The 275,367-nt window shown below is 35.5% G+C and overlaps 7 protein-coding genes and 1 pseudogene across 12 annotated transcripts in view; 4 read left to right on the forward strand and 4 right to left on the reverse strand.

The window, feature by feature from the left end:
- LOC126969565 (uncharacterized) overlaps positions 1 to 3,604 on the forward strand; it is a 6,993-nt gene extending 3,389 nt beyond the window's left edge. Inside the window, exons 3-7 of one of the 2 annotated variants that reach the window (XM_050815089.1) lie at positions 1 to 167; positions 279 to 490; positions 566 to 794; positions 1,556 to 1,836; positions 3,216 to 3,604. The exon at positions 1 to 167 is cut by the window's left edge and continues 98 nt beyond it. In XM_050815089.1, coding sequence (XP_050671046.1) covers positions 1 to 167; positions 279 to 490; positions 566 to 794; positions 1,556 to 1,836; positions 3,216 to 3,443 — 1,117 coding nt within the window. In that variant the 3' untranslated portion in view covers positions 3,444 to 3,604. The remainder of the gene's footprint in view (positions 168 to 278; positions 491 to 565; positions 795 to 1,555; positions 1,837 to 3,215) is intronic. The other variant, XM_050815090.1, reaches the window with a different exon arrangement.
- A 3,507-nt stretch (positions 3,605 to 7,111) lies between these two features.
- Positions 7,112 to 96,216, forward strand: LOC126969522 (uncharacterized). 2 transcript variants are annotated; one of them, XM_050814987.1, is made up of 58 exons: positions 7,112 to 7,311; positions 10,039 to 10,213; positions 10,427 to 10,601; positions 15,924 to 16,027; positions 17,519 to 17,662; positions 18,445 to 18,562; positions 19,955 to 20,030; positions 20,546 to 20,749; positions 22,727 to 22,800; positions 23,775 to 23,793; positions 23,874 to 23,900; positions 24,983 to 25,094; positions 26,740 to 26,864; positions 28,321 to 28,371; positions 29,115 to 29,226; positions 34,223 to 34,347; positions 35,359 to 35,409; positions 36,128 to 36,239; positions 37,535 to 37,659; positions 38,746 to 38,796; positions 41,253 to 41,355; positions 41,946 to 42,070; positions 42,150 to 42,200; positions 43,481 to 43,601; positions 44,860 to 44,990; positions 46,211 to 46,261; positions 46,357 to 46,459; positions 47,915 to 48,039; positions 52,489 to 52,536; positions 53,003 to 53,111; positions 53,272 to 53,387; positions 60,917 to 60,967; positions 61,733 to 61,835; positions 62,200 to 62,327; positions 62,896 to 62,946; positions 63,054 to 63,114; positions 63,466 to 63,596; positions 64,835 to 64,955; positions 65,085 to 65,227; positions 66,414 to 66,464; positions 68,956 to 69,067; positions 69,903 to 70,030; positions 71,042 to 71,092; positions 71,349 to 71,457; positions 71,535 to 71,668; positions 71,737 to 71,787; positions 71,861 to 71,972; positions 73,212 to 73,342; positions 73,420 to 73,470; positions 73,564 to 74,232; positions 74,414 to 74,560; positions 74,946 to 75,073; positions 78,755 to 78,868; positions 80,586 to 80,641; positions 85,136 to 85,245; positions 87,574 to 87,691; positions 91,144 to 91,234; positions 95,985 to 96,216. In XM_050814987.1, exons 9-58 carry the CDS (start codon positions 22,783 to 22,785, stop codon positions 96,204 to 96,206), a joined length of 5,385 nt encoding a protein of 1,794 aa, XP_050670944.1. In that variant the 5' UTR covers positions 7,112 to 7,311; positions 10,039 to 10,213; positions 10,427 to 10,601; positions 15,924 to 16,027; positions 17,519 to 17,662; positions 18,445 to 18,562; positions 19,955 to 20,030; positions 20,546 to 20,749; positions 22,727 to 22,782; the 3' UTR covers positions 96,207 to 96,216. The 2 variants fall into 2 exon arrangements, with proteins under 2 accessions (XP_050670944.1, XP_050670943.1); XM_050814986.1 differs by lacking the exon at positions 20,546 to 20,749.
- A 188-nt stretch (positions 96,217 to 96,404) lies between these two features.
- Positions 96,405 to 135,338, reverse strand: LOC126969524 (uncharacterized phosphotransferase YvkC-like). Of its 2 annotated transcripts, XM_050814989.1 has the most exons (23): positions 135,131 to 135,338; positions 129,341 to 129,595; positions 126,956 to 127,115; positions 126,068 to 126,178; positions 124,482 to 124,724; positions 123,828 to 123,955; positions 123,577 to 123,738; positions 122,245 to 122,426; positions 120,295 to 120,443; positions 118,715 to 118,851; positions 117,056 to 117,197; positions 116,369 to 116,516; positions 114,424 to 114,690; positions 107,675 to 107,809; positions 106,612 to 106,761; positions 105,514 to 105,678; positions 104,487 to 104,703; positions 103,096 to 103,337; positions 101,980 to 102,131; positions 101,121 to 101,348; positions 100,023 to 100,212; positions 97,994 to 98,111; positions 96,405 to 97,046 (listed from the first exon to the last, which is right to left on the reverse strand). In XM_050814989.1, exons 1-23 carry the CDS (start codon positions 135,246 to 135,248, stop codon positions 96,901 to 96,903), a joined length of 3,945 nt encoding a protein of 1,314 aa, XP_050670946.1. In that variant the 5' UTR covers positions 135,249 to 135,338; the 3' UTR covers positions 96,405 to 96,900. The 2 variants fall into 2 exon arrangements, with proteins under 2 accessions (XP_050670946.1, XP_050670947.1); XM_050814990.1 differs by lacking the exons at positions 96,405 to 97,046; positions 97,994 to 98,111; positions 100,023 to 100,212; ... (5 more) ...; positions 106,612 to 106,761; positions 107,675 to 107,809 and adding an exon at positions 108,182 to 108,350.
- A 10,154-nt stretch (positions 135,339 to 145,492) lies between these two features.
- Positions 145,493 to 171,169, reverse strand: LOC126969553 (lipid scramblase CLPTM1L). Its single transcript, XM_050815067.1, has 8 exons — positions 170,818 to 171,169; positions 168,271 to 168,460; positions 165,862 to 165,998; positions 161,409 to 161,691; positions 158,721 to 158,909; positions 154,204 to 154,415; positions 146,532 to 146,783; positions 145,493 to 145,733 (listed from the first exon to the last, which is right to left on the reverse strand). Exons 1-8 carry the CDS (start codon positions 171,084 to 171,086, stop codon positions 145,640 to 145,642), a joined length of 1,626 nt encoding a protein of 541 aa, XP_050671024.1. The 5' UTR covers positions 171,087 to 171,169; the 3' UTR covers positions 145,493 to 145,639.
- An 8,926-nt stretch (positions 171,170 to 180,095) lies between these two features.
- LOC126969521 (metacaspase-2-like) lies at positions 180,096 to 189,580 on the forward strand. The gene is made up of 2 exons (XM_050814985.1): positions 180,096 to 180,185; positions 180,314 to 189,580. Exon 2 carries the CDS (start codon positions 180,427 to 180,429, stop codon positions 187,393 to 187,395), a length of 6,969 nt encoding a protein of 2,322 aa, XP_050670942.1. The 5' UTR covers positions 180,096 to 180,185; positions 180,314 to 180,426; the 3' UTR covers positions 187,396 to 189,580.
- A 4-nt stretch (positions 189,581 to 189,584) lies between these two features.
- LOC126969566 (microspherule protein 1) lies at positions 189,585 to 237,249 on the reverse strand. 2 transcript variants are annotated; one of them, XM_050815091.1, is made up of 8 exons: positions 237,031 to 237,247; positions 236,644 to 236,959; positions 235,972 to 236,190; positions 235,309 to 235,465; positions 234,757 to 234,868; positions 228,722 to 228,875; positions 190,487 to 190,702; positions 189,585 to 189,706 (listed from the first exon to the last, which is right to left on the reverse strand). In XM_050815091.1, exons 1-8 carry the CDS (start codon positions 237,129 to 237,131, stop codon positions 189,617 to 189,619), a joined length of 1,365 nt encoding a protein of 454 aa, XP_050671048.1. In that variant the 5' UTR covers positions 237,132 to 237,247; the 3' UTR covers positions 189,585 to 189,616. The 2 variants fall into 2 exon arrangements, with proteins under 2 accessions (XP_050671048.1, XP_050671049.1); XM_050815092.1 differs by lacking the exons at positions 189,585 to 189,706; positions 190,487 to 190,702 and adding an exon at positions 205,052 to 205,299 and having other exon boundaries at positions 237,031 to 237,249.
- A 4,528-nt stretch (positions 237,250 to 241,777) lies between these two features.
- Positions 241,778 to 242,623, forward strand: LOC126969338 (uncharacterized; annotated as a pseudogene).
- Positions 242,624 to 252,960: 10,337 nt separating this feature from the next.
- LOC126969603 (dual specificity protein phosphatase 13-like) lies at positions 252,961 to 263,472 on the reverse strand. 2 transcript variants are annotated; one of them, XM_050815148.1, is made up of 5 exons: positions 263,263 to 263,472; positions 260,866 to 260,946; positions 260,457 to 260,587; positions 258,089 to 258,315; positions 252,961 to 256,207 (listed from the first exon to the last, which is right to left on the reverse strand). In XM_050815148.1, exons 1-5 carry the CDS (start codon positions 263,278 to 263,280, stop codon positions 256,008 to 256,010), a joined length of 657 nt encoding a protein of 218 aa, XP_050671105.1. In that variant the 5' UTR covers positions 263,281 to 263,472; the 3' UTR covers positions 252,961 to 256,007. The 2 variants fall into 2 exon arrangements, with proteins under 2 accessions (XP_050671105.1, XP_050671106.1); XM_050815149.1 differs by lacking the exon at positions 260,866 to 260,946.
- Between the last annotated feature and the right edge of the window lie 11,895 nt (positions 263,473 to 275,367).

The raw sequence follows: 275,367 nt of genomic DNA on the forward strand, positions 1-275,367 counted from the left end.
CGGTGAATTTCGAGGTTTTTGGGTGCGGTGGGACAGTGGTGTAGTTTCAGCTGGACGGGAAGGCGAATCGATTCCATTTATCTCATGGGCAGACCCGGACCCTTTTCCTATTAGCTTCGTGGGTGTTTGCACTGGTTGGGGGGCATCAGGGACTTGGAAAATTGAAGGTACCAGATAAGTTCAATCCTCCACTTCCTTTATTATCGTTGTATGCTTGAATAAATCACAAAATGTACCCAACACCTAATAACAAATTAATATCAGCAAACTTTACGCAGATGGAGCTGAGTTTGACACTGTGGACAAGTTAGAGTACAAGTTTGGTCCAGTGGCAGCTGGTTCCCTCGAATTTGATTTTCTCGGTCCTCATAACTGTCACATTTGCCTCGCGCCAGCACCGGCTGAAGTTGATCCGATTTACGAAATTATTCTCGGAGGATGGGAAAACAGCAAATCTGTTATAAGACACTGCAGACAAAAACCCGACAAGGTAGTTTATGGTTTGATGTTGCACCCAATCTAGATGTGCGTATTACAGCATATAATCAATTGTTACTGATCGTAGGTGACGGTCCCCACTCCGGGTATCATGAACGCAAATGAGCCCAGAAAGTTTTTGATTGAATGGCGTTGCGGAACTATTGCGGTGAGGGATGGAAAAACAGGCCAAGTGCTCATGGAGTGGACGGATCCCGCGCCATTCCCTATTACGCATTTCGGGATTCGAACGGGATGGGGCGCGCAAGGACAATGGCGAATTGTTCACTTCTATAAAGCTGGAGAGCAGCAACCTCGTTGAGTGTCCAGATATATATATATATATAACATAGTGCGGAATGATCGCTTTATACATTGTATTGCTGTTGTGTATCTACTTATTGTATTCGATGTAATGAATGATATTTTGTTTGCAACCCCTCACCGACTGTATTACTAACATGTTTATGAACAAATAACGCGTGCATTTTCTTTAATTAACTTCACAGAATGCGTCAGAGGATTAATGTTTGGTATGTTGGGTACATTTTGTTTTACCTTCAGTGCTTTTCTATCTTACTTCCATTTCTTTTTTCATACAATCCCCTTCCGTTCCATCTTCAACTCTTATAATGACGGGCTCGCTCCGATGTGATCCGCGTTGTATCGATACGTTCTGTGAGATATATATATATAGTTCTATACGATACTCAGATCATATTGTCACTGTTACGGGTAGATGGCGCGGCTTAAAGTCGACATTTGTACGACCCATAGACTTCGAATATACCGGCAGCGCGATAATGCGTGACCGATATTGCATTGCCTATGTGTGTGTAAGCTAGCGGCTTAATCTACAAAATGTCAATTGTCAATCAAAATCGGTAACAGCAACAGAAGATGACTTTTCTTTTCTATCAGTTGTATCTCTGTAAGAGATAGCTCATCTATCACATAGTATATCGTAGTCTATGGCACGACCCCTCATTTCTTTCAGTCATGTTCATTTGCGTCACTAACTTTTTATCATGCTTTAAATCACAATATATTTTAATGACGAATTCCTTTATGATTTCAGTTCAACCTCCCCCAGCCGCAGCTCCCCTCTACAACAACCCTCCAGGATACCCCAGTGCTCCCCCTATGGGTGGCGGAGGTGCAGGTGTCTGGGTGACTGCGTCTTCTGGTCAGGTTCCTCCAGGAGCTGTTGTTGGAGGAAACGATTGTTCCGGCGAACCATTATACGTGGCTCGCGCTCAACATGAATCTAACGCTATTATACCCGGGAAACTAGTCGCTTCACATGGCTGTGCTTATATTCCATGGGGCGGCCAGGAACACGGAAAAGCGGAGTACCAAGTATGTTGTCAAACCAATATATTATGCTTTACGCACAATTCACATGTAATTTAAATAAGGTTAGCCAATTTAAATAACTTTTTCAAGTCAATAACATATATAAATCCACCACTTGGGCATAGTAATAGCATTAGTTGCCGCACTTTCCGATTACGCCTGCGGTATCTAGTTAGAGCACAGCGGAGAGCAATCCTTAATCTAAGCTTATATTTAAGCTAAGCTAAGCTAACATCGACCATCGCATAGGTAGGTACCCCATTTACGTGCTAACTCGACATGCAATTAATTAAATTACAAGTATTTAATATCAATATTAATATTTTGTTTCGGACGTTTTTCATGAATTAACACGTCTCTGATCTTATTGGTTAGCCTGTTAAACACCTCGTCAAACTTCTGGTTCGAAGTTGCTCGGCTAACTTGTTTACACAGATATATTCCGCATTCACGGCTCCGAGACTACTTTTTCTTTCCGCGCGACAGTTGGCAATAACAACAATAAGTTTCGACGAAGGGTATTCAATAATGACTGTACGAAACCCGTTGTACATATGATGGCATTACAACTGACATTTAAGTTTTGTCTTAATTATAATTGACCATAAACAAACATACCAATTTGTTCCCAAAAGAACTGCGTAGGTACATAGTTGTTAATCTTTACGAAATTTGAATGAATGAACAAGTTTCAACGCTCCGCATTCTAAATAATATTAATTAACTCCCTTTGAACAATCTTCAAATGTAACCAAAGGTATATTTAAGTACTTTAAACAATATTTGTTTGTTAGTTAGTTATGGAACTAGCAAATGTTATATGTCCACTATCAGTCGTCGTCAGTGTTATTGTTGGATCTAAGTTGTAACGCCTAAAATGCCCTATGAAGTGGCGTACCACGACCAAACGGAACTGCCTGACCCAACCCTGAGTCTGCGCTACGCTGATCACCAGCCGGGGTGCCAATAGAATGTCCAATCTATCTATAATTACACCGACACTACCAACCGAATCTCAAACGGACAAGTGCAACACTATTTTGTGGCAGAAATATACCGGCCATATCTATCCGTCGAGTCCTGCCCACTGCCAAGTGGCAGTCTCAAACTGAAGTCAGTTTCGCAACCATCTGGGCTAAGTCAGTGACTTTGGTTCCTCTATGTATCTCCTCATTTCTTATTCCATCCCTCAGGGAAAATCAGAGTATAGCTCCTCTCCCTCTGAGCGACCATGAAATACTGATAGTGTCCGCTACCAGACCGCGTCCGATGGGCTATTAAACCTGGACTATTTTCATCGGTTTTCTAGCAAAAATAAGATATAAGTATACACATTAATATCATTACTTTCAAACATTTCTAACTTATGAATAAATGTACAGGTCTTAGTTGGCGGTCCGAACAACTGGGTTCCAACCAACGGCTCCAACATACCCCCTGGAGCATTCCCGGGAGGTGAATCTGAAGACGGGGAACCTCTGTTCATCGGCAGGGTTCGTCACGAAGGCAGCATCACAACCGGAAAAGTACAACAGTCACATGGAGTCTGCTACATTTCTTTCGCAGGACAGGAACTGGGTTTTCCTGACTATGAGATTCTCATGTCTTAAACGTAGGTTCTGTCCACTGATGCATTTTATATAGATGAAAAGAATTATCGCAGTTACTAATTTATATTGCATATTGATATATTATTTTTACACTGCTTTATGGATGCACTCAGGACTTGATGTCGTCCTATATAAACGTTGATTAAATTATTATTATTAAATTGTATTGTTTTATTTATAATAACCTTATAGCCTAGTGGTTACTGACCCTGCCTACAAAGTTAAACAAACTTTATTCAATTAGGCTTAAGCTAAGCGCTTTTCTTTGTCGCTACAAATATTTCTTTTAAATTACTGTATTTACCATACGTTTGAAAAAAGCATACAAGAAACTCAACGGCCACTCTTTTAAATAGAGTATTTTACAATGGCTGTAATATACATAACAAAATCAATATATGAATATATGAATGTCTAGTTTGGGGCGAGATAGTCTGTCTGTGTCAATATAATTAAAAGTAAAGCGGTGTAAATTCGGCATAAAAAGTTAAAAAGATAAAAAAAATTACTCGCTTTTGAATAGAATCAATTCGATCAATATATTATATTTTATAACTTGGGTTCCAAACTTTGGAGCAATATTCTCATATGCTACGGACATAAGAGCAATAAAGGACTTTAATCGGTTTAAGTGTTTTAAACTTGGTAGATGTTCTTATTACAAAACCAAGAGCTTTAGAGGCCTTGTTTATTATAATATCTATATAACGTTTCTAAAACCAAAATGATGGTGTTCCCTGCAGGTGGAGGTCCGGATATGGTACCTGAGGTGTATCTAAACGGAACGGTTATTAGTGTTGTTAAGCAGTTCAAATATTTAGGTCACGTGCTTACGGAGAGGCTGCAAGATGACGAAGATATCGAGCGAGAACGAAGGGCCCTCGCTGTTAGAGGAAACATGCTTGCACGACGATTCGCTAAATGCAGTAGGGATGTAAAGACTACCCTATTCAAAGCTTACTGCCTAGGCATGTACACCTGTCAGCTGTGGGTAACATTTACACACAAAGCATTTAGAAGAATAAGGGTCCAGTATAATGATACATACAGGGCCTTTATGAATCTTCCGAGATGCTGCAGCGCATCAGGCATGTTCGTGGAGGGTGGGGTCCCTGACTTCTTCGCTGTAATAAGAACAAGAATCGCGACATTTCTGAGTCGATTGCGCAGCTCAAAAAATAAAATCCTCACGGCTATATCTGACGATATCAGGAGCCCTATATATAAACGATGGATATCTGTTCACATGGAGAATAACAAAAAATAAATTGGACATGTAATTAATATTATGAATTTTTATATTTTTATATTTTGGACACCACACCCTTATACAGTGATGGTTTTCTAGTTTTTAAGTTTACTTTTAATTATAATAAATAATTAATGTTAACTATGGGACGTAATTGGCCTGAAATAAAAGAATTATTATTATTATTATTATTATTATTATTATTATTATTATTATTATTATTATTATTATTATTATTATTATTATTATTATTATTATTATTATTATTATTATTATTATTATTATTATTATTATTATTATTATTATTATTATTATTATTATTATTATTATTATTATTATTATTATTATTATTATTATTATTATTATTATTATTATTATTATTATTATTATTATTATTATTATTATTATTATTATTATTATTATTATTATTATTATTATTATTATTATTATTATTATTATTATTATTATTATTATTATTATTATTATTATTATTATTATTATTATTATTATTATTATTATTATTATTATTATTATTATTATTATTATTATTATTATTATTATTATTATTATTATTATTATTATTATTATTATTATTATTATTATTATTATTATTATTATTATTATTATTATTATTATTATTATTATTATTATTATTATTATTATTATTATTATTATTATTATTATTATTATTATTATTATTATTATTATTATTATTATTATTATTATTATTATTATTATTATTATTATTATTATTATTATTATTATTATTATTATTATTATTATTATTATTATTATTATTATTATTATTATTATTATTATTATTATTATTATTATTATTATTATTATTATTATTATTATTATTATTATTATTATTATTATTATTATTATTATTATTATTATTATTATTATTATTATTATTATTATTATTATTATTATTATTATTATTATTATTATTATTATTATTATTATTATTATTATTATTATTATTATTATTATTATTATTATTATTATTATTATTATTATTATTATTATTATTATTATTATTATTATTATTATTATTATTATTATTATTATTATTATTATTATTATTATTATTATTATTATTATTATTATTATTATTATTATTATTATTATTATTATTATTATTATTATTATTATTATTATTATTATTATTATTATTATTATTATTATTATTATTATTATTATTATTATTATTATTATTATTATTATTATTATTATTATTATTATTATTATTATTATTATTATTATTATTATTATTATTATTATTATTATTATTATTATTATTATTATTATTATTATTATTATTATTATTACTATTACTATTACTATTACTATTACTATTACTATTACTATTACTATTACTATTACTATTACTATTACTATTACTATTACTATTACTATTACTATTACTATTACTATTACTATTACTATTACTATTACTATTACTATTACTATTACTATTACTATTACTATTACTATTACTATTACTATTACTATTACTATTACTATTACTATTACTATTACTATTACTATTACTATTACTATTACTATTACTATTACTATTACTATTACTATTACTATTACTATTACTATTACTATTACTATTACTATTACTATTACTATTACTATTACTATTACTATTACTATTACTATTACTATTACTATTATTATTATTATTATTATTATTATTATTATTATTATTATTATTATTATTATTATTATTATTATTATTATTATTATTATTATTATTATTATTATTATTATTATTATTATATTCACTAAAGGTCAGTTTTGGGTCCATGACAACACCTAAGTCTTAATATTTAATAAATATTTGATTAGATTCGTTTTCCGAGAAAAGGTCGTTGCAAAGCACTTAGAGACGTTTACATCTAACTCATTAATTTTACAATCATTATCGAATCTATCCAAGTCTGCCTGTTTAATGACAATCATCGAGTGATTGGACGTGCCTAAATATTATTGTATCATCGTCATAAAGTAACAATTGAGAATGCACGAATCATTTATTTCACAAATTAATTTAAATGAAAAAAAATTATCTCACAAATTTGTAAGTTTTATTCAAAAACACGTATTACCTGGAAGCAGTTTTATGTAATTTCTGCAGACTATTTTTGTTCAATGTTATCTCTTTCTCTTGCTTGTCGTCAACAGGCGGAAACATCCGTGGGTGAAGCAACATTCTTACGACCATGTTCTCGTTGACAATAGACAGCACCGGGAAGGGCCTTCTTAAGTAAACAACTTGATGAAAAACAACAATGACATCTCGTTTTATAATGCACCTTCTTTTGCCACGTTGACACAAATTCTTACTGGCTGGTTACAATTTTGAACTTCTTTGACTTAACTTCAAATACCCATAAATGCTGGACAATGCAGAAGATTTCTGACAAATAAGTTATTCAGTCATTCAATTTTAATGCATGTGTTTTCTTTAATATAAAATAGTTAAGGACGGACTGTTTCTCGGAATAAACTATAATAATCTAATCACAATCAAGATGGCTGCTCCTTCTACTACGGGTTCGGAATATGCCGACAGTGAGATGCCTGCTTCTGTTCTTGGCGAAGGTAATGTTAGATGTATTTATATATTACCCGTGTTCATTATGTGTTGCATATTTCTATATTTTAGAACATTTTTCGCTTTGAGACTTAGCTTCACTATCTCGGCAGGAAGTGGTCCACTGCTGGACAAAGGGGGTTGGACTTAGTACCCCGTAGCACAAATTAAGTGAAAAAGAGGCCTTTTTAGCCTTAAAAGAAATTATTGATAAAGCCGTCTAGTTTGTTCCAGACTATTTTTTACGTTTCATTTCACTATTTTACATTTACAATTTACAGCTTTAAACTTCTCGCCGCCATGCAAATACTCATGCATCGTTTTATTTAATGCCTGAATCGAATTTTAGGCGAAACCTTCCTAACCCTTCAAAATATCATATTTGAGGTTAGGTTATACAAAATACAAAATGTTTATTTTTTTTCTTTAACCGTCAATGGCCTCCCCAAAGATCTCCAAGATCTTGCGCTGCCCTCATACAACGTACTCCGGCTCTCTTGATCAGATCATCGGTTCATCTTGTGGGGCCCTACCAATTGCGTCTTCCGGTACGTGGTCGCCATTCGAAGACTTTATGTTACCGGCCATCTGTCCGTCGAGCTGTGTGCCCAAAATGTAATATACGAATACAATACCACATGCTACAGCATTCTTTAATGTACAACTATAGTGGAATAAGTTTTCTTGGTGAGTTGAGCGCCGTGGTTCATGTTTGGCTGTTATCACTTATCATTTGGTGAAAGACGTGATCAATGATCAAGTTTATTATTGAAAGACTCTTCGCAAATGCACAAAATACACTTAATCAATACTTAAGTTTTGAGACATCTCCATTTGCATGCGGACCAGAGATCATAGTTCCATGGGGCTCAAATGAGTATTGGAATGGACGTTAGAACGGGGACCTAATTATGGCAGTCTCTAGAAACTTGGTCCATAAGGTGTGTCTTTACACTTCTACTGCAGCATTATACTCGTGAGGTGCTTTTCAAGGCATTCCACTGAATGAAATGATATTATAATAATTTTCGTTCATAACGGCTCAACCTCTCTAGACGTAATCGCTAGCTAAGTAATTAATGTTTCCAATGGCAATAATCACTGATCCAGTTCAACTGATTAATTGGGAGATAGAGAGATTTACCAGTGGGAGGCTCCTTTGCACAGGATAACACTCCTATTTTCTGCCGTGAAGCAGTAATGTATTAGCATTACTGTGTTTCAGTCTGAAGGGCGCCGTAGTTAGTGAAATTACTGGGCAAATGAGACTTAAAATATTAAGTCTTAAGGCGCAATTGTAGTGCCGCTCAGATTTTCTGGGTTTTTCAAGAACTGCATTAACGTATTATAATGGGCAGGGCGTATCAATTACCATCAGCTAAACGTCGTGCTCGTCTCGTCCTTTATATATGATTAAAAAATGTATGATTTTGTTTTTGAAATGATTCGGATAAATTTATTACAAGAGTATTGAGTCTGAAATTAGACAAGTCTGTAAATAATTCTTCAACACTAATACTTTTTCTATCGCTCCTTTGGGACAAAATTTTTGTAGCGAAGGGTTTGTTTACTACGCGATTTTATCTGGACCTCAGAAAACGTAAAGATGCTTTCGAAATGTGAGCATATAGACGTATGTTGGACATTAGTTATATACTCAAGGTCACGAATGTGGAAGTTCTGTCAATAAAAAACACGAACGCCAAACCATCAAGGAAGTTCGCATATTTATTTTGTATTGTACTTCACGTGCTTAGGCACGAGAGGTACATGCTCCTACAACTCATCATAATAAGAAGAAGAGGCGTAGGTCGCAGAATAAAGTCTTGGCTGCGCAACATCTGAGAATGGACAGGAATCGCGAGTGCGGCAGAACTGTTTCGCCTCGCGAAGAACAGCTAGTCGGAGAGGCACGCGAATACCGATATAACGCGAATAATAATAGTGATTTTCATTATTATAACACTAGAAATAAGGGATTGCTTGTAACTAATTCTAGTAGGCTTCATAAGATACATAATAGCTTTAAGGGTAAATGTGTACACTTCTATAATAAAGTCCCAGCCACTGTTCAGGCATTATCTATAAATAAATTTAAATGTTTTATAAAAAAATGGCTCTGTCGTAAGTCCTATTACTCCACTGCTGAATATCTAAATGATCGGACAGCCTGGGACTAGATTGTTATTATTTTATAGCGATAGAAATGACTACAATATTGTATAATTTTATTGAAAAGAGCGCAAAAAAAGAATGCTGGGAGAGTTTCGTGCGCCTCTTCTTCTCTCTCAGAGCGCCATTTGTTTCCGAAGCGGTAGTAGTATCTAGTAGTTATTAGAAATGACTTCAAAAAAAATTCTAAAGGAATCAATTTTGAGAAAATAAATGCCTTTTATGCCTTTTTACCAGATCTCATTCAAGTTTTAAATCAGTCTAATATATTTTATGTTCAGCGGCGAAGACCCATGCCATAACGGCCACTCTGAGTCCTATTTTCAGCGCCTTATAAGAACTACAAAATATTCAAAATTTATTAAATAAACTATATCTCACAATTTAATTTTAATTAGTAGTGCTAATAAATCCTCGAGTTAGGTACTGATTGATGGAATTTATTAAGCTTTTATTTTTAGGGGCTTAACTCTATTTAACACTATTTGTAAAATGATCAAAGCCGTATCGTGTACGCGATACTTCTTCAAATTGATAATTATATATATATTGGCTCTGTTCAGCGACGCCCGGACCAGCCGCGGCCCCGAGCGGGTTTCCCCCATACCCGCCGTATGCGACCGAGCCAGCTCCACCTTCGGTCGCCGACACGATACTGGCTGGTCGAGACCTGCGCGTCCAACACAAATCTACACCGAAACCTCCAGTTCGGCCACTTCCTAGACCAGCCAAGCCCAGGTATGCTAAAGAACTGCCAACGTAAGTACTACCATTAAAAGTGAATTCTGAATGATTATGAAGTTGAACCCAAAAATTTTAATTTATAGATTTTAATCAGTAATTGTAGTAAGTTAAGTTTTATATTCATCAGCCCTCCAAACATTTACGTAGGTAAAGTTGTTTTTTATCCGAAAAGTAATGGTGTTTCATAATTATTACAATTTGTTAAAGGGGTCCTAAAGCGACGGATGTCAAAATGTCGAAGCGTGCTATGAGAGCCCATGCTAGGTGTCTCCGGCGACATGGTGCTGTTCTGACGGACAGACTGGAGAAGATATCGAAACCTCCTCTTCGTAGTATTATCTACTTATGGCGACAGCATGCGAACACTCTCCCGCCAGAGACGGTTTGTACTGTAGCAAATATACACATGAAAAAAAATTTGGGTTTTTGAGTTCCGAAGTAGCTTAAAAGAAAAAATAATTACAATTATATGGATTTATTAACGGTCTTTTTAGCGAATTTACTTTCATTAGGAAATTTATATTCATAATTTTACCAGTGTTAGACTTTTTTGAATGCCGCCTAGTTGGGAACAAGTGTACAAGTCAACAGATTGGTATAGGATGTGTTCCTTTTTGCACCCTAACCTTGGGGCAAGGATTTTTTCCTTCACACCATCCCAGTGCTTGTTGCAGTAGCCGATATGATACAACAGGGCATGGATATTTTTATACCAAGTTCTGTAGGACCAATTGGTGGCAGACCACCGGTACTGAACGTGCCTTACGGCACAGGTCACAAATTATCCGAATAACAGCTGTCGAAAGCTGCTCTTGGTAACTTGAAACACCGGTCAGAGAACCTCCTAAGCACTGTGGAACGGACAACTCCGTAGAATTGTCGAGAGTCCTATTGCTGAATCTGATATACTTCATGTTACAAGAATTGCCAAATTCAACAAGGAGAGTCGTCCAATCGTCCCCGTGCTGTCATCGTAAAGCTTCGTAGTCAGCGACACCGCGATGAATTGTTAGCTGCGGTGACACGATTCAGCAAGAAGATCAAAGATTGTAAGCTCAACACCGAGCATCTTGAATTCGGAGGACGTCGCAACCACTTATTCGTATCTGAACACCTGACGCCAACAAATAAACATGCCACAGCCCGAAAGAGGCTGGGTTCTTGTTTGTGTTGATACGGGATGGAAGAATACTTGCAATTAAAAATGAGCTAAGTCGACCTTCCTCCACCAAAGAACCAAGTTATAATAATGGGAGACTTCAACAAGGGCTTTGTTGGTTGGTCTCGCAATTTAGATGTTGTTTCATGCAGAGCATCTAATTATAGTTCACCACAGGGCAATAGCAATATAGTACTCACTGACTTCATGAACCCCGTTCCTGACGAGTATGGCAGAGTTCTGGATTTTGTTCTTACCAACTACGTTACATAAAAAAATTCTAACTGTTTAAATATTTTAAGTAAAATTGACCGAAAGCATCCTCCCTTATTAAGTACTGTACCGGAACTAACACCGCACTTTCTTAAACCAGCTCAAAGTCCTCGACACAATTTTTTTGAAGCGAACTATGATCTAATCCTTAGATAATTTATACGTGTCTCTTGCTATTATACAAGTGATCCAAACAGGCACGACAAGCTAAGTCTTACATATGTGTCATATGTAAGACTTATATTGTCGATGTCCTAAACTACAGTAATCGGAGACCGTCAAGTATCTTGGTATTAAAGTAGATAACAAATTAAATTTTCAATGCCATATAGGACTAGCAAAACGAGTGCAAAAAATATTTGTTATTTTTGAGAAATCTAGCTAAAAAGGAATTGATGAGAAACATATATTAAGCACTGTGCCAGTCGATATTAAAAGATTACATCATTTCATTGCTGGTACTATTTTAGCTTTGACTGTACTGTTTTAGGTTTAAGATCTTTGTGAGGAGAAAAAATAAATAGAAACATAATACAAATAGATACTTTGTGTTAATGTGCGTGAATTGCTCAAAACAGAGGCTACTTCTAAAGTCTACTTTTTTCGACGTTTTCACAGCTATCATGTCTATTTATACGACATAAATTATCTAAGATCTAATCTTAGCTCATCTGAAAGGAAATCAATTGGTCATAGCAGTTACATAAGTGTCAAGACATTAACGAGATGACAACAGTATGTGACCATATTTTATATAATACCGTGGAAAAGTACGTCCCTATTTCGAAGCCAAAAAAGCAGGTTCCCCACATGGTTTAGCAAGTCTGTGATAAGAATAATCTTGGAAAAGTAAAGTAAGAGAAAAAGGCTTATGAAATACATAAATCCACACTATATGTTGGAGTATGAATTACTCCATGAGCGAAGTAATAAAATATTAGACGCATCTCTACAAAATTATATAATACGGATCGTGAGTAATATATTCAGGAGTCCTAAATATTTCTGGAACTATATTATGTATAGACGAGGTGGTGAAACTACAGGGTGGACCAAAAGTCCGTTTATAATTGGAATGATGATTAAAAAAAAACTAATTACAGTAGATCAAAATTGTTTATTGTTTTCCATAGTAAACAAAAGGGGAATTTATTTCTTAAAAATCACATCATCCATATGCAATCCTTCATTATCTAGAGCGAAAATATTCGATGACAGCTTTACATGTTTCTGTTGAGATGTTTTGGATTTCTGTGCGAATACGATCCTTTAATTCGTCAAGAGTTACTGGGTTGGTTGGCTGGAATGCAGGGGTTTTTGATCACCATGACATAGTGTCACTCCAATAACGACAGTTTTGTCTATTAACATGCCCATTTACGTGGAAGTGTGCCTTGTTGAGAAAAAAATGTTTGTAAAACTGGTGAACCGCTCTACCATTTCATTCGCAAACTGCAACCTAGTGGCATGGTCCTGAGGCCTTAATTCCTGCACCATTTGGATTTTATAGGAATGTAGACTTAAATCTTTCTTGAGAATGCGGTTTAATACATCATTATCTTGGCACGTTAAGGACAGCAGACCGCTTTCAAGTTGAGAGTCCAGGTTGGTCACGAACAGACGATTTTACTCGCTCCACGTTTTCGGGGTCCCTCAACGTTGTAGGCCGGCCAGATCGACGTAAATCCATTGTTGAACCCGTCTTCTCAAACTTGAGCAACCATTTTTTAATTAACACGCCTGATGGAGCTTGATTTTTGTGTCGTATCTTGTAATGATTGCAAAACTTTCGTTGAGCTAAGGTCGCAGAATCGTTGTTTCGACAGTACTCGCGTACACAAAATGCACGTTGACTACCGCTATACAACGCCATGGTACTAAATTCCCATTGGCCGCTCTTGCAATGTGTAACCCTTCCACCCCCCTCCGCCGCCGCTGCTAGACGCGGTAACCAATTCAAATGTAAACGGACTTTTGGTCCACCCTGTACTATACCCGCCGAAATGACCCTTGATGTCCTAATTCCAAATAAATCCCAGATTAATTTGTTTAAATTTTTCATCAGTTTCATTGTTTAGTAACGTAGTATTACCTGATAGTCTAGGGTCCGCAGTGCATGGTCTTTCCGCATATTTGAAAGTAATTAAATTCAGTGAACTTAAAATTATACGTGCCATTATAAAACTAGACAGTTTCAAGGATTCCGGCCCGTATGAGATTGTCACGCGGGTTTCGAAAAGGACGTTCTGTCAAAACGATCGTTTAGGTATACATGAAAGTATGGATATAGCTACTTTCATGTATACCTAAGCTGTTTAGATCCCTTGTCTACCCAATTGTCACGCATCACTTGGAAAGCCAGATCTCAGAATGTTAACATGGGTTTCGAAAAGGAGGTTCTATAAAAATGAACTTTGTGTCGTGTATGTCCTATCTCAGTAAACAAATAGACAACAAGTAGACTGTATGTAAATGGGTTTCTTGAGCGCTTTTAATAAGGTTTGTCACTCGCTTCTTATAGATAAATTGAGAAAGTCTGGTGTGGGTAGGACTTTGCTAGAATGGTTATTGAAGTTATACCTAGCAAAAAGCCTTCAGTTTGTGGTGCTGAACGGTCACATAACATACTCATGCATACAGGGGCGTGCATTAGTTTTCTAGCAAGGCATTGTGGATTTAACTAGTCGTAGTTGAGCTTTGGAATATAAAAAGATTGCTTACCGTATGTATTTAGTACCTATCTAGTGTAAGGAATTTTTTTATGACTAGGTGTTTAAAAGAAGTTTGGTAGTAAAATAACGGAACCAAATTAAACTAAATTAACTTTAACACTAGTGCTATATTTATTTAGGTTCTTAACGAGGTAGGCGCTGCCTAAATGCCTGTATGATATGCACAACCCTGCTCATGTATGTTGCAGTTCAGGAGTACCACAAGGACTCTGTTCTCTTCTGTGTTTATAAATGACACTACCTTTTCTATACTTATTCTGGTCATTAATACTGTTACAATTAATAAACAAACTGTGTAATTATTCTAAGAAACAAACATTACATTTGAGTTTGGAATCTGTCATTTTTATATGATTGTTCACAGAGTTTTCTCATTTTGCCGCCAATACATTGTACAATATTTTGCGATATTAAAATGAAGTGGGGTGATAAAGAGAACCGAATCGCTGTGATTGCATTACACAAAGTAGGTATGGAGCGAAATGCAATTTTTAAAACACTCCATATGCTTAGTATTAGTAAAATGATTGTATACCGGGCTATTAATAGATACAATGAGACCTGTCTGTATGTGACAGAAAAAGATCTGTCCGTCCACGTAGGCGTACGAAAAAGGAGGCCAAAATAGTAAGGGAAAGAATTCGAAGAAATCCTGTACGAAAGCAAAAGATTTTATCTCGAGAGATGAAGATAGCAACTAGAACCAAGTCGCGTATTTTAAAGTATGACTTAGGACTTGCAGCCTATAACAGACGTACTGGTCATTTCTTAATTGATAATTTAAAAAAGAATAAGGTGGTAAAATCTAAAAAACTAATGAAGCGGTACGCAAAGGGAGGTCAAAGAAAAAAAAAACCGACTTCTGTGTTATCTATGAAGGAGTGACTAAACCATAGTTTTGTGAAAAAGGTATCAAAACATCAGCACAAGTGTATCAATATACCATTCTTGAGAAGGTAGTGAAACCCATTAACAACACAATGTTCAATAACCAAGAAAGGTCCTTCCAGCAAGACTATGCGCCGGTTCATAAAGTTCGGTCTAGTTTGGAAACGAACTTTTCGGACTTCATCAGAGCTGTAGACTAGCCGTTTTCTAGTCCCGATCTCAATCCGGTGGATTATGATTTATGGTCAGTTTTAGAGAGAACGGCTTGCTCTAAACGCCATGAATGAACGCCAATCGTACGATTTGGCAGTGAAGAATTTTCCCATGGGATGAGTGCGTGCTTCAATTGATAACTGGCCTCAACGTTTAAAGCACTGTATTGCAGCCAATGAAGACTACTTCAAATGAGCTTTTTATATTTTTAATTGTTTTATATTTATGTATTAAAGTATCACTATAAAAGTTAAAACATGTTATTTGCAATAGAAATCTTTTAATCGAGTTTCTCTTAAATCAACATTTAATTTTCCGTATGCTATTACTTCCCGTTTCCGTACACCTAATACAATGACTATATTATTGTTTTTTTTTTTGTTCAACCTGTAAGTATATAGATAGCAACATAACTTCTGTGTATTTTCTATCCTTGTAGATTGCACGTCTACGTTCTATGCTAGACGCAGATGAACCTTTCAAGCCTGAGCAGGCCTATGAATATTTTATCAATCTTCGCAAATCTAAGAAGAAGTCTGACAAGTAAGTACCATACACATTGTTAATGGGTTCATATTGATCCTTACAAACAGACTTTAATATTATATACTACTAGCTGACCCAGCAAACGTTGTATCGCGACATAAAGTAATAAAAATATCAATAATTAAAATTTTGACAACCGATTCTCAGACCTCGAAATATATCGTACATAAAATTTATCGTACTACAATAATTACTATATTAGATTGCCATCTTGCAACTCTTAATTGCGTATTGATATTAAAATCGCGATACAAAAATAGGTGTTGATGAGATAGGTTATTGTAAACGGCTCCTATTGAACATCAAAATCTACCGCCCATTCGAATTATATATATATTCCTCAAACCTGAGATGCAATGCAATAGAGACTTTCTCCATAATAAACTACATTTATGCCAGGTTGTTACATTAAAATCTCACTGAGTGAAATGTTTTTTATATGCTGGATAATCCATAGATGCGACAGCGTATTACATTTCTTTATATAATTTCCTCTTCATTGATGAAAATTAACAACCAGACGTCAATTAAAAGGTCGTCAATAATTTCCGAGCGGCGTTGTAGTATATACGTATACATTAACTTCAACATATAACATTAAAACGTTCATTCAATTTAAAACCTTACTTCGTGGCATGTTCAAAGATTGTTGTATACGCTCATAAGAAGCAAGATAATGTTGTGAAATGTACGTCGACGATGTATTTTGTATTCGCAATTGAAATTTAATTATTTAGTAAAATGATGAAAAGAACGTCAATTTCGTTACACAATTTTGTTAATTTAAAAGGCACTTGACTTAAATACGATACTCCATACATTTTTAATTTGGGTATGCTGTTATATTTGGATAGTTTGTCATTGAACTTTGTCATCGCATGGTCAACGTATTCAAGATGTGGTCGAAACACAACTGAACAAAAACTTTGCCTAATAGACGCGTAGGCAGAGTTTTTGCTTCAGAAAATTTTTGAGCGTGACTGTGAGTCTAGTTGTTTATTGTACGTCAATGTTCCTTTTAGATAATCTATTTATAAAAATGAATTGCTGTTCGTTAGTCTCGCTAAAACTCGAGAACGGCTGGACCGATTTGACAAATTTTGGTCTTGAATTATTTGTGGAAGTACAGGGAAGGTTTAAAAGGTGAATAAATAGGAAAATGCTCGGAATTAAATAAAAACAACAAATTTGTTTTTCCTTTGATGCATCCCCCGTCGAATTTATTGACGCAAAGGTTTGACAGTTATGCTGTGATACAATTTCATTACAAAAACAGAGTGCATTTTTACGAAGCAATTCTTGATGTTATGATATATTATTGCCAAAATCATAAAAAACATTATTTTATTTATTATATACAGAACGTCTATCGGATCAGCTAGTATACAATATTAATGTAAAATTATAACAAAAGGAATAGACCATTGTGGCAATAATTTCCATGCCATGACATATTAGTAATCTAATCAAGGTTGTTATTTAAAACAGGGTGCAAGTCCATCACATGAAGAAGGATATACTCGCAATATGTCAAGACAAGAGGTTCACGTGGGCTCGGAATGCAACAGTAGCTTTTGCTAGAGGAATCCAACAGAGATTGGCCGAGCCAGGATCTTATGCCCTGGCTGACGGGTGATGCATGTTTTTTTTTATCTGACACAACTGATTTTTGAATGAAGACCTTTGGAAGAGAATAAGAACGTTCTGATGATGTCGAGATATGGTATGGTGAAAAGGAAGTGGAGGACGGGGGAATGACATATAAATCTTCCTATCGAGTGATCACTATCCCATATTATAGAAGTGACGCGACAGCAAAACTTTTGCATGTACTCATCACCTTGAGAAGCTCACTTCTATATAAACTTAAATCTTTATATAAACTCTCAGTAGTTTTTCTAAAAAGGCATCCTTCATAAAGATTTCACTCATTTTACCAGTACTATAGTCTAGTCCATCTAACTGGCATACTGCACAAAGGGTGAACCAACGTGATTTTATTCTCTATCATTATTAACTAACATTCCAAGATAGTCCTTGATAAAATGAAGTGTTCCGAAGAGCTGTTTCACCGGATTCCTGCTGCCGAATTCCACCTTTGCACGACACGCCACAAGATAGGATATCATCCTCACCACCTGGATGTGATGGGCGTTTCTCCACAGTGCGGTTTTCAAGGAATTTTCTTCCACGTACAATAAAGATGTGGAATAAGCTTCCTTGTGCCCAGGACGATACGACATGGGAACCTTCAAAAAAAGGCGCGTACACCTTCCTTAAAGGCCGGCAACGCTCCTGTGATTCTTCTGGTGTTGCAAGAGAGCATGGATGCCGGTGATCACTTAACACCAGGTATTTTCTATAAAAAATTGGCGTTTTTTTTTTACAAAATACAAACTTTTTGTGCGTTACAGAATGCTGCGGCTATCGAATATAATTCTAGAAGATTTATGCTGTAATATGCACACAAAACCACCTTCACGACGATGCACGCATCCGAAAGCCAAGTTTATGATGGAGATGGCTGATAAAGTAAATTTTAGTAAAATAAGTATTTACGATTATAAGGCTTCATTTAGTGCTCGGCCGTCGGTCAGCGTTGAAGTAATGTAATATAGAATTAAACTATGTATAAGTAAACTATGAAAACATATGAACGCGTTCAACCCAACGCTGATTAATCGCCGCGCTTATCCCTTATAATATTATCTTCTCCGTTTTTAATTCCGTAATCGATTTGCGTAAGTGGTACGCACATAATAAAGAGGTGAATAATGGATTAATTTTTTCTTTGCAACTGTACACGCGCAATAAAGTTTGCTATCAGCTGAGCACTAAACTCAACATGGTCAGCACGTACAGGTACGCGCTATGCTCGAATCTAGACCGACGTCAGCGCTGATCGTCGGTCAAGGACTAAATGTAGCCTAAAGAACGTGTCTCGGGAAGCCCGGGCCCCACAGCAGTGATAAGTTGAAGTATTATAGTATATATTGAGAAGGTTTGAGAGAAGCTTAGGTTATTACTTCTCTTATATGTATATTTATATGATAATTTAAGTAAAGGTTATTTATTAATAAAATCCTTTATTAATTATAAAGTAATACATTATTTTCGTATTAGTTACAATTCTTGAATATGTACATTAGAATTTTGTGTATTTACATACTTGGTATAATTATTTAATACTATAAAAGTAACAACTGGTTAGAGTGAGAGAGGAGGAGCCTGCCTACCTCTGCCGTATGCGTGAGAGAAAGGGAAGCCAGACGAACTGGCCCCGTAACCTGTTACTGTAACTTATTACCGTCGCCTACACTCTCCGGTAACACGTGAGGAATCACAGCGGCCTTTTGGCTTGATGAATGTCTTTCGGTGTCTTTCTTACGATTGGATTCGGTTTGCTAGATCAGATTAGTAAACTTCAATGACTCGACATTAGTATCCCGGCAGAGCTCAATATATCTTTTGGCTATTTATTGTCGAATTACGTTTTTAACAAGATTTTGTTTTTTTTTTAGTTTAGCCCCAGAGGTTAATAATATATATACTAACTTAACTGTGACCGATTTAGATTGACAAGTCGTAAAGAGTCAGCCACGCTTGGAGCTATAGTATTTAGTGTTTTGAATATTTAACTAGCTAACGCACACATTAACTAATCAAAAAAATTGTCACACTTTATAGTAGGAGATAGTGTAGCGCAGGTTAGGTCTTAACATCAGGTTACCAACCGTACGTTTGATTGTCTTCTGTTTCAATAAAAATATAGTTTTATGTTTCAAATAAAATAGAGAGCTTAAACTTAAGATAGCGTGCGATATGTATGAGATAGGTATTGTAGGTTTTAGATCTGTCAACAGTTCGATACATTTTTACATAAATTTCAAATATCTACCAACATTGTCATCTCTGTATTTAAAGGTCGCGGTCTGGATTGACGAAATACTTGCCGAGTCTGATGATAAAATGCTGATGATGGACTTTGATGAAGATGAAGGTATGTCCGTTAATGGAAAACTCTAACCGCACATAAATCACGATGCATTTAATATAAGAATCAATAAAACTGGTGTGTTCTCTGACACACCATTAGAAAATTATATGTTTATACGAGTAGAAACAATTGGCAGTAATTTCAGGTTCTCCATCCATGAAATATCATAGAGGTAAGCTCAGCTGAAATTGTGTCAATTGTTCGAGATAATTTTGTAGTTGTCACTGACTCTGAGAAAATTGGAGTCGTAATTAATTAATTCATATTGCTACAAGTGCTTTTGGATAAAAATGTCTTTAACGACACTTAAATTATTATTATAGCTTGGCTAGCATGAAACATGTTTAGTTTTTAAATTTCGTTGTTGAAATTATAACAAATTTTACCGATGTATTGTTCTTCATTTTTGTATTGTAATTAAAACAATTGAGACAAGTTCAGCTTTTTCCAATTTTCTCGGACACGTGATCGTGATTACTAATACATCATCTAAGAAAGGTATGTTTTCATTTCTGAAGAAGTGGAGAAGAGTCTTGCTTCACCGCCGGAACCTGGCCGTTCCACGTCTGAATCCAATTCAGCTTCCCTCGCTGGAACACCTAGTGCTACCGTGGATGCAACACCAGCTTCTTCAGGGACAGCTCTCGCTGGTACTCCTAGTGGTACTCCAATGGGAACTCCGAGGGCATCAAATACAAACATTCCAAAAAATAACTAATTAGGTAGTATTTATATATATATATCTCTTCCTATTCCATTCTATTTATATATACCTTCTTTTCAGCTAAATAAAATAAAAATAAAGCTTTAAATAAAAATAACCACATCACACAAATACCATGTCAACTTATCCCAAGTGCGGTGATACAAACTTCAAATCAATTCATCTTTATTTGCGTTCTAAGTGTTGTTGGCTAATAATTAATAGATGCTCTTATCCTAACCCATAAGAGCACCTATTAATCCAAACTTATAAAACTAGAAGACCTAATATGTAATCGCGAATATATATTATTATCAGGTTATTATTGTAAATTGTTGGTACAATGCAAAAGATGCCGTTTTGATACAATTCTGTTCTTGATTGAAGCTCGTAATTTATTGTCGTTTCGTTTTGAAGTTAGGTTTTCTACTTTAAATTCTTTGGAACATTGCCCCAGAATGAAAGTATCCCATATCTGGGGGTGCTGTCTACAAACGCATGATATGCTGCTAGAATCACACTCACATCAACTACTTTCTTCAGTATATGTAGAGCAATTGAGAACCTATTATATTTTCTAATACATGATCTATGTTAGTTCTCCATGACATATTTTGGTCGAGATTAACGCCCAAGAGTTTTGTGGTTTCTATTCATGAATCATCTTACCTTCAAAGTTTTTATTTATATGTTATTGACGTTAATAAGTGTCATTTTTCCTTTCTTTTTTTATTTCATCACACACTTTAATATTTTCTACTCACATAGGTGTAGTGGCCGAATTCTAATACACATATTCGCATTAACTTTGATAAATATTCATGACGCGTCTTTCATCATAAGATTTTAATGACTTAATGTAATCATTATAATGATAATTCACAAACACCGTAATATGTATGTATTTGCTTATCAACCAGTAAAATCTTGAGTCTTTGACCGCATATTAGTTCGATATAACTGAATTTTTAAGTAAAGAAATATTTAATACAACAGTTTTTAAAACCCCACCTGCAACTGAAAATCAGTTTAGTAAGATGTAATGAGACTAGCGTGCATATACTTACGTTTAAAATTGCTATAAACTATAGAATATAATATAATATATGCTATAAAATATAACTTCACCAGTATCGCCCAATCTAGGATAAATTGGGGTATGTTTTAAGACCATACCGTAGAAAGGTTCTACAGTTAACTTTGATAAAGTTTGACTTAATATATTTGTCGTGAATCTGAATCTTATTAATTAACTGTAAGACTTACTACTGTCTTAGGAATGGTTTCAAGAACTCTATTTATTTATACTATATCATTTAAACTCCACATGTTAAGCAAGTTTTTTTTAGGCTTTTCCATTTTACTAAATCACTGGGTGGGAAGGGTCATTTAATAATATTTGCATTTTGTATACTGCGGTATTTACAGCATTGTAAGATTTTATATTATAATTCCGAGAGTTTAGTTACTTCTCGAAATTAATGTTTTCCTCGAATAGAGTTGAGGGGATTGCAGAATGTGCTAGTTCAAACCATAACTTCATTGTCTACATGACATTTGCCAGGAGGTTTTCCGATGTCATTTACAAGGAAATTGTACGTAAGATGTGACCTGAGATAGTTGTTGTATAACCATACTTATTAATATTAATTATTGGCTGGTCTGTCTTATAAGACTATTCAGAAAATTATCAAAATATTTACACAACTCAAATAATGGAGTTTACTTACTAATAAAATAATACTTTGTAATTTATCATACTACCAAGAAATTTAAAAGGCACCAGAGCTTCTAATGCTACTTGGATTGAAAAGAAAGTATTTTGAATATCACATAAATATACAGTATATATATTTATATATTTATGGAGGTACAAATAAACACACGGGTAGAAGTATTTAACCTTAATAATAAAATAAAATAAATCTAAAAATTAAAGTATATCCTTATAAGTATTCAATAATAGGTTAGCATGATATTATTGTCATTGTTTCAGATGTGATCCACGCCGACGAAGCAGGAGACGCTGGCTTCACCGATGACTTTCTTGACATGATGGGCGCTCGTGGCGTAAGTGAATATAATATGAAATTCTCACTTTTAGCCTCCATTTGTTTTCTCTTCGAGGAAAAATCCAGTACAGATCAAAATCTCACTATTATATACCTTCGTTCGTTTGACGACTTCGTTCGACGGTGCAAGGCCTGTTACGTCATGTTCAGGATGTTTGTGTCGAATTTCGCTAATTCATATCTCGCTGGCGAAGCAATGCATGCCCCACATCACGTGTTGATGTTATTGGCCTCTGTTGATCTACTAACAACTGTATTGTTGCGTAACATAGCTACTTCAGCTTGCAGGTTTGGAAGGTATTACGGATCTACCACGGTCTTTACATAATTCCCAGGCTTCTTCCGCTAGCTTCAAGCTGTTATTGTTGGTAATCTAGACGTTGGGCCAATATCCATACATCCTCACGTACCCAATTATAAAAGAAAATTTGTTAACATATACATTATAAACGAAGATAGACAACTATTATAATTTGTTAAGTACAGACATACTCACGTAAAATTTAATATTTCTTTCGAACAGAAGCAATTAAGAACTACCGTTGACATAGAGAAGAGAAATAGTTTAAGCCCAGAAACAGTTCAAAGACTTGATGTTCCTGACAAGCCAGTACCCACCGCACCAATTTGAAACTAAAAATCGCATTAAAATGAAACAAGCAATGTACAATTAAGACCAGAAATCTTATTCATAAAACTTCGAGAAGAGAAACGTTAAAAAGAAATTCTAATAATAAAAATTGTATATTTTTAAGCTCTTTTATTTCACCCAACCTAGATAAAAATGAACACAGTCGCTTGTTAAGGTAATTCCTTATTTCATTAATTTCTATAATTGTCTTTCATTTTACCTTTTCGGTTTTGAAATATTTTTATTGTGTTCATTCGTATCTTTTTGTGGTGAAATGAAAGATGATAACACATTTACTTAACTTTATCTGAATTATATTTTAATGTGCGTTTTTTTTTCAGGGTGGACTTTTAAAGTATCGTATGTATTCCTGATGTATAATGATGTTAAACTGCTTTAAAATACGCAACAAAAAGTGATGACACATTTTTTATTTTCAGCACTTCCTGCCTATTTGAAGTTTACGGGTAAACATAGTCAATTATAATTATAACATAATTAAAATAAATATGTTTATTTTCTCCTTGACCTTTTTACAAAATAAATTCTATTTTTATGTCAAAGGACAAGTGTAAATTAATGAGCCTTTTCCATTCCTTGCTTGTCATTCTTTGATCTTTATTGTGCATTTCTCTATCCTCCTTATGACCTCATAGCCATCTCTTTTTTTTTTTTCATATATATGAGAGGGGGCAAACGGGCAAGAGGCTCACGGGATGGGGAGAGGTGAGGCAACCGCCCATGGACATCCGCAACAACAGGTGTGTCAAGAAATGCGTTGCCGGCCTTTAAGGTGGGAGTATGCTTTTTTCTTGAAGGTCCCTAAGTCGTATCTGTTCGGGAAGACCGCTGCCGGTAGTTGATTCCACAAAGTGGCTGTGCGAGGCAAGAAATTTCGAAGAAAACGCGCGGTTGTGGAATGCCAGACGTCTACGTGATGCGGATGGTACTTTGCACGTAATGTCCGATGGTGGAATTGGGCCGCTGGAATCAACCCGAACAGCTCCTCTGAGCACTCCCCGTGATTAATGCGGTAGAAGATGCAGAGAGAACCCACATCTCTACGCAATGCTAGAGAATCAAGCCGATCAGAGATGACTTGATCGTCGATGATTCGAGCCGCTTCGTTGTATGCGGTCAAATGGAAGAAGCTGGTACTGGGGAGCACCCGCCCAGAGGTGAGAACAGTACTCCATGTGAGGCCAAATTTGCGCCTTATAAAGATGCAGGCGGTGGCTTTTAGTGAAGTACTGTCTCGCCTTACTGAGTACACCAAGCTTTTTAGAGGCCAGTTTGGCCTTCTCTTCCAAGTGACCACGGATCTGAACGTCGCTCGATATATCGACGCCAAGTATGCCAATATATTTAATTTCATCTTTACATCTGCTAGCTTTGTTATATTTCTGATTTTCCGTTCGCTACTTGTTTTTTATCTTCAGTTAATCAAACTCCTTTGCACGCTTCTTTTATTTTGTATTTATAATATTTTAACTTATAGTTAATTTACTGATTACAATTAATAACCTTTATACTGTTTCATTACTAACAGGAGAAATGGCAGAAGCGTTTAAAATTTTAACCGATTCCATGGTTAGTAAAGGTAATGAAGAATTGCTGGCACACGGAAAGTTTAAGATGACTTTTATTGAAGGAGCTGATGAGTAAGATCTGTTTTTACATTTAAACTTCCAGAAGGGTCCCACTTTCAATTGATTGCTTATGTTTGTAACTGACTCCTTTAGATGCGATTTTGACCAACATTAAACGGCCAGATTCTATTCAAACTTTGTAGATTTATCGAGGACCGATGACAATACACTAATTGGATAAGATTATTCCACTATTCAATTTGCAAAATAAGATTTTTAATATTTGTTTTATTATTTTGAATAAGCGCCATCTAGTAATTTATTGTAAAATTCAAAGGAGCCACGCGACATGTCAAGACAGTTCCATAAAATTATAGTATCTAATTCGTTTGGAAGCAAATAGATGGCGGTGAATTTCACCCCATCTAGCAGCATTTTAATAAACTCCTAAGGCAATTATGAAATATCATGGAACGTACGCGTATACAAATGATTCTGTAATAATGAAGTAATGTTTTTATTTATGAAAAGATGGCGCTGTTTAAGTAATCTGTTTCCATTATAAATTATTAATGCGTGATTTAATTGAGCTAATTATTATAAGAGCTAGTTCGGTGATCTCTGGCTAGTTGAAATAAGTGATCTTTCAATTTAACTAAAATATTTTTATTCGTAAATATTAAAATCCCTTCGTCAATCTAAAAAAAAAAAAACTTAAAAATGAAAAATAAATAGTTAATAGTTTAAAAAAACTAAAACACACGCTTTATATAAAATTCAACTAAAAAATAAGAAAATAAAATTTGAATAAATTTAAATTGAAAATAGTGTAAAATTACATTAAATTATAAAAAAAGGGTGTGGGGTGCTTTTTAAGATATTATTAAAATAATAATTCTTTTACACTACACGCTTTTTTATAATGAAAAATATGTAAAATTATATTTAATTATAAAAAAAGTGTGGGGTGCTTTTTAAGATATTATTTAAACAATAATTCTTCTACACTACACGCTTTTTTTATAATCTTAATATATATAAATTACGTGACACGTTGTTTGTCCGCGATGGAGACCTAAACTAATGAACGGATTTAAATGGGGATTACTTCATGGAGGACCCATGATTAGTTTTATTTCCAATATTTGTTTTGTATGGACATATTTTCTGTGAGAGAATTTATTGACGCACGATTTCACAGTTCCGCTGTGAAACAATGGCATTGTAACAATAGTGAGCATTACTTACGAAATAATTCTTGATGTGTTGAAATATTATTGGCAAATTCCTATAAGAAAAGTTTTTTTTTTATTATCTTCAGAACAAAGTCTGTCGAGTTAGCTAGTGTAATATATTTGTTTAACACTTTTTCTATTTAAATTTATTAAAATTTATTGTCTATTTTTTAGTTGAATTTAATATAAAGCGTGTTTTTCAGTTTTTTTAAACTATTATTTTTCCATTAAAGCACATATTGCTACTCATGGATTACTATTTCCATAAATTGCCATATTAGGTTGCAATGGCTGAACGAATGGTGACGGAGAACATATTTGCAGAAGGTACCCAGTAACAGGGTACAATGAGCGTTCGTTTCATATCATCAACGCAGGCAGTTATAAGCCAGTATTTTTCGGTCAAGATTTGTTGTGGGACCAATACCTTAATTTATGTTTACCAAATTGGTTTAATGTTTAACTAATAATGTAATTTTTAGATTAAAAGAAACGACAGATTTCAATGCGCCCGATTTGAATACTGCATTAGCTAGTAAAGTAAGGAATGTTCTAGCAGATACGGTGAAACCGAACACACCAAGTAACATTGTCCCTTTCATGAAAGGTAACGTTATTTTTAAAAGCAGCTTTCTTCATTATATGGTATGATGACAAATATTAGATTTAAAATCTATAATGTAAAACTAATTTTAAACTGAAAATCTGAAAAAAAAAACGCATAACTTTTACAAGAATCCAGAGCGGCACTGCGTTGTATAATGGCCAGCTCGTATCAAGTAGATACCATCAGCTGAACGTCCTGCTCGTTTCGTCCCCTATTGTAAAAAAAACAACACGAAATTGATCATGAGTATGCGCGAAAAAGCGTGTGTCATTCTGCCCGTGACATCTCAGAAATCTACAAGTTCAGGCAAGAATCACTACGTACGTAGTGATCATTAAGGCGCGACGTCATTAATGTTTTCGTTAATGGCTGATTCCGTATTTATGCTGTTATTTTATCGAATAAACTATTAATGTTACTCCTTGTACCTTCCTCCGAATTTATCACTTGGATTGTTCTTATGACCTGTTTGATCACTTACCTACCACCGGGTTCCAATATCGCATCGAACGCCACTAACTAAGGTATCAAGTTCATCATGTGGTTGTGTGGCGTGTTAAGGCGACACTAAATGCAGGCGACCTTGAGCGATATGAGTTCACGGCTGCCGGCCCGCCATCTATGTAACAAAGCCAATATTTTTAAATTCTTGGGTGGAAAACAGTTTATATGCTTACAAGCCTCGTTATTCACTACTAATCTGAATAAATTAACCTACACAAAAAAGTACAAGCTATAAGAATAACTTTTCTGAGAAAAGTACCAAAAAAAATGCGTCACGCCATGCCAAAAAACTTGTTAAACTTCAAAGAAAAGTGGTAGTTCAAAAAGGCTCGGCAGGGTTAACTATAACCAACAGAAAGCATTACCAACCTACAAATAAGACTTAAGGATATGTGTAACAGGATTAAGTAGTGTTCACAGGTCGAATTGCTATACTTTCACCACAAAACTTCTCTAAAAACACCATGTTTGCGTGTTTTCTGCTTATTCTTCGCCATAATGTGTGTCGTTGTTTCTTCCACGTACAACCACACTATGTAAACCTTCATAAAAAGCACGTCCACACCTAAATGACCAGCACTGCTCGTGTAATTCCTCTGGTGTTGCAAAGCGAGTAAAAACATTAATTCTGCAGGAAATGCAAAAAAAATTAAAAGAAAAAATTCGTGTGGAACCCTTAACATTTAGGGGTATGAAAAATAGATGTTGGCCGATTCTCAAACCTACTCAATATGCTCACAAAATTTCATGAGAATCGGTCAAGCCGTTTCGGAGGAGTACGGGAACGAACATTGTGACACGAGAATTTTATATATAAGATTAATTTTCCGTAGCTTGTTCGATTAACTCAATAAACTTTGAAGTTTGCCACATTTTATGTGTCACTTCACCGTACGACCAATATAAATATGTACCTATAAAGTTCACGTTTTAATTAAAGATTTACTTTCAGAGATGGTCGAGATATGTTCAAATTACTTAGCGCAGTATGCAGAATACAACAGTGAGTCTCTAAATACATAATGATAAGACAAAACGTCTCCTGAGATAGCTTTTATGGCTAGATAAAACCTCTTGCTTCTAGACAACAAACAAATGAATAAATGAAAATGAAAACAGCCCAGGTTTATTACTGATGCTACAGTCGCGGTTTGTATGTCGGTCTGTTTGTGTGCGTGCATTGCTCAAAATAGAGGTTAATAGTCAACCTCAATTTTTTCAACATTTTCACTGGTGTCATAGTCTATCTAGTCGTATAAATGATCTAAGGGTCGGCAACAGGTGGACTGCGATAGATGGGATCTCGGACCGCCAAATATTGTAATGTACTTATTTCAATATTGGCTGGTTAAGTTAATGTTCCTGTATACCAGGTACAAAGTAATACTAAACTGTAGACAACAGGCTCAAGAGCGTCGGTGCAGTTTCTCACATTAACTTTAGGCCTTGTGTTTTATAATTCTAAATTTTATTTGAAACGATACAATAAATAGGTAGCACTTAATTATTATCAGTTGTTTTTTTCTGGACCTCGTTAAAATTTTTACACAGTGTCCGGACCCCACCTAAAACTACTTGACGTCCCCTGAATTCTAAGGTCTTCAATATTGACCGAATATACCTCACATTACTCTTAAATGAGCCTCCATGTACTTCTCGTGTCAATGTAATGATAATGTAGTTTTGTTAATACCGTTTTAATCGGAACCCTATATTTTTATACTTGAGACTTAAATATCTTTGTAGAGGATAAAGGGCCAGCTTTTAAACTGCTCGTTAAAGCAATGAAAGCAAAAGGGAGTCAACAGTTATACACGAAGGGAAAGATTAAGAAAACAAATGGAAAGGCAGCAACGGAGTAAGATAAATTAATAGTTGTATTTTTTTTTTGGAGTAAATTTAAGTTTGTGTAGTTACTACAGTACGGGATAAGCAAGCCCAGGGCACGTAGCATATTCTTACAAAGAGTCTTTGGTCTATATTGGCAATAATCGGTTTCCAAGTGTCTGACGTTGATTGTCCTGGTTGGAAAAGTTATAACGTTTTTGTGGCATCAACTAAATCCAATATACCACACTTGCACATTGCTACATTGCATGTCAATTGATGAAACATTGGATTATCAATAATATTATGTTAACATCTTAAGTACAATGTTTCTTGCAAATAAAATTTCATAACATTTCATTACTTTTGCTTCGTTGTTAATCTGGCATTGAGTATGTGGTATTATGTGGTATTATGTGGTAGTTTGTGTAGTATGTGGTAGTATGGATATTTAAATTTCTTATTTATATAAATAATTGTAAATCTCTGACATTTGTATGCTTTGTATAGAGCTGAATAGCAAACTGTAAACATTTGTACTATACCATCTTGTAATGAAACCTATTCAATGCACATAAAGTTTATCTTATCTTATGTCGTACTTTGTATAGTAATTGGTAGTATGTGTAGTGTGTCGTAGCATGTCGTAGCATGTCGTAGTTTGTGTAGTGTGTCATAGTTTGTGTAGTAATTCGTAGTATGTGTAGTGTGTCGTATCATGTCGTAGTTTGTGTAGTGTGTCGTAGCATGTCGTAGTTTGTGTAGTGTGTCGTAGTTTGTGTTGGTTGGTAACGGTAGTTAGTGTGGTAGTATGTGGTAGTATGTGGTAGTTAGTGTGGTAGTATGTGTAGAAGGTTGCTTAGTCAGATAATGAGGATGGATGAAAATATATTAACACTAACACATAAGACACAATACGTCAATTCATACAATTATAACAAAAATTCCAAAAATCGTGTTTCAACAATTACAGGTGAACATATCATTCACATAAACATACAAACAATTTAGTTCATCTATGTATATATAAAAAAATTAAATAGTCTTTGAGGCTCAATCACGCCTAAACCACTGATCAGTGTTCAATACCACCATTCGATGCGAAATTTATCCTAGATGGTTTATGGCTATACTTATTTTTTATTGTATTTGTAATAAGGTGAATAAAATTAAATTTATTTCCTTTTAAAATTCGCCAGCAGCCCAGGGAACGGCTAGTAATTGTATAAAAGTATTATATTAATTGAAATCCTATACGCTTACATGTCAAAATAATATTAAAAGATGAATTAATTTCACAAATCATTACAAGCTACAATACAGTCACTTCAATAGAATCATTAAAATGCAATACCTATGTATTATATTTTGTCAATGCGTTTTTATTAAGAAAATAGGTCAGTACATTTTACTAATACTCTCATTAGTAAAATGTAGCATATATATATATATATATATATATGTGTATATATAAAGCGCATATTAATGTAAGTTTGGAAAAGGTCGAGCAAGTTATTACGATCAGAGGGCCTACCATCAACTTTTAATAAGCGAAGCGATTGCGATGCAGTTCAGTTTAGGTACCTAAACTGAATCGCTAAAATTCGTACCATGAAGTGCCTTTTACTGAATGGCGTTTATTTTTATGGAATAGGAGGACAAACGAGCGTACGGGTCACCTGGTGTTAAGTGATCACCGCCGCCCACACTCTCCTGCAACACCAGAGGAATCACAAGAGCGTTGCCGGCCTTTAAGGAAGGTGTACACGCTTTTCTTGAAGGTACCTATGTCGTATCGTCCCGGAAACACCGCACAAGGAAGCTCATTCCAAGTGATATGATTTTAGTGGTATTTTTGCGTAGAAAAAACTAAAAATACATTTTAAAATTGCGCTTTGTAGCGTCAAATTATAAACGACTAAGCCCTTTTTTGTACTTATTAAATAATAGTACTATAAATAAATATAGTTCTTTAAATTACAAATTAAATGTTTGCTTAGGTGTTTTCGTAAAAATAACGATTTATAAACGCACCTCCATTGATGTTTGATTTGACAGAACCACAGAGTACATTTTTTTAATTCGTTCTTGCGAACAGGCTATAGCCCGGGCCCTAACTGCCTCGTCTTTAGTATTTTCATTTTTGGTAATAATTTTCAGTATTTTGTTTTACAAAAGTGTCCAACAAAGTATTCTCATCTCATCTTTCATCAATAAAATTTTCCTTTTCTGTATGTATTCACTATTTCTTAAAAGTTATTAGCAACACTATTTATTTTATCAGCAGTAACTCCCTACTTAAGTAATATAATAACAAACAATCAACATGGATTTTTAAAACATCACTCAACTATATCAAACGTACTTCAGTTTTCAAATTACCTGAGTAATAATATAGATAATAGTAACGAAATTTACGCTATTTACACTGATTTTAGTAGTGCATTTGATAAAGTGAACCATGAGATACTACTAATAAAATTACATTATGGGTTTCATGGAAATCTTCTGAATTGGTTCAATTCTTATTTGAAAAATAGGACTCGAAAGAGTTGTTCTGGGTGGCTTTTAGTCCAATGATTTCACTGCAACTTCTGGCGTTCCACAAGGGTCCCATTTAGGACCTCTTTTTGTTGTTTTGCAACGCGATATTGATTCCATTTACAATTGGTGTTCAAATAATAAAATGGAAATCAATGCAAACAAGTGCTCACACATTAAATTCTCAAAGCGTAAAAAAAATAGTCTCCTCTTACAAAAATTAACAAGGAGATTGTAAGTCAAGTAACAGTCGTTGGTGATTTGGGAGTACTGTTTGATTTCAAGTTAAGTTTTGTCAATCATTATGTTCATATTATAAAGGCATGAAAAATGTTAGGTTTCCTAAAATCTCTAAGGAATTTAGAAACACAACCACTCATATCTGTCTATTTAACACCCTTTTTGAAGTACTAAGAGAGTAAGAGTTCAATAGCATAATATGGAACCCTTTCTATAAATGCTACATAAAACGCATGGAAAAAATTCAAAAATCATTTACAAAATTCTTGTCATTCAAAGATCGGGGCCTCTCAAATCGACCATTACTGTGACAGATTAAATCATTTATTCTCTGTCCAACAGACGAAAGTTTCTGGACCTTTGCGGCCTTTCTAAAATTATACACGGATCCTTACATCCTAACATAATATCTAACTAAAATTTCTCCATTCCAAGATGTTTACCAAGACAACCGATTAATAAAATATTTTCAAATAATTACTCTAGAACGAATATGAAACAATACGGTCCTTATAATATAATATCTACAACATTCAATGATATGATGTTGACATTTTTCACGACACATTTAAGTCATATACGAGTAGAAATAAAGTTTTAGAAAAAATAACGACCACGGCAGATAATAGTTTGAATTAGATTGTTAATGCCTTAGTAATTCTTACTTTTATTTTATGTAATTTCACACTTACCACATTATAATTGTTTACAATTGTATAGTTTCTAGAATTAAGATTTTTTACTAAGTTACTTACTTTTTTCTTATTAAAAATGTTGAATGTACATAATTAGAATAACCAACCTAGAATTATCATATCAATCATCTAATGAACGAACTAAATCAGTTTGCGATTCAATTGATAAAATTTTTGAGATTCAATTGACATCATTGCGATTTAATCAGTTGATGTCAAATCAACCTAAATTAGATAGCTCTAACATGTCGTGTTACAAAATAGCAAATCAATTAATTTTAGGTTGTCAATTGAATCGCAATAATAGTTCATGGTAGGCCCGCAGGTCGGGAGAGAGATGAAATGCTGTCACGTGCGAAGTTGTAAAGGGTTCATACGAATGTATGAAGATTAGGAAGTATGTAAGACCGTTGTTAATAATGTCGGATTAACTTTCTGGGGCACAGGTTTTTGTTGTTACCGTAGACAGGCCGGTAATACGTGATTGGTTAATGTGTACGTTAGCTGGTGGTTGTAGTTGTTAAACCCTTACAAAGTACGAGTTTTATAGAAGCTAATGCCAAGCTAATGGATTAGTTTTTGCGATCTGTCAATCAAAATCGGTTACAGTAACAATTGTTTACATTTTCTATCTTGCTGTATGTCTGTTAGAAATGTTCTTATCTCGTGCACACTTTGTTCTTTTATACGTAGTATATTGTAGGTTATGGTACTTACCGAAATTGTGTAGTATCATGGCCATTGAGATCTAGTTTTATGTCTTCCATCCTTACTGGCTACTTAAACAAAATTTAATAATGTGTAAGTACTAATAACTTTTAGCTAAGGACAGTTAATACCATATTATCAATGCATGTGCTGTTAACCTATAATTAGTTATACAATTAGAAATAGTAATGTACACTTTTGTTGCTTTTTTATAAGTTTTATTGTAATAACTGCTAGACCTTAATCCAAAAAATTAATAAAAATCTAGTACTAGCTCTTGTGTTGCGAGACTTAATTACTATCAACGATAATTAATTACTATCAAGAAACCTGGATGCTCTTTAAATATCTATAAGTCGTGTTCTTGATTTGACAGCTATCTTATTAGTAATAAGATATTGACGTACACTTAACAACTAGACTCACAATCACACTCTAAAATTGAAGCAAAACTCTGGCTCCACGTCTGTTGGGCAGAGTTTTCGTTGGTGTTTCGACCGCGCTTTGATTACAACTCTACGCAATGACAGTATTAAGAGAAAAACTGTCCTAATAATAGCATACGAACTTATACGACGGAGTGTCGTATATCAGTTAAGTGCCCCTCTTGTTCGTGTCCGAGCTTGTAATGAACGTGTACAATAGACTTTGAACATTACTGCCATGAAATAATGTGTCCATTTTAATTTTTTTTTAAAGTAATCTGTATACGTATATACAACGCCGTTCGGACATTTTTAATTACCTTTTAGTAGGCGATTGGGAGTCTAGTTGTTAATGGACGTCCATGGATTAAGATTAATACTTAGTAAACCAAATCCTTTTAATTTAAACTATTTATAGCTTAGAAGAAGCTAAAGGCTTGGAGAGTGATCACGATGATCCAAATTTGTCTCAAGAAATTCATTCGAGGCTTTCCAAATTGGTTGAAGGCCAAGTACCTCAAGATCTTAAAAACGACATGACAGGTATTATAAATTAAGACCTTAACGCCACGCAATATAGTTAATTGTCAACACTATACTCGCGTTGTACTCAAGTGGAGGATATCAGGTAAAATAATTTGCGGCACATAATAAAGTGTAGTATTGACTATATTTTGTGAATCTGTGTTATGTGGGTGACTTTAACTACAACATTTTTTTCACAACAGGTTTCATTCGCAAACAAAATTGTAGAACTTTTGAGGAAAAATAAATGTTTTGGTAATTAAGTAATATATTTGCCGTAGCTTTATATCTAAATAGAAAGTACATACATGCTTTATAGGTGTCAATGCATGTTGTTTTTGAAAATGATCCTGGAAAAGTAGTATTTATAAATGTGCATTTTAATAGCCGAGTTCCAGAGAATCCGGATTTTCTATTCTCTTTATACTTATATACTCACATATTCACAAAAGACGCATGTTTTTTTCTTATTATTAATCCGCTAATATTTGTTAATCTTAATATAGAATACTTTTCCCGCCCGCCCCCATGGCTTATGTTAGGCATCCTCGGCCCCCACTGAACCCGCGACCGAACGACAGCTGTTCAGTAATCAGTAATGTGAAACTGTGTTGAAACCAGTTTGACATCTTTAGTAGTAGACTAACAAAGTGAATATTGTAAAGTTCATCGTTTGCTCACGAGTGAAACAACTAAGCTTTACTTTGTAGCACTACACCTGGACACGTCCACACGCAACCAATAGCCGAATAGAACTGCCTTCCGCTGTACTGTGCATTCCTTATATAGCACTCAACGTCACACGGTTAATGCCACTGTCGATGTCGTGACAGAGACAATGATAGTTAACACATACTCTGTCAAGACTAGATGTCAGTACACTACAGATATAAATAACATTATGATATCTATTGGACATCGACCATTCATAACATTTAATTCATAAATTTAACAGAATAATTCAATAAATTTATAAGTAGTAAGTATTATATAAGTCATATTTATTACATTTGAAGTATTATCTTACAGACACATTGGATATTACTTCGAAGTATCTGTCGCAGAGTGCTATAGATGAACGTAAGTATAATAGGACAATTAATTTGGATATATTTTTTTAAACTTTTTTAAAAGAAAATACTGCAAATTACTGGTACTTGTTAATGCATTTAGCACTGAATTTGAAAATACTTCATTCAATATTGGTCGTATTATTCAAAGTATAGCGAAGTAGTTTGGCAAAAGAAGCATAAAAGCAGACTAAACGCAGATGAGATGTGGTCACTGCGTAGTATGTGTGGGGTGAGGTTGATTGATAGAATTACGAATGCGGTAATACGAGCGCGTTGTGGTCTGAAAGAAAATGTTGTGATAAAGACCGAGAAAGGAATGCCGTAATGTTTATGACACGTGTAGCGGAAGAGTGAAGAAACAGATTTATCAAATATGCAAGGCAAGTGTGTGTGGGCAGGTCGGTCGTGGGAGACCTCGTAGAACATTCGTCGACCAAATTGGGGACGTTTTGAAAAAGGAAAAGTTCCGAAGTACTCCTGAGCATACATGAAAAGAGTAATAAATGTAGAAGAAGCGCGTGAGGTTTGTAAGGATAGATGCAAGTGGCATTCTGTTCTCTCTGCCTACCCCGACGGGGACAAGGCGTTACTGTGTTTGTGTTAACTTTCGACCTATACTTAGCCTTGAATGGTTGCAACTTATAGACGTAGATCTTGGAAGATCTTATCTGCTATTTTTAATTTTAAAAACTGAATTGTTATATAATATTCATATTTTGATACAGTTGAACGTGGGCCTGCGTTTGATCTGCTCATTAAAGAATTGCAACGAAATGGCGGTGACCCTTTTACTCCACAATTTGCTCCAGTTTCAACTAAATTTGCTGGTTCCTATGTGTGAGTAGGTTTTTATAACATGAGAAATTATACTGATTTCTTCTTCTCTCTTTGCATACAACTAGGCTCCATGTTCTCTTTATATTAATATCTGCAGCGGAAACTTTGTACCCCCTACTTTGTACTTTGAAACCCCTTCTTTAAAAAATTGCACGAACAGATAAACTGAAATATAACAGAGGTAAAGTTTAGATGGAGAAGAAGTACATAAAGCTATTTTGCTTACAAAAAATTCCTTATAAATACATTAAATTGATTAAAATAAACATAACATATAGTACATAAGTGAGCATATTTTACGATATAATTCTTAATGTTATGAAATATTATTGACAAATTCATAAAAACAGTATTTTATTTATTAAGCACAGAACGTTTTGTCGGGTCAGCTAGCAATATACTATAAGTTGTCTTGCTTCTCACCTCGCACACTCACTCTGTACAATCTATTACCGGCTGCCTTACCGCTTCTCTTGATCCTCGGTGTGTTGGATGTCCACCGCGTGAGCCTCTTGCCCGTTGCCCCCTCTTATGTAAAAACTACTTCGATAGCAAAATCCTAAATAAATAGCAAATTAAAAAATGTTGAAGAGTATCGTTTCTGACGGGAGCTCAACAAATCAATTTTATCATGTTACTAAAGTCAGTATTGGTGTTAAGTTTTTCCTTGTTTCCTTCACTCAAATATGTGCGAAGGGAACGATTGCTGGTCCATACGTCAACTCATGAACGGGTGCTGCTTGAGTGGCGCCAGGTCGTTCTATTATAGTTAATAAATCATTGTATGTGTTCGATGCAATTACTAATTGTGACAGTAATCACGACCATCATGTTCACGAAGCATCCTTATACAAACAATAAATTGAAGATTATTATTAAGTTCGTTATTTATTACTTTTATGAAATATTTGATATTAGTGGCCGTTGATTTTCTTGTATGTTCTTCTCTCGAGCTCTACTTTTTCCGAACATTAAGATAGGTACGAAGGTAGATTCAATCATTTAAAAGAAATATTAATAGTGTTTATGCACTTCACAGCACTTAGTTTAAGCCTAATTGAATAAACTTTATTAGACTTTGACTTGACTGGTCCGGGCTTCTGTAGTGCTGATTACAAAACCAGATAAGTATTGGACTGATTTACACACTGATAAACCGCCAAACGCATTTTTTAAAATCATAAGATGGATTCAAACTTAATACTAAATTGAGATTAGATTTTTACCCGTAACAAAGAGGTGACTTTTTTTTCCTTATTTGTTTAATTTTGTTTATTGATTGAACCTACTTACAGATTAAAATCTGCGCCCGGTTTATCCAGCATTGAACCAGATGCGACCACTGCTCCCATATTTCTGGATGTACTGCACAGATCAGTCGACGCTGCTACACCTAAAGCGCTGACAAATGACATGAACGGTAACCGTTAATAATGTTAGGTGAAGTAATTTGATTAGTTCAACTATGATACATAAATGTGGCAACATTTAGACCGTTTTTTTTTTCAGTACAATTCATGAACCCCCTTATTCATTATAGTCTGCTAACTTAAAGCATTGCTAATTCACACTCTGGCTTCTTCTATTGACCTAAGTCAGAATGAGATAAAACACTCCTAAGCGGCTGTTTAAAGTTAGCGGACCATAATGAATAAGGGGGTTAGTGTTTTCTTCGATTTAGGTGAGCATTACACATTGAAATAAAATTGTTTTGAAGTGATTACAATACGGAGTTTTGTTCATTTATAAAACACTCTCTTAGATCACTTGCGACGAGACTGGCTCGGGTGCGCCAGTAATAAACTCTTTTAAGTTTAATAAACTTATTAAATGAAAATATAGATACCATAAAAATGAAATAATTAAAGAAATAAAAATTAATTTAATAGATAATAATTATAAATAAAAGATTGAAAATCGATAAAAAAGTTTGGTATGAATTGTCGTTTTCTTTTACTTTGTTCGTGTATTATTCACTTTTATTTTGAATGCGAGACAGCGATTGCCGCCATTGTTTAAAGTACGCGTTTCATACATTTTCAAGTCTAATAGATGGTTGCGCCAGACTGCAAACACCGCTTTTTCGTTCGGCGTCGTACTCGGTACGGTCCGGACGGTAATAATAATAATGCTGTGCGATGTACAATAAGATATACCATCTAATATGGCGCGCTACCAGACCGTGTCCGATGATCGTGTCTCTCTCGCGCTTTGTCTATACGCTGGTGTATTGTATTAACTATGGGAAATGTCACACTTGTCCGTGCATCCAATATTCTTCTGGTACTCATCTGTTTCGTGTTATTACCCTGGCATATTGGAACCTTGTCATATTAAGTTCTGCGTGACGTCAGCAGTTGGTCGTCACCATGGAAACAGTACTCTTGATTGGTGGTTTTGAATTGTCTGTCTAGACCGACGTCACTTAGACCTGTGCCCATGTAACGTGCGTATATTACCATATAGAACGCAATTAGATTAATTTTAATAAAAAAATCTCTTTCAGAGGTCATTCAGCGGTGTGCTAATTACTTGTCGGCTTTCGTAAGAGATAGAGGTGAGGCTGTTTTAAGAAAAATGTTTTTTTTTTCTGTATATTTTTTGTATATAGCAGGACAGGGTAAGGGTAACCTTCATGAGTGATCACCGCCGCCAAAAAGGCCGCAACTCCAGAGGAATGAAATACTGGCATTTCAGGTGGATGTAGATTTTAAGTATGTATGTGTTCTCCAGGGCAGGGTGTTTCCCATTTGTTTGACTATGTTACACTCTTGATAGCTTACAGACCTGGTTCGATGAAAGAAGAAAGAAAGAAAGAAAGAAAAAAAGTTTATTCATGACGATATAGTACAATAAAACATAAAACAAAATTGAGAAATATTATTTTCTATTCGTCACAAAGTGGTCCCAACTCAGCATTTTTGCTGGTTTTGAAAACCAGCGCTGGTCTTCCGTTGGGCCATTTGGTGACGTCGCCTTAAAGATAATTATATAGTAACTAATGCGTAGATTGAGTAAACAAGATAATGTATTAGCTTGTCAATTTCTGAAGTTTCTAACGTTCTGACTGACAAGTTGACAACTCTGTCAAATGTCAATCTGAGTTCGAAATATTAAAGTATTAAGTAATAATATGTGATCACAGATCAGTTTACAATGTACATTATTTATTCATTATTGTTTGTTTTTGAATTAAAAGTAACCAGATATATATAAGTAGAAACTACTAAAGTACGGTACCTACTCATAATTGCACTACTTAAATATTGGTTAATGTTAATGGACAGAGATAGTAATGATAAAATGATAAACGATGAGTCATATACGGCAGCCGTGTCTCCAGATTCTTTAAGTGGAAGATCACCCGTGCAAAATCTAAGCACGTCGTCAAAATCAGCGAGTTGGTTTCAAGATACTTTGAAGCTGCTCTTGACGACGTCAATTAGCCTCTGCCGCCAATGCACATGGGGACTGACACCCTGGCCCATATACGGTACAAGAGAAAGCCGATTCTTGACTTGACTTGACTTTTAACGCTCGACTGACGGTCAGCGCTGATGTCGGTTGAGCGTAGCTATAACTATGAAATAATATAAATAATGCTAATAATTATAATACATATGACCGCGTTCAACCCAGCGCTGATGAATTGACGCGCCTAGAGCTACGTAGCGCTGACGAGAATCGTCGGTCGAGCTCGACGATCCGCTGACGCGCTATGGCGATAACTAAGTGCGTTCAGTGCTATGACGACCGAGCGACCGAGTGACCAAGCTCTGTTTTCTTTGGACCTAAAGAAGTCGAGCAGGCTGGATGACATGACTAATCAAAAATACTTCTTTATAATCACTTTGACACGGGTTGGAACTGGCTTACTATAGGCAATTTCTGTTACCTCGCTGCGCTCAAAAGTTATGGAAAGCGTAATGAAACGCCAGCTCTGGGTTTATCTAGAGGATCACCACTACATCAACAACGGACAGTACGGCTTACGCCATGGTCATGCAGCTGGCGATCGTGTATGGCACAAGGTGCTAAATAGAGCGAGGCAATACTTCAGCTCGCTCAAATTGTAGCGGTCTACAAAGCGAAGGTCCGGCAACAATTGGAGCATTGCTCTAATGTCCTGTCTGGTGCACTCCAGACCTCAGTACGAACCATTTGACCGCGTAGGTTATTACAGTGCTCTATGAATGGCCAACCATTGTTAGTGTGATCCAGTGCTCTTTGAACGGCTAGTTTACTTTGCGAGACGCCGCTACATTGTGTCTTCTACTGCATTTATCACGGAATTTCCATAGAGCTCCTTGACCTGATTCCTGCCGCTTTGGCTATCATTCTCACTATGTGGATGTGTGGAATTCATTTTCACTGTGGTTTTCAAGGAATATTCTTCCACTTACAATAAATCTTTGGACTAGGCTTCTAAGCGCCGTGTTTCCAAGACGATACGAAATGAGTACATTAAAAAAGCGCGCATACCTTCCTAAAAGACCAGAAACGTTCCTGTACAGCACACGAATATGGGCCAAAATGATCACTTAATATCAGACGGACTCTTCCATAAAAAAAAACTCTTTAGTGCGGATCAGGCATATGGGCCAATGTGTTAATCTTCTTAGGGATCTTAGGTAAATAAAACTAGTCAAATAGTTGTGATAACCTACTATTAATTGACTACCATTTATACTCATTTTATATTTTTTTATTGAATGAACGACCACCCATGTTAACTTGCAATACTACTGGAATGAATTGAGCGGCGCCGATATTTAGAACAGTCAATAATTTGATTAATATAACAATATTAAAGCTAAACTGGTCAGGAGTTGCAAGAACCAATTATGTGTCCTTTGGATAGAAATACACTGAAAATGCTCTTAAAGCTATCGAAGATGTGAAGTGTGTTGATGGTGTGAAGATGTATGTATTTGTAACATTTTATCAATGTAGAAAAAATATATTGAAAAGCATTATCCAGGTGTTACAGATACAATGTTTTATTTTCTCCAGATATAGCGTTACAAATTCTACTGAAAATGATGAAAGGAAATGCTAGTAAAGATTTAGCTCAGAGGAATAATTACTCCACAAATTATGGAACTGGCGCGGCTGAGTAAGATGAAAAAACCTGTTTTTTATATTGCAACTTATGTTAACCGGATACAATTTATTTATTGTCCTTTTCCGGCTAATCTCGAAAAACACGAACATTTCTTTTTGAAGGACTTCACAAAATGAATTTAGGGTTGTGAAAAGTCTGATCTTATTACCACGAAAGCATTAGAAACTGTAGAAAAATTTAAAGAAATAAAGATTTTAACTGTTGCGTCTAAAATTTTCTTTTATGGTTTCTTAGGCTTTTACAACATGATCACAGAAAATGTTCAAAATTTATGTGGTAAACGTTCCCATAACATAAATTACTTTCTAAATCATACGATAGATTTGGAATCGAGCGACCGCCGTCAGGCTATTTTAATTATAAATTTGATTGTATCGAAATTTTATTAATAAAAAACAGAAGAAGCCCGCGGACAATCTTGCGCCTATTCTTCTCAGGTCTGAGGCATTTATTTGAATGTGTGGTAGTTTTTGACTTTCAATGAGTGACTTAATATTCTATTTTGGACAAAAATATTTGAACATGAACCATACATATACGGCACTGTCGTGGTTCACCACCCGTTTGATTATCTATTACAGGACTGAAGCTGCGCCGATTTTGATACCATTTCTGCCAATCAAAGACATTGCGGACGAGGTTAAACAGAAAATAAGCCCAGACGCGGAAAAGGTAACGCCGCCAAAGTTAAAAATCGCCATGAAAGGTACGTTTATTATAGAAATTTCAAATTTATTAAATATTTCAATATTATATATAAATATTGATAAACAATCATTTCGCAGCTGTTGTTCAGGATGTATCGCGGTATTTATCACAACCAACCGCATTAAGAAGTAAGTACACTTTTCTCAAGACGAAATATTACCTGACCAACTTTTAGTAAGCTTAGTAGTAGTCTCAGATCATTTATACGTCTAGATAGACTTTGGCAGCCGTGAAACCGCAGCACTAACACACCCTAGAATACTATATACGAATAATACACACCAACCTCGATTAGGAAGAGAGTAAATATTCGACTTTACTATTTAATTTAAGATGTCGAATAAAGATAAACGTAATTAAACTGATTATTTCGAACTAGAAAAGACTTAAATTTCGAGATACATGAGTTTAGGGTCGTTGTGAGAAAAAATGTATAAACCTTAAACGGTTCTATTGTGATTTGTAGGGTAAGCGGTACTAACCTAATGTCGATCTTGTATTGCCTCTCATAGTGTCTGTCTAGCTTATCTGTCTGTGTGCCTAAATATAAAATATAAACAAATTAGATTATATTCATCAATTAACTGTAGCAAGTTGATACTAACACACCGACCGTTCTCGCATTTGTATTTAACTCGTGTTCCCATATTTAGATCTGCTTTCCACTTTTCCGATTATTATATTTGTGATACCAACACATTATTTCCTTGCTCCATTTATCCTTCCCTCTTATTGTGTCCAGTCAACCTACAAAGGAAATTCGAATTCAAATAATTTTATTCAAAATAGCATTTAAAATCACTTATTGAACATCAAAAAACTACCACCCTTTAGAAATGGTATGCTTCAAACCTGAGAAGATCGGGCGCAATAAAACTCAGCAGGCTTATTTTTTAAATATCCTGAGGGTGTTCGCTCCATTCCCAGTACAGACTGGGACACAGGGTTTCATTAAGAAAATCATTTGAGTTGTAGCAACCTTTACCACACAAACGTTTTTTAGCAATTCTTTTATGTTTCGTAACACATTTGTTAGGTATTCATATTTTTCGAGATCTACTAAGTACTAATCTATTACTACAAGACAAGACTTACTAACTTTAGTTAACCGAGTAGTAGGCATAACAAGTTTATGTTTATTGAAATGATTTGAGACTCATAGAAATCAGTCTCGTGCCAGATTTTGGTGACTCAACACGTCCTGAGGATGCCTCGTGTAGAGGCGAAACACGTGTCGAATTGTTTAAAGACAATTAAATATTGGCGGAATTAACACTAAAGAAACTCAAAACATTTGAATAATTATGGATTTCCGCGAAGTAACGCCTACTTCAATAAAAGTTTGTTTGTTTGTTTTAACCGGAGACCTGCTTTGACTATTTTTTAAATATTAATCTTCAACTATTAGGTGGTGCGGCAGGAGACAGGTATCCACTGAACTTGTTGGCAGCTGTGAAGCAATCGCTTGGAAGTAGACCATTATTTAAATTCAAGAGTTTTGGCCAGACTTATGCTGATGCAGCAGACGTGTATGAATTTATTTTGTATCTTGTTTTTCTTAACAAAACTAATCAAAGCTAAAAGAGCCTACTGTGAGGTAGTGTTGCTCATTAAAATAACTCGGTGTATCCATGGTGATACCACATGGACAACTAAAAGGGCAACACTCCTGCAATTCCTCTAGTGCTGAAAGTGGATTGTAGCAGTGATCACTGACTATAATGTGACTCGTGTGTTCATATTTCTTCTCAACCCACAAAAAGATACTCCTTATAACTACTACACCTACTCGACCGCGCGGTTTTTAAAGTGATATATATGTGAGGTGAGACCTTTGGGATTAATTTTACAAATCAAAATTGGTGAACGATGCGGGACTCAAACCACCTCCTCTCTGGTTCCATCGGAGCTTTCTCGTATCTTAATATTATGTGTCAATCTAGTGTCCTGATGTTTGTTTTCCAGTGAACAGATTTTAATGGGGATAACTTCATGGAGTGCGGTTTAGTCCAAATTGAGAGATAGGATAGGTGTTTTATTTCTATTTGGGACCCATAGTTATTTTTATTTCTCATATTTGTTTTGTATAGACATATTTTCTATGAGAGACTTTATTGGCGCATGGATTGACAGTTCTGCTGTGTAACAATTTAATTTTGACATCAGGGAGCATATTTTTCGAAATAGTTCTTTAGTTTATGAAATATTATTGACAAATTAATAACAAACAGTATTTATTATGTACAGAACAACGTCTGTCGGGTCAGCTAGTTAGTTTATCATTGAAAGAGCGGCATTTCAAGTCAGTTTCCTAATATGCTGTTATCCATGCATCACGCGAACGGTTGCTCAGTTGGTAAGAGCGCTCGGACGGAACCAAAGAGGCGCGGGTTCGAGTCTCGCCTCGTTCAAAAATTTTGGTTACAAATTTAATTTGTTTAATTAATAACATTCACACTATTCACAATGAAAAAGTTCGGAATGTATTTTAAAGGGATGGGAATAAGAAAAATACAAAGATTGGATACCTAGGTATTATGAATTGTCTTTAAGGTTTTATGTAACCAGAAGAAACATACCATAACCTTTTGGCTGATAATGAAATAATATCAGACATATTTTGCAATTAATAGACAAAGAAAATAAGTTGATAATTTTTATTAATAGCAAGGCGAATTTTGTAAAATAATTGAATAGCTTCTGCGTATGTTTGCCTAGACATTGCCTACTTAGACTACACATGAAATATTATCAATAGTTTGGTATACAAATTAATAAATATTGCAGGCTGAAATATGCTGGGCCGTTGGAAAGCGATCCCACTCAAAAATCTGAAAATTTAAAAGCTGAAATTATGACTGAAATGAGAAGAGGTGTTCCGCAAAGACTGGCGCCGTCAATCACAACAGATCTGAAAGGTAATAAACGTTTTACTGACATTGGTAATCATTTATCAGGTGATCATTTTTCTCTGAGATTCTTAATTTATTGTGCATTGTGCACACCATTGCTGCTCAAGTCCGTCTGTATCGGGAGCATTGCAAGCGTAGCCAGCAATGTAATAGACAATAACTGTAAATGTTATAGTCTGGCCATAAATATTGTTAATTCAACTTTGAAACGTGTATAATATATTAGAAACGTCGATAATCAACTGCCATTTTACATATGTTATCGAGGATAATATGTCAATAATCATTATATTAATTAAATTAAAGTAAATAGTAAAAGTAAATAACTTAAGAATCGCTGAAGTTGCTGCAATCTTTTTAAATACAAGAAAAATTGTAACAGTCGGGACCTATACTAGAAATGGAGGCCTATTTCCTCCGTGTTTTTAAATTTAAAAATATTGTAGCGATTTTTAAGTTAAGTGAAATCGGGTACGACGACATTTCTGTTTTAGGGTTTTTTCATTTCCAAATTACACAGAAATGCAGTTGGAATTTAGTTAAGTTTGTATTTGTGTGGTAGTTAGTAACTGTAATATAATATGATCTGTAATCTCCGTCATACTCTATGTAATTAATGACTGTTGAAGTTTAATCTATGTCTAACTCTACGATTTACTTGAAGATTATACATATAACTAGCTGACCCAGCAAACGTTGTATTGCCGATATTAAAATCGCGATACTAAAGTAACTGTTGATCGTAGATGGGTGAAAATTTGAAGTTGTATATATTTAAAAAAAAAAAAAAAATCGTGTGGACCACCCTTAACATTTAGGGGTATGAAAAATAGATGTTGGCCGATTCTCAGACCTACTCAATATGCTCACAAAATTTCATGAGAATCGGTCAAGCCGTTTCGGAGGAGTACGGGAACGAACATTGTGACACGAGAATTTTATATATAAGATAAAGCCTGCATAAGATAAGGCGACGACCGATTATATCTTAAGCAGTATCAATAGGATATAATAAACATTGTCACGGCTTAGATATAAAAATAAATAGACTCTTTTGAAACATTTTAAGGAAAAAGATACAAATTCCAATGGCTTATTATAAATAAAAAATCACAGTAGACTTAATGTACGAACTCTCATATTATATGAGAAATACTTTCTGTTTTTTATGCTCGCTATTGAATAAACATGGATTTAGTTTAAAACTATAATTAATGAAATAACAGGTACAATGGATGAGGCTGCAACGCATTTAGCAAAAATAGGAATGGAGAAAGGTGAGTTTGTTACTCGCAGATCATTATGTTTAAATTGATAAATTCTATTATTTTTTGTACGATATCTTATTGAGCTCTTTTTATGTGATTGACAGGGGAAGCATTACAATACTTAGTTAATTTAATGAAGGAGCAAGGTGAAGCACCATTGGCACAACTGCAGGGCTACCAACAAACGTACAACGATGGCGCGAGAAGGTCGATTATTAGAGTACATTACTTTTACCTTTGTCACAAATGTCACCATACAGTAATAGAACAGTACTTTATCTTCATACAAGAGCGTCCGAATCGACACACGCACACATACACATGACTTACACGGCCGCTTAGCAATCTTGGGAAGGCAAAACTGTTGAGTGCCACGCCGTACCCCGCCGAGATTGGTCACTGTCCGAATTAAATTAGCTTATCTTTTTGTATGTCCGCCCAGACGTAAATATAAATTTCAAGGATATCGCTGCGTTACGATGTGACTTAATGTAAAGCCTTCTAATTTGAAAAATATGGTATTTAAATAATCATGATCAAATCAAAGGAATCCTGGCAAGATTTTTATTATAAAAAAAAAATGAGCGTGTATGCATGTGTAATAAAACCAAGACGCTTAAAAAAATTATTCTTTTGTTATTTTATGTATTGAAAGAACAATATTGTAATAAGAAAAGTATTAAATACAACTAATGAAAATACTATTATACCGTTTGTTTTAGTTAAATAACGTTTTTTAATTATTAAATTATTTTTATACAATTAGAAACTACAACTTACAGATATTGAAATGTGTTCTCATCCATTGAATGTAGTTCAGTAGACATACGATATAAAAACAACTTATGGTAGCTGTAGTATGATACAAACTTCCCTTTGATATTTGTTCCTTAAGAGGTATAACTTCAAAAACAATAGTTTTTTGTGTCGCGTAAGAGAGTAGAAAACAATCTTATTACCACAAGCAGAGTGCTTCATATTTCTAAAATTATTGGAACGAAGTTCCTTACGGCAGGCTTGGAGGGGATAGGGATTTTGCTGCGCGACCGAACTGAAAAAAATGTGATAGTAAAACCGTAAGAAAAAAGTGCGTGGAATAAAACCGTTAAATGAGACGTGCGCAGGCGCGACAGTCGCATACACAAGCGAGTAGTGTATATATTATCAATATTATTATATTAATATATGATAACGATTATAGCAATATTAGAACGATTTTTTTTTGCAATTTGTGTCGATTCTACATTAGCCGAAGGAACTTCGTTCCTACCTGGTGTCCCACGACAACACATCTTTTTTTTTTATTTCATTTTTTATAATCTCTAATAAAATGCTCGCAAAATACCTTTATTTATTTACGGTATGTGGGATTGATGCATCTAGTATTATACCCAGTATGTCTCGTTTTTACGTATTCATTTAATGCATTGAGTTTTTGAAGTTTTAATAAGTATTTTTGTTGCATCACTTTAAAATATTGTGATTTGTAAAACGATGAGGCTGTAAGTGTTAAATTAAAAGAGTAGCAATGAGTATCTTGCCACTTCTCATTAAAGCTCAACCTTTTCCGAAGTGGTAGTAAATGTAAAAAGAAAAGAAAACTTTTGACATTCATAAGTGTCCTTAACCTACATAAATAAAGTGGTTTTGATTTAATTGTAGAATCGAGGTTGCTCCAAGCCTAGCAAATGAGAAAGTGGACAAGGATGCTTACGAGGACGTCCGAGGGAAGTTCAATACTCTAGTTGATGCGAAACCCGCGGCAGAACATAAGAAGCACATGCCAGGTAAGTACAGTGAACTTCATAGACGGCGGGATATGAATGAGCCCAAAACTTGAGTTACATCTCTGGCGGTTTTGTCATGATCAACAATATCAGTGGAATTTTAGTCTGTTATTCATTTGTGCACCGATATTATAATATATATATATATAGATTATAACTAGACTCCAAATATTCGCAACGCAAGAAATTTATTCAACCACCTGAGGTGTTCAAGCACGGGTACTGAACGCTCATTGGTAAAATAATGATCGCAACACATCATAAGTGGTCCAGAAATAATTACATTAAATAGTAAGAGTCCTACCTCACCGAGACGCCATGGCGATGTCGCCGGCTATGTTGGCTGCCAAATGGAGTAGCCAAAGGGTATCCTCTGTTTCGTGCATAGAAGAAATCGCACTTATTACTTATGTGCGTCGCTAGCTTTATTAATCATGATTTAAATTATCATTAATCATTATTATATTACAACAATGACACGCAACAGCAAGAGAATACCTTAGGACAGGAATTTGCAGATTTTTTAAAATTATACACGGAACCTATCTTAATATGAAACTTAGATTTCTCCATTCCAAGATGTTTACCAAGACGACCGATTAATAAAATATTTTCAAATCTAATATAACTATTTTTATAAATATTTTCATGACATTGCTTATTTTATTGTTATGGGGCAGTGCGGCCGATATTAATACTATCTTTGTGCTGCAGAAGAGGGCTATTCGCGCGATTTATAACCTAGGTCCTAAAGAATCATTAAGAGAAAATTTTAAAGAAATAAACATTTTGACTGTTGCTTCTCAATACATTTTCGATAATGTTTTGTATGTTCATAAGCACATTGAGGAATTTTCTAGAAACTGTGACATTCATAATGTTAACACGAGGAACAAACATAAACTTGTTATGCCTACTACTCGGTTGGGTCGAGATAATAAGTCTTTTGTTGGGCGATGTATATGCTTCTAATTCCCAGAAAATGTACAAAACAAATGTTACGAAATTTAAAAGAATTGTTAAAAAACGTTTGTGTGGGAAAGGTTATTATAGCATAAACGATTTTCTTAATGACACCACGGACTGGGAATAAAGCGAACACCCTCAGGCTCTTTAATTATAAATGTTTATTGTACGATATTACATTGTAATCCATATTTTATATTAAAAAAAAAGCCCGCTGAGTTTCTTGCGCCCATTCTTCTCAGGTCTGAGGCAGTCTCTTTTGAATGGGTGGTAGATTTTGACGTTCAATAAGTGATTTTAAATCCTATTTTGAATAAAAATATTTGAATTTTGAATTTGAATTTTTTTTGAATTGACATTTTTCACGACACCACGATGGACAATAGTTTGTGTTAGATTATTAACAAGTTAACTACCTTTAAATTCTTACTTTACTTATTTCTTTTATTGATTAAAGTTACTTATTTTTTTCTTATTTAAAATGTTGAATGTACCTTATTAGAATAACCAACATAAAACTAGTATGTAAGTGCAAATCAATGGTTAATGTTAAGTTGAGTTACTGATGGTACATCTAATTAAATAAATAAATAAAACCTATGTTGATTGTAGTTTGTACTTGCTAACATAAATAAAATGTTGTGCTAATGTTAAAAAAAATTATAAACTTTGTCTCTTAAAGATTCACTTCTACCATAGTTTTAAGAAACTCTTCCCTACAGTCATCCCACGAACATGTCTAACGGGGCAATTATCGTTTCTGTGAGTATCAATTAATAATAATTAACATCTATCTATTTCAAGATACAAGATAGTGGATATGACTTTTTTAATAAAATCAATATGGGTATCATTTTCGAGTTTTTTTGGGAGTGTCAATTACAAATATTACACCCATTTCGAGATCCAAGATGGCGGATGTGACTTTAAAACGAAGCCATTGCGAACGTCTGGAAAAGATAACAAAAAATTCTCTTAGTAATTTTCACCAGAAAAGGTGTGTTTGCATAAACAAAAACTTCAATGTCGTGTTCATTTCTTACAAGTCGGACGATGGTGAACACACAATTTTATTTCAAAAGTCCAGCATTATCGGCTGCCCTCGAGAATCATGAAAACAACACCCATGATGAAAAAGTTGATTATTTCATGTAGCTCCAACGTGTACTTAAATTTTGACACACATCAGTTTCAACATCCTCAAAAACTATTAAAACGACACCCACTCTTATAAAAAAAACTTGATAACAGATATTACAGCCTCCATCTTAGTTTAACATTTTGAATTATTTCACGAATTTATTACAATCGATCTCATGGACTTTAAATTCGAATACCTAAGTTTAAAAAACGATAGCTCCGGTTTTGATGGAGCCGAGGTCAAAGAGCTGTATGCCACGCGAACGCTGGCATTTTTAAAGAGATCGCGGTCTTGACGCGACACTCGCTACTGCAACACCGCGAAAACCTCTTAGGGGCCTCGTTGATGCACATGTTTGCGTGAGTGTGTCACTTCGAACGTTTGTTGGTAGTTTACAGTCTGTTTCATATGTCCACTGTGCCGAAGTGGTGTTTTTTCCAAACTAAGTATATGAAGGTTCAAGAAAATATCCATATATAAATTTTTTAACTAGGTGAGAATGTCAGTATCATCTTTATATGAATTACTGAGCTTGAATTACATAATGAACATTTCTGTATCGAAACTCATTCTTTCCACGAACACGCACGCGTCTGTCTTGGCGACCGGTTGGACACTGAGTAAGGCTTCGTTCACACGGCATTTTGTCCTGCACGTTTTTTGTAATCGTTTTTTTAACGTATAGTCAACCGGGTGTTCATATGGTAAATTTTCATTCGTGTAAAAACGAATAGCCGCAGTTGTCACAGTGAGTAGACGTCACTGATGGATCCACGCTGCCACCCCTCCAAAAGACGCTCAGGTACTAAACGCTTCGGTTGCTATTCGATAAAAAACGTATGACATCGAGTCGTGTGAAGGAGACAAAGCTATGCCATATGCCACTGCGAACCGAATACGTCAAAGTTCATTCGATTTGTTTGACAAGTCCGTTGAGTATGCGTTTAAACGTATAAGCGGTACACGTTTTTTTGCAGTACAATCGACGTGTGAATGGATCTATGTACGTTGTATAGTCACTATTTATACGTTAAGAAGTATACTGCAAAAAATCGTGCAGGACAATGCCGTGTGAACGAAGCCTAAGTGAGACGCAGCTTGCTCGTGTACATTTTGCTGGCGACGTCGCCTCCACACGCTGACAGTCGTGGATACGCTTCTATATTGGTGACGTTGCCCAACCATCACTAAGTGAGTTAACTGTCCTTATTAATTATAATATGAAATGTTTGGATACGCATCCGGTAACGTTGCTATGATCTCGCTATGAGCTCGGTGAGGTATCGCAATTGGCTATTGCAAATTATAACATTTACGTTACTAATTTGGTATGTAATCGTTTGCCCTTGGTTAGTCATCTGTGGCGGGCGGTTTATTTGTCATGATAATATTAAATAATAAGGTCCTAACAGAGGTCGTTTATTCAGGATAAACGACCTCTGTTAGGACAACAACTCGATACTATACCATAGATGAGAACTGGGCGGATAGATCAAGATTCTGAGAGCTGTTTTGTAATCTCACAACATACAAATAACTCGATTGAGGCTCGCACACCAATCCCATACAAATATAATTCGTGTGAAGGTCAGCGGCACACTGCTCCCGTCGCGTCGCCCGGACATGGACCCGCGGACGGCCATTTGTAGTGAATATAGTCGTTAAAAGTCTCTTATGTCAAACTTATATGTGTTTTGTAACTTAAAAACGTTCGCTATTTAGAGAAATAAAATAGCTATTCTCTCATGTTAGAGCGATAAAAATAGCTCCAGTAGTTTTAGAAGCAGTAGTAAATTTAAAGTTGAAGACAGCTTCATTTCAATAATTTTTATTACATGGTATTATACGTTTTACAAAATTGTTAAACTTTTGGATTGGAGATTACATATCAGTCCCTAACATATAGTTTATTTAAATCTTCCAGTTAACTCATTAGGACCTCAAAGATGATCACTTCACAATACCAGGCGCCTTAAGGCTGCATTTTGTGCTCGACCGACTGTCAGCGCTGACGTCGGTCAAGCGTAGCCATAACTATGGTACGTACAGACCAGCCCTAATGAATCGCTACGCGCGTACAGCTACATCGCGCTAACGAGAACCGTCGGTCTTACTTTTCGGTCCGGCGTACGTCGGTCCGACAAATATACTACAATTGTACACGCGCAATCAAGTTGCTGTCAGCTGAGCACTAGGCAACATGGTCAGCACGTACGGGTACCTACGCGCTACTGATTTTCCGCGCTGAGCATCGCTCGGTCAATCACTAAATGCAGCCCAATAATAGTGAATGGTAATAAATTGAAAGTGTTATTTATAACATTAATTTCATTATCTAACAGGTATCATAGAGGATGCTTCGAAATTTCTAGCCAAACCCATGCCAGAGAGTAAGTTATATTCAGAGATATTTAATTGTACATACAAATAGTTGATTTGAGATAGTTGGAATCTTCAAAATTTGCCATAGAAATACCAAATGATGACAGCCAAGTTAAATGGTTTATTGTTAATCATAGCTTTATTTGATCCCACGATACAGTCCCCGACTAGTGTGGCGATTCAATGACAATCACAGTGTAGTCTCATAGACAAACGCTTGTAAAATATTGTAACTTTAAATTACAGAATTTAATGACTATACATATGTAAAGATCTATTTCAATAAGTTATTCTTATAAGAATAAGAAATACTGCATAAGAATGCAGGCAAGTATTTTTGTTGCTACAAAATATAGTCCACGCGACTTCTAACCGCTGGTATATATAAACCCCATAAGATTTAATTAATAGATTCTTATAATTGCGTTTGTTCCCTTTTAAACTCTGGCGTTGTATTGTTTTGTATTGTTTTAGCTCCAGCCGAAAAGCGTCAAATATTAGCAGATTTAATGACTCGTCAAGGTGATGCCGTATTGGGAAAAGAAGATATCTACAAAGTTACTTATACCGAAGGTGGTCGGGAGTAAGTAGTTTCATTAATATCTCCTGAATGTGGTGAGTTTTGTGATATTTTAATGATATTCATCAATCATCAATCGAGATGAAGTTAAATCTTTTAAAAGGAAGTGTCTACAATCAACATAATCTCACTTCTTATAAAATAAAACTTGTTTCTTATCCAGATTAATGAAGGCTCCTGTGGGCGTCACAAATTCCGTGGACGACAACAAGAAACAAGAGATTTCCGATAAAATAGCAACTGTCATACCAGATAAGAAGCTGGAAGTTCAATTGAAAGGTTACATCATTTTTCTTACTTTCAGAACGATCATCTATTAAGTGATCAATGCTTTCTTTTGTTCGTCTAGTTATAATCTAAGTGGGCATGGTTTCAATTTTTTTTGAGCAGGCAGTTGTTTAACAGGTATTTCACTACGACTTCTTATGTTATTTTGTATAAGGAGTGGTGAAATATTATTTAGTAAATTGAGATGGCTGTCAAGTTGTTCTCAAGTCTAAAGGTCTATAAAATGGAAGTTTGATCCAATAGTGAATACTTATTAATAACCTAACCTACATGCTGTATGATATATGATACTGATTAACTACCTACTCAAAATGCTGTATGCGATTTACAAAAAAAAAACACTGCAATCATGCCTCCACGTCCCTCAAAAGAGTGATTTCTGACGCCAAGTCAAGCACATTGGCAGAATTAGCGAAAGACTTGCACGCCTTCCCTTGGAAAATCGTGCGTTTTGGTCCGAGTGACCAAGACAACGCTGTACTGTAGGAAACTTCCTCCATCCAACTATTCCACTAAACGGAAACGTGAAACGCGAAAGAGAAAGCTGTTCTCCTGGAATTCCTCTTCGCGTCTAACTTGACTTTGGATGACCAAGGTGCACCACTTAATGGGAATGAGACATTTTATTGCCGCTCAGAATTTTTATGTTACCATCAACTGTACGTCCTGCTCGTCCCGTCGCTCATTTTCATAACAAAAAAACCACCACCACATATTCCGCGGTGCGAGTGATACATGTTGGAGCTAGAATTCCGACATGGCACCCTGGACATTCATAAATCGAGCGGTCCCTATGGCATTCCCTCGATAATGCTGCGGACATGTGCTCCAGAACTGGCACCGGTCCTTACCCGTCTTTTTCGGCTCTCCTACTCATCAGGCGTAGTCCCACATTTACCAGTATTTGATTCAGATCTTTTTTCAAATCATATGATTTAACCAATGTTTTCTTAGAGCCTACTATAGTAACTGGCACCTCCAAAAGCTGTATTGATAACATATTTCCCAATTATAAACCTATTTCTCAGGCAATAATTAACAAACTGAGTTCAGACCACTTTAGTCAGTTACCCTCTTTTAATATTGAGATCAATAAATGTACTAAAATTAAAAAGTTTACGTTTGTTCCTGTGAATAATAGGCGGCTGGAGAAATATAGAGGCAATGTGTCAGTTAAACTCTCAAATTTGGATTTATTCAAATATAATGTAGCGGCCAAATCCGCTACTTACTTCCGCACCGCCGCTTATGTTCTTGGACCACACGACATCACGCCACATCGTACGATCTATGACGACAGCCTACGTCACGGGTGGTGCGAGCTGCGAACCGGCTGCATCGCGTGCGCGTCCCCGCGCCCGCGCTCCCGCCGCACACCGCGGGCCCTGCGCCCGCCGCCACAGCTAGGCCTCCCGCGCCCGCGCCCCGCGCGTCGCATAAATACCAGAGGCGATCGCCCGCGCCACGCATTCTGCACATTTATTTACCTCGCGCTCACAGCTTTCCGCTTGCTTTATTTTTGCTTTGTATAGACGCTCATTTCATTCTACATTTTGTAAAGTATTTCTTTTAATTAGTAGTAAATTCAACCTTTCATCTTTGACTCAATCTTTCATTCTTACTTCGCTTCAAACGAATATCATAGCATCCCTAGCTCAGCCAGGGGTAGTCATCGAGAAGTCGTAGGAGTAGAATACGTGCTACAGTGGTGTAGCCTCTCTACGAGGCCATTTGCTGCGGGATGATAAGCTGTTGTGGTGCGGTGGTCGGCGCCTACCAGCGCGGCGACCCTCTTGAACAGCTGGCTGTCAAACTGGCGGCCGCGGTCGGTTATGATGCTCTCGGGGCAACCGAACCGCGCAATCCACCCAGTTACGAAGGCGGCAGCGCAGGATTCTGCAGTGATGTCCTGCAAGGGCATGGCCTCCGGCCATCGAGTGAAGCGGTCGATCATGGTGAGGCAGTACCTGTGACCAACAGAAGAAGGTAAGGGACCTATTATGTCCATATGGACCTGACGGAAGCGAGCTGAAGGCATTGTGAACTTTGCTAATGGAGCTGATGTGTGGCGAGATATTTTACTGCGCTGACATTGTTGACACTCTTTGGCCCATTGTCGACAGTCCTTCTTAATACCCGGCCAAACGAAGCGTTGTGCTACCAATTGCGCTGTGGCTTTTGCTCCGGGATGACTTAGACTATGTAACGTGTTGAATACCTGACGTCGGAAAGCTGAAGTAACAAAAGGTCTGGTGTATTGAGTAGAAGTGTCGCAGAATACCTGAATATCAGAGTTCTCTAGCATGACCTTTTCTAATTTTAGGCCTGACCCACTTACGAGTAAGTTTTGAAGTTCAGCATCAGAATCCTGGGCACGGGCGAGGGACTGGTAATCTAGGGGCGTTGTCATCTCTTCAACCCGAGACATGCTGTCAGCTACTGTGTTGTCCCTCCCAGGGATATACCTGATCTCAGTGCTGAATTGACTGATGAAGTCCAAGTACCGGAACTGACGAGGTGAGCAGCTGTCACGTTGAGTGCTGAATGCAAACGTAATGGGCTTGTGGTCAGTGTAGATGGTGAATGTCCTCGCTTCAACCATGTATCTGAAATAACGAATCGCTTCATAAATCGCCAATAATTCCCTGTCGTAAGGGCTGTACTTTTTTTGGGAAGGGCTGAGTTTTCTGGAGAAAAAAGCGAGGGGTTGCCAGGTGTTTCCCTTACTTTGCTGCAGTACGGCTCCAATAGCGTGGTCCGAAGCGTCAGTCTGTATCGCCAGCTCTGCTGTGGTATCTGGATGTGCTAGGAGTGTGGCATGGGAAAGACTAGACTTACATCTTTTAAATGCTTCTAGCAGCTCTAGAGTCATGTTGACTGGGTGTGATCCTTTGGTTTTCGGTCCAGCTAGCAAGGCATTAAGCGGTGCTTGTATTGCTGCTGCTCCAGGAATGAATCTTCGGTAGAAGTTGATGACTCCTAGGAATCGCCTCAACTCCTTTACCGACTTGGGTGGCGGGTAGTCTTGAACTGCCTGGACCTTCTCCTCCAAAGGTTTAACGCCTGCTGCGGACACTGTGAAGCCAAGAAAAGTTACTTCATCCTTACCAAATACACATTTCGCTGTGTTTATCAGTATGCCGTAATCTGTCAAACGTTGAAATAGCTGGCGAAGGTGTTGCTGGTGCTGTAATGGAGATTCAGAGAAGATTAGGATGTCATCAATGTACCCAAAACAGAAGTCTAGGTCTCTAAGTGCTTCATCCATAAAACGTTGGAAAGATTGTGCAGCATTACGAAGTCCGAATGTCATGTAAGGGAATTCAAATAATCCGAAAGGCGTGGTAATGGCAGTCTTAGGAATATCGTCAGCATGGACTGGGATCTGATTATATGCTTTAACGAGGTCCACCGTAGAAAAGACTTTTTTGCCTGCCAGCTGGTGCGCAAAGTCCTGGATGTGCCGCACAGGGTATCGGTCTGGAATAGTGCGAGCGTTCAATGCTCTGTAATCCCCACAAGGTCTCCAGCCGTCGTTTTTCTTACGTGCTAGGTGCAGTGCTGAGGACCAGGGGCTCTCTGATCTCCGAGCTGTACCATTTTGTACCATCTCTTCCAACTCCTTTTTGGCAATGGTGAGTCTCTCCGGATCTAACCGACGAGGGCGGCAAAATACTGGTGGGCCAGGCGTCGTCCTAATATGGTGAACCGTGTTGTGTTTTGGTTCACTTGGCTTACCAGCTGGGCGTGTAATGTTCGGAAACTCGCGTACAATGTCGTTATACAACGAGTCCCCTGGCGATGTTGTACGTACTGATGAGATGTCCTCCTTGTGGTGCTGGCGTGGTACGGCGACGGACAGTGACGTTACCCCATCGACCAGGCGGTGATTGCGGCAGTCGACGAGCAGGTTATAAAAGCTAAGGAAGTCGACGCCAATGATTGGTTTGGAGACGTCTGCCCGACGACGACGGCTACTTATTAATCCCAATGAAATGTATGATATGTTATTTAAAATAATTTAAACAGAGTTTGCTTCTATGTTTACTTCTAAGACAGTCAAATCAGATGGTCTCCTGTCATTTAATGATTGGGCAACAGCTGGCATTCAAAGGAGCAGGCAAAGGCTATAAGAACTATATAGTGAGAGATCATTGTATAATCATGATGCATCTTTTCTCGAGTATGTTAAAAAATACTCTAAATTATTTAAAAGTGTTTGTTCTATTGCAAAGTCTATGCATATCAGACAGATAATTAAAAATGCACCAAATAAAATAAAGATGACTTGGAATGTTATTAACTGGGAATCTTGAAGATTGAAAGACAGCAACATTGAATATAATCTATCAATAAACAATACAATAATTCAATCTCAGCAGGAAGTTGCTACTGCTTTTGAGATTTTTTTTTCTCAGATTCCAGTTTCTATCACAAACACTCTTGTCTCCTCCACCAGTGTTGCTGAGTCACTTCTTCTGGAAAATGTTATAGGATGTCAACAAAGTTTCAATTTTAGCTTTGTTAGCCCTGGAGAAATAATTAAAACTTTTAAATCTCTAGACATGAAAAAAACTGCTGATATATGGGGCATTTCTGTTAAAATAATAAGTTCAATAATTGATGTCATAACACCATATCTTGCAATAGTATTTAATAATTGTATTAATCGTGGCGTGTTTCCTGACCTTCTGAAACATAGTAAAATTCCACCAATATTTAAGTCGGGATGCTCTTCTGACCCGAACAATTATTGTCCTGTGTCGGTTTTGCCGACCCTTAGTAAAATTTTGAAAAAATAATTCTAAGCCAAATGCTTACTTACTTTAACACTTATAAGTTACTTCATTCGAAACAATTTGGCTTTACTAGGGGTCGTTCAACAACGGATGCAGCTTATCAAGAATATTTTTGATGCCTGGGAGGAATCACAGAATGCACTTGACATCTTCTGTGATTTATCTAAGGCTTTTGATTGTGTCCAACATTCAACGCTGGACAGGAAGCTATGTCACTATGGCATAAATGGAACTGCGCTCGATCTTCTGATTTTATATCTAATCAATAGAATTCAGAAGGTGGACGTGAATGGTAGGAGATCTCCTGGGACTCCTCTCAGTATGGAGGTACCACAAGGGTCTATTCTCGGACCGTTTCTCTTCCTTATCTATATAAATGATCTTCCTAATCTTATTGAGAAAAAACATAAGGTAGTATTGCTTGCGGACGACACTTCACTGATTTTCAAAGTGAAAAAAAAACCAAGCTATGTATGACGAAGTGACCGATATTCTATCTGACATCGTGTACTGGTTTAGCGCTAATAACCTGTCATTAAATAGCAAGAAAACGAAATGTATAAAATTTACCGTAACAAATGTAAAAAATGTTGATGCAAGTGTTTTGTTAAACGGAGAGGTGATAAAATCGGTGGAATCTGCTAAATTTCTTGGCATTACTCTGGATTCCAAATTGCAATGGGGCCCCATATTGAAGGATTGGCGAGCAGACTTAGTTATGCAGCATACGCGGTTAAAATGATTAGACAATTAACTGACATAGATACGGCGCGACTTGTATACTTTAGTTACTTCCATAGTATTATGTCCTATGGTATATTGCTGTGGGGCAGCGCTGCCGACATTAATACAATATTTGTGCTGCAGAAGAGGGCTATTCGCGCTATTTATAACCTAACTAAGGAGTCATTGAGAGCAAAATTCAAAGAAATTAACATGTTGACTGTTGCTTCTCGATACATTCTTGATAATGTTAGTGTGTTCATAGGCACATAAGTGAATTTGCCAGAAACTGTCATAACCATAATGTTAACACCAGGAACACACATAAGCTTATAATGCCTACTACTCGACTTAGTCGAGTTAGCAAGTCTTTTGTGGGGCGATGTATATGCTTTTACAACAGGATCCCATAAAATGTTCAAAGCAAAAGTATTACGTTATTCAAAAGAATTGTTAAAAAACGTTTGTGTGGTAAAGGTAAAATGTTATCATAAATGACTTTCTTAATGATGCCACCGATTGGGAATGGAGCGACTGCCTTCAGGCTATTAAATAATAAGTTTAATTGTACAATTTTGAATAAAAATATTTGAATTTGAATTTGAATTTGAATAGGTAGGCGGCTTTAGTCCACCCTATCCCTAAGAAAGATGAACTCTCCGATCGGTCCAACTACCGCCCCATTGCCATTACCTTAATTTTCCCTAAAGTAATGAAATCGATTTTCAACCATACCTACCAGCTGATCAGCGACTGACAGTACGGTTTCCGTCAGGGCTGCTCAGCTGGTGATCTTCTTGCATATCTCTCCCATAAATGGGCGCAAGCGGTTGAGTCGAAGGGAGAGGCGAAGGCGGTGAGTTTGGACATAGAGAAGGCCATCCTATGGGCTTCCCGAAAGGTTGTGCAAATGGGTCACTAGCTTCTTGGTCGATCGGAGCATCGAGTTGTTATCAACGGTGCATGCTCCGACTTAAAAGCCATAAACACTGCGTTCACTCCCCTACACTGTTTCTTCTGCATATTAATGATATGCTGCAAATCAGCAGTATTCATTGCCCTGCGGACGACAGTACAGCGTATACTTCACCGACCGTGCCAACTTGTCCTGGGATAGCGTCGACGACTTATTTCACGCCTAGCAATTAACAATGAACTAATACATTTTACATATCATTTTTCAATTTTATAATGTTATATTAAAGTATACAAATAGTATTAATACTCAATACTTATATTTACACGTGGAAATGAAAAAACTAAATAAGGCGCCAATTCGGCCTCTCATGGAGTACTGTTCTCACCTCTGGGCGGGTGCTCACCAGTACCAGCTTCTTCCATTTTACCGCATACAACGAAGAGCGGCTCGAATCATGGACGCTCAAGTTATTCCCTATCGGCTTGACTCTTTGGCGTTGCGTAGTGGTTCTCTCTGCAGCTTCCACCGCATATATCACGGGGAGTGCTCAGAGGAGCTGTTCGGGTTGATTTGGCCGAATTTCACCACCGGAAATTACATACAAAGTATTACCGCATCACGGTTACGTCTGACATTCCACAACCGCGCGTTTTGCTAGAAATTTCTTGCCTCGCACAGCCACTTTGTGGAATCAATTACTGGCTGCTGTTTTCTCGATCCGATACGACTTCAAGGTGACCTTCAAGAAAAGAGCATACCCACCTTAAGGGTTCCCGTAAGCCTCTTGCCCGTTTCCCTCCTCTGATATAAAAAAATAGTTAACATTAAATGAGAAGAGGGAAGAATGTTAATGGCTGTCTTTATTTCTTTGCAATGGGAAAATTCTTACATATGGTTATTTCCTTGTATCGAAAGGTGACAAAACCTACATGATTCTCACTGTTGTGAACTGCACGTTACCGATTCTCTATCGAGCAGTAGTACAATAAATAGTAATGAGATATGAGGGTAAAATCACCTTTTAAAAATCCTCAAGGCATTCGTCGATGCCTAGAATAAAAACTAAATTTTTCTTTCAGATAGCGTCCAGGAAGGATCGGCTTATATAACGGATATACTCAAAGGACGAGGTAATTATATTTGACAGATTGCTTGTAGACAGGTATTATTTAATTAATTATCAATTTAAGTGCAATATCAATTTTTAAAAATGCTCGAGAACACTTAGAACACAACACTAGTTTTGCGAATAATTTGCGAACAAACGCAACAACTTTCGGGCGCCTCCGGGAGACGATTTTAGAGAGTCAAAAGCTCAAATTCAAATAAGATGAAAAATTACCGCCATATGCGTACAGAGTGCAAAGAAACATATGATGAATAATAAAATACACGAGTATTTGAGTATTGCAACTTTGGATTCATAAATAGAGCACCAAAAAACAATTTAATGGACGTCTCAACCACCAAAAACAAAATATACGGATTCATTTTATTATATTTTGGCATCTGTTTACAGATTCTGAGCACAAAAAAATATGGTGATATTAGTATTCAATTTTGGGTGATTTCGTGAAGTATGGTCTTGTCTGACAGGTAAAATTGAGCGCTCGGCTTTCAATTCGCGCGCTTGACTCACAAAAATCGCCTCCCAGGTATCCAAAACATCTGCCTGTTGCTAACCGAAAATAGTCCGTATTTCTAAGGCTCCTTGATTTTTATTTACTGTAGCTTTGTCTCTCCTGAGAATACTCCATTTAAAACTTCATAAAGCCGCTTGCGCTCTGCTATATTCTAAGGAATGATTGTGTTGGCTTTTGATTCTGAATCTCTGTTATCTAGATTGGATAAATAATATTCTATTTTAGTATAAACATTATCTAACAACTCTACAGGCGAAGTAATGAAAGCTATACACGACGGCATGAAGAGTGAAAAGGATAAAGAATTTCTAAATATTGGAAAATTCTCGAAGTCTCATGGCGAAACTGCAGATATGTAAGTTGTCATTTAATCATACTTTTGAATATGGGATTGCGAAGGTGATGGAATCAATGGGAGTTCAGAGTTGGCATAATCATTTTTATATTATTATTAGTCTCCTGCAGGAGACGCATTCATCTACGGTCTATCCATACTCATTCTGTAGGGCTGCTTAGTCGATTTGACATAATACTTTCAAAGCACCCACAGAGTTTTAAGTGATGAATTTCAATCATTATTATTACGAATGGAAAATGGCACCATCCAATGATAATCATAGTCAATCACTTATATATGTGACGTAAATAAAACTTAATTATGCTACTACCAAGCAATAACATGTAGGTCGTTATTTACTAACAAAATTAAAATTCTATAGGTTATCGAATGCGTCGCATTTTGGTGGTCAAAATCCCTCACCTGTGATTGTAGACAAAGTAGCACCGTTGGTGAATGATATTATATCTGCGAAACAAGTGTCTGCGAAAGCGAAACCATATGTGACAGGTGTGTGTAATTGAACGTATTTTATAGAATTCGACAATGTAGTAGGAGAATCAGGTACACTGTAAACCGCTGAATATACATGCAATAGGTGGAAAAATGAGTGTACGGTTGGTAGGTGACCGTCCATACTCTCTTGCAACACAACAAAATCTTGTTTCCTCTTGTGTAGTAGCATTGTGGCAGAAGCGTTGCTTTAATTCTAAAGATGGACATAATTCTTTTTCTTTATCTTTTTTAGCGACACGTCCTGAATATATCTCGTTCTATCACGTCCTAGTACCACATAACCGAGATTATGAGTTTCAGAGATAGTGTTCATTATATCAAATGTTAATAATGTAAACGTACTTATAATGTTCCTTCAAGAAACGAGTTCCTTCAAAAAATAGACACCGTTTATGAAATTTCTCCCTATGATTGATGGGCGGAGGTGTCTACTCAGGCAACCCGAATTTGAGAGCTTTGAGTAAGAGTTTAATATTTAAGATGTACTGTATTTTGAGTAGACCTCGTAAATAACCTTTAATTTGGATAAATTGATGTAAATCTTCGATATTCTCTTTTCCAGAAACAACTAACATAACTACGAATTACATCGCTGGAATTGCTACCAATGAATGTTAGTACCTAAACGTAACAAAATGAATTATATTTTTTTGTAAAATTAATAGATACCTTCCTTCTTATATATTATTTTAATATATCCTTTTAAATTATTATTTTAAGGTGGGCTGGATGCTAAAGCTCTCGCTGAGTTAGACGCAGGAAAGGCGCGTAGCCAAGAAACGTAAGAGAAGTAACGTTATTTACAATTTATATATAATTATAAATTTTCACAAACGCAAATATAATTAAACGACAACCACATTAAATCACTATAATTCATCGAAGCGAATCTAGTAAGTAAATCGTGACTGTTCCATGGGAGAGAGAGCGAGAAATATTAATATAAATGTTGAGCACCTCAACAAGAACTTTTTTGTGAAGTAAGCACAGCGAAACGTAGCATCGAATTAATATCTAGATATTTTATGAAAGTATCTCATAATTTTTTTGCCTGAATAAGTGTTTTATGCGTAATTATTAAGTTATAATTTTTAATGTGTAACAGCTCTAGTTTATTTACAAATTTTCACAGAAAAATGGAACAAATAGTCAGTGAAGGAAGCAGACCAGAAAACACAGAAACTGAAAAAGCAAGACTAGAACGTGAAAAATCTAAAACAGGAACAAACGCAGACAGAGAAATAGCTAGAAGTGTAGTTTTAGGTAAACATCATTTCATATGAAGTCCTCATCATCACCTCACCTTTCATATTAATCAGCTAGTAACGAAAATTAGGTCCATTGTTTATGCCTATTGGTGTTATTATATATCATAGAATAATAAGTACGTATATCAGCTAATTTCATGACGCCCAAAAATAGCACGCGCATGTGCTTTGGATCTACTGACTCACTCTCTTTCTCTCTCCTACTTTATAGTTTCTACCTTTGTGTATCTTTCTTTCTCTCTCCCTCTTGCGTTGGAATGTTGGACGCTACTCGTTGCTAAAGCTCGCCCTGGCCTGAAACAGATATGCTACGCGCATACGTTCGAGTACCACGCATTCACTCTTGGTCTCTCTTTCTACTTCCCCTCCCCAGGAGCGTTTAACGTAACCTTGTTGGAAGTCGCATTAGAAGTTTCACTTGGATAGAAACTTTCTTTCTATACACAGTACTTTCGTCACCAAAGAATATATAATAGAACAAGTAATGACGAGCGAACAATTTGGAATTGCAATTTGCCTCGAGTGAAAAACCTCAAAAATTTTAAGCACTACAATTGCGCTCGTCACCTTGAGACATAAAATAGATGCGAAGTCTCATTTGCCCAGTAATTTTACTATTCACGGCTAATTTTATTATGCTAATCTTAGCAAATAAATTGTAAAGTGCTACAAATACTTTTGAAATCTGTTAGACAGCTCTCAAATACATTTAAAATGCTATTACTTCATAAATTATAAACTGACCGGTGTCGTTTTATGTCAAATTTGATTCGTAGGATTTGAGAGCTGTATGAATTTTAAACATCCAATGAATTGCTAAAATCTCTTGTGTAACTAACATTATAAGAGTGTTATTAATCACAGCCACGCTAGGTACACAGGTTATTGACTTATTGGTTCAATTTCTTGCTTTAATGAACCTTATTACCTAGGTGAGATATCTTCTTGGTGTATGTAATGGGTTGCTGCTTTATAAGAGACGTTTACCCCAAAACAGTGATAAGATGAAGTCGTATAAGAGAGAGATAAAATTTGTTATTTTAGATAGAGCCAGAGACCTGGCTATCTCGATTTTCGATCAGACACCGAAAATTCCCGCCAAATAAAGTAGATGGACAAAATATGCCCCAAAGTGTACAATCATTATACACCTACTTATTATACAATATTTTTTTCAGGCAGAAACGGTAAATCGCCTATGGAAGATATTCTAACGTTATAATTATTTTTCAGAGGTTGATGCAGAAAGGGAACAGGCCTTAAAGATATTGCACGGGCAACTTAAGGCGAAAGGTGGCGAGACTTTTTACAAGCAACCTCACAATCATTTAACGCACAACCAGGCATCAGAATGGTTCTTAAGAGTCAATTTTTTATAATTTTAAATATTACATAAGACTTGAAGATAAATGATTGTTTACACGAAAATAATTTAAAAATTGAAAAGGAAAACGATTTTAACTGTTTTTAATATTTATAACAGGCTCTTAATGAATCCTCCGATGGTGGTGGACAGATCCGTGAAGGAATCAGGAGATACCTCCCGTCTCCACAAGAAGTTTGAGAGAAAACTTAGCACACTCGTAGCGACAGTAACTCCAGAAGAAATGTACGATACTATGCAAGGTTAATTAATTAATTTATTTATTTTTAATTTATTCAGAAATCCAACAATCGCACACTAATGCATAAATAACATACAATAAATAAAGAAAAATATATCTAAGTATACAGATAACTTACAGGGTTACACATCACTCAAATAAAAAATAAGTAAAATTGCATATCCAGTTTGTCATCTTTCTTATTTTTTTATCTTATTTATTTTTCTTTCGGGTTTTTTTTATCGTAAGTTTCATTTTATGTGGGTGTATACCATATACGATACACTGATTCATAATGTAACTTAATACTGGGGCTATTATGGTAGCGACAAATTTTATAACTGTTGTATTTAGATCATCGTATCCTTTACTATTTGTGTTTTTTAATGACTTTATTGCATCCAGAATATCACAGGAGTTGTTCATCAACACATGTTGGGTTAAAAAATGTGAGTTAGGTTGATGATGTCTAGTGATATTGGAGTGATCATTATAACCACTTTTTTTGCAATCGTTGTTAATTTCATCTATAAAGAAATCGTTGAATGCCTGCGCTGCTATCATTTGAGGATCAGTGACAATTTTCGATCCAATTCTAATGGCATCTATGTCTTCTCTACAGATATTGTTCAAGTTACCGTTTATTATTTCCAAGTGGCTTTTGTTATATTAGAGGATTTTTTTATTATATAGTTATTTTGAGAACTCTGTGTAAGTTTTATAATTAATGTAACCTTTAATTTAATTATATCTGATTTACATTTAGTTAATCTTGACGTCCACAATAGCTTCCTTTTTATTTTACAGCAAGTTCTTATACCTGGAGAGCTATCTATGTCGTTTTGTAGAGGAGATTTTTATTTTTACAATAGGGAAAAATAAATTAGAGAATAGTAATATCAAGTCAACAACAACAGAGTACGCCTCTTGAAAGGATAAGCTTTTCATAATATTTATTCATATTTTCGTTTATGAATGTACCAGTGGCTTAGAAGAACGCTTCTCTTAGTTGGAACTTGGACAACCTGCGCAGTATGGTCAGATATGGATAGTTCGAATACCGAACTAGTGCAGCCACGTATATTTACAAAGTTGTCTATGCATGTATTGGTGTTAACTTGTATTGTGGATATACTACTAACTAAATGTTTCTATGTACATTACTCGTACTATAATTAAGTTAATTACAGAGACTTTTTACTTTTCAGATGTTATAATTGAATCTTCAAGAATATTATCAGAGTATTTCGTCACTAATAGTAAGTAGCCATTTAACAATGTCCACTTAATTACTTGCGTACAAGGCAGAGCGTCTCGAATATTCTGAGATCCATTACTCTGTGAATAACCCCATACCATAATGTGTTAGACTCAAGGGGCTTTCCGAAGAGCTGTGTAGCCCCTAATAACCAATGTTATTTGATGCGTGTCGTCGAATTCCAGCATCGTACTACAAGTTTCACGACTACCCTCAAATGCGGCTTTCAAGGTTTTCTTTCACTAAAAATTAATCATTGGGATAAAATTAATAAAAGACACGCGCTGTATTTCCAGATCGTTAGGTATCAGGTATGACTTAATATTATATACCTAGTCTTGCCATATACTGAAAAAAAGAAAAAAAAATCTATTGCAAATAACATTTATTACTTTAACAGTGTGTTAATTTTATACATTAATATAAAACAATGAAAAATATAAAAAGATTATTCGAAGTAGTCTCCATTCAGGACGTTGAGGCCAGTTATCAGTAGAAGCACGCACTTTTTCCAAGGGAAAATTCTTCATTGCCAATCGTACGGATTGTTTTAGGGACTTCAAATTATCATGGCGTTCAGAGCATGCCGTACTCTCTAAAACTGACCATAAAACATAATCCAGCGTAATAAGATTGGGACTAGACACCGGCCAGTCTTCAGCTCTGATGAAGTCCGAAGCGTTCGTTTCCAACCAAGACTGGGTAGACTGAGCTTTAAGACCCGGCGCCGAGTCTAGCTGGAAAAACCATTCTTGGTTATTGAACATGGTGTTGTTAGGGGGCTTCACTACCTTCTCAAGAATGGTATCTTAATAGACTTGTGCCTATGTTTTGATACCTTTTTCACAAAAGTATGGTTCAGTCACTCCTTCATAGTTAATACCCCACTTTACCATCACTGAAGTCGGATAGTGCCCACCTTGCACTCTGTCGACTAATTGGGAAGCTTCCTTAGAGCTTTAAGTATAAATACGGTCATTTAGTTTGTTAAAATGTTGCTAAATTGTAAAAAAAATATTATCCGTAAACAAAATTTTTCTGTGATCTCCCTTTGCGTACCGCTTCAGTAGTTGTATCGATTTTACCACCTATTATTTTTTAAATTATCAGTTAAGAAATGACCAGTACGTCTCTTATATGTTGCAAGTCCTAAGTCGTCTTACAAAATACGCGACATAGTACTAGGTGCTATCTTCATCTCCCGAGATAAAATCTTTTGATTTCTTCGAATTCTTTCCTTTACTGCTTTGACCATCTTTTTCGTACGAATACTACGCGGACGGCCAGATCTTTTTCTGTCACGAATAGACAAGGTCTCATTGTATCTATTAATAGCTCGGTAAACAAACGTTTTACTAATACCAAGCGTATGGAGTGTTTTAAAAATTACATTTGGCTCCATATCTACTTTGTGGAATGCAATCACAGCGATTCAGTTCTCTTTATCAGCCTACTCACTGTACAATGTATTGGGGGCAAAATGAGAAAACTCAATGAACAATCATATTAAAATGACAGATTCCAAATTCGAATGTAATATTTTGTTTATTTTTGTTATTGTAACAGTATTTGTGGCCGGACTAAGTATATACGACATACCATCAAAATGATCCACACCTTCAGATTACGCTCTTGTTATTTCTCTGCAAGAGAGAAGAGGAGATGGGCAGCAATGCTCACTATGCAACTTTATTTACATATGTCTTAGTTAAACATATAAAACAGTAAATAATAAAAATATCAGCAAGGCGAGTATAGTAAATTAAATAGTATCTAACATTTCTTTGATTGTGGTAAATAAATAAAATAATGTCTTTTTCTGTATGTCTTCAAATATAAAGTGTTACAATGTGGGGGATTTCAGGGATTGTTTAATTTAAGATTGCACGTTATGATAAACAATATGTAACAGTACAAGTAGCTATGATTCAATTATTCCATGATACATTTCAAATGAGATCTTTGCTAATACATATAAATGCTTCACAGTTGCGGTGTTTACATACATTTTAAAGCTATGGTATGGATTGTCCTTCACTTTTATCACAAATTGGTTTGCATGTGCCTGCTCTAAATTGTCGGCTTAAATTTTTTTTCCGAAGGACATAAAATTCCACCACAGTAATTATGGCTTAAGCGCACCCCTACAGTTAATTTTACAATTATAATATTGATGATGAAAACATAGATATGTTTTAGTCAAAATCTTTTTTAATACGTATACTACATAAGATAATTAAATTTGCACGCAGAAGCTGAGCTCAAAATATGAGATAGTCAGTAGTAGAGATAGTCACTCTTTAAATCTGCTAATTCGTTATTGATTTGAATTATCAATCTGCTTGATGGGTAACCGCGAAAACCTTGCTAACTCTACTTTAAAGGCGAAAATGTAAACAATAGTCGAAATGTTAAAACCTCTACAAAACTAGTAGACTAGACTAGTCATGGTCTGGTTAAAAGAAAAAGTTCTATAAACTTATTCCCCACAGGCTATAAAGCATTGGTGCGTGATGCTCTCATATCGGGGATGCAAAAACGACGGAACGAAATCCTCATCGAAGTAAATGGCGCAGCTGAAACATATTTTTTCGCTGCACAAAGGTAAATTAACTTCAATTTTCCCTATTCTTTAATAAAACGACCAGTCATTATCCAAAAAATGTCAGAGTTCAACAAAGGAAAGTTAATTTTTGGATTAGTAACTACTGGAATATATACAACTAGGTAAGAACCAACAATACACAGTACACATCTGTTATTAAGTCTATCAACATTCTGTATTTATGTGCGAAAAGTAAAAGTTATCACTTGATGGATCATTATTTTTCATGATTAAAAGCAAACATTTCGTGAAAAATTTAAATTATCTTGACTGTCATTATTCACAATTTACTGCACAATTCTTATCATATCGTGCTTGAAATTCATATAAGGATGTGAAATTTTGTACTTCCGTTATCTCGTCAATTTCGAACCATGTTTATAAAGTCTTACTACTGTCTTAAAGCGTTTCTAAAATGTTGTCCGATCAGAAAGATTTGTCATTCACTTAACATTTACATGTCTCTTATTACTTATATGTCCTTTAAGTAACTATATTATAATATTTATCTCTTATAAAATTTAAATGAGTCTTGGCACTTTTAAAAATTTGTATTTTAAAAATATTATTATATTAAGTATTTTACACACACTAGCTAATAAGTCTGTAATTAACCTTATCTGTAATAAAGAATATTTGAAATCGAATTGAAAATTTTGTCCCCATTATTGTTACACCGACTCAGGTGATTAAAATTAAAATTAACAATCAGTGATTGAATACCAAATTATTATTTGCCAACTAACTAATATTTTCTATATGTTGTCATGATTTAACATTGAGTCTTAAATCATCATAACAAAGTTTCGTTCTAATAAGCAAATGTTTTTAAAGGTTAAAAAAGGTTCAATCGCTTGAAGTAAAAGATCCGTCTCCAAACATTTCTTATTTCTTGGCAAAGAACTTAGAGGAAATTATAAGGTGTCACTCTATGGCAAGAAAATTGATGGCTGCTATGAAAGGTGAGTAAATGTACCTTTAAGATGGTTTTAAAGAGTGCTTGCACAAATAACGTGATATTTATTAAACGAAAAATAGATCTTTTTAGTGCGGAGTTCTATCCTTTTGATTTTTCAAAAATGACAATAAGGGATTAGATGAGCAGGATGTTCAGCTACTGGTAATTTATACGCCCTGCCTGCATATGCAGTGCCGCTCAGGATTCTTGAAAAAGCCAAAAATTCTGAGCGAATAACTACAATTGCGCCCGTCACCTTGAGTCTACGTCTCAACATAAGATGTTAAGTCTCATTTGCCCAGTTATTTCACTAGCTACGGCGCCCTTCATACCGAAACACAATAATGGTTACACATTACTGCTTCACGACAGAAAAAGGCCGGCATCCTGTGCAAAGGAGCCTCCCACTGGTCTCTTATTGCAGTCTGTTTGAAGGTCACCAAGAGGAGTTGATATTTGTTTGATGTACCTGTACCAGGGCTTAATAAGTACTGTGGCTGAGAAACAGCTACGTCTTGTTTCTTATTGGTGTTGCCAGTACTAAGTTATAGTTACTGGATTAGTAAAGCCATGTGTACCCTACTGTTCTAATCTATTCTTTCTACTGTGACTTCTGTGGAAGGCGCACAGCAAATCAGCCAATGTCACGTTTCAGTAGACCACGGAGCTTTTTATTATTTGATCGGTTTCCAGTGTTTACGGTACTTATCGATACCCAGATTTATTTTCTTATTATACCCCGCAAAAATTGGTTGACGCTAACATCGTAGTAATCTTTTGTTGGTCCAATCCCTTTAAATGTTTTTCCGTAAATCCGGCGTAAAAGCCAGAGATATCAGATAGATTTCCTTTCCAATAACTCAAAAATATCTTTAAATATTTGTTAAACTAGCTTAATATAGTATGAGCATTCAAGGGTAAAATTTTTTAAGCATCCACAGTTATTCGCGATTTTTGTGTAGATGTATATTAAATTTAAAGTTGAATAAATATAACAAAGAATAATATGTTTCAGATCACATCAAAGAAGCTTCTGACTTTTTGTCAGTCTTAGTAACAAAACCAGGTACCTGTTGTTATTGAATATAACCTTATGTTACTTATTTTTAAAGTACTTACATTTAAAGTCTCTGCAATATAACTTTTAACGTTAAAAATGCCTTCTCATGTTTTTTGTAGTTAACTATATCTAACTAATTTACTGCTTGTTATGATATAAATGGTTAAAACAGCTTTGTAATGTAGATAGGAAGCAGTTAATTATTTTAAGGATGAAAGGTTAAGTACATGTACAAAAAAAATTGAATAATTAAATGTTTTAGATGAGCAAATAGAAGCTTACGCAGCTCTGCTAAATGAGATGGAGGCGGCTGGAGACACTCTTCTTATAGAAACAAATATACCAAAAACTTATAAAGATTCAGCAGATTTGTAGGTTCAAAATATTTTGCGTCCATAAGATTTTCGACTTGTAAAATACGATGACATCGTGAGTATCTTACTTACAGCTTACGTCATTTGACATCTTATAAGGATAAATATGGCCGTTCAGATTCCTCTCTGCAATCAAGCACTGAAGGAAAATTGAAACAACTAATGGCTCATGTCAAATCCGGAGGATACAGTGAAGCTGCTTTGAATGGTAAAATTGATATGGATTTAATTTGAAGTGATGTAATACTAACGTTTTATAATATTTTATTTTTTAAGGTACCATAACTGAATCCACAAAACTCCTCGTGTCGTACATTGTTTTACAAGGTATAATTATTTACGCTCGTTTTTCCACTATAAAAATACTAATTTCTTCTAATAATGTTCATTTTTGTTCAAGGTGAAAAAACAGAGGTATTAAAAGAAATGATTGGGCATATGGATCATGTTGGCGGGAATGTGTTGTTAAGACATGGCAAGATAAGAAAAACATATTCTGAAGGAGCCGATTTGTACGTTTATTTAATTTTGAGTTTGTCCAATAACTGTGTACTTATATTTGGTCTCGTATCGCAGATTCTCTAATACGTCATGATATATTTCCCTTCTACTATCCCTCTGAAGAGGACTGAGGACTTCTCAGACCTCCATGAATTAAAAGCTGGTGTTCCTCAGGGTAGCATTCTCGGTCCAATCCTGTACTTCCTCTTCACAGCAGATATACCAACGAATAAATACACTTCAACTGCGACGTATGCTGATGATACGGCGTTGCTGTCAACCCATACCAATATAGAAACTGCTTCACATAATCTACAAGCCCACCTACACGACATAGAGCGGTGGTTTAAAAGATGGAGAATAAAAGTAAATGAAACTAAATCAGCTCACGTAACATTCACCCTCAGGAGAGAGACTTGCCCCCCTGTTAAATTGCATAATAAAATGATACCACAAGAAAACAGCGCAAAGTATTTGGGAATGCACTTAGACAGGAGACTGATATGGCAAAAGCACATTTGGACTAAAAGAAAACAGCTTGACGGAAAACTACGCAATCTTAATTGGCTAATTGGACCTCACTCACAATTAAATGACAACAATAAATTGCTTATTTTTAAAACAATACTAAAACCAATATGGACATACGGTATACAGCTGTGGGGGACTGCCAGTAATAGTAATATCGAAATACTAGAAAGATTTCAGAAAAAAACATTAAGATCCATGTTCAGTATCCCACAGTGTATTAGTAACAAATGCATGTACCTAGACCTCTGCATTAAAACTGTCCGGCAAGGAATAACCCAAATTAGCCTGAAATACCAAGACAAACTAACAACACATGTCAACGAGCTAGCCAAGTCTTTGAGCGGAAAGGGTGGCATCCAGTTCACTAGGCTTAAGAGACATGATATCACAAATCTCAGTAAAAGATATCAATAATAAATAAATAAAAGGAGAGTTTGATGCAAAGTAATTTTACATCAATTTCGGGCTCTCGACGATGACTCTTTCAGCAGATATATGCAGCCAAAACAGTGACTTATTGTTTGAAATAACAGATTGCCACGACGCAGAAAATAAAAAAAAATCTCTTCTACTACAAATATTATTATTCTTTCTTTTATTAAATCGGTCTAAGTAGTTTAGTTGTTCCCGTTGCTTTCCTTTAATTATAAGTAAATAAATAATGGAGAGATGTACTTATAATGTAAGGAATCAGTAAAGCCATTTTATTTTTATCACAGGTTACGTCCTAAAAATGCTGATCAATTGAGTGTTCCTGGCGCTGACCCTGTCGTTTCTAGAAAAATTCAAATCAAACTCCGCAATTTAATGGATAAAAACCCACCAAAAAAGCATTTGGAACTAGTAGATGGTACTCTTCTTGCAATAATAAGTTGATTGCTAATATTGTTAAGAGTACACTGATTTTGTAATTTATTTTCCTAACAGCTGTAATTGAAGATGCTACAATGTTCATGGCGATACACTTTTTAGAACCACGTAAGTTGATGTGAATGTATTAATTTGATAAATCTATTAGTAGTTGATAAATCTATGAGTAGTTAATATTAAATGAATTATGTTTTTGTACAGAAATAATACAAGTCTGCAAATGCATGAAGAATGTGTTCGTTCAGTGTGAGCTGTGGTGTGATGAGATATTGCGTCGAGTTGCCCAACCTTGTTGTTCGTGCTCTCGTCATGTATCTACCCAGGCCTTGTCCGACGTAGCACCTGGGAAGAAGTTGCAAGTGTGTCCAGGAACTTCAAGAGCGCATGAATCTGGGATCAATTTGAATGTTTCTCAATGTCCGCATCACATGTTACAAAAGTCTCCATGTCCTGCACATAAACCAACAATTGACTGCGGAAGATCAACGACTGCTTCGTACTTACTATATTCTCCAACATTTTCCCACTTTTATCCTTACAAGAGAGATAATGTTCACACTGACGATACAGTGCCAATAACTGGAGAGGGTTCACTAAATCCTAATTTGCCATCTGGTTCCCCTTCGCTAACCTTTCCGGCTGATTTATCTAGCTCGAAAACAACTGAAATAGACACTGATTCCACGCTCTTTTCTTACCATACGCCTCAGAGCCACACACCTGTAGCCAGCAAAGATGAATCAGCTGGACCATTTACCCAATCGAGTTATGCCATGTTTTTTGAAACTAAGCCACAACGTTTAAGTCGAATAGATTACAAAGGAACAAGCCGACACAATGAAAAGATATCGACACGAAGTTATAGTTCAAGTAAGTTGAACAAATGCTGAAAGCTATAGGCTATTTCAACCTAATTATTTTACCATGTTTTAAATTTTCATAAATGAAATATTTCTACTTGTAAAATTTTTGAAAAATTTATACATATTGATGTATTCATTTTTCAAAAATGTATGAAGCAAAGATATTTTACTTTCTTCGTTATTTCCAGGAACTCCTATAGTAACAACGGATGAAATGGCTGATTGGCACGCAATGATGGTCAGCCTTATTTGGAATTTGCAAGCTTGGCGGGATTGGATTCAGGACAATATAAATCGTGCTCTTTATTATTATCAGGAGCAGTCGAGAAATTCGGGTTAATATCATGCCAATTATAATGGTTATAATATTATGTTTAAAGGTAATAAGAATGAATATGAGCGAGTGTCGGCATAGATTTCATATTATTTAGTAAGGTAGTAACCCGGCCATTGTATCAGATAAATTCATTCGTTATAAATTTTACACAGATCCTCAAACATTTTCTAAAATTAAAGTCTTATTTACTCGTTATATTATATTTTCCATTAAAAATATCATCAGCTCCAGCGGCTTTGGAACTTAGCAGTAAAATTTTAATATAGCAGCTTTTAAGACTAATTTTCTTTATACGATCGATTAAATATTATATTGAATTTCTAAATTTTCAATACTTGGTCCTTTTTATAGCATACATAGATATATGTAAGTATTTATTTTAGATGAACCAGAAGAAAGCTGGTTAACATTTCAGAGAAGAGTGACAACAGAAGCATTGCAATGGAGACAATATAATAAATTCAGCAGACAACTTACTATGCGTTTAGCACTTCGATATCAAGGTCGAGAGGTACTATTTACATTATGTTTTATATGTATAGACGGTGGACGCGATTAATGTCTTTCTATACATATTATAGACAATTCACTTTATACAAAAACAAGGCTGAAATATGGCACATGCCTCAATTGACTATGGCTATACATTTCTGCGTTTACTCGCAGTTCTTTAAAATATTATTGATCAATGGTAGCAATGTAAACATTTTTTCAGTTTAAGCCATAAACTTAGTATTAGTATACTATGTATATATATGTAATAGACAAACACTCTCTTCATTACGGCGAGACTAAATTTAATATTTTCATGTGTGCTTGTTTTACAGCTGTGTTAGTGAAGTGTTAGTATTTTGGTTTTGGTGAATCCCTATGATAAATATTGATAAACGGCCTTATATTCACGTATACAATGTTTTATTTTCTAACATTTCTTTTAATTTATATAATCGTTAGAATTTTTTTTTTTTACAAAAATCAGCCGACTTCCAACACATTATTCCAAACAATAGATATAATATGCACTAAAAATATAAAAAGATTGCGTATTTTTATACAATCTAATTAATTTAATTCTAGTCACGATTATTGTTATTTTGTTAGAATCGGCAGCGGGCCCGGTCACGCCTCTCGCCTCCTCACATCGCACGTGCGACTCAAGCACATCTTACCTATAACTATGTATGTAGTTACAAACCTACCTTGACTGAAACCGACTCCAAAAATAACAATAAAAGTAACTAATTAATTCGAATTAGATTGTAAAAAAATAACCAATAACTTTTATATTTTGACGTGCACATTATATCTATTGTTATGGAATAGTGTCTTCGAAGTCGGTTGTTTTATTGTATTTATTTTTTATTTTTTAATTAATCTGAAGTACACTAACTAATAATTTGTCTAAATAATGTGTAGATCTACTAAATTTGGCAATGCAGCAATTAAAGTAATTCTGCCACTTATCGCACCCTTACTGTAAGTCATTAAGGAGTTCCATAGATTATAATATTCGAATACGACAATTACTTGACCATAACGACATTACGGTAGGTGACTTAAATATCCGGATAGCATAAAAAAGATTCGGCTGAGTATCGTTAATTTACTTCTAAGAATTGAAGAGTTCCGTTACTTTGTCGTTTTTTGATGTTTTTTAAACCTAACCAAACTCTCACCTTTGAAGTATATCATTCCAATAATAAAAGAATAATCGAAATCGGATGGCATGATATTGAGTTATTCGTCCATTTCTCGCGCCCATACTTATAGCAAATTTAAGAATTTTATGGTTTTCTCATGGATGCCATTGTCAAATCTGAACCAAATTACAATGGGACCGGATGGGGAAGCACCAGTTTTCAAATAAAAAAATAATTGTCAAAATTGGTTCACCCAGTCGAAAGTTCAGAGGTAGCAAACATAACAAAATATCGTCGAATTGCGAACCTCCTCATTGAAGTAGGTTAAAAATTGAGTATTTACTGCGTATATAAAATGTAATGCAAAATTTTAGTGAATATGTTCTATGAAAATAACACCACGAAAGCATTACAGAAGAATCACAGTATTTACCTGTGAATTAATGTTTCTTTATTTGGATTGTTGCTCAGTAGATAGCAATACTATGACTATGAACATGACACCATTATATTTTTAAATTAATGTCCGTTAAAACACAGAACAATTACGATGGTAAAACTGAAATTAAAATGCGGTCCAATTTGACAGGAGACCAATGGACACTTAACTGTTTCAAAACGGTTTCACGTTTATGTTTATGAGTGTATCTCACTCTCACACATGGTTCGTCTATTACGATAGTTTAAGTTTATGGTTTAAGCTGCGTATCTTAAATTTAAAACCCAATTTGGATAGTGACACTGTAAGTGGAGTAGCAGTTAGGTATTTTTTTAAAGCCTTGACGAAAAAGAGGGATGTGAATACTTGATTATAATTGTACCATATTTAATGAAAAAATATTCGTTTTACTAAATTATTTTTGCAAACCAATCACACCATCTTTTTTTTGCGTATTATTTGAACATATTTCTATAGCATACTTAGCCTTGTTGATTGACACACAGCTGACACACGACTTAGGACAAAGGTGTACTTACATTGTCTTTGAGCACACTTTTGCCGTTCCAATAGTAGAGCGCAAATGATATATCCATGCCAGTGGGAGGCTCCTTTGCACAGGATGCTGGCTAGATTATAAGTACCACAACGATAACTATTTCTGCCGTGAAGCAGTAATGTGTAAGCATTATTGTGTTTCGGTCTGAAGGGCGGCGTAGCTAGTGAAATTACTGAGCAAATGAGACTTAACATCTTTGTCTCAAGGTGACGAGCGCAGTTGTAGTGCCACTCAGAATTTTTGGGGCTTTTCAAGAATCTTGAGCGGCACTGCATTGTTAATGGTCAGGGCGCATCAATCACCATCAGCTGAACGACCTGTTCGTCTCGTCCCTTATTTTCATAAAAAAAAACAAAAACCATATCTATAGAATGTCACTAATGATGAGACAAAACAAGCCATAAGAACGCTTATCCACAGTTTGATGGTACGGAACAGATAGTTCCTTTAAAACCGCAATGTGAAAGGAACGCCACACATCCAGATTTTGAGGGTGATACAATTAAAGTTAGTGACTTGAGTGCGACGCTGGGATCGGTCACATGTTAAATAATTTCCTTGAAAGTTAAAGTTCAAGGAAAACCCTGAAAGTTAAAAAGTCGAGCGGGCCGGATGGCAGATATCTTATCGTGTTCAGATCGTGTGCCCCTTAGTTGAAACCGCTGCTAACGCGTTTATTCTAGCACTCCTATTCAAGTGGCGTAGACCCGGACTCATGAAAGTCAGCCCTTGTCCATCCGATCCAAAAAAAGACATTTCGTCTACGTCCCTGCTCCTCAAAATAATGGATAGTAAAATTAATCGCCAGCTCTTGGTATACGTAGAGGGTCACCAGTTGATCAACGTCCGCCAGAACGGCTTTCGCTATTTGTTCAGTCGTCTTCTGGTATACCTAACACACAGATGGGCGGTGGCTATCGGAAACAAGGGTGAAGGCCTGACGTTTAGTCTGGATATAGCGAAGGCTTTTGATCGTGTCGGAAAAGGCGCTTATGTCCAAACTTGTCCTTCCCGAGAGTTTATACAAGTGGAATACCAACTCCCTCACTGGGCGCAGCATACAGGTCGTACCTAGTCTAGAGAACACACAATGTACTGCTGTCGTTACGCAACGCCATCCGATCGAGCCGTGCACAGAGTAGGTGCTGGATCCCCACATGATATGAGCAGTTCGGTGTTGTACGCGTTTCTTCTGCCAAGCTATAGTTATGTGAGTTTTAACAAAGAGTACAATAGTACAAGAATCTTTTGGTATAAAGAGCGCCGATCCCAGCAACATGCTTCTGTTATGACGTTTTTATTTCTTAAATATTTAGTTTTCCTTGAATTGTAACTTCGCAAATTCGCTGGCTGTTTTTATAATATGAAAATTATATTTAATTCAATTATAAAGAAATAACTTTAAGGAATTTTCTATCCAAAAAGTAAAAGTTGCACCACGCTATATAAGTAATATGATATGCTCAAACTTTAGCCTATTTGTGCTAACCTCCTTCTTTTTTCGTTAGTTTACTATAATTCGAGTTAATGGTTGTTTTTTAAACAATGTTCCAGATCTTGTCTCCAACAAGATCAACTGTTGCTACTGACACCTACATTGAATGTCAACAAGACACGCTACACATTATAGAAATGTTCAACAAATGGACACAATGGATTACCGTGTTGGTAAGATATTTATTATATTAATTGACCTATGAACAAGTTCCGTGCATTAGGGGATCTAAGAGGTGTCGTACGAGCCTTTCAGCCAGCACGGTAGCAAAGATCGTGTTCTTTCCCTCTGTGCGGGAGGCCGTAACTTATTTATTTCAATGTATATCATAGAGAATTATACGTTTACGTTTCCCGTTTTAAGTTTGACTCAAAAGTAAATAGAAATAATTAGAGATCGAAGAGGTCCCTAACGCACTAAGTAGTATTATACGTTACATGCGTTAAGAGATATTTTATATCTCAAAAATCGGAGACCTCGTAGACGCAAGGAGTGAAAAGCGAGCGCTGCCTGTTTTTTTAGTGCCGTTCCAGTTTACCGATAGCGTATTTATTACGTATTTATGAATGAAAGTATGATTTATTTTAAAAGAAAAAAGTGCATGAAAAGCGGAATCAGAGAGGAGGTCAAAGCTATATTTCAAAACTCAATTACTAGCACTACTAACAGAAAAGAGTGCCAAAAAGGCAATAGATTCTATATCTATACAGGCAATCTAAAAACAAAAAAAACTACGTTTAAAATAACCGACTTCAAAATCTGAAAAGTATCCAATAACTAAAAATTTTATTTAATATACCTCTGATGCAAACTTTTACCTTTAATATTAAGAAAATACTATTATTTGTATGTGCTACACATTGATAGCTTTGAAGTCGATGCCAAACCCTTTACAAAATAAAAATTATAAACAGCTGACTTATTGTAATTATTAAGGTTGTCTGCTCACGCGTGTCTATCCGCTTGGGTTGTTTTGTTCTAGACGAAGCTATTGCGCTCAAAGTCACGCGTGTAGATACCTAATAATACATTAGGCTTGGCATCGAAGTCGGTTTTTATAAACGTAGTTTTTTTATTTTATTAGTTTTTAGTATCAGTTAATAATAATAATAATATATATTCAACCACAATGAAAACTCCTAAAAAAGCCGTACATAAAATACTATTATAGCATCTATTCCGCATCGAGCCAAAGAAGAATTACGTAAATCGGTGGTCGGTAATGTTACAGTGAGCTTTGGTTTGAGCTACTGTTCGATTTTAACACAGCGAAATGGAACAATTCTGCATTTTATCGCTTTGTGACTCATGTTGAACTTTTTGTATCTGACTTCAGACTGAACCCGCATCAAACGTTACTTTGTTAGAAGAGGTCACTTGACCACTGCGTGGTTCAAGGGGAAAACTTAGCGGCCTAGTTATTGTTGATGTCTGGTTGATACTATGACCATGACGTTGACATGCTTGTCACACGTAATGTTGCCATGCCACTGGTATTGTTATAGTGTTAGCGCTGCAGATGAGAGCTGTATGTGGTATTATTAGTATTGTATTTAATAGAATTGTGACAAGAAAAGGTATCCTAAAACAATTCCATATAAACGTAACTATGATTTATAAGCAAGTTGATTAAAATGGAAGACTCTTAGTAATAGAAGAATTAAAATAATCACTAAGGCTGAGATCTTTAGAGCGTACTTACTTAGACTCTGCTCAGACTTTACTTACGTAAAACTTAGCTGAGTGATTTCTTTGATTTCGTTTCTAGTCATTTGACAGATGAAATTATACTGAGCATTAGCTAAGACAGCCGTATGCTACGTAAAGTTCGCGTTTTATTACACTAAGTCCAAATACGCTCTAATAAACTCAGCCTCAATGTTCTTTTAGCTCAAAGAAACAGATTCAATGCAGCAGGAGTCCAGAGAATCAGCAACACAAGACATGTATGTCAATTTCTGTACTATAAGTAGAATTATATGTATTTATATCTATTAATCAAAGTCAAATTAAATAATTAAACTAAGTAAGTTAAAGACAAATAATAACAAATTAAATTCAAGCTGTTTGAATAATTTATCTTATAATAGGTACGACCAATTCCTGCACTAAACTATTTTACGAAATCGTCTCTTACCATTTATATGAAATGTATATCATACTATTCTAGCTAGTTCTCTTGTCTAGTAAAACGTTTTACATATTATTACAGATATAATGCACAGGTTTTGAATTCAATTTGCAAATCATATATCATTCGTGTCAAACAACCATTTCATTATTTTCTACGTTTAAGTCCTTGTAAATAAAAAAGAGTAAGTTACAACAATTGGAAAAGTAAAAATGTGCTTTGTGCTTTGTGCTTCTCCGGGGCATAAAAAGAATAGGAAGTTCCAGGCCCAAGGGTGTCGTTAGAGGCGACTAGGCAACCAGTCGGAGGCTTTGCACATGATGCCAGCTAGATTATGGGTACCACAACGGCCCTTATTTCTGCACTGAAGCAGTAATGTGTAATCATTATTGTGTTCCAGTCTAAAGGGCGCCGTAGCTAGTGAAATTCTGGGCAAATGAGACTTAATATCTTATGTCTCAAGGTGAAGAGCGCAGTTGTAGTGAATTGGCGAGAGACTTGCACGGAAATCTTGGAACTTCCCTCGGAAACTCATGCGTTCTGGTCCGAGTAACCAAGACAAGGCTGTACAAGGAAAATTCTGACATCCAGCCATTCCACGAGACGGAAACGCGAAACGCGACAGAAAAATCTGTTCTCCTGGGCTTCGTCTTCGCATCCCAACTCAGAGCGAAACACAGCAATGCTTACACATTACTGCCTCACGGCAGAAATAGGCGCAGTTGTGACACCCATAATCTAGCCGGCATCCTGTGCAAAGGAGCCTGCCACTGGTAGTAATAGAAGTGATTCTAGTAGGTTCCCAAAACACATTAAAAAAACAAATTAAAACTTTGAAATACATTTTTAAGGTTTGTACAATTGACAGAAGATTCAAGTAAGTTTATATTGAAATCTCAACACACTATAATTGACTTGACTTTGATTTGATGGTTTTGCTAAATTTTGATAGTAGCTCCTCCATTCTATGTTGGATTTGTTCAGTGAGGGATGCGGTATACACTTACAATTATATATTTCTTTAAATCTATACAAGCTACCTCAATTAGTTGTTCTATAGAGAGGTTAACAATATCTCTTCTATTTTTACGTTTTAAACTATTATTAATAATAATAAGTTCTGTAATACATAATATATCTATATTACAGCAGCTCAAAAACAGTTCAATTTCTAAGTCTTTACTTGAGATACCTTGTTAATTCTGGCGAACAATATTTATGAGCTTTATATTATGATTATCTCTAGGAGTAACAGTTACATTTGGTGAATGTTGCCTATTACGTATAATATTGCAAGTTGTCCTCTCTTGTCGAATAACTTAATTTAAATTAATTGAAGAAAAATCTTCCTTGTTATATTTTTGTACATTAGTACTAATACATTCCCCAATAGAGGCTTGTACGTCAATTAATTTTAAATTTTGCCGAATAGATGCGTTTTATTCAAATTCAAATTCAAATATTTTTATTCAAAATAGGATTTATAATCACTTATTGAACGTCAAAATCTACCACCCATTCAAAAGAGACTGCCTCAGACCTGAGAAGAAAGGGCGCAAGAAACTCAGCGGGCTTTTTTTTATTTATATAAAATATGGATTACAATGTAATATCGTACAAAAACATTAATAATTAAAGAGCCTGAGGGTATTCGCTTTAATCCCAGTCCGTGGTGTCATTAAGAAAATCGTTTATGCTATAATAACCTTTCTTTTTTAACAATTCTTTTAAATTTCGTAACACATTTGTTTTGTACATTTTCTGGGATCATATTGTAGAAGCATATACATCGCCCAACAAAAGACTTACTAACTCGACCCAACCGAGTAGTAGGCATAACAAGTTTATGTTTGTTCCTCGTGTTAACATTATGAATGTCACAGTTTCTAGAAAATTCCTCAATGTGCTTATGAACATACAAAACATTATCAAAAATGTATTGAGAAGCAACAGTCAAAATGTTTATTTCTTTAAATTTTTCTCTTAATGATTCTTTAGGACCTAGGTTATATATCGCGCAAATAGCCCTCTTCTGCAGCACAAAGATAGTATTAATATCGGCCGCACTGCCCCATAACAATCTCCTATTTGTGGAGGCTTTTAATTGGCCTATATATAAACATGTAGATATATGTTTTTGTATTGACGGCTGTTAGCCACCCTATGAAAATAAAATAAAATAAAACAATATACCATAGGACATAATACTATGAAAATAACTAAAGTATACTAATCTCGCCGTATCTATGTCAGTTAACCGTCTGATTTTCTTAACTGCATATGCTGCAGAACTAAGCCTATTCGCCAATCCTTCAATATGGGGGCCCCACTGCAATTTGGAATCAAGAGTAATGCCAAGAAATATAGCAGATTCCACTGGTTTTACCACCTCTCCATTTAATAAAATATTCGCATCTACATTTTTGACATTTGGCGCGGTGAATTTAATATATTTGGTTTTATGATTATTTAACAATAAGTTATTGGCGCTAAACCAGTACACGATGTCAGATAGAGCATTGTTTACTTCGTCATATAAAACTTGGCTTCGTTTCACTTTGAATATAAGTGAAGTGTCATCCGCAAACAATACCACCTTGTGTTTTTTTTCTACAAGGTTAGGTAGATCATTTATATAAATTAGGAAGAAGAAGAGTCCAAGAATAGACCCTTGTGGTACCCCCATACCGAGAGGAGTCCCAGGAGATCTCCTGCCATTCACCTCGACCCTCTGAATTCTATTATTTAAATATGAGATCAGAAGATCGAGTGCAGATCCTCTTATACCATAGTGGCATAGCTTCCTGACCAGCGTTGAATGTTGAACACAATCAAAAGCCTTAGATAAATCACAGAAGATACCAAGTGCATTCTGTGATTTCTCCCAGGCCTCAAAAATATTCCTGATGAGTTCAACACCTGCATCCGTAGTCGAGCGTCCCCTAGTAAAGCCAAATTGTTTTATATGAAGTAACTTATAAGTGTTAAAGTGAGTAAGCATTTGGCTTAAAATAATTTTTTCAAAAATTTTACTAAGGGTCGGCAACACCGAAACAGGGCGATAGTTATTCGGGTCAGAAGTGAGTCCCGATTTAAATATTGGTGTAATTTTACTATACTTCAGAAGGTTAGGAAACACGCCATGTTCAATACAGCTATTAAAAACTAGTGCTAGATATGGTGCTATGACGTCAATAACAGAACTTATTATTTTTACAGATATGCCCCATATATCAGCAGTTTTTTTCATTTCTAAGGATCTGAAAGTTTTAATTATTTCTGCTGGGCTAACAACACTGAATTTGAAATTTTGTTTACATTCCTTAACATTTTCCAAAAGAAGTGACTCGGCAACACTGGTGGAGGAGACAAGGGTGCTTGAGATGGAAACTGGAATGTCAGAAAAAAATTTCTCAAAAGCAGAAGCTACTTCCTAGTCAGAGTGGAGTTTGTATTGTTTATTATTAGATTATATTCAAACTTGCAGTCTTTCGCTCTTCCAGATTCCCAGTTAATAACTTTCCAAGTCATTTTTATTTTATTTGAAGCATTTTTAATTATTTCTCTAATATGCATTGACTTAGCAATAGTACATACTTTCTTAAATAATTTTGAATAATTTTTCACATATACAAGGAAAGATGCTGATGCATTACATGATGATCTCTCACTATATAGTTCATATAACCTTTGTCTGCTCCTATGAATACCAGCTGTTGCCCAGTTGTTAAATGACAAGAGACCACCCGAGTTGACTATCTTTGAAGTAAATATAGAAGCAAACTCTGTTTTAATTATTTTAAATAACTTACCATACATCTCATTTGGAGTACTGTTATAATTCAAATACAAGTTTGAGAGTTTTTCTGAAACATTGCCTCTATATTTCTCCATTCGCCTATTGTTTACCGGAACAAACATAAACTTTTTAGTTGAAGTACATTTGTTCTCTCCAATATTAAAAGAGGCTAATTGACCAAAGTGGTCTGAGCTCAGTTTACTAATTATTGATTGAGAAATAGGTTTAAAATTAGTAAAAATATTATCAATACAATATTAAATATTGACTAAAACTATAAGCCATATAAGTTGTCGCTGAAATTAAAGTGTTAGGTATAGGTTACAATTACTTATTTTCAGATTTTAATAATTAATGAATTTATTTATATCGATAAAAAATATAATTTTCACTATTGTGGAATGTGGCATTATAAGATAAAGACAAATCAACACAAATCCTTAAATTTCGTTTATTTTACGGATACAAAAACTATATGACAAATAGCATGACAATTTATTATGAAAACAGGAGGTGGCCGCATTTTAGAGAGAAAGTCCAGGAGCACGCGAATGACTGGGCGGTATATAATACTTATCTTGACGAATGTTGGCAAAAGAAATATGAACAAATAATTTCAGGTAACTTTTATTTATTATTCCATTATAAGCGAATGACGTTCTAAATGTTTTTGAAAAAATATGTTACATAGAAAAGGATAAAAAAGAACCTATAGAACTATTAACAGCGTCACCCCATCACCTGGAGGCACTTAACTCAATAAATGAATACTTCACAAGCATAGGCAATACATTAGCGCGAGATATCTTGATAAGAACAAACTCATCTGAATCTCAGGTAGCCAAAGATTGTACTCTTAGGGAAAATAAAATTGATTCTTTCGTCATGTTACCTACTGACTTTAACGAAGTGGCTAATATTATAATGAATTTAAAGGCGGAATGTGCGATAGGGTTAGATGATATGTCGAGAAAAATAATTAAAGATAATGTGGACATCTTAAAACAACCTCTATAATACATTTTTAACCTTTGCTTAGATGCTGTCGTCTTCCCGGATATATTTAAGCATGCTATAATTCGACCGATTTACAAGGCAGGTGATAGAAACGTAGTCAGCAATTATAGGCCGATAGCCATCTACCTATACTATCAAAAATATTAGAACGTTTGGTAAATATCCGTTTAGTTAAGTACTTAAACTCAAATAAAATTATTTCATGTAACCAGTTTTCGAAGTAAGATCTCTACTTTTGATGCAGTCGATGCACTAACTGACTTTATTGTCTTAAATACTGATAATGGACATAAATGTGCTGGATTATTCCTGGATTTGGCGCGCGCATTTGATACTGTTTCTGTGCCAATACTGTTATCAAAACTTGAACGGCTAGGAATTCGAGACAATGTACTTCTTTTCTTTCATAGCTACTCGTATCTTAAAAATCGAAAGCAAACTGTTAAAATAGATAGCGTGTACAGTAACATGAAGCAAGTAGAATTTGGCGTACCTCAAGGCAGTATCTTAGGTCCAACCTTATTTCTAATTTATATTAACTACCTTTGCTCCCTGAATATTCCAAATTGTAAAATAATATCATATGCCGATGATACAGTTCTGCTCTTCACAGGTAGAACTTGGGATGCTGTCCAGGAACTCGCTGAACTAGGACTTAAAAATGTAACTCTATGGCTCGAGAAAAACCTTATCTTGAATTTAAAAAAGTCAAAATTTATAACATTCTCTGCAAGTGTCAAATCACAACCAAATAATAAATTCTCAGTTAAAGTGCATTGTTGCTCATCTTTAGACCGACTTTTATAAAACTCGAAGGTGATCATCAAATTAAATATCTGGGGGTTGTCATAGACAAATACCTAAGATGGTATGAACATATTAAAACACTTTCAGGGAGAATCCGAAAACTTGGAAAGGTTTTCAAAACTATAAGACATCTAGGTGATCTAGAATTTTGTTTAAAAATTTACAATGCCTAGTCGGTTCTGTTTTGAGGTATTGTGTAATATCCTGGGGAGGAGCAAATAAAACCCATTTAATACGTCTTGAAAGAGCCCAACGCATGCTTCTAAAAATAATAGCATATAAACCTTTCATGTACCCTTCTCATATGCTCTACAAAGAAACCAGAGTCCTTACCTTTCGAAAATTATTTCTACACTGCTTAATAATCAACCAGCACAAAAAGCCCGGTCGCCTTAAAGAAAATTTGGCTATACCTTCTCTTAGATTTAAAAATATTTACTGTGTTCCGAAGTTTAATCTTGTCATGTGTTGAAATCATGCTAGCTATCTAGGACCGTCAATATATAACCAAGTAAATAATAAAATAAAAATTGCGGACCTCTCTTCCTACAAAGTGAGATCTACAGGACGAGAGTGGCTCGCTTTCATCATAGCTGAATTTACAATTCAGCTATGATGAAACCGAGAAAATTATTAACTCAAAATTATAACTTTATATATTTAATTATAAATATTTGTTTATAACTTTTCTTTATCTATATAACTATTTGCTTTATCTATTATTATTTAATTTTATACAGTTCTTATTATAAGATAGGTAGGCTTTTAAGTTAGATAAATATTGTTTAAGTGTCAGTCTTAGTTCTATTTCATTAATTATTAACATTAAATAAAATTACATAGCACACGGTAATCACTGGTTGGCTCTGCACAGGGTTTCCTAGTGAGCCCTCCAGAGGAATTTAATTTAAAGGTGCCTGTTTCTGTTCTTGAGATTGAGACTGTAAATTTATATTAGGCATGTAGAACAATGTATTTAATTGTAATATATATAAATAATAAAAAAAATAAAAAAATATTATATTTAACATTGACTTTGCGTCTTATGACGCCAGTTTACATAACCATTTCTTCGCAGTCTATCATTATTGATCACTGCGCCATGTTTGTATGTTTGCTACCAGCGTGGAAGCAGCCAGGTCCGGTGTGGGTGGTGAGTGCTTGCGGCGCGGTCCCCAGCGGTGCAGTGGCCGCCGGCGTGTACGAGGGCGAGGTCATATGGGTGGCACGAACCACGCACAGGTTTAGCATTCACTGTTAATGTTACTAACATTTCAATTGAGTCTTGCATTCAAAAAATACCGGTTGCACTCCGGGAGTGCCGGTAGAAGTGTAAACTTCAACATTAACGTTGTGTATTTGAAAATTTCGGAATGGTGAGGGAATAATTTCGCACGAATTGGTTAGAAAAGTACTAGCATTTACGGGGGGTTAAATACAATATTCATTTATTGCGAAAAATGACAATTTATATTACATGAAAATTTAACACTTCAGAACTATTACAATTATTTTACATTAAGTATAAAGTTTATCTCTCAGAAAAATCAACTTTCATCCATAGTTGTAACGACTGTCTTACGAATTTTCAATCAGGTCACGTGTCCTGAGTCCTGACGCGAGTTTAACATTTTATACCCATCCCAAGAAAAATGCTCAACGCCGCAAAGAAGTTTTCACTGCAAATATTCAATCTATTTCTTCTTAAGTGGTTCTTAAGAAATTCATAAGAATTTCTTAAGAACAGTCAGCACTCATTATTGAGTGCTGACTTCTGATTAAGTGGTTTTCTGGTGGCTTATATTCATGTAAGGCATAGTTTCTCAACCGGTGGTACGCGTACCACCGGTGGTACGCGGGGACATTTCAGGTGGTACGCAATCATATTATATTAATAATAACAATAAAAACTGTTGAATGCAAATAACATTAAGTCACAGTTACGATGCAACATTTCCTCGTTAACCTTTCCGGATCGGCGCGCTCTGGATCTCGCTGTACACTGTAGATCGGCAATCTACAGAGAATCCTATTTCACAATGTGTTGTATGCTCAGAAACACTTTCAAATCAGAGCATGAAGCCTTCCTTACTAAAGCGGCACCAGACTACTAAGCATCCCGATTTAGTTGACAAACCTATTGAATTTTTTCAAAGAAAATCTGAATTGTGTAAGAGAGAAAATCAGTGCATGGCAAAATTTGTAAATATAGACAAAAAACTAGTCAAAGCATCGTACCTTGCCAGTTATAGAATAGCTAAAGAAGGGAAGCCTCATACAATTGGCGAGACACTTTTACTTCCGGTCGCTAAGGATATGGTCGAGGCAGTATTAGGCGAAAAGGCAGCAAAGGAGATCGAGAAAATTCCGTTGTCGAATGACACAGTAAAGAGGCGAATTGTGGAGATGTCCTCGAGTATTGAAGAACAGCTTTTACTTCAATGTAAATATTTTGCACTGCAAGTAGACGAGAGCACAGACATAACAAATATGGCGCAGCTTCTTGTATTTATACGTTTTGATTATCAAAGTGAAGTAAAGGAAGAATTTTTATTTTGCAAACCTCTTGAATCAAACACTAAAGCTGAGGACATATTTAATGTCATAAATGAGTACATTATAAAAGCGAGAATATCATGGTCTAAATGTGTTGGTTTGTGCACGGACGGACCAAAAGCTATGTCGGGTCATTTAAGTGGATTAGGAGCAAGAACAAAAAAGTTGCTCCAGAATGCCAAAGTACTCACTGCGTTATTCACCGAGAAGCTTTGGCTTCTAAGGTTATGCCTGCCAACCTTAAGTCTGTTTTAATGGATAGCGTAAAGGTCATTAATTTTATTAAGGCCAGGGCTATTAATGTGTGAAGCTTTTCTCTTTAATGTGTGAAGATATGGGTGCAAAATATCAAACTCTCCTCCTACATACCGAGGTAAGATGGTTGTCACGAGGCAAGACCCTAACTCGTCTATTTGAACTGAGGTCAGAAGTCTTTAGGTTTTTAAGTGAACAAAATCATGACATGAAACACTTGTTCAATGATGAAGAATGGCTATCACGATTGGCGTATTTGGCTGATATTTTTGATAGGCTTAATACCTTGAACATGGGACTTCAAGGGCCAAGTACAACAGTGTTCACTAACAACGATAAAATATCATCCTTCAAGAAAAAGTTGGTTCTGTTTCGCTCTCAAGCACAGGACAAGGATTTCTCTGCATTCCCTACTCTTGCTGCATTTTTGGAAGAAAATGATATTTCTCTGAAGCAAGAAGTGACTGATGATATCACTAGTCATATGGAAGCCCTTCAAACGAGTTTTGATAAATATTTTAATCAAGATTTTTCTAAATATGAGTGGATTAGAAATCCATTTTCAGGGAAATTTCCTAGTGGTCCTAGTCACTCAAAAGAGTGTTTCATCGACCTAATAAGTGACAGCTCAATGAAAGATGCGTTTAAAGAAAAATCTTTAATAGAATTTTGGATGGGGACAAAAACTGAATATCCATCAGTGTTCGAACAAGCAATAATCTTTTTAATTCCATTCGTAACCTCGTACTTATGTGAATCGGGCTTTTCAGAGCTGCTGTTCATCAAAAATAAATACCGAAACCGCATTAGTGTTGAAGAGGACTTGAGAGTCAAGTTAAGTTCAATCGACCCAGATATTGAAAATTTGATCAAGAACAAACAACAACAACAAGCTCATTAGGATCTGTTTATATTTAAATGACTGTGTTCAATTAACTAATTCAAGATTGTTTTTAATGTATGATACATTTTATTTTGTAAAAACATACATACAGTTGTAGAGTGCATTTTTATTTTCCTAAACCTGACCAAATTTAAATTATATATAACTATATATTATATATAAATAAATAAATAAAAATATATATAAATATAAGGTATCAAATCTCTGAAAATTTCAAGTGGTACGTGGTTACTAAAAGGTTGAGAACCCCTGATGTAAGGCATAAAAAGGTATAAAAGGCATTTATTTTCTCAAAATTGATTCCTTTAGAATTCTTCTTGATGTCATTTTTAACACTGCCACCGCTTCGGAAACAAATGGCGCTCTGAGAAAAAAGAAGTGGCGCAAGACACTCTTATTATAAATGAATAAATAAAAGAAACTGATATTGCAGCAGGTGAAGCTTGATTATTTTCTCGATAGGAAAATAAAATTTTGTGTGATTTGCGAATTATTCGATGTAACAACTTAGTTTGGTACATAATTGTCTAGTATTTAATAAATCTTAAGAATAAGAAAATATTCACTTACTTGATTTATACAATCATCAATTGAAAGTATGTTGTGTTCCGCTTGTATTTATTGTTGTATATTGCTTCTGTCAGATTGTCGCGAGCTTGATCTCTCACTTTGCGGTTACAGGTCAGCTATCACACAATAATATACATGGAATGTATGCTATGAACCCTTCACTCGTTGTAGCCACAACTTAAAATGAGTTCATTAAAAAAGGGAAAGTGTCACGGAATAGGAATAGTGTTCCATTTAATTAATCTAGAGAGCAATCTGCTCGTTGCGTCATTCATTCCCAAAATTATGTTAATGTAAAGACTACTAAACTATCTACTAATATTACATATTTTTTATTACTAGAGGTTTCAGAATCTTACGTCGATTAGTTTAAGATGCGAAACGCTAATTACCTGCTGATATCACTTAGATCTAACGTGCTGCCAGCAGCTCTTCACCCGTCCAAGCACTGCTGTGTCCTGTATGCCGATGGTGGCGTGCATCACTACACCAAGTATCAGGTAAACAATTCATACAAGGTGAGGTTATAATATAATTATAGCAGTTTTTATATCTTGGATAGTTTTTACTACCGCGGTATCCGTAACTACAAAAATGGGACACAGTTTTTGTAAAAGATGGTTCTGACAAAAACCATTAGCTGACCAGAAGCTGCATCCTCCCAAGTTTGCATCCCTAGCCCAAAAATTCACAAAGTGATCCACATTACAATCTCATCAGCGCAACAAAATCAATCTTCTGAAGTCTATAAAGTTCAGTGAAGATGTGCATATATCATTCGGTAAATTCTTCTTAGTAAGTTCTTTATTGAAATAAAAAATCGTAAAATGTTCTTTTAATGTTTTTCGAGAGTAGTTGGATCGACCCACGAATGAACAATTATTCAAATAGGACCCTCTTCACGCCAGCCGGCTCAACAGATTATAGCGGCAAAGACAGCTTTTGGACATTTGTTCTTCAACACGACGTGTAGTCAATTCATATTAAAACACAGTAGAAGCGCATCAAAGTGTTTCAAAATCTTCACTAAACGTTTCTGAGAGAGCACCAAACAGCGCGGCGTTAGTCAAGATCGTCTTTTCTGTTGTATTTCTTTTGGAAAATTTTTTAGGGTGAGTTTTACGATATGCACACACCGCGGCCGTCAACTAGACCATTTGTATCATACTTCAGGCTAAATAAAGCGGTAAGATAATAATATTTTTTGAAATGACAAAAAGATACTTCATTTAATTTTGAATAATTTAATATTATTTTATTATGTGAAGTATCGAAGTTGTTCATTAACTTTAATAGTATTATAGATTTAATTTTATGAATAATAAATAATTCGTATAAAATTATTTGATTGCGTGAGGAACATTTTAATGATGTATGTAGGTCACGGAAATGACACTTATGAATGTCAAATAAATGTTTTTCTTATTGAATCTACCGCTACTTCGTAAAGGGTTGAGCTAATGAGAAGAAGTAGCAAGAATCTCAAGCAAACGACAATAAAAGAATCCTAATCTACATATCATGCAATACTCACCAAATACCTCTACTTACAATTTGACAATTCTGCTTAAACCTGTAATTAATATTATATTTTTACTAACAGTAATCAAAAGCTCAATCCTTTAGGGTAATCAAATCAAAATCAATTTATTCATGCAGGTCAAGGAAATGACGTTTCTTTTTATGTCCACCGCCTTTAAGGGTTGAGCTTTAATAAGAAGAGTGGCAAGAAACTCACTGTGACAATAACTCACTCACAAATCATTTCAGTTGCAATATATGTAAAGTGATGTAGCAATAATACTCAAACTACAAATACTCAAAAAAAACGTAAATTAATACGTAAAAACAAGTTATTGGGTACAGTCATGGCTGACTACTACTGTATCAACAATAATAGTACGCCATGGTACAGTAGATGTGTAAATTACACTTAGCGACCATCTTATTAGCAATTATAAAAATATAATTTTTAATTTTAAAACCATGAAGCAGAGTTTTCGGCTACAGGATCATCCTGCCACCGCAAGTAGCCCCCGTTCACGAGCATGACGCATGGGCCAGCCATCGCCTCTCTCGACCATATTTTAGGGAAGGGAACGACCCGTCTCACGTCGCCGCCACAAGCAGTGACATTTAAGCGAGCATGATGAAAACTCACACACACACAAGTCACAAGAACTCATTCGTAGTACTGGGAACAGGTTCTAGGGATACTGGGAAAGGATTCATAAGTTTTGTTGGTGGATATCGGGATAATGCGTCTACTACATTATTTAATTTTGTTTTTCCGGTAAACTATTCATTTTTAACTCTCTTCCAGTTTTAACCTCCATCTCTGAAAACTACTGGGGTCGGTATGGTTGAAAAGCCAACGTAAGAGGCAATGGTCTGTGACTATAACAAAATTTCGACCGTAAATATATGGACGGAAAGTTTTACGGCCGAAAATAATGGCTAGTAATTCTTTCTCTGTGGTGCTGTAATTGCATTCGTTTTTATTTAGAGTCCGGGAAAAATAATAAACAGGTCTATTTTTACCTATGTCGCCTTGGGAAAGGATGGCGCTTATCGCATAATTTGATGCGTCAATTGACAGAATAAAGGGTTTGGTAAAATCAGGATGTCCTAACAAAGGAGCTGAAGTTAATTTGTTTTTGAGAGTTTCAAAAGATATATCATGGTGTAAAAGGTGTTCATTTTGCCAAATAAATTCTACATTCTTATTTAATAGATTTGTTAAAGGTTTTGCTATATTTGAAAAATCGGGAAATGCCGATAGTAAGAAACGAAATGCAACAATGATTTAACATCTTTAGGTGATTTGGGTATGGGGAAATAATGAACTGCTCTAAGCTTCTCGGGGTTTGGCTTAACACCTTTATCTGTGATAACGTGGCCCAATTTGCGAAAAACCTCACATTTATCAGGCTGCAATTTCAATTGGAATTGACCGAGTCTGTTGAATATACTGGTAAGATTGTCTACATGGGTCGGAATATCATAGGAGTATATAACTATGTCATCTAAATAAACAAAATATGGTATACCTGGAAGTCCAGATTCATAAGTCTTTTGAACGTGGATGGCGCGTTTTTCAACCCAAATGGCATGCGCGTGAACTCCGACTTTACTTTGATGGAAGCCGGAAGCTAAGTCCAAAGTGCTGATATACTTGCATTTTCCAAGTTGGTCTAAAGCTTCAGATATGTTGGGTATTGGGTACGACTCACCGATTGTCACGTCGTTGAGCTTACCGTAGTCAATTCCACCACTCGCCATTTCTTTTCGCCAGAGGCGTCTAGTTTCTTTGGCACCACCCAAATTGGTGACGACCATGGAGACAGATGGTTTAGTGATGTCTTGTTTCAGCATTTTGTCTATGTTCAAGGACATGTCCATATTTTTTACAATACCGACAGAAAGGAGAAGTCGGGTCTGTGTGTTGAAAGTTGTTTCCCACATTATTATTACGAAATTGTGCGCGTTTATTTAAGGATGTGTGTGGTTCCGAATGTTTTATTTTTCTTTGCAAATTATTCTTGAAGGAGAACTGTTGGATTTTTTCCTCGGATACGTCACAATTTATTGCATCATTTAAGTTCTTAGGGTCCCTACATCTAACAACGTTTGATATTCTGGGACTCAACCCTAGCCAATAGGTGTGAAGATCGAGATCTTCCATAGCGGCTAGTCTTCCTACGAGTTCAGTCTTCTTTGAATTCAAGATCGTTATCTCGTTAAGTAATTTCTGTAGGCAAGTTTCGACCCGCAATGAAAATTGGCTGACGGATTTTTGCAATGATTGTTTGCACTCTTGTAAGTCTGTCAGGTGAGCGTAATGTTTTCGCTCTCCGAATTGAGTTTTAAGTGGAATTTCTTCGGAAAGGTCTCTAACTGTTGGTTTGAACATTATTAATATTTGGATTATAAAAGTTCATAATTAAAAGAAATAAAATTTAATTCAAAACGAATACGCGGGCAAAAGCTTGTATTGATATATTGTTGACAGTATTGCCGAGAAATGTGTGGGCGACGATTGCTATGACTAGAAGCTTATCAATCTCTACAGTTCGCAATAGAGATGTTGGATATTAATATTATAACTCTTAGGTGGTATATTACTGATACTTCTAATATATAAAATTCTCGTGTCATGGTGTGCGGGACCGAACTCCTCCGAAACGGCTCGACCGATTCTCATGAAATTTTGAGTGCATATTGGGTAGGTCTGAGAATCGGACAACATCTATTTTTCATCCGCCTAATTTTTTTTTAATAATATTTTTTTTTTTAATTTTATTGACATTTTCTTTTAGATTTGTTTGAGTATGAATCAGCATTAAAAAATTCATACAACTTCAAATTTTCACCTATCTACGATCAACAGTTACTTGTGTATCGCGATTTTAATATCGGCAATACAACGTTTGCTGGGTCAGCTAGTAAATTATAAAAAGTTGTAATAATTATTGAATTGATTCACTGGATAAGTTTCAAAGTTTCTTAAAGAGTTTTCTTTGGGAGACACACTCAGGGAAATAGGATTATATAGTAGGTTTGTCTCACAGGATTGTTTGACACTCGTACTTCATTATTGAATCTCGGGATTGAGTTCGATGCCTGGTCGGTACTGGATACACAGGAACTGTATATAGTATGCGCGAACAGCGCAGCAACCTGGTACCGCTTACGGTACAGTACCTGGATGACGCCTGAAGAAACCGGATAACTAGGTTCTTGGGATTTATTCGTTAAGGGTTCACTAATCACTTGAAGAGTTTTCACAAACTCACTTCACTTTAGGTTTTATTTGTAAGCACGGCACTATTTATCGCGATACTGAGACGGACCGGGGATTTACTTATCCCCTTACGCTGCCACCAAATGTTATACGTGAGCCTTGGAGATGATTTTTAAAAAACAATTTTATTTATTTTACGAGTATTTATTAAATTAAAAAAATGAGTGTCGAGGATGGATGCTCGGGGCGGACCGTTGAATAAAGGAAATGTGTAGGATGCTGAGTAAGATGGAAAAGAATTGCACTGTAAGCAATGTTACATACAGAGGAGAGGTATGTACGTGTACAGTGCGTACATAAGTAGTACACACATGCTTTTCTTCTGAGGAAAAATATGTGCATTACGCTATGGACATAACGGCGTATTTGCTACGTTAAGCTTTAGATTACCGCTTCGGCTGTGTGCTAGTATTAGTTGACCCTAGCCGTGCGTGTGTTACATGTAGGTGATGTGTAACGCTGAGGTCAGCTGGGTGGCTTGGCGCGCTGGTGACGTGAGCGCCAGGACCGTGCGGGTCGCCAGCGGGGTCCACGTGGGGCGCGTGCACTACCGGGGCTCCCACCTGCTCGGAGCCGTGCAGGCGCCAGCCTACCGCTGCCACGTGCTCATCTACGGCAGACCCTTCGCCTTCAGCTGCTACGACCTCCTAGTGCTCAACGAACCTTGACATTATCTTGTCTACCACTTTTGTATTTGTCAAATTTGAAGAGGGTACTTTCAAATTTATCGCTCAATCTGGCTCGGTGTTAAAACGAGCTCTGGTCTACATGATTGATGATCTTATTTGGCTAGATGATGAATTTTGACAATTTGTACACGTGTTTTGAAGTTTTTTGTAAGTTTTGTTGTTTAATAAATACACAAGTTGTGATTTAAATTTTTTATTAAATAGCAACTGCAGGAGTATTCGTTACTGATTAAGACTATTATCTGCCAATAGAAAAGCCTGAAAGTAGAAAGCCCACTCGTAAAAGAGAACTACTTTTAATCTAGCAGTTTCTAAATCTCCATAGTTTTGGAGGACGACAAAATATTTTTTCTACTACAAACAAAAACCAAAGGGTCCAAGGGGCTTGGGCCTAGAATAGAACACTGAGAATAATTTGTAACTCTTCAAATATGGCGGTCAAGAGGCTCCCCTTGCGTCCCAGCTCTCTACATATACCACAAGACTATTTTATCTAGCTATTGAGATGGGTTGAATTCATTATTGAGAAGAACAACATATTTCATGCGCTAAAACTTAAAACTGGTTTAATATTGACTTTATACAGTGTAACGGACTAATCCTTATATACTTACGATCTAATATAACGTTGTATATAAAGGGAGAGTAGGGTTATGACTGGATATAAAACTATTTATAAATCGTTATTTACAATTGTTACTCTTTGAACCACTCCAGTATAACCTGACAATCGAACTGTGTCTCCTGACTTAAATGTATTCGTGGCATCCACTGCACCCACAATGCACGGGAGACCATATTCACGGGCTATGACGGCACCTGGAAACAATGTATTTATGTTAATAACTAAAGACTAGGCTATCCCTGACCAAGTGACACAGAGCATGTAACGAGATGAAAAGCGACAAAAATTCCGAATTGTTCCGTTTTGTGTCTTGTTAAAATCGAATAGTAGTAATAGTAACTCCCTGTGCGATTACCTATCACCGGTACTCACCGGCTTTGAGTTAGTTTACTTAATAAATATAAAAACGTATGTTATTGTGTATAATGCTACCAAATCATGAGAATTACTGCCTCTGGATATTTACGCAACACATTTATCATCATAGTCCTATAATATACAGTTGTATCATACCACTTTTGGCGTTCTGCTCCATCCATGAACCGTATTTCGGTTTTCTATTAACTTAAGTAGGTTATAGGTTATCACGGGTTATTATCCGCAACTCGACGACTACAGCGCGCCTTTTTTGCGTGGTGAGGTGGGCGGCTAATGCTGCCACCCCAGCTCCTCAAGGTATTATATCAAACCTCTGATGTCACCCATGACCTCGGGGAGAGTCCTCGGTGACCCCAGGTGTTTGGCCCGGTATGTGGCCACACATTAACTTAAGTAATTATTCTGCATTTTATATTATTTAAATAAAATTTTAGGTGACATCGTATAATAATAATAATAGTACATAATATTTTTACTATTATAATAGTAATATTTACCGATATAGCCTAAATGGTTTCGAAACTGAAGTGGCAGTAGGCAGGGCACAAAGCTCGAAGGCTGGAAACTGGAAGACGTAGTGTTGGCAGGCTTTCCACAAGATAGACCGACGATCTGGTCAAAATCCCCGGAATTAGTTGGATGAGGGCAGCGCAGGACCGATCGTCGTGGCGATCTTTGGGAGAGGCCATTGTCTAGCAGTGGACGTCTTCCGGTTGAAATGATGATGATAATGATGAATAGTAATAGTGGTAACTGTACAAACCATGTGAGATAAGTCCGCCAAGTTCCGTGACGATGCCGGAGAGCAGCGGGAAGTACGGGGACCAGCCAATGTCTGTTGAGTGTGTTATCAAAACGTCGCCCTGGCGCAGCTGGTCTATCTGTAAATAATACATGATATTATCTATATTTCAACGTGCGGGTAGTGAGGCCATCGTGTGGCAGAACGAATAGGAAACTTCCTCAGACTTGTTACTTATGCAATTCCTTAGGCTGACATCTATAGAGCCTACTCAGATTTTACTCACGTACAACTGACCTGAGTTCAAGCTTCGCGCAATATTTGATTTGGTTTTTATAGTCATTTGACAGCTGACATTAAGCTAAGACAGACCAATAGAAAGGTCAAGCGGGCGATCAATTATACTCTGTTCAGTATTTTTCTTTTTTTGTCAATATGTGAATTAATAAGTAATTACTTAAACTAACACTATTTTGTAAGCTTGCCAATTGTACTAACATATATGGATGTAATCTCATGTATGGGTGAATCTGCAATAAATGATTATTATTATATTATTATAGTACATACTTAGTACATTGTCGATTACTATTAAATAAACTTGTACAATAGAAATTATACTAAATTATATCAGTATCTAAAACTTATTTGATAATGAGTTTTATTTAAATAAGTGGAAATCGGTGAATGATTTATGTGAAATGCGGACTCCATAACTTATATGGTTTGAGGAATGGAACACATTTTGAGATGCGTGACAGTTAAGGGTGACAGCAGACAGTGTACCTATTAAACGGGAACAACAGTTGTTGTGATGACGCAAGGTGGACTGAAACCTTCAGCTTAATGCGCACTCAAAGCAACATTTATAATTACAGATTTCGATCCAACTGGCCAAAGTCTGAGCACAGTCTAAGTTCACTCTATCGATCTCAGCCTTATGCCTATATCTCAGCAGAGCACTCACCTTCACTGCTCTGACCCTGCAAAGTTTGGTAAGAATTTGTAAGTGTTTCAGGTGTTCTCTCTGTTAAGATATATCCAAATTCGTAGTATGTTATAACCATAGAACGAACAAAGCGTGCGAGAGAGAGGAACATATGTAACGGATCTATAGAACAAATGTTGGTCATCATTCCGTCATAGGGAATTCACTGCTATATTACCATTGATTTGTTCTATAATAACTTGGAAAAAATAAAAATGAAAATTGTAAAATCACTTGACGCTCAAGTGGGAGATGTCAAGCACTAACTTCTTAGAATTGTAAATGTTGTTTGTTTTCTCACCATTAATCTTATTTAATGTTCAATTTTATATGCTTTAATTCTATCCTCGACACGACTTATCTGTCTAAATTTGCATGTTGTAGCTGCCTATAAATGGAATTCTATATTATCCTAGTACCTAAGATTTATAATGTAAATTTTTTTCTTTGTGTAATTCTGTTGGTGGTTCGAATTAAAAAAAACGGATATACAGCAAGATAGACAAGGAAAGCTAACAAAATTGATCACGCAGTATTGTGTGTCTGGCAGGCGGTTTATACGCTCGTATATCTAGAGCATTGGTTCTCAACGTGGGCGATAACGCCCCCTTGTGGGCGTTTGAGACTTTCGGGGGGGCAGTAGAAGACCCAGAAAAAATTAGGGGGCATTGAAATGGCGCAGATGGGGCGTGGGTAGATTAAAAAATGTAGTCTAAAAAGGCAAAAAGATACACGAAAATACTCTAGAAAAAAACATATTCTCAAAGTGGCTGGTGAGAAAAATAAGGTTGAGAAACTATGATGTCAATTGTCATAACTGGTTGGTTGTAACGAGACTTCTCTGGTTTATTCTCCATACAGCAAATGGTTTATCTACGTAGCCATTTATTGTTGAGTCGTTAATCATAATAATATGTATTAGGCCATTTTTGTGAAGCAGAGGGCCGGATATAGACCATCAGGGTGAAAGGGATAAGGAATAGCAGATATATAATAGATAGGTATTTATTATAAGCATTAAGATCAGTGAAAGTAAGAGTTGATAAAAGCTGACAGTATTACCTCAGAAAGATCTCTCACAACACACGCTCTAGCCACAACCTCCCCTCCACAAACACTAGTTGCTGTTAGTTGAACATCATCGGCAAACAGCCGTGGTTCTGGAGGCTTCAACGGCTCCACCCAGCCTTTATTCATCTCAGCAAACTTCAGTTTACACCAACTGCCGTAATATTGCTGTCTTTGTATTGCCCTTAAAATTATAAAATCATATTAATAACTAAAGGGCTATCATATTTCGCACGGCTTAAAATTATTAAAAAATAAATTGCCAAAATTAAATTTTGCCAACAATTTTTAAATAGATTATGTATATAAGATCAAACCAGTCCATGTCATGATTTATGGTCATATCATACTGCTCAATCATGATTTTATGGTGATATTATGCGTCTCAATAGTGATTTTATGGTAATATCATTCGTCTCAACCATGATTTTATGGTCGTTTTTTTCTACTTACATCAGAACTTAATTAGGCTTTTTATATAAAGCGTGGCTCTTTAATGGTGACATTAAAAAAACACACCTAATCTCATTCGTAAAAAAATAATTCTAAAATATAAAGTAAATAATTGAAATTTGCAAAAAAATAAGTTATATTATATTTAGGAAACAAAAGCTGAATCATCTTAACGTGACGTTATAAGACGGCACGAAGTAGGTGTGGCTACGCTAGCTCGCGGCAACTAGATTACTTGTACCTAAGTAAACTAGTTGCCATGAGCGTGAGGACGTTCCGAAATGATGTTATGGAAAATTGATTTATTTAGGTGAATTATGTATATTATATTTGAATATTTTTTTATAATTACAGTTAAGCAGTTCTACCCGTGAGTTTATTTAATGTTGCCATTGTAGTGCCACTCTGTATATATCACCTTCTCTGAAAAATGATCTATCTGATGGTGTACACCGCATCAAAATGATCTATCTGATAATGTACACTGCATCCAAATGATCTATCTGATAGTGTACACCGCATCAAAATTATCTATCTGATGATGTACACCGCATCAAAATCCATTGCTAGGATTAGGAGGAGTTAGCGGATATACAAAAAGGCTGTCTACAGATCATATAACAAATAAATAAGGCTTACTTTTTTAACGCCGCCGGGTCTCTCGTTTGTATGTAATGCTTCAACTCATTAACTCTAAAATAGAAAATGAGGTCATAGCGCGGTAGATACCACTCCTTGGCCATGAGATGACCAAGTTCAATAGCGGCTAACCTCAGCTTGTGTATTGCTAATATGTATTGGGCTTTTGTCGCTTCTCTTTCACGAACTGTCTTCTGACATAAAGGCAAAATCCATCGCAGAGCTCTTCTGTAAAGCAAACTTTGATTTAAAATTTAGCACAAAATCATGTACACCGCAAAAATTTCCAAAAATTATAATCTACAACCAAAATGTGGGTCATGTATATGTTTCTAAGCCGTTCATACGATTATAATATTTTTTGCAAATCAGAGAAGTATTTCATGATGGTTTCAGAATATCAACTTGAAGATTGTTCATCTACACTCATAACTAATACAAAATAGTTGAGGCGCCTCTCGCTCGAATTCTTTGTGAATACAATAAGTTGAACGAAACTAATTCAGATCTTGATATATTCGAATATTAGAAAATTGTATTGTAAATGATGTAGTGTACTTTAATAAATAAATACAAATTCATTTAACTCGACCACTACATTGATCAAAGATGGATGCGGTAAAGTGAAGGAGAGCGACCCCCCCCCCCCCCCCCCCTCTTGCCGCCGTTGGCGGTCGTACCGATTCGTTCTATTGCGAATTGGGTACTTGTATTTAGACGTATTACGTGCATCATAGTCCTTCAGGCTTAGAGCATATTTCCAACTTATATATTACTGGTGTGGTGGATGACGGTGGTCATCATCACCTCCCATCTCGTGGGCCTCGCAGCACCTTATGTAAAACAAAATTGTTCAAACCTGGTGTTAGGTTTCTGTGGAGTTTTGAGTGAAGCGATTACTTCATGTTTCGTCCTCGCTTTTTTATGCCCCTCGTTGGTGGGTTTAACGTGCTTTAAAACCTTCATCAACTCCTCTGGCACTAAGCACCAAGGTTTAGTTGATAAATCAAACTGCAAAAATTTAAATTCACATTAAATTTATTCACACAAAAAATCAATATAATGAGAAAATAATGTTTTGTGTGTAAATATATATTGCAGTTTTGTATATTATATTTTAGTGTTGTTAATGAAATTTACAATTAAAGAAATTTGTAAAAAAAATTAAACAAAGAAATTGAAATTTACATGATATGTTGCAAAAAGTAAGTTACTTATAATAAGTGTAAGTTTAATAAAATGCTTAAGTTATTTTTTGTTGTAGCTTTTTATTAGCACTCATTAGGTTGAAAGTATTGTGATGTGAAGTAATGTTTAAAAAAATGTATACGTTGTATATGTGGAGTTGGTCCGACTTCTTGATGTAAAGACTTATTTAAAAAGTTAAATATTTTGACATTGCCCAATATGTATATATTTGAATTTCATTTCATTTCATTAACCGGTTAATTACGCAAGAGACGAAACTTGACGATTGTACCTACCAAAAAGTAGATTCTTACACTCATAAATATCACTACACTTGAAACTATGTTCTGATTAACGAAACGACGATGAAAAAAACCGGTTTAAATCGGTTTACTCAACAAATCCTAATAAACTCAAAAACGGTAAAGTTCCAGATAATATAAAAATAATATATAAAAAGTAGGAAAAACAATTCTAATAAAATGTCTCGATGCTCTTTAATCAGTTAGACTTCTTCGTTTTTCAAGCAACAGACAGACAGACTAACTTAGAATTTGTTACAATCTATTTGAAAAGAGCAACCTCAGAGTTTTATGCTCGTTCTTTTGAGAGAAAATCTGGTTTTCGAATAAGCATAGTAGCAGAATAGTATAGAAAATGACATATTGCAAGTGTAATTTGATTTACTTACGAAATAAAATATATTTGATTTGATTTGATGGGGACAGTGAGGACCAAGAAGACTGAAGATGTTTAATTTTGCGGTATGAAACAGCAAATCACTTACTTCCATGATGGCCCGATGACCGTGCTGACTCAGAAAATGTAATACTTCTTTATGCACTCGAGGTAGGTTGGTCTGCAGCCAGTTCATAGCTGATCTTGAGTCTTGACAGCTGAACTCGTCCGCTTTTCCCGAGTCGTGAAGCATCTGCGATAACTTTGCTAAAGCTTGAGGAACTTCGGCAGACAGAACATCGCCAGAATTTAATAGAGTGCTGATTTCATTGCATTGTTCAGGGGAGAAACCTGGAAAAAAAATTGTACGCTTAGATTGACTCAAGTAAAAGGATTTTTTATATTATTATATTTTTATATGATGAATAAGGGAGTCATAAACGAGATAGACGTTCAGCTGATGGTAATTAATACGCCCTGGTCATTACATTGCAGTGCCACTCAGGATTCTGGAAAAACCCAAAAATTATGAACGGCAATACCTACAATTGCGCTCGTCACCTTGAGAGATAAGAAATGTAAAATCTAATTTGCTCAGTAATTTCACTAGCTACGGCGCGTTTCAGACTGAAACACTATTGTGTTTCAGTCTGAAAAGCATTATTATGCTTACACGTTAATGCTTCACGGCAGAAAAAGTTGTCGGAAAAAAGCCTCCCACTGGTAAATGCCCTAAGTCGCTTCTCACAACACCCTTCGACTTGGGACTTACCTATTCTTTCCCGGGGAAGCACAGACTGTAAATTTCACCCATCTTGAAGTATTCATAGAAAGTTTAGATACCATTACCTGTACGACAGCTTTCTTTTCAATTTTAATTCAAATTCAAATATTTTTATTCAAAATAGTATGTGACATCACTTATTGAAAGTCAAAAAACTACCACCCATTCCAAAATGAATGCCTCAGACCTGAGAAGAATGGGCGCAACAAACTCAGCGGGCTCTTTTTTTTCATCGAATAAATATGTTTACAAAGTAATATTGTACAATTAAACTTATTATTTAATTTAATTATACTATCAATAAGTTCTCTGAAGTAGGTGTGCTTGAGTGGGGATACTCAAGTAGAAGTAAACAATAACAACAAATTAAAATTTTTTCTTCATTTACCAATTTCAATATTGCCGGAATCATACTATTTGTACGAAGCCGTTGATTTTAGATTTAAACACACACACCATATTACGTTTAAATTCTAGAAAGTACAATTTGAAGATACACATAATTTTTTTATTCATAAAATACAATTTTTATTTCAATACACACTCGCAACATCACAATGTTGTGATTTAGGGATCGATTCCTAGCTGATTCATCAAAAATTTAATGATTGTAATCAAATCGATAAAAATATTTGTCAACAAATAAATTCCGGAGGATTAAAACGCTTGAAACATTCATTGTCAAATAAATAATGTATTTTACTAGAGTTAATTACCAGATTTTCCTTCCAACAACACAACCATTGCAATAAACTGAGTAAAAGTACTCGCCGATGTTGTGATGCCGTGCTTGGTCGCAGTTTCTACCATCATGGGTTCAGCTGAGGCTATGTTTTCAAAAAATTCTACAATATTCTCCGTCTTACTGTTTATATGCATTTTGGAGACCATTTTAATCGTTGAATTCATTACCCATTTCGAAATTATGAGATTCTGAAAAATAAACGTAAACTAGTTAGACAGAAACTTCATAAGCGTGTAATTTTAGTATTTATGATATGATTTATGAGAGTCCCTAAGTTAGTCAGTCAGCAAACAGTAGTGTAGAATTCGAGAATTAAAATCCATCAAAATCTTCAATTTTTACCAAAATTATATTACTTTATGTATTATTAGCACTAGATAAACGGAAGAGACACTACACAGATTGCCAAAACACAAGCAACGTTTTGCACAGCTTCAGTGATGCTGAGATACACAACATGAGAAGCACATTGTTGTATGGAGGTGAAACGTAGTTGTATGAAATCCAGGTCCTTCGTAAAACTATGTTTTAGCAAGAGCCTTGGTGTTCACTGCCCGTTCCGATAGCAATGTATGAAAACGCTGGAAAGAATTCGTAATCAAACGCCGTAAATAGATCTAGATAGGCGGCATGCTCCGAAATGGTTCCAACCATATATTGACTCAAGCCTACGCGTGAAACTTCCAAAGGGAACGCAACTGCCCGCGAACTCTCAATAACGCAACAAAAGACAACGGAATGAAGAGAGTAAAACAATCGGAGGGGCTATTATGTATATTATTCCATATTTCTTTTTGAGCCTAAATTAATTGGTAGAAATTAATTTTCAATATGGAAACATTAATTGTCTGCTACAATTTTATTCTGCTACAAAGTTTTATTGCAGGATTCGTGCAGTATCAGTACAGTTACGTAGTAGTGCAGTTGCAGTATTTTTTTGTGGAATAGCTCTGCAGGACTAATCAGAATAAAGATGAACGAAGACTATGTTAACTTACTTTTATCATATTTAAAGTAGCAAACAGCTTATCAGTTGGTCTTGGTTGACGCCGGTGCAATGCTGTCCTGAATATATTCTCATCTGCAATTTCATGTCCATGTATAGACATCTCTAGCATTCTCACATTCATGTCGATCTCTTTAGGAACCATTCTATATACAGTCTGAAATATGAAACACATTGTTTGTACTATACATTAAATTTTTTTGACAGCTTATTTTTTTTTTTTTATGGAATAGGAGGACAAACGAGCGTACGGGTCACCTGGTGTTAAGTGATCACCGCCGCCCACACTCTCCTGCAACACCAGAGGAATCACAAGAGCGTTGCCGGCCTTTAAGGAAGGTGTACGCGCTTTTCTTGAAGGTACCCATGTCGTATCGTCCCGGAAACACCGCACAAGGAAGCTCATTCCACAGCTTCGTGGTACGAGGAAGAAAGCTCCTTGAAAACCGCACTGTGGAGGACCGCCACACATCCAGATGGTGGGGATGATATCGTAACTTGTGGCGTGTCGTGCGAAGGTGAAATTCGGCGGCAGGAATCAGGTTGAACAGCTCTTCGGAACACTCCCCGTGATAAATGCGGTAGAAGACACACAATGAAGCGACGTCTCTACGCAACGCCAAGTGATCCAGCCGTTCACAGAGTACTGGGTCCCCGACAATTCGAGCTGCTCTGCGTTGCACGCGGTCAAATGGATCGAGCTGATACTGGGGTGCGCCAGACCAGAGATGACAGCAATACTCCATGTGAGGCCGGACCTGCGCTTTGTAGAGCGCTAGAATGTGGGCCGGCTTGAAGTATTGCCGTGCTCTATTTATGACGCCCAGTTTCTTTGAAGCCAGTTTGGCTTTGCCCTCCAGATGGCCACGGAATTAGCAATTGCTCGAGATTTCGAGACCCAGTATTCCGATACTAGGCGAGGCTTTAAGGGAAGTGTTCTCGAAGAGCGGTGATACGGCAAATGGGGTTTTTTTAGTGGTAAACGCGCAAACTTGAGTCTTTATTTATTTGACCAACTGTGTATAAAACACTAGCAAACCAGTTACTAATAATTCAGGTATATATAATTAGTTAATATGTTAATACTCACATTATAGGACATGAGTGCACTTCTGCAATGTGTAGCCAGCATTGTGCTGTCATAACCATCGCCATTGCTTGGTGTCAACTTCCTGATGCCGGCCTCTAAGGTTCGTATTATCAGGTCGTATGTCAGAGCTGTGAACGGCTTCGGTAGAACCTGAAAAGGATACTCAGTGTGAATAAAATAAACTAGGAACCTACAACGTTGAATCAGGAAGGACAGGTCGAGATAGGTTCATATTATGTATTCGAAAAAAGTGTTGTTCAATAATCAGTAAATAATGAAAAATATGTTCATTTAATAAGTAGGTATGGATATGTTAACGGCTCACTGGAAATAGTACCTTTACTTAAATGCGTCTTCTAAGTTTACTCGTTAGACACTTAGGCCTTATCTAACAAACGATTTCTTTATTTAATATAAAGTTATTAAAGTTTTAAGAAACAACTACTTAGTACTACGTGCTCACTCGCGTCGTCAAGTCGCGGGTATCAGCTAGTGACGAATAAAATTAGGGATTTTGCCAATTCTGAAACTCAAACCCCAAAATTTGTTATTTGATATATTTACTTTTTAATCTTCGTAATTACTAAGAATGAGTGAAATAGAACAGTCTTTAGTTGCAATTAATTTGCAACTTATCGCAAAATAGAACGACATAACATTTTGATCTTATTAATATTTTTTTTTTTATAAAATGATTTTATTGATAAAAATGATACTTTATGAGAAAAAATTCAATCTTAGGCCATAAGCAATAGATGTTAGATTCCATAATTTGATATTAAAATTTGTGGTATATTTTGGCACGACCATCAATTACCAATTTCAAATTAAATACGATTGCGTCATTTACAGTACTTTCTGTACACTAATTTATCACCAGATCGGTCAAGCTATTTTTATATATTATATATTTTATATATTATAGTACAATTTGTGTCAGTCATTACAGAAATATATTGACAAAATAAAATTACCAGCAAAGCCTGCAGATTAATATAGTAGCTTAGATAACATTGTTTTTAAAATCAGAAACACTATTGACATTAAAATTATAGCAACATACCTCTCCCGTATTAGCAAATGTAGACAATTCATCATCAGCCATGATGGGTGTGTCAAATTCATGGAGTAACTCTTCTTCACTCCATCTTTCCAACGATGTAATGGGTCGTGCTTGTAACAAATATATCACACCATCCTACAAAAATTAAGGATATAACTAATGTCAATTATAGATTATAATACGGTAATAGTTATTTATGCAACTGTTGTGTAATAAGGGGTATTAAAACACGAAGGCGAAGCCGAGTGTGATAAAAGTATCACGTGAGCATGTTTTAATCCTAATTATCAAAAGTTGCATACAAGACTTTATCTACACCCATATTATGAATGAAGAGTGTTGTAATTAAATTCAGTACAACATTACAACACTCGTTTGGATGATGTAATGGTTACTAGGACTGGCTTTTTAACGTTAGCAGTAAGCTAACTAAAAGCTAGTTGTTTCAGAATCTATAAAAGAGGATTTAATGCATGGGTGTAGATAAAATAATTTGACATTCACGTTATATAGTTGTTATATGTTCAGAAAAACAACTCCAAGATAACAATTAATATGTCAAATGAAATACAATGACATGATTTGAATATTATGTTAATAATGTGTCTCAACACTGGTCTTAACGAAAGTAACTCATAGATTGTAATGTTCAGCGAAGCATTGCTGAGAACTCCATCTGAAACAAATATTAGTTCTCCCATAATACCATCTTTGTGCTGCATAAGAGGGCTATTCGCGCTATTTAGGTCCTAACAACTCTTTTTCGCAAGCGAAAAAGAGATAACTCTAATTTGCTAATTTGCTAGGTAGCTTCTGCATACGGGCGACAATAGCTCGCGAACAACACAGACAGTGCTTCGTAGTTCGTAACTGCGCGAGTAGATGTGCCTGTTGAGTGATGACTCATAACTAGACAAGTCCAGTTGAGTAAGTGTTGGGGTTAAATATTTCGTAGTTATCGATAATGTTTAAATTCTTTTGATATTTTTTTTTTTGTTGTTCCTACCTATGCTGGTAATTAACTTATTATTGTTTTTAGTATTGATTGTTAGGTAAAAATTTTTTGAAACTTTGTGTATATAAGAATATACGTTAGGCAGGCCAATATTGTTATGTAATTTAGTGAGATTTGTAAACATTGGGGTATTGTATGAATATTTTACCGCTTTATTTTGGATAACTTGTAGCTTTTTAAAATTGGTATTACATGTACTGCTCCATACGGGACATGCGTAGGTTATACAGGGACGGACTAGGGTACGATAAATACTTATTTTAGTTTGGCTGCTTAGACAAGATTTTCTGTTGAAGACTGGAATTAGAGCGTTTATGGCCTTTATACCTTTTTGGCAAAATCTTGAAGTGTTCGCTGTCCAGTTGAGTGTTTTACCTAAGGTAATACCTAAGTATTTAACTGACTTGCTCCAAGGAATTTGGTAGTCATCGACCTTAATTTGACGTGTAGGTAGTTTGCGTTTTCTAGTGAAAAGTATCGCTTCTGTTTTTGACGTGTTTATTTTAAGTTTCCATCTTTTGAAATAGGCAAGAAGTAGGTCTATTGATAATTGGAGCCGGCTAACTATTAAATCTATATCGTTTGATGAGGTAAAGGACGCTGTATCATTAGCAAAGCATGCGATGTTTGTGTGGTTTTGTATGGGGATGTCATTTACAAAGATAAGAAACAGATAAGGTCCCAGGATGGAGCCCTGAGGGACTCCAGCAGGTACAGATTTTGGAGATGAAGAGTTTTCACCAACATGAACTATAAAATTTCTTTCAGTCAAGTACGATTTTATTAATTTCGCAAGCATAATGGGAGTATCTAGGCTAATCAGTTTACTCAGTAATGCATCGTGCCAAACTGTGTCAAAAGCCTTTTCGATGTCCAGGAGGAACATTCCAGTCGACTTGTTTAGATTTAAGTTGTGTGTCACATATTCAGTAACCCGCGCTAGTTGTTGAACAGTTGAGTGACCTCTCCGGAAACCAAACTGCTCGTCCAATAGCTTACTTTCTGTAGCTTTTAACAACCTAGTGAAAACAACTTTTTCAAATAATTTACCCAGAGAAGGAAGTAAACTAATGGGCCGGTAGGATCTAGGATCCGAAGAAATTTTGCCGGGCTTGTGTATTGCAATCACTTTCGCTGTTTTCCAGATCGTAGGGAAATATGTCAGTAATAAACAAGCGTTGAAGATTTTAGAGAGCAACACTATGCACTTTTGAGGTATGTTTTTGATGAGGAGATTTGTTATATCATCAGGACCTGGTGCTTTTCGAGTTTTTAGTTTAGATATATATTCTCTAACTTCAAGTGGACGGACAAGGGTCGTGGTGAGTTTTTCAAGAGGTTGATTATCTAAAGCAGCTACAGAACAGTCGACTGTTGCCTGCTCCTCACTGCACCAGTTATGAGTTAAAAGCATGTTGCTGAGAAAAGAATCTGCAAGAGTATTACACTGGTCTTGTTTGCTGGTTGTCAAAGTGCCATCACATCTTTTAAGAGTAGGAATTGGTGGGAAATTATTCGATTTTAAGCTTTTGATCACTCGCCACAGGTCAGAATTAGGATTATCTACTTTGCCGAGTTTTTTGCTCCAAGCGTTATCATGGATTGTCTTTAAGGCGTAATTGATATCAAACTGTAGTTTACGTACTTTGAGTTTTAACAAGTGACGCACGGCAATATCATTTTCAGCAGCAGCATATCTGCGGAGTCGAATTTTTTGTTGTATAAGTCTTTTTACACGCCGTGGCAAAGCTGGCATACTCCAAGGTTTGACAACAATTATTGGTACAGATTCATTTCTTGCAGCTAGTATGGTGTTTTGAAAGTCGCTTATGGCTAGATCAATTTCAGTAGTAGTTTTATATATAGAGGAAGAAAGGTTTATGTTACTGTTTAGAATTTGACGATATTTTGTCCAGTCTGCTTTTGAGAAATTATATTTCGTGATAGGTCTACGAGTAATGACTTTATTGAACTTAGCAAAAACCGGAAAATGGTTAGAAGACAGAGCAGGTATTGTGCATATGTTGTCAATGTGGTTAAAATTTTTTGAAAGTAGGAGGTCGGGGGTAGATGGGATTATGTTAGTATGATAATGTACTAAAGTTGGGTCTTGAGGACTATTGATTACGAACTCGCTATCTAACATGTGATGATAAAGTGTATTGCCACGTGAATTTAAGGTGCCTGGTGACCAGTAGGGGCTTGGCATTCAGGTCACCCATGATTAAAACTTGAGTTCCACAAGCTAAAATTGCATTAAGGTCACTTGTAAGCAGCAGTTTGTTAGGAGACTGATAAGCAGATATAACTGCTATGTTAGTTTTTGGTAGTTGAATTAGAATACCAACTGCTTCAAGATTTGTAGTAGTTGGAATTGGCAATGTACTATGTGGGATGTCGGATCTAACTAATATTGCGACACCCTGTCCAGTTCCACTACAATGTTTATCTTGCCGATAGCAATAGAACCCCGGTATGTTTAATGTTAAGCGGTGAGTCAATCGTGTTTCGCAGAGAGCTATTATATCAACATTTAACACACTTACTGCTAGGTCCGCGAGTTCTTGCTGTTTTTTATGGACACCGTCAGCGTTCCAATATAATAGTTGAAGACAGGAATTCTTGTCAGACATAATGGCCAAGGTGCTTCAAAATCAAAATAACTTTTTCCATAAAAGTTTTGCAACCGGAAAATTCATTCTTGATATCCTTGAGTGTATTTAGTATATCTAATATTTCGCCTGTAGCTTCATCGTGATTTTGTCCCATGATGGTAGATTTTCGACTGGATTTCTCTCGCTCAATTTGGTGTAAGACGGAAGAGGTTTGCTTGGAATTCTGTTGAGGTGAATCCATAGGACCATGATTTACTTCGGTGAAGACGGTATGGGTTTCCACGCGTTGTGCCTTTTGTTTTCCAGTAATTTGCGCCCATGATGGTGTTGTTTGCGAACATGTTATTAACGGTGTATCAGCAGTTTTAACGATTGACAAACGTATCTTTTCTCTCTGAGTTTGAATTCCGTCCAGATATTTTAGCCTCGCCGGGCATTGTGAGTAATTTGCTGGGTGGCTTTACTTACAATTACAGCAGTGAGCTGGATCATCTCTGTTGGTTTTTGGACATTCCCAAGTTGGATGAGCTAAAGGGCATTTTACACATCTTGGAGGTCTATTACAATTCTTAGAAGCGTGACCAAAATCCTGACATCGAAAGCATTGCGTGCCTGTTTTATTCTTCGGTTTGTATTTTTCTATTGAGACAACACAGTTCTGGATGTATTTTATTTGTTTGAATTTGCGTATGTCGCTTCCAGTAGGTAGCTGAATAAGTAATGGAGGGCATTCAGTAGCGCGAAGTGTTTTCATTTCAGTCATCGTAATTCCAGCAAAACCTAATGACGCTAGTTCAGTGGGTAGAGTGTCATGAATAAATTTTGGCAGCCCTTTGATGACCGCTTTGGGAAGTTTCTCTTCTTTTCTGGAAAAGGTGTGAAATACAACATTTTCTTTAGAGAGGCCCTCTTTGAGTCGTTGATGACCTTGTGTCGAATAACACTGCACCTTTACTATATTGCGGCCTCTGATCTGCAAATGAAAACTTTTCTCGTACTTCTCGATTACATCTTTAATCTTCTTGCAGCTCCAATCACCCAACAGTTCAATCAAAATGGGTGGAACTTGCATGGGTGACTTTTTATGTGAGGCTTTTTTAAATGTATCTGTAACTCCATCGTCAACTGGAAGTTTGTTAAAGCGATTGCTGATTTCAGTTTCACTTCCCTTTTCAGACGTGTCCTTAGAGGTGGTGAACTTTTTAGGCTGCTGCCATTGGTCTCTGAGAGAAGGCAAGTCTTCACGAGGTCTCTTGGTGGCTAGGTTTGGAATTGACGAAGATCTGTTCAAAAATCTGTCCATAATAACGACATTAAAATTATCGATAGGCTATCCCCCATCACTATATCTTTAATCCGGTCTGAACCAGAACGCAATTCACTATAACTTAACGTACGTGCGATCACTAGAGGAGACCGAGCGCGAATGCCATATTGATGATGCCACATTGATGATATTAAATATTTATATATAAAATAATAAAAATATAGAATAATAAAAACCAAAATGTATCTACGATAAGGGTCCCATTTTTACAATTTTACCAACAACGGCTCCCAAAAAGTTATAAGATTACAATTATTATTTTTTGTATCTTATATTATTAATGAATGTCTTTTTGTTTAGGGTTTATTACAATAAAGTAACGGGAGAAGAAGAAAATGATCCATTGATTCTTCTGCAGTTAGCAAGGAATATACTGAAAAAACTCCTACGTAAATAATACCACTCACTGTCTACATCCGCTACCTACCCTAAAACTTGTTTTAGTAGTTTGATAGTTCAGCTACCTATATACGCACTTGTTTATTAAAAATTATTACATTCACTGCAACAATTACTCTTTACATACGTTCCTAAAATATTCTACCTCGATCATCTCGCTACAGACAGCATCAATATTTTGTTATTTCTGTACGTTAATCTATGATCGGCTTGGCGGCGATCGGCGTTGTCATGGCAACATATTTATTTTGATAGATACATAATGAAATCAAATAAAATGTTATAATTCATGATTTCTTAACTGTGGTATGTAATTCTATGATTTTTTTATACTTTCGTATCATCAGTGCATCTTTCCATAACACAAGACGGCATTTTAATGTTGTACCTATATCAAATTGTAAGCAATTCTGTCAACAACAAACGCGTGTGTACCGTTTCCGTATCGAGAGAGCGACTACGACCAAAGGAACCAATTGACTCAATTTAGGAGATTGATTTTCGGTGCGCTAGTGACATATCTACCTCTTTTAATACTATAATATCATTGGGTCCTAAAGAATCATTCAGAGAAAAATTGAATGAATTTTGACTGTTTGCACCTCAATAAATTCTTGATAATGTTCTGTACGTTCATAAGCACATTAAGGAATTCGCTAGAAACTGCGACAATCATAATATTAACACGAGGAACAAACATAAACATGTTAAGTCTATTACTGGGTTAAGTCGAGTATGTAAGTCTTTTATTGGGCGCTATATATGCTTTCACAACAAGATCCCAAAAAATGTACAAAGCAAATGTGTTATAAAATTTAAAATAAATGATGAAAAATGTTTGTTTTTTCTTTATTATGGAAACGGAGGACAAACAAGCGTACGGGTCACCAGTGATCACCGCTGCATTCATATCACCGTCACATACTCTTGCAACACCAGAGGAATCACAAGACCGTTGTCGACCTTTAAGGAAGGTGTACGCGCATTTTTTGAAGGTACCCATATCGTATCGTCCGGGAAATATCGCACAAGGAAGCTCATTACACAGCTTTGTAGTACATGCAAAAAAGTCCCTTGAAAACTGCACTGTGGAGAACCACCACACATCCATCTGAATGTGTGGTGGTCCTCCACAGTGTATGTGCCACCACCTGGTGGGGTTGATACCCTAACTTATGGCGTGTCGTGCGAAGTTGGAATTCGGTGGCAGGAATCAGGTTAAACAGTTCTTCGGAACACTCCCCGTGATAAATGCGGTAGAAGACACACAATGAAGCGACGTCTCTATGCAACACCAAGTGATCTAGCCGTTCACAGAGCACTAACACAATAAGTAATCTCTTATCCTATTTGGAAAAAAAAAAAAATATAAATGTAAGAATAAATGAAATACCTTAGTAAGAGCCCATTCAATATCTCTACCGGCGCCCCAAAGTTCATCTTGTTGAACACCAATACGAGCTAGTTTCAGTATTTCATCATCCAACAGACAAGCTGTATTTCTTTCAACTTCAGAAACGCTTTCTTCGTCAACTCCCGTGCCAGAAGCAACAATTCGACTGCTTTTCGAACCAAGTTTGATTTCCATAACAGACAGTTCATTATGTATATCCCTTTTCACAATCATTGTATCCGGTTCAACTGATCCAGATACTACGCTCTAGAAAAAAGAGATTTTTAAAAATAACTTCTCGAATTCTCATGGTTTTGACAAGATACCTACAATATATATATAATATAATATACTATATAGGTACTAGCGTTTTCTTCAAACGATTTCTCGGTGTGAGTACCTACTCGTACTAGTTTCTGACCATTCGGAGGTCCTTCATCCCTGACGCAGTTTGGTAGTCTTCTACGTCGACTAAGGATCGGGACCCTCTGGAGTCTACGAAATTCGAAGCGAGTGCGGCAAAAGCTACATTGGTGAAACAGGACGCAACATAAAAACCAGACTCACTGAGCACATCCGCAGTGTACGTAAGTTAGAGAGCAACATCTCGGCAGTGGCAGAGCATGCCCTAAACTCCGACACGTCATATTATATAAGGCTCGATAAGGTGAAAGTATTGGGTCGCGATAAAAACTTTGTGTCACGCAAGCTGCTGGAAGACATAGAAATCGACCGTCGACCTAATTTTAATAGAGACAAGACCTCCGAAACCATGGCCAGAAACGAGTCGCTACCCACACCGATAAATGTGGGTAAAGCCGTATTAATTAGTTAACAATGTCTCACGAAAGTTTTTAATAATTTAATTGCTAGCGTATCGATGAACAAAGTGTGCAAGAGAGAACTTCTCTATACTAAAAGACAGAAAAGGAAAGCGAATGTATTGTTATTGGAACCGATTTTGATTGACTAGTTGTAAACAGCCACGTTTGGAATTACTATTTTAATAATAAACTAACGCACTCATTGATATGGGACTGTCAGTTAGTCTATACTTTGGTATATTTTAAGTCTATCTTTAAACGTAACAATTTCATGTCATTTTGGTCAGCGATGAACTCCTACACCACTGAACCGATTTTAATCAAAATTTACACACGGTGCGCAGTTTGATCCAATCCATCAGAGATAGATAGTTTTTCTATCTAAAATGATAATTCTATGAGATACATTTTTGACGCGCACTTTGACAGTTCTGTTGTGACATCTTTTTATTACAAGAACACGGAAAAAAGAAATAATTATTGTAATGTTTGAAATCTACAAACGTAACTAAGAAAAATATTTTAAATTGATATGAACATATCTGGAAACTTAAACATTCTTGAATCGTGTTTACTACCTCGTTAAATATTAGAGCTCAAGACAATTTTAGACTTATGTGTGCTGTGTATAAATATCATTTGACGCTCTCTTAGATAAAGGATTAGTCTCCGCTGCGGTTCAACTAGATACCGCACTACCTTAAAACAAAAGCGTTTTTATTACAGCAACTATTTGATTTTGATTCTCTCAATTTTGTTCCGTTGACATAATGTGGAACCGGTACTGTCGATGGCGATCTCTCGCTCTAACATTAACTTAATATCGTGCTCTTTCAATGTTTGCTATTCGCTATCAGTTAGTTACATCAATGAATATTCTGTTGTTAAGAATTTTTTGAGAAAAAACTAATAATATGAGTTTCTTAACGAACAATTATATTATAATTGTTGGGATTTCTCGAAATAAATCCACTCAGACACTCTAGGCAGTTCTATCAAGAATTATTATTTATTTATTGATATAATACCAGATGTTTTATTTAGACGTATTTCTTAACGTTTATATAGTTATAGTATATTATAATAGTTAGCCTGTTCGTTTTAGCCTTCATTCAACTCACCTCACCAAGTCCATAGTTAGCTGTAATAAGAATTCTAGAAGGATCGCCAGCATCTGGGTGTCGTGTGAACATGACACCAGCGGCTCGCGGCTCAACTAAGGCTTGGACAACCACAGCACCTCCACATTCACAGACTTGCCCGTTTTGTCTTATGTAAAAAAGTAATGATAGATATTTATTATTTAAGTCTTGATTATGAGATTAATCTACGTAAGCATATAAATGAATTTCTTAGTAATATAACGATATTTACAAATCAGGCACAAATATAGATTGATTTCTTCTGTTTACTACGACGCTAGGTCGAATTTTCCAGAAAATATACAAAATATTTGTAAAATAAAGCATTGTGTAACAAAGGTGACGTGTTAAACGTATATAACATACTGTAGAAAAAAAACAATTAGTCCCTTTGTTTTTATTGCGCCCGTTCTACTCAAGACGCATTTTTTTGTGTTTCTCTCAGAATCCACACACGCTAGTGTGGATTCTGACTTTCAAGTAGTGCAGGGCTAAAAACAGAGACGCAAAGTTTTACTGTCGATTGCTGACATAAATTTATACTACGTGTATTGGGAGAGTACCTAGCAATATCCTTTTGGGTCATCGTACAAACTACTAGGCATATTACAAAGAAATTACAAAGACCATTATAATATGATAAGTATCTATATCGTTAGTACTTACCTCCGATAATAAGCACTTGTGAAAGAGAACATTGATGCCCAGCACTTGACAACAGCTTTTAAAATGTCTTCATCACTTTGACAACCCAGTACTGTGTCATTCTGTCCGGCAGCCGACAGAGCTTCGCTGTCCTCACCAACAGCTGGTAACAGCAAACTTTATAGTAAATCAAAAGTATTTTAATAACCCACTTATATTGTTATCGAGTTGGTGTTTGTGTTACAAGTCTGGGCGGTTTACATATAATTAATGTCGACTTTGGAAGTATTAAAGCGCAGGAAGTCCCAATTTGTGAATACAGTTAACAAAGAAGCATTTAACGTAAATTTGTCAAAAACATCAGTCTCCGAGAAAAACCCATAGAGACAGGGAGTGGGCTTTGAGAAAAACTGTAGCTAAGGCTCAAGAAGTAGAACCGGAAATCAAAAGAGGAAGACTACCTACAAAAATAAGAAATGCTCATAAGACAGAGCTTTACGAACGTCCTGTTGTGGGGGTAACGCAAAAGGGTTATATTATCTACAAAAAAAAAGATGGCATCAAAAATATAACTTGTTAAAAAAACCAGGTCTCCCAACTCAGTTCTTCTACCGTAAAAAGTTGTGAGATCCATTTATTACAAAGTTGGTCAATAAATTTTGTAATAATAATGTGTCTTCATGTTCTATGTTTCAGAGCTCTTTATAAAAGAACTCAAAACATACATTTGATCAGATATTTAATTTCTTGATTATAAATTGGAAAAAATCATTCTGTAAATCATGTCTGCTAAAAGTTTAATAAAACACTATTTTTGAATTTTCAAAAAAATTACTTTTGAATGAATGAACCGATTTTCACGCGGTTGTGTGTGTGTATGTATGGATGTATGTAAACCTCTTATAACTTTTGAACGGCTCGACCGATTTCATCGCGGTTGGTGCCCTTCGAAAGGGATTGACCAAACTTGAATACAATTTTGACCGATTCGGACAGGTATATTTTAATAAATCTCAAAAAAACTACGAAATTATTCTTTTCATATGATTTTTTTTTTTTTGGAATAACTTTATAACGGCTTTACCGATCGATGCCAAGCTATTCAGCTCGTTGATCGTCGACAAGCCGGTCATAATCGGTTCATTCGTTCGTAAGTTATCGTTGACAAAAGAAAACCGAAAAAAGTGTTTTTTCGGATTTACTTCGAAATTCCGAGTTCGATCAATTTGAATCTCAAAGATTCTTTATCAGGCTTAAAAATGTCGTCGAATGCCATCTTGCGTGTAAATCGGTTCATTCATTCAAAAGTTATTGCCGTTTAAAAATTAAACTTTATAAAATAGGGTTTTATTTAACTTTTATCAGACTTTTGAGCTCAAAAACATAGAACAGCTAATTCTTTAAACTAAATAGCACAAATTATATTTTTGAACTCGGGGAGCTCAAAACGTCATGAGTATAGTTTGAAACGTTTAGGTATGGAATTAGGGGGAAGTTGCAGGGATAGCCTTTTGGGTCAACCGTTTTCCTAATTTTTATTTTTACTTTATGAAAAATGTGTGTAATAGTAACCGATAATCTGTTTTAGTTTTGAGCGTTATAAATTTAAATAGTGTTATAAGTAGTTACCCGACCACATTTCACACAAGTTAAACTCAGTACAACACAAAGAATACAAACCTGAAGATCTCACAGCAAATCGTAATTCTTCAATCTCGTTTATTTTCTTCACTTTACTACGCAACTGCTTCAAATGTATTTCAATGTCCTCTTTTAAACTTCCAGATATTTTGCTCTCTAAAAATAAGTCTACTGTCCTGAAAATTAATGATATAAATGATCTTCTAAGTTATGAATCATTGATCTAGATAGATAGTGAGTCATGCAAAAACTATCCAAGTCTTGTGTTTACGTCACAGCGCTTTAACCAACTAAGCCTCCGCACTCAAGAGCCACACAAACCCGAGCGTCGAACAAACAAACCAAGAGTTACGGACCACGCGGAATGCAGACGGTTGGCTGTTGTTAAGAGCGCTAGGACGTAACTCGTAAGCCGCTGGTTCGATTTCTGCATCGTTCACAATTAATGTGTGGTACAAATTAAATTTGTATAAATTATTATTTTAATAATTAATAATTTTATAATATTAATAATTTTATAATTTAATTTGTGAGTTAGATACGATAGTAAAATAATTGTAATATATATGTGGAGTTGTGAGCACAAATAGAAATTTGTGGGAAAATTACACATTAATAACAAATGGCGTGAGAGTATACGGAAGCCGAATGACATGTGTGATCCAATAAATAACAAGGATCCACTATGAGAGCCAATCAGCGCATTGTCGGCTCTGCGTGCGCTTCAGAACGACCAATAAAGTACCTTTGAGATATACAGGATGTCCCAAAGTTATGGGACATGAAGGGAAAGTACCTTAAATATCGTAGATAGGGTATTTTACTGAAGGAAGACTTTATCTTATTTTAAAAAGTAAGTAATTCTGCATTCAAAGATTTTCTAAAAATTAGGTACTTGCCTCGTCTGGGACTCGAACTGACTTAAATGTAAAAAAAAAACACCCCTACTTTTACGATGCCAATCGAAAGAATAGCCAAAAACTAATTACTCTTCTTAAGTAACATAGTATTTTAAAAGAAAGGAGCAACGTAAAATGTTTGAGTCAAATTTCAAGAAAGTTATTTATTGCCGACGACGACGTCCGAAAAGTAGAGATATTATAATTCCATAGATAGCATTGATTATTCGTAAATAAGTACCCACTTCATAATTAAAATACTTTATAGCATAGTTTCTTTTTACTTTAAAAGCGATACGAGAACGTGGGCGAGTTACAAACAGAATTGTGCCATATCATATCGAGCCATAGTCTCAACTCATTAAAAGATTGACGATTGGCGTAAGGAGGGATCATATTTTGAGCATTTAATTAATTAATTTACAAAAAAATACCCACTTAATTGACTACTTTCTCATATTTACATATCATAAAAGAAGGGGTGTTTTGTTTTACATTTAAGTCGGTTCGATTCCCAGACGATTCAAGTAATTTTTAGAAAATCTAAGAATGCAGAATTACTAACATTTAAAAATAAGATAAAGTATTCTTTCAGTAAAATACCCTATCTACGATATTTAAGGTACTTTCCCTTCATGTCCCATAACTTTGGGACACCCTGTATATATATAAATTAATAAACATGACCCGTGGTGGTATCTGTATATTATGTATACGTACTTTGTGCATTTTTCTTTGAACTGCGTCTGCTCATAATTAACCCCAGCTAACTTTATGGCATCAATAGCTTCAGATATTTGTAAATTTTTTTGACAATGTTTTTGGAGAGCTTTTACTGTTACACAAAATCCAGGTGGTACGTGATAGCCCTGTAATTATAAATATATAATATTAGTAATCTTTATTTAAAGAAATATTCCTATTAAGCTGCTAACTTAAATTCAGTGGATGATTCCCATTAATATTTCTATTTATATATTTAAAAAAAAACCTTACATTTTCATTGTAATATTAAAAAAAAATTATAGACATGAATCGCTTCGTTTGTTAATTCCACAATTTGAGGCAATACAACCCCCAAACCGATATAATTATTGTGCTCCATAGGAGGACTTTTTAAACCGCAACTCTTGAAGGGGTGCTGCATGTGGTGCCTGGTCAGTCTGAAGTAAATAATTATTTACATTTATTTGATGCGGTTACTGATGATAACAGCAGGTACCTAAATTAAATTTGTAAACAAAATTTATGAACGATGCGGGAATTCCACCCGCGACCTCTCGGGTTCCTCCCGAGAGCTCTTCCTTTCTTAATATGCAATTATTGGGGTTGAGCAGGTCAACCGTAATGAAGCCGGTCCTGCAGATGGAGCCACAACCTGAGAGTTGACAACACATACGAACGCTACGTCACTGGAAGAGCGCTCGGACAGAACCCGGGACGTCATGGGTTCGAGTCCCGCATTGTTCATAAATTTTGTTAACAAATTTAATTTAATAGATCCCAGAAGTAAGGGATATCCTTTAAAAATAGCAAATTGAGTAGGTACCTAATCACGACCATCATGTTTCTTCATCAATTCAAGCTGTAAAGAATACTCATTGATTTAAAAGAGTGTTCGTTTAGTTTCACACGCTCTACTTTTTCCGAGCTAATGCTCGGTAACCTAATGGTAGATTCAGTAATAAATGAAAAATGATTCAACAAATTAATAATGATGATTCAAAAGCGCTTAGTTTAAGCGTTTTCGTACAAATTTTATATGACTTTGTGTATAATTTATAATTTTTTATGTAAGAGGAGGACTAACGAGCGCGCGGGTCATCAATCGGATAAAGAATCATTGAGAGGAAAAATTTAATGAAATAAAAATCATAACTGTTGCTTCTCTATGTATTTTTTATAATATTATGTATTACATACATATGCACAAAAGTGAATTTTGCTAGGAACTGTCATAACCACTATGGTTAACACCAAGAACAGACATTTGTGGTAAAGGCTAGTATAACATAAATGACTTTCTTAATAATGTCACAGATCGGGAATGGAGCAATCGCACTCAGGCTATTAAATAATAATTCATCGCCCTCTGGTGGCCTCCACTTTGCCCTGCACGACAAGGCGCTCGATGTACTCACTCTCGCGAAGGAGACATGTCCAAAATCTGAACTCTGTACTAACACCGAAGGTGATAATGAAAGATCTCCTCCAGCACCACATCTCCAGAGCATCAATTTTCTATTTCTCGACTTGTCGCAAAGTCCACATCTCTGCAGCATACAACAATATGCCAAAAACAAGTATGGACGAGCCGGATTTTCGTAGCTTTTGTTATGTTTCTGTTCTTCCATATTTTCTTCAATTTGCCAATCGCATTTCTTGCTATCGCTATACGGTGCTTTACTTCATCCACGCATCCTCCGTTGTTTGAGATTAAGGCACCAAGATATACATAAGATTTCACGTCCTCACAGTTCCCAATCTGCGTGAGATCCGGCGAGTTATTGTTGGTTCGATCTACAATCTTGGTTTTGTTTTACTCCGGTTTATCTTTTCGAACTGCGGTCCATTTTGACTAACACTAGTCGCAATCGTAGCGTATTCATTAGCGCTGGACTGTACGCGTTATATGTTTTCATTGTCATAGCTATGTATATGAATGCTTACCTCTTTTCCTTGCACTGAAGATAGCAGAGCTAATGAAGCACCCTTTCCACCTACAAAGTCCACACAAGACGCTGCAGGATCTTCTAATGCTAAACAGTAGCCGATGTCTTTAGTAATACTTTCTTTATTGCGCCATTTAAGCTCTGCTGATTTCTTGGTTATCGTTAACGATTCGATGTCGTCTGAAATAGGTTTAATGATTTTGTATCGAATAGCTCATGGATTAAATGTACCTTTTTCGATTAATTCACGTTTTTTTTTTTGATACGTTAGTTATCTTGATAGGTAGTTTATCTTGATACTATCGTAAATTTTGCATTTACATACAAGAAATATAGTAGGTAATTCCAATGTCAAGTGCTTAATAAGACAAAAATTATTGCTTCAGAGAAATTTACCAAGAGTTGCATTTATAGTTTTTATTCTAAGTACCAGTACGCATAAAAATCTGTTTTAAGCGCATACTGACAAATTAATTTGAAGAAGCTCGACCCCAATACCGAACAGTAGAAATTCTTATAATAAGTAACATAAGGTGTAATATTGGTAGAAGCTTGTCTCATTATCGTCTGGGTAATGTCAAAAAAACAGTGGTCAGTTTGGTTCATGTATTTGAAGTAGGCATAAGCCTGGAGCCACGATAGCGCGGGACCAATTCTGATTGGTCAATGTGTACATGAGCTAGTGGTTTCATATTCAAAATACTAAGGAGAAAATACCAAACGTGGCTGACTGTTACGACTTGTCAGTTGAAATCGGTTACAAAAACAATAGATTCCCCCTTCTTTCCTAACTTGCTGTATCTCCGTTAGAGATAGTCTTCCTCTCCCTTTATAATGTCAGGGTCCTGTCGTCGCTATGATGTCACTAATATGGCAGCCTACCCCGATCTCAGTGAAACAATATATAAGTACCTATATTAAATGAAAATCATACATTATATTTTCTCAATAATGTCAATGAAATAGTAACTTATTACATGGCTATAGTACACATTGTCACATTGTGCCTCTCAAAAGTGAAAGGCAAAAATGTATGCATCGCTAGTGTAAAAAAAATCCCTAGGAAGTAATACACTCAAAGGACTTCCTAGGGATTTATAAGTATACTTCTGCGGACAGAAAGCGGCGCAATAAAATACATCGACGTAACAAAAAATAATAACTTTAATAGGGCAAGTAGGCTTTCTACCAGACATAAGGTTCTCAATTAGACTGTGATTTTAAGGGACATGATATCAATTATTGTGACGAAATATATTTCGATATATTTAGTTGAGCACGGATTTTAATTAGTTACCTTCTTGCTTGAATTATATTAAACGTAGTTTACCGTTATTTTGATATCCTAACTCCAAGACTCCAGTACCATGTTCGCCATTTATTTCAATGTTCACAGTCCGAACAAAATTATCTTGATTTTGAAACTTCGCCTCGAACACATTACATCTCTCTTTCGATATTCTTAACAATAATTTAAATGAATTTTTATTTGCTGAAAACATACGAAAATATTTTATTAAGCTTTCAGTTGTAATTTTAAGCAAATAATAATTAACTTTCAAAAATTACTTATTAACTTACTGTTAATGTTTATCGTATATGTATTTGGTATTTCTTTAGCTGTTTCGCAAAATTCGGACATCACTAAATCGCTAGATACAATACTTCGAACGTTATAATCAGGCATTCTAATAGACCCATGCAGAAATCTGAAACACACATTAACTGCTTATTGCTTATATGTGGACTCACTACATGATACCCTAAATGCAATGATAAACAGATTTTAAAAGGAAAGTAAAAGAAAAGAAAGAAATATTTAGATTATCTTCATCTGCAGATGCAGACGTGGTCGCTAACTCTAGGCTTTATGAGAATGCTCATTGTCGCTCAGAGGGCTATGTAGAGGGCTTCGCTCGGAGTTTCCCTGCGAAATCGAATCAAAAATGAGGAGATCCGTAGGAGAACAAAAGTCATCGACATAGCCCAGTGGTTGCAACTGAAGTGGCAGTGGGCGGGACATAGGGATTTAAATGAAACTTAAATATATTGTTAATGTTAAATGAAATTATTTCATGAGCATTTGTCTATTGCATGCCTCGATATAAATCTTTTTAATGATTTTTATAATAATTTTTGTTATAAATGTTAAAATGCCATAAAATCACGTGCAATTTATTTTGCATGAAGATGTACTTACCGTGTAAAATAAAAAAGTCAAATACATATACATACTGCCTGATACTATTTTTATGGACGATTCCTTGTAGATGTACTCCAGTACCATCGGGTGTCACCGCCACCAGAGTGACGGAACGTCTCAATTCGTTATTTCTGCCCGACCACGCTCGCTCCCTTGTACCTCGAACTCTGATATATTCACTTCTGTCCAGTTTCCCATCTTCTGTATATGTTTGAACTCTGCCCTGGACTGCGCCGAACTGTGCCCAGCTCCCCGCGTCTTTGCCACATCTTTCTCTGCGGTTTTAATAAGTTACAGTAAGATAATTCTTACAAGTGTTCATTCAATAGCTTCACAAGTAGGTATCTATATTGTGATATAGTACGTGCGAACGTCACGCCATGTGCCAGTGTGGCTCTCTGCGGGACTCATATGTAGCTACGACTTACGAGCGAGCTATGTTATGCGAAATATATTTTTAAACTAAAACCGCAACTACAATTGTTTTTTTTTTTTACTTTTGAGTGAGTTAAAATTATACCTTAAAGGTAATTTGAAAGAGTGTCACTAAACATTCAACGTGTCCTAAGTGGTACTAAATGATAATGTTGACCGTCATAAGTGTAATTTATTGAACTAAATTAATAAATGAATTTATTTATTCGTGGATGAATGTTCCACTGACCACTGGAGCACCACTGTATGGCGAAGTGCAGATTGTATTGAACCTGTGACTCCAGAATTAAACACTTCTTACCCTCTCAGCCCATCGGGTGTATCGCGTAAATTAAATACGTCTAAGATAGACAGTGTATGAAAACAGGGCAGGTTTATTACTTTAGTGTGCATAACAAGCTACGTCTTACACGATTTGTTAGTCACTTTGTTTTAGTGTGCGTGCGTGGCTGAAAATAGAGTTTAACAGTTTGCCACTATTTTTTGACGTGTTCACAGCTGTCACTATCAATCTAGACATATAAATTATCTAAGCTATGAAGCATTTGACGTACTAAGTACCCGGTTACATAATAACTGGGCCTGACGTTGATGACGTCACACCGCTTTGTAACGGTGTGGAAAACAAGCATCACTAGAATATTATTATTAATAAATAAACAGTGATTTATTTTTTCAGTATTATAGATTGATGTAAAGGTGTTGTGTTGTGATGCTGATTATTATAATTATAATGATGAAAATTCAATGATATAATGTGGGTTAAAGTAAATAAAATACTTATTTTTCTGGCAGTAATAGTATAGCGACACAGAACAACAGAAACTACACAACTATTAACAACAAAAGTCTAAACGTAACAATGAAAACTTCAAAAACAACGCAGTGATAGTATGAAAATATCACGACATGTACCTAACGGTAATGAAACTGCAAACCGTACTGACGCAACAGGACGAGCGCGAGGTCGAGGGGGCGAAAAGGCGAACGGGAGGGGAGTTAGCGTTCCAGCGAGGTACAGAGATAATATTGTGGCCGTGTTACTACACGATCAAACTGTCAAGAAAACATGTTGATAGTTCCGCTTAGCGCTTTAGTTGACGTTCCCGTATTTTCTATTCAAGAATAATTTAGATTGTCTAGATTCTAGAATTTAACACAGAATGTAATTAAATTAACTCACAACGCCTGACGCCAGCAGCCAGGTTGCCATGGCCCCAGGGCCAGTGCTTCAGCAGCAAGCTGGTCACTCCAATCCGTTGGGAATTGTGTAACTCTGGATGCTGAAGCCCACCTACAAAATTAAAAAAAAAATCAGTACCACCTCCTAACAAAAGAAATGGCAAAACTATTATTGGTGAAGTCGTTGGGCTTCTACATATATATTTATAAATAATGATTAAAAAACCCAAAACAATTGTTATATTAAAGTGATATCACTCACTTCTGGAATTAATTGTACTAATTTCGGGGTTGAGTCCCGCATCGTGCATAAATTTTGGTTACAAATTTAATTAAACTAGCGGCACGCTATGATTCCCGTTTTGACATATTATAATAGTGATGTGAAATTTCAATATATTCTCGAAAATTGACAATTGACAATAAAGAACAGTAAATTTCTCCTTCAATGTAATGATTAATTAATACGAAACTGCATGAGTCGTTATTGTGTGGAAATCAATAATTATCCTAATGTCAGTTTTATTAAACGATAATTCCGCTAACATTTGTCACGATGTCCGCTATGACGACATTCGTGTCAGAATTCGGCTAGTCAACATCTCCTGAGTATGCCTCGTGTAGGCGAAACACGTGTCGAATTGATAAAGACAAATACTTAGTAACGGAATTAACACTCAAGAAAACTCACAACATTTGAATAGATTTTATGTAGAAAATATATGTTTGAAGCCGTAATAAAAAATTTACAACCACTCTTGAGTGGATTATACCTCTTGACGATTTTATCTATATTTATTTGTGTGTTTTCAATAATTTGGACTACAACTAAAGCTAGGTACAATCTTCCTTCCTAAATGAACTTTGTTATTTTATAATATATACGTACAGCAAATTGAATGTAACATGTTGGATACAGTTATCACCAACTCTATATAATAATCCGTTGAATAATAGTCTGTAGCGATCTCTTTGTTCTACAACTTGAACTTTAAGGCCCCCGCAACTCCAGCCTCCAGGGTAATCCTCCCACGAGTGGACAGCTGAATCTGAAAATATTATCTATATATATATATAAAAATGAATTGCTGTTCGTTAGTCACGCTAAAACTCGAGAACGGCTTGACCGTTTTGGCTATTTTTGGTCTTGTATTATTTGTTGAAGTCCAGAGAAGGCTTAAAAGGTGAATAAATATGAAAATGCTCCGAATTAAATAAAACCAACAATTATGCTTTTCCTTCGATGTGTCCCCGTCGTTCAGAAATCAAATTGAAGGAATAGTTTAAAATGAATAACTAATTAAGAATTTTTATATATTTGTAACTTTCTCAGGAGGTAAAAAGTAAACATAATTTTAGCTAACTATAGCTGGTAGATTAACTACAGCTGTTGTTAACTATCTATCAGATTATGTTTATGTAGATTGATATATCTTAAGTTTTGTGGCAAATTAAATTTCTGAATGCAACAATACTATTTGACAAACATACAAAAGTTTAGGTCTTTTATGTATCAATTGAGGCAGTATGAAGTCTGCCGGGTCAGCTAGTCTATATATATAAAAATGAATTGCTGTTCGTTAGTCTCGCTAAAACTCAAGAACGGCTTGACCGTTTTGGCTAATTTTGGTCTTGAATTATTTGTTGAAGTCCAGAGAAGGTTTAAAAGGACTACTTTGAATAAATAGGAAAATGATGCTAAATTTAATTAAAACAACAAATTTGTTTTTCCTTTGATGTGTCCACACATAATTTCTATGAGAGAATTTATTGACGCACAATTTGACAGTTCTGCTGTGCGACAGCAGGGTGCATATTTTACGAAGTAATTTTTGATGCTATGATATATTATTGACAAATTTAAATGATATCTTTTAAAAACATTATTTTATTTATTATATACAGAACAACGTCTGTCGGGTCAGCTAGTTTTAATATAAAATATCAATGTAAGAGTAGTTGTCGTAGAACTATCAGCAGACCACATTACGAGGAAAATAATTGTTCAATACAGTTTAATTAAATAATAATTATGATTCGAAAATTAAAACTTCGCACAGGCATTTTTCTTTTTGCTTGATCATTAGGCTGTTTATTTTTAAATTTATAAGTGAATTTAAATAGTTTAGTAACAACGAGTTTTCATACCATTTATATCATAGTTATTTTTATATCTATTAATAGTCCCTAAAATTATAAAAAAATAATATGAAAAATAGAAATGTGTTTTGTCGCAGCAAGTGGAATTGACCTTTATTATAAAGGTACTGTAAAAGATAATTAACACAAAAAATTTTCGAAAAATATTTCAATAGAGCTTCAAAATGAACTTTAATATGTACATGTTAGATACCGTATTGGAATCATAACACCCGCGTACCACGTGAGCAATACATGCCTCGGTACCATTTTACGATACATGTATATTACATTACAATGCTGGTTAAAAAGTGGACAATAACTTATAATATACTAGCTGACCCGGCAAACGTTGTTTTGCCATATAAATTGTATTGATCATATCCTTGCTAGTTGATAAGAGATGACGCTAGTTGTATTCATTAGTAACAATCACACTTCTTTTATATTTTGTATAATTCACACTATAGTTTTATAAATTATAGCCTATTTGTTATTCTGGTGTGTAAGCTATATTATTGTAAAGTTTCATCAAAATCTTTTCAGTAGACTTTGCGTTAAAGAAGTTCAAACATACATCCAGACATACAAACTTTCACATTTATAATATTATATTAGTAGGATTTTCTGCAACTATAAGAGTCTCTCGCTTACATGCCAAAAGCTATTATTATTTGTTTTGCGAAATAAAGCTAATGGTCGCTCAAGAAGTAACGCTATGCTTGGAGTCTCCCTGAGAGATTGAATCAGAAATGAGGAGATCCGTAGGAGAACTAAAGTCACTGACATAGCCCAAATGATTGCGAAACTGAAGTGACAGTGGGCAGGGCACATAACTCGATGGACAGATGATCGTTGAGGCAGTAAAGTCCTCGAATGGTGATGAAGTTCCGAAAGACGCAGTGTTGGTAGGCCTCCCATAAGATAGACCGACGATCTGGTCAAGATCACCGGAATACGTTTGATGAGGGCAGCGCAGGACCGATCGTCATGGCGATCTTTGGGGGTGGTATTTGTCCAGCAATGGGTGTCTTCCGGCTGATATATTTATAATGATAATGAACTAAATAAATAATACATGCATAGATAAGTAAATACAAACTTTTTTTGTACTTAAATGTACCAAAAAACTTACGTGGTAATGTGTAGGTGGTGCCGTCTGATAGCTTGATATACACTTCAATCTGTGCCAGAGGTTTCTCTCCGCCGAGTTTCCGAACATCAAGTACAAGGGTTGACCCGTCCGGAGACGTAGCACGTATGACCAAGGTGTCCCACCCTTGGTTCAGGTGAGCTCGTGGAAGGTCGCTTAACTGTGTTGTCGGTAAATTAAATATCCAAGTTTTCACAGCAACCCTCGCCGCAATGTATTTAAGAGGATAACTCCAACCTGTAGAAATTTTAGCGATCGTTGTTTTGCCATATGAATAAAGTACCCCACCCCCGCTCATTGCATGGATTGTCATGTACTTACACCTTCTCCGAAACATACTGCATTTTATATTAATCCGATCGGTTAAGTAGTTTTCACAGTAAAAAGGCTTTCCATTTACTAGTATATAGATATATATAACTAGTATACGCGTGCTTGTGTGTGAATCTCGGTCTTATGAGTAGCAAAGTAAGGATTAGTATGACATAAGTTGTTTTACATAGACATCATTTTAAAGTGTAACTTTTATTACATCGTCTCAAATTATTTTCGCCCATCACTCGCATTTCACGTTACAACTGATTGTTACGCCGGCGTTACGTTACGAATCCTTTAGCCTCCCTTAAGAAGGTATCACTTCAAAATTGATCCCACGAGAATAGAAAATCGTTGACTATTACAAGTTTCTATTATATTTTTAAACTAGCTGACCCGGCAAACGTTGTTTTGCCATTTAAATTATTTTTAGAAGTAGACCGTTTCTTGGACATTGCTTTATTTTTCTAACATAAACGTAGCCTAAGTTACTCCTTATTACATCTGCTACCTGCCAAATGTACCTGCCAAAAGTCGCCGGATTAGACGGAACAAACAGACAGACAGGCAGACAGACAAAAATTGTAAAAAATGTTATTTTAGTGCATATACGGTACGTATATGTATTCATAATATACATTTAGTAAAAAACGGCTATTTCAATATTACAAACATACACTCCAATTTTATTTCAATATATAGATAATTCACACAATATTTTTATATTTTATATTATAGACTATATGTTATTCTGGTGTGTAAGCTATATTATTGCAAAGTTTCATCAAAATTCATTCAATAGTCTTTGCGTTAAAGAAGTTCAAACATACATCCAGACATACAAACTTTCACATTTATAATATTAATAGGAAGGATTGCTCAACCCAATATGAGGTGATAATTATAATATATTATATATATTATAACTAACTAGAACAGAGTCTGAACACATTTTAATTATCTCTCAACTGGACCACTTACATTCCCCTTTTTTAGCATCTAATTATGTACAAGCGGTTAATAATTATTAAATATTTATCAACTAGAATAATACATATTATTTTACAGAGGTTATCAATGACGATAAATTCGTCTTATCTATGTTAAATTTGACACATCTATACAAACGCTTATTTTATTAACAGTTTACTCATAATTATTGTTATTAATTTATTATTAGCAATAGCACACACTTAGCTATAAAATTGGTTACATACGATGTAACTTTCACTATCGCCGCCCCCGGAGAATAAAATGATTAGTGATATTGCCATAGTTTTAGTATTATCCCATATTTGAAGTATATGGAGCCTAATACATCTTTATCTTTTCGTGATTTTCCAGCCATTATTCAAAATGTTATAGAATAATTCAATAATATTCGTGACTTTTTCAAATACTCAAGGCTTCTAGAATAAAAATATTATATGATGTTAGTGAAACTGTTTCTTCATATAAGAAATGACAAAAACTTTTGCAGTAATATTCTCGAAAAAAATGGACGAAATTATTGTGAACGCTAATGTCATTTTGTTCTCGTATAAATCCGCATAGGCTTGGCGACTAACAGGTTCTTAGTAAATAGTATAAAGAGAATTTAGAACAGATATATATTATATATATTCACTCCACATGCACCCGAATTAGAGTAGCGCAGGTCCGATAATCGTTTAGATCGTTGGGGGATTTTGTCCAGCAATGGACGTCTTCGGGCTGATATGATTATGGTGATGATGATGACGCTTATCATAAAAGAAATATCATAGACATTCCAGGGAAAGAGCCAATACAAACTAAAGCTGCTGTTGGTACTCCAGAAGATGACATTTCGTATTTTATTAATTCGACGACGAATACAAGAAGTCCTTAGGTATTGACTAGAAAACGGATTTGAAATGAGAGTGAAAGACAAGACCAGAGAAGTAAAAAGTTTAAAAATTCAGGAGAAGCTTATGTAGGATGCAGATCTAAGAAAAAATTTGAAAATCTATAAATGTTGAATGTAAGTGTATAAAGAAATCTAGTGATAAGATACGTGCAAAGAGAGGCAATTATACTGTAAAATTATATACTAGGAGATCACGAGTAACAATAGCAAAACATTTCCAACAAAAGAACAATCGTAGAGTCTTTCAAATACTATTTCAATGTAGACGCGGAGAAAGTGCAAGTGTGTAGGACATTGTTCATCAAAACTTTTACAGCTTATAGTTTATATGCATCGTTATCGTTAACATCGTTAGAACAGGCCAAGACTGGCAAAGGATTAATTGATGAAAAAAAGACGCCATGATAAAAGACCACGTAAAATGTTTATCGAAACAGAAGAAAACATCATACAGAACATCTCAACTCTTCCCCACAAAAGAGGTCCATTACAGAAGGAAAGATGCGGCCAGATAATATCATTCAGCACTGCTCAATATATTTAAAATGTGTCGCCTGTACCAAACCTGGTTTCAAGAAAAAAACTACGACTGTCCCATGGCTTCTAAACGCCAATATGAAACCATTTTCAACACAAAGTTTGACTACTCTTTTTATACTTCCAAAAAGACATCGCGAGAGAAATATGATCACCACCACAATAATAAAGAACAGGTAGATAAAATCAAAAAAAAAATTAAAATAATCTGTTCAACTCTGAGGTACAATTAGGTTGCTACCTAATCTAAGAAAATATCCCTTAAATAATGCCTTCAAAAACACAACTTGTAAAACAACCAAAGTTTCGCAACTCAGTTCCTTTACCTTAAAAAGTTTTGAGAAAAGGATGACTTTAAGTGTGACCAGGAGATCATTTAGTAACTATTACATATATCAAAAAACCTAAAACTGATATCGTCAATCACTTCATCACACATCAATAACTTTTTAAAAATCAAACGGGAAGTATCCAATATTTTAATATTAAACAATACCATACATTTATTATTACATTAGAAGGAAGATTTAGTTTCCCTATTTTAAAATGTTAGTTTGGTACTGATATTAAAGGAAACTTATCTATATATATAAAAATAAATTGCTGTTGTGGAAGTACAGGGAAGGTTTAAAAGGTGAATAAATAGGAAAATGCTCAGAATTAATTAATAAAAACAACAAATTTGTTTTTCCTTTGATGCGTACCCCGTCGAATTTATTGACGCAACGGTTTGAAAGTTATGCTGTGAAACAATTATTTTATTACAACAGCAGGGTGCATTTTTACGAAGCAATTCTTGATTTTATTATATATTATTGACAAATTCATAAAAAAAACATTATTTTATTTATTATATATAGAACAACGTCTGTCGGGTCAGCTAGTAATAAAAAAATATTATAAAAAAGGCCTGTGTCGAGCAGATGGACGGACATCTTCCGGCTGATGATGATGATAATTAAAGGATTAACCGTATAAAACTATCTTTTAATTAAATTACACATTTTACAATTAATTTTATAATTTACATTTTTTAATTTACATTTATTTCTTGGTCAGTACATTTTTTTTTATTCAATGCAGATGTTCGAAATGACGTCCTTGTTGTGCGATACAATGAAATGAATGTAAGCCTGAGCGGCACTTACTCGTCTTGTCAAAAAAAATATATCTACATGTCAAGGTGGCTAAGAATTATTTTCTGCCAAACTTAACAATTGTTCAGCAGTAGTTGGACACTATAACAATAATATGTAATAGAAATTCGAAGCTGCTATTGTATAATTTTTTGATTCAGGTACATTACTGAAAAAAATAATGAATACTCCTAGACTGTCCTATGCTGTTAGACAACCTATAAAAACAGGCCAGGAATATTAGTTTAGTGTGCGTGACAAGCTACGTCTTACACTCGCGATTTGTGTTAGTGTGCGTGCGGTGGTCAAAATAGAGGTTAGTTCTAAACTCATTTTTTTTCGACGTTTACACAGCTGCCACGGTCTACCTAGACGTATAAATGATCTAATACTAACACATGCAACTAGTTATATCGCATTTTATAACTTACTTACAAGAACATCAAACTTTTTTTAATTGGCACGAAATTTTTAAGGGAAATTGTGAATTGTTATGTATGTCACACGAAAAAGTACTGAAGGCAAATAATACTATTTTTTTTTATGGAATAGGAGGACAAACGAGCGTACGGGTCACCTGGTGTTAAGTGATCACCGCCGCCCACATTCTCTTGCAACACCAGAGGAATCACAAGAGCGTTGCCGGCCTTTAAGGAAGGTGTACGCGCTTTTTTTGAAGGTACCCATGTCGTATCGTCCCGGAAATACCGCACAAGGAAGCTCATTTGTACGTACATCACAGCTTTGTAGTACGTGGAAGAAAGCTCCTTGAAAACCGCACTGTGGAGGACCGCCACACATCCAGATGGTGGGGATGATATCCTAACTTGTGGCGTGTCGTGCGATTTAATTAACAATAAATATCATTATTATATACGATTCATATTAAAATATTAAAACAAACAACATTAATACTAATGATATATCGCGATAAAGTTTCAATATTTAACAGAATTATTTTATATTTTTAATTAACTATAATTAACAAATGAGTAGACAAAGCTATGTTTTTATGTAATACGGTCAAAGATACGAACAATTCGGATTGAAAGAAAGGAAGAATAATAATGTATGCTGCAACTTAAACCTAGTATACGAGTTATTTTTAAATTATATTAAATTGCAGAAATGGAATTCATCTCAGCATATTACTGATCTTAACCATTGGCCATAGGAGATACGAACAGCGCTGGTCCTCCGGAAATCTTTAGGTGGTCTAGCGGATATTGTCTTGGGATCGATGATTTTTCGCTGTTTTTAAGTTATAAACTAACCATATAGCTATATCTAGTTATTAATGTAAACTAATTATTGTTACGTTGTATCTAGGTTCGTACCTAATTATTTTTATTTTATTTATTTATTTATTTATTTATTTATTTATTTATTATATACAGACACTTTATCACATAATATTACATTATATTTGGTCCCTACACTAGGCGTAGCCTGTCCTGTAGGCAACCAATTTACATCCTAAGGTTAACAATATGAACGAAAGGTCAAAAAGTGCACTCTGTATATGTGTGTGTGTGTGTGTGTCTCTGGGTGTGTGTATGTGTGTGTGAGGGTGGGTGTGAGTGAGTGTGAGTATCTGATTAATCATGTTACAAAGTATTAACATTATATGAATGCTAAGCTATCACTTTAAGAATAGCTTCCATGTCTGCATAAGTGAGTGTGTGTAACCATCTCTGTATTTTAAATTTGATTTGATGGACCGAGCAATTTTTAATAGAACATTTTAAATTTACCTTTACCTTTAATTAGTAGTACGAGTTTATCTGAACAAACTTGAAGAATCTGTTAAAGCACTATATATAATATGACTCAATAAGTTTTATCATAATAAATCATTTAAATATTGATAAAATCACAAAAAACAATATTAATTACCTCCATGTTTGTAACAGTCCTTATTTGCCGGCGATTTTTTGAAAAATATCAAATAAACAACAAAAGCACTCATTACTAAACCAGCTTGAAAAAAAACATTGTAAAGTTCCATGACCATTGTGTGTAATGATTATTTAACTGATGTTACATAACATTATAAATACAGAACCGGATACTTTTATAAGAGTCGCTCAGATATACAAGTCCGCTACACCGTACCAATGTCAGATTTATTATGTTAATATCAGCTTGCGCACGCGCTCGACTACTTGGACAATTGATTGCTTCACAAAGATACAATTATTTACAATGGCTATCTATGTGCTGTTATACGATAACAATTAAATGATAACTGGCACATGACTAAGGTGGATAATCCTCAAGTTCTAGACAGAAACTCCTTTATCCGCTGTTGTTTTTAATTATTTTTATAAAGTTTACCAATAGATGCCAGAGGTCATTAAAACATTATTATTCGCTTAATAACTTATACGTCTACATAGAGCCGCTTTTAGGCAGCGGATGACAACAGGCCAGTTTATGTGCGTGCGTTGATGGATATAGAGGTTAACAGTTAGCTGCTATTTTTTTCAATGTATTCACAGCTGTCTTACAGTCAATCTAGACGTTTAAATTAGGGATCTAAGATCATTCACATCTATTTTTAACCGACTTCCAAAAGGAGGAGGTTATCAATTCGATCGGTATTTTTTTTTATGTTTGTACACCGATTACTCTGAGATTTATGATCCGATTTACGTAATTCTTCTTTTGTTTGATGCGAATTAGATGCCATTTGGTCCCATAAAAATTTTACATTGTTTGGCCCAGTACTTTTCATTTTATGAACATTTATATGAAAATTTTCGTCTACCTGGATGACATGATTGTTTTCTGTTTACGGCTTTTTTTGGAGTTTTCATTCAAGTTGATTATATATTATTATTAACTGACACTAAAACGTAATTAATAAAAAATAAACTACGTTTAAAAAAACCGACTTCAAAAACTGAAATGTATCAAATAACTAATAATATAATTTAATACATCTCTTATGCAAACCTTTACCTTTAATATTTATAAAATACTATTATTTGTATGTGCTACATATTGATAGCTTTGAAGTCGGTGCCAAGCCAAATGTAATAAAGGTACCTACACACGCCACGCGTGACTTTGAGCGGGATAGCTTCGTCTAGAACAAAGCAACCCAAGCGGACAGACACGCAAGGCCAGACAACCTAAATAAAAACAGCAAGTAAGCTGTTTATAATATTAAGTTTTATTCTGTATAGGGCTTGGCACTGACTTAAAACTATCAAAATGTAGCACATATAAATAATAGTATTTTATTCATATTAAAGGTAAAGGTTTGCATAAGAGGTGTAGTAAATTAAATTTTTAGTTATTTGATACTTTTCAGTTTTTGAAGTCGGTTTTTTTAAACGTAGTTTGTTTTTTTATTATCAAGGCGCTTGCCATATCCGATATAAGCGATATTATTTAGTACTAGCTGACCCGGCAAACGTTGTTTTGCCATATAAAGTATAATTCACGCGATAGTTTTATAAGTAATAAAATACTGCCTATATTATAGCCTGTACATCATTTTGTTCTATTGTCAATATTTTTTGCAGCGCACGCAAAAATAGGTTTTCGATTTTACACCTTGTGTTACAAAATAGCAATTTTATTACGGATCCCTAATTTTGAAAAAAAAAAAAACATAGCCAATAGCCTTCCTCGATAAATGGACTACCCAACACTGAAAGAATCATTCAAATCGGACCAGTAGTACCAGAGATTAGCGCGTTCAAACAAACAAACAAACAAACACTGCAGCTTTATAATATTAGTATAGATGATGTGAGTCAATGAAATAAAATGAGTCCACTTTATAACTTGTTTGTGGCGTCCTTAAATAACCTTCATGGGTAGTTAATTGAAGGTATGCGGTTTGGAGTTCATTAGGACTGCTTTTTTTATTTGCAAACTCAGATTATTACTGAACTGGAAACCACATTGATACCGTTTGTAGCAGTATGGTGTCCAGTTCAGTAATAATATAAAATAATGTAATTATATTATTGTTGTACACACCGGTTGTGATATTTATCTGTACCAGTAGTCAATTGTGTTGTCAAATTCATTAACTTCTGCACTGACATGTCTTAAACAAGTTTAGCTACAAGCCTACAACAAGTATAAAACATGAGATCATACACATTTAGACAACTAATAGGTGACAAACAATTTTATCAGACAAGTTTCATACAAATATTGTCTACCACAAGATTTATGTTTTTGTATTTTGAAATATATAAATAACTTTATTATTTTTTATGTAACATTTACATATCAACACCTAACAAACTAATTTGTTATGTAAGTATATAACAGCATTGTAAAATACATACTCTATTTGATTGAAAAGAGTGGCCGATATGAATATATAATAATAATGATTTATGAATCTATCTAAATATGTGACACCGGCAAAACAATTCGATAAGATTAGCATAACAATAATAATAATATAATTTGGACCAATAGAGAGGGAACAAACATAGGTACCTACATACGTACTACGTAAGAACTCTCTAGTTATATAAATGTATTATCTATGGTAAGAACTTAGAAATACTGAACCATATGTTCGGAAAAATTAAGCTCCTGAGAAGACCATACCAGAAACTCAACGGCCACTCTTTTCAATCAAATAGAGTAGGTATTTTACAATGCTTTTAATTCTTACATAACAAATTAGTTTGTTAGGTGTTGATATGTAAATGTTACATAAAAAATAATAAAGTTATTTATATATTTCAAAATACAAAAACATAAATCTTGTGGTAGACAATATTTGTATGAAACTTGTCTGATAAAATTGTTTGTCACCTATTAGTTGTCTAAATGTGTATGATCTCATGTTTTATACTTGTTGTAGGCTTGTAGCTAAACTTGCTTAAGACATGTCAGTGCAGAAGTTAATGAATTTGACAACACAATTGACTACTGGTACAGACAATAGAAAGTGAATGTACTGCGGAACTTTGCTTCATGAGTGCAGTATACTTGTAGATCATATATAATGAAGGAAATTCAAGAAAACCACGCAAGTACTGGTCGCGATCATTTTTGAGGAGACGACAGCAAGAAGGGACCTATCATTCCTTATTGAATGATTTAAGAATAGAAGACAGAAGTGGATTCAGATTTTTTTTTTTAAATGAGACCATTAAATTTGGAGAATTTGCTTCAAAAAGTTGCACCGTACTTTTCTTAGCAAAATTTACAGTATCAAGATGCCATCACTCGAGCAGAGCAATTATTTGTATTATGGAAAAGGAGGACAAACGAGCCTACGCACGGGTCACCTGGTGATACGTGATCACCGCCGCACACATTTTCTTGCAATACCAGAGGAATCACAGGAGCGTTGCCGGCCTTGAAGGAAGGCGTACGCGCTTTTTTTGTTATTTAGCTGTTTATTTGAAATTTCTAGCTACTGTTGACTCATATTCTTCTTTGTATTTGCATCGGATATCAAAGGTAAAATGTAGTTAATGCATTACTCATGCTTGCGAGACAATTATAAAAGTATCAAAAGAATATTTTAATATAAGCCGAGATAAATATTGCTAAAAAATGTGAGCCGTCACGGGACGCCTGGCAGATGTGAAACATCGACATTATTTTGTAAAAGTAATATGCAGAAAAGAACATATTGTGATAGGAACTAAATATGTCATAATGATAAAATAAAATATTACGTTTTTTTTCCAGATAACGATGACTATTTATTGAATAAACATTTATTTACATTAAATACAAAAATTTACGAATTTATTTCGAATCGTGACTACTTAATTCGTTTAATCAGTGACTTCGGTAATAGTTATATTCGATGTTGCCTCTGAGGACGGTATTACTGTGACAAGGCGACGCGTCGCCACGACATGCGTCGCCACGCCAGAAATCTGTTTTACGTGCGGCTATAGATGTTTCATATCAATAAAGCTATGTCTTTGACCACTCGTCTTTTCCACAAAAAAAAGCGGTCTGTCCGGTAAATGTTTAAAACTTTATCCACCAAGCATGGATAGAGTATAAAACTTGTTTTAAATAAGTATTATATATAAACTTCAGTAAAATTAACAACACTTGTTAAAAACATGTATAATTTATGTTGGTGTGAACGCTGTCAATGTATCAGACTGTATCAAATATGTCACAGTTCTATATGTGAACGCAAATGTGTGGTATACTTGTATAAAAACTTGTTGGCAGCACAGTGTAACACGCAAGAATATTTCAGACAATTGCAATACATGTTAAAAACAAATAATTGTGTTTGAACAAGTATTCTACAATTTTTGTATACAACAAGTTTTTGACTTGTTTCTTGGTGTAAACGAGGGGTAAGAATGCTTCGTGAACATGTTCGGTTCGGATAAAGACTAATGAAAGTAGAGTAGGTAACACACAATTAAAGCGATTTAAGTACTAAGAGCGGTCATTGGCCAATCACAATTATTTAATAATTATGATGCCAAGCGACAATGACTATACCGACTCCCATAAATTTAACACGTATTTACAAGTAGATCGTATTTCATATATCAGTAGAGAGTGCGCTCCTTTTACTACTATGGACTCTCAAAGTTATAATCTAAGAACTCTTTAATTAATATTGAACTATTTTATGAACATATAAACAGAGAGACAGACCCCATACATATACACATAAACATACACAATTACATTCTTACGAACACATACATATCCATACACACACACTTATACACTTAACTAACATACGTTATACACACATACATCACCATACTCGTCGGCGATTGTGTTGTTTCCTTTTGTCAAAGTCAGTCGAACTATCAGATCATATAAGATCGGAAGTGATCTCTCCTTCCCACAAGCACACAGCCGGTCCGAAGTTCGAGTCTCCTTAAGAGACGCCCCGCGACTGTTGTAGTAGTTCCACGGCCCACGCTTGTGGTGGAAAAGCTCTCGTGCTACCAGCATAGGGGAGGTTTTTATTCAGTAGTGGGTGCCTGCTAACTCGGAAACACAGCCTGACATACATGCCCTATTTCAAAAACGTGTATTTTCCTCCTCTCAACAAAAAGAGTCGCTTTGAAATGTCAGGCGTGTGTCACATTCTATGTGTGTCGGGCGCGCGGAAACCTTGAGAAAGATTGTCAATCGCTCATATAGGAACCTACGTAATATCATTAGCATTTGTTTATTTGATCGAAGTAAAAGGATACGGAGAACTCAGAAAGCATTAGAAGTAAGCTGTACCTTAATTCGTAACGAAGTAATTTTTATGTTATCGTGCAATAGGTTAGTAAGTAGGCTTAGTTAGGTCTTCGGTCTAATAAACACAAGTCAATACCTAAGTACCTATGAGGCCTTGAGTAGGTGAGGCAATAAGTATTATAAATGAATTTTTAAATGTATTAAATTTTGTGTAGATATTTTTATAGAAGAGGTTCTATAAAAATATCTACACAAAGTTTTGCACCGTTATCACCTGATTAAGAGTTTCTATTACTGAGGTGTGGATTCAGGTCGGTTAGGTACCTAAATAAGTATTGTAATTGTAACTTGACGCCACACGTATAATAAGAGAGTTGCTCTAAGTCAGCTCTCAATATTGACGAAGTAATAACTAAAGGACAACATAAATAAATACTTTGAAGGACGGTAATACACGTGGGTATTCATGCATAGTCCCTACTCTTTGCTCTTTAAATGTCTCTGGTATTGCAAATGAGTAATAATATATTTTTTTTTATTGCACCAACAACACATAAATTGTTTTTTTGCCTATTTTTACTTTATTTACACATGACTTAATAATTATTAACACTCTTCATATAAATAATAATAAAATAAAACCTGAATATTGTATTAAATTTAAGTAATTACAAATAGTAAATATCGTGAAGATCGCGCTCAACCCCTGCCGACATTTATCTATCTGACAACGTTACCTCTGAATGACCAATCTTATCCTTTGACAGGGGTACATACCAGACCTTGGGTCAACTCTCAATCGGTTAGACGCCTGTTATAAAATTTTTTTTGGTTGATGAACCTCAAGGACCCATCGTCTCCACCCCAAAGGGAACAAATATGTATCCATTAATTAGTAAACGTTAATTGTATTTCTCGGATAGTATTATATATAGGTACGGTATCGATATGTAGTGCTGTGTACTTAAACACCATACTTACGAAACAGTAAAACTTTTTCACAAACTAATGTCTGTTTTTTTAACATAACTCAAAATGTAAAATGAAACTCTTTTTCCTGTCATTTATTTTATTAATATTACAAATGATTTAACATAACATTTGACATAATTATAACTCAATGTAGGCAGACCTATATTTAAATAATTTTAACAATCAAAAAATAATATTTGACAAGACAAAAACTAATTGTTACAACAAAGGTAAATAAATTAATAAATAACATATTTACTAACGTTACTATCTATTTTGCAACAGCACCAAAATATCAATATCATTCCCGAAGCATCTTCTACTAATTCATTCTGCACATAATATATACGTACTCGTTGCGACAAGGATCACAATTGGTGGTTTTAACAACACAGAGAATAGAAATTTAAAATTAGAACAAAATGTTGTAAAGAGAGTACTGCGGGTGTGTGTTGAAGAAAATATATTTCCAACAACATACTGGCAGTGTAATGTAGGTAGGATTTATAAGAAATTACTTTAAATTATGAAGCATTTTGAACCTAAAATATTCTACTTATTAGCGACACTATCGAATGGTGTAATAATCCTAATAATATTATAAGTGTGAAAGTTTGTATGTCTGGATGTATGTTTGAACTTCTTTAACGCAAAAACTACTGAATGGATTTTGATGAAACTTTACAATAATATAGCTTACACACCAGAATAACACATAGTCTATTATTTATAAAACTATCGCGTGAATTATAGTTATATGGCAAAACAACGTTTGCCGGGACAGCTAGTAATATTATAAATGTGAAAGTTTGTATGTCTGGATGTATGTTTGAACTTCTTTAACGCAAATACTACTGAATGGATTTTGATGAAACTTTGCAATAATATAGCTTACACACCAGAATAACATATAGGCTATAATTTATAAAAATATTGTTTGAATTATCTATACATTGAAATAAAATTGGAGTGTCTGTTTGTAATATTGAAATAACCGTTTTTTACTAAATGTTATATTATGAATACATATACATACACCAAAATAATAAATAATGTCCAAGAAACGGTCTAACTGTAAAAATAATTTAAATAGCAAAACAACGTTCGCCGGGTCAGCTAGTATAGTATATGCTTTTTCTTTCAAAAACATAAAATAGGAAAATTTTTTAAAACATGCACGCCCATACACATAAAAATTCATCCTGTACATGTATGTGTGTAAGAAATGTTAGGTATTTAAAAAAAAACTAAAACCTGTCGCAATATTATTGAGACACCTAATTATTAACTTTTTATTTTGAATGGTCATAGATCTGTCAAAAGTGACTTTCACAAAATGGCTGTTTTTCTGTCGCACACAGTCCGATCCTTGCCGCACAAGGTTTTGTTTTCAAATTATTTCATACTTCAAAGTCTATGAATTGACCTTAAGTTTCAATAATCCATAAAGCTCGTGTAAGCACGTGGTAGCTGCTATTCAGCGCATGATGTTACAACAATATTATAATATTTGGACGTAGTTATGCAGAAAGGACTCAAACCACACTTTGGAAATAAGTTAAGTATGTATGTAAAAAATTAGTTAAGTATGCCACCATACTCCTGACGGTCGATTCTGCCATGTAGTGAAAACCCTATTTTTAAAATGTATAGGTACTGAAACTGTTTTTTATTGGATATATTTTATATGGATAAGATTAAAGCTGAAACTTGAAATGCCTATAACTCAAAAGTGCCTTTGTGTGGCTTGAGTCCTTTCTGCTTAACTACGTCCATTTAAGGTACTACACGGCCACATTCGCTGGAAAGTTAACTCCCCCCCCCCCCCTCTTTCACCCCCCCCCCCCCCCCCAGCGCTATCACTGCTTTGTTTTTGAAGATTCATTGTTACGTTTTCACTTTTGTGTTAATAGTTATGTAGTTTCTGTTGTTCTGTGTCGCTATACTAGTACTGCCAGATAAATGAATACTATTTTTACTTAAGCCAGATTATTTTATTGATAATTCATCATTATAATAATCAGCCTCACAACACAACACCTTGCATGAATCCATAATATTGAAAAATAATATCAATATCAATAGTATCCTAGTGGTGCTTGTTTCGCACACCGTTACAAAGCGTCGATGTGACGTCATCGACTTAAGGTCCACAGATAATATAACCGGGTAGTATATTATAATATAGAGAATTGTCCACGGCATGATACTTGAATGGTGTCATTACCACAAAGAACAAAAAGCTGGTTGAGAGCTTGGGGTCGACATCTGCTAACTTGTAACTAATTCAAGTAGGCTTCATAAGATCCAAAATAGCTTTAAGAGTAAATGTATACACTTTTATAATAAAGTCCCAGCCACTATTCAGGCATTACCTATAAATAAACTTAAATGTTCTATTAAAAAATATCTGTCGTAAGTCTTTCTACTCCACAGCTGAATATCTGAGTGATCGGACAGCTGGGACTAGATTATGATAATTTTATAGCAATAACAACGACAATATTGTATATTTTATTAAAAAGATCGCAAAAAAGAACGCTGGGAGAGTTTCATCTCACTCAGAGCGCCAATTGTTTCCGAAGCGGTGATAGTGTTAGAAATCGCATTAAATTTAAGAATCAATTTTAAGAAAAATAAATGCCTTTTATGCAGTATTTGCTCAGTTCGTGCATTCGCGTCAATGCTATTATAATACCGTAGTGGGCATTAGTTAGGTTCAGTACCCTACTGAAACTTACAAGACCTTAATGGAATGACTCATTCAACCAATACTTATTTTTAAACTACTATAATAATTGGGTTTAACATTAACAAAACAATAAAAATTAAATTGAGTAAAACGTCTTACGAGTAGAAAACTCACTTGTTATTTTTTTAATTTCTAACTTTTTAGATTATATTTAAATTATTTACTCATAAAAAGGTCTCTGCTTATTTTTTTATAAGTGAGTAAGTAATGGCTCATTTACGTTTTGAATAATAATAATAATATTGACAAATTTTTACACAAATTATCTTCGTTTCTCATTGTTGGGTTCATACAATTAAATAAACCTATTATTTTACATTTAAGAATATGTCACAACTTGATACACTCTGAGGACAGAACTCATACAAAGCTGACAGAAAAATAAAAGAATTAACACAAGACAGAGTTATGAAGCAAAATAAAATTTTTACATCAAACGTTCATTCAATTCAATCAAAATTGCTGATCAACGAAAAGAACAAAAAAAAATTACAAATGCCAAAATTAATATATCAATAATTACAGAGCAGAAAAGTAATTATATCATTTGAAAAGCCAAAACAGAAAATATCACAATTTTATTTCAAATATCCAATTGAAACAATTAAATATTGTAAAGAATGTCATTAAACTTAAAAGCAGTTAGTTAGCTGCACACTGTCACGAATCATAAAACCTATAATATTTCAAATTGTTTATAATCTTATATCATTTATAAGTCTAGATAGCTTATAACAGCTGTGAAAACGTCGATAAACATTAGAATTCAGGGTTTACCTCTATTTTGAGCACCACACGCACACTAACACAAATCGCGAGTGTAAGACGTAGCCAGTCACGCACACTAAACTAATATTCCTGGCCTGTTTTCATAGGTTGTCTAACAGCAAGAGACTATCTAAACTTATAAATTATCTAAGGGTATATATACGTACTCCACATTTCGCTCCTATTGCATTTTTGACACATCTATATATATAAAAATGAATTGGAGTTCGTTAGTCTCGCTAAAACTCGAGAACGGCTGGACCGATTTGGCTAATTTTGGTCTTGAATTTTTGTGGAAGTCCAGAGGTTTAAAAGGTGAATAAATATGAAAATGCTCGGAATTAAATAAAAACAACGATTTTGATTTTAGTTTGATGTGTCCCCCGTCGATCAGAAATCAAATTAAATAATATTTTAAAATTATTAACTAATTTGAATTTTTATGTCTTTCTAAGTTTCTCAGGAGGTAAAAAAATTAACTTAATTTTAGTTACTATAGTTGATAGATTACCTACAGCTGTTAACTTTCTATTTTTGTCAAGAAATAAAATTTCTGAACCTAACCGCACCAAAAAACAAAACAAAAAATATAGTTTATCAGAAAGCTTTAAATTTATTAAGTTTAGGCCTTTTATTTTATGGGTTGAGGCAGTACTAAGTCTGCCGGGTCAGCTAGTTTCTTATAAATATATTTTACATAATTTATATAAGAGTCTTATTCGATTGGTTATTACTTCAGACTATTCCTCTTTCTGTTTGATTGGTTCCAGTTCTTCTGGATTCTCGTCCATACTGACAGCCATGTCCGTACGAGATTTGTCAACTGGATATAACCTAAAACAAAAAAAAACATATTTACAAATCAATTGCAAAGTATTACAATAATAGGTGTAGAAGAACTTGATAAAGACAGTAGTGAAGACCATCATGTTCACGAATTTGTAATAATCTGGAATTAATAATAGGGAAGTTCCAAGTTCAAGTGTGTCGTAAGACGCGATATATGCTATCTAGGTACTTACTATGGGGAGGCTTCTTTGTATTATATTATTTGAGAATATAGGTCACAAAGACCGGCATACTTACTTCATTAAAAATTTCAATTTATTGACCAAACTTGGCAACTTCTATAATATATTAGACCAGTTTTATTATATTTAGTTTACTATTAAACAAATCTAACAAATTTACCTAAACCTTTGTAAAAAATAACACTAGTTTAAAAAACAGCGAAATAGACGGATTTCATTATTACGTCGGATAAGGCTAATAGGAAAAAATTCTAAAGATAAAGGTGTATGTGATTGTAGATATTTTGAATGTGTGTATTTCGACAGCAGTTTTATATGTGCCGTCAAATTTTAAATGAAAGCCCCCAGTAGTTAACATCACGAAGAGTTTGTCCAGTAAGTATTCGTCATTCACGAATATAAAACACTTTCTCCTAAAAAATTAAAATGCTTACTATGGTAATGCATTCAGAACGAAACACAATAATGCTTAAACATAACTGCTTCACGGCAGAAATAGACGCCGTTATGGTGCCCATGATCTAGCCGGCATCCTGTGCAAAAAAAATACCACTTTTACTTTACTTTACTTTAAGATTATTAATTTTTCAGTGGAACCTACCAGCGCTGGTACAGGTAGACCAGGAAGACCAGATCATCGCGGAAGCAGGCCACCCTGTGCGCGGTCGGCATGGTGATGATGAAGGCGAACACGTCGTCGATGAAGGTGTTGAAGGCCTTGTACATGAAGGCCCGCCACGGCAGCGCCGCCACCGACCGCAGCCGGTAGTTGACGAACAGCTGCGGCAGCATGAACAGGAAGCCGAACGCGTACACGCCGTTCACCACGCTGTGCAGCGCCCACGAGTACCAGCTGGAACAGGGGGCATCGGTTATTGATGGAGGAGCTACACAAGTCAATGGTGAATGTCAAGTAAATACTGTAATGTTCCAAATTCAAAAAACGCTCTTGCAATGGATTTGATTTTCTTTGTCCGAAAATACGATACTTCGCGTGTTCTTTCTTCGAAAATAATGACAATATTTACATGCATTTTTGAGAAAATGATCTTTATGTAAAAATGTGCAACTGTAACAAATCTATTTTTGCCTCACACGATGACAGGCGAACTAACAAGTGGAATGTCATTACCATTATTTATTTTGCACTTTTTTTGTGGGTACCCATGTCGTATCGTCCCGGAAACACCGCACAAGGAAGCTCATTCCACAGCTTTTGTATTAGTACGTGGAAGAAAGCTCCTTGAAAACCGCACTGTGGAGAACCGCCACACATCCAGATGGTGAGGATGATATCCTAACTTGTGGCGTGTCGTGCGAAGGTGGAATTCGGCGGCAGGAATCAGGTTAAACAGCTCTTCGGAACACTCCCCGTGATAAATGCGGTAGAAGACACACAATGAAGCGACGTCTCTACGCAACGCCAAGTGATCCAGCCGTTCACAGAGCGTTGCGTTGGACGCGGTAAAATGGAGCGAGCTGATACTGGGGTACGCCAGACCAGATATGACAGCAATACTCCATGTTTTTTTTTTATGGAATAGGAGGACAAACGAGCGTACGGGTCACCTGTTGTTAAGTGATCACCGCCGCCCACAATCTCTTGCAACACCAGAGGAATCACAGGAGCGTTGCCGGCCTTTAAGGAAGGTGTACGCGCTTTTTTTGGACATGACATGGGTACCTTACCCATGTCGTATCGTCCCTGAAACACCGCACAAGGAAGCTCATTCCACAGCTTTGTAGTACGTGGAAGAAAGCTCCTTGAAAACCGCACTGTGGAGGACCGCCACACATCCAGATGGTGAGGATGATATCCTAACTTGTGGCGTGTCGTGCGAAGGTGGAATTCGGCGGCAGGAATCAGGTTAAACAGCTCTTCGGAACACTCCCCGTGATAAATGCGGTAGAAGACACACAATGAAGCGACGTCTCTACGCAACGCCAAGTGATCCAGCCGTTCACAGAGCACTGGGTCCCCGACAATTCAAGCTGCTCTGCGTTGCACCCGGTCAAATGGATCGAGCTGATACTGGGGTGCGCCAGACCAGAGATGACAGCAATACTCCATGTGTGGCCGGACCTGCGCTTTGTAGAGCGCTAGTATGTGGGCCGGCTTGAAGTATTGCCGTGCTCTATTAATGACGCCCAGTTTCTTTGAAGCCAATTTGGCTTTGCCTTCCAGATGACCACGAAATTGGCAATCGCTCGAGATTTCGAGACCCAGTATTCCGATACTAGGCGAGGCTTTGAGGGAAGTGTTTTCGAAGAGCGGTGATACGACAAATGGGGTTTTTTTAGTGGTAAACGCGCAAACTTGAGTCTTCTGGGGGTTAAATTGGACAAGGTTCAATTTTCCCCATTCCGCGACCTTCTCAAGAGAGGACTCGATAGAAGACACAAGTTTCTCCCGGCACTGGTCGACGATTTCCCAAGAGAGACCTGCATGGCCCGTGTATATGGCATCACCAGTGCTGTCGTCTGCATAGCAATGAATGTTGGAGATGTCCAACATATCATTGATATGCAGAAGAAACAGCGTGGGAGACAGCACACAGCCTTGGGGCACTCCAGAATTCACGGGCTTCGGGTTCGAGCAATATCCGTCGACAACGACCTGTATGCTACGCCCAGTGAGGAAGCTGGAGGTCCACTTGCACAAGCTCTCGGGAAGCCCAAATGATGGAAGTTTGGAGAGGAGCGCCTTGTGCCATACTCGATCAAAGGCCTTCGCTATATCAACAACGGACAACGAACTTATTAAAATGGATTTTGATAACGTCGTGAGAAATAATACAAAATAACTGCATAGTATCACCATGAACAGTTTTCAAACATCATATAATTATTTATCAATAATTATACAATATAAACTATTATTAACATGTTTACTTTTAATTGGTTTTGAAGATTTTTTTTATTTTTTATGGAATAGGAGGACAAACGAGGACACATTCTCTTGCAACACCAGAGGAATCACAAGAGCGTTGCCGGCCTTTAAGGTACGCGCTTTTTTTGAAGGTACCCATGTCGTATCGTCGCGGAAACACCGCACAAGGAAGCTCATTCCACAGCTTTGTAATACGAGGGAGAAAGCTTCTTGAAAACCGCACAGTGGAGGACCGCCACACATCCAGATGGTGGGGATGATATCCTAACTTGTGGCGTGTCGTGCGATGGTGAAATTCGGCGGCAGGAATCAGGTATCAGTTCTAATCAGTACCAATCAAATCAAATCAGATTATTTTTTACAGCGTCAGTTAGTATTTAATTTGTCACGCAATACTCAGGTATATATATGACATAATGACCCAACAGATGATGAATAAAGTGATATTGTTGCTTTTTTATAAAACAGGCGAACCCATGAAATAAAAAAGATGAATACCTTTGTAGAAACACATCATCTATTTCGAAAATTAATCATCATGAAGTAAGAAGCTAAATCTTGACACAGTATCTAATATTGTACATATTAATAAACAATAAAGCAATATTGCTGTGAGGTTTAATAATCCCGTTCGCGAACATCATTTTAATGAATATCTTCAGATTAACCCTCTGATCTTAAACCCTGAATTTCATTATGAGATCTGCCAATCCAAATATAATTACCATGAACTCACATTAATTTCACTCAAATCAAACCTTATCATACATATATATGAATAAATTATACACTAATTTTATTTAATACCATTTTGTTTTGATTATATAACTTTAAATCGTGTTCGTGAATAGTTCGCATTTTTAATGCCCTTGCGGAAGGCTAACGTAACATACATATAGTACGTATCTATTATTTGTACCCAAAATTATAAATACTTTTAATCCTAATAATTGTTTTATAAATAGTATTTTCTTTGACTAAGGCGATTTTACACATTCAAATAAAACACTTTTTAAGGATTAAAACGCGTGTAATTGTAACTGTTTATATATTACATTTTGCGTAAATGTTATATTCATATTTTTATTTGAGTTGACCCGACATTTCGTAAGCTTTTCAGAGCAAGTTTACGAGGAGATTTTTTCATTAAATGTTTTATAAATGTAAAAAATATATAAAAGTATTATAAAAATAACCGGCAAGGCATATCTTGACCCCTGGTGTTACTGTTGCCTACCACTCCCACCTCACGTGAGCTTCTTGCCAGTTCGCCCCTCTTATGAATATTAAAAAAAAAACAATATTTACTAATGCAATATCACAATTAATTAAAGAAAACATGAAACTATTAATCACTACAAACAAGTTTCTGATTGGTGAGATCATTAAAACTGAGTGATCAATATTTGATACCACGATAAGACGAAATAGAACTTTTAATATACTTAAATACTTTCGGTTGCAACGTTAGTGATATTAATATTTATACCACCCACCGACTCAATCGTATTATAATAAGTTAACTCGATAGATATGTGAAGAGTATATGGTCATTTCATCAAACGTTTAGATATTTGGGTGATTATGTCAACCATAATCGGTTATTATTTAAAAAAATATATTTCCCTTTATCTTAGAAATATGTGATTTAAAACTGATAAATTTCTTATATAAGTTTGATATAAAATGTAGTATTTTAAAGGATGCTGTTTTAACGTGTTTGAAAATACTGTACTATGAGAGGAGACGAGAAATCGTATCGAGTATCCACCGAGAAGAAGATTTACATTTCTATTGCAGGTCATAGACTTTGTGGTCACCTCTTCCCCCATCGCACCTATTACCAGATCTCTGTTGTAGGAACGTCTAAAAAGGATTGCTAAGACAAGAGTAAAAGAGTATGTATCCGTATCTTTGATTTAAATATTCAGATACCTTGCCTCATTAATTATTCCAATTATAAACATGTTCCAATCCACTTGATAAACTAATTAGCTATAAGTCTGTAACACAAAAACCATCAGACCATACTTCATTACAGTTTTCAATTATTCGCTCTAACAATTTTTGTTTTGAATCAAAACGAAAGGGTAACTTCTGCAACTTACCAGCACGGTAGTAACTTTAAATTGCGTCGCATGTTTCAATATAAACGCCAAGTAAACAAGTTTACCTGCTGTAAATAATATGCAGGAGGTAAATTTGTCCTTATTTTCATAGTTTTTTTGTTTCTTTAAGCAAATTAACACGGGAAGGCTATCCGTTTCTCCTTACGGCCGTTCCCAATATTCAGTCTAGCTCTTACTTGAGATAAAAAATCGTAACTATCGTTGAGTTTTCTGTTTCAATAAACTTATAGACGGTAACTCACCTTATCCGTACACGCTGTCTGTCAATGGGACGACGTATAGCTTACCAGCGATAGAAGTTTGTATGGAAATTGCAATTTACGCGTCCCATATTAGGCGATAAGAATGACTTATCGGGTATATTGGGACAGCTTCAGATTATTGGCAGCTAATTACTGACAATAGAAGGTAGTAATATAATTATCTCAATATGTCAATAGTATATTGGGAACGGCCGTTACTGAGATTGGATTATGTAAACTAGTTTATCATTGTCATATTAGTATATTTATGCCAGTACATGTTCAATTTTTAGACATAATTATGACTCAAATGTTTCAAATCCTTCCAACTTGTTTCAAAAAAGCATAACAGTAAATTCATCAGTAATCATTATATGTATTAGATATATATATATATATATATATATATATATATATATATAGTATACTAGCTGACCCGACAGACATTTTTCTGTACATAATAAATAAAATACTGTTTATTACGAATTTGTTAATATTTCATAACATCAAGAATTATTTCCTAAAATATGCTCCCTGTTGTTATAGTCAAATTATTCACAACAGAACTGTCAAACCATTCATCAATAAATTCTCTAAAAAAATATGTCCATATACATAATAAAATTAGTATATATTGGAAATAAAAATAAATATATTTATATATATTAAGTATGTGGATTTAAGCTTTAATACTTTTGGCAAATCCAAGACATATATTAGTTAAGTATTACTAAAAGATATTTTTTGTTTGCAACACTTAACTATTAAAAATACTACTTTGCAATACGAATAGTTTGCGCGCAATATTAAATGTCTTCGGTAGCGTTCTAAAATCTTAACTCTAAATGTATTTGCAACATAAATTCCGTTACTTTAAGCATTGTTATGAGAATAGTTCAAATGCTTTTAGTTAAAACAGATGAGGCAACGAAGCAATACACCAATAGGTATATATCGAAGATCGGAAGAAGCGAATTCTATCCGGATATTGAATATTGATCGCAAACCCTTGGTCCTGATGTTTCGGCTGTAGTTACCGACCTTATAGGATAAAGGGATATTTGGCGATTATATTCCATTGTTTTCCTCCAAAAACAATAATACCGTCGTATTATCGGGAAGGCAATTACCGGTTCTAAATTGAATAAACGTTTCTGTTTTAGTATAAGAAAAATTAATATGTTTCAGATGGTAAGATTTTAATTTAGATTTATCAGAAGAGGCTTTTTGTTGGCGTAACGAGATGGTCCGTGATTTGTTATTTTCCATAATTACTTCAAGGTTTATTTGACACCAATGAACTAATTGACGGAATGTTTAAGTAAGCAGATATGACAAATTTTAATATCAGTCTATTTCTAACTGAAGTATACATTCATTTTTTTTCCGCTGTCCTTTGCCGCAAATTTTAATGCGCTGGATTATGATTTATGGTCAGTTTTAGTTTGCACACGTCCTAAGCACGATTGGAGAAATGCCATCCGGCCCGCTCGACTTCCTGACATCCAACGAAAACAGAGCTCGCCTAACAGTTTTCTGTCTGAACTGTACTTCAGGCATAGAGCTCTGACACCGCGGGATGGTCGGCGGTATTTTTCCGTTGTCGTCAAGAGTCGAGTTGGAGGCGAAAAGAGTGCACAAGAGATCGGCTTTCTCTTTTGCCGTATGGGCCATGGTGTAATTCCTCATGTGCAACGGCGGAAGGGACGGCTAGTTGAAGTTACCAAGAGCAGTTTTCGAGAACGACCAGAACTTGCGTGTTCCAATCGGGTAACTGGAAAGCTGCTCGCCGTTTTCGACAAAGTGCTTCAATTTCGTATGGGCGATTTGCCGCTTAAAGAATCTGGAGACACGGTTATATTTCCTCTTTAGAAGTTTGCAGTTTAGATCCTTTGAGCCCAGCGCAGCAAACCATGTTTGATACGCCGCTTTTTTTCAGTATCTGACCGCTTTGACTGACGCATCGAACCAGGGCTGTGATCTGCCACCGATCGGTACTACAGAGCTTGGTACAAGAATATCCATGCCCTGCAGTATCACATCGGCTAGTGCAACAGCGCAGGCACTTGCCTTGTAGAAACAAACCTTGCCCCAAGGGTAGGATGCAAAAAAGGAATGCATCCTATCCCAATCTCCTGACTTGTAGTGGCAAACGCGGCGGGTCGCTGGTGGTTTGCGACGTGGGCGTTGGATAGGCACTACACTCCTGACCAGGCAATGGTCGAACGTTCCGAGCGGGCGTCGACAGAAACTTGGTAACTATCAGGATGTGTAGTCAGCAGAAGATACAATCAGGCCGGCGTGTGGCTGTCCATATTCGGGGGCCACGTTGGCGATTAAACCAATTGGGACTCCGGTCCTCGACACTAACCTATGCGAAACATAGCGGATCTAGGCCGCTACTTCACGCCGGTATTCTGTGCGAGTGTGATAAGTAACCCGGACGAGTCTGGCCCGATTGTGTTGACGTCATAAGACGGCAGCGTGACTCTCCCACTTTTAAAAAGCCCTTAGTCGCTTCTTACGACACCCTTGGGCCTGGTATTCCTTGTACTTTCGTTGGTAGGAATATGTGGGCCGTCGGTATTTTAATTTTTGGTTGCGAACATTGACTAGACTAAAAATCACGCACCAAAATTATCTGAAGCAAAACTCTGGCTACGCTTCTATTAGTTTTCGGTCAGTTATGTTTCGACGACGCTTTGAAAACAACGTCACTCAATAACAAAGTCTTCAATGAACAACTGTCCAAATAACAGGATATTCAAACTTAAAAAGGATTGAGTGTCGTATTTCAGGTAAGTGTGCCTTTAAATTAACATAATTATAAAACTCGACGTTTTTAATCATTTTGTTAAACAATTACATTTCCATTGCTAAAACAAAATACATCGCCGACGAAATGTGCGAAAGATTCGATCGTCGATATTGACGTAACTTTTGTAATAATTGTGAACCTAGGTTTTATATATGAGTATCGAAGATGTAGTATTAAAAGATATTGTGTGTCACCTCTTGTGCGGCTCGTAGTACAGCGAGTAGAGCGCGCCGGCCGCGCACAGTGGGTACAGTAACGCCGTCAGGTAGCGCATGGCCTCGGCGTCGGCGCGCTCCGTGCTCCGCTCGGCCTCCTCCGTGGCCGCGCTGCGCTCGCGCCACACGCGCAGGCCCCAGCCGCTGCCCAGTGACACCCGCAGGTGAAAGACCTTCGTCACCTTCCATAGCTGGAACAAATGTTGAAGTGAAAACTTCTTTTGGTGCAGCGCACACACTTCTTATCCGTCACGCTCTGGGGAGGGAGGGAGTTGAGGCGATGCTCGATCGGGTGAGCTCGGGACCGCCGAGTGTACCCGAGCGAGAGAGAGAAACAGTTAGCTGCTCTTCGCTGCTGTGTTTAGTATATTCAATTGAATAATATAATAAAGCATTTTATTCAACTAAAAAGAATACAATTTCTTATATCTAACTTATATAAAATCCAGGTACTCTTCAGTACTTAATTGGCATAGGCATCCAACCTTTTCCACTCCTTTCTCTCTTTGGCAACCCGGCTCCAGGTCACTCCTGCAAATTTGGCCAGGTCGTCCTCCCATCTTTAGTGAGGTCTTCCCCTGTTTCTAATGCCATTCCTAGGATACCATTCTGTGACCTTTTTGTTCCACTTCTCCTTCTCCCTACTCATATGCCCAGCCAATGGGCTTTCTCCATTTCAGTTTCCTGATATTTCTTCCTATGTCTCGAACATTTGTGCTCTGCCTGGTGTGTTCTAACCTAACTCGGTATTTTTTTTCTTAATCTCCATCATGCTTCGCTCCATTTAGTAGTGGCATATATTTAATTTCTTAAAGTTCAATTTAGTAAGGGCCCATGTTTGGCTTCCGTACATCAATACAGGGAGAATGCATGTGTTGAATACTTTAGATTTAATTGATTATGTACTTGCTTTAATATTTATTTTATTGTTACTTAAAGAGTCGAAAGCCTTGCTAAAATCTATACAGGTGTCCCAAAGTTATGGGACATGAAGGGAAAGTACCTTAAATATCGAAGATAGGCTATTTTACTGAAATAAGACTTTATGTTATTTTTAAAAGTTAGTAATTCTGCATTCAAAGATTTTTCTAAAAATTACTTGCCTCGTCTGGGAATCGAACCGACTTAAATGTAAAAAAAACACCCCTACTCTTATAATGCCAATCGAAAGAATGGCCAAAAACTAATAACTCTTCGTAACATAGTACGAGAGGTGGAAGCAGCGTGTTACGCTGTAGTATGTCGGGTACGCTCTCATCCTCGTCATCGTTTAGTACTATTGATTCGCCATGTTCGTCTTGGCTGTTCTCGTATAATTTTTTATAATATGATGTAGCGATATCTTTTATCTCTGTTCTTCTGTTCTGTTTTATTCCTTTCATATTTCTAACTTTTGTAACCCAATCTTTATATTCTAAAAGTTCTTTATATGCTTTTTTTTGCTCCCCCCTGTTCTAATGATTTGTTTTTCTATTTTCTCTCTTCTCTCTTCTGTTCTGCTTTCTATCTTTTCTCATGCTCTGTTTTATATCTTTACTCAACTTTGATATACGTTTTCTACGATCCTCTGTATCTCTGGAACTGATTACTTGTTTTCTTTCTTCAAGGAGATTTTTTGTTTTTGTTGATAAATAGCTTTCCTTCTTTTCGTTATTAGTGCCTGTACTTCTTGCTAGTTTGATTGAAGTCTCTAACCAGTTATATTTCTTTTGGATATCTAGGTCCCTAGTTTCCTTGTCAAAGTCTGCAAGTTTTCGGACAGTTTGTTTGCTGCTTCTTCTAGGTTTTAATACTCAGTTTAACATTTATGTTCCTGCTGAGTCTTTGTGTCTTTGTATGTCGTGGTGTGAGATCTGCCCTGACCTGTGTTTAAATTAAATTTGTTCACAACATTTAAATCGTTAAAAAACCTTGGTTTGTTGGTGAGAATTTTTGTTTTTGCCCCCTGGTTATAACCATGTCCGTTTCCTTGAACTTTTCTTTCTAAATTTGCTATTTAGGATGTAGAGGTTGTTTTCAAAAGACATATTAGTGTTTCCTTTCCATTTTTGCTTCGTCGAGTTCCATATATAAAAGGTACAGGGCCAGAAGGCAGGCTTTCTCCTGTCTGGCCATTAAAGTCTATCCTACCCAAGGTTCTCGAGGGTGCAGAGAATGAATTTGGGATCATTTTTTAAATCCAAGATGGCCACTGCGCAAAATTATGTTTTCAACAATATGGATATCGAATCCGAAGTTTTTGAGGGTGCAGAGAACGAATTTGGGATCATTTTTTAAATCCAAGATGGCCGCCGCGCAAAATTATGATTACAACAATATGGATATCGTATCCGACGTTATCGAGGGTACAAAGATCAAATTTGAAATCATTTTTGAAATCCAAGATGGCCGCCGACCAAAATTATGATTTCAACAATATGGATAATATCCTATCCGAGTTTATCGAGGGTGCAGATAACGAATTTTGGATCATTTTTGAAATCCAAGATGGCCGCCGCGCAACATGATTTTTGGGGGTACACGTATGCGTGGTTATAATGAAGACCCTAATGTCAAACAATTAAAAGGCATGTTAAGGAAATTTTTGTGCCACATGAAAATAAACTTGTTGAAATCAGGAAACTGTGTGCTAATGAACACGAACAGGAAACATTAGAAAACGTCAGTATTTTGATGTGTTCTTCTTCACTGCATAATATTAATAGCTCCATCTTCACGGACTGATGATACAAATGAGAATGAAAGTGACGGTTATATAATAGATAACTTAGAAGAAAATGGAGGCATAATGTCTCATTTACTGGATCATAACCAAGCTTGGAAATATATATTATAGCAAATAGTTGGATATAAAGCTGATTTTGTGGTAAGATCTCTATGTCACCATTTAAAAAGGCATGGTTTACATCGACTTGTTAACTGTGAATAGTAAGTTTGAGTTATTAATTAGTAAGCACACGAGATGGAGGTGAAAAAATATATGGCTTAAGCGACGTATATGAGGTTTATAAAGCTGCAGAACTTGTAATTTAAATAATATTATTGTTTACATTAAAATATTAAATAATTTTTAAATTTGGTTAAAAAAGTATACCTTACATTTATCCTGATACTCTATATCTATCTCAATCTCTCGTAGCCTACCTCTGTTTAAAAATACTCATTGAAAAAGGTGAAATTTGTTTTCAATAATCCTAATTATTGCAAAAATATATTTTTTATGTATTTATAAATATACAGTTTACATGGAGCGACTGTTTGTTTTTTTTCAATATTTTTCACCGTGTGTGACTTGCAAACACACACACACACACATATCTTTTTTTATATAAAGGTTTATTTAGCAAAACCTTTAAAGCGAAAAAAATAAAACGTTCTGTCTGTACTTTCACGTTAACTGGTAAGGAGAGTTGCAGTCTCGGAAATGGAACAACCGATCAATAAAATAATTAATTTAGACAGAAGTATAACAACAGAACTTTAAGCTGTGACGTTATTCACACTTTGATTACATTAACACAGTTACCATATACACTACCTTTATTAATTTTTTTTATGCATTGAGCGTATTAATATCAAAACTGGGTCATATCTTAGAATGATTTCATCGTTTTCTATTTTTGAACCATTCATTCTTTGATTCTTTCATTGCGTGTCATCAAGCTCATTCTGAGCTGCCATGTTAAATTATGAAACACAAAATTGTAGAATAAACAGAATATAACAAGTTCCTTTGTTTTTTTCCCCTTTTGTTTAAATATTCTATGTTTATTCATTAACCAAAATAATATCAAACTAGTTTTTGTTTATCTTTTAACCAACTAACCCTTTGTATGTATTGTGTGTGTATTAAATGTTTTATTTATTTATTAAAGATATAATGTAACATTAAAGATAAAATACTAAAGAGAAAACAACAATGAAAATTATAAACTAGTTATCTTATTTTATAGAGCTTACAGGCATCATACTCTCAAATCTTTTCTTACATTCTTTGACCAAACATTCCATCGAGCTGGCAAATAGATCACACTGTGGTGCTACCTCAAGTACAGAGTTTAGAAGACAGACGGCTCGTATTACAGTCGTGTGCTTATGCGCTAAGTATATGCAGTCCACTCTTCCCCGAATTATTTGGAGAACAAACTTATTAAGAGCTACGTACCTACGTAACTGCAGTGAATCAACGCTCAGATGTCCTTGTAAAAAGAGTGTTGGGTACATAAATGGATAGTATCCATATTGCCTCTTATACAAATGTTGTTATGTTATGTTTTATACACCTACATCAACAGTGTTCTTTGCGGTCAATGATCTCAGCAATAACTAATTTCTTAGTTTCTGACCGTGACCTTGTTCGTTCATGAAGCCCACTTTATATTATACTTTATATATACTTTCAAATTAATAATAAGCACTCGTCATTGGCGAAATCTAAAAGAAAACGCTATGAACCAAACAATAATTATATAAATATCACATTATATATACAATACCTCAATCAGCGCACTGATACCGGATGGTATAAGTATCAGCAGTGATGACTTCTCATCCAGCAAGTAGCAGAATATGACAATTTGTGAGAACGCCCGCCAGAGCACGGTGCGAGCCGACAGACCCGCCAGAGAACGCTTGCTTCGCCAAAATGACACGTCATTCTTGAACGCCAGGAAATCAAATAGTAACTGAAAAGTTGAAATAAACATTAATACATTTTATTGTTGTATCCCTCACTTCTGAGATTCCATATACATACTTTTAAACAAATGTACTAGATCAACAGCTTCACAGAGAATTATAAATTTCAATGTATTTCACGACGAAAGCTTATTGGCCAATTCTAAGATCAGATAGTATGATCATTCTACTATTAAAAATATTTATATTAGGGGTTACTTTCTCTTTCACTCATTAGTGGCAGTGATTGACCTAAAAACAGTAGACATATTAACTTTTACTTAGATCATTTTTGTATCTTTATGTAAGTATAAATATGTACTAAAGGAAAACAGTAATGCAAAAGTCAAAAGAGAACAATCCCAATTTGTGAACGGTGTTCGGAATCAGCTCTTGGTGTTGTTCATTGTGGGGGAGATCGATCACGGGACTTTTTCTATATCCGGTAACAAACCTTAAAATGTCATAAACGTACTGGCTCCGCCGGTCTTGTGACCACAGATCACAGATGGAATCACAGAGTACATTATAATATAACTTGAGCAAGTGAAAGACAATACGTTGAAGCGTCGCTCGGAGTCGCAACACGTTGAACCGTTGTCTCTCACCACGGAGCCCCCGGCTCGATCTTCGTTACTACGTTGTTGGACGCTTTATAAAGCCAGCAACATATTGTGATTCCTCTGGTGTTATAAGAGAGTATGAGTTGCGGTGATCACCTACTATGAGGTGGCCCGTACGCTCGTTTGTTCACCTCTTCTACAAAACCCATGCTCCACAGATCGGTTGTTAGCTTAGTGGGACACCCGTTGTGTTAAGAACTACAAAGACGTTTACGATCCTATGCAAATCAAATCTAAATCACTTTATTCATGTAGGTAAAGGGAGAGACACTTTTGAATGTCAAAAATATTCTTCTTTTTATTTACATTTACCGGCACTTCGGAGAAGGTTGAGCTTTAATAAGATAAAGAAACTCATTACCACTCCTTTAAATGAACATTTACAGCTTCATCGTTTTACAAATCATTTCAATTACAATATATGTAAAGTTATGCAACAAAAATACTCAAACGTCAAATAGTCAAGCCTTAAACGAATAAGTCACGAAAAGTAAATATAAATTATAAGTAAACACACAACAGTTATTAAGTACAGTAGATGCATCAATCCACACATACTGTAAATAAATAAAGGTATCATACGAGCATTTAATTTAACATTAATTTAGAAAACATAAAGCAGTGTCTGGTAACACGATCATCCTGGCACCGCAAGTCGATTACGAGCATGACGCCGCACGCATGGTCCAGCCATCGATTCCCTCGACCATATTTTAGGATAGGGAACCCGTCCCACGTCACCGCCACAAGCAATCTCACTCACAATTCACTCACCTCTACTTACAATTTGACAATTTTGCTAAAATTCACTTATTATAAATTAATTAATAATTTTTATAAAAGCCGAATGTCTGGGGGGGGGGGGGGCAGTAGAAGACCCAGAGAAAATTAGGGGGCATTGAGATGACGCAAATGGGGCGTGGGTAGATTCAAAAATTTGGTCTAAAAAGGCAAAAAAATACACGAAAATACTCTAGAAAAAAACATATTCTCAAAGTGGGCGGTGAGCAAAATAAGGTTGAGAAACTATGATGTAGACCAAAAATATAAGTATACGTAACCCGTAAACGTGTTCTGTTCGGACAATATAATTGTGGGGCCGAGTAAAGGACAGCTGTATGGACTGTAAGTGAGCTGACTGATATAGGACGGACCAGAGGGGAGAGCCATACTCCATAATGCTACGGACATACGACTAAATACAAACTTTTATGAGAGTTCATTTTTTTTACTTATAACTGGAGATAATTAGACGCCTTTGCCCTCTAGGCACTTCAAGTCAGGGACATTATATTATAAATGTTTTCTGTTGAACTTGGAACCTCTTGCTACCAAAGTTGCATGTTTTAATACCTTAGTCGTTTAGTTATATAAGGTAGAATGATAATTGGTAGTAGACTATGATTGAAATAAAGGCTTCATTTTTTTTAAAGTGTATAAAAGGTGCTATCCATCATTAGGTACTCCAAGATCACAAATGTATTATTATTATGTTCGGATAAGGATCATTCCAGAACGATTTCTCTGTTTGCAAAAACAAGGTTTTTTATGGAAGAAAAGGAATAACGAGCGTAAGGGTCATCTGATGTTAAGTGATCACCGCCGCCCACATGCCCTTGAAACACCAGAGGAATCACAGGAGTATTGCCGGCCTTTAAAGAAGGTTTACACGACCGTTCGTTCTGGAAACACTGCACAAGGAAGCGCATTCCACAGCTTTGTTTGAAAACTGCACTGTGGAGGAACGCCACACATCCAGATGGTGGCATTCGACGGCAGGAATCGGGTGGATAAGCTCTTCGGAACATGTCAAGGTCGCGAGCATTCGACATAACAATATCATATAATATTCTAATAATAACATATCAAGCCACATATACTTACATGACAACTAGCAATCAAGACAGTCGCCGACAGCAAATATAAATTGGTATCAGCAAAAATTCCTTTGACATCATCGACATCCTTCTCGCTGAAGCCCAGACTCTGCAGTTGCAGCAAGGCAAGTCTCACGTGCAGCGCCAGCCGCAACACACCGTATGACGTTGGAGATATCTCAACTGTCACATTCACCTCCGATGTATTGCTTCTCAATAGTTCCAAATCAGATATTCGGGATTTCAACACATTGTGTTGTATGATTGGCAGGAATTTTTCATTTCGAACTCTGAAATTAAATTGTTACTATCCTGTCCATATATTATATTGTTACAACTTAAAAACTTCAAATTATTATTTTTTTAAAGTGAAAACATCATAAGCCGCGTTGGGCACTTTTTCGCAGGGGACAATCTTATGGGTTCATGACTGGCGCACGCAATAAATAATTATTTTAAAAATATACATATATAGGTAGTTACTAGACACTTTTTGGATGGGTGAAATCACGTGAGTTCTCGTCACCAAAATGCTTATTGCAGTATATCTGTAGCCATAAATCTGACGTATTGTGCAACATTAATAAAACTATAATTAAAATTTAATGGATTTAGTGAAAGGTTCCATGTGTATATACTGTGCATTATTGAAATAGTGTTTTTGTTTGATTAATATATTATTGAAAATATTTTTTTTAAATAAATTGAAATTCATAATTTAACTATAAACATTATGAAATTTCAAATTTAAATAGTAACAGCCTTACAAATAAAAATGTCTTATAATAACTCTATTCCACCTTTATATTAAGTATGGTTATGCTTGCTTTAATATGAAAATAGTACAAGAAAGTTGTTGACAATTATATCAAATATTGCATTCTCTCTTCTGTTATGTCTAAATACAGTGAAAAACATGTCAAAATGCACGGTTCGGCAACAGCGCAACCAAAGAGAAGACACAAAAATGTATCTTTGTCTGCTCTGTGTATATATTTCAGTTTGACTTTTGATACTTCACTTTACGAATTCGTTCTATAAGACAGGCCGCACACTAAAGTAATACGCTTTACGCAAGCAATATTTATATCTATATAGTATATATATATATCTATATAGTATATATATATATCGATATCGCCTTCATGTAAAAGAGTGCTATTGTGTATTCCACCAATTCAAAATCATCGTCAGACGATATAGATACGATTTGTAATGTGATTATAATGAGGAAAAAAGATGTTATAATATATCACCCGTTTGGTGAAAATAATATAGTTAATGTAAGTTTTTGCGTGAAATTCAATATGATCTTTCATTTTGTAACCCATGTGGGCCTATAAATAGTGAGATTGTCGCCTTACCACAAAACTGCTCTCCAATACATCCGTGTATCTGTTATGCCTTAGATATTATATACAGGTGCACGAAAAAATACTTAATACGTTTACATATGTGGTAAAAGTACCAAGTAAAACATAAATGACTTTACAAACGTAACCAAAGTTTAGGATAGGGCTTTTTCATTAACTATATTTTTTGTATCTAGTTAGTACAATTTGAATATAAAAAAAAAGTTGTACGTTGTATTTCTTGCGTCTTCTTAGACCTGTACGATTTTAACGCGTTTATCTTAGCACTCGTACTTAAAAGGCATAGCCACAGAAATATGGAAGTCAGCCATTGTCCATCCGATCCCTAATAAAGGTGACAGCTCAAAACCAACTAACTAAAGGCTTATTTACTTGCTAGCCTATTTAGGAGACCATTCTAAAACACAAGCTCCTGGTATGCCTATGCTTTTAGTACGGCTTTGTTGAACGGCTGGCGATATTTTGTATACATAACACATGGTAGGGTGACGGCTATTGAAAGCAAGAGAGATGAGGTACAACAACTTCCCTACTGGGCGCAGCATTGAGGTAGTAGTCGACGGTTCTTGTTCAATCCTTAAGCTCGTTAAAGCTAGCGTAACTCGAAAACTATTTCATATACATATCAATATTGGATAATGGATCCCTACAATATACATTATAATGACGATAATAACATGTTCTTTTAATTACAAATCAGTTTTTTATAAAAATATTTGAATTTGAAAAACAGGAGTGCTAAATGTGGCACGCCTTAAATATGGTGCCATAGTAAGCTTAACACAAGTTTACGTCTGGTGTGCGGCCTTGCTTACACATTTATTCCACAATAATACAAAGTATAGTTATATTCTGTATAAATTGAGAATAATTCAAGAATATTTCGTGACAAATAAACGCAGAATTACTCCCATATAACTATTCTTCCATTTTTGTCAAGATATTCGGTTTGGCAACAGCGCAGTATGACGTCTCGTTGTTTTTTTTCATTTATCTACACCCATGCTTTAAATCCTCTATTAAAGATTGTGAAACAGTTAGCTTATTACCAACATTAAAACACCCAATATCGTAATAACCATTACATTATCCAAACGAGTGTTGTAATGTTGTACTGAATTTCATAACAACACTCCTTGGTTTTTTTTTTCGATGTCTTCATGCAAAAAGAGTTTCAACAAACAGCCACATTCTTATTGCTCGATACGTGGTATCTGTATGAATTTCAAAAAAACAACATTTTCGTTTACGCGCGTTCCACACTACCAAGACATGGCGCGCCGTAAAAAAAAAGTAGGTTATTCGAAACCCCGCCATTGAAAAATGAGCGATTCAAGTTTTGACAGCACACCGCCGGATATTCTAAACGCTGCAAAATAACATAATAATCAAGTGAATTTTAATAATTGCACTATACAAAATGTAAATTACTACTAAAATTAATAATTCTTTCATTAATACTTAGTTTATTTGTATATAATCAGTAAGGGATGATATTAGGTTACTACTAGGGCTGGCTGTTATAATGTTAGCAGTAAGCTTACTGTTTCAGAATCTTTTAGAGGATTCATATTCTGGGTGTAGATAAAGTTTTGTATGCAACTGTTGATAATTAGGTATTAAAACACTCATGTGATACTATTATCACACTCGGCTTCGCCTCGTGTTTAAACCCACATTCGTGTTTTAATACCCCTTATTACACAACAGTTGCATAAATTTAATAATTATTTCTGTCGGTATGTATGTCCTATATTATGCTAATGGAAATAAATATAAACTTAAAAGCGCAAATTATTGGCTCTTTGTGATCCACGAAAAAAGAGTCGAGACTGTTCAAAAAAAGTTCTTACGCACATTAAATTATCGTGTAAAAGGATATCGAGCCCACTATAATGATTTGTTGCTTGAATACAACTTTCTTCAGCTATGTCAGCGCCGCACTATAACAGACTGTGTAACTTTAAAGAAAATATGTACTGGTGAGCTGACATCTTCTGAGCTCCTCAGTCTCGTAGGCTTTCACGTCCCAGCCAGGTCTCTCCGCACATGCATTACTTTTGAGCTATCGTCCCCAAGAACAAACATTGGGTTTCGCGCGCCATTACACAGAATGTGTAAATCTTACAACAATAGTTTTCTCGACATCGACATATTTTCGTGCTCCCCTGCTGTGTTCAGACACAGTTTAGAATTAAAATTAAAATCGTTCTTATCGTTGCCCCAAGTTTAGTTTTAATTAATTTCATTTGTCTACATCTTTTAAATTAGTTACTTCTGTGAATGTTTGCGTTTGGTGACTGTATACCTTTGATTTTTCTTTTTGTTATTATTGTATTTGTGAAACATGTGTTAGGACGCATCTACATTTATATTTTGTATTTCTTTCCTATATTGTTCAGTTGTGATGTGTTTGTTATGTTTCCTTGTAATAATAAATAATAAATAAATAAATATAGTCTATTTTCAGTTTATTTGTAAGGATTTTAAATAATCTTGTTTTATACTTAAGTATAACTTTATACAACGTTTATTTGTAAGACCGTAAAAATTCTAAGTTATCACGTCTATCACGGCAGTCTCTACAACTGTCAATTAATTTATTAAATGTAAATTTGGAACGTGTTTATTTTGTTAGAAACTTCGATAGTTTCCTGCCATTTCATCAGATTGTTCGACTGATCAGAAAAGTTTGCAGAATCTTGAAGAAGAAGGCAACGGGAAACCGTTGCAATCTTTCATAGCAAGTTATCACAAAGGAAAAGATCTTTATTCTGGTACGCACGAAACCTAGTTATTCGCCTACATTCATTATAAAAAGGCAAAAGGCATATAAATTATTTCTCTGTGTTTTAAAATATTAGCCCTAAAATTAGTGTCTCTTTTAATTGGATAGATTCATAACATTGTTTGATTTGTAACAGATACAACCACAACACATTAATAGTATTTGATGTTATATTCAACTTGATACTTTCACACTTACCTGAGAAAAGGTGGCTTCAACCGAGTGACAATAATAATAAAGTGATATAAGAAATGTATGCCATGTAAGAAAAAATATATTGACGATATTATATTACTTACCTGACATAGGGATACAGTTCCCCAGGAATTTTCTTTACTGGTAGTTGCAAATCATCTGTTAGTATGGACAATGGTGCAACTTTGAAAATGTGTGAGTAGGGCTTAACAATCTTTTTTGGTTTGATTTCCTGTCCATTCTGCAATATATATTTACACATAAATATTACTACACTAACGGTGCCCGCGGCTTCGTCCGGTTTGTTGTGGGTGTAAATATTGATGTGGATGTGGATAAAAAATACAACAATGCACGATATTAGATGTATTGCCATCGGGGATCAATCATATATATACCTGGGATAGCTCACGCGCGACATTACTGGCGTACTGGGAATTGGACGGTAAATAGGAAATGATGGAGAATAAAATGAATTCAAGCGAACACTCGCACTTGCTCCACAAGTCGGTATATTTAATTAACGTGCCGTTAAGCCAATCCAACTGAAGAGTTATTGTATATAATTATTATCTGTAGGTACGTGTTTCTTTAAATTGATAGAACTTATTTTATTTATGGAATGAAACTTATTTAAACAATTCAAACTTTTTAGTTAAGCTAAATACAATATATTATTACTTGAACGTCAATCCCTCAGGTACATTACTATTTACGGGACGTAAGAACAGCACGGGTTGGTTATACGGAAATTTACAGAGACTAATCTCTGTAAATTACTGGATCTTGTCTACAGCGCCACGGATATCTAGGTTGATACCATGTATAAAAAGGCATAAGAGGCATTTGTTTTCTTAAAATTGATTCCTTTAGAATTCTTTTTCATGTCATTCCTAATACACTAGGCACAACTATCGCTTCGGAAACAAATGGCGCTCTGAGAGAGAAGGAGCGACGCAAGAATCTATCTATACCGACTATTTTAAGGCATTTGATAAAATATCTAAATACCTTGGAATAAAGAGGTGGTTTGAGAGATCAAATGTTGCTATATAAAATAATACGTAATCAACAACTTACTTCTTCAACTTACAACTTATTTCTAAGTAATATTTTTTCGCAGGATTTAGATTGGGTGTACTAATTGGAGAATTAGGTACTCAGCAAATAACTTTGTATCTTGTGTGTATAATAACTTCAACAGTAACTATGGTGATACGGACATTTTTAATATTAGGATTGGTGCTCTCAGAATAATAATTCTGACTGATTAATGTATATAATATAACTACATGCAAAATTTTGTTGTCATATTGTTTCCAGGTTCCCATTTTTCGCGTTGTTATCAATTAAGCTCTATGTTTTAGTTAGTATTGAATAAATAAATTGAAAATTAATAATAATATTGGTTAAGGAAAAAATTATTTGTGTTACTTATTAGCTACTAATATTGTGTTTCCCATAAAAAATAAAATAATAAAAGGAACTTTGCAAAGAACACACGTCTTTAGAAAATAAAATAAACATTTTAGTAACTAGGTTACTCAACGAATCTATTTATTTTTAATTTCAAATATATTACAAAAAAAATCATACAATAACTAGAGCTATGCTAATTTTCATATCCATTAAAACCTCCAATACTTCCAAAGGTAATCAATGTCGCCATACAAGGTGAAAGTGAGCGAGGTGAGAGGTTTTTGAAATGCATTAAAATCAACCTATTTATAATGCACAAGAAGATATGAATTTGAAGTTTAAATTCTGCAAGTGTTTGAAATGTTATTATTTTCATTTTTTTTTGCTTAAACTAGTGATAAAGCCAGAAGTACATTTAAAAGACATATTTTTTTCTTAAATCATTTCAAGACATTTGCGTACACTTAATTTCAATAACACTTAAAAATCTTTAGTTTAAGTGCTCAACCATTATTACTATAAAAATTTGGAGCTTTAAAGTGTACTGTCAGTCATTATTATAACACACTCTCGAATAATGTTTAATGATAACTGCTGGAGGAATGGAACACTATCTAATGTTGATGGAAATTGGAATTGGCATGAATCAGGTCCAAAACGTTGATACTGGAACAGTTTGAGTTGTACTGCCTGGCACGTAAAGCTAACCTACACAAGGAGATTTATGGAATGTAAGAGGCAGCTTCTTGCTACTGCAGCCTATTAAGAGTTGACAAAACATGCTACTTTCGCCTAAGATAAGACTTTTGCCATTAGAATATATATCTGAAGATTTATTCCTGACACATCTATGGTGGCACAAAATGAGGGTACTTATATTTGCAGCTCTTATACATATCTATGATTTACCACCACTCACATTGTAGAAACTGTTCTTGTGTACTTTAGACAAATGGTTTGATGAATGAGATTAGAGAGGAATACTTCATACTGAGGGTCAACATGAATATATAATAAGTAAGCATTGTTTTATTGATGACATCAAGTTTCTGTGGTAGATATTATTTGAAAATTATACAAAAAATAATACATACATTGCCTTGAAGAAGATTAAATGTCTCATCTTTCTGATCCATGTATGTGACTAGCGGCAGAGTATAAATGGCTTCATTCCGAAAAATATCAATGAAGTCATCATAGAGACGTCTCTCATCTAAAAGAACTGCATGCATAAACAGTGTACCATTATTCCTTGTGCGTCTTGGAATTTTAAGGGTTAAATCACTGAAAAACAAATTAATTCAACATAAAGGGATCACATTAAAATATGGTCCCAGAACTTAGTTACTTGTGTTCTTACAGACCAAGCCTAGTTGATTTTATAAAATGAAGATAGTTACTATATTCTACAGCACTCAATAAAAAAAATGAAAAAGAAAGAAAGAAAATATATTTATTGACAAAATGGATACATCAAAATACAAAATTAGCAGCATTATCATGGAAAACAAGTGAACATACAATTAAGTTACAAAACAGGTTCATGAGTGAGCTTCAAATTAAATTTTTAAATGAGTTCTGAAACTATTTGATAGAAGTAAAGTACTCCTTTCTTGAATTAATATAATATGTTATAAGTAACCATTATCCTATGTGTTTAAGCACATACATTATTATGTTTTTGATGTTTATTTATGATTTTAGTAGTGATCTGGCACAGTATGTGTGTGTGTGTGCGTGTGTGATGTGTTTGTGTGAGTGTGCTTTTTGAAAAATCTTAGTGGGTTATTTTAAGCAAGGCTTCAGTGGAGTCATAGTCTAGGGAATGCAGTATATCCTTGGATGTCTTTTAAAATTTATATTTAGACATATAAGTAATATTTTGGAGCTATTCTTTTTTTTAAATGAGAGGGGGGCAAACGGGCAAGAGGCTCACGGGATGGGGAGAGGTGAGGCAACCACCCATGGACATCCGCAACAACAGGTGTGGCAAGAAATGTGTTGCCGGCCTTTAAGTAATAATAATAATTTTAATAGTAATAACCCTTTATTTACTTGACTAAATAAATAAGGAAAGGCAAATGCAGGAAAATGTTGAGCAAAACTGGTTTATACAAGATAATGAGGGATTTTAATTAGTCTTGTATTATTTCGGGATAAAAAATGTTTGAAATGTTTTATGGTAGGAAGTTATGGCTTTTTAAATATATAATTGCCTGATAGTAACGACCTTAGCCTCTTTGTATAGGGAATAAGTAGGGAAATGGAAGTGTTTACAAAACATTACCTTTAAAACAGATCTTTGTGCCCGTTCTGCTTTGTTTTAGTAGCATTGCCCCAAGAAGCCATGCAATAGAGTAGAGATTTGTTCAGAAAAAGTTAGTCTTTTGTCTAGGATGCTTGGGTTGGCTTGGGATTTGTGGAAGCATATATAGTTGGTTTTAGAAATGTTTAAGGATAATAAGTTATGCTTTAGCCAGTTAGATATTTTGAGGATTTCGTTTTCAGCTTTGCAGAACACATTTTGCCATGTTGAGTCTTGTAAGATCAGAGCTGTATCATCGGCATAGCCAATTAGGCCAACATCATCGCTAGCTAAATAATTCTAGCGTGTCATTTACATAAATTAGGAAGAGTAGGGGTCCAAGAATGCTTTCTTGCGGTACACCGAATTTTACAATAGATGTTAAGCTAGAGAAACCATAAATTTTTATACAATGTTGCCTATTCACATGGTAGCTCGAGAACCAGTCCAAGGTGACACCCCTGAAACCAAAAGTTAAATTTTCCAAGGGAGGAAAAATATTGTTAGACATACTGCTATGGATGAATACATATATAGGATGCTCACATAAACTCATATTTACATAATCAAACTAGTTTAGTAACGAATTGTGAGCATTTCTTTTTCATACTATTGGTGTATTGTATATAAATAATTGCAAACTAGGTTATGATGCAAAATGTCTCGTAAATATAATTGTTGAAAAACCACCCGCTTATTTTTATCATTTATGATTTATGGTAATTGTATTCTATTCATTACAGTGCACTCTTTGGAAAATGTTCATTTAAAATTACAAACACTATCATGATGGCAGAATTGCTGAAAATCACCACTGTGTTTACCATTGAACATGTAACTAAAAACCTGAAATTGTTTTTAAACATACAATTCAAATTTGCTGAAATATAATTGTGGGAGGGATCCATTCGCAATCTTTTCTCTCACAGACCACCATTATGTATTATGTAAGTGTTGGTAGAGCTTTAATTGGCATCAGAAAGTATTCAAAAGAATCCGATTAATGAGAATATAAATGCCTTTTTGTGCCATTGGAAATGCTATCTGTTGCTTGACTCGCTATACATACCAAAAAGACGAATTGCATTTTAGTTTTAATTGCAATTGGAGTACCAGTTATCCTCCTATATACCTACAGTTGTCTCACAGAACTTATTAAAAATTGATGTATGATGTTCTTGACTATGTTTTATTAGTTTTTTCTGTATATTGTTCAGAAAAGTAAAAGTTGGAAAAAATAATCATTCCCCTTCTGTCAGAATACCCAATACTTAATAATCCCTAATACTTCTTTTATGCTACTTTTATTGAAATAATTGAAAAACATATAACTTACATTTTCGCCGGTTTTCTATAGTCAAATTTTAAGGATGTATGAACTTTATTGACTGCTGCATCTGATATGCCACCTCTGTATGGATTCTCTTTTATAGATGTATAAAGAACTAAATGTTGTACTGGATTAGAAGCTAAATAAGAGGTAAAACATCTTTCGCCACGACTACATTCGGGTGGTATAAAAATTTCAGCTAAATTCCATATTGTATTAATAACATAACCAGCAAAAATTAAAGTAGCAATCAAACTAAACGAAACATATTTCATTATAATTTAGTTAATACAATTACTTAGTGATGAAATAATTTAGTAATAAACTTTATTAATTTTGCTGTTTAAAAAAAAAATTTTCGAACATCAACACAACATTTTTTTTTTAATTTTATGACCTGGTAACTAACAATTATAAGTCAAGTCTTTTATTATTATTTGTAATGCTTTGCATTTCACAGTTCATCTCATCTCTCTATCTAATCTCATATTCTATTCTATTATTCCAAATGAGACTGCACATGCGTTTTATAAAGGTAAATGTATGTGGCCTTATCTTTGAAAAGTCTGGGGTTATGAAACCTAACATTAGGTGAGCTTTATTAATAATTATGCACACATGCTTGTCCAAGGTTAGTTTAGGATCTAGAAGGACTCCAAGATCCCTGACAGAGTGGACATATTCAAGGGCATGGTCTTCAAGGGTGAGGTTGGACGTGATTATATTATGGGTGTTTCTAGTAAAGATGACATGCTGACACTTATTATAATTTAGAAATAATTTGTTTCTTTTGCTATAGTCGTCGAGCCTATCAAGATCTTCCTGTATCAGTGACACATCAGAAGGTGTAAGTATCTTTTTATATAACTTTATATCATCTGCATAGAGTAAATAATTGCAGTGTAGGAAGCACTTCGATATGTCGTTGATAAATAAGGAGAAAAGCAACGGCCCAAAGATTGAGCCCTGGGGGACGCCGGATGTCAATACTTGAGATGAAGTAAACCCATTTATAATCACCGATTGAACACTATTATGCAGGAAAGCTGTAAACCATCGCAAAAGATTTCCCTTAATACCATTTAAAGACAACTTTTGTAAAAGCATTATATGGTCAACTTTGTCAAATAACTTCTGAAAATCTGTAAAGATTGTGTCTATCTGATGTTTACTATCCAAACCGCTAAAACATAATAAGTAAAAACAAAGAGCTTAGATAGAGCAGATTTGCCGTTGCAAAGCCATGCTGTTGGTCTATAACAACATGCTTTAGGCAGGAATAAATGCTTCGGTGGACTAATCTAATCGTTAAGGTAAAATCTGTTGAGATTAACCATAAGGCAATGTGGCGGCTATCAACACTACAGAAAATTATTTTAATGTTGATAGATTACAAATAAGTAAAAATGTATAAATATACATGTATAAATTAGCCACATATTACACTAGGTTACTCCGCTTCTATGTGTCGCTGTATGACGTTTATAGCCTACTAGCAACCGTACCCGTATAGTACAGGTGCAAATATAAGGTTTACAAAACTAAATAGATTTTAAGACTAAAGTTTTAAAGAGCCTCCTATCTGGTGGAAACAAGGTACGTGCTTTCAACAGCTGGGTAATGCCCCTATTAATATACACTTTCGGCGTACTAAAGTGGTCTCTGACCGAGCTTGACGCCCTAGATAGTAAGCCCCATAAACTACTGACGACATACCGGATGCACCATCCACGCTCATATTTGATGAGATTATACAACCCACGGAAATGTGGAGGCCGCGGATTTCTACGTGCCAAAAACCTGCATAATCGTGAGCTGTATAATCTCAGGGAATATTTCGCAGGTAAAGAATGGGCAATGCATCGAGAAATTGTGGCAGTAGACAATGGACTTACTCCGCTCTCTTTATTGAATTCTTTATCCAAAGAGAATTGGCGAAATCTGGTGATACTCAGTACTCAAGATCGCTTAAATGTATGGAGGGGAAAAGAGCTTCATGGACGGTTTTACTCTTTACGGACCTGATGTAGACACGATTTCGTCTGTAACCTGGCTACGATTTGGTGACCTCTTTGGGGAAACTGAAGGATTTGCCTGTGCAAGTGCTGATGAAGTTATAAAGATGAATAACTACCGGAAATACATTATGAAGGATGGCACAGTAGACATATGTCGGGCGTGCCATCATCCTGCTGAGTCTATCAGACATATTATTTCCGGTTGTTCTCGTCTTGCCAATAGAGAGTATTTGCACAGACACAACCAAGTAGCCAGGATTATCCACCAGCAACTTGCTCTTCGATAAAATCTTTTGCGTTTTGAAGTGCCGTATTATAAGTATACTCAGGAGCCAGTTCTGGGAAACAGCCGTGCCAAGCTCTACTGGGACCGATCTATCATTACGGACAGAACTATCATTACTATTAAGCTTGATATTGTGTTGGTAGATCGGTTAGAGCGTCGTGCATTTATTGTTGTTTTCACCATTCCGTGTGATGATAACCTTGTGAAAGCTGAAATAGACAAATTGTCGAAGTACCTAGACCTAGGTTACTGACATGTGGGATGTTGATTCAACAATAATTGTCCCAATAGTCGTTTCCGTAAACGGTCTTATAGCAAAGAGCCTCGAACATCATCTCCAGAGGCTCTCGCTTAATAACTGGATAAAGGGTCAATTACAGAAAGCAGCTGTTTTGGGAACGGCACGCATCGTGCGGAAGTTTCTCAGTCTGTATTGCCTTTCGGCATAGGCCTCCCCCAAACTTCCATAGTGAGCGGTCTCTCGCTTATCTCGACCAGATTGCACCTGCTTATTATTATTTATAGCGATGAAGGGGAAAGATAGGCACAGTTACAAATGAATAACTGTACAAGTAATACAGACAAAATAAGATTAATTTTGAAAGCAGAAGTTATCAAATCTATCAAATCACAAAAGAGAGCGAAAGCAGCAGGAGAGGATAATATATCTAATGAATATACTGAAACTATTAAACAAGTGATAGAGAAGTGCAATGAATATGGAATGTCATACTATTTAGCATTCATTGATTACAATAAGGCGTTTGACTCACTAAAATATGGAAAATATGGGCTTATATATAAGCTTTAAATGCACAAGGAGTTAACACAAAATATATACGTTTAATTAGTAACATATACCAAAATATGACAGCAAAAGTAAGAACAGAAAGTACTGATGAATATTTTCAAGTAAATCGAGGTGTTAGACAGGGAGACCCTCTATCACCCAAACTATTCTCTGCAGTTTTAGAATTTATACTCATATTTGCATTGGGATGAATATGGTATTAACATTAATAGTGTACTGCTAAATCACCTGAGGTTTGCTGACGATTTAATAATTATTTGTGATAATCCAAAAAGTCTACAAGAAATAACAGAACAACTCATATACGAAAGTGAAAAAGTGGGGTTATCACTGAACGTCAATAAAACAAAAGTAATGACTAACCAAAATAAAATTCCAATCAAAGCTTTTGACTCTATTACTATCGATTGTGTAGATGAATACACATACCTCGGACAACAAAATATATCCCCAACAGAAATAACAAAGAAGGAAGTAATTAATAGAATAAACATAGCATGGAAGAAATACTGGAACTTAAAAGAAATTATGAAGGCTCCGAGAATACCAATTAAAGCAAAAAGAAAAGTTTTTAATATACTTATACATTTTACCCAGCTTGGCCTACGACTGTCAAATATTAGCATGCATAATGAGAAAAACTAAAAATTTATATTTATATATATATATGGTACAAGCTTATATCATTTTTACGTCTAGAAAGACTTTGACAGCACTGTGAGTTTAGAGTTAACCTCTATTTTGAGCGATGCACGAGAAGTTAACTCTAAACAACTATTTCCAGCGTTTCTTTTTTTAGTCTAGACCGGCTCGGTATCACCCAAGCTGACACAATTTACACGTACAGTGCGATGTTGCCAACTACATGAGCTATCCTTATTACTAATGCAACGATTTCGAGAAATGGAGAAAGATGACAATACACATAGTATAAGAGTGGCAACAACTCAAAGCCAGCTATTTATTTATTTTGATTTAAACGGTTACAACACCAATTACACTACTCATTACATTATGCGCGGACTCACAAAGTTGGAGCAGCAACCGCATCAACACCTCAAATCTATTAGTAAATAGATCACAATCAGGGCGGGCTTCTACGAGGTGATTAAACAATTTTAAGACTCGTGGCACGGGCGCCACAGTACGTGCTACACGCGGGTTCCGCCACAAGACGGTGATTTCTACTACGACTATAACTGTCAGGTGTATACAATCGAATCAGCTCATTGTGAATATCACGGGCGACTAACTTTATGCAAGTTGCCTGGTCGAGAGCCCGTCTGGTTTCCAGAGTGTTGTATCCGAGGCAGCCGACGAGATACGCCGTCGGGTACAAGTATAGGTAGTAACCCAGTATCCGCTTATACAGAAAACGCAAAAATTCTTTTTGTACTTTCTCCATCATAAGGGAATAGGTTACTTCGTAGGGATTCCATACGCACGAGCTCGCTTCATGCTTACTACGCACAAGGGTACTGAAAAGCAGTTGTATAATATTGGCGCTATGTAAATCGCGCGCATTCCTTAATACGAACCCTAGTCTCTTATAGGACTCTCGAGTGGCTGTTGTTATATGTTCTTGGAAGGTAAGCTTTTAGTCAAATGTCACACCCAGATCTTTCATTGAATTTCGTCTACTAATGAGCTTACCATTAATGCGGTACTGAAGAGTGATTGGTTATCGCATTCGACAAAAAGTGACAATATATCATATAGTGAGATTAAATATCATTTTATTATGCACACTCCAATAAAAACAGCATCTACGAGTATGTCAGCTTGAATAGGCGCAATGCCTCGTTTTGGATGCTCGCATATAATTTTAGGTCATCCGTATAAAGGAGACACTGTGCATATTTTGGAATCTCGGGTAAGTCATTTACCATTAACAAAAATAATAAAGGTCCTAGGATTGAGCCTTGATTCACTCCAGAACGGGTATAATAAGGGTTCGATTCATAAATTCCATGTCCAACAAACTGCTGCCGATCACGGAGATAGTCACACAAGAGATTAAGAAGCTTTGGACAGAAGCCTGTAGCACAAAGTTTAGCAAGCGGGATGTCTATATAACCCTGTCGAAGGCCATACGGAAATAGAAGTAAAGCATATCTAATTGTGCATCTAAAACCGTGTTGAGCATTATTAAGAAGTTTAGCTACCTGTAAGTAAATTAATCTGTGGAGAACATTTTCAAATATTTTAGCTGGTGAAGATAGAATTGCAATGGGTCAACTTTCAAGATTTATCAGAACTCTTCGGTCTATACCGAAGTGTAACGCCTATGCGTTACACGCGTTGTTTTCCATTGGAGGGGATAGCAACTTGTTAGCAAAGATAAATAAAATATATGACATAGAAGGGAAGCAATGCATGTCTTTAAGTCCTTGAAGAGAAAAGATGGTACTCTGTTACATCCTACTGAACTGGAAGATTTTAATTTATTAATACCATATAAAATATCCTGAAATGTGAATTAAAGTATATTTACATAGTTACGAGATTTATTATGAGAGGTGTCATTAGTATTGGCTTGTGCTGTATATAGTTGGGGAATATCGGTAGAATACACACTTGTAAAGAACCTCGCAAATGCCTCAGCAGCTGTAGCTTCCATAAAACTGTCACCCTGGAACTTTACCGTTGGCTCAAAACCTCCTTTGGAACGTAGACTTGCTATGTGCTTCCAGAATTCAAGCGAAATAGATTAAATATTATTTTCTACGCGTATTAGATATGCTTTGTAAGCCTCAGCAGCTCGACGTTTTAATGAACTTCTCATATCCGAAAAGGCCCGGAAGTCATCGGGCCGCTGGGTTTTCCTCCAATTTCTATGTAATTTAAGTTTATGTTTAGTGTCTTTTATAATATCAACCGTGAACCAAACAGGATATCGTTTACAAGTAGGTTTATGGCGAGATTTTCTAGACATACAGTTATCAAAGACTTTGTAAATCATGTCATAAAACACATCTACTGCGTCATTAAGATTATAAGATTGTAAAACCGGTTCCCAAGTTATATTTAATAACATTGAATAAAGCAATTGAAACACACATCACATTTACTCAAGTTCTAGTCTTTTGAAGGGCTTATATTTCTAGCCTCAAAAAATATAGCTATAGCTCCGTCCAGTGTAATAATTGGTCCGAGGTTTGTTCTGTTGACTCTTTTAATAAAACTATGGAGGGTAGAGGCAAGGCGAACAATCTCATATGGGAGAAAAGTTGAAAAATTGTCCAGCTTATGCTGTAAATAACAGGTCCAAAAGGAACCACAATGGCACTGTTAGACAGACACTGGGTAATGGTATGTAGTATGAAAAGTATGAATGTAGCAATTGTAAACGAATTGACTTATACCGAGTGATAATATTTAATAATTTTAATGTCTTATTGAAAATTTGAAAAATTTATGTTGTACATATTAATGTTATAAATATAACCTTAAAGAATTATTATAGGGAAACCATCACCTCAAATCATCAAACCTCCATAAATAAAACTTATAGACCGAGACACACTGACGTATCTCTCAGCAGCAACTAATAAAATACATAATTGGAATCTTTGAAGTATCATAATAATATTTTTTTTTTATAAAGAAAATAACGGACGAGTTATTCTGCTGATGGTATTTGATGCCCATTACAATGCAGTGCCGCTCAGGATTCTTAAAAAAATCTGAGTGGCACTAAAATTGCGCTCGTCAGCTTGAGACACATGATGTTAAGTCTCATTTGCTTAGTAATTTTACTAGCTTCGGCGCCCTAAGCAAATGTAGTGAATTTTATAGGTAAGATAAGTTGATTTGAGTTGAAGTAAGATATTTTAGGTAAACATAGAGGCAGCGAGACAAATAGGCCACAAGGAAATCAACTTAAAAAATTGTGTTATTTCAAAACAAGTAAGAAAATATTTGTTATTAATATTATTTTATTATGAAATTTGTAGCTTTCAGAAATTCCAAAATCCCACTTCTTACGTCCCACCAACTAGATATGCGGGTTAATGACTGCAGGTCTAGTTCTTTTATCCGATACTGATGCCTGTTAAAGGTTCGCGTGCCGTCAAGTAGTTCAGCCCTGTATTCCCAGCACTCCCTATTTGTGCGTAATAGTTACGCAATTGTTACCTAGCAAATGTTTGGTAAGCTGCAATTAGTCTCTCTATTTGGATAGCTACACCTATTAACTTACACATTGGTAGAAATATTATGTAAATAATGATGGCCATCGCCGGACGGGACCGTACGTCTCGCGTAGGAGCATAACGCTTGTTCCTTGCATGGCGTCACAGATCTCCGTAGTACCAAAAATAAGGTTAATAAATTATTATCTAATAAATTCTTGTTCTTATTTTGATTTTATTGAAAGTAAATACCTATAGGTGTGAAAACTGAAATTCTAGGATGCTGTGAGTTATTTCACAAATTTGGTTGTTGAACTGAACTGTTGATTCCTGGTATTATCATCAATTTATGTGAGGTAACCATAGATAATTTATACGCCTTAATAGACCGTGACAGCTGTGAACAAGTCAAAAAAATAGCGGTGAACTGTGTGTTAAACTCTACTTTCAGCAACTCACGCACACTAAAACAAAGTGGCGAGATAATGCGTACAAGATGCGAGAAGCAGCATGCAATAAAATTTGTTTACCTTCAAGATATTTACTCTGCGATGCTATAAAAAAATTAGGAAAACGGTTGACCCTAAAGACCATCCCTGCAACTTTTTTTTGTGGAAAACGAGGTCAAACGAACATGCGGGTCACCTGGTGTTAAGTGATCACCGCCGCCCACATTTTCTTGCAAGACCAGACGATTCACAGGAGCGTTGCCAGTCTTTAAGGAAGGTTTTTTTGAAGGTACCCATGTCGTATCGTCCCGGAAACACCGCACAAGGAAGTTCATTCCAAAGCTTTGTAGAACTTGGAGGAAAGCTTCTTGAAAACCGCACGGTGGAGGACCGCCACGCATCCAGTTGGTGGAGATGATATCCTAACTTGTGGCGTGTCGTGCGAAGGTGGAATTCGGCGGCAGGAATAAGGTGAAACAGCTCTTCGTAACACTCCCCATGATAAATACGGTAGAGGACACACAATGAAACGATGTCTCTACGCAACGCCAAGTGATCCAGCCGTTCACAGAGCACTGGGTCCCCGACAATTCGAACTGCTCTACATTGCACGCGGTCAAATTGATCAAGCTGATACTGACGTGCGCCAGACCAGAGATGACAGCAACACTCCATATGGGACCGGACCTGTGATTTGTACAGCGCTAGAATGTTGGCCGGCTTGAAGTATTGCCGTGCTCTATTATGACACCCAGTTTCTTCGAAGCCAGTTTGGCTTTGCTCTCCAGATGGCCACGGAATTGGCAATCGTTGGAGATTTCGAAACTCAGAATTCCGATACTAGGCGAGGCTGTAAGGAAAGTGTTGTCGAAATAAAGAAAAAAGAAAAAAAGAAACTTACCGCTAATTCAATACCTAAACGCTTCAAATTGTATTGCTGTTAAATATAATTTGTGTTATATTCAGCTCTTCGAGCTTAATAAAACGCTATTTTTTGAACTTTTGAATGAATGAACCGTTTTCACGCGGTTGCGGTTTCACGGCGGCATTCGACGCAGTTTTTCGACCTTCACCTCTTTGAGTTTCAATTGGTTGAACTCGGAATTTCGAACGGAATGGATCTACTTGTTCCAAGAAAACATTTTTTTCGGTTTTCTGGTTTTCTTTCGCCAAGGATAACTCAGAAAAAAAAAATCGTAGTTTTTTTGAGATTTACATACAGCCACACACACACACACACACACACACACACACACACACACACATACATACAGACGTACGGACACCATCGCCGGAATAGTCAGTGAAGCTTCCGAGGACCATAAAACGTCGAGATCTGATGATCGAAAAAACTCGATTTTCGAAAAACGGGGTAAAACTAATAACTTCCCGATTTTTTTGAAATTTTCTAAGCGGGAAGTCAATAAAAATAAAACTCGATTCGAATAAATTAAATGTGATTAATTGACTGTGTTCATCAAGTATCTGATTGTTTATTTATTAAATTGATTTCATTAATCAAATCAGTAGTTTCTAGGTATGGTAAGGTTTTATAAATGCGTTTAATTTTTTGTATGATAGCAACATTGTTACGCGATTAAAGTACAAGGAACGTAATAAATCGGTGTCTCCAAGGAAATATTATTGATGTCTTGATAGAAATTGCAATTTTCGAAGGTAAATTCAGGCAACCTACAATAGAAGTGAAATATGCGATTTCCTCTATAACATAACAATCGTAGCATATGTGGCAGTGTTACTTGACAGTTGTCAATAAAAATGTTTGATAATTTGTTTATTTTCAGAATGAACGACAGTGGGCTGGAGATACTATCTGGATTTATTACGTTCTGTGTTATAGAATACAACTAGAAAATGTTAACAAAACAAGTTCATCTCCCTACAAACGTTCGTGGCCATGGATACTAAAGATTTAAGAACGGAATCAACACTCGCATGTATCAACGATGGTAGTACTACATTCAACCAGGATAGCAGTACGCTACACTCAAATAAACTTTATCAGGATATTGGATCGAACTCATTGGGCAAAGTGGAGGCACAGACGATACGGCCGTGCGCTATTATTGGACCGGACCGTGTATTACCGCCGCCCACCACCTCTGATGTTTATCTAAAAAAGGCCCCAGTGGAACCATGGCCATGCAATGACAATATTTATCGACAATCTGATATAGGACATAAATTACCAGAATATGAGCCATCAAGAAACATATCACCACGACAGACATTTCAAGAGAACATGCCACGGATCATGGTACCCTCACATAATCCATTAAAAGATAATGCTAATTTAAAAACTTCAAAACCAGATGTTTCATCAGAAGTTAAGTATTGTGATGTGCCTTATGCTATAAATTCTGTTATGAATAGTCATCAAAGTATTAGGACTTCAGAGTTACCCAATGCAAGTTCAAACCTATGGAGAAATAATCCACCATATGCATGGAATGGTAGTGTTGCATCAAGACCTCGACCATATGGGCCAGAGTTTTATCAGTATTCTGATTATGTGCGCCCCAGACCAATGCTAAGGCCACATCATAGTATTCAAGATGATCCTGCTCAACCTAACTCCGATCATCACTATCAAGAGGCAAATGTTCGCTACAAGCCATATTCAAAGGAAAGGTGTCCACCAACCAGGTATAATTATGTCAATAATTTTCATAATGCATTTCCACCTTCAACACCATTTCCACCTCATAATATGAAGTATGATAGCGTACAGAAAGGTATTCCTCACACTTACATGTACCAACAGATTCCTGTCAGGAGAATGCCTGATCCAAATATAGATTCATACCAAAGATGTAACCAACAAAACTATAATTTATATAATCAATACATTCCTCCTCAATATGGACCAGTACCTGGTAGCTGTATACAAAATAAGTTATATAATTATCCACCTGAAATAGCCAGTAAGCCACCAATACAAAACAAATTACCTTATGATGTCAATAGTAAACCTTATTTTGAATATGATGGAAGTAAGCGTCAAATGTACCTCCCTCTTGACAATGTTTATTGCAATGACCCAAATAGGCCTCCAGTTGTGAAAAGTGATATGCCACTACCTGTACACCCTGGTGTTAATAATCATCATCATTTGCCTCATAATCAACACAGAAAAGATATTTTTATGAAAAACTTTGATAATATTCCCAATTATAGAGTTATAGACCCAACATACCATTTGAATAATTCTCTACCACGACATCCATTACAGTATTCACCCTCTGCTATAGCTATGTCCCCAGTAGATTCTAATGAAGCATTACAGTCACTAGGTATGTTACAAGAAGATTGTGGTTATATAAGCCAATCTTCAACTGCTAGTGGTAGAAGCATTGATTCAGGCAACTATAGGCTGCAACCGGACCACTATAAGAGGCTTGAATATATGTATAACTCTTCAGTTAAACATTATACACACCATGTGACTGCAGAACACGTTAATACTAAGAAATCTGACCCTGACAAAAAAAGTCTTGATGTTAGGCAGTTTTTGCAAATGTGGAATGAAAGTGAAGATGAAGTTATAGAAAATATAAGTGTACCACCTAATACCAATAATAGTTCAAACTCAGAAACTATCAGTAATCAAGAACAACTGTATGTTCTTGGTTTGGTGAACATACCAAATGAAGAGTTACCCAAATACGAACACATTCAAAAAATTTCTAAGTTGCCAGAAAATATAAAAGGTTACAATAGTATTGAATTGCTTGATCAATATGAACAGCTTGTAGAATCACCAGCTGTAAGGCACAGCAACAAAACAATAAATAATCATCCATTTTCACCAAAGAATTTAATCAAACAGTCTGTAAGTATACCTCGTCCACTATCACCTCTAGATGTTGAAGCTAAAATAAGCCAATCAGTAATTCACAAAGATGTCGGATGTAACTTTGAAATTAAACCATGTAGTCCTAAGATGTTGAATGTCGAAGTAGCAACACCTGTACAAAATATTTTTGATGAGAGGGCAATTGAAAAGGTTATTAATTTAGGTATAACAAATTCTCCTATGTTAACTGACCAAATTCAAAACAAGCCATATACCAATGCTAACTCTCCAAAAGCAGCAACAAGCTGTAAAATGAATTCACCATATTTGTCAAATAATGATTTAATAAAAACGAATAATTACACCCTGACAGACCTAGAAAGTAATTCTGGTGTGTGTCTTGCTTCTTTACCAAGATTAGATAGTGACATAGAATTGAATTTTCCTGAGATAAATCAACAATTTATAGATGCTAATATAAATAACTCTGTGAATAAATCAGATTTATCAAATGGTAATAGGCAGTGTCTGAATTATAGTCTTAATAATGATAACATGACATCAGATACCAAAATATTAACAACAGTGAGTAGTGAAAAAGAAATGGTTAAATTAAGTAAATTTAGAAAACTTAAAACAACTGAACCTATATTAAAAGAAATTGAGCCAAGTATTGCAATAAATAGAACAGATAGTGTTATCATAAAAAATCCAGAAAATATTAAACCACATAGTGAATTATTTTCTGAAAAAATGATTAGAGATGATAGCCTAGAAACTTTTGACAGTCCAAATTTTGACGTACAAAAACCACCACATTTTATTTGTGAAGTTGATAAAGAAGAAACGGTATCTTACAGTGTTAATAAAGCAATTGATTATAGACTTCCTAAACCTAGAGAAACTTTGGACAAAGTAAATCTAAACTCCCCTGTCAACAATACAATTATGAACTCAGATGAAGACAAAATTATGTTGTTTGATAATAACTATTTGGAAAGCCAGTCATGTAATTTGCTGTTTAGTGCTGTAAAACAAAAAAATACTGAAAATTCAATATTGGATATTGATGGCACAAAAAACCACGGCCTTGAGAAAAACTACGTAGTGTCAGATTGTACCGATAAGCAATCATTACAAAATGAAGAGCTAGATGAAGGATCTTCTAAAATGTCCGTTAATTTAAATTGCGATACAGACGAACTTTTTAATAATTCTAAAATAGAAACTCTTCACGCTGATTCTCTGCATTCTACGGAAAAAATTACCAATGTTTTGAATGAAGCTTTGACTGAAAAGAATAATGACCTAGCAAGCAATGTTAACAACGAAGAAAAGAAATGTAACGCAGATTTAACAGAAAATAGTGACGACAAAATTGTAATGCAAAGGGAGTATAACACGTGTATGACCAAAGAGGAATCAAGCTTAAAAGAATTGAATAACACAAACACCAACGATAACGTAAGCGCCGAATCAATGAAACACAATAAAAATGTGGATACCGAAATAAATACTTCGAATAGTATAAGCATAGACAATAAACAGTCTCATTTAATAAAGCCTGACGATTGTAACAAAATTCATGACTTGAGTATTGGAAAACCCCAACATGAAAATTTAATTATTGAAAGCATATCAAATCTAAATACTAAAAATTTAAGTAGTGTTGATACTTTAATGGATGACATTAGCACTAAAGAAAAAGAAGTTGAGGAAATAAGAAATAACATTAACTTGAATGAAAAATGTGATGATATAAATCTGAACGTAAACAATAGTTTAGTACACAACTTATACACAAATGAAACTAATCTGATTGTTACAAGCAATGATAAAGCAGATAAATCAGAGTATCAAATTGAAAATAACATAATAGATAATGTTAGTTTAGAGAATACCTTAACAGTTCGCTCAAATGATCCGGCGAAGAATGAAACAATAAAAAAAACTGTTGACAGAATTTCACAGCCAAATACAGCTGAAAGTCAATATCAATCGGAATATGGAGGAAGAGATGTGGAAGAAAAAATCATTACTGAAAGTTTAAAAAACATTTCTATGTTAGATACAATGAAACCCGACGAATCTGTTCAACTTCATATGGTATCCAATTTATCAGAAATTGACGACCAAAGTGAGGATAATAATCTTAAAATAACTGAAGTAAATTTTAAAGAAGTTCATTGCGAATTAAATGATGAAATAAGATTTGAATATAACATAGAATTAAAACAGACAATGGAAAATAAAAGCCAAGAGAAAAGCTTTTATAGTGAATATGTGGAGGAAAAAGCAATTAGCTGTTCAGATATTGACAATTTGATAAATAAAAACAATGAAACTCTTGATAATAGCACACAGCCTAGTGCCAATAAAAATAATTCTGAAGAAATTAATGAAATTAGTATGATAAACAAAATACCAGCAATTTACTCTTCCCGCCAGGTTCATTATAATATTACTTTAAAAAAGTTGGCTTACGAAGCTGTAATCATTTCTAATAAATATATAAATGAATTCCTAGATCATGAAAGAGAACATTCGGCAAGAAATATAAGCCATACTGCAAGCAAACAATATTTGGAAAGTATTGGTAACCTAAATGAAGACAACTATTTAATCGTAAATGACTCACAGAGTAAAGCTAATCAAATAAAACTAAGCATCGAAAAAATATTACATATCAAAAATAAAGATAGTTTCGGTGAAAAATCTAAAATGATTTTACAATCTTCTTTTCATAAGCAGGAATTTTCACCTTTCATTCAAAATCTATGCATGTACCATGAAGGGCTATGTAGCGAAAAAGTTAATGGAAATTTAAGAGAGTTAGAGAGAAATAAGAATACATATGAAATGGTTCCTTCGATCACTAATTATCAAAAAAGATGCGATTCCACAAGTTGTGTTCAAGACAAACCTGTTCCAGCGATAACCGATAAGATTGAAATATGTAAGACTTTAACTACGTGCATTCATGATCAAAATATAGAAATGATTGGTGAAATATGTTCATACAGTTCAATTTATAATCCACCCATTCCTAACAAATCAATTGACAATATTGATAAAAAGACGACACTTGAAAGTCAGTTTAATCGCAGATCATTAAAAAGATCGTTATCAGATTCTGCATTGGAACTATCTAATGATAATACATCTAAGGATTTTAACAAAATAACGCCCAATAAGCGACGGAAGATTATGATAGAAGATAGTTTATTACATTCAAATGTTGCTGACGAGGATTTTTCTAACCTTATTAATAGGAGAAACTCTATGTCTGCAGTTTATAGTGATGAAAACTTTTTTATTTTAATAAATGACAATTGTGTGCTAGAAGGTGAAAGCGATATGTCCAACATTTGCTATACACAGTTGCCAATTGAACTCTGCAATGTGCCAGAGAATTGTCTTGAACATTTAGTATACAGTGCATCAGAAAAAAAATGCGTCGAAGAACAAGAAATGGTACATAATAAAAATCAAAATGTTGAACTCATAAATTTTCCGGAAAAGGCTATTATAGAACCATGGGTGGATGATGTCGCTTGTATAGAGGATGTTGCTTGTGTGGAAACCGTATTTAATGATGACGTTGCTGAAGATGTAACAATCAGTGCTCGCGTAACACCAAATCGCAATGACTTAAATGAAGATAGTACGTATAACGATGATGAGAGGGAACATATAACAAGAATAAAAGATATTTATGGTTATAGTATGTGCACTAATGATGCTCAATTAGTAGAAACATTATACAAAACTCCACAAATGGATGTCAGCAAAACACTTGTAGAAATTGAATCTCAAAATTTTAATGAAGAAACAAAACATACATTTTTTGATGAAGAAGATAACAAAGTCGAGGAAAAGGAAAATCACTTAAATTTAGACAGTCATGAAACCTCTGATGATGAATTACTTGAAAAAAATAGTATTTTTTCAAACAAAACGACTGTAGATTGTATGAGTCAAACATATTATGAAGAAGATGAAAACAACAAACTAGGTAATGATATTTGTACACAGACTAGAGACTTGCCTCATTCAGACTTTTCACGTGAGTATGTCGGTAATAATAAATTTGTAGATGAGAAGGAATATCATTTAATATTGTCTAATAATCATGAATATGAAGAAATTATCCCAAAAAAAATATTTAATAGTTCTACTACACATGTTGCTAGAGACAGCAATGATTGTGTTATAGATTCATACGCGGGAGTTAAAACTTTGACTAGCATTGAAAGTGACGATTATCAATGTTTAAATGGACTGCCCAGTTCTCCCGAAGTATCCTCAACAACTCCTGAGGAAAAATCTTCTAGTCTAATGTTGAACATTCACAACATCGATTATAATGGCTCAGGTGTCTCAAATATTAGTAACTTTCCAAACAATAATAGTAAATTAAGTTATAAATTAACAGAGAAGACAGATTATACCACTAATTGCCGTCCACTCATAACCAAAGCAGCACAAAAATATATACCCCCCCTAAAAATTACTAATGGAGTAAAAGTTAAGCTGCCTTTACCCCAACACAGTTTAAACAAACTAAAACAGTTAAAAATAATAAAAGATGAATCTAAAAGCGAAAGATCAAGGCAGCATGTTAACAATAATTATCGACATGCAGTCCCTAAAAAAGTGAAACCTAAATTTGAAGATGTCCTTAAAAGTATAGACGAAATTCAATTTAAAAAGCACAAAGACAACATAAAAAAAACAAAGCACATCCCCAAAGTAGTTATTAAAAAGAGTAAAAGTGGTTCACATTACGCAAGCACACCGACCAGATCTTGTTCCTATAATCCAGACTTGACAGGAAGAAAATGGCAACCTTGGGTGTTTATTGAAAGAAATGAGTTTGTGGATAAGATGGCACTCAGAAATAAAGCTAAAGCTGTTTATTGTCATAGAAGGAAACTGTATGTTTTAGCTGAAAAGTTTAATAAATACAAGTCTATTTGTACAGCAAAATTTGTTATATCACAACCAGACCCTAACAGTTTGTCATCAGGTAATTTAAAATACACAATTAAGCTGAAACATAATTATTAAAACATATTTTGTATCAGCACTGTGGGACTGTTATTTTAAGTTCTAGATATTTGTTCCACTTAGAATCCCACCATAGAATGGTCTCACTTAAACATTCCTTGTAATATAATAACTTGTATTGTAGTTACCCCTAATTAAATAATAATAGATGTAGTTTGTTTAAAGCCAAAATCAAAATTATGTGATGAAGTAAATCAAAGACGCAGTTAGTTTTAGAAAAGAAATAATCGAGATCTGTAATTTGTTATATAATTTTAGAATTTATTTAATTTTGTTTTGAAATGTTTAATTTTATTAAAGATATTTATATATTTTTAATAAATTATTACAGACTATTTATATATTATGTTGTTGCACCCATGCACTATCTAAATATAGCTAAAAACAGGCCATAGCCATATAATATCATATATTAGCCCTAAAAATAAACATTAAATGTTAGTTATAAAAAGTATTAAATATGTTTGAGGAGATGTTATTGTTAATTTGGATGATATTAATATGGAAATTTTGATATTGTAAAATGTGTTTTCGTCAAATTTATTTAATGGTGTATATAACATAGTTTGTTAGTTAGTTATTATTGCCATCTATGATGGTGTATGTTGCTCACATATTTTCATAGATAAGAATGTACCATTAGTTTAAAGGTTTGAAGTACAAATTTCTTTTTTTGAATTGGTATTTGACATTTGCTTTTTCTTTAATAACCTGTTATGTAATTACATGAACACAATTGGCATAAATACCTTCATCACTTGGAAGCATAACATAAATTAGGTTTATATTTGATCATCACTATAAGTTATTTATTATATAAAGCTGTAACTCACTGTGTGCCTCATAACTGTTGCTTTATATTAAACATCATATAATATAATATATTGTTAATTTTTTTGTTAATATCTCAATTTATTTCCCAGCATTTAATAGTTTATCGTTGGTATGATGAAGTGCCTTTAAAGCTGTTTCTATTAGTGCAATTTAGGTTATAGTAATAACAAAATACTTAGTCTCATGTGAAGCTGTAAAACTTTTAACTATTTTTATACTGTGCAGTCATTGTATTAATATACTAGTTTGACTACATGTCTTACAATTCGTGTCAAAGGAACATTACTTGTGTTTATGGCAGGCAACTTGTCTTCTGAATTGTGAAAAAGTTGAGTCTATGTCTTATCACTCATTTTGAAGTTTGCCCGCTTCTTGCCTTATGATTACTATAACCTAAAATTATAAGTAAGATTTTGTATATATTGGTATATTTTGTATAAGATGTTTTAAGAAATCTTTATACGAGGACTAGTTAATTGAATATATCATGCTATCTTTACACTGTTATTTTGCTGTAAACTTTTAAGTAACATTCCATTCCCTGGTATTTCCTGATCTCAGCCGGGCATTCTCTATGAGCACTACGTGCCTAACATTTATATAAATATATTTATGACATATTAATAATAATATATTTTGTATGTAATATACAGGGTGTTAAAACATACCAAATATTGTGCTTTTATGTACCTATGTTGCCTTGTAGATAAGTGTAATATTAATATATAAGGAAATTATATTATCTGTAATATATTGTTTGAGCGATAACAGAGTGTTTATTTATTAATGTAATGATATATAATGCTGTGACACATGATTTTGTTAAGGTGGTTATTTAACTATTTAGTTAATGTGTTAAGTAACTAGTAAATTAGGGTACAAATGTATAAGTGATTTTTTTACATCAATAATAATTTATTAGTGTAATGAGGCTACACAGAAATAATTGATTGACCCATCTTTACAGATATTAAGTGTATATCATAAATGATTATAATATTTATTTGTAATACGCATTGCATACAGCACCACAGAGTGTATTGTTGGTATTTGGTGCACAGTTGGATAATTTGATTGATGTGATGTGGTTGGAGCACAGTTCGGTTAAAAGGGTTTTTGGAATTAGTTAACTTTAGTGTTAAAGATGAGTTTTGTTTATTAATGTTATATCCATATTTTAATGTTCGTATCGCACGTGATAGTGTATCGTGATAAACGTAAATATTACTAAGGGCACTCTGTATCTACTGACTGTAGGGAGGAGTTTAGTTAAGAGGATTATATTGTTTAGTTATAAAGAGTTTTGAAAAATGTTTTAAAATTGACCAAATAAATGTGTTCTCAATAAAAATGCGTTTTTCAATCAAATTTTATTTATTTCTTAAATCTACACGGGTATGTTTACTTTCACGGCTTCCTGACGGATCGCACTGATGAGGTCCAGGTTTATGAAGAACACGAAACGCAGCCCCGCGATCTGTGAATTAAATTAATAATTTATTATTGTTTCTTTTTTTTGTCTGTTAGTCTATATCTGCATGAACAATTTTTGAAAAACCTTACTAGCGGATGTTTCATAACAAAACAAATCCCTAAACAATCTATTTGGCATTTTTTACTGCTCCCCCCCCCCCCCCCATGTTTCATACGTCTCAAAGTTTTAAATGCGATTTTCACTCATGCATTGTACACACAAAACTCAGTGTTTACAGGTAGGTACTACAGCCCAGCGCTGGATGTAAAAAAAGAAAACTTCCCTGACAACTAGATAAAAGACGCTAAAGAAAAGATAGGTACGTCTTCTACACTATTGCAAAAGAATCCGCTTACAGGTACAGGGTAAAAAGAAGGTAATTTTTGAAGTGAAAACAATAGGGGCTATGATACCAACCTATAAAGTTATGGGGTGCGTATTGAATGAGGCTTAGGCACGGTTAGGATCTACCAAAGCGAGTGATGTATCTTGATAACCAATTAGATTTCGTTTATTTATTTATTTATTTTCATGTAATTTGCACATCTCCGTTTAGCTTCGGTGGGGTTCCAAAAAAAAATTATATAATAGTGGCTTATCGTCGTGTAACAACTTTTCAAACTTACAAAATTTCGAAATTTTTCTGAATAAAATGTGTAGGTATTACAATGCGAGGACACTTAATTAGTGATTGTGAAGTGTGTGACGTCATTAAGATGGCGTCTCGTGCCATTCGCACCGCACCCGTCGGCTAATAGAAGACCAAGCGGCCATAGTCCGTACCTCAATCACGCTATTATGATTCAGCTTCACTTTGTTCCCCTGGAGCACGGGTCTACCGTCCACGAATATCGGCCTCTTCCCTTCCGAGGACATGAAGAACTCGCCGCTGTTCCTCAGTCGGATGGTCGCCTGCTTCCGGGACACCTTGGCGGCGGGCCCCTCCAGGCTGAGGTCCACGTCAATGGTGTGGTCCCTCGTGCTGCGCCCCACGGCGATCTACCAAACAATAAAGGTTGGGCCGCATTACACCTGCAGGAAGCGGCAGCTCGCGTGCAACCCAAGTTACAAGAGGAGCGATAGTGTCGAGGATTTGGTTGTTATTTCTTTATTGTGTGCAGAAAAAGAACAAATTGTGGAAGAGAAAAAAAAATGGAGAAATGGATTGCTGACATACCAATGAAGAAGGTGAATATCACAATTCGTTTTCTCGCCTTCTTAATGACTCTGCACGATTTCACACTTACTTCAGAATGTCGAAAACATATGAACTCAATAAAATAACAGTACGCACTGCGCGTCGCGGCGCTGCGCGTCAAGATATTGTCTCGGAAGCAACATTGCCGCGACACGGAGCGACGCACAGTGCAGCACCGTTATCCCTGACCGTTCTAGTGCGACGTGTCACATGCACTACTTGCACGCGAAAGAAATGATTGAATTGAAACAATATCAATAATATTTGGACGCTTTACAGCGCTGCTGTAATACGTTACGGCCTCATGGGACACGCTACGGACTGAACAATATGGACCGAATCTACAAATTGACATTTGATAACATATTATTATTTGAATATACAATTAGTAAACGCTCGTGATCGATACGAACTTCATTATGTTTTAAAACGCGTTAATTGTATTTTTATTGCATATTTCATGTGTCGCTCATAAACTTCGATTAGCTTTCCATTATAATTAGCCGTACACTAACAAATGTCGCGGCGCGTGTAATATTTAACAAAAGTAATTATTGCAATTGTGTGCGTAACTGTAGATAGTCACGGTTTATTAAAACTTAAAACTGAACACGCGGCGGCCGGCGAGCCCCTTATCAGATAACAACTGACCAAGGTCGAACAAAGATCAAATGTACTTCCTTTATCTCCAAATCGACTTTTTACATCCACCCGTACTTCCTTTCTTGGGTATTTAGTATTTAATATTACCTATATAAAATAATTTACATAAATTTTTTTCATGAAAATATATAGTATTCGGATATTCATTTTAAAACTAAAGTCAAATAAATATTTTTCAATTAGGCTTAAACTAAGCGCTTTTTAATCGTCACAATAAAAATTATTCTCTTAAATTACTGAATTTACTATATGTTTGGAAAAAAAAGAGCTCGTGAGAAGAACATACAAGAAACTCAACGACCACTTATTTCAATCAATATATTGGCTGTAATAAACATAATATAACAAATTAGTTTAGCTTGAATTCATTGTTTGTGTAAGGATGCTTCGTGAACATGATGGTCGTGAAACTGCCAGTAGGTAGATCCGCTTTTGAAAAAAACCCGAAACTTCACTCCAATCATTTCACATACATAAATCACAATTGAGACGGTTAAATAAATGAAAGAATCTTGACAAAAACACGAATTATCGAGCGATATGAGTCCGCAATGAACTTCTTTGAAATACGAACCTCATTGTTATTTCAGGCTCGTCTACCTTCATAGGTACTTATATCTTGGAAACACTCAGCCAGTTACACAAACCGCACCGCTACAAGTACCCAACGAGTCATCAATTGCACTAGTATCTATCGTATTTTCCCCGACCAACGGAGATAAGTGTTATTCACGCGGTAATGTAAACACAGATAACGTTATCGAAAGGGCACTCGGGCTCATTGGCCAAATATAGTACCCACATACATACATACAACTATACTGTTTCATATTTAGCTGTGATTGAAACAATACACGCGCTGTGATTGTTAATTGATTCGTCGAGCTCTTCGGAAATTTACAAATAATACATTTAATAATAATATTATTTTGAAGGTATTATCGTTCACAGTAGCCACTGATGAATTCCAACGACTGCTGTAAGTATAATTAACATTTAAATGATAAAATTCTTAATTTTGTATGTTTGCAGGAAAACCAACGAACTTATTATCATATTTAATTATAACTGTATTTTAAGCTGTACTTATAATGGGATATGTATGTAAAGTTTATAGACCATTGGTTTAAGTATCTAGTTATGTTAGAAATGTTAAAGAGCATTTAGCATTTAACAAGAGTTAATAAAAATAATATTTTATTAAATATAGGTAATGTTGATAAAGCAAGTTTGCATAATTTCTAATATTGTGATAGTGAAGTGGATAAAATAAACAAAAAATTGTCTGTGTACCTACTGATACCTATTATGTATTAAGTACCGTGTGTAACAAGATATAACTCACTTTTTTGGCGTAAAAATCATAAAAGATACATTAAAATTGTTCGTTTGAAAAATGAACAATATTGTAATTGAAAGAACATATTAAATACAACCGCATAATTTAGTTAAATAACGTTTATCTAAATATTTTTATACATTTAGAAAGAAATGTTGTTTTTTATTTAACAGCTTACATACCTACTGAAATTTATTTAATTCTCGTCCATTGGTTACAAGAAGCTTGGTAGCTGAAGTATGATACAAATGGTCTAGTTGACCAGCTAACGTCAGGGTGTCGAATTTGCGTGACGGTGTGCGCGCGCATCGTATATTCACTCTGATATTTAATCGCTAAAGCGTCAATAGAAGTACAATTTTAATAAATGTTTTAAAACGCAGAAAGAATGCAGCACTACCTCCCGTTCTTCGAGTCTTAGTTATGAAGTAGACCGTATAATACTTATTGACTAGGTACTGAACAAATATGAAATACTAGCTTCTGCCCGCGACTTCGTCCGCGTGGAACTCGTTCATATCGTAGCTCTTTACAACAATGATACGACTCGCTTGACAGACTCTAGCAGGCAGGTTAATGAATAAGGTTTATTCGCTATTTTCGCTATGGTGGTAGAATTGTGCTGAAGTTTACCAACAAAGTGATATTACAGATTACAATGCATTATTGTAAATGCATGATATTATTGTTGTTTAAACAACAATATTGTTATTGTTGTAGCATTAGCTATAGTACTTCCTTATACACTACATTAGTGGTTCTGCTTTGAGGTGTGTATGACCAAACTGCTCGGCGAACTTACTCTAGAACAAGCCACGTAAAGCTGCCCATGTGAGAAGCAGTCGCTTAGGTCAATCCCTGCCGTTTTTAACGACTGACCCTGTGATTTATTAATAGTCATTGCAAAACAGACCTTAAGGGGGAACTGCAACCTTTTAAATTCAAACGGGTAGTCAGATGGTATTAGAGGTATGCGTGGTATATACATGGATCCACCTCTAGCGCAACCAGTAATGACAGTGGCTTCTACCACATTGTTATGTAACGCTTTTATACGCAACCTGGTCCCGTTGTACAGCTTGGGAGGGTTCAGATTACGCAGTAACATTACTGGAGCACCCACTTTAAGGACAAGTTTATGAGTTGGTAGTCCAGGCGGGTTGAGTGCATTCAAGAATTCCACAGGATACTGAACAGCATCATCCGTATTTACTACAGAGTCCACAGAGTTGTATTGAAGTTCTGCGCCTTCGAACACCTTCAATAAAGTGTCATTAATGACAGAAGCTTGGTCGTTCTTAGGACTCAGAATAGCACGTTCACACAACCAGTCCATGGGTTTATAGGGCAGGTTTTGGACATCTGGGTAAATTCGGGCTATTAGGTCTTGAACGGTGTGCTGACGCAAGTTCCTGTGGAATAACAATTTTGCCCTCAGTTATCGGATATTCTCCATTCCCTAATTTAAGCAAAAGATCGGAGAATTCCCGGCGCACACGTCGTCCTTAAGATGCAATCGCATGTTTTTGTAATGTATAGTTTTTTAATTAAGGACCAAATATTTGACGCCTTAATGCTGCTTTGACTTCGTCAGCTCGAGTTCCCCTGTTTCAGTATGATTAAGATTTAATAAGTCTGTAAGTAAAGAAATTAATTCAAGAGGCAGCCTGAAAGCCGTGTGAGCAGTTTTGCCTCCCTCCAGTAGTGTGGCAGCGATTCCTGATGGCGCGACAGCTAAAGCGATACCCCGGTTATTTCTTACTTTTGCTAATATTCAATTTATAAGAAAAGGTTTTCCAGTGCCATCAGGTGCATCTAAGAAAAAAATGTCCCCAATCTCTCATTCAATGCTGGCTAGAATTTGTTGATAAACAATTGCCTGTTCGTCTGTCAATAATTCCTCGTGATGCGATACTACCTCTCACAGGGCGCAAGGGTCATAATTTGTCTCTCGTAGATATTCGCGATTATCCAGGTTTATTGCGGATCTTTTTGGTTTAGGTAAACCGAATTGATCCCAATGTTTTCCAGCTTGTGCTAAAACTACATATTCGATCAATATCAAGCATCTGTTAAACACCTCATTCATGATTAACTCCGCACCATTTTGCAATTCTCTTTCAAGTTACCGTTTAATGTCGTCCGAAAAACTGTCCCTATATTTTTCCCAAAGGCTTAAGGGATCAGTAAGTTGACAAAACCTATCATTATTGTGAACAGTTCGCGCAGCTTGAAAGGAGAATCGCACAATGCAGCTTTTTCTAATTGTGTCCCAACGTTTATCGTCCTCTAGCAGTCCAAGGGTGTTACACGCTAATTGAAATGTTGAATGGAGGATACCGTTGACAGTTTTTAAATATTCGAAGGATGTCGGCACTCTAACCTCATTATTACTACATGGTAATAAGCGTAGGTGGTAGCACTCGGTGTTATTTGGATGTATCGTCCGACCCTACCGAGCAAAACGGCAAAAAAAAAACACGTTTGTTTTATGGAAGCTTAATATTAATTTTATTCTGTTTTTAGTATTTATTGTTATAGCGGCAAAAGGATCTGTGAAAATTTAACTTTATAACTATCGCGGTTCATGGGCCTGGTGACGGACAGTCAGATATACAGACAGACAGATAGGCAGAAGGATGGACAGCGGAGTCTTAGTAATACTGTCCCGTTTTTGCCCTTTGGGTACGGAGCCCTTAAAAAAATTGAGGTGGGCACTCCATACTATACATGTAACCAAATGTCAAAAAAATATATTTAACCCCCTATTTTTATAGCTCAATAAAAGAGTTTCCCTATACACACTTTGCACCCCTATTAAGCTTCTGCCTGCGACTCCGTCCGCGTCTCGGTCTCGTTTAAATATTGTAGCGCCATACGAACCTCCACACCCCCCATTTCATCCCTTTAGGGGATGATTTCCGGGACAAAAACTATCCTATGTCCTTCCCCGGGTCTCAAACTATCTCTATACCAAATTTCATCTAAATCGGTTCATACAAACTTTGCACCCCATTTTAACCCCATTAAGAGTGATTTTTTTTCAAAACGCTGAATGTTATTTTCTTGTATTGTAATAAGGAGTCCATACGCAAAGTTTCAAGTCTCTTACTTATAATTTTACTCCATCCCCATACAAACTTTGCACCCCTTTTTAGCCCCTTTAGGGGTGAATTTTATCAAAATGCTGAAATTCATTCTCTTGTATTGTTTAGATAAGGAGTCCATACGCAAAGTTTCAAGTCTCTTACTTAAAATTTTACTCCATCCCATACAAACTTTCAACCCCCATTTCACCCCCTTTAGGGTGGAATTTTCAAAAATCCCTTCTTAGTGGATAATCAGCTTTCTAGGTTCAACGGTTTGGGCTGGGCGTTGATTTAAGTGAGTGAATCAGTCAGTCAGGACTTTTACGTTTATATATATATAGACAATACCTAAATATTTAGTTTTGTTGTTGAAGACACGAGCTAAACAGCGACTTTCTATACTAAATATTTTATTATCGTTTTGTACTACAGGTTGCGAGCATACATTTATTGTGAAATATTAAGAGTAAATTAAAACCACACTAATATGGTAGGTACACTCATTACAAAGCAGTCTTCGATACATAAAAAAAATAATTTACTTCAAATGAGTTGTTGAAGAATCCTCTGTTTGAACAGCTTTTGTAATTTTTCACAGTTCAATATCAGTGACAGTTCAATATAAATTGTATATTTGAGTATTTTGAGTGTTTCTTGTGCCGTTTCTTCTCACTCAAAGCGCCATTTGTTTCGGAAGCGGTGGTAGTGATTGAACTGACATCAAATGGAAACAATTTTGAAAAAATAAATGTATATTAATGCCTTTTCAATAATTAATACGTGAAACTATGTAGGTACACATAAAGTAGGGTTGTAATTGGCAGGTCGAGTACTATAAGTGTAATTATAACACGACATTCAACACGTCTTGATAAGCAAGTAGCTGTACTTGATAATGTAACAATATCGGCTCGTCCGCGTTACAATAACTACTTCGTACAATTATCATTATTATCATTGGAAGCGATTATTACGTACACCGCACACATAAAACTATACAAGCCGACATATACCTAATATCCGATCTACTTTCTATTATAATCAATCAATGACGTAATCAATAAATAAAAATCTACAAAACAAACAATATATTTGTCCTTACAGCTTGTTTTCACGGTGTTTTAGGTCGATTGACGTGACCAGAAATAATATTCGAACCGAGTTATATTCACGTCTGCCATTCTACCACACACTCACTTTATGGAATCAATTACCGGCTTTAGTTTTCCCGAACCGATAGGATCCACAAGCTTACAGCGTATTCCTAATGTAAAGCCCGGCAGCGCATCTCTTGGCTCACCACTCCCCATCACGTGAGCAGCTCTTGATATATACCTTCGTATATATAAATTATAGAAAAAAAACAACTAGGATGGAATAAATTTTGGGCCCTGAAACATTTACTCAAAAACAAAGATGTTCCTTTCAGCTTAAAATTAAAAACATTTAATAGCTGTATCGCTCCCTCGATAACATATGGCTGCCAAACCAGGGCGCTCAATAATCACCAAGCGAAGAGACTAAAAGTGACGCAAAGAAATATGGAAAGAAACTTATTAAGTATTAGACTAAAAGACAAAATAATAAAAAAATGAAATACGGAAAAAAAAAGTAAAAGACATAAGAATCGCAAAAACTGCAAAATGGAATCGAGCAGGCCACATATCAAGGGCCAGTAACGATACATGGAGCAGTATAGCGACTAACTGTTACCCATTAGACGCCAAAAGAAGAAGAGGTAGACCTGGTACTTACTAGATGGAGAGACGATCTAGTAAATTACGAAGGAGTGATGTGGTCTCGCACAGAAAACAATAAGGACGGTTGGAAGAAGAAGGCGGAGGCCTTTGCCCAGCAGTGGGATGATATATAAAATATTGTATGCACGCAAGAAGTTATACTTCTTTGGCCTAACGAAGCAAAAAATCATTTAAATAATAATAAAGAAAGAACAATTTTGTAAAAATCTTGCTTATTGTGGCTTGTCTTAAATCTTAGTAAAGAACATAATAAATTATACTTGAACACTTTTTTCAAACTATAATTGATTCAGGTTCGAAGAATATACTTCGATTTTATTTGTCTACACCATGTATAATATAACTAAAACTGGATTAAGTTCATCATAGACGAAGACCTTATGGAAAAGTGTAAAAAACGCGTATAAATCTGTATTGAGATTTTATTGAGCATAACACTGCCACTGGCGAGTTATAAAAGCGACTTCGAGCCTTGAAATGCTACCGAGTTGTAAATTTATACTTGAAATATTTGATATCAAGTCGGAATCGCTGATCCGCAAAGAAAATGTTTTGGCGTTCATGAATCTCTATATAGTGAACTTTATCCATATCTCTAAGACTGCCATGCCTAGGTAAACTACTATATATAAGTACTATAAAAAAATATGTTCCTAATTTATATTTTTTACATACATATAGCAAAGATATTTAAAATAGTATGAACTGTGTTTCAGCTATCAGTGACTTCTCGATAGCTACACCTACACACCAACACTAAATAAAATAAATTAAAAATGACTAAATACAAAATACTACTGAAATTATAATAAAAGCATTACTACTACGAATGTCTGCGTGTATGTGTGTGCGCGCGCGCGTGTGTGTGTGTGTATCGGTGTAAGTGTTAGTATATAACAATATTATGATTTGTTTGATATTCAGTAAGCTGTTTATTGTATCAAATTCTCTGTCTCATGGAAATTCAGCCCCTGTAGCCAATTTTTAGTTGGTTTTTTTTACGTAGTGTTAAAGTCTGAGGGTATAATTATATGTTCAGTCGTGTATTCTTTGCATTATTCAATTGATTACTGTAAACATAGAACTGTGGTTTAGTTCACACTTCAAATTTGAAGGTGATTTAATCCTCTCAAAGCCTTTCTATTTTCTTGAAACTGACCTTGGGATCAGATGCTGTCGGCAAAACTTTGATCTTCTATCCTGACCAAATAAAATTAAATCACAAATTTTTACAATGATGAAAAATCAATGAAAGAATCTAGGTTTAGTAAAAATAAGTATTTTTCTGGCAGTTCTCTTATAGCGACAGAGAACAACAGAAACTACTGAACTATTAACAACAAAAGTCAAAACGCAACAATGAACTTCAACGACAAAGCGGTGACAGCATGAAAATATCACCACATGTACGGGGAGCGGGAGGCTCTCCACATTCCAGCGAGGGCCGGAGATAATGTGGCCGTGTAGTAGTTACCAGAGGCATGCATATCATATAGGCATTTAGGCAGTGCCTACCTCGTTAAGAACCTAAATAAATATAGCACTTGTGTTAAAGTTAATTTAGTTTAATTTGCTTTCGTTATTTTATTACTAAGCTTCTTTTCAACACCCAGTCATATAAATTTTCCTTACACTAGATACTAAATACCTATGGTATGCAATCTTTGCTTATTCCAAAGCAGCTGCAATTCAACTACGACTAGTTAGATCCACCAATGCACGCCACTGGTAGTTACATACAACCTCTGTGTACACTACCTACAGGTCATAAAATTGTAATGACCGGAACCGCATAAAGTAATAGGACAGTAACTTCATACTAGAACGCCCGAATCGATGCACGCACACATACACACGATTTACACGGGCGCTTAGCAATCTTGGGGAGACAAAACTATTGAGTGTCACGGCGTATGCTGTCGTGACTGGTCGCTGTCCGACTTAAATTAGCTGCTTCGCTTCGTAAATATTTTTGTATGTACCAACCCTAGCGCTCCTTCCAGTCGTAGATATACATTTCAATGGAACCACTGAGTTGCGATACTGTGCTATTACTGGTATTGTGCCACGGGTCTTGTTTCGACAAGCTATTTCGATTACAATCGTTCTGAAGCCATCGGGGTAACGGGCCGGGCTCATGTATTTGGAGCTAGATCAATTAGCATCCATTTATCATACGGACACGAAACCCATGGGTCAAGTTACGAATGCAAATACAATGCTACTACGGAAGTAACATTAGTGTACAACAAATACATAATACGTTTATTACTTTGTAAGTCTGAAGCGATTTGTTTTGCATTATAATCAGGAAACGAATAAACTAAATTGGCTTGTCTTTTTTTTAGAAAAGGAAGACACACTTAAGTGATCACCGCCACTCACATTCTCTTGCAACACCAGAGGAATTACAGGAGTGTTGGCGGCCTTAATGGAAGGTGTACGCGCTTTTTTGAAGGTATCCTTCAAAAAAAGCGCTACCCAACGATACCCATGTCGTATCGACCTAGTAAGACCGCAGTAACAGTAACAGTTGTATCTCTATAAGCACGAGGATAACTTTGATGGTAAGTTTATTTAAACATCGGACACTGGTTAGATTCACAAACTGTGGCTAAAACGTGCAATACGCACCTAACGGCCCTTACGTTTAGAATGTTAATTCGTTGTCCCGTCGGACTTAATGCGTTCCTCCCACGGGCTGCGTGACCATCTGAAGTCCATATCGTGATGAGAGGATACCTTTTTCTATTACAATGAGGGACGAGACAAGCAGGACGTTCGACGATGGTGATTGATACGCCCTGCCCAATATTACAATGCAGTGCCGCTAGTGCATTCTTGAAAAACCCAAAAGTTCTGGTGGCAATACAATTGCGCTCGTCACCTTGTGACATAGGATGTTTCGTCTCATTTGCCCAGTAATTTTACTATAGCTACGGCACAATAATGCTTAAACATTACTGCTTCACGGCAGAAAAAGGCGCCGTTATGGTACCCATAATCTAGTCTAGGCATCCTCTGTGTAAAGTAAAAAATCCTGTAAAAATGAGCTGAAACCATTCCAGAGCTCTGTATACCCACATCGCGCCGCACCATTGTAAGAAGAGAGTCAAGAGTGAAATCATTTCAATACAATATGGTTAAATCGCTGTACTTACCTATTTTGGAACAATTGCTATAAAATTAGACAAAGTCCACTTAAAACGTAAAGCCTCATTCTACTCTTCAGTGTCCTACACTTCTCTCATTCCGCGTGTACCAATTGGCTGACGAGGGACACTTACGGCCTCGTTTCAAAGCCGAACGTTGTACAACAATGCTGTAACTATTGTCAAACATAATCCCGGGAGTAACAAGATAATGTGTTATCTTATCACTAGTTATATTATTACAGCACACAACACCACACCAGATAACTCTCGTGAGTTATTATTATGCTTCGCTCTTTCATAATTTGTTGTTTTATTACGACCTGGCTAGACCCGGCCGTACTTCAATAAGGCTCAATTTTATAGTATAGGGAAAAAATTATACAAAAAAGGGTAAGCTAATTTATTGTTACCCTGATTTATTTTAATTGACAAGTCGTAAACAGTCAGCCAACTTACTTAGTGTTTTGAATATTTAGCTAGCTTGCTAACGCACACATTAACAATTCAAATTTGGTTCTATTATACACAGTATATTGTCGATTATTATTAAAAAAAAATACAAACGAAAGTACATGTTGTATTGAAATAACTGGAAATCTATGAATGATTTACGTGATATGTGGTCTTGTTAACGCATTTTTAGATGGGTAACAGCTATCGGTGACAGCAGACAGTGTATTTATTACACGGGAATTTTAAAACGTTGATCAACAGCTGTTGTGATGACGCAAGGAATTTTTGATCCCCTTTTGTTCGGATTATACTCTGATCGGATTTCCTAATGGTGGACTTATGTGCAAGTTAAGCTCTCACTCAAAGCTATGTTTATAAATAGGGATTTCGACTTAACTCTCTAGATAAGTCTGAGCAAAATGTAAGTACGCTCTATTGATCTTTGGTAAGAGTAATCACAGATGGCAATGAGCTCCTCGCTACGAGAGACGTGCACGATTACAGAGGTGACGGGGTCGAGCCAAAGGTCACACAATCTGACGTGGGGTCTCGGGGAATATCACGTCATTAACATTTTTGTAAGAAACTAACACTGGCATAAATAAAAAAAAAACGAGTGGGTGTCCCAATTATTACACTAAAATAAAACCACTTATGCATTGTGTTTTATTAATAAATCTATTGCAATTTTGATTGAGTTGATAAATTTATTTATTTATATTAATAAATACGCATTTGGACACATCTCATGTGAAATTAGGGATGGAAAGAAAATCTTAAGAACCGTCTCAATATGCCGTCGTTTCGACTAGAATATAATTTCTAAATTCAATTGTTTTTCATGGCATTACGATACATAGTAAACTACTGTGGGGCCCACATATCAATAACTTAGCAAATAGATTGAGTTCTGCAACTTTTTCCGTTAAAAGATCAGACAGTTGACTGACGTTAAATACAGCAAGTTTGATCTATTTAGCGTACTTCCATAGTATTATGTGATATGGGTTGTTATTGTAGGGAAATGCTGCGGATATTTATAGTATTTTTGCATCAAAAGAAGGCTATTAGAGCAATTTATAATCTGCCACCAAGAGACTCGTTTCGGGAAAAAACCACGTTGATAAACATCCTAACCCTTCCCTGACAATACATAATATATATGAATATAATAAGAAAAACATTAATGAACTCAAGAAAAATTGTTATCAAATCAATAGAATTCAAAAAGAAAAAATAAACTGTAACCGTTTAACATGTTAGCTAGAGTTAATGACTCCTTCATAGGTTTTGGTGTTCAATATACAATAAAATACCAGACATAGGAGTCATTGAGTAGGACAAATTTAAGAAATATATTAAAGCTTCTCTGACAAAGAAGGTTACTACTTATACAGAATCCTACAGTAGATTATATAGAAGATCGCAGCTTTCGCTGGAAGACTTAGTTCTGCTGCATATGCAGTTAGGAAAATAAGACATCTTATTGATTTCTAAACGGCGAAATTAGATTATTTCATAATTAGTATCAAGTCAAATTGTAAGTAGAGGTATTTAGTGAGCATTGCTTAAAGTATTGTAGATGAACATTATTTTTTGTTATTTGGTTGAGTTCTCGTAACGGGCTTCGTCGTGCTCGCTTGAATGTCGCTGCTTGTGGCGGCGACGTGGGACGGGTTGTTCCCTTTCCTAACATATTGTCGAGGGAGGCAATGGCTGGCCATGTCCGTGAACGGGCTTGTGGTTTCAGGATGATCCTGTTACCAGAAACTTTGCTTCAAATTCTTAAAATTTAAGATCTTATATTTTTTTTAAAATCGCTCATAAAATGCTCGCAAAATACCTTTACTTATTTACGGTGGGTGTGGATGACGCAGCTACTGTACTCAATAACTTTTGTTTTGTATTAATTAACATTTCTTTTTTTGACTTACTCGTATAGGATAGTGACTATTTGACGTTTGAGTATTTTTGTTGCATCACTTAACATTTATTATAATTGAAGTTATTTGTAAAACAATGAATTTGTAAATGTTGATTTAAAAGAGTGGCAATGAGTTTCTTGTAACTTCATCCTCAGTAGCTTAACGTAAAGTAATTTTTTGACATTCATAAGTATAATTTCCGTGACGTACAGAAATAAAGTGATTTTCATTTCATTTTGATTGATAATAATGCGTGGTTCTTGTCTGGTTCTGCACAAGCAACCTTAAATTGTATAAATGTAAAATATGTTTAAATTGTATTATAATATACTTATTAAGTGGGCTTAGTTGTTATATTATGATATAAAAGTTGGGCTGAGAGTTTCATTTCATGTGTTATTTATTGTAATATGTTATGTTATGTCACTCCCAGTGGTAAATATATTTCCATTCTAGTTATTACTAAAGAAACCTGAGTCACTGAGGCTTAAAGCCGCTACTATCCACAGCACACGAGGCGACAAACACGTCACATAACGGTATACCAGTACCACATTGGGAGCACCACCTCATTAGAACTACTTTCCTAACGAATCGCTACAGCTCACTGTTACATTTGTATAACTGACCTCTTGGGGAGCAACTGGCTTAAGGCGCTATAGTCCTAAAAAGTAACATTTTTGAAAATATACTTAAAATACTTCTACAAATACTACGGTTCCATTTTTTGACATGTTTATCTTCATTTCTTTATCTAAATTATTGCAGTTTTAGAAACACGATTACGAAAAAAAATCTCGATAGATTTATTTTAGTTTAGTTTTTAATGAGCTTATGAAAACTTAAAAAGTTTTTGTTTAATACCATACATAAGTCATCACGTCCTGTAACTTGGAATAAGTAACAAAATAAATTAAAAATGACATGTTTATTGCATCTAATACAGTATTTATTATTAACTGAATAATACATCTGAATATCTTAGCGATCAATAGCCTGGGACTAGAGAATGATTATTTTATAGCAAAAACTTTTGTAATAATTGTATATTTCATTAAAAAGAACCCAAAAAAAAGAATAATGGTAGAGTTTCTTGCGCCGTTTGTTCTCTCTCAGAGCGTCATTTGTTTCCGAAGCGGTGGTAGTGTTTGGGAACTGACATCAAAAATAATTCTAAAGGAGTCAATTTTGACAAAGTAAATCGATTATATGCTTTTTATTTGTCTTAAAGGAGGCAATTTTTTTTTTGTTCGACGATTAGGCCCATCTCGAAATGTGGTGTATAGTAATGAATTATATATTGATTTATTCCTTATAATATCTAGATTACAACGGTATATTTAGTTCGAAATGATCTAACCGGAATACTGAGAAATACGACAAAAATGTGAACGACAAAATAATCTAAATATCAAATATGTAGATATGTTAATAATAAGATAATAATCTTGTGAAAACAGAAACGGCCTTAATTAAGTAGGGGTAGTACTATCTGATATCAAAATAAACAGAGCCTGTAGGAAGAGTAACGATATAGCCGATAAAAGATGGCTTACAATGATGCACAGAACAAAAATGTTCATCACTCAAGTATATTAATACATCCCAATACTACAGTTTAGAAGTCAGGGTACCAACCATAACCGCTAAACCAGAAAGCTTGCCAAAAATACTTAACAACCATCGTTATAATTTCAAAGTCGTGTCTTAATAAAACAAGTATTTCATATAAATACTATTGAAGTAAGGTTTTGTGCACTGTTTATCATAGGAAGAAAAAACACGTTGTTTATATAGTATAAATATTTATTAGTCATCATCATTTTCAAAAACATCTTTTATAATTAGAATCTCATCCAGAAACGATGCAGGTGGCTCAATCTCCGCTGATGCCCTGAGTACCAACAGTACGTCGACCCACCAACTGGTGTCTATATAGTTTGTGCGAATGACGTCAGAATAATATTAAGGTATACCCGCGTCATACAACAATCTCTTTTTCAACTATGATCGCCTGGTAACAAAACATTGTATAAAATTAATTTCATCGATTGTCTTATGAATTTCCAATCAGGTCACGTGTCCTGACGCGAGTTTAACATTGTTTTATATGCGTTCACTTTTTTATACCCATCCTAAGAAAAGTGCTCAACGCTGTTATAGAAGTTTTCACTTCAAATATACTTACTACGGATTACTTTTAATTCGGTAGTGGAGAAAGAAAAAGCGACATGTTTCAGAGTGTACAATTTATTAATGACATTCTCATTATAATTTTCACATAGCAATATTTAAATTTTGAATTTTTTGAATAAGTTAGGTTAAATATTTTAAAAATTTGGGTAAACTAGTCCGTTATTCAGTGGTAACACTTACGAAAAAGAAGCATAATGTTTTTTTTTGACAAATAAGTAACGTAAAGTATATTCAATATTTTAATCAAATAGATTGGGAATGTGCTACTAATAGATGAAACATGATCCCATTAGACTTCTTCGTATGTGCGGTAGCAATTTTGCAAGTGGGAACGACAAACCACGGCATAATTATATAAAAACTGACAACGGCAACTAGATGTAAAGAGAACGCGCCATTGACTAATTGACAAGTAAACGAACCCAGCTTCTGGTTTGTCCTGTATTCTGAGCCCAGATATCTCAGACACTAATTAATAATTAATAATGAAATCGTACTTCACAATTTACACGACTATCTGGAGTACCTATAATATGCTGTAGAGTCTTGAGAGTGTGTCGCCGCCCGCACGCCCTTCGCAGGTAAATAAATGAAATGAGTGGTTGGGCGAGAAAAATAAAAACGACCGCAGGCAGAGGTATCCAAACTGATATAATGTACGTATTTCATGAAAATCAATATTTATAAGTTCTCACTACATTATTGCAATATACGCCTTAAGATATCGTACAGGATTTTTTTAACAGCCGGTATACATACCGTGATATGTGATTATGACCAGGGACATGTATTGGTTATCTAGCAAGGTAGGTACTGTAGATCTAACTAGTTGTAATTGCGCTTTAGTCCGACAGTACGACATAAGTTGTATGAAGCGCTGCTTGCTTCATATAATATGCAATCTGTAGACTGCCTACTGTAGGCAGTAAATTAACTTTAACACTAGCGCTATATGTATATAGGTATGAACCTATTCTTATGAAAGAAGGTAGGCACTGGCTTATTGCCTATATGATATGCACGCCCCTGATTATGACAATAGTAATCACAGTGATAGCACGAGCGAGCAGAGCATAGCGCGTAGCAAGAGTCGCCAAACCGTCATATTTTTCATACAAACGCTTGTACGTGATTATGGCGGTTTAACTCATCTTTCTTAAAAAAAAACTAATAAGTATCTTATGCATTGTAGACCGTATCTAGGTTTCTATCGAAGCGGAAAAAACAAATTCCAAGACACACAGTATAAATCCCTATAAATATCCGCTTGTTACGTATAAATTTTACTTGAACTTTGGCCGTCGACATTCATTCTAAATTGTAAAAGTAAAGAAATTAAAAGAGATTCTCTATGATAAACATTTATTTCACAAAAGAGGATGACGAGACTGGACCCACACAATTTAAAAATAAAGGAAGCATCAAGTTCAAGTTTATATTAATTATAAACTTAAGTTTATACGATGTTTATACAAAAATTATTAAGGCGCTAAGAAATAAATAAATATAATTTATTAAAAATAAGTCATGTTGCACTAACGGAACGTTTTGCGAAATTGATTTTTGACATCTAATTTTTTTTTGACATGACAGTAATTTTTTATATGGATGTTCTGACACTATCAAACTATCTACACCTACTCAAATCAGTAATTCAGTAGTAATTCACAATAATATTGTTATCGATTTTTGATACTAAAATCAGTGGGTAAGTATCTTTAAAATATTCGATACCTTCTTGAAGAAAGAATGAATTGTGAATCCTCAATTATTAGCTGCTGGCCAACCCTCCACAATAAGCGTTACATGAAAAGGGGTGCACTTAGGGGTAGGTATGTTTATTGGTTTCATGGTAAAAAGTATTTATTTACTTAAGATACTAAATTAATCTATGACACTTGCTAAATAACTATAATTATTGGTTCTACTTACGTACGCGGATCTCTACTATTAATTGGTTAAAATGGTTGTAACCAGTCCTGTAATGGTTATGACAAATGGTTAATGGTAACTAGGACCGGACCGATCAACAAGGCATAGACATAAGATACAAATTATTGATTTAACAATAGACACCTATTTTGTTAATAGTTTTAAGTTATAGGTATTTTACTTTTAGGTAAGTAAGTATATCTTTTCTCTCCCACTTTTTTAGACTTACTTACGATTTGCTTTTTTCTTAGTTCTTAACCGACTTCCAAAAGGAGGAGGTTATCAATTCGATCGGTGTTTTTTTTTATGTATGTACACCGATTACTCTGAGATTTATGATCCGATTTACGTAATTCTTTTTTGTTTTATGCGAAATAGATGCCATTTGGTGCCATAAATTTTTTACATAGTTTGGCCTGCTAGGTTTCATTTTATGAACATTTATCTGAAAATTTCGTCTACATGGATGACATAATTGTTTTCTGTGTACGGCTTTTTTTGGAGTTTTCATTCAAGTTGATTATATATTATTATTAACTGACACTAAAACGTAAAAAAAAACTACGTTTAAAAAAACCGACTTCAAAAACTGAAAAGTATCAAATAACAAAAAAAATTATTAAATACTTACACCTCTTATGCAAACCTTTATCTTTAATATTAATAAAATACTATTATTTCTATGTGTTACATATTGATATCTTTGAAATCGGTGCCAAGCCAAATGTAATAAAGGTACCTACACTCGCCACGCGTGACTTTGAGCGGAATAGCTTCGTCTAGAAAAAAACACCCAAGCAGACAGACACGCAAGGCCAGACAACCTAAATAAATACAGCAAGTAAGCTGTTTATAATATTAAATTTTATTTTGTTTAGGGCTTGGCACTGACTTAAAACCTATCAATAGGTAGCACATATAAATAATAGTATTTTATTAATATTAAAGGTAAAGGTTTGCATAAGAGGTGTATTAAATTAAATTTTAGTTATTTGATACTTTTCAGTTTTTGAAGTCGGTTTTTGTAAACGTAGTTTATTTTTTTGTTACGTTCCACAATTCTTAATAAGTTTCCATAATGTACGCCACTTCTTTCAGTGGGTCCCAAAATACATGCGTTCTCGCCATCCTCCTTTGTAAGGATTACTCAAAAATACGTATTTCCTGGAAGCAGTTTTATGTAATTTCTGCACACTATTTTTCTTTCAATGTTATCGCTTTGTCTTGCTTGTCGTCAACATACGTGGAATGAAAGAACTTGCTTTCGACCATGTTCTCGTTGACAGTTATACAGTACGGGGAAGGATTCTCTTAATTCACATAACTTTATGGATCACCCCCACTTGAACTCAAATTATTATATTTATTAGCATTGGTAGACTTCTTACTTCTTAGTACAGGATGTCGGCTAGATGGTCACCAGCGGCACCATTTTCTGCCATCAAACCATTGTGTTCAAGCATTATCGGTGTTATTACAAAAAATAATTTAAACATGGCTTAGACGCGTGCGTCTTAAACAGAGTCTAACTATTTAAAGAAAGACGAAGTTAATCTTTTTCTATTACAAAACAGTGTTTAGTTTGTGTTTAACTAAAACGTCCCTAAGCAAACCATTCACTCAGTTGGCGTTCGTATACAGCTATTTTTTTTTATAAATTCTAACGAAGCCATCATAAACTGAAGTGTCATCATCTTAATTCATCAATCTAAATGTTCCAAATGTAATCTATCCAGACACACCATAAAATTTAAGCAATGTCTAAAGATTGTTTAACGCTAAACAACAGAATGATACAGATTGTAGTAGAACTGTTTTAAAACAAGTGTTTACACTTGTTTAACTTTTTTGTAATAAACACACCATGTGATTCACTTTGAAGAGCGCCTCTTATGCCTCACAGGGACCAGTGAAATACCAGTGCAGCTAACAATACTGAGTTAACACAAATAAAATTTGAAAAACAACAAAATTTTATGAACGATACGGGACTCGAACCCACGACCTCCGGCGTTCCGTGCCGGTGCTCTAACCAACTGAGCCAACCGTTCGGGTTGAGAATACCGAGTTTATCAGGACTCATGAGCGGCACTTCATTGTAATGGGCAGGGCTTACACTTACCATGAGGTGAACGCCTTAAACTTCTCGACACTTCTCTAGCTGAAGTTAAGAAGTCCATCGAGATATAACACGTGGAATTATGAACTTAAACACGCAGCATATATGCTTATATTATTTTATCAAATAGTTAAACTCCACGATAAGATAGCAATTATGATAATAATTCAACAAATGCCTTCTTAGTTGGAGAACAACAAAAAACACACCATTAATTTTGGCAGGTACCATTTATTTTAATCTCACATTAATTAACGTGAACATATAACGTCATAATCTTAACTCGTTACATTACGATGGAAGGTCTTCAATGAGAAATATTAAGAATTAAATTAAAGTAATATAATATTATTTATTCGAAGCTTAGTGAAATAGGTAGAGCCGTTGACTCTTACAACGGTGGAGGACTAATTATTATCGTTTACTAGACGTTTTACAAGATCGGCGACGCTTTTGTGATTCCTGTGGTCTTACAAGGAAGAATGGGGCTGCGGTGATAACATACCATCAGGTGATTTATTTTAGCACGTCGTGGTTATCCACGAGAAAAAATATATTGTAATACTATGCACTGTCAATTTTCAAATTGTTTAATTTCCATCTTTCTGAATGTATGTCCTTTTACAACTTAAAGCTTTCGCCCATGCGGAAAAATAACCTGATATTTGCCGAGGCCGATCACTAGGAACAGAGGAAGGTCTTCTTGATGAAGACGGTCCTAGAATGACATTATTGGGGGCGAGGAGCGCTAAAGACCAAGACCGCAAATGAGCTGGAAGGATAGCATAAACAAGTTCTGTGGGCGAGCTCGATGAAAGTTAGCTCAAAATAGACGACCTTTGAAGGAGGCCTATAATATTATAATAGTAGTTTCACCTACAGACTCGCAATATATTACCGTATAGACAAAGCGTTACGAGAGAGAAGAACATCTCTAACGGAGATACAGGAAGATAAAAAACTGTAAGCGAATCTCTTGTTACTGTAACGAGTCAATATTGATTGACAGGTTGGAAACTGACAAGAATGGTATTAGCTGATTAGTATTTTGAACATGAAGTAAGTGTATGGTCTCAGCGATTTACTGAAGATGTGCTTGACAAACACCTGTTTCTACTACGTTAGTTCGCACTCATTCTGTTGTTTTTCGGTTAAGAAGCGTGTAAGTGTATGCAGGTGAGATGAAAAGTTTCATAAGCAGATGATGGAGCTTTTAAGTGTCAGCCTTTTATAAAAAGCAGAACTGATGGAAACTCTTGAAGCGAATCCTATGGATTGCATCTAGTATAGATATTATTCCCATACCTTGCAACATTGATTGCACGGGTGTTTGGCGGGACAGTAAGTGATAGAACAAATGGACAACGAGCTAAAAGCAAAACAGGCGGAAGAAAATTGATACGGCCATATGGATGACAAATATTTTTAAATTAACCGAAGTGAGCAAGTACACTTCATACCCGAATTATATAGATACAAAATATATTGGATAACCGTACATCTACCTGACCGCGGTATAAGCGCTCATTAAGAATCTCAGATGTTGTTAACAAAAGCAAAAGACCAGAATCATTCTATCGAATGATACTTATAGTAAAATATTTCCTCTCTAATAGAGGGACCAAAACTTGTACACACTCAGGCTGATAATGGGGAATGATGAAGTCTTGTTTAGCAAACGCGACTGAAAATGTAATAAGATTCTTGAGAGTTAAGAAAAGAAAAATAACAAAATCATTATTTTGGATGGTAGATATAGAAACGTTGCTACAATTTCTTCACGAATGAAAGGAAATGGCAAATTTTTGTTTTGTTTTCCATTCGCTAGTCACGCTGAAAAGAGTATTTTTAGATCAATAACATAATTCAAATTTTAAGAAATTGTATTTCAAATATTAAGACGATGCGATTGCTTTATTTTTATATCATGAACTCCATCTCAAAAACTATTAATTTATCTAATTCTAAGCGTCATATTTAAGTAATATACAATTTAAAACTTGACTTGTAATGTTAAAAAATATCATAAGTGTTTAAAGTACCTAGGCATCTTGATTTTTAAAATCACACATACATATAAAAGAAATTTGAGTGATAAAAATCAAATAAGCAAATAAGATGTCGACCAGCTCCATGTAAATCTTCAGGTTGTGGATGATTGCGTCATACAATACCAAATATTTTACTTTTATACTTTTTTGTTTGACGTATAAAATTAGAATTACAAATAGAGGGGGGGAGTATGGACAAACCAAGAATATATCTATGCGAATCTAGATTTAACCATTCATAGAAGTCTTATAAAATTCGCCTGCCCATAGAATCAGCCGTGGTTTTGTCCACTAATAGGCTACCTACGTAATATTACATTAAGGTTTTACAAAAAGATCTTCACTGATGTTATTCACAGGAATTTCGGAACAATTCAGCTTAGAATCCTTAGCAGCCTCGTTGAAAGAATATTTAGTACCAACATATCAGCTGTTTTATAAAGATAATTTCATTCGTGGACATAATTAAATGTACATATTTCATTACCAATACACAATCCAACAAAAACGCAATGCTATAAAACGTGTAATTCAATAAGTTGTTATCAATGCTATAAAGTTTTATAAGTTTCGGAAATAATTTTCAGCAAAATATACATTTGGCGAATTCAGATTCAAGAAACAACGGCGTATACATAAATTTCATTATAATAACAGTATCACTGAGACACGAATGCGAAGCATCTTACCATCGAATTGCTTGTACAGACCGAAACAACTTTCGTACCAACCAAGTATGAACCGAATTTTCTCCGTCATTTAACGACTTGGTGCTGTTGGTTGCAAATGATGACTTCAAGCAATTTCATAACACTCATATAAAATGCTATAAATAAATACGCACTGTGAACTGTTTTTAGTCCCCATAGGTACGAGAGTTAAAAAAGCGTGGAGCTTAAACCCAAGAAATGCCACTTACATCCGAATACAGAAACGTCTCTCAAGTTCTAGTCCTACATAACTATTTGAGGGATTCCTAAAATTCAATTTGGTAATTTCAGAGGTTAAATTTAGGATTCTCATTCAAGACTTATAGTTGCGTATAATATGCTTGTGCGGTGAGGACAATAAACAAAACCTAGGTATAGAGTAAGAAACGTATAAAGAAAGCCATCTTTAATAAAATACCAATCACGAGTAACACGTGAGTGGCTATAATAGCTGCTTGAATATTTCTTAGCTTTAGTGATACATTTCAAGCACAGTATGGGGACCCTTCAAAATCCAATGCACCTGGAATTATGGTAGGTAGTAGAAAACCATTTACAATGCATATTTGATCACCAAACAAACAAGACTCTATATTTTTTGTTAAACAAGTGTTTCATTGTATCGCTGCTCGGATGGAGTGTTTGGGTTGAGTAGAGGTGTCAGTAGATACCACTAAACACGGAAAAATAACAACTTTATTTAAAGCTGATGTTATAGCAGTAGGTTTGAAACTGTATGTTATAGTACCTAGATAAAAAATTAACCTTATCTTCTGGATGTTACATTTAAAATATGGCTGAAACAAATCAATTCAATAAATCAGTTGTTTTACAGCACTTTTACTCGGTCTAAATCTGTATGCAAATTCGTAGCCATAAAGTTTAGGTTTATATTCTCTCTAATACTGTCACTGCTTCGATCACAATACCAGTGGGAGGCTCCTTTGCACAGGAAGCCGGCTAGATTATACCACAACGGAGCCTATTTCTGCCGAGAAGCAGTAATGTGTAAACATTACTGTGTTTCGGTCTGAAGGGCGCCGTAGCTAGTGAAATTACTGGGCAAATGAGACTTAACATCTTATGTCTCAATGTGACGAGCGCAATTGTAGTGCTACTCAGAATTTTTGGGTTTACCATAAATCCTGCGCGGCACTGCATTACAATGGGCAAGGCGTATCAACTACCGTCAACTGAACGTTCTGCTCGTCTCATCTCTTAGTCATAAATAAATATTCGAAATTATAATATTTTAATTTGAGTGTCATAATTGGGGACTCCACATAATGTGGGATAAGGGCTTATAAAGATAAAAATTGAGATACAAGTATTTCGTTAGTTTCGATTACCTAAAAAAGACTTTTACGAGACTGGTTTTAGATTATGTGATTATGGCGATAACGATTAAAAAATAATTACTACATAAATTTCATTTTGATGCATGAATAAAACCTAGGCGGCAAAAGGAGAAAGAATCCTTTGACTCACAAACAGTGATAGCTACTTATATAAAAAATAATAAAATATTGGTAGCGTAACCTTGTTCACACAATTATTATAACTTATCTAAATACATTCATATCTAACAGAAATAATCTAATTAAACACAAAACACTGTGAGGTTTTAAAGAAAAATGATAAGATAAATAAAATAAAACTTAGTTCGAATATTTGCAATTATTACGTCTAGGAGACAGAAAAATATGAACAACTATAGGTTCTCTAAGCAAATTGGTATTTTTAAAGTGATATTCCTCACTGCTGGGATTAATTAAATTTAAATATGTAACATAAATTCTGGTTACAAATTTAATATATTTATTCTCTTTTCGATATAGTGTACAGTGTGTCTGTTTCATCATTTTACATATTATATTGTAATTTGAAATTGTTCGTAAATCGATGTACTTAAATGTAAATCTTGATATAAAGGAGTGGCAATGAGTCTCTTGCTACTTCTTCTCATTAGCTCAACCCTTTACGAAGTAGCGGTAGATACAATAAGAAAAAAAAATTTTTTTGACATTCATAAGTGTCATTTCCGTGACCTACGTGAATAAACTGATTTTGATTTGATTCGTTCGGTCGTTGTGGAACAAAGTGGACCAAATGTTTTACTAACAATGATTCATACCTCCAGAATACTGGGTGGTCAATGGTATGGCTAAAATCAGGTATAGAATCAAAGGTTATAAATTCCATTATTTTATGTTTCTTTATGAAAAGTTCGATACAGCAGCGCACGCGACATTATACTTAGCTGAATTTTCAGGATGTGATGTCACTATTACATTTATCTATTTGAAATGACATTCAATGAATATGATACTTTTTTGTGATAATTTTGCGACAATCGAATGATGACGCTTCATACAGAACACTATCTCTTAAAATTGTGTAAAGCAAATGTTTGGTGGCAGAAGTTGCAGCACAAAAAACGATGATATCGATTGGAAATATACGAGGACAAATGAAACGACTGCAGTTCATTTTCAAATCGCAAAAAAATAACATTTTGAGACGTGACAGAAGCGAAATCCTGATGAGTTACAATTTTAAAAATGGGTTAATGACATGTAGCATAATAAATCTACAGATTATTACGTGCTACTAATACAATTATAAAGCGAAAGGAACGAGCATTGTGTTCACAATAATTGGCCATTTCTAGTTGATAGTATAGACTCTAGGAACTTATTTGATCAAATTAGGGTCGTTTCTCATTCTTCATTTCATTTCTCGTTATTCCCGCCATCAACAAAAAAGATAAAACTGTGTATTGCCAACAGTTTTACATCTATCTAATATCTTACCATTGAAATTCCATCATTCATCTCTCAGAGAGATAGCAGGAGAAAGGAAGTTATACCGGTCCTGGTATAATTTCCTTTCTCCTGCCTCTCGCATCAACCTTTTATGCAAGTTCTGTTTATTTAATACCCTTAGCCTGGTGGAGCTCTTCCAATATTTACTTCCTCATTCGTTCCATTACTTTGTACCGAAGTAGAAATACTTCGATCACCTCAACATTTAACTCTCAATGACTGCCACTACATCTTTAATTCCTCATTGCTCTCCAACTACTTAAAATATTTTTCTAAATTTGTCTCTCAAACTAGCTCTAAATAAAACATTCTGCTTTCGTTCTTTCATCTTCTTTCGTAGTATGTTCAAAAGCCATGTATAGTCATAAAATAGCTAATAACGACTAGACTACTTACATAATAAAGGTGATATAAATGGTACACAGTAAATAAAAGTTTCAAACAGGCTTGCTGTTCACGATTATTATCGGATGGCTATGTTTAGACTGTATGAGGAATGTAAACCAAACTACGGCAGAACAATACAATGTTGTTTAAACATTTCCTCGCTGAATCAACGATAATTACACAACATCACATATTTCGAGTGAATATGTACACAGTTTTGACAACGAATTTTTTCGCCTTGAATTTTGTGATAATAATTAAGACTCGCACGAAACGATTAACTTTTTTGCGTCTTTAATTTAAGTGTATATTATTATTTTCACATGGGTTTACCTTGTTAAGACAAAAAAAATACGGCCATGGATCTTTTTATAAATTTAAAAATGTGTTCATTGTATTCAAATATTATGGCACTTTAATTTTAAATCATTGGTGTATTAACTACGAGAGTAGCTGAAGAGTTCTTCTACAGTTATTTTAGAGAACTAAATTATTAAAATTTTCGTGAGATATTATTAACTTTATTTATATAAAATGGCCTTTCTCACAGTTTGTCGGAGTTGGTACCGACTAGTTTCGAATCATTCGGAGTTCCTTTATAAGTATGTGTGTGCAGTAAGTTTGTGATGATTCTCAAAAACATTTTTTACTATATTTCTAGTTGGTAAAAGTTGCAACAACTTAATGGAATTTTAATGTGCGCTTCTAGTTTTAATAATTAATTTGAATGTATGAACAACTGTATTTCACAACGTATTCTTTATTGTGTATGACACATATTGCGCCCTTGAAAGTATCCAGGTCACGGCATAACAACGTCGAACATCCCTCAATATTGATTTACGTCCATAAATGCTTTTTTTTACTTTTCGATGCCGCGTTGATAATATCGTGTTGTTCTCTGTCCAACTACTATTTTGTCTACTGTGTCCGACTTCAAAAAGGAAGAGGTTTTCATTTCAATAGTATTTTTTACCTCGATCGAGGTAGACGCATTAAACTGTTGTTTATCACCTTTTCATGTTTGTCAAAAAACATATCATATATACCTACTTTTACTTAACTATTCAGTAATAAGTTAATAATCAAATATTTTTTTTTTCATTTCATACTTTGATAGTATACACTATATTATATACTCTCGAATTGGTAGTATTGTATGAATTTGTTTTATGGTAAAGGAGTCATCTGGTGTTGAGTGATCACCGAAGCCCACATTCTCTTGCAACACCAGAGGAATCACAGGAGCGTTCCCGGCCTTTAGGGAAGGTGTCCGCGCTTTTTGATGGTACCCATGTCGTATCGTCCCGGAAACACCGCACAAGGAAGCTCATTCCATAGCTTTGTAATACGTGGAAGAAAGATCCTTGAAAACCGCACATATGGCCGGACCTGCGCTTTGTAGAGCGCTAGAATATGGGCCGGCTTGGAGTATTGCCGTGCTCTATTTATGAAGCCCAGCTTCTTCGAAGCCAATTTGGCTTTGCCCTCCAGAAGGTTAAATTAACCCTATTGCGCGAACTTCTCAAGAGAGCGCTCGATAGAAGACACAAGTTTATCCCGGCACTATGACCCGTGTATACGGCATCATCAGTACAGTCGTCTGAATAGCAATGTATGTTGGAGGTGTCCAACCTATTATTGATATTCAGAAGGAACAGTGTAGGAGATATCACACAGCCTTGGGGTAGTCCAGCGTTCACAGGCTTCGGGTTTGAGCAATAACCGTCGACAACGACCTGTACACTTCGGCCAGTGAGGAAGCTGGAGGTCCACTTGCAGAAACTCTCGGGAAGCCCAAATGATGGAAGTTTTGAGAGGAGCGCCTTGTGCCATACACGATCAAAGGCCTTCGCTATAACTGGGCTTCTAGGCTGCCTTCCTGCCAGACCTTCCCCCTTGCTGTGGTAGTGGTGTGATTTTGGAAAATCTGATCCGATAGTGGAATCTGTGAGTGAGGTCCTCATTTCAATTGTACTTTTTATCCCGTTCGTTAATAGACGCATTTGTTTTATTTTCGTTTGATATTTTCATAGAATACCCTATACTACGCAAATTAAATTTGAAAATAAAATTTATGAACGATGCGGGGCTCGAACCTCTCGCGTCCCATGACAGCGCTGTTCCACTGAGCGAACCGTTCGAGTGACGTATCGTTGATAAATCTTGTATGTACCTATTGTTCAACTCTCATCTAGTGTGTTGTGGCTTCATCTATAGGATTTACTTTACAGTTTCTAACCTGCTCAACCCTTATATTAGGAAATTGACTTTAATGTCGCTCTTCCAAATCTAAACAATTTTACATTACGTTATACTATTTTGATACCCTTTACTCTCGAATTGGTACTATTGTAGAAAAATATGATTTGATAATCGAATCTATGTGTAATTGAACTCCACAAAATTTTAGGTAACATAATTTTTTTTTAGATTTTCAACAATAAACCAACAATTCGTATACCTAATAAGGGAGCAAAATAATTTTTTTTTTTCCACCTCGATGAAAAACTGTCTTTTAGACCCGGTACGAGGGATAAAAGTGAGCGATTCTCTCCCGGCAAAACGAATTTCTCCCACCCGCCATTGTCACCCTCGCCTTCAGCTAGGGTGTCAATATTCCGCGGGTGAGAATGATCTACTTTTCTCCCTACTAATTGACCCATCGATTTCAAATACTAGAGCTGCTTTTGCCGGATAATGTTGCAATGGTTTGGTGGGTAGACATTCTGTTGGTTGCTGTGCACATGAAATGTCTGTTGTGTGATATTTAGGGCAGGGCATCAATATGATATTGAGCCACCTGTATTGTTTCTGGATGAGATTCTAATTATAAAAGATGATTTTAAAAATGATGAAGACTAATAAATATTTATACTATATTAACAACGTGTTTTTTCTTCCTATGATAAACAGTGCACAAAACCTTACCTCAATAGTATTTATATGAAATACTTGTTTTATTAAGACACGACTTTGAAATTATAACGATGGTTGTTAAGTATTTTTGGGAAGGTTTCTGGTTTAGCGGTTATGGTTAGTACCCTGACTGCTAAACTGAAGTATTGGGATGTATTAATACACTTGTGTGATGAACATTTATGTTCTGTGCATCATTGTAAACCATCTTTTATCGGCTATATCGTTACTCTTCCTACAGGCTCTGTTTATTTTGATATCAGATAGTACTACCCCTACTTAATTATGGCCGTTTCTGTCTTCTCTCAAGATATTACGTAATAGCTTATTATTAACATTTCTATATGAGCTTTAGGTTATTTTTGTTGTACTTCTTAGTTTTCCGGTGAGACCGATTCTAACTAAATATATATAATAATCTCTCGATTACAATGGTATAGGGTTCTTCCAGGAAATTGCTGTAACGATTTTGAATACTTAGATAATTTATACGTCTAGATAGAACTGTGGCAGCCGTGAAACGTTGAAGTAAGTAGCGGTGAATTGTGTACCTCTATTTCATCAACGTAAGCACGCTAAAACAAAATGACATACATATCGCTAGTGTAAGACATAGCTTGTCCATTCACACTAAAGTAATAAACCGAGCCCAACCCGCACTTGACCTGTTTGTGCCTAACACATTGCCCTCACGTTATTTCATTACGATACACAAGATGCTAAATAAATAATTCAGGCAACGCGGTCGCGTTATCGTCATAGCAATAGTAACACACAACACACGAACCTGACAATGACACACAAAGATTACCTACTAACCCTTCCTAGCCTGTACTAATGGCTGCCACCGAATACACATCCATTGGTCAACACAACACAAATCTAGATTCATTTTATTGCGATGCATTTTAGACGACAACAATTCTAGTTGAATATTATGCTTAATTTTTTGAGCTTTTAATACATATTTATTATTAAATCGGAGAATATCAGAATCCCTACCCAACTAGGGGACGTCTATTAATTACGCAAGGTGTTCTAGGAGGGTTCAAGCTAAATCTTTCCAAATCTCTTGGGGCCATTTTTCTAGCAGAAAACGGTGTAAAATATACACGAGTCTCCACGGACTGAATTAGAATAACCCCCTTATTCATAATAGTCTGCTAACTTAAAGCATAGCTAATTCTCACTCTGCCTTCTTCTATTGACCTAAGTCAGAATGAGAAAAAACACTCCTTAGCGGCTGTTTAAAGTTAGCGGACCATTATGAATAAGGGGTAAATCTTTTCTTAATTTTTGTTTAATAGTCATTAAGGTACGGTAATATTCGCAAATACTAGCCTTTGCTAATCTTTCTTCAATAAAAGTAATAGAACAAGTTATGTTTCTGTTTTTTTTTCTTTAAAATTTTTAACGTTTACAGCTAAAACATAAATTTTGTAGAATCTCAAGTGAGATTAGGGGAGGGGGGAGGGAGTTGAGGAAAATCTTATGGTATCTCACCAATGGGGAGGGGAAATATTGTCAAAAATGCCTCACGTAATTAATGGACACCCCCTTATCTACTTAGTCTTTCGCAGTAAGAAGTGAGAAATAAGTAACAGAAGGTATCAATACAATTAATTTAATTTTTGTAGGTTTGTTTGAACGCGCGTCACTTGATTGAGAATTCGAGGCAAATAATATTTTAATAATTAGCGGCAATTTAATAATTAAAACCCTAGGGTTTTAGCGTACCTACATATGATTCACATGGAAACCAACTTGGTGCGAGTTTTCGCAGTGAAACTTTTTTCTTAAAAAATTATTTATATAAAAAAATTATTGACTTAGATTATTGTTTTCATTCGGCATTAAATGTTGGCACCAGTTTTTGCGTGGAACTAACCCACCTCAAAAACAGCTCACAATATCAGCGCTTTGCTTGGAGAGGATGTGGCTAATGAACACATTACCTTATTGGTATAATCGCTTCCGTAGGCGCTTCCGTCTTGATACATAATAGCTTTAAGGGTAAATGTATACACTTCTATAATAAAGTCCCAGCCACTGTTCAGGCATTATCTATAAATAAATTTAAATGTTTTATTAAAAAATGGCTCTGTCGTAAATCCTATTCCACTCCACTGCTTAATATCTATTTAGAAATATTTTTGAACGGCTTTAAATAGTCAATCTGCCTGCAACCTCTGATCTGAAGTCTATACTTTGAACAACAAGATCCCAGAAAATGTACAAAACAAAAGTATTACGTTATTCAAAAGAATTGTTGAAAAACGGATTGGGAATGGAGTGACCGCCCTCAGGCTATTAAATAATAAGTTTAATTGTACAATATTACTTTGTAAACATATTTTTTCGATGAAAAAAAAGCCCGCTGAATTTGTTGCGGCCATTCTTCTCAGGTCTGAGGCATTATTTTGGTGGTGATAGTTTTTGACTTTCAATAAGTGATGTCACATCCTATTTTGAATAAAAATATTTGAATAAGTTCTTAAGAATGGCACCAAAATTCAAAAATTCAAATTCAAAATATATTTATTTTCTCTCACAGTAAAAACTTTATATACACAGTTAATTAAAATCTATATTGAAACATTATTTTAATTGTGAGAGACCGGCGCTTGAAATAGGTCACCGGACCCCCAAATTACATGGTTATAATGATGAAGAGACTATACAAAAAATAAATATATTATAATGAAACTTATTAATTAAATAAAAAAAAACTGAATCAGACAAATAAAGTAATTGGTGTTAGTGTGAATGATGGTTATGTGAAGCTGTGTGTATGTAGTGACGTGGTGTATATGTTGTAGAAAATTTTTACCTTATAATATTGAGGAAGTTTTCAGTTTCAGTCTAATATAGAAGTGCTTTACTTTCTTGATAATTTACTGTATGAACTTATTCAAGAACCGGAACAAACTTGTGTCTGAAATCGAAACTATGCTTTGCAAGTCTCGGGCCGACAAAATGTAGTCCAATCCGGGTTGGATTGGAAGATAAGAAAAAGGCACAAGTTTGTGCGTTCACCGCTAAAAAGTCTCCCTTCGTCGTATCCCCCCGATTCGATATCACTCCTCTAACTGCCCCAGCCTGTATTGGCATACTTGGTGTCGATATAACGAGCGACGTTCAGTTCCGTGGTCACTTTGAAGAGAAGGCCATACTTGCCTCTAAAAAGCTTGGTGTACTCAGTCAGGCGAGACAGTATTCAACTATAAGCCACCGCCTGCAACTATATAAGCCGCAAATTCGGCCCCACAGAGTGCTGTTCTCACCTCTGTGCTGGTATGGGGTACCAGCTTCTTCCATTTGACCGTATACAACGGAGAGCGGCTCGAATCATCGACGATTGGCTTGATTCTTCGGCGTTGCGTAGAGATGTGGGTTTTCTTTGCATTTTCTACCGCATTTATCACGGGGAGTGCTCAAAGGAGGTGTTCGAGTTGATTCCAGCGGCCGATTTGAACTACACCACAGGACATCGCGTATCACCCGCATCACGTTGACGTCTGGCATTCGACAACCGCGCGTTTTGCAAGAAATTTCTTGCCTCGCACAGCCACTTTCTGGATCAATTACCTGCTGCGGTTTTCCCGAACCGAAACGACTTAGGGACCTTCAAGAAAAGAGCATACTCCCACCTTAAAGGCCGGCAACGCATCTCTTGACACCTGTTGTTGCGGTTGTCCATGAGCGGTTGCCTCACCTCTCCCCATCCCGTGAGCCTCTTGCCGTTTGCCCCCTCTTATATAAAAAAATTTAAAATAATTATTTTATTAGACAAAAATCTACGTAAATTACATGGGAATTGATTGATTAAGAATTTATTAAATTTTTACGCTATATAGTTTACATTTAATACGTCTATTTTGGGCTTCATTTGTGTCTTTCACATCAACCAGGCCATGAAATCGTAACATTAATCTCTGAATGAAGAGTTGCCTCACAATCAGTACATTACTATCTTGATATAAAACAGAGGTAGAATACAAGAATGAACGAGATTGACTCTACTTAAGGATGGCTCTTTAGGCTCTTTCTACTGTTATCCACTGAGTTTTTGCACCACCTCCCCACGTGTCAATACAGTAGGTAACTAGAGATTCGCACATAGCATGGTAAAAAATCTTCATTAGTATAGGATCTGCAGCATGACGAATATATTTAAATAAAAAAATATTTCATTGATGGAGCAAATATTAAGAAGAAGTAAAGAGGGAGTCAAGAAAATTATTAATTCACAAATAAAATTTGAAAAACAAAATTTTATGAACTCCGGCGTTCCGTGCCGGTGCTCTAACCAACTGAGCTAACCGTTCGAGTACCGCCTCGTTATAAAATTCTGTTTGCTTTGTCCAACTCTCAGATTGTGGCTTCTACATGATCTACTTTACAGTTGATAACCTGCTCAACCCCAATATTTGCATATTAGGAAATTGACTTGAGATGTCGCTCCTGTAAATCTAAACAATATATTATGTTTTTAAAGTGATAACCCTCATTTCTAGGATTAATACACAAATAAAATTTGAAAAACAAAGTTATTAATTGTTTTGTACAAGAACATCTGATCTCTGTGTTCAGCCCGTACTGCTAGAGCAGGTAACCGCGGCACGAAGACTTTCAACATACAGGGTTATTGGTAATTAGATGTATTCACGTCAGGAGAGATTGTAGAGGTGACTATTTGTGATAATAAACTTTTTTTACCTCCATATGCACGATGCAAAAATGAACCATATGTGAGTTATCATATTTTCTAGCTTTTTTCAAAATAAGTTGAACTGCTAACATCTATAATTTAAATCTCTTCTTTCTTCTGTTTCTTATGTAATTTTTTTGACAAATGAAATGTTTGACCTTCTCAGAGACGTGCTTCTATTACCTGCGTTAGTTTCAGGCCGAAACTAGTGCAAATTTTTATATGCACAATGTTTTAATAAAAAAGTTTCACGATGAAACCTCGCATAAGTTGGTTTACATGTGAATCAAATATAGCTAGTAGGTACGCTAAAGCGGCAATTTAATAACTAAATCCCTATTATTTACCACAAATTCTCACTTAATTAGCGAACACGTTACGCGTTTTCAGTGGTAAGATTGTGTCTTCGATCATTCAAAATATTTTTATAAGTCGAAAATAATCGCTTCACATTCACTGAGGTAACTGGACACAATTATGTGAACTTGGATGCGTGCTATGTTAGCACTACTTTTGCTCTTAATAGTGATTTTTATTATTATAACACTAGAAACAAGGGATTGCTTGTGGCTGGTTGTAGTAGGCCTCATAAGATACATAGTAGTTATAATAGCTTTAAGGGTAAATGTATAACACTTCTATAATAAAGTCCCAGCCACTGTTCAGGCATTATCTATAAATAAATTTAAGCTGAATATCTAAATAATCGGATAGCCTGGGACTAGATTGTGATTATTTTATAACGATAGAAATGACTGTACAATATTGTATATTTCTATTGAAAAGAATCGAGTTTCTTGCGCCACTTCTTCCCTCTCAGAGCGCCATTTGTTTCCGAAGCGGTAGTAGTATCTAGTATATTAGAAATGACATCAAAAAGAATTCTAAAGGAATCAATTTAAAAATAAATGCCTTTTATGCCTTATATTTTAGTTTTTGTTAGTAAAACTATCATTTTATTATCGTACCAAAACAAAAGACGCGCGGCTGCTGAATGCCGTGAAAAATTGTAAATATAGCGATAATGGATCTTATCTAGATTTACGGAAAATATGAAATTCGCGCTGAGAATGGCTTAAATATACAAATGCATATAATCCAGCCTCTATTACACACTTGTATTTAAAAGAAACCGCACATAGTATTGCCAGGAAGCTTAAAACAATAAGTACTTATTAGCCATTAACAATCATGGCAATCAAGAACATAACCCAATTATGCACAACCACAATACTCGGTTGATGTCCGCTGGTGAGTTCGAGGTTCCTAGAATCAATAACTACTACGGAGATAAGACTTTGAAAAAACGCCTACCTTATTTATTAAACAGCTTGCCTGAGGACATCCGACTAGAAACCAGTAAAACAAAATTTAAAACTAAATTTAAGAAATATTTACTGTCAACACTGCCCTAAAATTAAAATTAGATTTTTTTATTATATTTTTTATCAATATTTGTTAATTACACTTGTATAAAATCAATGTTCTAATAAGCATTAATGTATAACAAGAGACTTGATCCTGCAGACAAACTGTCCAAACAGTTTTGCGGGAATATGTTAGCTTTTAAGATACGTTCTGTAAATGATTAATAGTATAAATAAATAAATAATAATAGGTACATTCGTTTGGACAGTACGTTTTACAACATTTCTAGAAAATAACTGACGCACAACTTCAATTGAATGTGATTAACAAAGCGCATATTGCAAGTTATACAAATGGGTCACTGGCTTTTTCTCTGATCGGCTGAATTCAACATCACCAAAATATATTTACTTTTAAACAAATGCTTAATTTGTTGTTGAAAAAACCACAAATTATATGTAGGTTCTATCATTAGATTTGGCTTTGTTTGTAATAGTAAGAAGATCCATAAATGGCAGTTCTGCGGTAAGAAACATTTAGAAAAACTTGAAAACCTCTAAATTTTAGAAGTAGGTGAAAAATTAATTTGATCATTGTCGCCTCAATAATGTGCGCAGGTGATAACTTACTATTACGAGAGCCACACACACTTCAGTTCATGTCTAATACAAAAATGTAATATTTCTCCCCCTATACTGCATCTTCTACTGTGAGCGTATTGTTACTCTGCCTTCTTATGTCACACATTTAGGAACTAACAGCAGTACATTTTAGATAGTAAATTCAAATAGGATTTAAAATCAAACTTATTGAACCTCAAAAAATATCTCCCATTCAAAAACAGTCTGACTCAGATCTGAGAAAAACGGGCACAAGAAAATCACAGGCCTTTTCTTAATAAAAATCTAGCTGACCCAGCAAACGTTGTACATAGGCTGCACTAAAAGTATCGGGAATGGAATATTTCCACTGTTCCTGTCATATTAAAATCTTTTTAATTGAAGACTCCTTGGTTTTGAAAATCTAATACCATTTATTTAATTAAAAAAATATTCTCGGTATTGTCACAAGGTCTTGTTAAACTTGTTTAGTCGCTGAGAAAATGGAATTGACTTGAGAAAATTCTAGAGCGATGATGACTTTCGAAGTGGTTTAACACAAAAACAGTTTGTTGACCGGATGATTTCTGCATTTGGAGATGAAGCCCCATCCAAAACCTCAACTTATCGCTGGTTTGCTGAATTTCAACGTGGACGTGTCAAGCTCAGTGATGATCCCCGTCAAGGTCGTCCAAAAACTTCAGTCACCAAAGAAAACGTTGATGCTGTGCGTAACCTGATTGAGGAGGATCGACATGTGACATACCGCGAAATTCAGGCAACTTTAGACATTGGCATGAGTCAAATACAAATAATCTTGCATGAACAATTAGGTGTAAAAAAGTTGTTTTCCCGATGGATACCGCATTTGCTCTGTGTAGAGCAAAAAGCGGCTCGCGTTACTTGGTGCGTCAGAACTCTCGAAAGATTCCACGCAGGATCCTTAAATGCTGTATACAACATCGTATTAGGTGACGAATTCTGGATATACGCGTACGAACCCGAAACAAAAAACCAGTCACGAGTTTGGGTGTTGGAAAATGAGTTAAAGCCAACAAAAATTGTTCGTTCACGGAGTGTTGCAAAAAAAATGGTGGCCACGTTTGTCTCCAAAACCGGCCAAACGGAGGAATAGTCGCAAGACTATTCCTCTTGAGGGACAAAGAACGGTTAATGCAGAATGGTATGCTAGCATTTGTTTGCCACAGGTCGTTTCTGAACTCCGTAAAGAGAACTGCAACCGCCGCATCATCCTCCATCACGATAATGCGAGTTCTGACACCGCGCACAGAACAAAAGTTTTTAGAGCAAGAGAACATAGAATTATTAAACCATCCGCCGTACAGCCCCGATCTAAGCCCTAATTTCTATACTTTCCCTAAAATAAAGAATAAATTGCGTGGTCAGAGATTTTCATCACCAGAAGATGCTGTGGGCCTACAAAACGGCCATTTTAGACTTTCACCCCAACTTCCGAATGGAATGGTTGCTTCAATGATTGGTTCCATCTGGAAAATGTTCCATATGGAAAAATGTGTCAAATTTCGCGGAGAATACTTCGAAAAGCAATAAATACATTTTTAAACAGTAATGTTGTATCACTTCCTTGATTCCCGAAATTTTCAGTGCCGCCCTCGAATTGCCATATAAAGAAATAAATAAAAAACCCATTGCCATCTTGCAACCGTATTGCGGATCTGTGGATGTAACAGAATAATATAAAAATCTCGATAGAAAATTAGGTGTTTATAGTAGACAGGTGAAAATTTAAAGTCGTATCATAAAAAAATAAAAAATAAATAACTTATCTAAAAATTAAAAAAAGAAATAACTTTAAATACAAAACACCACGGTTGTTGTGATTGCTTTTCTCAAGCTTTGTACTGCGCATGCGCGCACAAATAGATTTTAACACACGTACAACGGTGAGTTTTCCTTGTTAAACACGAAGCAGAGAACAAAGAGAACCACAAACAACAACGGGTCACCATTTGCAAAATATTTTTAAAATGTTCATTGTGCATGAACCTCTAAACTGCATATGAGGTCCTGGTACAAGTTGCTAGGATGACTCATGATTTAACTGTTATGAAAGACATGACGTCAATAGTTATTTATGCAACTGTTGTGTAATGAGGGGTATTAAAACACGAATGTGGATTTATATTTATTTGTGACCTTTTGATAGATAGGTACGAGTCACCGGAGTTTTTAAATAATCTCTACATATTATAAAACAAAGTCCTCTGCCGCCTCTATTTGTATATTTGCGATCAACTCAACAACTACTGCACCGATTTTCAAGCTGTTTTCTTCAATGGATAGTGTGGATTTTGAGGAAGGTTTTAGTATATGGTTTTATTATTTTTTGTATACATTAACGATATTTGTTGGAGAAGTCGGAAAAAAATAAGCCGTCTGGGAGCTTTAAATGATAGCGATGGCTAAACCCTTGGAGCTATAACAAAATAATGTACTTATAGTGGAGTTATGTATCTTATATAGCTCTACAGAAAAGCGCGATGGCATGTGTCTATCTCTTAAGGATATTTAACTTACTATATCCAATTTAATACTTTAAAAAATTGGTATTTATAAAGCGGTAATGTAATAATTATTTATGCAACTGTCATGTAATAAGGGGTATTAAAACACGAATGTGGATTATGTGATAATAGTATCACATGAGTGTATTAATACCTAATTATCAACAGTTGCATACAAGACTTTATCTACACCCAAAATATGAATCCTCTAAAAGATTCTGGAACAGTTAGCTTACTGCTAACATTAAAACACCAGTCCTAGTAGTAACCTAATATCATTCATTACTGATTATATACAAATAAAATAAGTATTAATGAAACAATTATTTCTTTTAGTAGTAATTTACATTTTGTATAGTGCAATAATTAAAATTCACTCGATATAACGATCTTTTGCAGCGTTTAAAATGAATCGCTCATTTTTTGTAAACAAGACAATAAAAATATCGAAGAAAAATGGCGGGGATTCGAATAACCTACTTTTTTTTTACGGCGCCCGATCTTCTGAGATTGTAGAGCGCGCGTAAACTAAGACGTTCTTTTTTTGAAATTCATACAGATACCATCGAGCAATAAGAATGTGGCTGTATGTTGAAACTCTTTGCGCGTGAAGGGATAAAAAAAAACATAGGAGTGTTGTTATGAAATTCAGTACAACATTACAACACTCTTTTGGGTGATGTAATGGTTATTAGAACATTGGGTGTTTTAATGTTGGCAATAAGCTAACTGTTTCAGAATCTTTAATAGAGGATTTAAAGCATCGGTGTAGATAAAATATATTAAGGTATAGTACCTACTCGCGTCATACATAAGACAATCTCTTCTTCAACTTTGATCACCTAGTACCAAAACAGTGTATAATGCTTCCTATCTCATTTTCTCCCAAGTCAAATCTTATGAATTTATCTGTCTGTCTCATTGTCTCGCCGGCTGAATCATATACATTTACATGTTTATGTCTCAATCGTCTCGCTCTTTCGTTTCATCGAGTTTCAAATCACAACGATTCTAAAGAAATTTCACTTAAATAACTAAATTATGTAAGTACAATGTAACTGAGAGTAACAAACCTCTCTTGATCTCATCAGGTATCTGACAAGTCTTCCTCGCAGCACAGCGAGAGTGTTCTTGTCCAACTCTATGTTTCCACCAGCTACTGACTGAACCAGGACTTGCCAGCGTGAGAATGCGTTTTCCAACAGCCTTATGTCTTTTTTTTCGATCCTAATAAAATAAAATGCTTATATATAAAAAATTATGAAGATGTTTGTCAGCGGTAAACTCCTAAACTACTGAATCAAATTTTGCACACTGTGTACAGTTTGATCCAACTTCTGAGATAGGGTAGTTTTTATTTGGATTCGTGACCCTCAATATTTTTTAAATTTAAAAATTTTATTTTTGTATGAATAAAGTTGTAGGAGATTTTTGACTCATAGTTTGACAGTTCTGCTGTGACATTACAAGAACACGGAAAAATCAGTGAACGCATATAAAACATGGAATAATTTCTGACGCTTTAACATAGCCTAACTTAAACTATACCGTTAGACGGTAGGGCTTACAAACTGTCCCGGCACGCGGATTAGTTTGGTTAGGCGAGTGAGTACGATTGAATTGCTGTCAGACGAGATTTTAAAAACAGACAAAACAAGGATTTAAAATACATTCATATCGATACCCCCGACGCATAACGTCGCATAGCGTTTTTTGAATAACGTTAGAAAACTACATTAAAATAATCTTTTTAAATTAACGAAGGCAGTAACATGGAAACAGTCCCGCGTCAAAGGAACTTTCTAAGCCTTCAGCTTCTTTCAGTTCACCAAGTGCTACTCTAGTACTGTAAAACGAAACGAATATCTATTGAGAAAACTTCAATCGTATCTGATCTCAATAATAGTACTTCTACTTCTGAGAACCCCTCTCCAGTCACAACTCAAAATGTCTCCACATGTGAAGAATAACATCTATGTCCATTGCCATCGCTATCTGGAAGTGACATAGAGTTCGCTGCTGATGCTGATGTTACTAAGTCAAGGCACAGTAAATTATCTTTTCCTGCTTATTCATCTTAAGCTCGTACACCAGGTGGAAGGACTTCTCGCAAACGTTTTGTAAATGTTTTAAGCGTATGTAAGCAACACTGGAGTTTCTAGAGATGGTAAAAGTCTACAACCGTCATGCCCTTCAATGTAAATATTTACAACCTGTTGAATCACATTATGTCTCACAGTAAAACAAACAGATTATATATCGATGGGCTCTCTAACATTTCGGAAAATGTTTTACATGTACCAAAATTGGTGTAACAGAGAAGGAATAAAGGTATTCCTTGCTTAGTTATTACTAAGCAAGCTACATTTAAATATACACTTTTAAAGGATTAAAACGCGTGTAATTGTAACGGTTTTACATTAGATGTTTATAAGCTGGACTGCGACTGTGGCCTGACTTACATTGGGCAAACCAAACGTAATATCTCAAGCCGACTTAAAGAACACATTGCGGATATCAAACACAGACGTCACTCTAAGTCAGCTGTATGTGAACACATAACAGACCGTCCTAGCCACTACATCCGGTTCGACCAACCAAAAGTTTTGGTAAAAGAGAATAGATTTCTCCCAAGACTGGTACGTGAAGCCATCGAAATTAAAACATACCCAAATTTCAATAGAGAAGATGGTCTAAAATTATCTAACACCTGGGATCCAATAATCTCTAAATTAAAACCCATAACTACACATATCAAAAAAGAAGAGGACACTGTCAGTAAATTTTGCCAAAAACCATCTGTGTACAGCAAATACCACCTCCGAGGCGCTAAACTTCATAATTACAACTATGACAAATACTATCTTTGACTCACTTCATCTGCAGTCCCCCTGAAAACGAAAACTGGAAAGGTCTTGAAACGTCGGGTTAACTAAAATAAAAATGTAACGTTTACACAAACATCTAATGTAAAACCGTTACAATTACACGCGTTTTAATCCTTTAAAAGTGTTTTATTTATATGTGTAACACTAGCGTTAATGAAAGAAAATACTATAAGCAAGCTACTACAGTCAGACATTATACAGATATTGTAAACTCGTAAGTAAATGTTGCACTTGGTAAGCCTAAATGTGCGCAATGTTTTGAAGGAAATAAAGTTACCAACACCAAGTCATGTTATTATATACGAATATTATTAATATTTTCTTAATTTGTCTCATTTGGGTGACGATCAAGATAAACTACAATAATTCATCAGACAATTAATTCAATCGTTATATTTTGACTATTTTTTTTGTGATCTCAAAACATATTACCAAAAGGCATAAAGGCATTTATTTTTTCAAGATTGATTCCTTTAGAATTCTTTTTGACTAGTCCTAAATCTCTTATTCAGTAACCTCAAATTCTCTCCAAATTATTAAAACTGTTTATCTATAATAAAGAAAGATTTATTTAATTATTTTTGTTACTTTGAAGCTATTATTTAAGTATTGTTATTTACGGTATTATTCCTTGAGTTCTCGTTAAGCCTATCTTCCTAAATTTCGAATCCAAAAGGTTTATTAACATTGTTCCTAGTTTAATTAAGTTAAAATATTAAGTAGTTTTGTTCAAGCTCTTTCATTTCATATATGATCCGACTTCCAGCAATTGGGATAATTTAAAATTTACGTTGCAGAACATCGTATCTTTTACTTACGACTCTATTCTATCATGGGGCAAATTCCGTAACCTAAAATCGCAAGTTCAAGATACGACCTGTGCATAACAAGCACAAAGTCGTAACTTTAGTTTTTTGTATTTTATTTAAAAAAAGTTAAGATAATTGGACATTGTTAATATAAATAGTTTTCAGTCACATAACTAAGCAAGTTTTCATATCTGATGTTTCTATAAATATTATACATATTTTTTATTGACTAATGACTTTTGTAACTAAGATATATCAAAACTATAATTATTACGTTAAGATTTTATGTGTCGGGGGTATCGATATGTTATAAAGTGGTGTAGAAATCATACGGATCGTCGTCCCAAGCTGAATTGAATGACTTTTCACGTATAAGTAGACCAATTACTTAAAAATACAATAAAGTGTGTTTTATTTGAGGGATGGCATTATGCATACTGTAGGTAGTGCACATATGACTTTTTATTACAGAACTAAAATACACACATCAATAAAGTCTAAGCAACATGCATGATATTACAAATTTACCATTTATATTAATTAATTTCTAAGTCTTTATTCACTCAAAGTGCACAGGTATGTAAACTTTTTTGTTATTGATGACATACTGGCTGGTTGTAAAAAAAATCGATTATGTTTTGTTTTTCTCATAAAATTAAATGAAAGGGAATTTATTTAAATTTAAGTGCGTTTTTATTGCTACGTTTAGTCTTGATTTTATAATTTTACCAACCATTTAAATAAAGTTAGCGACAAAATTGAATTGTTAGATAATCTTTACGCCATGAAGTGACGTCATTTGACGCCAAATGAAGCTTTAGGGATGTTGCAAGTGGGAAGTAATCAATCTCAGGTATCTCGGCATTTTGGCATTCATAGAAATGTTATTTGTCGTCTTTGGCAGCGCTACAATAATACAAGGGAACCCGCTGAACAGGATTCAGGCCGTAAAAGGAGTACAACCACTCAGCAAGACCGGTACATACAACTGACTGCAAGTCGCCAGCCGATGTTAACCGCTCGAGAGATAAGTTTGAGGCTACAAAATTCAAGTGGTGTTGATGTAAGTCCCCAAACTGTGCGACATCGACTGCATGAGTACGGCCTACGAGCTCGACGCCCAATTAGGTGCCCACCGATACGTCACGGGAATCGCGCTCGTCGAAATGAATGGTGTAGAGAACGCACAACATGGACCCAGGAACAATGGAATAAAATTATGTTTTCCGATGAGTCGCGATTAGGGTTTAGGCCTAATACAAGAAGGGTGTACCGTCAGCCCGGAAATACTGAAAGGCTCAGGTGCATTCAGGAAGTTCATCCATACAGCGGCTCAACAGTTATGGTATGGGCGGGTATTATGAAGAACAGGCGAACTGAGATCGTTTTTGTAAATGGAAACATGAACGCTGAAAATTACGTTGAGAATATTCTCAGACCTTATGTCCATCCATTTGCACAAACCTTTGGCTCCGATTTTACGTTAATGCATGACAATGCGCGTTCACATACAGCTCGGCGTACCAGTCAATACTTGGCAACGGAGAACGTCGCGGTATTGCACTGGCCTGCACAATCGCCAAACCTCACACCATCGAGCACTCATGGGACATGCTCCAGAGACGTGTTTTGAAGGACTTGGCCGGAGTGACAACAACCCTACAGCCGAAGGATTTGCTACAATTCCATTGGGAGCGAATACCGCAAGATGACATAAACAGTCTCATTAATTCAATGAGTAATCGTTGCCGACAAGTTCTGAATAGCAGAGGAGGCCATACTTTGTATTAAATTATCCTATTCTTTCACAATAAATTCATTTTCTATAGAAATTTCATTTTGTTAAAAAAATGTTTAGTTGCTTATGGATTCTTAGTTTCTGCAGTATATTCTAATATTGTTATGTTCTGTTGTTAAAAGAACTTATAAAGACAACAGCTGTTATTTTTACATCATAGGACCCTAAAAATTATAATTTAAAAAATAAAATACAACATTATGATATGAAAAACCATCCTAAAATTTAAATTAGTACATGTTGCTTAGACTTTTTTTATGTGTGTATTTTTTCAGTAACTAACAGATCTGGTATTAGTTTTTCCTTTTTGTGGGATTCTCTGTGTTTCGGTAATCTTCATTTATTTTTCGACTCATTCTACTCTTCCTATATAAAAAAATGCTAGTGCCTATCTTATTACAAGTTATTTGTAAGTTAGATTCCTACAAGACAGGTGTCGTTAAAGTTACGGTTAAAACCTTGTTAATTAGGACCATGGAAATGATTACTAATGATACCTAACAATAACCTCAAATGTGATCACTTCAATTTAAAAAATTGAAGATTTCTTATTTATCCAACAAGAAATTCACGATAATAAAAGCCCTGTATCAATTTGTATCAGGAGTATTTGTGTGGCTCGATGGCAATACAATTTTGTTCAATGACATACTTAATTCCTTAGAAAACACACAGCATCAGTTTTTCAAGAGTTTGTATGCATCCATACATTGCAAAAAGAATCTACTTGATATAAGTACTCATCTCGCCAAAAACTAAATTTACTTACGATTTAATATAAATTATATGCTTGTAATAAAGTGAGTCATTAAATGACTTATAAATAAATATATCAAATTATATTCAGTGTTGTAACAATAAGGTTCTCTACATTTTTCTTTATTACCATATCAATTTCGTTTGTAACTTTTGTGTGCATTCATTTTGTATTTTAATTAAAATCTGGTGATAGTTTATTTATTGATAATGAATACTCAAAAAGTATTAAATGAAACTATCACCAACCATATTCTCATGTAGCACTAGAGGAATCACAGATGTGTTGCCAGTCTTTTAGAAAAGTAAACACCTTTTTTTAAAAGGCATAATATACAAATCAAGCTAATATGTATCATTCAAAATTTTTTTCTTTTATCATGACTGATCCCCTTATACATAACGCATACATCATCAACATTTCTGACAAACATTGACAATGTGTCACAAATGTGAACCAGTTACCTTTGGTTACCGTAATCATGTCAGGCTGAGAACCAATCATGTAAATTATGTTTTGCACATGATAAAATAACAGACAAAGCATATCTTAATATTGGCCTAGATTCAATACCGACAACACTCTTTTTATTATGCAGTGATAGTTAACTGTATTGTCACTTAATTGTGTGAAATTTGTGGCACTCATTATCTACGGTAGACAGTATGAGAAGACCCCTTCCATGTTTTTAAATGTGTTCACTGGGAAAAAAGGAATAATTATTGTAATGATATAATATATTATGCATTTGTTTAGGTGAAGCGAAGCCAGTCACCAGATAGTTATATATAATTAGTTAAATTTTGTTTAAATAGTCTGTATGAATCAGCTCACTGACTGGTAAAAAAGAACTGACCTATCAGCTAACTGCATTTCCACATCCATACCGTCCTCCTTGTAATCTGGCAAATCTGCATCATTCATTGTATCTTCAGCATCCGAGAATGTCATAATAGGATCATCAGGATCTGAAAAATATAAATTTAAATAGAATCTCAATCATTGGGCTCAGATATTATTTTTCTTAAGATAGTTTTCTAAATTTGATCACTATTAAATAGCTGCTAACTTAATACAAAATTAATTCTTACCAAATATTATGAACATACACAAGTCCCAGCAATCTTACCCACTACGCCAATCATCAGCATACTGCATGATCTATAAATCTCGGTACATCTCTTCAACTTTCATGTTATGGAATCCATAAATTTTGATACAAATCAAATGTGTATACTTAATCCCAAAAGTGAGGGATGGAAAATATTTATTAACCCACAACAGTTTCTGTGAAGCTAAGATGGTTTCTCTTCTTTTAACTCACAGTTTTTTTACATATTTTATTCCCACTATCAACAAAACTTGTATTTTAGCTAACATTTATATGAATATATATTATAAAACTCACTTTTGGGCAAGGGTTGCACAGACTGATCTGGCAATAAGTGGTACTGCTTTAAAAGCTGCCAGTGCTCCATTATACTCTTTGCAGTTCTTGTTGGGTAAAATACATGTGGATTCTGTTCAAGTAGTTCTTGAAACTTTTCTAAAATGGGATGAGAATTCTGAAAGTAAATAATATTTTAGAACTATGAGATAAGATTATATAAGAAATTATAGAACAAAATTACAAAATGGTTTTCTTGTGAGTTTAAAATAATTTCTTCCACATACTACCAAGGTATGAAAAGATTTTCTTTACACAGAGTTTCCCGGGGCTTACTCCTTTCTAAAAGTCCAGGAACACTCGCATGATTCCTCTGGTGCTGCAAGAGAATGGAGGCTATGGTCACCTAACATCAGATGACGCATACAATACTTTTCCTCATCTTCCATAGAACAAAATATAACAATGATAAGAATGTTATAGGGCTATTTTATTAATTTACCATCACTAAGCAGCAAATATATGACTAAAAGCTCTTCAAAATATTTTCCATGATACATATCCTCCGGATAATATGTATTATTTCTGTACACTAAGGCCTAAAATGATCTTGAAGAGAGAGAAGAAAAGTGTTCTTGTTGTTCTTTTTATAAATGTTAAATTTGTATATTAATTATCACGTACACTGGTAATTGTGCCAAGTAATTCCTCTTCAGCAGTGGAGTACAAAGCCTGCTGCTGTATAGTGGCGACAAGATCAGGATGCAAATTCCTCATTGCAGCAACTGCCACTCGAGATATCTCAGCATTATACAGCAATGCATACCAACGAGACTGCAACTCTGCCACAGTGAACCGGCAGGAGAACTTGACACCTCTATGTACCATACGGAGATCATTTGTCTGAAAGTTTTGCAACATGTATTATGAACAATTTATTTATTCTCAAAAACAGTCAGTAATGCACTACATATCTTGTTGCACATCAACACACTTTCTTATAGAGCTAGGAGATTGAGTATGTAATTAGCATTTAGAATGATACTAAGAAAATATATAAATTGTAAAGATAAGTGATAGAATACTAAAAAAGCATAGCTGAAAGATCAGAGAGATTATTTATTCCATCATCATGTAACATACTAACAATATATAACAACTTATGAATCTAAGTCATATTATAGTTTCACTGCTTTATTTAGTAATTAGTTATTTCAGACACATCTATGGTTTTTTTAGGTAACACAAAACGAGTGTTATAGACATGTTCTCTCAGCTTAATTTCACCAAGTTCACCATGATGCAATACACAATTTATAGAACTAATAAAATAAATAGAACAGCCTAAAGCATTACCTGTTGAACTCCTATTATTAAAGCCAAATCATCTGTAGGTTTCCATCTGCCCAAGTCTTTTGTCGATAATTGACTTAATTGACCTTTTCGACGTGATCTGTGACCAGCACCAGCCACTTTGTTTAATGGTTTTCTGCGCTCTGGAACTGAGCTTATTGATGCCGTAGGAATATTAATCGGAAATTCTGGTAACTGGCTGGTATAAGACTGAGTCCTAATTCTTTTTTCTCCCTTCCCAAGTGATGCACCGGGTAGGCCCAAACTATATTCAACGAGCTCATCATCAAATCGTCTCCTTTTGATGGACCTTGATGAACTGCGGTAGTAAAAACATTCTAAACAATAAGCTTTTATAAATGTAACAATATTACTAATAGGTATGCAAACCTGCGTCTTTTTATAGCATCTTGTGCTGTTTCAAATTGGGGCGTTGTATTAGAGTTATCATTGCTATCAGATGCATTAGACGGGGTGACCGGGAAATCCATTACAATTTAGGATGATAACCCTTACTTTATAACTATGTGCTAAGACTATTTGTTATGTATTTTTGAAACTTCGTCTTTTGAAAAATAAAAACATTCAGTTTGGGCTAGGGATGGCGATCTCAAATCGATTAATCGGAGAATCGATTCCTCGGACCAAATAAATCGATTTTTTAAATGGATATGTCGAACTGAATCGATTTAGTGAATCGATATTTTACCCTTGAACATCGACATTCGATTTTTTCTGTTTTGGTAAAAAATCATTTGTTAGCTGCTGCGACAATTTTAGATCCTAGATTTAAAAAAATTCATTTTGCTGATCAAGTAGCCTGTTTTCGAGCAATTAATAGAATAAATACTTTCAATAATTCAATTTTAAATATTCAACCACAGCAACAACTTCCACAAAATAATAGTGAAGAATTCGACGCAATAGAAGGGACTGATTTAGAAAGAGGAAGGATTTTCATAAGTTGTTTGTCAAAAAGCAACTCTCTACATGTAATACTTGCACTTGCACTGGAAAGTCAAGGCTTAAACGAAGAGTTTAAACACTATTTATCACAGGCAGTTGTGCACCTAAAGTATGATCCTATACTTTATTGGCAAGCCCAAAAAACCTCTATTTATCACCATGTTCACTCAATAGCCTTGATGTATATGAGTATCGTAGGATGATCTGTTCCCTGTGAGCGCCTTTTTTCAATTGCCGGCAACATCGCAATGTTTGATGAGCGGAACCGCTTGGATCCCAGTAGACTTGACAGATTTGTTTTGTGTTTTTAAAAAGCTTAGATATGAAGCATTAGGAACTACAAGCTATGTTATCTACTCTCTTAACTTTTTAGTGCAACAAATACATTTAGAAAATTGTGCACGACAATCATAAATTGCTTAAATTTTGTAAAGTTATAACAATCGAATATTAAAGCATTTGAATCGAGTGGACGTGGAAGGTGCGCGGCTCAAGCGATAGGTAGTTGAGTGACAGGTTTGAAGAAGAATCGCGAGGGGCATTTACGAGATCGACCACGGAGGACGGACGTATCTTGTTGAATCGCTGATCGCGCTGCTCATAGTCCACAGCCTCGTTGGACAAATTATAGAAGCAAATTGAAGCTTCATTTACAGACCACTATTATTAGAATAGCAAAAGAAGGTACAAAAATAAATGTCTTCTTTTATATCTGATCTGATATTTCGATATGGTAATAAAAATTATTGTAATTATCGAATTCCCTGAACTAAAAAAATCCTGATTTTACTGATAAAAGATCCCGAGATTGTTTATTATGGTATCATTCTTGTTTTTCATAAAATGGATTTATATTTCCATTGTAAATACAAATTGGAAAAAAATAATTTTTTTTGAAATCGATTTTTAGACTTCGATTTTTGTATGAATCGATTTATCATATTACGATTCGAACCGATTTAAAAATCGATCTTTTTTGGAAAGAATCGCCATCCCTAGACTTTGGGCCTGGTCCACAATCAGCATATATCCTTGGCATATCCTAACATTGACAATGACAGTTGAAGTAAACACCAAATAGTTTGATTTTTTATAAACTTTGGGTAGGTGCACTAGGTGGCTTCATTTTGTTTTTAATTCCACTCCTTTTTTAGCCACTTTTGGCTGCCACATTCTAAGCATCCAACGTTTCAAGTTTTCTTTCATTATTTATTTCATAATAGAAGTTTTCTTGCATAATCTACTCAGAAGTTTTTATTTATTCCAAGGTAGGAAATCAGACACATAATTCTTTTCCCAAAACTTGATTCACTTTCGTTCTCACTTCTCAGCGTTAGATAATATAATGTCAAATTCACTGTCAGCGTCAAAATTAAATTCAACTTCATAGTTCACAGGCTCATCAAACTTAGCCCCCCCAAAAAAATTTTTTTCTATTTTTGAATTTGAAAATTACTTTGAAATATGGAAATACTGAAGTATCGCATATCGTTAGTTAGTAGTTTGTTCTTAATTGTTCGCTATAAATAATTGTTTGTTCTTTTGTTGTTTATTTAAAAACAATTAATTAGAAATGGCGGGAAACGCCTACTATTTGGTTCTGGCACTCGCCAGCCGCTGCCGCGGCACGCTACGCTCGGCTCGTGCGTTGTTTTAACTGTTCTAACATAACCTAACCAATTTTAATGAATTGCAAATTTAAAAAAAAAATCGAGAACAAATGTTTATAGAGAACAATCAAGAAGAAATGGCCAACTAACGATGTAATAAAAAAAAATCTGGGGGGCTAACTTTCTTGAGCTCAGTTCACAGCATGTTAAAACAAAGCTTAGATTTATTTATTTATTGGTCTACCAGCGATTTTACATTAAAATATTTGTTAAACAATTAACAATTTAATTTACATGTGCAGGGTATGCAAAATCATTTAAAGGTAAGCACTACATGCTAATTTCGCTTATCAATGCATTATTACAAATTTTATTTGATTATTATTATTTTAAAATTATAAAAAAATGGAAAGTGCAATAATCAATCGATTGATCAATTGAGATGCAAAGGTTCCGTCAGAATCAACTTTATTCATTAAAATTTTTTTTTTTTAAACATTAACAAGCACAGGTTAGGGTGAATGTAGTGGTTAAATTCTCTTTGGGTAAGGGTATCAAGCTTCAAGACATCTCAAATCAAAGAGGATGTAAATACTCGATGATTTGACATAAGTTTGACACAGTTGTAATTACTGTACATCTTTCATCTGTCAATCTGTCAATGACTGCACATTTCATACAATCGTGTGAATCGCTTTTTTCTCTGAGTTTCGCTAGGCCAAAGAGAATATAATCACTACGTTTACGTTTTACACTGCCGCAAATAACCAATTTTATTTATAAATCACAATAGTGACAATTTAAATGAAGCTGTAACTTGTGTTGATATTCATTAAGTTATAAGGTTACAACCTGAAATTGGGTAATTGGTAAATAATTTAAGCAAGAAGTAGTAAAAAAGATACAATGGCATCTTTACTTCGCCGTGTACCTTTTAAATCCCCAATTATAATAGCTCGTCGTTACAACAAGATTGTTATTACGGACGATGGATCTACAATTGTTGCGCTGCATAAAGATGAAAAGTTTCCATATGAATTATCTAAGCCATTGCCTGTTGAGGTGAAAGAGGACACATCAGTCTTAAGAATAACAGATATTAATGAGGTTAAAAGAGTTTTTAAAGACATGAAGCCAGAAGTAGCAAGACAACAATTAGCTTCACTAACACTTACAACAACACATCGTTGGTTTCCAAGAGCTCGTGATAAACGAGCAAAGAAAACTGAAATGAATCGGCCGTATTTGTAGGAATATGTAACTAACCAAATTATTGTACTTTAGTAAATCATAATTTATTTGTAAGAGTTTGAACACAATACAGTGTGTAATAAATAATAATGCAACATACATTTGCTTTAATTATAAATGTGCCCCTAATGTATGTTCACACAGCAGACAGCAACATCCCGTTTTCTGCTTTTATTGTCTGTCATTTTATACTTTGCCTAGGTATATATAATATATTCTATACAATTAATTAAAATTATCATTGTTATAGTGCAAACTAGTCAATAAAATAATATTTAAATCTGTGGAGCTCAGAAAATATGCTCAAATTGTAGAAATAATGTTTGATAGTTAATTAGCCTGAGCCAGAATCGGCAAAAATTAATTTACTGTGACACTTCATATAGCATGCATAAAATAAATTGCAGGAGTTTGGGTCTTAATAAAAAAACTATGAAGGCTGAGAAACAAGCTGATTCCAACCTATCACTGTAATCAAAATTATTTACAAGTAAATATTTAAAATAGGATCAAATATTATATAAAAGAGGAATATTTAGTGTAATATTGAGCTGAACATTATAAGTTATGGTTCACTGTATCTATACCAGGTTACTGATAAAAATATAAATAAATGTACTTTATAGCTTGCTGGTTGACCAGCATTAGAAACATTACCTACTTAAAGTATGTAGTGCACCATACAGATAACAATATATCAATAAAATTATAATAATAAAACTTCAGGTCTTTGCCCAAATTCTCTCAACATTGCCTATGTATATTGATTTATTTAAGGAATCCTTACAGCATTTCTATTCTACAAATGAATACTATATACATGTATTGCCTAGTACAAAGTTTGACAGGTTAAATTATGATGAAATAATAACACTAATAATAATAATATTCTATAGATTGTTACTATCATGGTAATTATATAAAAAAAGAAGTCCTGAATAATGTGTGCTTGTGATACATAATAATTAAATAGATATGATTGTGTATAGTGTGTATGAAAAGTAGTGTTTTGAATATGTGAGAGTGTAATGAGTTGTGAGTAGTGTGTAGTGTTCAGTCTAATAAGATACCCATCTTTTTCAGCTTGGGACATGTGCTCGATCACTGAGTTAATAAATATATGAGGAAAAAATGAAAAAAGGCACGAGACTCAAAAGGTGGTTAGTCTGGCAAGTCAACATGTCCTGATGATGCCTCGTGTAGAGGGAAACGGATTGGTTTATTATTTTTTTAAAAAAGGCGGTTTTCACTTAACAACAGGTGACCCGTACGCTCGTATGTACTCTTATTCAATAAAAAAAAAAAAACACGTGTCGAATTGTTTAAAGACAAATATTGGCGCAATTAACACTAAAGAAAATTCAAAACATTTGGATAGTTATGGTTTTCCGCAAAGTAACGCCTACTTCAATAAAGAGGAAAAAATGTCAATGTAAAGTTGTAAACGATGACTTTTTTCGGAATAACAAAGTAAATATTATGAGCGTTATTATGTTAAGACCCGGCTTCCGAATGTCTCCTCAAAGATATATCTGAAGCAGTCCGTATTAAGAGCTTTACTGAATTTCCTCTCAAGAAAGCTGCAGATTTGTTTGATTTTAAAACGAGAGCAAAATACGAAGCAGCGCGTCTAGCACATGGAGTTGAAACGAAGAAAACATTTCGCACATACATCTCAAAATAATTTATGCAGAGAAAATTCAGCAACTTGTGTTCTAACACCAATTATCATTAGATTTAAGCATTAAAATTACCAGCAGCATTCTTTGATATTCAAATTCAGATATTTTTATTCAAAATAAGATTCAAAATCACTTATTGAACGTCAAAACCCACCACCCATTCAAAAGAGACTGCCTCAGACCTGAGTAGAATGGGCGCAAGAAACTCAGCAGGCTTTTTTTTAATAAAAATATGGATTACAATGTGATATCGTACAATAAACATTTATAATTATAGAACCTGAGGGTGTTCGCTTTCTTCCTAATATACTTTCTCCACCTTATGATACATTTATGGAAGGTGTTGGTACGAGATACAGGTATTATTTTATTAATAATGAGGTAAGCACAAATGTAGTGGAATTACATGAGAGTTCAGCCCCAGAGTGTTTCTTTTGTCATCTGGCTCCTTACTTGGGGCCTATACTGTCCTAGGCGTATTGCAGCATAGTAATTTAAAGCAGGGGCCCCAGATGAGATCCCTGTGGTACCCCAAAACGTTAACCCCTACGTTCAAAATTCAATTTAATGACTTCAACTCTTACTGCTTGTAATCTGTCCTTCAGATACGAGATCAGCCATCTTAGTAGTCACCATGCACACCTACACCCATTAATTTAGATATTAAGATACCATGATCAATCCTGTGAAAACATTTAGAATAATCGGTGTACACAACGTCAACCTGAGAGCCCCCATCCATGTATTTAGTTACGCAGTCTGTTGATCTCTTTCGCATAAAGCCATGTTAAGAGGATGCAATATAAGCTGCAATAGCTGGATACAGCAGGTCATGGACAACGAACTCAAACAATTTTGCAAAAACGGACAATATTGATACAGGTCTATAATTTTCCACCTTTTGTTGTGAGCCACTCTTGTGAATAGGAATAATGTGAGCTTCTTGCCATTTATCAGGAAAGACTTCTGTATTAACGGATTGCCTAAAAATTGCAAGTATGTGCAGGGGGCACATGATCTTACAAATAAAGGAGGAATACCATCGCTTCCAGCCCCTTTGTTAATATATAATATATATTTATTAACTATATTTTTAGAAAATGCTATGGAGCCAATTGTGTTAATAAAATTTATTTGCAAAACAGAAAAATTAATATAATAATTGTTGGAGTTATGAGGTTGATTGTACACTGAGAAAATATTCCAAAAAGCTGTTACAGATCTCTGGGCCACCGTTAGCCACAATATCGCCGTTTGTTAGCTGGGCGAGCAAACCTTTTTTGCGCAAAGCGTTAGAGTACGACCAAAAAAAAACTTAGGGTTAGTTCTAATTGAATTTTCACATTTTTCAATATATTATCTGGTCCAGCATTGTTTTACTTATGTCTACACAAATATTAATTTATAATTTAAACTCCATATTCTAATCTGTATATCTATATTAACATTTACCATATCACCGCTCTTCGACAACACTTCCCTCAAAGCCTCGCCTAGTATCGGAATACTGGGTCTCGAAATCTCGAGCAACTGCCAATTTCGTGGTCATCTGGAAGGCAAAGCCAAATTGGCTTCAAAGAAACTGGGCGTCATTAATAGAGCACGGCAATACTTCAAGCCGGCCCACATACTAGCGCTCTACAAAGCGTAGGTCCGGTCACACATGGAGTATTGCTGTCATCTCTGGTCTGCCGCACCCCAGTATCAGCTCGATCCATTTGACCGCGTGCAACGCAGAGCAGCTCGACGGCTGGATCACTTGGCGTCTCGTAGAGACGTCGCTTCATTGTGTGTCTTCATTTATCACGGGGAGTGTTCCGAAGAGCTGTTCAACCTGATTCCTGCCGCCGAATTTCACCTTCGCACGACACGCCACAAGTTACGATATCATCCCCACCATCTGGATGTGTGGCGGTCCTCCACAGTGCGGTTTTCTAGGAGCTTTCCTCCTCGTACCACGAAGCTGTGGAATGAGCTTCCTTGTGCGGTGTTTCCGGGAAGATACGACATGGGTACCTTCAAGAAAAGCGCGTACACCTTCCTTAAAGGCCGGCAACGCTCTTGTGATTCCTCTGGTGTTGCAAGAGAGTGTGGGTGGCGGTGATCACTTAACTACAGGTGACCCGTACGCTCGTTTGTCCTCCTATTCCATAGAAAAAAAAATTTACACGCCTCTAAGCTGATTTAGATGAAATTTGGTGTACTTACCTGCAGGAAATCTTAGACCCCGGATTTTTGAAAAGGCCTTTGTGTTTTGTGTTAATGTCTTTTCATCGTGAGATAATGTTGTTCCTATGGGATAATCTATAAGCTACAAGTAACACTGCGGGGCACAGTGAGTTTTATTAATATAACTAGCTTTTTCCCGCGGCTTCGCTCGCGTTTAGAAGTATTATTATTAATTAGGTATAGTTTTTGCGGCTTTACTATTGTTTAGAGTGTGTAAAAACTTAGTGCCTACAAAACTTCTTTGTACTCAATATTCTTAACTAATCTGTCATAAGGCGCTTAAACTATCAAGCTTTTGGGTGAACTTACTCGTGAGCAAGCAACATAAAACTGTCCATGGGAGAAGCAATGTTCTCTTAAGTCAATACCCGCAAATTTGAGAGTTTGACCCTGAGACTTGTTTATTGTCATGGCAAAGCAAACTTTTAGGGGAGACTGTAATCGTTTAATTTCGAACGGGATATCATTAGGTATTAATGGGATTCGTATCGTGGTATAAATATAGTTTCCCCTTTCGCACACACAGTTAATATAGTGGCTTCCACTGTTTTGCGATGTAACGCTTTCACTTGCAGTCTCGTACCGTTACAAAGTTTTGGTAGTTTTAAATTTCGCAACAACATAATTGGAACGCCCACATGCAGAATAAGCTTATGATAAGGCAAAACTGGCGGTTTCAATGAATTTAAAAATTCTACAGGGTAATTACTTAGTAGCGTCATCTGTATTGACCACGGTATCAATCGAAGTATAGACCTTTTCGTTGCTCTCAAACGACATGAGCAGTATCTGGTTGATAGCTGCTGCTTGATCGTTCTTTGGAGTAAGTAAGTATGGCACGCTCACATAACCATTCCATAGGCTTGTCATGTACTCGTATATGAATAATGTCTGGATAAATTTTAGACAGCACAGGATGGTTATCATTCGATCAAACGATGGAAAATCACCATAACCGATTTTAAGACGGAGATCTGAAAATGTACCAGTAGACTCATCCCCGCCCAAATGTGCTCTCATATTTTTAGAGAACTTAAGCACAAATTAGATTTCTTAATGCACGACTTTACTTCGTTAGCTCTGGTTCCTTTTAGCACCACTGGTAGAGTCTGCCGAAAGTCTCTGGCCAGCAAAACTGTTACGCCAACCATTAATTTTGTATTACCCCTTATATCCTTTAGTGATCTGTTTAAGGCTTCAATACCACATTTATGAGCCAACGTTATCCCACACGATTATTTTTGTACTCTTTAAAACTTCAGCAAAATTACTTTGTTTGGAGATGTTGCAAATGGGAGTCTCGGCAGTGATTAAATTTAGTGGTAACTTAAAAGTTGCATGAGCATTTCGACCATTTTCGAGTAATGTAGCAGCTATGCCGGACGACGCCAAAGCCAGGGCAATGCCGTGAGAACTTCTTACTTTCGCCAATAGTAAATTAATAAGGAAGGTTTTACCAGTTCCACCTGGAGCGTCTAAGAAGAATATTCGACCGTCATTTGAATTTACACTTGTGATAATTTTATTGTATACTTCCTGTTCCTCGTCATTCAAGGATGCTTCATTTTTTCTAGCTGCGTCTTCTAAGGCCACTGTATCGTAACTGTTCTCCTTCACATACTCTCTATTTTCGGAGTTGGAGATAAAGTCCCACCGCTTATTATATTTCAGGGCAAGCATTTGTGGAATGAGTGAAGGTGTTACAAAGATCAAACAGTCAAAACTGCTTATACCGTTAGTCAGAAAAGCTGGAGACATCCATTATTAAAAAATATTTCAGAAGCGTATTTTTTCCTGCCATTGGAAATGACAGGCCCGTTTTAGTAATCTATGACGGACACTCCACTCATGTGGACTTAAATGTCATCAAGCTGGTTCTATCCAAAAACATTTTCATAATAAAATTACCACCACACTCATCCGACACTCTTCAACCATTACATTGCAGTGGTATGAAACCAATGAAAGATAGATGGGATGAGGCCCTCGTTAAATGGCAAAGGCTGCACGTTGGTGCCAAACTACCAAAAATGGAATTCTCAGGAATCCTGACCGAAATATGGGCCAATTTTAACTCAATTATCCTTCAAAATGGATTTAAAAAAAATATAATAACATCTAAAAACATATTTGATCCATTGGCATTAGCCCAGTGGGAAAAGAAATAAGCACTCAAACGAAACTCACGAAAATAACAAAGTTGAATACGCAAACTTAATTTTCGGGCCTGATGTTGAGAACAACGTTGAAACATATGATGAAACTCAATACGATTGCACGCATCAGGTTGTGGAAAATCAAGTTTATGTTACCGTACCAACACTATTAAGCGTGACCCTTCAAATTTTTTATAAGTTTAGTCTGGAAGATATTGGATCTGACGGGAACTGTACAGAGGTCAAGGTAACAGAACATAAGGAAGAACTAGTAATTGAAGGAAATTCGACTAAAGTAGATATGGTTGGATCAAAGATTGAACAGGAAGTTAACGAAGGAACAATGGGTATAACAGAAAGAAATGAAGGGATAAATACTATAATAAGGAAAAAAGAAAAACTAGAGCGATGAGTCTATAAGAAACAGGAGCCGGGATATTTTTCCACCTCACAAAAACAAGATTCCTTCGAACAAGTTCTAAGAGTTACATCTGATGATAATACTAAAAGCAATACATCTTCATAAATACGAATACTACAAAGCATATTAATTGCACCTACAACGCCAGGTAATAAAGAAAATTTTGAAGTGAAAAAGAAGACTCTTTTGTCAGAAATCTGCAGAGACAGAACGATACTTACATATATTTTGCTTAGTGAATTTCTCAATTCAGAAATCGGCAGTAAGAATTACTGGACTCATCATATTAATGAATGAATTACTGGATTTATGTCAGCGAGACATTTAGCAAAAATGTTGATGTTAATTCCTAAAAAAATAACTTTAGCAAGGCTGCATTTTTGTACTTACTTTCATGTACCTATTATACTTACCGTCCTCAGATGTTTATTTGATAATAAGAAATGTTAAAAACTTTTACTATGAAGATTTCTTTTTTAAATAAACACAAGATATAGTAATTAATATGATGAATCGCATTTTAATTCTTTACCATAATATCAGACTAATAATTTTTCGGTACTGTCATCGAAATTTTTTTTTACGAAGATTTATCGATAAGTTTAGTAGTACGTATTGTGATACGTACTACTAGTGTTGTGACACTAGCTAGTATGGGAGACAGTCGCATTCACCCTATAAAAAAATTAAATTAAATTTTCTGGAAACAGAGCCTTATTCCCAGCATCTAGATACCAATTTCAGATAGCTGTAGTGTGAAACTATATATTATATACCTTTATTCCAATCGTATAGATTACGATTACAACAATGTCGTTTAACTGATAGTTGCATTAACCCCAAGGTAGGGTAAATGTAACTTTTAGTTCTCTTATTCAACAAGAATGTAAATTATTCAATAACTTAAGCTTATTTTTGACGTAGTTTATGTCGGAACTATTCAATGAAAGGCGTGGAATAAAGTAAGTTCATTTAAACAACCATCCTAAATAGGTAGCCAATGGTAGAGTAAGACAAAGTACTAATTTATTTATTTTTAATTGCTTTCACACCGGGTGACCTTACTTCTTAACGCGAGCGAAGCCGCGGACAAAAGCTAGTTGAGAATAAAATAAGAATATTGCATGACAAATAAACGCAGTATTACTCTGATATAACTAACAATTCTTCCCTTTTTTGTCAAGAAATACAGTTTAGCAACAGCTCAGTATGACGTATCGTTTTTTTTTCATTTATAACATCCTCTAAATTATTATTAGCTATTTTTATATAACGAAATTTAACAGAAATAAAACTTGTTACATATTTGTAAAAAAAAGAATTATTAAACAATATTATGATAGCTAGACACAAACTCTGCAAGTAATAATTATTTCTGTCTGAATATATTTTTTTTATATGAGAGGGGGCAAACGGGCAAGAGGCTCACGGGATGGGGAGAGGTGAGGCAACTGCCCATGGACATCCGCAACAACAGGTGTGTTAAGAAATGCGTTGCCGGCCTTTAAGGTGGGAGTATGCTTTTTTCTTGAAGGTCCCTAAGTCGTATCTGTTCGGGAAGACCGCTGCCGGTAGTTGACTCCACAAAGCGGCTGTGCGAGGCAATAAATTAATAATAAAAATAAATAATTATAATATAAAACACGCGGTTGTGGAATGCCAGACGTCTACGTGATGCGGATGGTACTTTGCACGTAATGTCCAGTGGTGGATTTCGGCCGCTGGAATCAACCCGAACAGCCCCTCTGAGCACTCCCCGTGATAAATGCGGTAGAAGATGCAGAGAGAACCCACATCTCTACGCAATGCTAGAGAATCAAGCGGATCGGAGATGACTTGATCGTCGATGATTCGAGCCGCTCTTCGTTGTATGCGGTCAAATGGAAGAAGCTGGTACTGGGGAGTACCCGCTCAGAGGTGAGAACAGTACTCCATGTGAGGCCGAATTTGCGCCTTATAAAGTTGCAGGCGATGGCTTTTAGTGAAGTACTGTCTCGCCTTACTGAGTACAACAAGCTTTTTGGAGGCCAGTTTGGCCTTCTCTTCCAAGTGACCACGGAACTGAACGTCGCTCGATATATCGACGCCAAGTATGCCAATACAGGCTGTGGCAGTTAGAGGAGTGATCTCGAATCGAGGGGATACGACAAAGGGATCTACTTTTTAGTGGTGAACGCACAAACTTGTGTCTTTTTGGGGTTGAATTGGACTTAATTTTGTCGGCCCCATTCCGAGACTTTGCAAAGCATAGTCTCGATTTCAGACACAAGTTTGTTCCGGTTCTCGTCGACGCTATCCCGGGACATGTTGGCACGGCCGGTGTAGGAAGTATACCTTGTGCTGTCATCCGCATAGCATTAAATATTGCTAAGTTGCAGCATATCATTGATATGCAGAAAAAACAGCGTAGGGGATAGCACGCAGCCTTGCGGGACACCAGCGTTTATGGGTTTTAAGTCGGAGCATGCACCGTTGATAACAATCTTGATGCTCCGATCAGTCAAAAAGCTAGTGACCCATATGCACAACTTCTCGGGAAGCCCATAGGATGGCAGTTTCGCTATAAGTGCTTTATGCCACACCCGATCGAAGGCCTTCGCTATGTACAAACTCACCGCCAACGACTCTCCCTTCGACTCAACCGCTTGCGCCCATTTATGGGTGAGGTATGCAAGAAGATCACCAGCTGAGTGACCCTGACGGAAACCGTACTGGCAGTCGCTGATCAACTGGTGCCCCTCTAGGTATCCCAAGAGCTGGCGGTTGATGATCGACTCCGTCTGTATATATGTTTGTCGAGGTTCACTATTAACTGCAATAATAACTGAACAGACTATCACTTAGGTGTTTGGTTAATGAAAACGACTCACATCAAGGGACTTAACTTATATTCACACATGCTAATGCTATATTATGCTAATGGAAATAAATATAATCGGAAAAGCGCAAATTATTGGCAATGTAGATGGCGCTAGCATACAGAAATTCATATATTTTAAACTGAAAAGTTACTAATCTTATATAGCCTGCATCTCAAAATCCTTTTTTAGGGGATGCCTACGTCATAGTAGCTTTATGCATGCAAAGTCTCAGCTCGATCGGTTTAAAATTGACAATTTTCAAACAAACTTTCATTCCCTATTTTATCCCCTTGGGGGTAGAATTAATCAAAAATCCCTTTTTTGCGGATGCCTACGTCATAACATCTACCTGCATGCCAAATTTCAGCCCGATCCGTTCAGTGGTTTGGGCTGTGCGTTGATGTCAGTCAGTCACCTTTGAGTTATATATTTTCAGATATGAAGAGGAACGATGACAAACGATGTATACAAAAAACTTACTTAAGCCTCTGTCAAAAAACTGAATAGAAATAAATAATATTTCAGAAACATTTTTTGTTAATAATGTGATTTTTAAGATGCGGAACAAACATGCAACAGGAGATTGAACAGATGTATTTCAAGTATTCGGGTATGAACACCTGTAATGTCACAACTTATAGAAGCTTACGAGCTTCTATAAGTTGTGACTGTGTGTAATTATATGTAATTAGTGAACAACATGGTTTTGGTTGAAGAAAAAATCAACATTTACAAACATTATGATTTATTCCAATTACTTATTTAAGTCTCTTGATAATCGTGTGCAGATTGACGCTATTTATACTGACTTTCGAAAAGCATTCGATAAAGTTGACCATATAATTTTACGTAAAAAGTTAGCGTATAACGGTATTAAAGGAAACTTGCTAAGATGGTTTGCACCTTATCCATCTCACCGCACTCAGAAAGCTATTATTACAGGATATGTAACAACTGAAATAACATCGGGAGTTTTCCAAGGCTCCATAAAGGGTCCTCTTTTATATATTATTTTTATTAACGTTATCTCTCAATGTTATATAAACTGTAAATTGTTCGCGGACGATCTTAAAATCTATAGGCCAATCCAAACACTACTCGACATCAACTAATGCAAGAGGACCTCGATAGATTTAATCAATTTGTACCTAGCACACGACAAATGTGTGCATATATCATTCACAAGAAATAAAAATAAAATCGAGGCTATATAGGAAATACCCAAATTCAAAAAGTAACTAAAATTAAGGACCTTGGATTATATTGGATGAAAAACTTATATTAGATATTCATATTATATTACGACTAAATCATATAAAATGTTAGGTTTTGTGCTTTGTACCACCAAACCACTTAAAAACCTTTATCATACACGATTCTTTATAAAACTAATAAGACCATATCTTGAATAGGCATCTGTGATTTGGAATCCATATTACTCTATTGATGGTAAAAAAATAGAAATAATTCAGCAAAAGTTTTTGCGTGCTATACATTTTCGACTACATAAAAGTGAATTAAGTTCTCATGAACTCTTAAATCATTATAATTTTACTACATTATCTGACAGGAGACTAGTATTAGACATGACTGCGTTATATAAAATTATTCGTAATTTGCTCAACACTCCAGAACTGTTGCAAGATATCAATTTTAGAATACCTACATTTGGTACTAGATCGCAAGAACCATTCATAGTTAACAGATGTCGCACAATTGCAGGTTTCCGCGCTCCAATTAATAGACTTATGAATTCATTCAATAAAAACTTTGTCTCAGTTAATATATATTTTAATATAATTAAATGAGCACAATTCAAAAATGTAATAAACAAGAGAATGACTGCAAATGGAGTTTATAAATTCTGTAACATTAGTCTTTTTTTATGTTCTTTTTCAGTAATAGTTAGTTAATAAAACTGTACTTGTCACACATATATCCAACTATTTGCTATATGTATTCACAAGCTTGGTTAGTTATTGTAATATAACCGTCACTTTCATCCTCATTTCCATCATGCAGTGAAGAAGAACACATCAAAATACTGACATTTTCTAATGTTTCATGTTCGTTAGTAGTGATAGTACACAGTTTCCTGATTTCAACGATATTACTTCCATGTCGCGTAACAAGTAATATTTAGTAAAATTATAATTTCCAGTAGATGCCTTTTAGTTGTTAGGCATTAGGGTTTTCATTATAACCACCATGCTTACGTATAGCCCCAAAAATAGTTTGGTGTGACGGCCATCTTGGATTTCAAAAATGATTCCAAATTCGTTCTAAGTACCTTAAATTTTATATCCATATGGATAAATTGATGGTCATCCGCTGTCACGAAATTAAAACTGAGCGCGATCTTTACATCGGCTTTGTTAAATAACACAAAGTTGACAACCATACCCTTCTATATTCTTAATTACTCTTTACTTAACAACCTCATCTTATCTTTGGTTTGGGAATCTTGAGTTTATAAACTAGCAATCCACCCTTATACAAAATAGTATGAAATATTAGAAGAAAGAAATATTCAAAATTACAATTTAATTTTAACTTATCTATATTTTCAAAGTCTATCGACTTATCCAATGTAAGGTTAAATTTGCACATCACCTCTATAGGTTCATGAATAATTGAGACATTATGTGATTCACTGATAAGATTTCAAAACATACCCAATGCCTTGCAATAAATAATAATATCATTACAAAATAATTCATAATCATAGTAACTTAAGTAAATCATTTTAGCCTAGTGTATTATCTCATTGTCACAATGATATTTGTAATAAACATTGTTAAATATTATCTTAATTGTTTCTCTTACTATATAACCCTAACCTATAACACTTTTCTCGCCGGTCGTGGTGATAAGTTGTGTTTCACACGAGAGCAATTTTATTTGTCTCGTGTCTTTAAATCACTCACTACCTCAGTAGTCTATATAAGAATCACTCGCTACATCGTGATTTAATTCTAGACTACTTCGCCAATTCGTGATTTAAAGTCAGCACTCGCAGCAGAAATTCACTTTATTCACTTGTTGAACAAATAACTATTCTTTCCAACAAGATTAAGGTTGTATGCATAATACAATGATATAGTCAAGGTATTTTTTGTGGACTAGGAAATAAATAACTAGAAATGAAATAGGCATTAAATTTTATTTCAATAACAAATTATTCACAATACTTAGTTTTATTTTTAATATAATATGCATGTATTGGAGAGGTTCAACTATATCAACAGCTCTCAATCTGTGTTAAATAATATATTATAACAATTCAGCTAATTACTGCCATCAGTACTCTCGAATATAAATTTAATTTAATCCTTTTATCTGAAAACCTTTCTTAATCCTTTTCAATAACAGAATTATTAAAATTTAATAGATGTTGGCGTTAGACTTTTAGAAAACTTCAACATTGATAATTATATTAAATAATATTAAAATATTAACTTTCTTCTATGAATTAAAAATGAAGTTATAAAACTTATAATCAGTTATAAAATTTATCTCAGTCAAATATAACATCTGAATATGAGCCTCTGTAGGTACGTTTTAGAATAATAAATTGTACCTTCAAATGAATACATTTTTATTCATTTTAAAGTACACTTTACATTTATTCTACTCAAAATATATTGTTAGGATACTGAAATTATTAAGCAAAAAATTAATGGCAATAACTTCTTCTTTTATTAATAGTATAGGTTAAATTAGGAAAGAATTAAATAGAAGATATAATAAATTCAATAATAATCTTTGTTTCTGACCAAAAATGTTCTACATTTAAAAAAAAATATAATCAAATTGGCTTCGAAGAAGCTGGGCGTAGAGCACGGCAATACTTCAAGCCGGCCCACATTCTAGCGCTGTACAAAGCGTAGGTCCGGTCACACATGGAGTATTGCTGTCATCTCTGGTCTGGCGCACCCCAGTATCAGCTCGATCCGATTGACCGCGTGCAACGCAACTCGGATTGTCGGGGACCCAGTGCTCTCTGAACGGCTGGATCACATGGCATTGCGTAGAGACGTCTCTTCTGCGTGTGTTCTACCGCATTTACCACAGGGAGTGTTCCGAAGAGCTGTTTCCTACAGCCGAATTCTACTTTCGCACGATACGCAACAAGTCAGGATATCATCCCCACCATCTGGATGTGTGCAAATCCTCTATAGTGCGGTTTTCATGGAACTCTCTTCCACGTACTACCAAGCTGTGGAATGAGCTTCCTTGTGCGGTGTTTCGGGGACGATACGACATGGGTACCTTCAAAAAAGCGCGCACACTTTCCTTAAAGGTCGGCAACGCTCCTGTGATTCCTCTGGTGTGTCCGTACGGTCGTTTGTCCTCCTTTTCTATAAAAAAAATATCAACTACAACAACACTAAACCTGTCTAGCTCATAAAAATGTTTCCAACATAAGTGTTTAGTTACATCAAACCATTGTTACTATTAGGTGAGCAATACTCTGTAAATATATTTATAAAACGTGACGAGTAGGTACTGCCTCACGTGCGGCCACATGCCAAGATAGAGACTTGGCATCGAAAGCGAATTTTCAAACCTTGACATCTTAAAGGGTAATGACACACTTGCGACTAGCTTCTCTATTGATTATTATAATACACACCAGTGCCTAAGAGATTCACTCGAGACTTAAACCCTAAATGGCATCACTTATATTACAATAAAATTCACATATTTCTCTGTAAATAACCCAGCGACGTGTATTACTAAAATATCTGGAAAACACTTTCAAAGCACAAAATATAATCTATTTTAAAAAAATAAATTCAAAAAATTACATATTTATATCAACATAACAGTATTTTCTTTTAAAAAAAAACACTTTTAAAGGATTATAACGCGTGTAATTGTAACTGTGGTTTTCTTTTACATAAATTATTACATAAAAGTTACATTATTATTATTTTATTTAATCCAACGTTTCGGAAGCATTTCCGAGCACGTTTTCAGCGGTCTGTGGTTGTCAGCAGTTGAGATAGTATCAATGTCATAGTTGTTTTCCGCGTTTTAATCCTTTAAAGTTTTTATTTAAATCAACATAGTAATAAAAAAAACCTTTGTCAGAACATGTGGGGGTTCGAACCCTACCTTTATTTAGGGAACCAGAACTTAAATCTGGCACCTAAAAGCCTACTCAGCCAACCTGACTTGAAAGCAGTAGTTGAAATTAATGATTCAGCTTCACAATTTAAGGCGTTGCAGATGTAGTTAGTTTTACTTTTGTAAATCAATATTACCTAATGAATTTTACAAAATATGGAATTAAATTGAAATTTTATAATATCTACTTGTAATAAATAATGAAGTGTTATTCTCACTCTCGTTAAGAAAACCTGAAATAAGTGCTATTTTTATTGGTATTTTACTCCACACGTAAAAGTTCACATTCAGTATCGAAGGCACCAACAATCCATCATCAATAGTTATTGGTAATTAGTCTATTAGATACTATTCCATTGAGAATAAATATCGCAATTGCAACCAATATGGGATTTAATCCCAAAATGCAAATTTCGTTCATAACAATTAATCTTATAAAGCTAGAATTGTACTATAGTTAGTAAAAGTACATAAGAAATATTTAAGTTCAAAATATAAGTTATAATGGCACATAAAATTCTTAATTCTATGTAATATTTATAGCTTTAATAATTTAAAAGTGAAAGGGATTTAACTGCGTAAATGTCGTTTACTTTAGGAGACACGTGTGTTAGGGCTCCGGTATGCGGCCCGACTATACATTATTCTATAATGATATATATACATGTATTATGTCACTATAGAATATATAATAACGTAGATATAAAGTTTATATTTCATTTGGTTTGTGTAATACTGTGTATGCAGGTATATTACATAGAATAAATATATGAATCATATTTCTATCTAGCAACTACGATCTATGAAAAAGACCTACTATGTGCAGATCTAACATACATTTGTATATACTTATCAAAATTAACAATACTCTTCTAACGAGCATTGGCATCTATTATTAAACTTTAGACTGTGACTTCTTCCCTATACAACAAAATAATATTTTACAGTAATTTCTATGAATAGCGACTAGAATAAGCTCGATCCAGACTTCTCGCGCGCAACTGTTGTGAGCCATACCGAAAAGGTATCCCGAGAAATGGCTCAGAGGCAGCATGATGTCAGCGAACCCTGCACACGCGTAGCTCCCTGTCTAGATCCTGGAGCTGGCGGACGAACCCCTCGTTCGGATGGATGTCGCGTCGTGAGCGCACCAGAGCGACCGCCTCCGTGAACGTCATGCCTCGTTTGATCATCAGGAAGGCTAGCGCACACGTTGCGGACCGCGACACCCCCATGAAGCAATGGACTAATACTCGGCCTGGAAGAATATGATAATGTGATGACAGGCTATTTTTTTTTAATTTATTTAGTGGCACGGGATGCAAGTCCATAGGCCAGATGACAGGCTAGCATGTGCAGTGTTGCCGTTGCTGTAAAACAGTGGTACCCTTCTAATCACTGTGCCGTTGTTATACCAATAACATGAAATTTATTTTAAAATTACCGTAAGAGTTGCCATCATAAAAAAGGGAATCATAATCATTGATTTTTTAAAATGTCGCACATAAGTTATAACGTTGCTAAAGGACAGTCATAACCTAGTCCCACGTTGCCTGGTTGTTTAGAAGATCGTCTATACTTTACATAATAATTATTATAGTTGAGCTATAAGAAAAACGGCATACCAATATCGTACTAAATCTATACTATTATTATAAAGTGGTAAAGTTTGTTTGGCTATATATTAAACCGAAAAATGAAATTTTTATGGTAGTTGTATTTGCAAAAGATTTAATTTCAAATCCGACAGTTTTACAGACAAAATTGCAGTCGGACGAAAACGTTTCTTACGAACGCTGGGATTGGTTTCGTTAATATGTATGTGTCAGTATTGGAACAGCAACGAATATGGTAACACTGGTAAATTATATTTAATAACTCACGTTGAACAAGTTTATGTTAACCATAAAACAAAAATTATGCACACTATCTTAGATTAAGTATTGGTCACCGCTGCGCTCCAACTAGATATCACAGGCGGAGTCGCAAAGTGCGGCAAATAATACGACGCCCAAGTGGACATACTCGAGCCAGTCTCAAGCAATGTGTGCCGTCGAGGTGATACATGTTCTGTTAAATTTTGCTAATAATTGGAACTAGTATGGTTGCGTAATAAAACTTTGTAAAAATACAAGAAATAAGAAAGACAGTGGGATCAGATATCATCAGCAAGTACATACTTTGTATTTTATTAATTTCAATGTAAAATAACACGAAGATTATGGTAAAAAAAATTACAGATACCATTGAGTGTCAAGATGCCACCCACACAAGCTTCTTTTATCGTATAGTTGCCGTAATAAAAAAAGCTATTGTTCATAGGTAGTGCGGTATCTAGTTGGAGTGCAGCGGAGATCAATACTTAATCTAAGGCTCCTATACTATTTTTTGACTTTTTAAATGACAAGCAAGCGTGGAATAAACTGCTCAGCCCAACATAGACAACCAACAAATATTGTAATTCTTGCCTGTAAAATAAAATTGTATTAATGTTGAGCTGGGTTTCTCTTTGCACTTCTTTTCCCGGTAAACATTAAGTTTTGCCTTGAACTGCCATAGGTAAACTCATTACACATAAGTTTTGATTTTTATTTGTTATGGACATACCCAAGTGGCATTTTGTGTCCTACGGGTAAAATATCTTTGAATGCGGACAAACTCACGGGTAGCAAGGTTGTTATTTATATTTAACCGATAATAATGATAAAAATGGGCTGGACGGTTTGAGATATTATGTAAGGACTAGAAGGATCAAAATGTAACACTATTGGCCAGATGACGAAGCCATTCATATACCCTGAGTTAAAGAAAAATAAGATTCAGTTCAGTCTTTGTATGACTTTCATGTATTCATATTTAGAAGCAAAAATTTCCGAATACCCCCTTTTTTAAGTTATACTTATTTTGGCGCGTTAGGGAAAAATTATCAGAGACAATTTAAAGATGCGCACGCACACCGTCACGCAAGTTCGACACCCTGACGTTAGCTGGTCAACTAGACCATTTGTATCACACTTCAGACTAATATAACTTGTTGCGTGCGTACATACACTTTTTTACTGTTATTGTGGACGTATGCCTGCTGCAATATTTTCATCGATTAAAATAATATTTGTACGTTTGTAGACAACACACTTACCACCTCGCGATAAGCCGTCGTCGATAAAGTTGGCCGCAATGTGGAAGTATCTAGAGATGTCTGTGGACGGCATGTCCATGAGCTGGAAGCCCTTGTAGCGGAGTCCTGGGCAGTCGCGGTAGTACATGTGGTCGGTATCCACCTGCGTGTATCGCTTGCCCTCGGCAGTATTGAGCACATAGTTGATTCCCATTCGCTTTAGAAATGCTTTGTCCTTCGCAGCCACACTGGAAGTTATTAGTATATTATGATACAAGTGAGCAAATTTCTCACTATACACGAGGCTGTTGGTCGCACAAATCAGACGAGTGTCTAGTGAGGAAGTTGCTCACGACTTTCATACGCACTTTTTCAACACTTGCGAGGAAAAGTCGTTGAAACAAAATATCAAAACTATGGGAAGGCCAATTACGCCAAATGTAAGGTGATTGATTACATATATAGCCATACACATACTTCAAAATTATAATTTAATTAATTGAATTATGAATTGTAAATAATAAATTATAAATAATTTGATAATAATAAATGTATTTTTTTTGTCTAACTAGCGACACATTTATTTATTCCAAAAATGTAAATGGATTTTCAGCTGTATAAAACCTCGATGTTGCACCAAAAAAAAACTGTATTAACTGTATTAAATTGGAAATTCTTTGTTTACCCTCATTTAATTTGCAGTGCGTACAGACTCGTATTTGTAGGGACAATTCTATTATGCACTAGTGTGTAATATTATTATGCGCGTGTGTGTTATTATAAATACTACGGCCCATGATGATAGTGATATCAATAAATAAATAATTACTAAATAGTTCCACCAAATTGGTTGCGCGACCAGTCATGACCGCACCGACTTAATAGACGCGATCCAAAATATATTTATCTATGTATTTTCGCTGCAAGATAAAATAAGAGTAACGTATGCCTATTCACGTTTTTTGACCCTGACTATGGCCAGATGAACGTGTAAGTATTTACTCTTTGGTACTATTGTTTAAAAAATCGCGCACGCAAAATTATCAACATCGACACGACAGTATTGTATTAAGAGTTTTGTATTACAGAACCAATCCTGGAAATGAATACCAGCGTTGTATAACACGCCAGGTCATATCAAGATGGTTCTCCTGGACATGTGTATTACTTCGCAGTGTAGGTACGAGGGCGGCACTGAAAATTTCAGGAATCAAGGAAGTGACACAACATTACTATTTCAAAATGTATTTATTGCTTTTCGAAGTATTCTCCGCGAAATTTGACACATTCTTCCATACGATGGAACCAATCTTTAAGCAACCATTCCATTCGGAAGTTGGGGTCTCCAAAATGGCCGTTTTGTAGGCGTCCACAGCTTCTTCAGCTGATGAAAATCTCTGACCACGCAATTTATTCTTTATTTTAGGGAAAGTATAGAAATCATTAGGGCTTAGGTCGGGCCTGTACGGCGGATAGTCTAATAATTCTATGTTTTCTTGCTCTAAAACTCTTTTATTCTGTGCGCGGTGTGGGAACTCGCATTGTCGTGATGGAGGATGATGCGGCGGTTGCAGTTCTCTTTACGGAGTTCAGAAACGACCTGTGGCAAACAAATGCTAGCATACCATTCTGCATTAACCGTTCTTTGTCACTCAAGAGGAATAGTCACAAATTGGAGACAAACGTGGCCACCATTTTTTTTGCAACACTCCGTGAACGAACAATTTTTGTTGGCTTTAACTCATTTTCGAACACCCAAACTCGTGACTGGTTTTTTGTTTCGGGTTCGTACGCGTATATCCAGGATTCGTCACCTGATACGATGTTGTATACAGCATTTAAGGATACTGCGTGGAATCTTTCGAGAGTTCTGACGCACCAAGTAACGCGAGCCGCTTTTTGCTCTTCACAGAGCAAATGCGGTATCCATCGGGAACACAACTTTTTTACACCTAATTGTTCATGCAAGATTATTTGTATTTTACTCATGCCAATGTCTATGGTTTACCACTTCGAAAGTCATAATAAATCATAGCTCTAGAATTTTCTCGAGCCAATTCCAGTTTCTCAACGACTAAACAAGTTTGAAAAGACCTTGTGACAAGACCGAGAATCTTTTTTAAATAAATAAATGGTATTCGATTTTTAAAACCAAGGAGTTTTCAATTTAAAAGATTTTAATATGACAGGAACAGTGGAAATATTCCATAATCCATTCCCGATACTTTTAGTGCAGCCTATGTATACCTGTGGAACGTAAATCTTTGCGCTCGTTTCATGTTTACAGGTCGATATGAGCTGGTCCATTAAAGAAAAGAGTCTATATGGTTGGCTTTTTTACTAGATATGTAGAGTAGAACAATTTAACTATAATTAATGTAGCACTTACGCATCACCGACAAAGAGACCCGGATACACTTCATTGACATCTGGCGTGGGTGTGAAACTGACAGACTCTGATGGTCTCGACCTGTATGTTGCTATGGAACCCAGCACCGAAGACTGCGGCACTCCATATAGCTGTAAGTTATTTTTGAAAGTAACACAACCACACAAATACTGGCCCATAGTCAAACGACACACACAATACCATCTCACAGACAAAAACAAACTGATATAATACTCGGAATGAAGGAAGATAAGAGCTAAAGTTAATGCCTTTGTCAATTAACAAACAATATAGTTCTAGCAAAGATTGATATGTGTACATAATGGAAAATAGCATTATTTTATTATAAATACACGCACACATTGTACATAATAGTATGTACAATAAAAATTAATCGTAATATTTGTACCGTGGAAGTCCTGAGATGTGAAGCTAAGCGGTGGTCTTTGGTCGCAGTATACGATGGGTAATATCTTGAATACAGTGAATGCTGTTGATAAATTATACATTTTTATTTTCTATTGATATAGTTTTATTACAAGTGTGGAAAGAACACCGCATGCAAACCTTAAAGACTTACCCCCTCATTCATAATAGTCTGCTAACTTAAAAGCATTGCTAATTTTCACTCTGTCTTCTTCTATTTATGTCGACCATTATGAATAAGGGGCATCATAAAAAACCTATCAAAGTGTCATACTGTTTTATGGAAGAACAAACGAGCGTGCGGGTCACCTGATGATAAGAGATCACCGACGCCCACATTCTGTTAGTATCTCGGAGGGTTGCCAGTCTTTTAAAAAAGTGTACGCGCTTTTTTGAAGGTACCCATATCAAATCACCCTGGATACACTGCAGAAGGAAGCATATAATATAGTTTATTATTTCTAAGTAAAAAATTAGGTTCCAACTAAGAAATCAACAACATTTAATTATTAAACCTTCTCCAATACAAACTGCATCTTATGGTATAAGTATTAAACTAATTGGTTCAGAGGTTTTCGCAGTATAACTCAGAGAAAAAAACTGGCTCTCGATTTATTAGTATCTAGATATACTAACCTGATTAATTTATCTCTGTGGTAAATTAAATATATAATGTGATTGTAGTATTATGTTTCATATTTACCACATAAAAAGCCAATTTCAAAATAGGTAATATAGTCTTCATATTGTTCCATAATATGAAAGGGATATTAAGCTGTATACTGGGTGGCCGAAAAGTTGATGTTCAAAGCTAAAATTTGAATTTGGCTCATTTTATTGGCCAATGTTCTGGGACGTTTTTAAAAATAGTTGGAAGCCATAGGCTCCCCATTTTTTTTTTGATACCTTGAACATTTTCATGAATTTAGCTGGAGCAGTTATCTTGAACTTACGACTCAATTGTAAATAGTTCCGCATTGTCTAAACTATTCATAGTTTCTTATGTGGTTATTGCAACTGTAGTTAATAATTATCAACAATAAAATTAACTAAAAGTGTTCAAAATATTAGAAAAAAGTCCTAATCCGCAATTAGTTGAAAAAAACAGATAAAAGGGGAAAAAAAATATTATCTCCTAAACTACACAAAATCGTAGAACATACATGGGGGTGATTCGGATACTCTTCACCATGAGGCTTTCAAATTTTGGCTTTAGACGTCAACTTCTCGGCCACCCTGTATATCTCTTATTTATATTACATCTAAGTTTGGTTTATAAGTCTTACTTATGGTTGAGCAGGTTATCCACTGTAAAGTAGATCCTGTAGATAGAGTTTAACCTGAGACTTGAACAAGACATACCAAAATTTCAGTACATGTGTCACTCAGACAGTTGGTAAGAGCACTCTGACGGAACCCAAGAGCTGCTGGATTTAGTCCCTCATCATCCATAAATTTTGGTACCAATTAAATATACAAAAAAAAATATCCCAGAAGTGAGGGATATCACTAAAAAAAAGTATTCCTAGTTTTACTGATGTCATTTCCAATTATCAGATCCATATGCCACTTCATCAAATTACACCTTATGATTTCTGATAGATACACACTGCTCTTTTTAAATAATTCATCATAGATCTTAAATAGGTTTATGAAAATTTATGAAACAAAAATGTTTCATAAAATTTTCATCTAATATCAGGCACCTAACCAAAGTCAGCAGGGTTCTTAAAAAGGAAATAACATGAATATATCTAAAAGTAAGTTAAACAATTTTGTTTAACTTACTAAAATTAATCTTAAATGTTAAAACGAATCTTATTATATACCTAATTGATGTAAATCTATTATTGTTATCAACTAAAGTTACTGCACAGAGGTGAATAACGACTACATGATTACCTTTTGAAATATTAATCTTAAACTACTAATTTGCAGCACAATGCATCTATTAGTCTAAAAACTCGTAGTTTGTACACACTATCAAAGTACCAACACTACCAAATAAGTAATTACTAATTACAAAGGATGGGGCAGGTGTTCTATACAATTTTAGTAAGTAGGTAGTTTTATGTTACTTAATGAAAATATTATGTATATTTTATTGTACTAATTCAAAGATGTTAGAAAATAATCGTTTAAAACACTTAAACCAGCTATCTGCTTTCGTATGACTCTCGATTATGACCTTGACGTATGAAACTACGATGCATGATACAAAAATAGAACAGAGCAATAATTGATTTTGCAGACTTTCTTCGACTTCTGTGGCAAATTTTTGAAAGCAATAAAATAATTTAATATAAAATGATATGCTGCTTAATGACCGAACTAAAATCATCTAATTAATTAAAAAAAATATATAATATATTATACTTACAGAATCCCTATAACTCATCTTGGAAAGATTTGATAATTTCTAATATTCACTCGAATTAAAGTTATACCAGTTAAGTTACAAAACTAATATTAAGTTTATCATTCACACGACAAAAAAGTAACACAGTCGAGTAAAATAAAAAATTTCTTTAGACACAGATAGGACGCAGAACACTATTACTCTAACGAGGTTATGAATAAACTGTTCTGAGTTTTCTGAACTTCTGATTTCTGAAGTACTAGTGGTAGGTAATCCACAGACTACAAAACTGAAAACTAATGTCAAGTCTCAATATTTGAAGTCTGAAGTTTGACGTTGAAGTAAAAACTAGGAAATAATAACGTGAAATTTTGTATGTCAATGTCAAAGGTCTAAAAGATATCTTGTTTGTAAAGTTTGGGTATATGTAATGTGTGATGATTAAAATGAATCTATTCGATATTGTATATAAATATAAACGTTGCAATTGGTAGTTGCATGTTTATATTATGCTGTATCGATTGCAAATTTTGAGCAACGTCTTATCTGCTTTCGACGTGTAGCCAACAGTTTTTATGTCGGAAATAGCTGAAGAAGACCTTTAGACGCACTAGCACAATGTTATTTTGATATTTTTCATTTTTTATTAGTTTACTGCCGCCCACCCAGTAAAATCTTCAATATATGATTATGAGCCACACAGATACAAGTAGCGATAGTGTTGGTAACCTATTTGAATCTAAACTATTATTTCTTTATGCCATCGGACCAACTTTCAAATAGACAAAATACCTATCGATAAAAAAAGCAATGTGTGGAATTCGCACGTGGTAGAAGTGAACCTTCACAAATTTTGGCTTCAAGACAATAAGGTGAATATAAAATTACTAATTCTGTCCAGTTACCTTAGTGAACGTGAAGCGATTATTTTCGACTTATAAAAATATTTTGAATGATCGAAGACACAATCTTACTTTTGAGCATTTGGAACGATACTTGATTGTTTGTCTTTACAAAGATGTTTAATAATCTTACATGTAATCGTCTATCAATGGATAGTGATAGGTACTAACTGTATGCTGATTTTGAAAAAAAAAATAAAGTTACTTTTGAAGTGAAAACATCTTTAGCGGCGTTGAACTTGTATTTAGTTCTTACTTATTATTTTGTTTAATTTATCTCTTTTTTATTATATTGTTTCGCACCTCAGCTACCACTAACCTATTGTATCAGTTTTAGAAATTGGCGATGATGATGCTGGTAATGAAGATGGTGAAAAGTATTTAAAATTATGGTTGAAAGTTGATTTTTTTTATATTTAACCACATAAATGCTAGTTCTTTTATACTGATAATAATAGCAATTCGTGCGAAATTATTCCCTAACCATTCCAAAGTTCACAAAACTAGTGTTCAAGTTTTCACTTCTGCCGACACTCCCGGAGTGCAACACGTATATTTTTTCTTTTTGTTCCTAAAAATTATTATTTAATGTTGCATATTCTGTCAGTTTTCGTGCATACTTCATGCATATTTCAAGCTTTTTATGTTGCATATAATCCGGTCTCTACTTACTAGTCTAGCAATTTTGCATTTTAATCTTTTGCAATTTTGCTGCAAAGCTTATAACTTTAGGGACCTAGTGAAGACGTTTTTGATTGTTTCACCATAATCTTCTTAAGTATCTTTTTTAGTGTGGTGTTACGTGGCTAAGTAATAGATTCAGTAGTAACAGGCGGAACACATGAATGATGAATGAAGGTTTCTAGGGATAGTTAAAAGCTTTCTTTGTGAGTCTATTATTTTATCTCTGGCTAACTTTGAAGATTCCTGCAATTAAAAAATAGATAATAGGTCCCTACATGTACGAAAATAATATTTTATGTGTAAGCATTTATGTAATACTAAAGATTAGTATTTATGACAGTTGAACAAGTTAAAATAAATAAAATTGTGTCAATATTCAAATGACGTAATAATTATAATTTTGGTTGTCTGTGTATTCCAGGTAATCTCCGGGATGACTGGACCAATTTTGAAAAGACTTTCCCGTGAAATAATAACTGAAAGACAAAGACAAATTTAAATTAGACCGACATGATAGGGGGCGTTAATTTTTCAATAGGGCACCAAAAGCAATTAATATGTTGATTATTTTAGATTATACACTTTCTGTAAATATGTAGGATAACTTTTATATGTGGTTTGCACGGCATCTCTGCAAAGAGACATAACAAAAATACAATTAGAATTTCAAATAAAATTATTTGAGCTAAGCCGAGAATGTTTTGAAGGCTTCCAATTTTTTTCTGAATAGAGCAGTCATCCAGATATTTTCAATTTTTATCCGCTGGGAACCTACACAAAAAACGCAATAAAATAATCGATAGAAAATAAATTGTGTTCCCTACACAATATTCCATAAGAAGGGCATGGCAATTTCTTTTTATTGCTCGTAGAGTTTTACGAGCATAAAAATATATGTTAAATTGGGTAATATAGTCTTTTTTTAATTGAAGCAGTCATATTTATTGTATACTACTTTAGAGACTGAGCGTTTGGCGATTAAATAAAACAACTGCTTGACTGTGAGGAATATGTGGAAGATATGATTTATTAAAAAGTTACATGATATATATACAAAATCCTTAAAACTATTTACCCAATTACAATCGTTACTTAAAAAATATTTACAAGTTCAGAAAATACACACCAATACTAGAGCTTACATTTTAATCAATAGTAAAACGTTTCATTCACTAAGAATTGAGAATAATATTATGTGTTCTATCTCGCTCTAAAACTAATGCTATCGTAGTTTGTGTAAACTCGCGTCGAACCTCGATCATACGATGTCAATGAGCATTCCGCACCTACGCTGTTGCTCATTGATTAAAATTTCATGAATAGCGATCGACCCCCGACGCTTCACTCGTCTGTCGAGTCCGCTCGGCCTTGCTGTGCGGTTGTGTAACGCGGAGCATATGACTGATCACGTGAGTATATCTGCGATCGTCGAGAGAACGTGACGATGATCGTACATTCATGAGATTATTACTGGTGATCTGTATGATTCTATGAGTTGATGTACAGCATTATGAAATGGTTCTTATCAGAGCTAATATTACGTTATATAAAATAAAATGTTCTTATCAGAGCTAATATTACGTTATATAAAATAAAATGTTCTTGTCAGAACGAATCTTTCGGCATACGCTTATTACAGTTATTATGCACGATAACTATTTCTACGATCTATAATGCTACGTTACAAGTTAGATATTAGACATTTGTATTAATTGATATTATTGGTTGTAGGTACAGCTACAGCAGTCCCCTTTAAGTGAAACGCACCGGCAACTTGGTGTCGGCCTGTCCTTGACATTTTGATAGGCTGGGACGTCAAGTTGTTCGTAGGGTCTGGTAATGTGGTATTTCGGCTATTGGTGGTATGTTTTTCAGGTATGGTATCGGTAAGGTTTTGGGTAACTTGTACAGGTAAAGGTAATGAATATAGTGTATTGTTTTCTTCAGTTTCATTTAATAAATATGCAGGTTTTAAACGGTCGATCAATATGTTTGTTTGTCGACCTGGTAACTGAATGATATAAACTTTACCGTTTCGTTTGATAACACGGTACGGTCCATCATATGGTGTTTGTAATGGAGGTTTTACTGAATCTATTCTAATAAACACATGACTGCATGTATGTAAGTCTTGATGAACAAATATGTGTTTGTTATTACGATGTGAAGTAGGTGAGTGTGGTCGAAGAAATCACTTGGTAGACGAAGGTAATAGCCGTATGTTAGTTCGGCGGCGCTAACGCCTGTGTCCGATCCTAGAACTGCGCGCAGGCCTAATAATACGGTTGGTTGTTCATTGACCCATGCACAGGTGTTCGTTAACCTTGAACGAAGGGCTGTCTTCAAGCAACGATGAAAGCGTTCTACCTTTCCGTTACTCTTTGGGTTATAGCTAGTACTTCGTATCCGTTTAACTCCCATAGTTTTCATGAGGTTATCGACCTTGATCGCTTGTTAGTGTCGCTGGGCATCCAAATCTTGAGATCCAGTGATTGTATATGATATCTGCAATTGTCTTGGCTGTAATATTGTCGCTAGGGATTGCCTCAGGCCAACCAGTGTGTCTGTCGATCATTGTTATCAGATAACGATGTCCTTGAGCAGAGGTAGGTAGAGGTCCAACATTATCTATGTGTATATGCTGGAAACGATCGCTTGCGTCAAAACATTGAATTTTGCTGACTGGGTGGCGTTGTATTTTACTTTTCTGACAATTTATACAAGTTTTACTCCACTTCCCGATGTCGATATTCATTGATGGCCAAAAGAATTTTTGAGATATTAATTTACGTGATGTTCGTATTCCTGGGTGAGTAATATTATGTACACTATTAAAAATTTGTTTGCGGAATTCTGTAGGTATGTAAGGACGTACATGACTTGTTGATGTTTCGCAATATAATTCTAGGTTCGTGTTAGGTACATTTATTTTCTTGAAGGTTAAGTTTGGCTGTTGAATGAGTTGTGTTTTGCTGCTGTCTCGCTCTTGTGCGTTTGCAATCTCGCTGTAGTCGATCGTAGGTGACACTGTTATTGTTTCTATTCGACTTAATGCGTCGGCTATAATATTGTTTTTTCCACTGATGTGTCGAATATCGGTTGTGAATTCACTGATGAATTAATAATTGGCGCGTTCGGCGTGTGCGTTCGATGTTAATCTCGTGGTACCGGGGAATTCGGCGACTATCGCGTGGTACAGGGCCTGTATATCGATACTTCGTATTATGGGTGCGGTCGTTGACATAATTGACGCGTTAATTTTAAGACTTGTGACGGCATCAATTAATCTTCGATTTTTTAAGTCTACGATAAGTTGATGGTGGTTGAGAAAATCGGCACCTAATATTAGTTACGTGACGTCAGCTACTAATAAACTTCCACTTGTATGGTCGACGGAGGTTGAGATCGAGTTGTAATGTTTTCTCACCATAAGTTGAAATTGTTGTGTTGTTTGCAGCGTACAATTTAAATGGTAGAGGCGTTGCTTTCAGGCCTAGTTTTCTTGGTAGGACGGATATATTAGCACCGGTATCTACTAAGAATGACATCTTTGTTTTCTTGTCTGTGACAAAAAGGCGGTATGAAGTGTGAAGGACGCCGGGTTCCGCCGCAGCTAACGTCCGTTCTAGTTTCCCAATGGCTCTTTCTTGAAGCTGCAGGGCGTAGTACAATGTCGTGCTTCACTACCAAATCGGCGATGGTAATAGCAGTAAAGTGTTGGTGAGCTATTGAGTGTGCGGAAATGGTGCTGTGACGAAGTTCTATTTCGAGTTGACGAGCGAAATCTGTGGCGATATAGTGTTGAGATGGCTTTGACTTGAGTTTGGCGACTTCTAGTGATAGTTTTCGTATCTCGTTAATAAGGAATTGTTTGTGATCTACCTGATTTGACGTCGATGATTCTGGACCTGATGCTGGTGGCAGGCTGGAGACGGCTGGTGGCTGGCTGGAGACGGCTGCTACCTCCTGCTCCATCATCATGTCAGCAAACAACGCTAGTTCCTCCAGCGTGGACTTTGCGCTGAATGACTCGCTGACGGCGAGCACGGAGCGGACGTGGGTTGGCAGCAGCTTACTCCACATCATGCGGAGGGTGGAGTCGGTAACCTTGTCCCTTGCAAGGTTACGCATGCGTCGCAGTAGCTGTGAAGGCTTCTGGTCTCCAAGCTCCATCTCGTCGAGTAGCTTCTGGAACTTGCGGCTGTCGGATTCTTCATACACCGATATGAGACGTTCCTTGATTGCAGAATATTGTTTGTCTCTTGGTATGTTAAATAGGATGTCGGAGATTTATTCGATGTCAGCCTTTTGTAATTGGACGAGCACCATCTGTGTCAGCTGGGCTTGACTCCTCTTGAGATGATCGGTGGCGGCTTCAAAGCTGTGATACCACAATCGCGGATTTTCCCGCCAAAATGTTGGTATGCTCATCGACATTGAAGTGGTGGAGATTGTGGTCGCGGTTGGCGCTGGGAGTGGCTGAGCCTGGTTTGTGTCTTCCATTTCTTCGTCGGGTTGATATTCCTCGAGCAGAGATTCGTCGTTTCGGCGAGCTGGTGAAGCTGTTCTTCAATGTGTAGCCGAGCAGAGGTTCGGTGTATTCTGTTCTGGCTTCCTTCCGACGGTGTTCTTGTTCGGGCTTCCTGGCTTCCTTCCGTCGGCGTTCTTGTTCGGGTTCCTTCCGTCGGTTTTCTTGTTCGGGTTCCTTCCGTCGGTGTTCTTGTTCGGGTTCCTTCCGTCGGTGTTCTTGTTCGGGTTCCTTCCGTCGGTGTTCTTTTTCGGGGTCACCACTTTAGAGACTGAACGTTTGGCAATTAAATAAAACAACTGCTTGACTGTGAGGAATATGTGGAAGATATGATTTATTAAAAAGTTACATCATATATATACAAAATCTTTAAAACTAGTTACCCAATTACAATCGATACTTAAAAAATATTTACAAGTTCAGAAAATACACACCAATACTAGAGCTTACATTTTAACCAATAGTAAAACGTTTCATTCACAAAGAATTGAGAATAATATTATGTGTTCTATCTCGCTCTAAAACTAATGCTAGCAGTTTGTGTAAACTCGCGTCGAACCTCGATCATACGATGTACGATGAGCATTCCGCACCTACGCTGTTGCTCATTGATTAAAATTGCATGAATAGCGATCGACCCCCGATGCTTCGAGCACAGTTCGATTCAAGCAGGCAACGCGAGCACACGTGCCGCGTTATCTGTCCTCCTTCGAATATTTTTATTACCTGCGTTATCGCACTATCTGCTCAGGCCACCTGGGCTAGCTATTGTTATCACGCGCTATTGTTCGGGACTCTTTGAGTCTCGCACCTGTTACGTTCCTTCGCGGAACGTAGCTTAACTACGTGCTAACTAGCACCTGTGCTGTGTTTCGCGATTCTGCACGCTAATCGTGTGTGTTGTGAGTGTTGCAGATCGTGCCGTGTGTGTCTTCTCCGTGGGGGCCTGCACAGCGTGCATCGGGGTTCCGGCCCAGCCAGTCTACATCCAGCAAAGCTAAGTCTTAGGCTTAATTATTATTATTATTAATTTCTTTTAATTTGCATACTGTATTATTATTAATAGTATTTTATTAATGTGCAAGCGTACAACTAAACTATAGTTGTCCACTTTATTATTATATTCCCCCTCTGCCTGACTCGGGCAGCGGGGGTTGCCACCCGCTTAACCTAATTAATAACAACCATGGCTTCACCAATTGTTGCCGACAAGGGCCTTCTACGCGCCCTGCTAGATGAGTTATTTACGGAGAAGATCGCTCCGCTAATTAAGGAATCTATAGATGAGACAGTGGATGCCGCTATTAAAGCGAAATCCAAAAAATATAAATCGTCATCTGACGTTTCGAGTTCCGACGGGGAATCCGAAATGGAGATAGGTAATGCGTCCGACGCAAGTTCCGTGGCCTCGGTCAAACCGAGAAAAATGATCAGCCCGTCCGCCTGTCCTTCAGGCGTACTTTGACGCGCAGGCGACCCCTTAGGTCCCCGCGGTCAGTCCTGACCGCACGGAAGCCCCTCAGGCTTCCAGTGCTTCACCGGCCCAGCCGGAAACCGCTCTACCGTCTAGAGCGGAGAGTGTCGCAAGAAGAAGCGCGGTCGTGAATCGCCTTCTCTTGATGGCACACCCGCGAAGAAAGCCGCGGCCACGACTGGCTCCGCTCCCGCGCCCGCGCCCGCTAAAGCCCGCGTTCCGCCTCCGACCAAGCGCCCGCCTCCTATTTTTATAGGGGACCGAGGCCGATGGTTAGTCATCAAAAATAGGATCCCGAAGACGCTCTCCTTCCAGGCGAGGGCGTACCAATCTCTCATCAAATTAGAGACCAGAGAGGTAGCGGACCACCGCGCCCTGACATCTCTTCTTAGAGAGCTGAGTGTGGGTTTCCACACGTACGCCCTGCCTGAGGAGAAGCGTCTGAGGGTCGTTATTAGGAACGTCCCCAAAGAGTAAGACGAGGCCGACATTCTGTCAGACCTCAAAGAGCAGGGTTACCCTGCACACGAGGTGCACCGTATGCGCGGAACCAACAACAAACAACCATTTAACATGGTTCTCGTAGTCCTCGACCTCACGCAAGAGGGAAAGGGCATTTTCAATATTAAATCGGTTTGTTCCCTTCAGGGCATCCGTACCGAAGCTCCTCACAACCGCGGGGGGCCCGGTCAGTGTCACAGATGCCAATTATACGGGCACTCGGCACGCAATTGCGAACACACCCCGAGGTGTGTGAAGTGCCTCGGGAAACACGGCACGCCAGAGTGCCCTCGACCAGCGCGGATCCCCCGGCCTGCGTCTTGTGCGGGGAGAAGGGGCACCCCGCGAGCTATCGCGGGTGTCCCAAGGCACCCAAACACAAGCGTCACCCAGGGCGCCGCCAGCCGCAAGGCAGAGCAGAGAAGGTGGAGTTCATCCCAACCTTCAAACCTGCGCCGCCTCCGAAGGTAAACGCCTGGGCGAGGTCTCCTCCGGCTGCCAACGCTGCCACAGAGGCCACTCTCGCGGCCCCCGCGCCCCTCCGGCCTCCGCTAGCGTCCCGCCCGGCGGCGTCGGTCCCGCGACCGAGGCCACCCGCGCCCACGTCCGCGGCAACAGGTAACAAAGGCGGCAGCACCTTTGCCTTGATGTTCGAACTGTCAGAGATGTTCGACATTGATGAAATCACAGCCCTGGCCAGCAGGCTCGATGCTGTCCGGGAAGACCCGCCGTCGCTCCTGCAAGTTATGGCAGACAACGGCAAAATATTCCGTGCCCTCACCGATATAGGGCTAAAGTATAAAAACAACATTCGCGATGCCTAATTACGTAAGCGGACGGGTTAAACCACATACGCTCCGTATAGCGTATTTTAACGCCCAAGGCCTTAAGCCTCAACTAGACTTGGTGAAGGAGTTCGCTCACGAACATCAATTAGACCTATTCTTAGTGCATGAGACATTTCTAAAACCACGTATACGCGATCTAGTCAGGAATGATCGCACCACCCGTATGGGCGGCACCCTCATTTATTTTAAAAGGTCTCTACACTGTATACCTATAGATCCTCCGGTCCTCACTAACATAGAGGCCTCTGCCATCCGGGTCAGTATGGCGAATCACCAGCCGATCACTGTTATTTCAGCTTATCTTCCGCCGAACAAACAAATATTAGACACAGATATAGAAGCATTACTCGGCCACGGGGCCGCAGTCATAGTGGGCGGCGATCTTAACGCCAAACACTCCAGCTGGAACAGTAGAGCCACAAATAGAAACGGAATTTTATTAGACTCTCTCACAGACACGCTGAACTTTTCAGTAATAGCACCCGACGAACCAACACGTTATCCGGACAACGTCGCGCACCGACCCGACATTCTAGACGTTGCGTTACTTAAAAACGTAACGCTCAATGTAAATTCAATCGAGGGTTTTCACGAATTAGAGTCAGACCACCGGCCCGTCGTCCTTAATCTAGGCCCACCGGTTAACTTTCAACCACCGACGAAAACAGTGATCGACTGGCAACGGCTGGAAAAGGATCTCGAGTCTATCAAGTCCGACGACCTTGACCGTATACCGGACGTCATCGACTCGGTCGACACGGCTCACAGTGCTATCTCTCATGTGACGTCACATATACAGAATAGGATCAAGGCCTGCTCCAGGCAGGTTCCGACGATGCAACCGCATCGCCTAAATCTGCCTCCAGAGGTCAGGAACTTACTCACACAGAAGCACAGAGCCACTAGACTTTACGACAGGTATCCGTCGGTCGAGAATAGGCGCCACCTCCGCTACCTACAGCGGGTGGTACGGGAACGTATCGCGGAACTCCGCGGCGAACGTTGGGACCGCTTGCTCGGCAACCTTAAGCCATCACATGTGGCTTTCTGGAAGCTGCCTCGCGCGTTCAAACAGGAGCCGCCCACTGTCATGCCTCCTTTGTACAGACCGGGACTGCAGCCGGCGCTCGATGACGATGAGAAGGCTGAATGCCTCGCCGATAGTCTCGAGAGTCAGTGCTCTCCAAATGCAGCAGCCGACCCGACACACGTTGACGAAGTTGATCGTGAAGTTGAACGTCGCTCCGCTCTGAGCCCTTCAGGCGATGTAATAAAACCCACCTCTTCTGGAAGGATTCCATTGTTATCGGTATCCCAAAACCCAATAAACCTAAAGCTAATCCGAGTAGCTATAGGCCTATTAGCTTAATTAACTCGATCGGGAAACTTTACGAAAGATTAATTCTCGCGCGTCTTAATCATTACATCGCGGAGCTTAACCTGATACCCGACATACAGTTCGGATTCAGAACCGCTCACTCGTGTCCCCAGCAGGCTCACCGACTCACCGAGTACATTCTCATACGGCGTCAATTTCACGCTACCACGGCAGCCGTGTTTTTCGATGTCGCGAAGGCCTTCGACAAGGTATGGCACAACGGCTTAGTATTCAAGCTGTATCAACTGGGAGTGCCAGACAGGCTCGTGCGCATCATTCGAGCCTACCTCACCGATCGCTCCTTCCGTTATCGAGTAGAGGGCACCCTATCCTCACCCCGACCCATCAGGTCTGGCGTGCCACAGGGTTCGGTCCTCTCTCCCACTCTTTTCTCGCTCTTCACGAGCGACATTCCCAAGTTTCCGAGTGTCCAGCTCGCTCAGTACGCTGACGACACGGCACTCTACTTCGGCTCCAACCGCTCAACCTTGAGCAAGAACATTAAAGTGCTTCAAGCCGCCGTCGATGAACTAGGCAACTGGTTCAGAAAATGGCGGATTGAAGTGAACCCCACCAAGAGTGCAGCGGTACTCTTCGGTAACGCGAATAGCATCCGCGCTAAAAAACAACCGACCGACGTTATTAAACTGTATGAAACACCCATACCGTGGGTGAAGGATTACAAATACTTAGGAGTCACGTTCAACAGCAATATGAACTTCAAGAAACATATTGATACGGTATGCAATAGAGCCCGATTTGTCCTCAGTCGCCTTTATCCACTTGTGTGTGGGCGAAGCAAACTTCCGCTCAAGCACAAAGTGACGCTGTACAAAACCATCGTACGGCCCAAACTGTCATACGCAAGCGTCGTATTCGCGCACACCCGACCGAGCTACTTACGTCGTTTGCAAGTAGTTCAAAATAAATTCACGCGCATGGCAACCGGAGCCCCGTGGTTCATCCGAAACGTTGACCTTCACCGCGACCTAGAGCTTCCGACGATAGCTCAACACTTTAAAGAGATCTCGCGACGCTTCTTTGACAAGGCGCCTAACCATCCCAACATCTTGGTTAGGAAGACATGCGGGTACACCCCCCTTCACCATAGTCTCAACCCAATAAGACGTCCCAGACATGTAACGGTAGACCCGGATGACGACATCACCATCGCGAACGCGACACCCACACAAACACCGACACAGACACGCACACACCGCCTTCGCAGGCGTAGGCGCGGTCAACCACCGCAAACCACTGTCACTCGTCACTCTGACGATGGCCAGCGGCCCGCACCCTTGATACACCACAAATTGTTTTGATACCCGACGAGACGTTAGTCCTCGTCCTGTAATCGCTTCACTACACTCACTCACACACGGACTGACTGACGGACTGACATACACCACTTACACAATCACAAACACACTCCACAAACAGACACAAACACAAACATACATGCACACAAACATTTAAACTACGTACATACATACAAATACTCATTGTCAATGTTTATGCAATCATAAACACATACATACACACTTACATACATTACACAAAACATCACCACACTCGCCGGCGAGTGTGCTCTTATCACCTTTTCATCTTTCATCTTCATTTCATCTTCATTTTCATTCTCTCTCCTTCCCACAAGCACACAGCCGGTCTGAGGTTGGAGTCTCCTTAGGAGACGCCCCGCGACTGTTGTTGCGTAGTCTTTGCGGCCTCCACGGCCTTACAGCACAGAGGAGGTTTTAGTCGGTATGGGGTGGGTGTGTGTGTGACACTCGAGTCCGACATATTACGCCCCG

Source organism: Leptidea sinapis, chromosome 18, assembly GCF_905404315.1.
Source record: "Leptidea sinapis chromosome 18, ilLepSina1.1, whole genome shotgun sequence".
Classification (NCBI taxonomy): Eukaryota; Metazoa; Arthropoda; class Insecta; order Lepidoptera; family Pieridae; genus Leptidea; species Leptidea sinapis.

Excerpts from the sequence above, each read along its gene's own strand:
- LOC126969522 (XM_050814986.1), top strand. The coding sequence starts at position 7,242 with ATGGCTGCTCCTTCTACTACGGGTTCGGAATATGCCGACAGTGAGATG. Across the intron at positions 10,214-10,426 it reads CCTAGACCAGCCAAGCCCAG|GGGTCCTAAAGCGACGGATG; the intron begins GTATGCTAAAGA and ends AATTTGTTAAAG. Across the intron at positions 64,956-65,084 it reads CACAACCAGGCATCAGAATG|GCTCTTAATGAATCCTCCGA; the intron begins GTTCTTAAGAGT and ends TATTTATAACAG.
- LOC126969524 (XM_050814989.1), bottom strand. The coding sequence starts at position 135,248 with ATGGTCATGGAACTTTACAATGTTTTTTTTCAAGCTGGTTTAGTAATG. Across the intron at positions 120,444-122,244 it reads CTTCAGTGCAAGGAAAAGAG|GGCTATCACGTACCACCTGG; the intron begins GTAAGCATTCAT and ends TTATAATTACAG. Across the intron at positions 118,852-120,294 it reads TTCAAAGAAAAATGCACAAA|GACAGTAGACTTATTTTTAG; the intron begins GTACGTATACAT and ends ATTAATTTTCAG.
- LOC126969553 (XM_050815067.1), bottom strand. The coding sequence starts at position 171,086 with ATGAAATATGTTTCGTTTAGTTTGATTGCTACTTTAATTTTTGCTGGT. Across the intron at positions 158,910-161,408 it reads TCTTGATTGCTAGTTGTCAT|TTACTATTTGATTTCCTGGC; the intron begins GTAAGTATATGT and ends TCAACTTTTCAG. Across the intron at positions 146,784-154,203 it reads TACTACGAGCCGCACAAGAG|CTGGTACTCGTGGGCGCTGC; the intron begins GTGACACACAAT and ends CCCCTGTTCCAG.
- LOC126969521 (XM_050814985.1), top strand. The coding sequence starts at position 180,427 with ATGGATACTAAAGATTTAAGAACGGAATCAACACTCGCATGTATCAAC.
- LOC126969566 (XM_050815091.1), bottom strand. The coding sequence starts at position 237,131 with ATGGATTTCCCGGTCACCCCGTCTAATGCATCTGATAGCAATGATAAC. Across the intron at positions 234,869-235,308 it reads TGTGCAACCCTTGCCCAAAA|ATCCTGATGATCCTATTATG; the intron begins GTGAGTTTTATA and ends TATATTTTTCAG. Across the intron at positions 228,876-234,756 it reads GAAATGCAGTTAGCTGATAG|GATCGAAAAAAAAGACATAA; the intron begins GTCAGTTCTTTT and ends TTATTTTATTAG.
- LOC126969603 (XM_050815148.1), bottom strand. Across the intron at positions 258,316-260,456 it reads GGTCTCTTTGTCGGTGATGC|TGTGGCTGCGAAGGACAAAG; the intron begins GTAAGTGCTACA and ends AATAACTTCCAG. Across the intron at positions 256,208-258,088 it reads CGACGGCTTATCGCGAGGTG|GCCGAGTATTAGTCCATTGC; the intron begins GTAAGTGTGTTG and ends ATATTCTTCCAG.